General features: G+C 39.4%; 14 protein-coding genes and 5 long non-coding RNA genes across 60 annotated transcripts in view; 10 read left to right on the plus strand and 9 right to left on the minus strand.

Annotated features, from left to right (window-relative positions):
* The window catches only part of Vta1 (vesicle trafficking 1), a 5,943-nt gene extending 2,706 nt beyond the window's left edge, over nt 1–3,237 (plus strand). For all 5 annotated transcript variants that reach the window (XM_022796177.2, XM_022796175.2, XM_086985068.1 and 2 more), the window contains exons 3-7: nt 18–187; nt 600–743; nt 1,180–1,285; nt 1,839–2,037; nt 2,248–3,237. In XM_022796177.2, the coding sequence (XP_022651912.1) occupies nt 18–187; nt 600–743; nt 1,180–1,285; nt 1,839–2,037; nt 2,248–2,453 (825 nt within the window). In that variant the 3' untranslated portion in view covers nt 2,454–3,237. The remainder of the gene's footprint in view (nt 1–17; nt 188–599; nt 744–1,179; nt 1,286–1,838; nt 2,038–2,247) is intronic.
* A 1,200-nt stretch (nt 3,238–4,437) lies between these two features.
* LOC147756759 (ubiquitin carboxyl-terminal hydrolase 47-like) lies at nt 4,438–8,049 on the minus strand. The gene has a single exon (XM_086985045.1). The coding sequence runs from the start codon at nt 7,693–7,695 to the stop codon at nt 4,936–4,938; it is 2,760 nt and encodes a 919-aa protein (XP_086841171.1). The 5' UTR covers nt 7,696–8,049; the 3' UTR covers nt 4,438–4,935.
* A 6,374-nt stretch (nt 8,050–14,423) lies between these two features.
* LOC111246436 (dolichyl-diphosphooligosaccharide--protein glycosyltransferase subunit TMEM258-like) lies at nt 14,424–16,181 on the minus strand. The gene is made up of 3 exons (XM_022796015.2): nt 15,926–16,181; nt 15,002–15,136; nt 14,424–14,732 (listed from the first exon to the last, which is right to left on the minus strand). The coding sequence occupies exons 1-3, from the start codon at nt 15,941–15,943 to the stop codon at nt 14,625–14,627; spliced, it is 261 nt and encodes an 86-aa protein (XP_022651750.1). The 5' UTR covers nt 15,944–16,181; the 3' UTR covers nt 14,424–14,624.
* Nucleotides 16,182–19,459: 3,278 nt separating this feature from the next.
* LanA (laminin subunit alpha) lies at nt 19,460–50,244 on the plus strand. 2 transcript variants are annotated; one of them, XM_022796009.2, is made up of 35 exons: nt 19,460–19,786; nt 19,976–20,137; nt 24,357–24,585; nt 25,138–25,315; nt 25,616–25,821; nt 26,389–26,536; nt 27,415–27,546; nt 27,908–28,003; nt 28,512–28,633; nt 28,907–29,047; nt 29,424–29,702; nt 30,014–30,226; nt 30,543–30,726; nt 31,035–31,233; nt 31,899–32,417; nt 32,578–32,692; nt 33,139–33,329; nt 33,651–33,931; nt 34,112–34,412; nt 34,566–35,030; nt 35,304–35,628; nt 35,854–37,156; nt 38,057–38,407; nt 38,581–38,796; nt 39,211–39,517; nt 39,702–39,809; nt 40,104–40,205; nt 41,201–41,392; nt 41,711–41,886; nt 43,240–43,591; nt 43,795–44,003; nt 44,754–47,343; nt 47,923–48,051; nt 48,676–48,857; nt 49,424–50,244. In XM_022796009.2, the coding sequence occupies exons 1-35, from the start codon at nt 19,565–19,567 to the stop codon at nt 49,611–49,613; spliced, it is 11,115 nt and encodes a 3,704-aa protein (XP_022651744.1). In that variant the 5' UTR covers nt 19,460–19,564; the 3' UTR covers nt 49,614–50,244. The 2 variants fall into 2 exon arrangements, with proteins under 2 accessions (XP_022651744.1, XP_086841169.1); XM_086985043.1 differs by lacking the exon at nt 40,104–40,205.
* Nucleotides 34,069–55,989, minus strand: LOC147756760 (uncharacterized). Of its 2 annotated transcripts, XR_015324874.1 has the most exons (4): nt 55,860–55,942; nt 41,171–41,212; nt 34,576–34,864; nt 34,069–34,388 (listed from the first exon to the last, which is right to left on the minus strand). It is a non-coding gene; the product is annotated as an uncharacterized LOC147756760 (long non-coding RNA). The 2 variants fall into 2 exon arrangements; XR_015324875.1 differs by lacking the exon at nt 41,171–41,212 and having other exon boundaries at nt 55,860–55,989.
* On the minus strand, nt 50,994–55,727 carry LOC147756761 (uncharacterized). The gene is made up of 2 exons (XR_015324873.1): nt 52,124–55,727; nt 50,994–51,777 (listed from the first exon to the last, which is right to left on the minus strand). It is a non-coding gene; the product is annotated as an uncharacterized LOC147756761 (long non-coding RNA).
* Nucleotides 55,990–55,999: 10 nt separating the features above from the next.
* On the plus strand, nt 56,000–61,985 carry LOC111246435 (uncharacterized). Of its 3 annotated transcripts, none has more exons than XM_022796014.2 (5): nt 56,000–56,138; nt 59,232–59,417; nt 59,768–59,907; nt 60,367–60,496; nt 60,786–61,985. In XM_022796014.2, the coding sequence occupies exons 2-5, from the start codon at nt 59,259–59,261 to the stop codon at nt 60,891–60,893; spliced, it is 537 nt and encodes a 178-aa protein (XP_022651749.1). In that variant the 5' UTR covers nt 56,000–56,138; nt 59,232–59,258; the 3' UTR covers nt 60,894–61,985. The 3 variants fall into 3 exon arrangements, with proteins under 3 accessions (XP_022651749.1, XP_086841218.1, XP_022651747.1); XM_086985092.1 differs by lacking the exon at nt 56,000–56,138 and adding an exon at nt 57,874–58,014; XM_022796012.2 differs by lacking the exon at nt 56,000–56,138 and adding an exon at nt 58,107–58,311.
* A 1,657-nt stretch (nt 61,986–63,642) lies between these two features.
* On the plus strand, nt 63,643–75,623 carry LOC111246234 (uncharacterized). 5 transcript variants are annotated; one of them, XM_086985047.1, is made up of 6 exons: nt 64,419–65,458; nt 69,351–69,457; nt 69,910–70,365; nt 71,668–72,054; nt 73,173–73,613; nt 73,756–75,623. In XM_086985047.1, exons 4-6 carry the CDS (start codon nt 71,668–71,670, stop codon nt 74,998–75,000), a joined length of 2,073 nt encoding a protein of 690 aa, XP_086841173.1. In that variant the 5' UTR covers nt 64,419–65,458; nt 69,351–69,457; nt 69,910–70,365; the 3' UTR covers nt 75,001–75,623. The 5 variants fall into 5 exon arrangements, with proteins under 5 accessions (XP_022651238.1, XP_086841173.1, XP_022651236.1 ...); XM_022795503.2 differs by lacking the exons at nt 64,419–65,458; nt 69,910–70,365 and adding an exon at nt 63,643–64,402; XM_022795501.2 differs by lacking the exon at nt 69,910–70,365.
* A 5,772-nt stretch (nt 75,624–81,395) lies between these two features.
* On the minus strand, nt 81,396–89,510 carry Nulp1 (Nuclear localized protein 1). Its single transcript, XM_086985048.1, has 11 exons — nt 89,363–89,510; nt 88,921–89,076; nt 87,605–87,886; nt 87,073–87,298; nt 86,388–86,565; nt 85,183–85,403; nt 84,802–84,962; nt 84,410–84,642; nt 83,963–84,165; nt 83,255–83,391; nt 81,396–82,927 (listed from the first exon to the last, which is right to left on the minus strand). The coding sequence occupies exons 2-11, from the start codon at nt 89,053–89,055 to the stop codon at nt 82,628–82,630; spliced, it is 2,076 nt and encodes a 691-aa protein (XP_086841174.1). The 5' UTR covers nt 89,056–89,076; nt 89,363–89,510; the 3' UTR covers nt 81,396–82,627.
* Nucleotides 89,511–89,761: 251 nt separating this feature from the next.
* Tango6 (transport and golgi organization 6) lies at nt 89,762–95,363 on the plus strand. 3 transcript variants are annotated; one of them, XM_022795496.2, is made up of 8 exons: nt 89,762–90,306; nt 90,563–90,782; nt 91,114–92,185; nt 92,463–93,174; nt 93,376–93,540; nt 93,693–93,918; nt 94,193–94,394; nt 94,693–95,363. In XM_022795496.2, exons 1-8 carry the CDS (start codon nt 90,224–90,226, stop codon nt 94,905–94,907), a joined length of 2,895 nt encoding a protein of 964 aa, XP_022651231.1. In that variant the 5' UTR covers nt 89,762–90,223; the 3' UTR covers nt 94,908–95,363. The 3 variants fall into 3 exon arrangements, with proteins under 3 accessions (XP_022651231.1, XP_022651234.1, XP_022651235.1); XM_022795499.2 differs by having other exon boundaries at nt 90,566–90,782; XM_022795500.2 differs by having other exon boundaries at nt 90,740–90,782.
* A 3,441-nt stretch (nt 95,364–98,804) lies between these two features.
* On the minus strand, nt 98,805–119,753 carry sra (RRM_RCAN_like domain containing protein Sra). 12 transcript variants are annotated; one of them, XR_015324860.1, is made up of 7 exons: nt 119,362–119,753; nt 118,737–119,083; nt 112,147–112,341; nt 108,369–108,522; nt 106,598–106,698; nt 105,754–106,432; nt 100,339–100,531 (listed from the first exon to the last, which is right to left on the minus strand). XR_015324860.1 is itself a non-coding variant. In XM_086985065.1 (6 exons), the coding sequence occupies exons 2-6, from the start codon at nt 118,884–118,886 to the stop codon at nt 100,370–100,372; spliced, it is 768 nt and encodes a 255-aa protein (XP_086841191.1). In that variant the 5' UTR covers nt 118,887–119,083; nt 119,494–119,753; the 3' UTR covers nt 98,805–100,369. The 12 variants fall into 12 exon arrangements, 10 of the variants coding, with proteins under 10 accessions (XP_086841191.1, XP_086841186.1, XP_086841185.1 ...); XM_086985065.1 differs by lacking the exons at nt 105,754–106,432; nt 106,598–106,698 and adding an exon at nt 103,962–104,068 and having other exon boundaries at nt 98,805–100,531; nt 119,494–119,753; XM_086985060.1 differs by lacking the exons at nt 105,754–106,432; nt 106,598–106,698 and adding an exon at nt 103,962–104,068 and having other exon boundaries at nt 98,805–100,531; nt 108,369–108,519.
* Nucleotides 119,754–120,121: 368 nt separating this feature from the next.
* Nucleotides 120,122–122,080, plus strand: mRpL16 (mitochondrial ribosomal protein L16). The gene is made up of 3 exons (XM_022796879.2): nt 120,122–120,539; nt 120,901–121,211; nt 121,743–122,080. The coding sequence occupies exons 1-3, from the start codon at nt 120,290–120,292 to the stop codon at nt 121,938–121,940; spliced, it is 759 nt and encodes a 252-aa protein (XP_022652614.1). The 5' UTR covers nt 120,122–120,289; the 3' UTR covers nt 121,941–122,080.
* Nucleotides 122,081–125,896: 3,816 nt separating this feature from the next.
* SmD2 (small ribonucleoprotein particle protein SmD2) lies at nt 125,897–127,599 on the minus strand. Its single transcript, XM_022797601.2, has 3 exons — nt 127,422–127,599; nt 126,425–126,649; nt 125,897–126,231 (listed from the first exon to the last, which is right to left on the minus strand). Exons 2-3 carry the CDS (start codon nt 126,601–126,603, stop codon nt 126,060–126,062), a joined length of 351 nt encoding a protein of 116 aa, XP_022653336.1. The 5' UTR covers nt 126,604–126,649; nt 127,422–127,599; the 3' UTR covers nt 125,897–126,059.
* A 166-nt stretch (nt 127,600–127,765) lies between these two features.
* Nucleotides 127,766–142,265, plus strand: Hcf (Host cell factor). 2 transcript variants are annotated; one of them, XM_086985044.1, is made up of 9 exons: nt 128,011–128,150; nt 128,347–129,231; nt 130,515–131,368; nt 132,211–132,656; nt 132,889–133,121; nt 133,387–133,959; nt 134,211–134,425; nt 134,606–135,863; nt 136,104–142,265. In XM_086985044.1, exons 2-9 carry the CDS (start codon nt 129,222–129,224, stop codon nt 137,153–137,155), a joined length of 4,641 nt encoding a protein of 1,546 aa, XP_086841170.1. In that variant the 5' UTR covers nt 128,011–128,150; nt 128,347–129,221; the 3' UTR covers nt 137,156–142,265. The 2 variants fall into 2 exon arrangements, with proteins under 2 accessions (XP_022653783.1, XP_086841170.1); XM_022798048.2 differs by lacking the exon at nt 128,347–129,231 and having other exon boundaries at nt 127,766–128,150.
* A 6,767-nt stretch (nt 142,266–149,032) lies between these two features.
* On the plus strand, nt 149,033–153,828 carry LOC147756762 (uncharacterized). The gene is made up of 2 exons (XR_015324872.1): nt 149,033–149,339; nt 152,855–153,828. It is a non-coding gene; the product is annotated as an uncharacterized LOC147756762 (long non-coding RNA).
* LOC147756763 (uncharacterized) lies at nt 153,617–183,990 on the minus strand. Of its 9 annotated transcripts, none has more exons than XR_015324862.1 (6): nt 183,212–183,990; nt 180,481–180,588; nt 161,518–161,642; nt 157,303–157,395; nt 157,099–157,175; nt 153,617–153,780 (listed from the first exon to the last, which is right to left on the minus strand). XR_015324862.1 is itself a non-coding variant. In XM_086985097.1 (5 exons), exons 1-4 carry the CDS (start codon nt 183,212–183,214, stop codon nt 157,311–157,313), a joined length of 321 nt encoding a protein of 106 aa, XP_086841223.1. In that variant the 5' UTR covers nt 183,215–183,990; the 3' UTR covers nt 153,617–153,780; nt 157,303–157,310. The 9 variants fall into 9 exon arrangements, 4 of the variants coding, with proteins under 4 accessions (XP_086841223.1, XP_086841221.1, XP_086841222.1 ...); XR_015324863.1 differs by having other exon boundaries at nt 157,297–157,395; XR_015324864.1 differs by lacking the exon at nt 153,617–153,780 and adding an exon at nt 157,586–157,845 and having other exon boundaries at nt 153,962–157,175.
* LOC147756764 (uncharacterized) lies at nt 169,057–172,541 on the plus strand. The gene is made up of 2 exons (XR_015324876.1): nt 169,057–169,446; nt 171,465–172,541. It is a non-coding gene; the product is annotated as an uncharacterized LOC147756764 (long non-coding RNA).
* A 2,815-nt stretch (nt 183,991–186,805) lies between the features above and the next one.
* Nucleotides 186,806–209,551, minus strand: Naprt (nicotinate phosphoribosyltransferase). 7 transcript variants are annotated; one of them, XR_015324858.1, is made up of 4 exons: nt 207,640–207,695; nt 203,088–204,443; nt 201,498–201,853; nt 186,806–189,936 (listed from the first exon to the last, which is right to left on the minus strand). XR_015324858.1 is itself a non-coding variant. In XM_086985051.1 (4 exons), exons 2-4 carry the CDS (start codon nt 207,655–207,657, stop codon nt 201,572–201,574), a joined length of 1,656 nt encoding a protein of 551 aa, XP_086841177.1. In that variant the 5' UTR covers nt 207,658–207,727; nt 208,671–209,550; the 3' UTR covers nt 200,111–201,571. The 7 variants fall into 7 exon arrangements, 5 of the variants coding, with proteins under 5 accessions (XP_086841177.1, XP_086841176.1, XP_022651736.1 ...); XR_015324857.1 differs by lacking the exon at nt 186,806–189,936 and adding an exon at nt 200,111–201,093; XM_086985051.1 differs by lacking the exon at nt 186,806–189,936 and adding an exon at nt 208,671–209,550 and having other exon boundaries at nt 200,111–201,853; nt 207,640–207,727.
* LOC147756765 (uncharacterized) lies at nt 189,747–193,763 on the plus strand. Of its 2 annotated transcripts, XR_015324869.1 has the most exons (4): nt 189,747–189,875; nt 190,244–190,304; nt 190,507–190,689; nt 190,820–193,763. It is a non-coding gene; the product is annotated as an uncharacterized LOC147756765 (long non-coding RNA). The 2 variants fall into 2 exon arrangements; XR_015324868.1 differs by having other exon boundaries at nt 190,507–193,763.
* Nucleotides 209,552–237,023: the final 27,472 nt, after the last annotated feature.

Genomic DNA, 237,023 nt, shown 5'->3' on the forward strand with positions numbered 1-237,023 from the left:
TACGATTATTATTTAAGATGAACAAATCTTTGGAAGCACGGGCCTACTTGGCTGACCTTATGAGTTTTCTCGAAGAAATGAAGGCGGCAAACCGACAGAATGAAGCATTCACCAACGATATTATTGCACAGAGTCATATCGAAGCGCATGCGTTAAAACTGTTCGCATGGGCTGATCAACAAGACAGGTAAAAGCTACCTTCGTTAATTCCACGTTTATTTTTTCTTACCATCCCGTAATACTCGTAGTAGTAATAAATGTGCTATTGTGTAAGTGTTTTCAGTAATAGATGGGTTTAATCTGTAGTTCAATCTATAAATGTTCGGTAGTCTATGTTTCTTTAATTCGATTAATTTTATCACTAAATTGGTAAAACGTATCTGTCTAGAAAAACCTTATTAAGTTTTTGTCTTGAAACGTGTGCTTGGATAATCTTAAACCGTTTTTCGTAAACATCTAATTTAGATTTTTAAAACGGATTTTAGAACATACTGAATTCTAGTATTTTATCGAGGAAAAAGTATCACCTTGATTTTTTTTATATTGCTTGGTCATTTTGTTGTCGTTATTGTTGTTGCAATCGAAATCTCGTTTTTCAGGAATTCAAATTTTGACAAGAGCGTAGTCCGGGCATTTCATGCGGCCGGCTATATATTCGAAGTGCTGAACAATTTTGGCGAGCTTGGAGAAGAAACCCTTCGTATGAGCAAGTATGCCAAGTGGAAGGCCGCCTACATACACAAGTGGGTGAATTGGGTCATTGTAAATCTATTAAATAATTTCACGGTGTCAAATGTTAATGATCAGCCTGTAGCGAATAGTACGAAAATCTGTAAACGTCTGATTAATATATTAATAGGAAAATATGATCCAATTGGAGGATAGATAAAAAGATTTATTAAATAAACTTTCAAATAAAAACAGGTCATTCTTCGTTAAATATGTCATAATTGATTTACAGTTACAAGCGGTGAGATCACGGAAATTAATAAAAATGTAGCATTTTACAATTCAGTCTATGTTTATACTAGCAGAAAGAAAGGCGTGTTCATGAACAGCAGCGTTTCTTGGTTTATCGCCAAATGGTTTTTATTATGCATATAAAAGTTTATTCAACTCTAAAGTAGGCTGTAAGTCGTTTTTTAAACTGCTGGTTGTGAAATGCAACAATAATTACAGGTGCCTCAAGGAAGGTACGCAGCCAATACCAGGTCCATTGAGAGGCGATGATGAAGGATTTGAAGAAGATGGTACTGGACTTTCAAACTCGTTATTTCAGCAGCCGGTACGCACTTAGGGAACACTAGGGGTGACTGAGCCAATAATACTTTTTTATATAGTTTTAAAAGACTACATAATTTACGTTAACTTGGCACGTACAGCATTAAGCTTCAGCTTCTTGCCTTCACATATAAATCTGATACTTTATAAGATATATAGGTATAATTGACATAAAATAATTCACCTATATTCGGTATCTATAGATCCTATGTTTTTATCTCTAAGAAATAGGGCAATGGCATCGTCCTTTACTAATAAATCACCAACTGTATTTTGTAAAATTATGAAAACACTCATTAGATTCACGAAGGTCCTAATGTTTTCGTCTTAAAATGCGTTCGCATCCATATTGGCGTGCGAGACATATGGCAATGAAAACCGTAAGCCAACAAAAAGTACACTTCATTATACTAAATTGGAGAAACATATAACAATGGATAACGGAAGTCCTCTTAGCAATAGAAGGCTACAGACACCCCTTTTTTGACTTTAACGAGATATGAAAGATATGCGCAGATTAGAGATTGTTCTGAAGCAATTTTCATTACGGTTCACAGGACTCGAATGCAGAGACTCTTAATGCAGGAGTAGCCCCGACGCCGATGCCTCGTGGACAGGCTGGAAATATAGGATCATCTGGGGCCTATAACGTTGATATGGGTCTTTCTAATACCCCGCAGAGTCCAAGGCCGATGACAGATGAAAGCACGGGTGCCTTTCCAAAGTTTCCACCTGCTCAACAACCGCCAGCTCTAGGTAAAACTATATTTGTGAATTTTGGGCGATTCTAGTTATTACATAAGGATTATTAACGATGAATTCAGAAAAATGCGCGAGGTGATACCGAATCATACCAACGTGAGCTTTAAAGCGTTGGTTGAAAGCAGTAAGTACACTTTCGTAGAAAAGTGACGAACAAAATCCTGCTACCACGTTGTTTTTGTATTTCAATATATCACATTGCAGCTCCTCCTGAAGCTACACCTACATTCTCATGTCCGGTGGTTTTGCCGTCTGGCCAACTTCCCACCCTTGATTTGAGTCAGAGGATAAAGGCGCAAAAATACTGCAAGTTCGCCACAAGTGCCCTCACCTACGAAGATATACCTACGGCGGTGTTGAATCTGCACAAAGCTCTCGCACTCCTCACAACCGGGGTCGATCCAGAGTAAACATAGCATCGTGCATATTTTTTTTGTCTTTTCTGTAATTATAATATAATGTAAGAAAAAATGGACGTTTATCTGAATCCACTATGCGAGTCTAAAAGGAAAAAATGGACAGTGTGACGTTTCTGTGAGTCGCTCGAAGTGTCACCTTACGCATACATATAGACAGTCACAAGCTTGAATCTGTGAGCACTCTAAGGAGCGTAGATAAGACACGTTAAAAAAGAACTATACGAAGCGACGGATATGAGTAATAAACCCGTTATATAAAATAACGTATATTATTAGCTCATGATATAGTACTTTTCAGGTCACCCCGGAATAACCTATTTTACTGTGCTCATAAATGGGTAAAGTAGCTATATAAAATATATATGTGGCTATAACAACTGCGAGGTACACTGTATTGCGGTCAGCTGATTGCTAAAAAAAATAGTGATGTCTTTAATCAATTAAATAACAGTTTAGTCAATTGGCTAAAAAAATGTGCATTATTGCAATTTTAAATTGCAATAATAAATTGACTATTACGAAATTGAACAAAAATTTGAAATTTTTTAATACACTGTAAAACGCGTATGCAAAACGCTGTAAAGGATTGTTTTTTCGACTATGCTTACCTGATGCCATCATAGTTAACCCTTTTTTTATCGACCGTATAAATAATTTGTTTCTCGATATGTTAAACCGCTACGACAATCGGTAGGATTGAACTTACTCTTCGGTATGCTATATATAAGTGCTCTGTTTGTTTTGTCTATTGTGTAATATAAAAATTTCAAATATTCGCTATTTGTTTTTTATACCTCTATTTTCAAAATTTAATATGGCCATATTTACGTTAAAAATAGCGAGTTTTTCATTAAAAAAAAAAAGGTAAATCCGTAGTAGAAACAATAGTGAACTGAAAACATTCTTTCCCTCATGACACATCTGTCTTACAATTAATTTGTGCCGAAAACGTGTATGTCCGCGTAAGTGTACATAATTCGACAAGGTCATATTTATTTTATAGGTGAGTAGATTCTATTCTTCTATCATCCAAAATCAGAAGTTGGATGCGTGTGTTTATCGCTGCTTTTACTCGCGGGTGGATACGACAAGGTTTTTTTTATCAGGTGTAACCTGTTTGAGGTGACTGTACTATTTTTATATAAATCAGCTTTAATAAAAAATGAAGCTAGACGAGCAATAAAAAAACCCCACTAAGTGCCTTAAAGAAAAATTCCTTAGGTACATTCAGTTAAATTACCTAGTAGTTATGGGGTCAAGACTGGGTGGTTCTGAACGACGACGCACGATAACGTATCGGTTTATAAGTCATCCGTTTTAGCTCTGAATTACACAGATAACTTTTCTCAATGAAGCAACAGATATGACTTCGCATTCACAGGCTTTGGAATGCAACGGATGGAACGATTTTAATGTCGTTGATACAGGCGACTGTGGAAACCTGCGCTACACGTTCGACGAGCGTGTGAAATCAACTCAAATCTTATATGGAATGAATCATAGCTCCGCTGCTCCATCACACGTCGTCACCACGATTGGTCATAACTGGTTTAACTTTTGCAGGATTCAAGAAATAATTGAGTTCTCTTAAGACGTTTAGGCTTATCGCAATGCTTAGATGATCTAGGCTTTTAAGAAAGACATTATTAGATCGTGCCATTTATGAATTTTGAAAATAAATACGTAGTCAGAGTTTCGATGGGTGCGCAATTACTATTACATAGTTCAAGGTAGGTTTCTTAGCTCTGTGGATAATAATCTATGTGGTATTATTAATGGGTGTACAATTGCAGACGAATCGCATAAAGCAATTGCTGTTCAAGTGAATACCCTAGTTATAATAGGGTTCATATTTCAACCCAGTTTTGATATTACTAAATATCGTATATCCGTCTAGACAAATATAGTATGCGACTAGCAAATCGATTTATTCGAAGGTAATATTACTATCTGGAACTAATAAACAAATGTTCGATAAGGGTTTTTAACATAAGCAAAACATTTATTTTGTCCGATAAATTTTATCATGATAAAAGCATATATAAACGACGAAACCTGGCATTAGCCTTTCATATTTTAATTAATGCCTTGTATATCTAAACACCCGTACGCTGGCTGCACGGGGCCTGATGCAATTTTAATACATTACTCTATCTTATAAAGATATTCGCTGAGTAAGTGCTAAGAAGCGGTACCATAATATGTGAATAACTTTAGGCTTACGTAATATATCAACAAAAGGTGTTTGACCTCCTCAGTTTTTTCCCAAATTGGCTTCAAAACGCTTAACGTGGGAATATTTTGTTAAAGGGAAGAGTTATGGGACTACTTATTCTGGCTAGTTTTACCTTTGACAAGAAAGTCTTCCAGGTCAAGTTACATACGTAAACTTGCCTTTAGCTAATACGTTGGTATCATACGCTACAATTTAGAGCATTATACTTTTAAGTAACTCTGCCTTGTTCCCCTCAGTCTAGCTGAGGACGTCAATCTTGAGCGCGCGTTCTTTCCTAGATGATATCCAGCGACGACTTCGGATAGAGTTTTCTTCTTCTTCGGTCATCTTTATGCCGGGACGCGGGGGTAAAAACATCTGCTTCGATTCCCATTTCGCCTTGTCTACATAATAAAGAAGTATCTCTTTCTCATTTAATTCCTGTATGCCTTCAGCCCACTTGAGTTCTTCATCGCCGTTTTCTACGCAGCTAAGGACTTCAATGGTGCCGGAAATCCTCTTAATCGCCTCTTTCACGTCAGCTGAGGTGCATGTGAGGCTAACAAGAATCTCAGCAGCTGTGTTCCATGTTCGAGTGAGTGTGCGGAACTCTTGGAGGTAAACAATTCGATTATGACCTCGACTGAAACGTTCTTTTTCCGAAAGGACCTCAACGTACACTTCTTTGGCATCAAATGGATCTCCGTCAAGAATGATCTCAGCCGATGGCATTTTATCGTTTACTTTTCGCATACGTATTTTCTCCGCTTCCGGTGCATCATTCGGATAGAGGAGAGCTAACTTCTTTGCAATTATTTCGCGGATATCGGCACCTTTAGCTATCTTCGGGTACATTAATTCGGCTACATAACCGACGAGCGAGCCAGCTTCAGCCTCTAGACTTAGTCGGTAGACCTTAAGACGGCGCTGATTTTTAGAGATATTTTGGGATGGGTCGGTGACAATTTCAAGACGTTGGTCATCGAGCAACATTGAGGGAGCTTCTAGTTCGACCATTGATGGGCTTTTAAGGAAAGTCTGAATCTCTATGCCGAGGAATGGTTGCAGATGAGTTTTGAACTGTTCCATGGATATGCGTTTATCAACGTAAATACGCAGACTTTGCTCACCCGTCTCGTAGTCTTTATATGGCCATACGCGAAGGAATCTTCGGCACCATCCTGTAATCTCCTCATTTTGATTGAATGTACAATCTTTTGGGATGTTGGAATTTACGCATACCGTATTCCTAAGAGTATCAATGATTCCGTACATATTACTCTGGCTAAAGTTTTCCAGCTTGGCATCATTGTTGTCTTCAATGTCGAAATATACGACAATGCTTCGGCCTATTTTTAGTTCAGCGAATTTCGTATGTTTGGTATGATCGATTAACCGGATTTCTCCACTACTTACTTCCTCGTAGGCGATTCGCAGTTTTTCTATATCTTCCCTAAAATCTTCGGGCTCTCTTCGAAGTCGTTTCTCAATGCGGTCAGCGAGGTCTCTGAATGTGTGCTGAGAGTGTAGATAAATCCGGAACGGTCTCTTAACCTCTTCGTAGTTCAGATTAACTTGACGACAATTAAACGTATGCCCACCAGGAGTGTACTCCTCAAATGTTTCATCTGGATTACGAATCTCCAACAAAATGTCGCTCCTGTAGTATGGTTGCGCGTTGCCGAAGATTTCCTTTATTGTTTTATCCATTGAGCCTTCAAGTGATTTTTCTATGGCTTCTGAAGCCTCGTCGTAGAGCACTAGGCGGCAACAGTCATTCTCTACGGTAACTCCAAGTAGCGCTTTGATTGTGTCCATACTGTCACCAAGATTGGCATCTTTATCTACAACAAACTGTCTTTCGACCCATCGCCGTTTTTCAAGATGGTCGTGAAAAAGCTTGATGGTAATCATTTTCGAATCCTTCGCAGCTTTTTCCCTCATGATCTCATCCTCTTCATTAAGGCTTTTCCGAAGCAGCTTGAGATGTTCTGCAAACTCAGCATCAGTAACTGCCTGTACTCCAGTCTCACTCTTTTGCCTATAAATAAGCATGTAGGCATTAGTGGAACTCGAAAATGGACTACGGGTTTCCGTGTACCCACCCCCGCCGTAAGTTCTCCATACATCTTCGGAGCCCACTTTATGCACCTGGTTGTCGTTGAAACAAAACCAGTCGCTTTTGTGTCGAATATAGGCATAATAATGACCGCCGTTGGCACTACCCGAGTGCACTAGAACGGCGAAAAGATTATACACGTACTCTGATTTAGGTGGCTTCGACTCAATAAACGCGTTCAAATCGAGCTCCTCTGGGAATTCGACGCGGTCGTTTAGCTTAATTCTTCGCATTGTTAAATAGTCAAAGTCAAATCTCTTTAGCTGAAGGGTAAGAATTTTCGGAAAAGTGAGGAATTTCAATCCTTTTAGGGCATCACACTTTTTGTTGCATTTTTCGCAAAAATACTGGTTATTGCCGTTCAAAGTTTCAGGCTCAACGAATGCGTTGAGAGCTTCGTTGAGACTCGTGTAAACTTTATCTGAACCAAATGGTCGAACGACCAAGGCAATATCCTGGTAGAAATCCTGACGAGCACTCTCGTTACTACATTCTTGACACTTCACGTAGTCTTTCAGCGTACCTTGATAAAGACGTTCGATAAGGTCAGCCTGTTGACCACTTTTTTTTAAAGCACCTTCGAGTGCATCGAACATAACACGGCAAAGCTCCTGCACATCATGCTGTTGCCAGGCCTCGTGACTGTCCCAACCAAAACTACGAGTAAGGCTAATCGTCTGAGCAGCCGTACCTGGATAGCATTGCAGACGGAGAAACAATCTTTGTAGTTGACAGGGAATACTTTTAGTTGGATTTTCCTCTGCACTAAAATCACATGCGTACAGCGCATTTCGGAACTCTGGCGTGTAGAACAGCGTCTGCAAAACCGAATTCAGATAACACGTCATGGCCTGATTAACTAGGCCCGCCGGTAAAGCCTCCTCGTCGGAAACCGTCATCGTGACGTGCGAAACCCACTCTGTACACGTCTCTATAGGTTGGGTGATACTCCGTAAGCAGCGACAGATAGCTCCTTATTGGTGTAAGTCGTTTCTTCTGAGTTTCCTTTGGGATGTTTAGGTGCAGGCCGTAACGTCTGTGGCTATGGTGGCGATAGTGGGGACAGTGTCCGGCTTAGAAGGCGCACTGTTTGCGATCCTATCAGCCAAATCGACTTGTAGCTCATGCAAGAACGGCAAGCAGGGTCTGCAGGCTAGATGGCCTGCTGCTAGTCGGTCGGCCAGGCAAGGCGTCCTTCGCCGCTAATAATGTCGTCCGTTCTCCCATTTCCTTTATAGCCCAACCTTATAAGCCATATAAACGCAGTCAACTAAACCACCGGTTGGGGAGTTGCGCTTTCCAGAAGGCAGTAGCTGGCCCTCCCTTTGATGAATCTATAATGCTACTATGCGCCGTGCTTTACCAAGCTATTATCCAGCTATTACCCGAAAGCAAAAAGGAAAAGATGAAGCATCCGAAGCTAGCCCAGAGCTATACCATTGTGACCAAAACCGCTACCTAGTTTTCTCCACCCGCACTTGGCTTCCCGAGAAGACTCAAAATGACTAGATAGGCCTAAAGAAGAGAGACCGGGTAGCCCTCCGCTCGTTTCTGGATAAGAGCTACGAGTCTGATAGCTCGTAGGCCTGACACTATCTATACTCACACATTGAGAGCAATGGCGGGCAACTCTACATGCGATTGACAGTGACTGGGCACTACCAATGGGCTGGCCCAGTCGTCACACGACTCAAGGCGTAGGCCTTTTAACCACAGCACGTTACAACTATTTCGTGCTTACATCTATATATACTTTTTTTTTAGGTAAACACTAATCATAGTAACTATCTTAGGATAATTTTCATATAGAATAAATACCATGAAGTAGGGTAACTTAAATCATGCGGAGTTACTTTATACAGGACATGAATTTTTCGGAAAGCAATACTTGAAGTAGCTGTAACGCAGCCGGGAACAAGAACTACAATAATAGCTTTGCTATGTTTACGGATAACTCCTCTCAATGGCTCCCGGAAGCTAAAAAGTCTGGTATCTCGTGTTTGGCTTACGCATGCGTTAATATCATACGCACCAATCTTGTTGTCAATGTTTACTTTTCAGTGGGGTTATTATCTCCGAAATTATAGAGCTTATGAGTCGGTACTGCGCTACAACTAAGATTATGTATTATTATACATCGTACACTTACGCAGTGCAAAACACTTACAGAGCACGTCTTTTTGTGGTCGCAGCAGGGCACCTGTTCGGAATAGATAATCTATTTCAAGATAATCTAATTCCTATATAATCTATATACCATGCCGATATGTTACCTCCGATAATCGCAAATTCAGTTGTTTATATTGTAAACAGCTGCTGACTATTGTCCATTGATATAACGGTCTTATGTGCCAAGCGGAATATATCGCTTTGTGCGACTAATCGTGAAAAGTACACATTATAATATTTGTGGCACAATATAAACAGGCGCCATCTAAGGCGAAGGGTCAATGTCTTGCACTTCAACTGAACTCGGCTTCGCTTAGAAATGTCTTCGGCAAAAGATGGACAATTTTCTATTTGCATTTAGCGCTCAACTACGTATCCATGTCATGATCTATCAATGACGGTCGATTACTTAAATGTTTTTTCTCAAAGGCATTTATGGTTTTCGTCGAGCCTATTGCCGCATTGCGCCTGTGAAGAGTATGTTTCCTATAATTCCTATATGTACTATATGAAGTATAACATTACTTTTTATAATATTAGTGGCATAGGGGCCTATTAAACATGTGACGGCTCTATTAGAAATTTAAAGCCCCATAAATGGCTTCTTGTCAATTGTCTTCTACCTAATTCTAGCCAATCTTGCGGGACGAGCTGGAACACCTTATCCGAGAAAAGAAAAAATATCCGTTAGAGTCGCCTTGGCAAGCTAACGCTAAGATTTAAACAATTTCGCACCTTTATATCTAAAGGTGTCCAGCGGGCGTTTTGAACTCGATGACGACCGTGGAGTAATCACACGAAGTCGTCACGAAGGAAGTTCGTCCATATCTATTTGGCAGCATTCTAATCTGTACCTAGCAAGATAAAACAATGCCCCTTTTATAGAGCGAGAAAGAGGTGAATTGAACAAAAATCATCGATGAAAATGTGTGTACTTCCTATGTTGAAACGAAATGCTCATGTTTTTTTGAACGGGTTAATGCCGATCAGATCCAGAAAGTAGCAAAGTATATTTACTAGGCACAATTTATTGATAACCGTGGAGTGATAAAGCCAGTGATAAAGAACCTTAAAACTAAAAGGAAATCCATATAATAAGAAACAGTGAACTAATGATGACGGCACTTGGTGCGTTGCATAGACAAGAGGAAATCCAACATGAGGAGCAGAAATTTTTCAAGTTAGACAGAAATTTTCAAAGACTATTGAGCATATGTTAGGTGTATCGATATCATAGAACTTTTTTGAGAAAAATTGGGGCCCAAAATCATAGAAAATGTTTCTAATAACGTTGAGACAGATGCGATTAAGTTAACTCCAAGCGTATCAATATTTCTCTTAAGAAAGCTTCACAAATTAATAGTGGTGATTTCATTGATTCCGGGTGACGAAGAAATGCACGACAACTTTCAATTAATTTAATCATTTCCTGGCTACTTAATAATTTTCTGGCTGGTCTGTACAATTGCTGAAATCATATTTACTTGTCCATATTCAAGTTGCGTTATATTTTCCTAGCCAAACCGTTTGGTTTGGCTGTATGGCATATATATATATATATTTGGCCAAATTCGGTAAAAAACATGAATAATCAAACAAGTGTCCCTTGGCAATGAAGAGACAAGTCCGTGTTATAAATTACTCAATACATATTTCAATAATGATCTTTGTCTTATTACTATAATGCTATACAAATACGTAGTTTTCAGCATTTTTGTTTGGTACTAAATTTGCTTTAAGAATGTACCAAATGTTACCTGGTAGTTTTCATTAGACTTATTGTGTTTTAACCTTTAAGAATTTCTCGTTGACAATGATATACAGTTGACTACATGGCTCGCGGCCACACAAACTAAAGCCAGTGCCATTAGGCTTTGACATCAGTCAGTAACGGAGTAGGCACTTCATTTTACGCGGTCAGGTACGTCGACGCACACACGAAAATACTATTTGCTAGAATTGAGGAAAGAAACATTTCATAACATTGAATTGTTTGAATAAGCTAATTTTTATAAATGGAGTTTAATAGCAGTTGTCGTACATAGAGCTCTAAAGTAAGAAGCCGTAAAGTATGAACTGTTTAACTGAATTAATGTGGCCATCTTGTTCTATTGGACTTATTATCGTAATCCATCCATGATGAAAGACATTCCTTCGCAATGTAATGAATGACGCTTTCTTCAGCTAATTGCTACACTGATGCTCTTACTACGTTAACTTCAACGGTACTCCGTCGGGAGAAGTACGCCTTAATGTTCTGCTGTGATATCTGACGACCGTTATAACTGATGGCCTTGTAGTACAACTAACACTGGTTGGTGACTTGCGAACCAAGTTGGTGATCACTTAGATTTTATGTACAGGTTTATTTTCATACACAAATACTGTCTTACTACATAGAATAACATAATACAAATGATTATATTTCTCTCCAAATGTTCTTGGTTCACAAAAGGGCTTGGCTCTTCCAGGGACCACCTTTCAAAAGTGTCGATACTCGCTCTTCAAACGAAGAAAAATTCCTGCACTGGACCGCTTTTGCAAATTCCGTAATGCTCAGTTAAAGATCGTCGCACTTTGAAAGCCCTCGTTCATAAGTAGCTCTAGGAACGACACTCTACTGCAATGCTAAGTAAACCAAGATGAAACTTCAAACTACAATGGTACCATGTCATTCATCCGTATGCAACGTTAATATCATTGTGCGTTTTAACTTGTGCGCAAGCTCGCTGGTCTGTGTTAAGGAATAATACTAAAGTTACAGATTTGTTAGACACTATTTGTAAAGAAGAACGTGTTATGCAAAAGTGAGTCAATATAATTTTCCTTTGGGTACTACTAAGATAAAAGGTCCTCGAGAAGAGCTTTTGAGCACGGAATTAAACTAACATTTGGAAATTATATCTTTTGCCAGGGAACTTGGGAGTTAGTACATATGAGATTCCGCGCTCTTTTAGCTCAACGTCAAAAACCTTCGGTAATTCCACTCGCTGCACTTTACGTAGGCAGTCGTTTCAACGAGTAGAACTTACGTTAGCACTGTTAATTGTGGCCATATGTTATGAGATTGCGTTTCTGTATGGCTACAAGTATGGAGGTTGTTGCTACTGATTGCTGAATGCAAACAATCAGGATACAGGTAGTAGTACATCGACATATCTCTCCTAGATGCCGTACGCTGGCAATGTAATCTTAAAGGTATCCTAAAACAGCTTCGCCGCCATTTTAACAATTGCGTCGAAAATTATACTGGCGGGTAGGTCAATCGATGATAGGGTTCAGTCAGAGAAAAATCATAATAAGCGATAAATTCAAGCAACGTTACTGGGAAAGAAAAGCTTAGCGAGATGCAGGAAATCGAACAAGACACAATAACCAAAGCCAGATATAATCTATGTCCAGTTCTGAAGGTAATTCCGATCTCAATTCCGAAGACCATCAAGGTTCAATTTGCTCAGTTGGAGATCGTAAAAAGGCAGCTTCGCATCTTTGAAAATCATCTCTATCTGTAAAGGTCAGTAAACTCAAGGAGACCTGAAACGTATCAAGTGATGCACTTCCACAGCGACTTACTAATTTTGAAATAAATATAGCAAGGATTACTCGCGTCGTGATGCCAAAGCTTGTTATATCAAGGATAGAGTCAGGAGCATTGGGGGCCCTTGATTCTAGCTCGAAAAATGATGGCTAGCAATAGGCGTACATGCATATATACCTTCTGGTTCATGCACTCTGCCTTCCCACCGTGTACCATGTGCCACCGTCCAGGCAAGTGCAGGAGACAATAGGGCTATTGGTAACTGATCAATGTTAAAAACGAGCTTATGTGGCGCAGCCCTTACGATCGATAGGGGTTAACATATTTACGCTCTTGTTACCTCCTGCAAGTACCTACCTATACTTGGCTCATGTTGTAGACTGGATGAAATCGCTTTTAGAAGCATACAAACATATACACTCGTTTAGAATGAGAGGAATAGTTCTCGGCACTTCAACGTAAAGTGCAGGTCACAGTCGCTAATCCAACTTCATTCCGCCGAGAATTTTTTTTCTTTTTCCGTGGTTTGCGTTTTTAAGTTTGTTCCTTTTTTCTACGAACATGTGCACCGTTCAAGGTTTGCTAAAGCTGCAGCTTTACAGGCAAAATTGGCAACGGCACCTCTACATGTGGCATGTATGTAAACAAATAATTTTCCTTTAGAAACTCCCTAGGTCTTAATAATAGTAAGTGAAGCTTATCCTCGTATGCATATTGCTTCTGGCAAGACAAATTTTTCAAGTTACGTATTTTATACACATGGCGTTCTAAAATTCAGTTTCAGTTTAAATCTCATCGGACCCGTTTTTACATTAATCGAATATCGTGACGATACTGTACACTTCAGTGAGTTCCGAAAGTGGATCTAAATCAACAGAAACTTAAAACGTACCCAAAACATTACTTTACAATTCCTCTCAACGCAGAACATCTGACGCCTTTGGCACAGTCTGTACATACTGGGCAGCGTAAGTAACACGAAGCGTGGAAAACTGCAATAGCAATTTTTTAGGCTTGTAAACGATGGAATGCATACTGATGAGAACTTCCCATAGCTGACTATCAGTTACCTTTATTTTGGTGCCGATACAGCTGTGTAGCAACCATAAGGGTAGAGTATTAACATGACTAAAGAGGTCAAGCAAGAGGAGGTCCTGCTATATTATCGCACTCTTTGATTTTCACTACAGCATCGTAATATTACTATACGAGGATTCATACCTAATCCGTCTCACGCGGTCCTATTTTAGTTGCATTTAGTTGCATGGGACATAATTCCGTGCTGACAGATAAGATACGAAAACGTAAAACCCGTTGATATAATTAGTTTTCACGAATACCGCGCTTCAGTTGAAATGTCTGCTTCAACCATTAAAAATACGAGCTACGTTGATGTCGCTAAAGCTTTTATGGAGAAGACTAAATAGGACAATGGCATTGATTTTTTCACCCAATCCCTAAAACATCGAATCATAGCTCTTGCGTTGGTAATCTCTGTTATAACTTTTACTGCTAGAAGCTTACTTATCGCCTAAGACAGATCACTTTCAGTAGTTCATTTGAGAAATTCTGCTAACGCTTCGTACACTTTTGTCACTAGCCTTAGCATAATTACACCATTACATCCGTCCAAATTAGTTGAAATCAGTTACTGCCAAATTGCCACGTTTTTCTGCGGCACTGGAATCTAAGGATACTTGCCTGCTGATAAAAAAAAACACGCCTTATACAGGTCAGGTGTGATTTGTTACTGTTTGTTAACTGAGCACAGCTGTAGCACTTATTGGCATATTAAGAGTTTGTTACGCAATGACCTATTTCTGGTCGAAGTGTATTTGACATCGGAGCATTTGTTGCGACTATATTTTCGCTGTCGATCCAGCCGAATTACTACCATGAAGACCAAGATAACAGTGGATATGAACTTCAGTGCTTTATTACTACGCAACATTAACCGAAACCGCAACGTATGAGTTGTTATAAGCACGCTATACAGTGAAAAACACAAGCGACTCTCAAGGAAGACGCTAACAAGTCACAGGTATAGGGCTATTGCAAATTTAAAATATATTTATTTTACGTGGATTCAACGCGACTACCCAGATGGTGACCCGTCGTTTACTAAACATAGATGCCAAGTGCGAGAAGACCAAAGATGCTTCCGGCACCGAGAAACAGTGAAGCTGATATCGACATCAGGATCTCCTTCACGAACTGTCGCAGCCCTGTCTTTAATCGAAAATTTATTTAGAAGAAAGAGAAACCATGTGTTACATAGGTAATCAACGAGATAAGTCACTTAAAGTCTGGCTCGAAACTTATAGGCTGAAAGAAGACGATTTTGTTATGTATGAAACAGCAATGTGTTCTTTACGGAGCTTTTCGCGCCTGCTAATTCCAATCGAGTACACATACTTAAAACAATATAAAGCATGCATTATGTGTATGTGCTTTGGATGTTTCTTTATACCGTGTTCTTTGTATCGTGTTCAACTTACTTTTGTGGATCCTGCCTGTACCGCGAAAAACCACAAAACAAAAAACAACCCCATCGGCGTTAGAGTAAGCGACAGCAATCCGTATGATTCTTGCGTAATTGGTGGAGTGTAAGGGACGAGAGGTTTGGCATAAAACTACAAGAAACGTTAGAATATTAAATATACTTGATAGTCACGTTATCGCGTTTCTCATCAAGCCGATGGCTTGGCCTTTGCTTTGAGGGAGGCTGCATAAATTCCAGGCAACAACACTTACTACACAGCCTATTTAAAGGAAGTTAGTTAATTATAACTAACTTCCTTTAAATAATAATTGTGTTTCTAAACTCGTGCAAAGTAGACTTTTAAAGCAGTAATTTAAAGATATCTGCGCCTGCAGCTATATTCTAATAAAAATAGGTAAGCACGTCTGATACGCATGTAGGTATACAACCTGTACATGATGGTCTCATCTTATGAGGCTACCCCTTCAACCTCAGTAATGAATCATTGCGATGGAAATAATTGTTCTTCATTGTTAAAAAATCGATTCGAGTGAAGCCATGTTTTAAGCTGGATCCCAATAACTCCTATATTGCTTTACGTGTACTCGAATTTCCCATTCGTCGTTTTTTTTTTGTATATCTGTCTTTTATCATAGAAGAACCAGGGTTATCAAATAAATATTATATAGTACGTACACGCTTTAATTTAGAACAAAAAAAGTCTCACTTTACTGTCGACGATGTAGTCTCGATTTCAGCCAAAGAAAAAAGCGAAAACTCATTTTAATTCAATGTGAGAGTCCCACCCATGCGTATCTGGTACGTTTCTTTCCATTTCGCTTCTCATATAACTATCTCAGTGGCGAAAATATTGTGTTTAATGGCCTCGTTGGTCGGGGCACTGTGATAGATTCAACAGATAGAGATGAGTACAACTTACGAACTTGTCGGCACCCATTTTTGTTAGGTCAGTTCTGGTCGTTCAATGATACACTGAAAGAATACTAGGAGAGAGGCACAAACTGTCTCCGAGTAAAGGCTTTTAGACGCTTTCTGAGATTAATTCACAAACTGAGGTAAAGTGATGATCCTCAGACACAGATAAACACCACCCAATAGCAGACGTTTCTATAATAACTTGTTAACACGGATCTCGTCCTAATTAAGGGCTACAAAATGTGCGTGAAATCCGATCGATCGAAATACATAAAATGCGAAATGGAAAATATTTTAAAATTATATGGTAAATTATAGCATTGGAATGTACTTGCTTAATAATTGTACATGATATATCAGCTAATTCAGATGGCTAAATAAAAGAATGGACGCATTAAAGGAACGGATTTTGGCAACTGTTCATTCAACCAGTGAAAATATTTTGAAGACGATGTTCATTGAAGCATAGCCCCTTTGAGGTGTTAAACTATTAAAGGCTTTTTTTCTCATACGCCCTTCCGCTCTTTCCCAAGCAAATAATCGCATATAGTTAAGTCAATCTAAATCAAACTTACAGGATTACGTAAACCTATGGAGGAGTTTTCACGTATTCATGCTAGCAAACGGTGTCTTTTTCAATTTGCAATAAAATCAGAATACTGAGAACACTTTGTGGGCATACTTGGAGGCAGAAGCGTGGCCTCTAAAGATGATTCTCTAGGACGTGTCTATAAATTAGCGCTGAATAGGTTGTTCTGAAAGCCTGTGGTATAAAAAAGATAAACGAAAGATCTGTATAAATTATTTGTTTCATAACTTACCTTTAACAGAGATTTTTTTCTAATGTCGGTTATAAACTCACTCATGGCCTGACAGATCATGGAGTGATTGATGTCAACATTTAATTTTACCGTAAATGCATGTTCAAATAACTCAAGTATATGAATATTCAAAAAAAAAATCAAAATAAACCTCTATTGTAAAAATAGTACGAAATTCAAAACGTTTAGATAACTGAGCGATAATGTAATAAGCGTCATTATTTTTTTTTATATAATAACCCGATGTTCTAGGACATCTTAGACGCTTATGTGTAGGTGTCAACCTGAAACTTCTTCTTTTTACGTACGTTACACTTAGTAAAGTTCATATAATTTCCGAACTAATTAACCAAGAGTCCTTTTACGCCTCCCCAAGTCATTTGTAACGTAACGTTACTGGGCATTCATTTGTTGCTGTTGCCGGTAGCTGAATACTGATTCTCTTAAGTTAAGCTAGTTGGTTAGAATTATGCGCGACTGTTTTTTTGGCATCTTAAAACGGACCTCAGTCTTTGGCCGGGATCAACAATCACGTAAGCGCCCATAGAGCGACAACGATTCCACAGAGTTCTCTTTGCAATAAGCTCCACTCGATGAATGCGGCTCATTGTATTGCCATAATGGTGCTGCACACACCATTAGAAGCAAATGGACGTTTGATGTACTCTGCTCCAAACTTCCTACAATAGTTTAGGTGCCTCCAGTGCCTTTCGTCTATAAGGGGAAACACACGCACGTTCTATGTTCAGCAAAACTTCAGAAAAGTCTTGTGGATCCGGCATTCAATGGCGCCACCTAACGAGCGATTGCGCATGATCTAGTTAGATCGTTACACAACAGTTAGAATTTGTCCAAATCGATGAGATGACAATATTTTTTTACACAGCTCTGTCGTCAAGCTTATAATGTCCAAGGCGCCAATGTGAACGACTGGAGTGTACAGCGCCCAAGGTAAACGCTGCAAAACCTTACTAAGAGAAAAAATCGTCTCTGTTGGAGCTATAAGGAGATGCCACGTCCTTTTATGTCTCGTCTCAGGCTCTGTTTGATTACTATTGAAATGGAGAGTCTGTAGCAACAATTTGAGCATACTAAATATTAACAGCTAGGTGTACGTTGGACAGGCAAATATATATATATATATATATATATATATATATATATATATATATATATATATATATATTAAACACACTGTGAATTTGTTTTCATGATTACCCACAAAATTAGAAGTGCTTCCATTCTTTTTGCTGTGCAGGTGTGATGTGTAACGAAACAGACATGGGGGACAGAACAAGAAGACCAAAAAAATGAGGAAAGCAATAAACTAGACTAGCCGCGCACCGCCCTTTTTATTGAAATTAATCAGACAGATAATACCGAGCCGCACATTCTACGTGAGACATACTTAAACAAAGAATAAAAAATATTGCATACTTCTACGTTATAAAAACTGTCTCTTAAAGCGTGCTTGATGTAATAAAAGCTTTTGCGATGTAGCTTTGAAATTTGGCGGTGCCGTGTGATCAGTTTTTGTAGATAACATGATTTCGCTTTTGTATTGAAAACTGTGTAGGCGGATGGCGTAGACCTTCATTTAAAAGAGAAGCTATAGTGGCCTAGAAGTTAAGTTATGCTCCTCAGAAAGCTCTCGAAATGGCACATGACCGTGGAGGGACACAATTCCCGAACGGTATATCAGCATGACAGTAATAATCGTTTCTGTCTGAAGATTACAGTGAATGAAGCTTGCACTCATGAAATGTTTTGCTTCTGCATGCTGGAAGCAAATATATGTGTATCGACTCATAACTGCCCCTGAGGACCATTCGAATGCGCTTCCATTTTAGATAGAATGCTGCCTAGAAGTTCCGCGTACGTGACGCCTTGTATTGACAGTGGTAGCTCAACTACTTTGTTCTGCTTTGTGTACCGTGGATCCAACGTGTGCGTATTATTAAGTACCCAGTATTAAGTACTAAGTTAGTAAGGTACTAAGTGTTAAAACCCAGCTGACAGCGATTTGCGCGTTTCCTCTAACCTGCTCAAATCATTATCCAAATAATTCAACTAGAAGATGCATTCTAGTTTCTTTTGTTTAAAAATATTGTTGATTATTTCAGCGTAAATAAGTTCTTTGAATCACCTCCTAAATATAGTATCAAAAACCTCCCCTACCAGAAGGTCGAGTTGGAAGGGATCTTGGTGAATTTATCTATGTTTTTTCTCATTACGTTAGCCAAAGCCGACATCTGAACCGGCGGTGGCTGCATGTTCATAATTACCACGGCAACGTACTTAGAAAGATGTGCATTTAGCCATCCGGACTACGTCTTTATCCAACTTCGAATTAGGAACCTGCGAGTTGTATATATGTGAGTACTATGACTGCTTACGAATCTATAGTAGAGTTGGATGCTTCGTTGTATTAAAAAAAATCTTACCATTTTCCCAGTTGTAAATGAGCGAATAATCAGATAATACAGTACCGCATGTTTAATAGGTCTACGAGATTTCTCAAGGAATGTAGTGCTCGACTCTTACCAGCAAAAGCTCGTTTGCGAGCCCCGTTGCTGGTGCCCGTATCTCTGACAGTTTCATTTCCCTTTCCCGTTATGCAGGCACCGGTTGCTTCCAGCTCCGCAGCCCATCGCTCTCTCAAAAAAGATCTCGAGAGGCAGCGGCTGGACGAACGAAAGCGAACTACCCGATTTCTAGAGTAGCGACGACGATTATTTCGAGTCATTCTTCAGCGAACCGGCATAAGCTCCACTTCGCGGGGTCACCCGGCCCGACAATCGATGGTTGCTCCCCGCTAGAAAATGGAGCTGAACGCGCCACTGGTATTGTTTTGTGTACTATGTTCAGTGAACGTAGGTGGCGCTGAAGCACAATTAAATGGTAGTGCTTTATCACCGAACCTACTGAATTTAGCTGAAGGACGTAATATCTGGGCATCGGCCACCTGTGGTGATGGCAATGAGAAAGAGGAATACTGTATACTTGGAGAGACGAACGTCGGACAGGATTATATCGCTGGGCAGGTTCGTATAGCAACTGTAGGCTATGCTCGTGTGGGTGGAACTAAAGTAATCTGTTCGATAGAAAATGCCACAACACAGATTTCGGTCAACTTACTTGTAGATATCTTTCTGTTAAGAACACACATAAATGGTTCTCGACATAGTCGCCGTAATGGCTAGAAACATTCTAATTGACGTTTGCCGCTGCAGGTAGTACAGGGTCAGCTGTGTGATTACTGTGATATGCGTGATTCCCGCAAATCGCACATAGCTCGCTACGTGATCGAGAATAATAACAAATACTGGCAGAGTCCGCCGTTGTCTCGGAGTGGGAGGTACAATGAGGTCAACCTCACCATTGACCTCGGACAGGTATGAGCCGTATATCACCTTAGAAAAATTAGTAAGTTAACTGGCTTATTTTATTACTAAGGCGATTAGTTACGGAAGGCAAAACATGAGTACTAGTAACTTGTGGTGTTAGATTTTCTGGAAAAGTACAGCATCTTTTCGTTTTTTTTTGACACATAATTAAAAACAGCTGGGAACCAAATTTTCGACTTTGCATTCGCGATTTCGAATCGCATTTGCAGCTAATACCGCTTATTAACACACTGGTCAAAATTTGTCGATCGATTCAACTTGTAAAGTGGTCAACTTGAATTTAAATATAGTAGTATAGTACCAAAAAAAAAAACAATATCGGCTGAAGCTTTCATTGTCTTTCTTCTGCCGGTAAGATTAAATCTTCCAAACTTTTCCAAACATCTGTGCCGTACTTAGATTGTTGTTAGCTCTGAAGGGATTTTCAACGCTAACCTGAACATACCTAAACATATTAGACAGCAAGAAACGAACTATTCGAGTCTCGTTCTCGTAACCGGCCAAACAGGCTCCGTCTAAACGCAGCAACGGTCCTGGGCCGCTGCGCGGCGTACCACAGTTAATTCTCTATCGGTCGTTCGTTACTGAACGACTAAAACCGGCTTCGCACTCCCCCGGCCACGACCGATACCCTTCCGAAGCTCCCACATTCTACCAATAGTGGAATCTAATCTTTGGAGATGGAGGAACCAAGCGCGAGAAAGGGAAGCCCGTAATGCCTCATACATTATAGAAACAGAAAGGCTTCTTTTTGGTTATGACCGAGCGTCCACGAGCCATCGGGAGAACCACTAGCCGTATAATGCTTTATAAAACTACGTTCTGTATACTCCACTAATTCATATTAAACAAGGCCAACAGAGATACAACGTATTTAATCAATTCTGTTTGATTTGCTTATCGTGTAGTGCATGTGTGAGAGAAATCGACACGACATCGTTAGGCATTTACCTGTATAGTGATAGAGGTAGATCGTCATAAGAGAAATCTATAAGTGGAGTTTGCGTATAGCTAATTTCTTATATCAAGTTGAATTGAGGCGCAATATACGGACATTATCGTGTACAATGTATGCTTAGTAATTTACTGTGTTTTCCTTCTGTTGGACGCTTGGAGAAGTACTAAGATAAAGTTCAAGCTTGCTAAAATTAGCTGAACAATGTCCAAAAAAATGCACGAACCATTTTTAGAGTTCTTAGAGACCAAGAAGGCCAGGCGCTGTTCCACTTAAACTCTACGGATTTGTTAGAACAGGCGCTTTTCAACTGCAATCAACCACGACAATATCTGTGGACGCTTTTATAAATGCTTAATATCTATGTAGCTGTATCCGTCACTTGCTATAGTTACCGACGGCAAAACGTAATTTTCCTGCATTGATCTTCAATACGTTGTAGACATCATGCTTAGCCAACAATTTTAAAGTGTTCAAAGTAGAAACCTTCAATAGTAGGATTTTTTCCCTATCGTGTGAAAAAGAAGCGACATGACGCGACAACTTCAGCCCATACTGCTGCCTTCCAAAAAGGGGCCCCTCGTCTGGAGGATCACCTACATAATAAGGTAGCGCAAGATCGTTGTAAGAGGATAGAGGTCTACATGGGTACGCTTTCAGCATTATAATCAGAAGAAAACGTCGCTGGTGTTGTGCATTCCGAAAAAACTTGCTGTACCGGCGTAGTCGAAGTTTTGGACTGAATTAATTTTTTTTATTTCGATTAAACGATTACCATTATATATGTGTACTGAATTCCAAAACGTGCCTTGAATATGGCTCTTTTGTACTAAGTGAAGGAGCAGATATAGCCTCGCTTGTTTTGATATCAAACGAAGAAAGAAATGGTGATCAAACGCAAACCAACATTATTTGATTTTGAGGGACTGTTTGATTTAAAGAACTTGATAACTTAATGTTCAACCTATCTTCTTTTTTTTTTACATTTTTAGTTTAGTGGAGACACCTGTGTTCGCTCGTTTACTTCCTTAAGATCTGTTTATATTTTGCAAAGTGAGTTCATGTTAGGATATCGCCTGAAATCAACATGTAACTAGCGGTAAATTCGCAGTTTAAACATAATTACGTCTATACTATGTTCTGTTCAGACACAGAACGGTTTTATGATAGAAAACTGTGGTAGCTCGTTCGACAGTTTAATAACTCCATCATTTATTTAATGTGGGGAACCAAATGATTTAATCACTACTTAGTTCATTTACTCTGCGAAAGTTCCATCAGGGATGTAAGAAAAGAAAGGCAGTTCTGCTGTAAGGTTGGCCTTTGCAACGGAAGTAAAGGCATTAGTCACAAAAAGCATGGACTTACATAGTATACGTAAAACGCTTGGTCCGAGCGTGTATTGTCGATAGCGATCAAGATCGTTGTTACTTTTTTTTTCGTTCAATCCTTTTCTAGCTTAATGAGCTTAATCGTTCATGTTTGCCGCTGTTAGCCTTTGTACAGATTAGTCTCAGATAGAAGCCGTAGATTTGCAGGCAAAAGGAGCCCAAGTAAATTATCACTTGTTACTTATACTGCATGAGAGGCATGCAATTCGTTTCCATCCATCGGGCATCCATGAGTCCATATTTTTCTACAAATAAAGTGATTTATTTAAAGGTTTAGACATTTTGTAATTATACAGATGGTAACGCGACATCTGCTGTGTTTATAAAGAATTATCCATATCGCTGCACAGTCAGAAGGGATGAGACTTTTTAAATATGTCAACTACTGATAGTTCATGCGTTTAACTTTGCTATAATGCCCTGCTTTCGAAACGGGTTCTTGTCTGGTGTAGGCACATAGAGCGAACGATTCTTCCTTACTATCAGCTTTAAGCTTATACGCATCATTTCAGTAGTTAGAAATTGCAGCTGTTCATTCTTATTTGACCTCTACAACTATTATGTGTATTAACATAAATAACAGGAAGGAATAAACAAACATTGGTGTACATTTGAACGTTTCTTATTTGAAATTTGAAAAGTTTTCCTGTTCAGGCGTAGAAGTCGTCAGGCCAGCACACATATTCACTAATACTGCAAATAACTTGAACATTAGGGCACTATACTCGCATTTGAGGGCTAGAATTCGGGAAACCGAAATGTAATAAACGACTATAAAGATTTCTTAAATCTGTTGAGCCAAGGCAATCTCCAACAATATTTATCTTTTTTTTTTTGTGAAAATGAAGACGTAGTGACCTAACGCTGTGGAAAGACTGACAAGTACCCGAAAACAAAATGGATAAATTGAAGCTAAAAAATAATACTAGCATCTGGTGGATGCTATGAATTAATGGCGTAGTCTTTTTAATTGTGCATTAACAAACATGGACTAAACTCAACCTTAACGGCAATGAATGATGCTATATGACTAAGAAACATAGTAATTATTATCTATAGTAAAAAAAAAGAGAGCTTGGTTACAGCTGACGCGTATACGAGGGGACAGGACCCCTCGTTTGTGCTTTGCTCTACATGTAATAGTTATACACTTATACTTTATATTTATTCTATTGTTCATATATAGACATAAATTAAGCTATCGGGTACATAAAGTCTTCGATAAAGCACGCATAGTAAATAGGATTAAAGATACACTTATGGGATGCAAAGCGTGCAATATTCGAAATGTAGTGGATTCCGCAACTCGACGGGATTTTGGCCCTCTTTGTTATATAACTTCACCACCTTTTTCTATAGTACTATGTTGGTTTCTAAATGTGTTCAATATGCCGCGTAACTCTATTGAGGTACCGAATTATAGTGACATATTGTTAAACAATTGATGCCAACGATTTTTATGCACGCATTAGTTTGCACAAGAGATAGTATAAATTTTAATAGTGTGATTTGGAGTTGAATAGCTAGATTTCATTAATATCAAATTAAAAATAAACTTGCGTATAATAAGGATTCAACCAATTTTTTAATATTTTAGGCCACGTATTACATCACACACTTTGAGTTGAAGGATCCACACTTGGCTAGCCAGACACGCAGCCATGGTTGTTATTCTGCCCAGCGTTACGTCTAAAGCTTAAACACTGTGGTCCCTAGAGTGACCTTTTGTTATATTACGCCCTCTATAGGACGTAGTTTTCCGCATGAAAAATACGTAACATTTTTTTGTTCATTTGCTCATGACTCAAGTTTAAAGCAGTATGTGTACTTCGTTTCTGCGCTTACTTGTCATTTATATTAGGATTTCCACGTCGCGTACGTCTTCATCGTCATGGGCATCTCACCCCGCCCTGGAGTTTGGGCCCTTGAACGATCCGTGGATCATGGAAAGACCTTCACGCCATGGCAATATTTCGCATCCGACGAGAATGAATGCAAGCATTTCTTCGGCCAGAACGTCTCATTTACAATAACCAGTGATGACTCGGTAATCTGTGAGACCAAATATTCATCAATTCTGCCTTTTCAACGTAAGTACGTCTTGAATTCGACAATATGACCGTTTGTGTCATGCGAGTTGACTCTCGAATTTCTATGATGTTTACGTTTAAATTAATCAGCATATGAAACAGCCTCACCGGTAGTTTCCTCGTGCTAGCAGCCAGTAGTCGGACGGAACTTCTGGTGGCAACTCAGGACGTGAAACTCGAAACCTAAAAGGTCGAGTCTGCCTTAATGACAGCCTGAAATGGCAATTTGCCTAAGAAACCAGCCTACCTAACGCTGACCTAACCTGTCGCATCATAATATGAAAGGAGCCCTACGTAATGCCTTTCACTTCTCGTTCTTGAATATGGGAGAACTGAATATCTTAAGAAGCAGGTTTTTACTCGTTCGAGGTCAAGTTAAGGCTGAGTTTGATTCCCCGATGTAATGCCGTTGTGGCAGTGACGTTCCCGCAGAAGTTTGACCTAGGTAAGGTAAAAATGCATTTAAAAAAATGTTCGATTTTCAGAAATATTCTAATCGAAAACTTATTATGCTAACTTATACGTTACTCACATTCGGTTCATGGTTATTAGATGGCGAGATCCCCATTGAGATACTTACGGGTAGGCCCTCTTATAACAACTTCTCGTCGTCTGAGTCTCTTCAAGAGTGGTCACGCGCTACCAACATTAGACTTCGTTTGATGCGTACGAAAACACTGCTTGCCGACGTTTTGTCCGTCAACCAAAAGGACCCGACAGTCACACGAAGGTACACAGCTTGACACTGACTAGCACATCGTGCATACAGGTGGAGCATTCATTAATAATACTAATAGCGTTTCGTCAAAAAATGAATAAACACGCAACTGAAAAAACTTGTTTATCATATAAACCGTCACGCCTGTGCAACGAGTAGCACCAGATGACTTTCTCAAGATAGCGTTTCGAGTTGCACCTTAATACCCCCCACATTTATCGATCCAGATTCATACGACGGAGTATACGACACGGAGTATTATTTTTATAATTACTAATTATATTGTTATGATCAATGTGTGGTGATTTCTAGATATTTCTACTCGATTCGTCATATCGAGGTGGGCGGTCGCTGTGTTTGTAATGGCCACGCTTCGCATTGCAGTCCTACCTATGAGGGCAAACTTCGATGTCGCTGTCAGCATAATACGGATGGGGACCAGTGTGAAAAATGCGAAGGTCTTTATAATCAGAAGTTGTGGCAGCCAGCTTCCATCGATAATCGAAATGAATGCGAAAGTATGTCCATTTCGTTTGTAGATAGTGTAATCTGTTTAGGCTTTGGCCCATGTTGTCTGCGCACGCTGAATCTACATTTGACAGTTATCTTTCGTACGTTTTTGCCAGCGGTTACGGATGCTGAAGGGCATTGGCTTGTGGCTTTAATGACTTAGATTTACCTGTTCAGGTAAAGGTAGATCAATTACTTGAAAGAGACTCGGTAGATAGCTTTCGCATAGCATATGTTAAATGAATTATTAAAAAAACACCACAATTCGAAAAGGTCAGTTCTTAGGACAGCTGACAATTACTCATTATTCGAGTTAGTTATTCCATTTACTCCGCTAATTCCAATTACTCGAACCGGATTATATAGAACGTCCTGTCAAATACGGAAAATCGCCGAGGACGAATTGGTCAAATTGGATAACTTTAAACAAGTTCGGTGTCTGTTTGTGATTTGCATATATGGCTAAAAAGCATCTAGTAGATAGTCTCTCGGTCAATCAAAACCCCGGATGATTCTGTCAATATGTAAAACAATAATTCAGTTTAATAGAAACGGTTAAACACGTCACCTAACAGAGTGCAACTGTCATGAGCATGCCCATTCATGCGAATACAACGCGACGGTTGAAAAGTTGGGATTGTCGTTGGACATAGACGGACAGAAACGTGGAGGAGGCGTCTGCATAGATTGCCTGCACCATACGGCTGGAATTAATTGCGAAAAGTAAGTTAACCACACTTTAATTTTAATCGATCGACCTGCAAACAAAGCGCCAATACACAGTATGCGAACATTGTACACGTAAATATTGCTAAGAAAAAAAAGAGACGTTGATAGTCATGATCTAATAGAATTTCGAAGGCGTACAGAGCTACAAATGGTTGGATATTTTATTTCGAACAATGAAGACGCTAAAATTTGGTCCAAGCTAAAGATACCCTAGCATAGGATAACCAACGAATTATATATATGGTATATATATATATATATTAAATATATTAATATAACATAGAACACCCAAAAATTACTCAACTGATTACAATGCGCATTACAAATAATAGGCATTTTGTTTTATTTGAAGATAGTCAAAAATAAGACTGAAGAAACATATGTCATTCAAATGAGGCCATATAGACAAACACCATTAGACTGTGTCTCGAAAGTCGACGATACCTGTGACCTTCATCAAACATTAGTCAAGTGACTAGACAGTCGCCTCGTCTTGTTTGCTTCCTGGGCCATTCCAACTGCAACAAGAATTCTAGAAACGCAGATCCTTCTAGTTAGTCGTTTTAGCTATATTTTAATGATCACTTATTTCATTGTAAGATTAGCATTTAAAATGTAGATAGTTCATAGGATGACTCTATATAACTTAACGAATATATAAATATATTCTCGAAGCGTTCTAAATAATACTACAACAAAGAAGTACCCAGTAGAAAATTCCGTATTTGGTTTGCCACAGCTTAACTAAGTTCTATGAGAATTTAAAGTATTCATCTATATTTTAAATACTCCACGTAACGAAGATTATCTTACTATTTACACATTGGGCTTAAAGAGGTGCGACGGCAACCTAATTTCCTTTTGACTTTCAGGTGCGAGCCTAAATACTATAGACAGATCCACAAAGAGCTAACCGATACAGACGTTTGCACGAGATGCCCATGTGACTTCACCGGAGACGACGCTAAACGCTACTCTGGAGAATGCGAAGATGAGACGGCTAGGTAAGAACCATACTGTGTAGACGAAATCAGTCTACTGAAACAAGGAACCTTCTCCAGAAGCGGAAATGTGCTACCGATGTCAAGCCGGATGGACGCATTTGAAGGACGCGTGGCTACGTGGTCAAGCGCGCGTGCGCACCCCATGGCTTGTGGAGAGGTGCCATTATAAAAATCCCAAGAGCTGTGAGGAAGCTGTGACACTGTCCATAATCGAAAAGCTTTTATTCAATACAGAAACTTTAACTGACCTGTACATTTATCTACATACCATGATTTACTACCATGACACTCAATTCGGTATTGTCTACTGAACTATACTATGCTTGAATATTGTGTTTTGTACACGTTTCATGTGTGAAAGGTGTACATGCGATGAAAAGTACAGAGAACCAGACTGCGACGATTGCGCTGACGGCTATTACGGATTCCCTAACTGCATACCCTGCGACTGCTTCAGGTAACAGATATCAGAGTTATTCGGAAGGAATCTAATTCCTAGTGGCTGCTAGTCACGGGAACATACACACATAAATATAAAACGAATTCATGAGATAAATGTTTATTTAAACACACAGTCATTACTATTGAGTTATCGTCACAGCAATTGCTCCATTGAAATGGTCTATTAACTAAGATGACAGATTTCGTAATCTATGACCTTATCCCTGGTTATAATGCACAAAGACCTATTGTTAGAATATGGGTTGGATTTCAACAGAATTAATTGAACACCGCTAATTAAATCATATGTATACACATGAAAAGTCGTAGACTTACCTAAAAAACACTTCAATCACTTACAGTTCGAGTGCACTCTTACTGACTCGTCGATGCGACTTTTTGTTAAATCACTCTTCTTCAATGCTTCTAGTTGCCACTAGCATTTAAAACAGCTTACGGCAGCATTCAGAATATTCAGAAAAATAGTACAATTTAGAATAATAGCAATAATGACAACATTTTAGGAACGGTACTAAGGGCGGGCTGTGCCACAACAACGGCCGAGAATGCCCTTGTGAAGTGAATTTTGGGGGGGAGCACTGCAAAGAATGCTCCCGAGGATTTTTCAATCACCCCGAATGTCAAGGTAAATATTTCGTTAAATTTTTTTATTAATTTTTACAACAAATAAAATACAATGATGCAAGTGTACAAACGTGATTACTACTTTGTTGACAACAGAAGAGGTATGCGTTTTACAGTAGTATTCCTAAATCAACTTAGGAAATTTTCTTAATAGGATCGAAACAAGAAATTTGGTCATCATCGTCACTTATATTTTGTTATTTCCGGACTGCTAACTTACTTTTTTGACTATTGTGAATGGCTAATTATTTAATCTCGCCCAATTAATCGACAGCTTGTGAGTGTAACCCTCGACATTCGCTGACACCGGAAGTCTGTGATGCCGTTTCTGGCAAATGTCAGTGTAGCAACGGTTTTGGAGGGAGACAGTGCGACCGCTGTGAAGTAGGCCACTTCGCTTATCCCGAGTGTCAATGTGAGTTCGGTAAACATTTTGTAGCTCTTGCAAGATTCGATGATCTATACACAAACACAGCTAATAGAAATCTCCTTGATGTGTTTATTGGTTATTGGTTTACTTCTTATTGTTCACGGTCATTTGTGTAAGAGCAATTGGTTCTAAGGTCAGGTGTTTGTGCACAGATGGATGTATGTTTGTTCGTAAGAAAGTTTAGCCGAGCGAGACGAGTAATAAATAATTATTATAATAGGTTTTCGAGTACATAAAGCGCAATATACCTAATGTTAATTAATCAGCTTTTGCCAACCGGACGTATTGAATCTCGAGTACTTTCTGTAGTATTCCATATATGCTTCTGTTTCCAAATCGTATCTCTACTCCCGTATTGTAGCCTGCGACTGTCATCCAAGTGGAGTTACTGAGGGTGTCTGCGACCCAGTTAGTGGAAAGTGTTTCTGCAAACCTGGGTTCACTGGAGATCATTGCGATCGATGCGCGGACGGCTTCTTCGGACCCGACTGCCATCCGTGCAAATGTGACCCTGACGGAAGCGTGAGGGAAGTCTGTAGCGATAAAGGACGTTGCAAGTGTCGTTTGGGTCGGACTGGTGACAAATGCGATAAATGCGCCGCCGGCTATTTTACCAAATACGATAACAAAACATGTTTAGGTATGTGTTCTTCACATAATATTTAATAACGAAGAGAAACGAAAATAGCTTCCATTCTTTAATTACTTCTGTCTTTTATGCTATGCACGAGATGTTTCTTCTTGTTATGCACGTATATATCAAGCACCTATGCTTGACCAGATAAGACGTAGGCACATCAAAAGCGTAGCTTTTTCTTACTAGTTTGCACAAGACAAATAAATCTTTCTTTATGTATATATATATATATATTGCTTCTCAAAATAGTCATCTCAAAAGTAGTTAAGTAAAATGAGAGTTGAGGCCATTTCTTGAGATTCGATCTTTCACAGCCTGTGGTTGCGATCGTTACGGTGCGGACGGCGAGAGCTGTGATGCTGAAGGACGCTGTTTTTGCAAACCAAATTTTCGGAGTGGAGATAACTTCAAATGCAACGTATGCGCGCCAGGCCATTACAAATACCCATTCTGTGAAGCTTGCAATTGTAATCCCTTGGGAACGTCGTCTGATCATCAGGGATGTCAGACCGGTGGAGACACCTTATGTAAGGCCTATATTCTTATATATCTTCTTCCTTTATATATCATACGTCCTTGTTCTGGGGTGCCCTGTAATTCTAAAAAGTGTTTCGGGACATCTATGCTATTAAAAGTTTTATTGCCGGTATCTTTTATGTCCACTAAATACTTTAGAATTACAAATACCCATTATGTGCCTTTACTAACAAATATCAGAATCTCTTGTCGAGTTCGAGAAGAGAGCTCGAGGATTAAAAAAAAACGTTCGGTACCTGTGTGCTCCTGAACTGTAAAAAAACACTTGATTCTCGACGAAAAACACCCACCATACTTTTGCTACAGGTGTGTGTAAAGAACGTGTGGAAGGCCGTCGGTGCGATACGTGCAAACCGCTCTTCTATAACTTACGAGCCACTTCGGAAGCATGCGAGAATTGCTTCTGTGAAGAGTCCGGTACTCATAGCGCTATTCAAGCCTGTGAACCCCACAAAGGACAGTGCCCTTGCAAATCTAACAGAGACGGCAGGTGATTCTTAAACGATGATTCTTAAGACGATTCTTAAATGATTTTGTTCTTAGGCGTTAGACTTTGTGTCTAATCTAGATCCTTTCGTTGACTCCGGATGTTAGGTCTTTAGAGCAGAGCCGACAAAAGTATCAAATTGGATGGCCACCAAAGGGCATATTCAGAAAAAATAAAGTCCAAAAAAACAGCTACTCTCAATCGGTTCCTCTTTAAGAATTGGCAAAGTTCGGCTTACTCAGGATAATTGGTTGGATGGAGTATCAGGCCGACAATTCGACGGTCCAGACATATACGCTTGCGTGTTACAGGGCATGCGCGCATTGTGTGGCGGGCACTTTTAAACGCAGCGCGGATAATATCTTCGGTTGCGAAGACTGCGAATGCAATCCGTCGGGTTCCATAAAAGATCAATGCGATGAAAGGACCGGTTGCCGCTGTAGAAACCTGATCGGCGGCGCTAAATGTGACAAGCCAACAAAGCTTAGTTATGTCCCGACCTTTCACCAGGTATCAATACAACAGCATATTGGAATTTCTATTATTCGCAATGATGTGATATGAAACAATGTATTATAAGAAAAAAATATAATAGAGTTTCCATTCACTTTAGTTATCTTACTACGATTATTATATATGCGCATTCTGTCTCTAAGGTAGTCTAGAAGCCGTCAAGGATAAAGATTTGAAGTCTGATGATACGGTGTTATTCTGGTTTAGAAAATAAGATTCTTTCGTTGACCCCGGATGTTAGGCCTTCAGAGAAGAGCCGGCAAAAATATCGACTCGGATAGCTATTATTAAAGGATACATGATTGAAGTTGCTAGGTACTAATCAAATATTCGACACAAGTATATGTCTATAAGTATATTTCTTATGAATTCATAACACATATAGAATGATTTAGCGCATAGAGTATAATATGTATCAGAGCAAACCGTTTATACGTGTCGACCCGTGTACTGACGAAGGCATCGTCTTAAATTTCGTCATCACTGTTATGATCAAAGCTGTTAGCTAACTTTCGAATTGAATCACCTTCAACGCACTGCCTACAATACGTGTTATTGTATTGATCCATACTGTCAGTATCACCTCGAACGTCGAAAAAGTGCGTATTACACAATGCTAATAGTGATCAAAATAAATCGATTTGTTTATCACACGCTCGCAGTTCATATATGAGGTGGAAGCATTCCGTACACCGAAACGTCCCGAAGTGCGTCAAGGCTCAAACGAAACCGAGTTTCCTGGTTTCTCAGGAATGGGTTATGCAATCTTTAACGAGCTTCAGACAGCTATAATAATCGATGTGGAGATAAAAAAGAACTCAATGCATCAGGTTGTACTTCGGTATACGAATCCAGCCGATGTCCCTCAGGAGATGCTGTTTACCCTGACGCCAGGTAGTGACGAGGTGCCTTCGAAACAGTATAAAGCCAAACTACCTCCTGCTAAGACTCCCACCTTTATCAAGCTTCCTGCCTTTAAGGACTTCGAGGGAGATATCCTTCCAGGTCCCTGGACTATCCAGATGGAGTCGATGAATGTCGCTGTGGACTATCTAGTCACTCTACCACAGGAGTACATTTCAGCAGCCGCTCTCAAAGAAGAAATCAAACGACCATGTAAGCTTGGCGAAGATCGGCCATGCAGGAAAATGGCGTATCCGCCCCTGCCACGTGCTGTAGAGGTACGTATTTTCAGTATGTATTGGTCTGGTTATTAGATGTGCATTGAGCTAATGTTACTTCCGTCAGCTAAGAAAACGTGTAAAATTTTTCACGCTTCTACTTTATCGGCGTATGTTTTTCATCATTAGGTATCCATCAAGCAGCGTCCTTTACTTTCAGACTTTCGTCGGAATTCAAGATTCGGCCGGTGTCACTCTACCAAAGGAGATTGATAATGTCGTTGAAAAAGCAGCTGTGCTCAGTCCAGTAAAACCACTTGACCTTCAACTGAACGGTACGCACTCAAGAGAAAATCCCATGCTGGTCGCATAAATAAGACCCCATCAAACGAGTGATCCAATAACGTATTGTTATGCTGTTCGATGTTAACCAGACCCCTTTCTGTTTGCTTGAGTAACAGTGTTATGCTAGTATTGAAGTACTAAAATGATACCCAAAGTTTTTACGACACTGAACTTACTAGTTTAACGCCTCCGCGTTTATGTGATGTGCTTCCTCAATTCGCATCAAGCTATAGCACTATAAAATCCCAAAGGAGACGTAGTGGAATATAAAATTAGAAACAAGCATAGGTTGAATCAAGCCATACTTTCAGCGTCCAATGTAGCGGTTCCAATTGTATAATCGAATGTTTGAGCACTATTGCCAAGAAGAATCTACGAAAATGATATGACGTTAGGATAAGTAAAAGGTCGAATTATCTCTATCTTCACCCGATAGGATTCGAACCGTCTTCGATGTTCTTCATTGAGTATTCTAGCAAAAAACGTCAAGTTGACGAATTCCGTCAAACGGAACCCAATGGAGTTCTGCCTGTCGCTCGAGCCGAGGTTATCTTCGAGTTAGCAAAAAACAGCTATAAAGCACAACTGGTGTTACCTTATTGCCGATATAGCTTCCTTTGCCGGCAGGTGAGTGCGTACCGTGAGCTTTAAAAACCAGTAAAATTGTTTCGCTGAACAGTGATATTCACTTATCAAACGACGTGATCAAACTGTGATCGGTAATATTGTATTTATTTCTAGCCCTAAATGCGTAACAGTTAGTTCCATCCTATAAAAGCTATAAGCAGACACAGGGATACGAAATGTTAACGCACAGCATTCACAACGTACTACGGAATAAGTTGAGTAATTAAAGGTTAATTATTTTCTAGGTAACTATTATTAGATTAGATGTTTTTTATCGAAAGTACAAAAAGATACACATTAGAACTTGTTATATGTCCGCAGGTGGTCATAGATCCCGAAGGCCGAGTATTTGAGTCTCCCGATTTGTGGGGTGAACGTTCCCAGTCCCGAGTAAGGCTGTCGCTCGAAAATGCTCCATTAGATGAGGAGGTTTACATCTATAAGATCGCCGCAGTCCCACGAAGCGTGTACGGACATCACCTACTTAACATTAGCACTGTTTGTATCCGAGACGAGGACTTTTGCCATGGGCTCAAGTATAACAACCTTGGGAAAAAGGTTTACTTTGCACAAACCGGCGACTATATGGCTATAGACCCACGGTAAGACCCAAATATGTTATTATTTGTAGCTAGGTGTACCGGAAAAGAAAATAGCTTTAGGTACACGTTTGTTAACAAATCATTTAGGATCATTCACGAGTCTCAAATTTGTGTTAAATACATGAAACGTAGCACGCTTACGCGAAGAGATGTTTAATTTTATTTTTCTTTTCATTTCAGCATTGAGGACAAAAGTCTACGTCTTGTGGAACTATCTCCAAGCCGGCAGTCTGTAATAATCGATGGCGAGGTTACCCCTGATGATGGCCGGGAGTCTAACAGCAATATCCTCATACATTATTATCAGCCGGATTTTGGAGACTTCGAAGCGGATGTAAACATTGAGAACGAAGGCGTATCCCGTAACGGGAAAGTACGCTTTGCGCACTGCCCATCAACGACCGGTTGCCGAACCCGAGTGTACGTGGACAAGCCTAACGAACCGTTAAGCATGCACCTGTCAGGAGTATACAGCATTGAGGTAGGAACATGACGCAAAAGCTGTCGTTGTTTTTCATCATAATAATGATTATAATCATAGTAATGATATTAGTAACACTAACGGTGATTATTAACGTATCGTAGTTGCTACCAGCTATGTATATAGTCACACAGTCTTCTATCTTCGGTATAGATAAAACTACCTGTTCGTCGCGAAGACGATGATATGCTATTGGCCAAGCATCTCAACAAGGACTACGACGAAGCATCGCTCGGACCATACGGTAAAACATGGCTTGACTACGTGGTGACATCAACGTCCTTATCCAGCAAAGATCTTCGTCCACTTCCTTACGATCAGTCCCGGAAGTTCCTCGACCGCTGCATTACCGATCCCTCGTACCATGTTGATCCTGAGAACATGTCTGATTATTGCAAGGATGGCCTTTTCCGTTTGACAACGTCATTTAACAACGGCGCACTTCGATGCCGCTGTAACACAGAGGGTTCGAATGGTTTTAGTTGCAAAGCGTACGGTGGGCAATGTTCGTGTAAGCCTAACGTAATTGGCCGCCAATGCACTGAATGTAAAGCCGGATATTATGGATTTCCTAACTGCAAAAAGTGCCAATGTCCACCAAACGCCGTTTGCAACAAGGTACGTAAACGGATCGCTATTTGCGAGTTATTTCACTTCTGGTGGCCTGCTAGCCTGACCATAGATGCACATTATTACGTTTACCATTTACATATTACCACACACGTTAACCGTGTCATATGTTTTAAGTGCCGAATGAAGCGTTTTATTGTATAATTCCGCTTCCTATATCGTCATCAATAAGAAGGATCGTGTTGTTACGCGTCCTTATCTAATGAAATAGGTTATAGGTCACCGTCTTTTCTATTAACGCTCATCAACTACTCTGACTAGGTGACAGGCGAATGCAGTTGCCCACCCCACGTCGTGGGTGATAACTGTGACCGATGCAAGCCGCTTTATTTCGATTATAGCCCACAGGGTTGTGCCTTTTGTGGATGTTCGGTCTCGGGAGTCAAGCGTGGCAACCTACAGTGTGATCTAGTCACGGGAGATTGTGATTGCCGTGCGAATATTAATGGACGTAAATGTGACCACTGCCAGGATGGCTACTATGGCTATCCCCATTGCAAATTCTGTAACTGTTACCAAGGCGGAGTTCGGAAAGGTGCTTGCGACAAGGATACCGCGGAATGTAAGTGCAAGGAGAAAGTCGGAGGTAAGTGAGCAGGTGAAAATCTGCGTGTAGATTCTTGATCGTATGCACTTATTCGTTCATGAATTTTACGAGCCTACACCCTATAGATATTTCTTGCCTTATTGTACTCGAAAAGCTTTGTCAATGCAAAATCAGCTAAGCACGATGCTCGTCGATGTCATGTGATATATACGGATGTGGTAAATTAAACAAACGCATAAAATATGGTCCTAATTTATTTTCAAGGACGTTTTTGCGACACTTGTTTGTCGGGTTACTACTTTTTGGACGAAGCGAATCCCGTCGGTTGTACGAAATGCTTCTGCTCAAGTAAGACTAGCACATGTGACTCCGCACCGTTACGAAGAATAAATATTACGGATCACGACGGCTGGTACCGGGTAACCGTTCACATGGAAAGCTTGGAAGTGATTCCAGGAAGCGAAGAGGAACTGGAGGCCAGTACGGACCAAAGCGCCGTTGTAATTACTCAACTTTCTGACGACCCACCCCAAGAGGGAGAGGTTGTTTACATCCAAGCACCCGAATCATTCCTTTTCAACCGGTTGACATCGTATGGTGGCAAACTTACCGTCACGATCTCCACACAGCTTCAAGGTGACGAGGAAATCGCAGAACAACAACCCGATGTTCTTCTAGTGGGAGCTGATGAGACATTTATTCATGTGATTGATTCAGAGAACACACTGCTATCCAATCAAATACATTATAGTGTTGTTCTGAAGGAAAGTTCGTTTGTTACGGAAATGGGTAAGTTCCGTACGATTGACCGCGCTCAGTTTATGCAGCAGCTCACCTATGTAAAGGCGATACTTGTACGAGTAGCCTACTTCAAGGACATCGATAATGTCGCCATCTCGGTGACGATGGACGATGCCGAGAGTGCTGATGACATCGACGAAGTTGAAGACCGCGTTTACGCCGTCGAGGAATGCCAGTGTCCTTCGGGCTACGCTGGCCTATCGTGTGAGCAATGCGCAAGTGGCTATTTCCGCTCAGGTACCCAGTGTAAGCCGTGTAACTGCCATGATCACACCCAAGAGTGTGATCCTGACACGGGTAGGTGTCTCAATTGTGAGCACAATACGGAGGGCGACCACTGCGAAAACTGTAAGGCCGGCTTTTATAGGGACCCAAGGCATCCTAAACCATACGACTGCCGTACCTGTCCCTGTCCTGTGGCAACTCCTGAAAACAATTTCGCGATATCCTGCGAGCTTTCTGGGGATCCAGGAACTATCCACTGTGTATGTCCCGATGGTTATTCAGGAAATCGTTGCGATCTTTGCGACACGGGATATTGGGGCGACCCCACCAAGCCGAACGAAAAATGTCGACGGTGTGAGTGCAATGGTAACGCAGATCTGTCGGTTGAGGAAAACTGCGACAAAGTCAATGGCACCTGTCTGAATTGTAAAAATAACGCGGCTGGAAAAAACTGCGAGATCTGCGAGGCATGGTATTGGGGCGATGCAGTTGATAGGAAAGACTGTGCAGACTGTGGATGTGACCGGCGCGGCGCCGAAAAGTTAGTGATCATTTAAATTTTCTATAGTATCTATCTCACAAGGGAAATAGATGCCAATCTATGCGCTTCAGCGTGGCTACCTGATAAGTAATTTAGTTTAATACGAAAATCGCATAATTTAATTAATGATATCTGTCTACGAATAAGAAATAAGTGATTTTTGGCGGTCCAGGTGATGGCTGACCGTCGAAAATTAGCACCGTCTATTTTTCCATGATGCTCTTTCTTAATATTTTTTTTTTGTACTTTTCATGTACTAAGTAGTAATTTTCAGACTTCAAATGGATAGTCAGTCATTAGTGCCGCCATTAACACACACATCAAAAACAGGATCCAGAATACAACTTCGTTTTTCTTTTTTTTTTTTTACAAAAATTTGCACGAGTTCGACGCATATGCACGAGTTTCAAATGAAAATATGACGTTCATTAAGAAAGAATTATATATATAGTTTTGAAAAACAGTTGAGAAAATGAGTTTTTGTCCGCATCTGAACAATTCATAGCTGAAAAACTTATGCCGCTGATTGCATTCTGTAGTTGATTCGTACCACCGACCAGAACAAAATCATAAACCGAGTAGGGGTGCTTAGGCCGACAATACTTTGTTTTCGATAAATCTAAACAATTGATGTTTATCTATATTCAAGTTTTTTCAAATACCCATTAACCTGTTTTGATTTTTGGGTCTATCTATGAGAGAAATATTACTTTTTTGTATGCGCAAAGCTAAATTGAAGAACTGGCCAGGAAGTACACTCCGAGAGATATATTTTTTCTCGTAATCGTACACAAACTTACGTAGTTAAAGGGTCATTCTTTTTCGGGAAAACTATCTGTACAATAGATTGTCTTTCGACCCATTTCAGTTTTGTGATGCTTCGCTCTTTCTTTCAAATAGATGTGACGCAAGTACGGGCAAATGCATTTGCAAGCAGAACGTTGTCGGTCCATATTGTGACCAATGCGCTCGCGACCATTGGGGCATTGCTGATGGCCAGGGCTGTTTGCCCTGTAATTGTGGACGTGGCGCCAATTCAACCAATTGCAACTTGGAAGACGGCAAGTGCAATTGTAAACCCGGTGTCAGTGGAAATCAATGCGATCAGTGCGCTAAGGGTTACTGGAATCTAACGGAGAATGGATGCCAGCCATGTAACTGCGATATCTCTCACGCTAAAGGAATGAGCTGTGACACCCACACCGGCGATTGTGTTTGTCTACCTGGGGTCACCGGCAAACGATGCGATAAGTATGTAACTTAAGTAAGTTGCATACTTACCTGACTGAATTTACTGCTCATCTATCAGTGTGACTACTACTGATGTGAACTTTTTTTGCATTATATATATATATATATATATATATATATATATATATACACACTGTCGATTTAAAGTAAATCTTCTAAATGTCTACAATCAGGTGCCCGGACCGGCAAAAATTCGTCGAAAACGAAGGGTGTTTAGTATGCGACGTGTGCCATCATCAGCTTCTGGATAGCACGGAAGAATTGTTTTCACTGATGTATGTCCTTGAAGCTGAGACCGACGACATCAACTCGGCACTACTGAATAACCGAGCGTTCGTTCATTTCACTAACGAGCTATTAATGTCCCGAAACGAGATGAATCACATTAGGTTAGTATAGTACAAAGAGTTTGGCACACAGACTATCCGTCTATATCTAACATAATATATAACCGACTGCGAATCAGATTAGTTCAGTGCATCTCTATAGAACATTTTCAGAAACGCTCAAGTGATAGTTGGCTATCACTACTTGTTGGCTAGTCTATTTCTCCTTAATCAACATGTGGACTCTGATTAATTGTGTAAGTAAGCACACCATACCCAATGTCAACCAGAGAAGTCTAAACAAACCCTAAATGCAACATTTGTTCAGTTTTTCTTACGAAAATCATGCTTAAAGAGCATATAATCACGGCCTGACCACATGATCATGAACACTAAAGTCTGGCAGTGATTTAAGTCATTGATGAATAAAAAATACATTGAACCGACTCTATGCAACGTCCTTTATTTGAACTACAGAAACGTGACGGCTGGCTCACAGCTTTCAAAAACAGAGCAAGAGCTGGCTGAGCGCGAGGATAGCCTACGAGACATGTCCAACCGTCTTGATAGACTCTACAAGGACTGGCAAGATATATACAACGATCTACAGCCTGAAACTAGGACAGCAGATGAACTTCAAGCACTGCATGATCGCATAAAGGAAATGACTAGACGCATGAACGAGTACAAGCAACTTCTAGAAAATCGGATCGCCAATGACATTCCAATTAGGGAGAGCCAAGCTGCTATATACAAAAATGAAGCCGAGGATATTGCTAGACGGGTATGGTTGTCGAAACAATGAAGTCGTTTTTTCATTGTGTTCTATCGCACAAAGGCCATTGATGCATTTAAAGGTAAAAAGGCGCTAACAAACAGTCAAATAACACGCAAAATTTGGTCTTATTGATTGTATGCAGCAGATCGCATTAATGTATCCGTCTGCTAATTCTTCGCTTTGACTTCAGATGCAGACATTAAGACTAGACTCTAACACAGAGGCCACAGTTGCCAATACGCTTCCCCAGGAGCTGGAAGATTATGATCTACGGCCGTATATTGAACAAATCGATAAGGTATTCAATTCATTTAAAACGGACCATCAACTAGTTTCAATAAACATCCTATAACACCATTCATTCTTCATTATCCAATAGTCTATAGCTACAATAGAGATACAGGAACGATTTGCTCTAATGCATAGTGTGTTCGAGTAATATTCTATTACAATATATTTTACACGCTTGCCCTGTTCTTAATGATGTCTTCCTAAAACGCTAGATCGCATCCATAAAACAGAGACAAGGATTTTCAACAACCGCAAAAGTATAGCTTGTGCAATTTATCAGTGACCTGCCAATCTCCTACAGGTTAAATCAATAAGTGCGTCAATGGCCGAAATGCGGGAAGTCCATTCGAAAATTCTCGATATTTCCAAACGCGCTGATCACGATGTTAGTGAAGTTAAAAAGGTAATTATGCTCTACATGCAACGTAGACATGCTGTAATACCTGCCGAAACTTTGTCGAGGTCTTCATAAGCGTTCTAGTGGGTTAATTAGTCATGTGTTTTGGGTAAGGGCGGGCTATCAGTATTAAAGGCGATGACAGACCGTGTACTGCTACTTCTTTCTCGAGGGAAAAGGTCAGACGGAAAATTCGATTCTTACCACAAAGGACTCCAGGAATGCTTGAATACGTTACCATTGGTGCTAGTATTACAGTGGCCATACACTATTGTCCCACCGGTTCAACTAACCAAACCCATAAAAGCCATGAAAACGGTATCGTCAACTTTAATTGACTACAATGTAATCTCTCGTCTGCGTGCCACAAACGTGAGAATTGCTACATCTTTATAACTCATCAAAATAAGAAGGCAAGCACCAGAAAAAAGTCAGGCCACGACGGCCAGTGCATCCTATTTTGCTGCAAAACAAATTCGAGTGTTCTTTGCGTGCTTTGTGGTTGGTGAAGATGTCTGATGAGGTTGATTGTGCATGAGATTTGGATTGGGTCAAGTCAGTGAGTTACAGAAGTAAATTAGACGTTAGACGTCTTGCATCAACACTGGTGCAAGTAGCGGTTTACGTTCGATAATAGGAATAACGCTTACACGCACTTACATAATAATGATATAGTATACACGCGATCGATCACCATAAGAGCTTTCGATTAAGCATACTATTAATTGACATCAAGTTCCTTAGCCTGAGCTAAGCGGGGAACAACCAGAGTCTGATCGGCTGTTTCTATTAACAGGTGGAAACTTCTTCCAATCGGATTGTCTTTTCGTGACAAAGATTTAATAGTGTGGATTCGACGACACAAGGAGAAAAGAGTACATTTGAAATACATTTGTGTAGCGTATAACGTATCAGTGAGAAGCATATCTACATGGCTGCAGCTATAATAACGGTTATGTTTTTGCACGTACCTTTGTATATGTGCGTCCGATCGCGTTTAGATCATCAGTACTCTAAAGGAGGAGAACAAGATCAAAAGCTTAATTGAAGACACGCAAGTTAGGCGTAACACTACAGCAGACACGCTAAAAAAATTCGAGGACGCTACAAAGGAGGCCAATAAAGCCATCGAAGGAATTACCCAAACAATTCAACCAGATCTAATTGACCTGGCTAAACAACTTCCCGGTAAGGTAAGAAGTATATCACACGTATCCACGGATAGTCTTATACTCATAGATCATGTAGTGTACAATGGTGTTAATCTAAGACGGCACTGGTTAGGTATTATATGATACACAGACATATCTGAATGTAGCAGGTAGACTATGCGGGGTAACTGTTTTCAACCCAGAAAAAGGTCTACGTATCATTGGTATAGTTTGTCTCAATCGCGAAACAACTCGACATCATAATCGATCGTGGCAAAACCACTTGGATAAGAATGTAGGCATTGATTACAAGGATGTAATATGCACTTTTGTCTCCTTTCATGACTTTTTCTTATGTAGCAAAACGAGCTTCGGATTGCTCAGGAGAAACTGATGGTACTTAAGCCACCGCTCGCAATGCAGGTGGACGAAGCGATACGGCATGAACAAGAACTTCGGAAGGCGGTTGAGCAAGCACGTCACACGTTCCATACTGGGATGGATAACTCTGCTCGATATCTTGAAGCAGCTAACAGGTATAAGGCGTCATATCGTTGCTTCATTTTGGAGGAGAGGATGATGAGTAGAGGTACTGGTTTATTCTTTATTCTGGATTAGCGAACAATTTTATGCTTCACGAATTGCTTAATACGCTAAAAGGTAGCTAGTTCCTGTGAGCCTAAACCTGCATGTTCGATAGAGTCGACTTCTTGACAGTTTACCCGCCGTTTCCATCATGAATATTCTAAATTGAAGGTTAAGATGTATTTGACAGTTTTCGTCAGAACTGGGTTTAGCTGTTTGGCTGTGAATATTTTTTATTTGAATCGTAAATTACGCTTAAACGGCCGCAAGGAGCAGGTCGAAATGCGTTCCAAACGTTTCACGAAAAGTTAGCCCCATCACCCCGGAAAATCTGTGCACTGATCAGCGTTAGTCGTGTAACTATCTCGAACTGCCTTTACGCATTAACAAAGATCTCAAAGGCAATGAAAAAAAAAGTCTCAAATACGCTTAGCGTTAGTGCCAATAGCTTGACATTTTGTGTATCATTTTTGCGCAGTAAAAAGTGTTTTCCGCAAAAGAGCAATACTGGGAACAATAAAATGATTTTTGTAGGGTAGCATTCAGCATAAGAAAGTATAGTTAAATCCTGAATAAATCTTGTCATGTAGAACTTATTTGTCATTTGGTGACTCTGAAGCGAACGCTTCAATGAAATAACGACCGCAAATATTTCACTCGACTCAGCCTGATTAACTTGACAAAAACGTGGTAACGTCAAGGTTCATGCTTGGAGATCTCGCTGTATAACAATATTTAGTCCCATGAAATTTTCGAGCTGCAGAAATATTTTGAACGCACTTTTTACGCCCGGTTTATTGTTTAGACCGTGTTCTATATCTGTGCAGCGCGGCCTGAACAATAAGCGATTTAGTACAGGAACCAGACGCTCACAAAAAAGGTTTATCGCTTTCAAAAATGCAGTTAGTAGGTCCATATCGACTACGACGGAGGAAGGCTCCACAGAGTGCCAAATTAATAATTTATTAGACGAGTTTAGCGTCACGTAAAACAGTCAGAGAACACGTAATTGCGTCCCGATTGAGGTAACACAGTGAGAATATTATGAGTGGTATACACTTATTTTAGAGCAACTCGTAGCTTTCTATACTGTACGTATGACGTGAAAAAGGGCTTGTTGGAACTCTTTCGACACAAACCGTTTACATATAGTCTGAACTAGGTAAACTGAAAAACTTAGTACGGATTATTCACTGATGTTGACATTGAAATTATTCTATCTTACGTATGAATCCTGCAATAAACCGACGTACGAAAGAATCTACGTAGATATATTATACCCGTTAGTTATATGTGGCTTACAGGTTCAAGGATATGTCTGAAACTGTTGTTAATAGCGAGAAAGCACTGCAAATGGGTGGTGAAGGTCTCGATAAGCTGCAAACTCAGGACATAGAGAAGAGCGCCACTGGAGCATTGAATGTTAGTAAGAACGTAAAAATGGATGCGGACAAAGGGATAAGCGACATCGAAGATCTAAGAAAAAGTTTGCGAAACGCCTTTGCTAAACTGACTGATGCCGAACTCATCCACCGAGAGCGGCAGGATATGCTCCGAACCTTTAACGGTACTCTCGATACTCCAGCTACGCCGGACTTCAAAGAACTTCCTGAAATCACTCGTAAGGCAACGCAAGCTTTCAACACAACACAAAAGGTGTGTTTCTTTTGTATGTTTCACGGCCACCTGTAGCTAATTACCGAGTGTACTATATGTACGCGCAAAATATTGACGTTTCCATGATCAGGCGACTGCCTTTGGATTTGTATATAAACACGTTCACTAATTTGAATGTCGAGCTACATCTTGGATTAGATACGGACTAAGTAATGCGTGCTTATTATCACATGTTTTGTTAGTTCAATGATCTTCTCAAGAATGGAACTGGCGAAGCAGGTTCACTCGTTAGCGCTCTGAAGGCGATCAAGGATGCTGACCGATACCTCGCCGAGACTGAGGGACTGCTAAAGAACGACGATCTCGCTAGAAAGCTTAACAACATTGAGGCTCAAATCAATAGCTTCAATCGCACCCATTCGAAGATCTCGGCAAATCTTGTTAAACTCAGGTGAGTGCCAATGAAGATCACAGAGTTCCTATGTATCATCACACTTCATTCGTTTAGGCATTTCATACGATTTTTTCGAAAACATAACCCGCGTTTTAAGGTAAACACGAATTCATCAGGTTTTTTTTTTACCTATATAAAAACCCAAAAACATGTAATCTATTTTCTGTTTTTTTTCTGTCTTTTTTTCAGTGCATTGTTGCCCACTTTTTACACTAAGAAACATCATCCATATCCTAAAAATGACATCTGTTCATATCTTGCACCATGTTTAAAAATATTTCCTAGAATAAGATGTACACATTTTTTCTAGGAAATATTTTTTGCATACAAAAAAATTTGCAAATTTATGTTTACTAGCAGATATCAAGAGCTAATACATATACAAACAAGAAAATTGTGCTTCTACGCTGACAGTTAGAATAATGTTTAAGAAACCCTTATCGACTCCCCTTCACGTAGATTAGAGCTACATTGAGACCGCAAGCGAAATGCAACCGAAATGGGGACTAGTGTCGTTCTCCCGTCCCCTAAAAGTGCCATTTCGAAATTCTCGAGAAAATAGGAAAAAGTCATTACAAAAGTTCCAAGTTATTCGTTGTCAAACTACATGTAAAATCGGATATACCTAGACCAAAACACAAACCTCTCTACAGGTCTTTTCTCACGCAAGGTCAGATTACGTTAGTTTCATACACAAGAGGAATAATGCTAAATCATTACAATTTTACAAAAACTTATTGGTTTCAGGGAAAAGATCTTAGTGACCCGCGGAATAGCCGATAGCATTCCCATTGGTGTAGAATTAAGCGGGAGACCTGACACTAGGATCAAGTATATTAAGCCGAGCGCACTTCATGATATCAAGGCATGGATGGATATTAGCATGTTCGTGAATACGTCGGCACCTGACGGCGCACTTCTATACATTGGTCCTGACGTCGGGAACGGAGTTCGACGTAAACGTCAAGCCGACGCGGCGACCAATCGAGTCAGCGAAAATAAAATTGGAGAGTACATTCTCGTCAAACTGGAGAACTACCAAGTTTGCGTTGACATAGCTCTAGATAATAGCAAAGTGCAAAAATTCAAAAATCAGCGACCCCTTATCCCCTACAAAGTTCACATGATAAAAATTGAACGAACCGGGACCAAGATTGAAATCAGCGTTCACGACGGCGCCGACGATGAGCAGTTCACAGAAACCAGTAAGATCACAGGGAGCAGTTTTGTTCTGGCTATCGAGCCTAGCGACCCTATTTACATAGGTCAAGCACCTGGAGAAGTCGGCACAGTAGGCTTTCGTGGCCAAATTAGCAACGTCGTCATAAATAATGTCCGCATAGGACAATGGGAGTATCGCAAGCGAACAGGCTATAAGCCGAACGGCTCCATACCTCAACCAACAAAAAATAGTTTCCGCTCTCTGCAGACCCCTGTGGATCAGGCGTTCAGACATTTTCATAACGGCTACCTGATGCTGAACAAGACCTATTTACACAGATTCACCAACGAAATGGACATTAAGATTGTGATTAAGACTCATACTCCTGAAGGTCTTCTATTTATGCATCACAACCAGGCGCTACAGCGGTATGTCGTCCTTCAAATTAGGAACGGCCGACCCGAGCTGGTATTTGAGCTTGGTGACTATACAAAAGGTAACTTCTCAGTCAACCAGATAGTCAACACTGGTAACGAAACGAAGATAAGCCTTATTGTGAATAGAGAAATTATCAGAATGCAAGTGGACGCTGCTGGAACTTCAGCTACTAACCACTACACCATCTCCCAGAAGGCCAACGAACGGAGGGAAATGAAGATTCTCGACAATATTAGTCGTATCTTCTATATTGGTGGAATGCCCCTTAGTGAACAGCCGATTTACGAGGGCGTAGTAACGACTTCGTACGAGGGTTGCATTACAGGACTTGAGATCTCCCATCAATCAGTCAGTCTCTCCGAATACATTAGCTCACTCGGCACAACGGAAGGATGCCGTCAAAAAGTTGTAAGGAAACTTTCTCTTGGCGCCGATACCGGAGACCAGCACAAATATCTGAGGTTGAATCGATTCGACGACGTGTTTAGTACGGCGACCATTTCGTTCCGTTTCAAAACCAAAGAAAAGAATGGTCTCATATTCTTTGGTAGACAAGGTGACCCAATTGACACATCTCTTACAATTGCTTTGTCCGACGGAAGTCTCGTCATTTTCACGAAGCCTGGAGGCGCATTCGTTTCTGGTTTAATGCTCAATCTGGCCGATGGACGTTGGCATTATGCCGTCATACAATTGAAGCCTAACAGAGTGAATGCGGTGATTGACGACCAGGCACCAAGTACGCAGGTTTGGTCTAGAGCCGAATGGAAGGTCAATGCTCCTTTCTTTTTTGGTGGACTCAGCGATGAGGTAGCGGCAAAAGTTCATCTAGGAAGTAAGTACGTGCAAGCGCAGTTTAGTGGCTGCATTGCTGATTTCACTATTGATGATCACGTCGTGAACTTCGACGATGGCCAACGTTTCGGGGTTACGCTATCGTCCTGTAATGCGGTGACTTTCGATGAACTTCGTGAGACTGGAGATGACGACAAGAAAGATCAGGATTTCCAATGTAAACTCAAATATGGACCAAGTCTACCCTACGATCATCTTTTTAATAACAGTGAGGCAGCGTATCGGTACGGAGCTCTGCCGCACACACGAGGCGAAAGTCCAGTCGATAGCAGGGGTAAGATTCGTAATGAAACGGTTGTCGATCTGGAGTTCCGCGTGGGCCAATACTTCTCAGATGGGACGCTGTTCCTTGCCTCGACCGCCACACCTCGTGGACACTTCGACTACGTTCTCATTTATCTGACCAACGGAACGATTAAGGCTGCTTTCGATTTGCGCACGGGAGCTGTGGTAGCGGAAATTCCCAATCGCTTGTATAACGATGGCAAATACCACAAGCTGAAACTGGAACGACGACGATGGAATGCCGCGCTAATTATCGACGACCAACGAAGCGCCGATGTGCAGGACAAGGAGAAATCGGAACATCTAGATGAGGTTAATACTCTGTTTGTGGGAGGTATGCGTGAAGAGCACGTGACACTATTTTCGAGGAAATTCCCTCTCGATCGCAATGCGTTTACATCATTTCCCGGATGTATCAAAAACGTGATCGTCAACGGTGAACGAGTCGTGTTCGCTGAATCCTTAAACCGAGTACTGCCGTGCTTACCAAGCCAGTACGTCGAAGATGGAGCTTACTTCGGCTATCGGAAGGGCAAGCGGTCCTGGCTATCGCTGAATGAACAAATCATATCAGGTTCATCACGAATTTCAATGACTGTAAGTAGTGTGTAGAAAAACACCGTTAGCATACTAGTCGATTGATCGAGTCTATGTTTGTTTGATCATATTAGTCATATTAACTATAACGGTCGTTGTGAATTAACATAGTAATCACTCTATGGAGGCATGTGGCACTATTTGTGGCAACATAAAGAGTTGAAAATTCTAAAGTAGCTATCGACTTCAATTTAGTGACCCTAAAATTTTGTTAATGTTTCTAAATTTAACAATTTGGATCTTTAGAAGAACCGAACGTTCCTGTAACGCATATTTTTGCTCACACATTTTCAACCTAAACCCACTTATATATTTTCAACGTACAAGTCTGTACGCACTGCACGCTCACAAAAATGTACAAAACGGTGCATGCACATGCTTGCACGCCCGCAAAGAAAAACGATAAACTGATATCGGCCAGTCTAATTTCGCCACTTATTTTTTGGTACCAAGTATATGAGGGTTTGCTTGGCTCCAACAGTGGGGAAATACTTGATTAGTGCTTTTATTGCCTACAGTCGCATATATTTTCGTTATCATTTTGGCTTCATGTCATAATCTCGTCTCATTCGTTTTCAGATTAAGTCGCGACGTCATTCCAGCATTTTATTTTTCTCGGCACATACGAAAGAAGACAATCATCTCGCGTTGTTTTTGGTGAATGGCACGGTTCTTCTTCAGACGAAGCACGAGGGAAAAATAAATAAGGTGATGCTAACTTTAGCTTAATATTAATTTCAGTGTACTAACTTTATTATTAATTGCTTCTGGTTTTGTTGTCCTTTTTTTATTGAAATTTAACATCGCTGTACAAAGGCACGTGCCCTTATAAAGAGTTGGGTTGTGCTAAGCTATTAATGGCCACCCTTGAAGATTTTCGACTACTCGAAATGGAGTGGCTTTAGAGCAAACTATAATTGCTGCAAACAATAACTGCAGCATATTTCTATGTAGACTTTTACCTCTATATGTGTTCTAAAATTCTAGTAACAGCAACGGGAATATCGCAAAATATCTAACGGCTAAATCGTAACTTATAAGTTCGAATCTAAGGAGGTGGAACGTTCAAGATAAAGGCTGTAACTTTGCTGCCTAGGAATGAACACAACCATTCATGGATGGCCATAACAAAATATGATATTTATTAACATATCTATTGAATAATAAGCTGAACCTATAAAATTAACTAGATAACTAAATCCAACGCGCAAAGACTGTGAAAACAAAATATCAATCTCTAAAAATTAGTCAGATCATTTAGGTCGTTTTTCCGGCGCATTAATTTGACATATGATAACCCCCAAAATAAACTCCTTGTATAAATCATTTCAGGTCAATTTTGTCGGGCAGAGCATTTGTGACGGTGACTGGCACCGGATCACCATATCGCTACAGGGTCTGGTCATCGGGGTAAGCGTCGACGACCAAGCCTATAATGCTCTTCCTATAAGTGATTGGTCAACTCTTCCGAACGTACTGACCAATGGACCAATTTACATAGGAGGTCTACCGAAGTACGTATGCGAAATTTCTGAGTCACTTTAATGACATTGCGGCAGTTCTCAATAATAACTAAAATAATTGTTTGTGATATAAAAAGCTTCATCATGCATGAACTATTTTTGATACTTTAGAACAAAGTATGGATGATCTTTATGTATAAGTAAACTATATTATACCATAGTAAACTATAAGTCAATTTAACAGATAACACTATAACCTGATTGCATAAAGCATATAATAGAAAATGACAGTGATACTTAGAACGACTTTGACTGAGGCAATCGTTTGGCCGTTTCGAACCCAGAATACGCGGCCGAAGCAAAGTTTAACGGGAGTACTGCAAATATAAAAACCAAAGTAATTTAAAATCAAACCATTCATTATGCACCAATAAGCAATTAAGCTTCGTCGGCATTTGAATTGTATAGCATCGAAGCTACACTATTTTGTGATGGCAAGTCTAAGTCATTGAAACAAAACAGGCTACATATACTGCATTTGCTGAAGACTGATTTCAATCATCTGAGAACGTCTCAACACCACGTAACAATTTCTAGCTTGCTTTGACTTTATTTAGGGGGGTGCGCGATATGTCCCTTGTTACAACATCTTCATACGGAGGCTGCATTAAGGATCTTCGCATCGATATGCCAGAAAATGACGACTCGGTAAATACAATCAGCGGCCTTCCGCCTAGAATGAATCTTGCACAGGCTGCTAAGGACATTAAAGGAGAAGTGTCACTCTCCACGTGTTACAGGACTTGAGCGCAATACTGACTTCCTTAAGATATGAAGCAAAAAATGGGCAGGATATATTCTAAATGCTCACAAAAAAATACAAAATTTTGATTGAGTTAATATGACTCACTGTATCACAAAGTGGTTTTGCTGTAAGAACCATTCGAAATTACCTCATGCCTGCAGTACTTAGATTTGTATATCTCGTACAAATTACTTAACTTTATATAAGCATCAAATAAAGATATAAATGTCAATTCAAATCGGATGTGTCTAAGCATGCGATCCGTTTCTGCTAGATCCTCTAAGTTAACGAAACCTCTCGATGCTAACAGCGATGAACTAGCGATCTCAAAGTTCAATCATAACTTCAAACTGGAGTTCATTTTCAAATGCGGTGCGTATATAGCTTCAAACAGAAAATGGTTGCTTAATTAAAAAAAAAAAGAAGCGAATTCGGTTATCGATGACCAAGATGAGAATAATGAGCAATATTTGCATGACTCGGCCTGTCCTAGATTAAAGCAAACTTATGTTCGATTACATGAGTCAATTTATTAAATTTTCAGAACCGAAAATAATATTTTTTTAACTCTATTTCGAACAATATCTTCATTTTTCATCACGTAAGCTGAAATAAAAATGTTCCAAATACACATTTTTAAGGGTATTTTCATTTTTGCAAAACACGAATAAGAACAGGCTAACCTTAGAGGACTGATCTTCCTTCTATTATAAAATAACCAATGTTTCTCTTAAATTAAAAAAAAAAAACCAAAAATCCCTACACATTAACATATGTCCTGCTAGTGCAACCCTTTTAAGATATAAAGGATATTAAAGCCTTTCGACAACTGCAGAAAATGCTTCGACTCTGAACAGGAAAACTGTAGCCGGTCGAAAGTCTTCATTAGCTCATCATGACACATTGAGAAATGCCAAAGGTCCCATTCCGTGCTTCTACTAGCTTTAGTCCCGGGTTTTCGAATCCTTTTCGACCGCTCGTCGTATGAAAGCACCTGAGGCACCAACGTTAAGGAGTACTAAACCGTACTGTAAAGGCCGTATTTTTGTTGTATAGCCTTCAATTAGGGAACACCTGGAGCTTGGGCAATAAAAGTATCTATTGAATATGCTGATGTTAGCAACCCCCTGCTGGTGGGGCTATTGTTGCAAATAGAATTAGTTGTCAGACCAGCAACACTCTGTTTGTAAACAAGATTCTTACCTAAATAGGGGAAGTTTGACTTGTACATAGGCTAGTTAATTAACCACCCTTGCATTAAAGAGCGTGATGGTTTTAGTTTAACTCAAAATATTGAGCCGGATTTTGTTTTTACGATAATGCTGTTAGAATACATTCGAAAAACGATGATTTGGTACATAAATTGTTATAACCATGAACGATGAGAGACTTTTAGATTTTTATTTTTTATATAAGTTTGCATATTTATCATAAGAAAACCTGGTCACAATCGACTATGTAGAATTCCATAATACGTCCCTAAAACAGATGATATGGATGACGCATTTGTGGTGATAAGCCGTCCCGCCCTCATTACCTGTCTATCACTTCAGACAGTTATTTTTAACAGCGCTTGAAACGACGATAAACTAGCATAATACTCGACGGAATGGCAAGCCAGCAACCGCATATTAGCTCGGAGGACTTACATAAAAAATGCGTCATAGCTACAAAAAAAAAGTTAAGGTAAAGTATGAAATACGATCTATCACAACAAATATATATACAATTACGCCTGTTACTGAACTCAGAAGAAGTTTTTCGTATTCAACAAAGTATTAGGTCACTGTAAGCAAGTTCCAATTTTTTCTCTATTTTCTATATTTAAAGTTTTCTATATTTAAAGATTTTTAAAACGTTCTACACTCTGCCTTTCCACTATTCACTAACGCTACGACCGTGACTGTCAATGAGCTCCAGATCTGTATGTTTCTTTTGCCTTTAGAACAAACTCCTTTAATGAAATCAGACGGGCTCTGATGGGAAACTTGTTTAGCGGCATCCGGTCCTTGCAGCGAATCGTTTCATTCGTCAAAACGAGCACATTTGCGTTCCGAATCCTCATCGATCATGTCAATAACGTAGTCGATAAGCAGCCCGTTAAACCAGTGCTCCAGGATGGATAGGACCTTTCATCATCACATGTTCTGTTCACCGGAAACTCTTCTGAAAATAGGTTAAGGCTGTTATATTTATTGACACGGCCGTAGCGATGTGGACTAGGGCCACAAACGCATCCAACGCTGTTGTTGAACGTTAGCTGTGCACTAGCATAGAGGGAAAGACCTCCCAATGGTGGTGAATACGAACTCAGCTAATGGAAAGATCTGCTCATGCGCGCTTTGTGGGCTTATGGAAAATTTGCTTACGATGGAACCGTGATCAGATACGAAAAATATCACGATTTGCTTAAATATGCTACTAGCTTTAGCTTGTTAGAGAACTGAATTAAATCATCGTCCAAAAAGAGTTCGTCCGATCAATCGTTCTGAGCAAGCCGATTCACGTTTACCTTTCACGAGAAAAGTGAACGATTCCGAGTTAGAAGCTTCATTGTCTTGTGCACGTAATCGAGAAGTATTCTCGTTGTTCACCTATTACGAACATACAGCTGTTTCAATAGGCATGCTCCATCATGTAAAGAACACACGTTAGAAAATAATCGATAGGATGACTCACAAAGCTTAGATAATCTAGGTATGCTTTGACTTGGCAGATTACGCAAGGAGCACGGTTCAATAGCCGTGGCCTCTGAAATCTTCATATATAAAATAAGTTCGATTGTCAAAGGGCATATCTGTGACATCATCAGGAGATAGTGGATTTCGAGTGAAAAGCGGGACCTGCATAATTCTTAAACTATACCCAGTCTTGCTATATCTAAGGAACTGAATCAGTCAATCGCCGAATAGAATTTCCAACTTGAGTGTTTAAATCATCGGCTCAAACGCTATGCGCTATAACGAGTCCGCCTCAAGCAGCGTCACACGAAAAACGACTGCTTTTTTTTTCGAGTCTGGGTAACATCAATGACTACCGATATTCCAACAGATTATTGCTATCTCTCTTACAGACGATCCATATTTCTTCCACATAAGGACAGTTCAAACTTTAGACTTCCGAGAACCTGTCGCCAGAAACAGTAATATTATTTTGCGAGATACCACAATACTTGCATCGCACTTGTTTCAACGTAAGCTTACGGTCTATGCAAAAAGTAAGTTTAGACAACTTCGATAGCAAATTGTGTTGGTTTCGAATAGTGGCCTCCTTTTTTGTACGGGTCTTCACATTGGAGCTACTATTTTCCAAAAAGTTTTGTGTATCATTCAAGCAGTAGAGGGCCTTTGAAGATAATATGACATTAATTCAAGTCAGCAATGTCTAACTGTTGTCAATCGAAGTAAATACAAGTTTGTTCAAGTCAATTTCATCTTCTCTACTGGATCTTTAACATCAAAACATCTCGAGTGGCGTTTAGGGCACCCCAAATAGGTACAATAATATTAAAGGCAAAAGTTTTTCCGGGTATTTTTCCATTTCATGCTAACTGAAAAATGTTTTATCTACGGAATCTTACAAGCATCGAATATTGGACACCATAAGTCTTCATGTTGTGCAAAAACACATTTGCCTCTGTGCATCTGCACTGACGCATCCTAAACATATTTGTGATGATGGGTAATTAATCTACTTTTTCAGGTCGATCGTCCTACCCGATCGAACTGTTCCCAGTACCTCAGAGTGGAACACAATCGTTAGACAAAACCCGCACAGACAGTTCAGTTATTCTCATCGGAAATACGTCAATCGAACTAAGCACTTGGTTCACCAACGAAAATAAATTCGGCCTGATGGACTCGACTTCATTTAGGATGGGTTCTATACAACGTTAAGTAGCATGTTACTCCATTATTTTTGCCTTTACTCAAACAAAGGCATAACGATAAGCAACAGCTACCGGCTAAATATCTCAAGCAGGCCTTCATCTGTAGCCTCTTGTCTTTTGTGACACAAAACGACTCGGAAAAAAGACTTGGCATAGCATGGTGTAAGTGTGTAGCGTATTATCACAATGGCTGGCCAATATGATGATAGAACGCATCACGTACGAGATTGTTAATTAAAATATTACCAATTGGCAAAAAATGGGCCAATAACGATTATCTACGCTAACATTTTGCTGTGCGTAGGGTGATAAACAGTTCGGTAAGAATCGAACTTCTCGACGCTCGAGGTAAAAGAGAATTTTAGAATAGATCCTATACAAAGCATTGGTTATGTCTCATTTCATGTTTGTTACAAGTATAGAAGAGAGCTGCCGACAAATGCCGCGTTTGCTCATTTCGAACACAAGAAAAAAGTGATACTCGACGCACCATTGAGGTATCTAACGCAGTCCTCTCCAAAAAGTAATTTTTCGTGGAAATTACGTGAATTTGGAAGGTTTTCGAACATTAAACGAAGAGTCTATAAATTATGAGAATTGTAAATTACACTAAGCATAAATGTTGCGTTCTGTCAATAAAGTTTTCTTAGACATAGATCCATTGGTGGTCCAGGTTCAAAACAGACTTCGTTTCGTGCTAGGAGCCGGCCGCCTAGAGGAACTATGCTTAATGGCGATACCGGACGTAAAACTTTAAATATAGAGACATAAATCCAGAAGGCTGGATTTATTCGTATTATAGCCCCCATAATATTTTCTCCTGACGGTGCTGTTCGATTTTAAGACAAATATTAGCATCATTCAAGATATCGTTTCAAATGATGTGGTAAAAGCGACGTCGCGTACTCTAAAAATTGGTACATCCTAGAGTTAAGCTGGAGACGATCTTCTGAGAAAAATAAGATACGGAGACAAATCACAGCGTATTTAACTCGGGAGAATAAACGGTCAGCAATACGTTTACATATTAATATTAGCAATATTGTTACCCAAGAGTAAAAAATATAGTAGGACTCTGCTTGAGAGCGAATCGGATAACGATTTTTTCAGAATTTTCCACTCGACGAAGCAACGTCAGTACCCGTAATAAACGGTAACACAACTGTGTCGTTCACAGATCATTGCGGTTAAGCTATTTCAAATTAGTACTACGTTGAGCAGCAGATGCAGCTATAGTTGGTTACAGGAAGCGTTTATATTCTAGCTGCTAATGTATAACTCTGCCGATTAAGTATTCACACGAGACCGCGCACTTTTGTCAAATCCACAGCTTTTGCTTATATTTAAATGGCGTCTGGTCGATGGATTTTGAACGACGAGTTTTATATGATCACATCATCAACTAAAACGTTATGATTTAACTCACAGTCCTTAAGCATACGTCGTATGTATATTAATGGTAAGCTCATTTCAAGCAATTATTTTTTTTCAAGCAATCAACGAATGCTTGAAAAAAATAATTACAAGCTACGTTGTCCAAAATTCTGCCATCGATTTAGACAGCTTAACACAACTGAATATGATCTACACGATGAAAAGGCAGGAGTTTTTAAATCTGATTTGGTCAGGTAAACAGATTCTGAGTGGAAAATACAGCTTTCAAGACATTCTATTTTTGAAAAGTTATTTTTGTCTTTCAATGCACCGGCCGCTTGCACAAAGGAGGTATGCCATGAAATACCTCAGCTACAATAAGCAAGCCAGAAACAATGGAATTTGTGGCACTTCATATTAACATCGTGTTCAATTCTACACCTTAGGAGGTACTAGTAAAAAGACTTGAAGCAAAACACGTCAACCCCATTCTGCGTAGGGTCATTTCGAGTTACTTATATAAGAGGTTCACAGCACACAGCGACAGCGCGTAGCGTAGGTCTAGAAGAATGACCCGGGATTCAGTGTTAGGTTATCTTCTTTGAAATGTAGAGTATGACAACAGCCTACGGCAGGGCAATCTGGACTTGACCAAACTAGTCGCGTTTGCAAATAACGGCAGTAGCAGTAGGCCAAGAGAGTAGCGGACCTCAATTCGGCATTAATAGTACCTATAATATTGTCGACAATTGCGTCATTGACCATAAGCTCGACCTAGCGCCGGAAGCAATAGAGTTAGTAATGTTAAGCAGGCAAAACAAAATAGGTTATAGAAGCATTAAATTATATAGCCATGCAGTCTTACCAAGTACAATCATCAAACACCTGAGAACGATTCTGGATGATTTACCAAACGGCGAGGCATATATTGCCTGTGGTATTAACAAAGCCATTAATGCGACTAACAGATCAGCTAGGATCTTACCCAACGCGAAGAGTCCCAGGGATGGAGCCCGAAGATCCTTAGTATCAGTGGTACTTTACTGCCCTGTACCCATTTGAAGGAAGCTTCTATGCAAAAGGAAAAAAACTTCACTCATGGAGGTGATAGCAATACGGATAAGATATGTATTTACAACTGTTTCGCCAAATGCAGTAACGGTTATTGCTAGGCAAGTCTTGAGAAAGCGCGGACAATTCATGTTCGGCCTGACGTAAATGTTTAACAAGCACGGATTTTTTAAAGACTATCAGCTTCGTATGGGTAAGTCACCTGATACTGTTTGTAGATGTTGCAATGAGGGTGTTCATGATTCGATAGGACACACTTTATGGGACTGTGTAGCCCTGGAGAATCTCAGAGCGGAGCTGGAATAGAGAATGGGGACCTTCTCTATTATTGACCAATGAGTCCCACAATGCTAGATACAGGAAGAGATATGTCAGTTGGCAGACGACGTTTTTGAGAGAAAGGAAAACACAGATGCCTATTGCATTTATCGAACGTAGCGACAGAAATAAGTCTATTTTCTTTTCCGTCCACTTGGCTTCCTGCTTTTTTGCTTTTCATCTTTTTCGCCTCCTCCTCCTCCTCGTGCTCCCTCTCTCTCTCTCCCAAAACGGGAGTGGATGCTAATACATGGTCAGCTTTGGATTTTCCGGTCGTTTGCGTCTCCTGTCAGCAAACACTTCATAAATACGTATACTCCTTTGAAGGGGAGCGTTTTTTAATAGATAACTAACTCAGACCATCAAAGAAGCTATGCTTCAAACTGCGAACCTGGGATTCTACACTGCTTGGCTAGATAACGCAAGTTATGCGCAAAGCATTTCCGCCGCTAACGATTTTCGAAAAAAAAACGGGATTTTTAATGAGAGCGTACACCTGTAGGATCGGTATCGATTAAGAATAATATAAGACCCATTAACTCTATTAAATTAAATACGTGTTCGCCAGCAACGCATACAGAACTGTATAAGTGATAGAATAGAGAATTAAATTAAGTGAATAAAAACTGCTTCAATTTTAGGGCAAATTTGGTTAAAAAATAATACTATTACTACATAAGGAAATAAAAAATGACAATTCTGTTTAGAATTTAGAATGTTAGAACAACCAACTTTAGTAATAGAACCCCGACAGCTTATTGCCAGAATTTTCTTGATAATGTTACGGTTACAATATTAATAAGGTAAATTTATTACTACATGGGTGATAACATCATCTAACTTTCAATTAATCCACACAACAACGGCCAAAAGGAATTTGTAAAGAAGCCCAAACCGTTAACTTGATTTCACTGTGTACGAATGCGCTTGCAACAATCGCATTACGTGTACTAACAATAACTATCACACCTCTCGGTCCCAAAAGACGAGGTTTTACGTAGCCGCATGTGCGAATCGTTGTCGTTCCTCGACTAATCCGTGCATCCAGAAGCTCACTATCAAATAACAATGCCGCGTATGGCAACATCTTCAGTTTGTATCGTATCGGAACGTTGACACACAACTCCACCAATTGGGTGACGACTATAAACGGGTCCGTGCCATGTATTCCATAGGGCGCGGTCTTCGCCAGCGTGGTAGCACTTCGACAAACCAATTTCTTCTTCCAAGAGCAATGGGCTTCGAAGAAAACATAGACATATTCGGTAGAGCTAAAGAGTTGTCATTGCATTGTGATAATCGCATTGATTATGATGACGACGGAGACATCGTCAGCCACACGGCGCGGGCTATACGAAGATGACAACAATCACAATAGCAACTTCCCGAAGAATCCTATAAGTGTATCTATCGTTGTAGTAGAGCATTGTTTTGCTAACGTTAACGCAGCACCAATGAATTCTGTCACAATGCGTTTTTTTCTCTAGCTATGGGGCATTGACGCGCGTAGATCTCAGCGCATAGTCGCCTGCTCTTCTTATTGAGACCTCACGTGTCTCACTGATGTTCATCGACACCCCAGGGCTCACGTGGTACCGCCCTCATCAACGATGGCCATCGACAACGAAAAAAGCCAACAGCAGTAGCAGCAATAACAACAGCAACAACAACAAAACTAACAGCAAACGACGACCACAGCCAGGACCATGAAAACAATGCGACCTATGCGTACGAATGGTGAAGTGCGATAGGTGAGTCATAAAGGACGCCTCCTCGCCGTCATCTATTTGAGCAGTAGTACAAAAGGCCAGGTGTATTTACCATTGTTTGTCATAGTCATTGGCTGGTGGTGGTAAATCAAACGGTGTTTAGTTTTCGTTGCTTCGTTGTGTCTCTTCATCGTTTCTCGTCGTCGCAGTCGTGTTTCTAGTCCGGCTGTTTGATAGTGTCTATGTCCATAGTGGTGTACACGTGTGCTCGCTTATGTCCATTGTTTGTGTGTGAGTGTTTCTCATTGGCAATTTGCATACCTACAAAAAGATATGAAGGTAAGATATGAGTGTCGATCTCAACAAAATACACCGATTCGATTGCGCTATTTGTGACGCCCCTAGAGGCGTCAATGATGAAGCGATAGTTAATGAGTATCGTATTTGCCTGCTGAGGTTCGAACCCGGACATAGACAGGCTTCGTTTCGTGCTGACAGCCAGCCGTCTAATGGAATGTTTAACGGTGATACTGGACGTAAAACTCAGAGCATAGAGGCGTCGATGATGTACCCCAACATTGGCAGGAAGCTTTGTTATAGTTGGCGGGACTAAAATCTTCACAAGTAGCGATGCGAGGAGAAACTGTAGAAAATTTTTCTGAGCTTCAGTTATTTCAGTTTGTTTTTGACAACGTGTACAAGGAGTCGCTTTAGCGCCTGACACCTAATATTCGAGTAGTTCAGTTACCTGGACTCTAAATGGCTTATTCTCAAGGATCTTTCGTGACCTCGAATTACCATCAGAGAATAATATTCATTATCTCAAATCTTGCAGGTTTTAACCAAAGACTTCATCTTTGTGGTTGCACAGGTAGCTCTGTGAACTCACCGTCAGACTTAGCCCGTCTGCCATCGTAGTTTAGCATCTTCAATCAATGATTTGGTTATGCTATTAAGGCATTATTAATCCGAGCAGAAATTACCGAGTACAGAGTTCATGTGTGCAGCGAGGCGACATTGTAAAGAAACACGCAAACTCGCGTAGAGAATAGGACAATGGTCAAGATAGATCTGTTTCTGTGGCTCCGATGAAAAGCCCAAACATATAAACATTAGACGTTCGTGGAAAGTATTTGGATACTCTAAAGGAGAGTTGCAAAGTCAATCTGGAATCGAACAAAAAGGTGCAAATTAAAAGAAGAAAGCCTATCACGCAGTTAGAAGTCACCTCAATAAATCTGTGTACTTAACTCACTCAGGCTATCCTGCGATTTTCTGCTGCCTCGATGGCTACTACGTGCGTCTTAATCATGGGGTCCGTATCAGCGCAGGAAAATAATGTCGAAGATGTGTTTCCACTCGGAGTTAAGGCGGAAAGACAGGACGAGAACCGTCTGTCCAGGCAATTTTATAATCCTTCCAGCACCCGAGCAAACCCGTCTAACGTAAGTGGAACCTAAGTCAAGCAATGCCTAGGTCGAATTCGAAATCCAAATCAAACAATATCTAAATATTCCATGCAGAAAAATGTTTATCTGGTATACCGAGGGGAATGTTCCTGCGCAGAGAACAATGTGCGTGCTTATCAACCCCACGGATCACACAGCCTTATCATTAACAATGTAAATTAGAATGAGTTTCGTTGGTAAAACGAAAGAACAATTCGACGCGTGCCTTATTCATTTTTGGGCATGCCACAAATTAGTTATACTTAAGAAACGTATCGACCAAAGTAAAATGTTTGTAGGTAAAAACAAATTATTTAACGCTATTGATATATATATCATATCCGCAGGAACGACCCCAGCCTTATGATTTCGGCTACAATATCCAAGACGAATATGGCAACAATCAATTTAGGCAGGAGAGCGGAGATGCGAATGGGGCAGTCCAAGGAACCTACGGCTACACAGATGCCTTCGGCATCTTTCGCAGGTAAATACACTTTGCTTAAACGCATATGACTTTTCATGTGAACGTGAATGATTGCCTTTTTTCTAATATTTATTTCTGGGCAGATAAGTCACGTACACTACTATCAACAGCTTCCTTTTGTAAACTGCTAAACTTACTGATACTCATGATGAAGCTCATATGAAATATTTACAACAAGTTTGCACTTACATTATGCTGTTGTCTTAAATATTTTTGTCCCCGTTCCCACCATGTTGTTATTTAAACCAGGTGTGGTTGACAACGCACGTGACCAAAAGTTTGTGTACCGAATCAGGTTTATGTACTAGATATGCGTCACTTCTACCCGGATGCTTTTAGTTACGTATGGCATATAGCAAGTGGCGCAATTGATAGCTAAATGAAACTTCTCATAAGTATCAAAGTATCACGTGATAATCTGGGGTACATAACATTTCACATGTTTACATTTGTATGAAGGGTGAAGTACGTTGCAGACCACGACGGCTATCGCTTGGAAATGAAATCAAACGAACCTGGTACCAAACAGGAAAGCCCAGCTTCTGCAGTCTTTCAAATCGAAGATCCCCCACAGGGAGCCTACCGCCAGGTAATTCCCAGGTTTGATCAATTATCAATAATATGTTATATATATAACATGTTACTGATAATTCTCGTATCCAAGTTCGCATTGGCAACCGCCGTTTTTCATAAATAACTACTTCATGTTTTCTATGCGTACAGAAAGAACAACGATATAAACTGGGAGGCTCCAAAGAAATCATTTTAAATATATGCTCAAACTCTCAGCTTCAAATCAGTGCATATTTTAGTTCTTCACTCCATTTTTGTTTTTTTTTTTGTTTCGATTAAATAACAACGATGTCTGTTTCGCGCAGGTATCAACTGGTGGTCTATCAACTAGTGTATTACAGAGTGGTCGACGGCCCTCAGTTGGATCCTCACGAAGGTTTCCCGCAGGAAGCGCAGCGGCTTCCAGCTCCTAAGCACCATATTTACTTAGTATCAACCCTTGTTGTACTGAGCTATTATCCATAATGGACATAACCTGGGCACCTTTACCACACAAACGCTGCCTCAACGCTAAAAATTATTGTGAAGCACCGAAGGCGATCCAAAGCGAACAGCTAAAACATACCTGAAAACTATAGAAAGTAATCGAGGTGAATAATAATACTGTAGACATCATTTTGTTTTTAAGCAAATATTCGCCCACTAGCGCACAGTAAAAGCGTTTTCGATTGTCTTCGTGTCCTCCTCAAAGAGTACAGAGCAAATATTGATAGTAAACACTGCCAGAGCACAAGAATATGAATTGCTACTGATCTAATTACCGGTCTAAGCCAATTATGCACTTAGGGTACTCAAATATCCGTGCGTTACAACAAGAAGAAAAGTGAACTCGCTCGTACAAAATATAAAGAAGATCTGCCACATGAACTGCTTCGACTTAAATACACATTAAATTCGACTTCCTACATTGAGTAGGAGGTTGTCACCTTTTCCTTTGTTTCATCGCTGTATCTATTACATTTTTCAAGTACCCCAAGTAAACGCAATCCAGTGAATCAAAAATGACTGCAAGATTCCATGCCATACCTATTCTGGTTTTTTGGGTTGGCATCAAAAATGCACATCTGTGCTCATCAGTTGATGGAGCAAACGGGCAGCCCAGAGCCTGTAACGTTTTAATGAGTTGGAGAAGGACGTTCGATTCATGCTGGTGCAATGCTAATCGCAACAAACAAATTAGCCAAGTTAATTCTGATTTGGAACAACTAACACTACTTGCGTGTATACCGTATGTAAATGTTTTCGATAAGCACGTGCGCTGAGCAGCCTTCTTTCTGAATAATGTCCGTTACTTTTCATAATATGGATAATAAATTTTGAGGTAAAACAAATTATTCGTTTGAGTTGGATTTGTTTGCAATATTGATCCTGAAAAATTAATTAGTGATTTCATACAAAAAGCAAAAATAGTGCTTCTGAAAACGGTTCTGACAGTGTTTCGAAATTTAATATATATAATATAATAATTAACAATAAAAAATAAAGTTTAATTCTTATACATATTATATTCTTCGTTATATTTAATTGGAAAGCAACAAATTGTGGCAATTAATTTCATAAATCCTACAGGTTATAGAAGATACTTGTTTCATGATAACGTTTCCTGTGCCAACTTCTGTATCCGATTGACCAAAGGGGCATTTAACCTAAAAGGAAGTTTAGAAAATAGTTTATACGAATCTCCGAACAATTTATTTCAGGTGGAGACGGCAATTATCGATGTTGAAGGCAGACGCAAACGCAGGTCGGGTGGTATATTTTCCAATTTTGAAGCAAAAACAGAATAAGCCATAGAATACTTCTCCGGACCACCTATAGGAGCTGAAGCAATGCTATCAATCAAATATAATATACGCCTTCCACTGGTGGCAAATCAGATTCTATAAGGTCTTAGTGGAACGGCATCAAACACGCATATAAAAAATTCATTAGTAGAACAAAAGCTAACAGTGGTTACTTCTCTGGGTACGCGTGCGTTTCATTGGCTTCATGGTAATATATATATATATATATATATATATATATATATATATATATATATATATACATATATATATATATATAATACTTCTTAACATACTTTCGGTCCAAAGTGCGTCACAACTTCCAGCTCTGGGATGCTATAAGGTTTCACTACTACGAGTGTCCAGACTCGAATACGAGACTTGAACAAGGCTGGCTTATGGTGCTATTTTCTTACCCGTTACATTTGGACAATATAACTCCTCAACAGTCGTGACCCGAATCATAGCAATTAACAGAAATTCTATTTCTGAAGAGCCTATAAAACATATTACCATGGTGGTGATTATATAAGGTCAAGTCCTTAGATCTTCCGTGGATAACAAAATCGAATATATTCGCGTCCCGGCTTCACACGAACTACGTATCTATTTTTTTTTACACACGTGTGGTACTGTAAGACCAAATTTAGACTTTCACAGAGAGTGCAAAAGACTGAACTATTTATCAGACATAACCGTTTCTGATTTCGAGTCATGTTATAGACTAGAGGTACATTGCGTGTATAATAACAACAGCATCCTGAAATGTCTCGATCTCATTGGAAATATGTAGAAGGCGTGAAAAGACAAATTCGTGCAATTTTTGTATCATTCATAGTATATTTAGCAACTGAGATATAGAATCAGAAGACCATATGTTCGTACGCATACTAGTTCGTCTTAACATAACTTTCTCTTGTCAGTAATCGAGGATATTTATTAGTTTTAAGTATGAAATCAATTTTTTTAGCATATGAATCTCTCAGTGGAGAGTATTCCTGCTGAACCAAACTTACTTACCAACAAGTTCTTAATATCTGGTCCTTTTCGAGGTAATTCGAGGATATATACACGCCTAGGTAATGGTAACAAAAAATCAAGTTTGATTTTGCTCATTTCTTCATATAGATGCAATAACATAAGTACATAAGTATGTAAACGCTTTAGCTCTAAACTCTAAACTTATACTACAAACCACGTCATGTGTCTTTGACTTTAGTGCACAATGACACAAGAACCTTCCCTAAGTATTTACCGCTAATACTAGTGTACGATCTTTCGTAAGTAATATTATTATTACTTAAAAAATATTGTTTATATTACTCATTTACTATTTAAATCGTAACACAAATTACCTACTACACTAGAGGTTTTAATTCAACCCACGATATACCCCACTTGTTTTCTTTCCTAATCTCACTTGCTTCTGTTTTTCTATTGCTATCTATCTACCTTTTATCTTCTATTGCTATTTTCTATTTTGTGTGTTATCCCCACAACAATAACAATCCGGCATTACCTAATGTGGTCTGTTCTAATGCAGTATACCATTGTAGCAAACATTCCAACCGCCTAAATCGCTTGAAGGCCATCAAGCAAAAATCACTATGGTCATCGTTATCATCAGCAACAGCTCAGGCCTGTCACACTCATCAGTTTCTCCGATTGTTTTCAAGCAGTAGTCATCGTTTGTTTGCTTCTCCATTTACTCTTTCCTCTCCCTCAGACTTCTATGCCTTTGATCTATGATGTTGCCTCCATTGAACCATTACCATAAGCCCCATAATTGCCACTGGGATTTTTATTGTGTTGAGCGCTCAACATGCTGCGGCTGCCGCCGCCACTGTTTCCGCTATTTCCATTACTAATAATTGTATAAGTATTGTGAGTAGCTTGGCGTTTTCTCTCTCTCTCCCACTGATCATTTTCTCCTCCCCCTCTCCTTACTCTAAGCCTTCGCGTCTATATAGCGGACGTGTTTGATTCTGTTTTTTTTCAAGTTCCCTTTCTTCGCTGTTGCTGCTGCTACCGCTGGCGGCTCTGGCAGGGGTCGTCGTGTGTCTCTTGAATTGCTGGGTGGATGACTGTGAATCGGGTTGAGTACACCAGATTAGTGTGCGCCCATCTGTTGTACATAGGTAAACATTTTTTCAAGTTTTATGTACACTGGTGTTGGCGTAGTTAGCATTACTTCAAACGGCTTATAACCACCTCTAACATGAAATGAAATGTGTCTACGCCAAGTTTCGAACTTCTTTTAGGGGAATGAGAGCGAGTACATTATACAGACGGGACGTCACGGCTTAGCTATTCGTCTAGTACGGTGGGGCTTTCATCCACTAAATACTGGACCGCACGTTCTTAAGCCTTGGTTCGGAGCTTAGTTTAGTATTACTTTGAAGCAAGGTTTGCAGGGGCGTGTAGTGGTAGTAAATTAGTAACCCGGTTTCAAACCTGGACCACGTCACGTGTCCTCAAATTCAATAAGCAAACATGTTACCACTGCACTATCAAGAAGAGGATTTGGTCTTGTGTAACTCTTTCTGTTAGTAGGCAAAAGCCGCCGTCGCTACTCCGACTGCTGCTGCTGGCCCCTCCGCCGCCAACTTCGTGCGCACGACGACGAGCTCAGCTTTTCGGGTTGGCTGAAATCTATCCGACCTGCTTCGGGGCTGTTATTTCTGCGCTCTGGTTAAGCGTCGTGTGTCGCGTCACGCCGCGTATGATGCTGTTGCTGTCCGTCTTTGTGCGCCCACTGAGTGGCCCGTTACGCGCTGTGCTCGCTAACTACTCATCGGACCAAATCGTTGGGTGGTTATTTGGTCTGATCGTCTTGTCCGCGACAGTAGCAACGGTGGCAGAGGGAGCGGGTGCTGCCGCGCCAAACGCCAGCGCGGCGGACTTCCCGCCGTTACTTACAGGCAGAGACCATGTCATCATCGGCTGCACGCAAAACAAATACAGGGACGACGACCAAAACATAATGGCGACAGTGGTGTTCCGATGTTAAATGGCTCCAAATCGTTCGTGCTGGTGGACTAATTGCTGTGCACCGTGGTGGTTTGGTTATTGGTGAGATTGAATTGGTGGCTGTTAGAGTGCGTTTCACGACTTTCGTCCTGTGTATCGCCGTCCGGCATCATGTGCTGAGCGGCGCCGATATCGGATAACGCTAGAAGCGGCCATCGGCCAAGGTGAGCACTTCTTCCCTTCGGATAATAGGCGGTTAGCCAGGCTGATATGGCTGTGGCACACACTGCACCACTGCTGTCGTTCCTACTGGGTAGGCTATGCAGGGTTGGGTGTATCCCGAGGCGTAACACATACTTACACACAACGATTGCACACAGCCGTCAGCCAGGCCACCGACAAGTCTGCTGGCGGCAGCAATACGAAGACGAATCCGGCGGTGACGACGACGACTCAGACGAGCGATACCGCCACATACAAAGGGAGGCCTGGCGGCCACAGGCGGCCAGCCATCGAGAGACTAATGCGGCGGCAGCGGCGGCAATAGCAGTAGCAGTAGCAGCACTAGGCGTTACGACGATCGTAGAGTGATTCTCTCTGTCGTCAAACGCCGTCGACGGAGGGGCAGACTCTCTCGCTGTGGCGGAGATCGAGAGGCATAGCAGTACAGCAGCCCCCATCAATCTACTATCGATGATGGGTAAGAGAAGCTTGTGCTTGCTGCTTTGTTTCTCGAACGAAACCATTGTTGCTTAATTGGGATACTGCAGATGACCTGCCGCCAAACCGATTCTATTAATTGTAACATAGCGTGGCGTAACCTAACTAGCACAGTCCTGATGCGATAGGTGCTGAGTCCCGTAAGACCTGTCGGTTCTCGCAGGCTTTCGAATTTGTATCGTAAGCCACCGTTTGTTGAGTGTACTGTGATCTGGTGGTTGGCCTAGCCCGTCTAATCCTTCGAATCTTTATGTAAATCGCAGATAGGTGCGATTTAATGGATAATCTTCGCTTCCCCATATGTGTGTATATATATATAAAGATGAGCGCGTATACCTTCATGATGCAAACGGATAGTTCCTCATCGGCGAACAGCAGTGTAAAGTAAGGGGTGGGGGATAGCGCAAGTCAAATGGGCTACTGATGCTAAAGCGGTAAGAATACGGCTAAGTGTCATTATTGATGTCTGTAGATAGAAATGGGCTTATCCTTTCGTGTTTGTAATAGGCGACCATATGTATGTTCAAGGTAATTGCACATCCGTGGTTGTTCTCCACCATGTTCACACTTAGAAGCTCACAGTTTTGCAAGGCCTTTATCTATAAATAAAACTGGCCTAATACCATTATATGGCATTAACCGGTCCCTGTTGAAGCGCGTATGTCATCTTAGTGTGTTACAAGGAACAGCACAAGGCCGTAGATATTAGAAAAAAACGTGTCTAATTATATTATTCTTTGATGAAAAACCTGTAACATCATTTTAGAGAATTCGAATTATGTTGCATACAAATGTGTTGTATTATAGATTACACTAGTGACGAAGAATTACAGGTATTGTCGAATTTACAACGTTGTTAGGCTGTAGAAAAAGAATCGTTTCTTAAACGATAAAAATTGAATCGTTGATGTGAAAAGGTTTGTCTCTCAAAAAAGGCGTTTTTTGCATCCACTCGTAGAGGTGGTGAAAGTCACGCAATTCAGTACCTGCTGTTATAAGAAAAATAATAAGTAGTCCTGTGTCAATTGATGGCACATTATTAGATAGGACTTATAAGAATCAAAAGAGGAGATGTGGAGATATTGTGAAATCGGTAGGCTTTTAGTAATGTTTAGTTGACTCCAAAGGCAAGTTTTGTAATTACGTGGACTTCCTACTTGTTGTTAATTTATCTGCAGGTGCAGTAGTTAGTTAATTATTAAACATTGCATACTGGTGTTGGTAGTTGTGATGCCTTCTTTTTTGGTTCCCAATACTGGTGCCATTTTACATTGATATTATGTGCATACTGCACTCCAGTCTCCGTATTTAACTAGTATGCATTATAATCGGGGTTGTGGCGGATTCGTCCTTCGTGCAGCAATGGTCTTGACGGAATGCCTAACGTTTCCTTGATCGGCTCCGGTATCATGATCTTGATAATTTCCCAAGTGCTGGCCAACTGACAGATCTGTGGCCCGATCATAAAGTCGAACTCTATTGATTACACAGTGGGTTTCTTGTGTGAACTCGTTTGGGTGTTGTGCTCCCCTTCGGTAGACCAAACGATTTTTGCTCCAGCATCTTTTCACAAAACAAAAAAATTTAATTGATATGATAACATTTTCCTACTTTTATGGTGTCAATCCAAACCAACTGATATATTCTTATCGTTATCATATGCACCTTTCTTTGTAATTAATAGGCTGCTATAAAGTGTGTCACCTACTGCATCAGCAAACGGCAGGAACCGTATTAATAATTCAAGGCAACTAGAGGAGCTACTGTTTATGGACACTGCCCCGACTAGATTGTATTATACAGATAAACTGTGTGAGTTCCTGTATTTTTTCCTTTGGCCAAACGCACCGACAGTTGGCAAGAACGAGAAATATTCGGCAATAATACCAAGCTAAAAGTAGTCTGGGATACTGTATAATAATAATAATAGTACTGAAAGTTACTACGAATATATAGAGAACGTTCCCTTAAAAAGTTTTTATCTGTTGTTTTTGCTCTTTGACAGGCATTTCTGATATGTTTTTCATCGTCTCTATTTCATTGTTCATCCCATAAGCGATCACCTTAGTTGAGTGTGATTTACGTTGTACGAAAATAACTATTGTAGTTGATTAATTTTGTTCATTGAATTAATTTTTTCAATCCTGGTTTTAATGTAGGATTTCCTTCTCGACAATAAATATTTATCAAAAAAAGCAACAAGTAGAATTCCAATAGCTCGAGCAAAATCTGTTTCCTATTGAAAAGTCGGCTTGGCCTTATTCTCTTAGCTCTAAATGAGACCTGGAGACAGAATGCGAACCAAGCTGAATATAGCACACGGTGCATTTTCTTATTCCACTTTGCATTTTGGCCGAAGCTCCGATTATAATTTTTTTCGGCTCTTGTGGTAGTTTGATCGAGCAATATTTAGCCCAACTACAAGACAAATGGTACATCTAGTTCGATCAGTAAAAAAAAATTATGTTTGATTCTTGGAGAACGCGAAGACACCATGAAATCTCCGAATACTCGAAAATACAGTACAGTATAGATATCTATGCTCTAAATTTCGGTTGTTACTTAAATCTTATTTTGATTCTTGTCGAAAGAAGCAGTCATTGTTCTACCTGTAAGCTAATTATTGCATAACTGTTTCTTTCTATTTGTCGACTATTTACAAATCCAGCAATATCCGTTAATTACCATAGTGAGAGCTAAAGTTTCCTTCACGCTCATAATTGCGCAGCAGAATACTCCAAGGTATGTCCATCTGGGTCCCCAACGTATCCGTAATTATTTAGTTGTGTCGCAATCTCTCTGTGTTTCCTTGAATTGAGGGTTTTTATAGTTGAATAATACCTAAATAGTAACATGCGAATATTAGGTATCCCAAACCTTCTCTATGTAACTACACATGTTGTGCAGTTGTTTCGTTTATATCTATACTAGATGCTCCTAATGGTAAACAAAAGATTACTACATATTAGCTTCAAATCAGAATCTATCTAGTCGTTGACGAGTATCCGATGTCATCATACATCATAGTAAGACACTTCTATTTAACCTACATCACTAAATTTTATTATTTCGAACACATTTTTGTACATCATGGCTGACTTATCAGTCCAATGAAACAAGTTGAATTAGATAATCTTCGAGTCTATAACTATTATTTTGAAGAGTGCCTGTACTGCATGTGATATCAAACTTTGAACGAGAACAGAGCAATTTTACGATGAGTGTCATAGAAAATGGGAACTTTGTATGAAGTATTCTTAAAAAAAATACATACAAATATATAACTTTCGATATCCTTAGTTTGTTTAGTTTTGTAACCGATATCGTTGGCGTTCTCTTTTTTAAAAAGCTTCGACTTATATATTCTTTATTTGATATTGTTTTATTGTTTATTAGGCTACAAAGCACAGGTAGCAGGACCGGTTGCCCGATGGTGCCAGTGCGTTGATGAGCCCGTATCCTAACCAAAAATGGTTCACCGAGGCAGTTCGTCACACATGCAGGTAATAAAATTTTATAGAACATATATTGGCTTTTAAATATGACGATGCTTTTCTTGTTGAGCTAAGTAATTTGTTAATAATAAGATTAAGGTGAAAAGAGCAATGCTGACGCTTAAGTAGACTAATTAATGCCTGTCCGGTAGGCACGCTCTATTAAGTTGCTATCTTTACACATTTCGAAGACCAACTAGGCATAGTACCTATCTATTGCTTTAGCTCTTTAACATTGTTTTGCACACATGCTTGGCCAGCAAACAGCGTCCGGATCAAGCAAGTTACTGAAGTATTACAGACTCATTACTAAGAACAATAGCGTTGGTTCACAGTTTGTTGACGGATTGAGCGCTTTCCCCAATCGGTACTAATCATTTGTGTGTGTTTGAACCTTAATCACTGGCTAATGATCATGATTGAGATTAACAACGGCGAACTAATTATACGACAATATGTAGGCTCAACGATGCGGTATGCTCGCGACGAATGGCGTTATTAGCGAAATGCGTTAAGGGACGACACAAAGCGAGCTAGGTTGATCCAGAAGAGCTTGCTACAGACGTTGGACTCAAGAACATAAAAACCGCAACCGACCTACATTACGGCAGGCTGGCGTTGATGTAGCCTTAGAAGATGCCACCCTGTGAAGATGTATCCTTGCCATCTTGCCAACACCCGAGTGATTGGTCCTGTGCAGCCGTTGTCTTCGATGAAATCTCCACTACTTCTGCTTCTCCATGAAGAGAACGCTTCGACGCAATTGGCATCGGCTGTCTGCTAACTTGACCCTCCGTCGCCGGAAACATCTGCGGTTCGAAACGCATTGACCATCTTTGTCGAAGGACACACGACTTGAAGGACATACCAATGCTTATTGGCACCTCGATAATTCTTGCTACCTGAAAGAGATCCAGGTAAAGTTTGCTCTGCCCGATGTTGTTGTACCATTCTCCAATTTTGAGATACATTTCTCTTCTATCTGTTGTAGCTCGGTTATCGTAGCTGCACACATGGTATGATCTCGCATCAAATCATCATCGGTAGTAGATCCTATCTTGCTTATTTTTCCTGTCCATACTGTTGACAGTGTTGTCGGATCAAGTGTTGGCACAACCTGATCGTCGTGAATGCATTGGCTTGTGAACTATTTCGTAGTCGTGAGGCCACTGTATCGTTAAACGTTGTCTTTATATATGTCAACCCAATTCAACTTCTAGATACGACTCCCACCATTCCCTTAGCAGAGCAGCAACAACAAAGGCAAGGTGGGAATAAACTGAATCCCCGGGGAAAAAGCTCAAAAAATACTTTTGTAGTGATTAACACGGTTTAGGTTGTTCGTCTCGATTGCTCATACGAACAAACATAATACGTCCATTGTTGAGCAAAGTCATTTTGTCATTGGTCATCATAGTTGCATTCATTTAGTGGAATTGATTAAACAACGTATTGCCTTTGTCTGCTGGGCCTTCTATTCCGGAAGAGCCAAAAACTTCGTAGTAATAATAATAACGACTCGAGCAAACCCTGTGTGATAGTATAGCAACATCAGTAATGGAATATTTTAACATATCTAAGCTTCATGTAAATGAAACTCTCTCTAATCGTGGTTCTGTATGTTGTACTTCCTATTCGGTTCCTTTCATAAAGTAAACAAACTGCGTCACAAGATAGTATTTGATCGTTTTTCTTCACCCACTTAATTTTGTAAAGACTATAAAAGGCGAGAAAACTAGTAACACTGCCTTGCACAAACATTTGAAAATTAAATGCACGCTGTCTTATAGTCTGCACCGTATTGCAGTTGCAACTAACCAATAGCATTGTAACAACTGTACTTGTCTCCACATAGTCAACCATAACTTTTCACGCAAGGTGCATCCAAAGCTATCAGCCATAACTACCAATACCATCACGAGCAACTGCATCTGATCATGCTTGCCTAGCAATGCTAATAAGTATAAAGCACATGTAACTTGGACTTACTAAATTATTATGTTGAATATCTATGATCTGTCACTGAATGTTGCGTTTTCTGAAGACGATGAAAGTGACTTGTACTTGTAACCTCTCAACTTACCTTGTATGCCACATTTTGGGGTAATTTTTCAATTCAGTTCAATATGTTTTTTAAATTCCTTTTTGACTAGACGATTTTTACCGTTATTGTTGAATTTCGCTTTCATTCGCTGATTTCGGGTTAATATCATTTTCAGATGGCTTTCGAGGCGAAGCCGCCATCGATCGTAACGATCAATCCTGGAGGTTTGGGAAGCACGGGCGTTGGCGTCGGTATGGGGGGCACCATCCAACTGGGAACGTGGACGAACGGCGAGACGGTGTTTCACATGGTGCCCGTGCTTATCAACAACCTCAATTCACAGGCAACTGGCCACGGCGGTCATGGACCCCATGGGCCGGCACCGTCTGCCCATCAAGCACATGTTGGAGGCCATCCGCACATCAACAACAGCCTCAACAACATCTCGAATATATCGTCAATGAGTAACATCTCATCTATGAACAGTCTCAGCAATCTACAAGGCATCAACGGACTTGGCAGTGTGACATCATCGGCAAACTCAATAGTCCCAGCAAACGATGTAAGCTAAAAATTATTTTTTTTACACCTATTATAAGGCAGACTGTAATATACAGTACTCGGGAAATATAAACATTCGGCATAAAGCATAGTCGTACCCAGAAACGTGGTACTCACCTAGGCATAGGCCATCGTGAATCTCATATAAGCCTAGTAATTAAGAGAAAGTGTTGAATAGAGAGGGCAGATGGGGTAATCAAATTCAGACTAAATTTCGCACGTAAAGGAAACAGTTATTTATAAAACAAAACAGCGCGTCGTTTCCAGAATTCCTAGATCAGCTATTATACAATGCTGTTACTCTACCGACAGATAAACGTCTTTCTTTGCTTGAAATCGATCATCTACGTTATTGCCAGATTTCATATGGCTTCAAACAGATTCAAGAAAAATTTATACGAAGCAGACAGTAAGATTCTTAATAGAGTTGAGATTAAAGAGCTCGAAAATTTGCCTGGATCTCTCTGCAAGAGATTAATCGCAATGTTTTTATAGGCAGAATGTCAGAATCGTTCAGATAAGCTGCATCCGTTAGTTTTTTTTACACTTTTTGCGGTTTTCTGCGCCTTTTGTGCTTATTGGCCGTTATAAGGCTCTGCATTTAAGAACTTTGACCTGCTATTAGCCCAAAACTAAATCAGTTGGAATTTTCTACACGCAACGAATTTGGGTGACGACCTTATTCCTACTAACATCGTTTGACGCACGCACGGTTATGTTTAAGTTATTTGTGAACTAAAGCAGGAATATTCTGGAAATACCTAATGAGCGATTAGTTCCTGAATCTTAGATGTAATTGCGGTGAACAACGTTTATACTGAATAAACAGGACCCTCAGGATTGTCACTTCTGACACATGCAAAAGAATTTATTGAAGTACCTGAAGATACGGTAATAAAATTAAGTTCAAATTTAAATATTTAATTCTGTATATAATATCATCATTTGTATGATAATTAGAATTATTCGTTGCAGGCAACGAAACTGTTTCTATGATATGGATGAAACAATTTTATCACACTTGTCCTTACCTCCGATGCATACGAAGCAATAAAGATGAGAATCACTCCTGAAACTTTTCAGGTCGTATGCTAATTTCGACTTGCATTTTTCTTGCAGGTTACCGTCGGATCTAACGCAGGCCAAGTTGTTGTTAGCAGCAGTAGCAGCCATAGTGGAGGTGGCATCCACCATCACACAGCAAGTGGTCATCACGGAAATCATGCTGGCCACCATCCACATCCACTGGTTACTGCGGCGTCGTACGGCGGGTCTCATGTGACTACGCATGGACATACAACGACTTCGCACGCAGCAGCTGCCGCGCACGCAGCTCATGCTGCCCAGGCAACCTTGGCCGCGCTCGGCACAGTGGCCAGTGCAGGGGCCACCGCAGGGGCAGTGGTTGTGGTCAAAGAAAAAAAACATAAATGTGAGTTCTGCGGGAAGCGGTTCACTCATCGACACCACCTGAAGACTCATGAGAAGACGCATACCAATGAGTTAGAGCATGGATGCTCATTTTGCGATCGACGCTTTAATCGCAAGGATGTGTTACAGGTTAGTTTAGGAACTTCATCTGTGTGAATTTTGATGTATAAGCTATATAGGGATATGTTGTAAATTTCATACATACACTAATAATAACCAATCATATTTTTTGGCTAATTGGTTTATTAATTGGTTGGCTCATTGCATCTAGGTGCACGAACGGTCACACACTGGTGAAAAGCCCTATAAGTGTCGCTTCTGCGACGAAGTGTTCTCGGACTGTCGGATGCGCACCCGACATGAGAGTCGGGCTCATCCCAACAAGCAATATGTATGCGAACAGTGTGGCGAGGTATTCGGGGTTGATCGGCGGCAGTTTTCATCACATATGAAAAAGACGCATCGTTCGGCTGTATACAAATGTGAATTCTGCTCGCTGACGTTTGTCAGTCTACGGTTGATGCACGAGCATATCCGTGCGCACCACCACCCGCATCCGCCCGCCCTTCCGTTGCCTGCTCCACCGCAGCCAACACGAAAGCAACAGCAGCAGCAACAGCAGCAGCAGCGCGTGCAGATCGTTCTTGAGCCCGAGGTCGAAGCGCCGGACGTACAAGCCGTTGTCAGCATCGAAAACGGGGGTAACAGCGTGCATGTACGGAACGTGGCCTCAAGTCACGGAACCACGACTGGCGGAGGCTCTTCAAAGGGTCGCCGAGGGAATCAGCAACATTCTGCGGGCGGCTCAACTGCTGGAAGCGGCGGGGGCTCCGGAGGTGGCGCGACGGCATCATTCAAGTGCACGTACTGCACGCGGACATTTAACCGCAAGGACTGTTGGAAAAAGCACGAGCGCTCGCATACCGGCGAGAAGCCATATAAGTGCCGATTCTGCGTCGAGCCGTTCGCATGCACGACAGCCCGTGCTCGACACGAACTTAAGTACCACCAGGGCGAGAAGTACCAGTGCGAAGAATGTCGACAAGAATTTCCCACCAAGCAGCTATACAACTCACATATGAAGGGTTCACATCCGGACGAGCCTGGCTCACTTCGATGCGGCCTCTGCGCGAAAACGTTCAAGGAGGCCAGCGAGCTGGAACGCCACATCACAGCAATACACTCGACACACGACGAACGCCTGATGAGGGCGTGCAGCTCACTGTTACCGTCGCATATTTCTGCGGCAATCATCAAAGATGAGGGATCCATGCTGAGTACCGGAAAAGACCATCCAAATCAGGGCCAACAACAACAACAACAGCAACAACAGACACCGCAACAACAGGCCGCACAGCAACAAGTAGCTCAACAGGCCGCACAGCAACAAGCAGCCCAACAACAAGCTGCTCAACAACAGGCCGCACAAGCTGCACAACAGCAGGCCCAGGCGCACTTTTTGGCTCCCGAAATACTCGAGGAGGACAACCCAGCTAATGAGCTATTCGAAACGTAACTGTTTTCCAATCAGCCTGCAGCTGCTGATTCGGGACATCAACTATTACTAGAGCTATAAAAAAGAAGCACGGGGTGTAAAAACAGAGAGCAGAAGAAATTAACAGGGAGAAGATTAAGAAAATCATAATAATGACCAAGTAAACGTGACCATGATAGGATGATGATACCCCCGATGAAAATAGGAATTATAATAGTGACAACGTTCATTCAGAGACAGTACTATCACCGTCGACAGCCAGTCACTCCTGAATGAATGACCTTACCAAGATGATAGACGATGATGACACATCGTAAATAACGTTTATGGGATGCTAAACGATATACCGTCGATGAATAATGTTTATTAAAGTTGGATTAACGACAACGTCGACAACAAGCTGGTTGGACCGAAATGAATATGTACGAAACGATGACCTGGTCGTAGTATAAACCAGTAGTGTATATTATCGTTCCAGTATATTCTTTTGATTCGTATCATTCAGAGCTCCTCTGCTCATTCGCTCGCTCTCATAACCAGAAACGCGGTGTTCCCATACAACGTTCTCGCCCGTGTTTGCTGCGGACTCGCTACTCTGATGATCATTCCTCCACAACATCCATCGATTCACACTCATTGATTCATTTATCTCAGCGGTCCTGACGTCAGATAAGTGGCAGCCAACCTCCTTCCGGGTAAAGTGCGCCAATAATCGCTTCTATCTTTTAAGCGATGGTAAATATGTTCAAACCGTGAACAGGAGGTGGATTAATGCCTGACTATATATATACATATACCGTGTATGTTGATGATGGTGATGCCGCTGATAATGGAATTTAATATTTTGTCTGGATCTTAAAAACAGTGACAAGATTCTATATTAATGGCAGAAGAAGCCGCAAAAGGTCAGGGAGAGACAGATCGCGCAACAGAGAAAGACAGTGCGCATGAATGACCAACACTAACGATGAGATACATGTAAGAATAACAATAATTATATAATAGTATATATCTATATCTGTGTGTGCGTGTGTGTACGACCATGTAAGATAACAACAGTTGATAAAACGGGCTCATTAATGGCAATGCGCCTTGTACATCAAGCGCAGCTCGGGGATCGCAGGTGAAAATGGCAGAAAGAATCTATTAAATGAAAGACAATACGGCACCAGCATTGATGCATGCGTGTGGCAGTTGTGATGGTTGCCGTTGTCAAAAGCCGCATACTGCGATGCCATGACACACCCTGCCATGTGTTTGGGGGAATTGCGACGCGTGGGTGCTCGGTCCTTGATACCATAATAGTAGTAACAGTAATAGTTTATTCCCTCGCCCCCTAAGTCTGTCCTAAAGTAGTCTAGTCAGCGTAACAAAGCGGTAAGAGGCCACAAAGACATCATGAGGGGTATTTGACGGAATCGATATAGTACGGTTAACAAGAGTGCCTCCGCCTGCGCCTGCTGCACAGTCCGGCAACACACACAGAACGCTATTTCAGTGGCTACGCTACACGCACGTCGGTTCCCCTAGCGCTTATTTTCATATGGGTGTGGTCAGTGAAAATGTGCGGCTTCGAGTAGTCCCCATGCATATGGCACTATATATCCATTACAAGTCCAGCTATTTGGAGCCGATCGATCAGTGTGGAAAACATCTTATTATTGTCGTTTCATTAATAGGACGGAGAAGAAATAAATATTGAGTGAAAAAACTGGTCGAGTAAGATCAGACAAACAGGGCGGATCGAAACAAAGGAAAAACTTGTTTTTTGCTGGAGAAAAACGTAATTTTGTTAGTTGTGCACTATAAGCGGAAAACAAAGTGTGCGCACATAAAGCGGATCACATTATAAACTGATTACAATTATGATGATGATTACTATTATTGTGGGTAATAATTATATAGTGCAACACAAAGGAGCAGAATTTATGAGCAAGCAATGCAAAAGAAACGAATGGATCGTTGAAGAACCTATAAAAAGAGAGAGAAAAATTGAACAGTGTAAAACATGAAAACTCTCCAGTTAGATCCTGCCCACGAAGGATAAGATATGATAAAATGTAAACGACATAACCGGCTGTAAACTGTAAACGGAATCGAGAATAAGAGAAATCTAGCCTCAATTATTAGCCTAATTCAGCATAGGCCTCTCCGAGTACTTGTAGCTTTATTATTCGTTTATTACAATATTCTCGATTATAGCTCTTATTACTGTTATCACGGCAATTACTATTATTCTGATTATTATATCATCATAACTGTACTTTATGTTGACTGTAGACAAAAAAAGATTAGGTGTCGCATATGTCCTCCTCATTTGATATGATTACATATATATACATACATACTGGTAAATGATAGCTACGGTAATGTCGATGTCTATATACATATTGTTATTATATATACAAGCATATATATATATATATATATATATATATATATATATATATATATATATGAGAAGCAGCTTGCTTTTGTCAGGTTCGGTTTTTCTTAACATAGAAACAAGAAGAAGACATCTTAGAAAGCAGTATATATATATATATATATATATATATATATATATATATATATAATGTAGTAGATAATTTTGTATATATTGTGCATACATATAATACTGTACTGTTGGTGGCTCGACCAGAATATGACAGGTCAGCTCCATCGGGCCTAGACAGAATGATGACATAAGAAAAATTTCTTTGTACTATATTATTATAATTATTAATACAAAAATTAGTATTGTTTCCACAATATGCGTAACTATTCTGTTGTTAAAAACGAGAAGTTTATAAACATACGACGCAGAGAATGAAAACAAATAAACGGTTCACGTTGCGCAGTTTGTGCGTGTAGCCGATCGCTTTTAAGTTATCAACTTAGCGAAATGATCTTGGTTATAACAACATACACATAAGAATATATCTACATATATTCTTATGTGTATATATGAACGAGTACGTATACAGCAAGCATGACGGGATGATTATTATTACGAAGTACCATAATAACAATATATCAACATGGAATTGAGTTTCTGGAGAAATTTTCCTCCATGTTTTGTTCATGGCTGGTTCATTCATTCAAGTTAATATCTTCATTGCTATTATTATAGTTCATACACGAATTATTTTACTCTTTCTCCACTAACAGAAAGCGTGAAGCCTACCCATGTATTGGTTACCATCACAGTGTGTACTTGTATGATAGTGCTACAATAACTGCTTCTACTACTATTGTTATAATTATTATTACTTATTTACGAAATGGTAACAGAAGCTAAAAGGGACGAGTACGATTCTTATAATGAGGGTCGTCGATTTGAGCAATTGGTCCTCAGTCGGAAACATGATGGATTAGCAATAACAAGTTGATCTTCTTCAGAATACCAGAAAATTCACCGGTCTCTTGGCCAGGACTGCGACTTCGAATTGGAACAGCGCAATAAATAAGATAATGGGCAAAACATATTCAGATTCACTAACATGGTATGAAACTGGTCGTGTAAGTTGTTACCATAATGGAAAACAAACCCTAGATTACGCCACCCAGATAGTAAAAATCTCGTGGAGAAATTTGTCCTGAAATTATTGCTTTTTGTAGAATCGAGAATTCATTTCTAAATGGAACAGGGCTATTTTATACGTAGAAATTGTTGTTAACCGAATGGTTTCTTTCTCCGGGGTATGTAATTACAAACTACATACGCTATTCCACGTGGTGGCCTCCCCACCAGAAAACATTAAATTGAAAGGTTGATACAACTAGCGTCAATGCACAAGATTCTGTCCTATATTGTCGATCGATAACGTGAGAGCGGGTTAGTTTGTCACAGGGTGTGCTATTCAGTCTCTATAACCGATCCTTACGGAGGTACGGCAAAGAAAGTCTGACAATTACATAGTTAATAATAATAATATATCGCAATATGAAGATATGAACTAGATTCCAACAACAACAGTAGTATTATTCGAGCCATTTTGATAGTAATCTATCGCTTAACTTCCCTCTCACTCGCTCATACAGATAAGAAGGTACATTTCAAAAAGATGGTTCATTTAACCGCATTCCTACGGAGAATACAACAACAACAGCTTATCTGTACATTAATCAAATCGTCCAACGGTGGAATCAAAGGGTAAAATTAACTATCATTAAGTGTAACGAAAATTTAGTAAATTGTGCTTTTTGCCACCTACTTGCTTAGCTTTTATCTAAAGACTTTAAGGGAGCATGAGCATTCCACAGTAATGTTGAATACTTTCGTAAAAGTTTAGTTGCACCTGTTTCTAAACGGAATTTTAAAATTACGTTAATTGGATTACACTTTCCTGCTTATAGGTATAAACCGTGATATATCAAAGCTATATATAGAGAACAATAAAAATGTCGACACATACAGAATTTTCATAACTTAGCAACTGATAATAACGGTTATTAATTTTGTTAAACCTACGATCGGCATCGTTATACGAAATTCATCGAAAGTGAAAAGAGGCACCTACAAAATCTCTTCAATAACTAGATTCATCTCGTTAGAGAGAAAGTAGACGCGGAGCAAGACCTCGCCTTTTTATTGCGCTGGACCTGAGTATTGGCGGTGACGATACTTTTGTTTGCAACCAAATGACACGAATGTGTCGAAAACTGTCGATTCCAACGTGGGCTCTTTGCTTGGAAGTTGTTTTTTATCTGGATTGAGCGTGCAACATGTTCTTCGAAACGGTAGGGTTGTTGTGCTGTTTTCATCGAGGACAAATCTTTGTGACCAAGAAATATATTTGAAGGTGGGTGTAATAATGGTAATCATAGAGACAACGCGGATACTATACATTTCGCAAAAGTTCAACCAGTGACATGAGCAAAATAACGGTGACTATGACGATGACGACGAGAATATGATAGCCATTTATAAAAAGCACCACAAAAACAATTAGGTAGTTTCGACCGCTCTAACATAACCATTAATGGTCGAGGCGCATTATTGTCTCTTGATTGTAAATAAACCTATGCAACAGTTGCTCTGTCAGAAGACAAAAAAGGCCAGCGTTGTTTTTATTGAGTTTTTCAGGTACTCCATTTTATCGCCGCATCAACGGAATTATGCATCCTCCAGTCCTTCCATCATGAAGTCAACGAGGTCGTATTGGTTTACCGGATTACTTTGCGCACTTAATGTATACGATAAGAACGAAAACAAGCAAGGATCTGGTGAAACCATATTCAGATGGCTGGCACTTGCCCGCATAAAACGAAGTGCCTATATTTCAACCTAGCAAAACTAGAGAGAGCTGGGATACGATTTATGGCGTGAAATATTTTTGACTTAAGCGATACTTTTACAGGTGTATTGTCCTAAGCAATATACAGCCAAAGGTAGGTAGAAATATACCCTGAGAGCTTCATCGGGCAGAACATTATCTTTGAAAGGATTACTAGTGGGTGAGTGGATACTACAGTATCATATACATGAAGAGAGATAGGGGAGGAATAAAGACATAAAGAATAGGAGGTAATATCTAGGTGTGCACAGTTATAAACATTAACATACATGGTTCGGGAGGAACAGAAGTTACAATCTATGAATTAAATGTAAAAATGTATTTACAATTAGTACGGTATTTTAAAAAGAAACTAGGAAAAAAATATGTAATAGAATGTATTTGATGTCATCATATACTGGAGATACGTAAAAAGCTCGAAAAGTAAAGAAATGGTGTGAATAAAAATCAAGAAGTGAATCTGAACTGAAAGGCAGGCTTCGACTGAAATATAAGAAATTACTAGTCTGCCTCGTTGTGCAAAGTGACATCATGTTGTAGAGGAATGTTGATTAATTTATTGTATATATCTACTTGTAGATGGGTATGAATGAAAGTGCGTGCAGGGACGCATCCTATGCAACATCTTCAAACACAATGGATGTATGGCTTTTGACGTGGAAACTCGTGAATGAAGTAAATATTTAACTGAACAACAAATCTCTGAAATATAAGACGCTAATAATTAGAGGTATATAATTTACCCGTTTAAATAAGTTTATATATATTAGAAAATGTATTTCTCAACAAAGTTACGAGTTGTCGAAAAATGCGTCATTTTATCTAATAATCTGATCTAGTTGGGATTAAACTGCGTTTTATACTTCAAAACACTTGAAGCCCCCTTCTGAACATTTGGATAGATAGGGCCCTAAGATGAATCTGAATGACATAATTGAACATCCATACGAGGCTGACAGCATATTTTGTATAAGGAATCCATAAACAACGCTATGAAACGCTGGTAAAAATTTATCCACAACTGTCATCATCGAGTAGCTTCTATGATCAATATTGAATAATCTGTCTCGAGCTGATGTTTTTAACCAATAATCATTAACCAATCAAACATCAGAAAAAAACTTGATGAAAAAATGGTCTTGTTCAACGAATTTATATGGTTTATTCTTGTTCATGCTACACGCGGTCTTCGTCTGAAATTTTATATGGGAAAATTGACGAACTGTCATTTTTGGACGGCAGTCTATCGTTCGATTTGCTGAACCTGAGTTGGGAGTTTTCTTTGTCTATGTGCATCTTCTGCGATACTCTAATATTTTGGAACCGTAGTCAAGTATCACTTAAGCCAATAGTCTGCCACGTTGTTCCCCCGCTATATTTCAAAATATACATGAATTCGAATTAAATAAACCGGATATTTAAAGACAACAAATCTTAAAAAGTATTTCCTGTTAACTAAACACAATTATATAATAATTGTAGCTCAGATCATCAAACTACTGAATGACGGATTTTTCAGTGAGGTCTTTAATAATTGCCGAAGTAAACAAGCCATTTTTATAATCTGTACTCCCCTAAACGTAATGAGGCCATACCCGTCATAGACACCGTCAAAAATCGTTATTTTGATAAACTTATTTTGATGTCTGCAACACACTAGAGTGAAGTACAATAATCAGGAAGCTACGGTATATTTCTTTGGCCAAACTTCCTGTGGATCAAGCTGCCTAGCCTTTTAATACCAGGCAAGCCTTTGAATTCGTACTATTACCCACAATAAATTTTTTGGCTCCGACGAAAATGGTTACATGTTTGTTTTGAGTGCAACGTATTCCTGCTTCTCTGGTGTATGCCGTTGTGATTGCGTTTCGCCACTGGCATCGATGTAATTGTCTACATTTAGCAATGCACAGGTGGTAATTTTTCACATGGTAATCTAACAGCAAATCGTCAACCAAAAAAATCTCATTCGCAAATCATATATTAGACTTACGTTAGAATGTGGAATAGCTAATCTCAGTATTACACACAGTTACAACTGAGTCATCGTTCCTTTTCTCGGGCCAGTCAATTCCTTCTATTGTATAAAAATAATTGCTCGGTCAATATTTTGCTGTATTTTACTACATTGACCATTACATCATAACATATGAACAGCAGGAATATCGTTGTATTATTAATAACACATAGTACTATAGCTGGTAACATTCCTCGTTATCATAACAAAATTCTGTCGGCAAATGGTCGAAAATTTAGTCTCCCTGTTACCTTTAACATAGCCAACGAACATTAAAAACTAACTTTATCCTTCATATCATTATACTAGGACCAATGACCGTCCTTTTATGCTATTTTGTTAGAAGATAATGCTATCGCTGAGGCGGGTCATCTCTTGATTGCTGCTGGTCATCAGATTCTCCTCCAGCACCGTTAATATTGTCCTGATCAGGTCGTTCGTTTAGCTCCAGATCAGGTGGTCCGCCCTGAGCTCCTCGTTCTACCGCTGCTCTGCGATTAGCGTTATTATCTTCATTATTGTTGTCATTCTGTTGTGGTCCATTACCCCCTGTGATATTGGACATGAGGTTTAGGACCGCGTCAACGAGGTTGGAAACGCCCTCCATTACGTTATTTGCTCCGTTATTATCGCCATTTTCGTCTTGACCGGTCTGAAATTTGAATGCGTATTGAAATCAAAATTAAAAGAAGTAGAGTGAGAGGGAGTAACAAGTTAACGAGAAAAGAAATTTATTTGGTAGATTCGTTATGAATTAATTCTGTGTGTCTTTCACTATTAGTGATTTAGAGACAAAGACACAGTGAATTAGATAAAATTCACAGCTTAAGGAGAAACGTTAGCTGTGTTTCTTGTTTTACTCAACGGTAATGTACTTGAGGGCTACGGTTTTATAGTGCATTTTCAAGAAAGAGTATGCCAGATGCTCTCATTTCCTCTGAGCTCCGTTTCCAACTGTTCTACGAAATAGTTTACGCACCCAAGAGGGATGGAGTGAGTTCAGAAAGTTTGCGAGAGTTGATTCCGACAACATGTTATCCGGAGCGATAGACAACAACTCAGGTGATAAATCTCCATAAGCGTCCTTCGGAGGAAATGGATCGAAGTCGTATATTGCTAAAATTAAAATAAAGCGTCAAATATGAAACTTCCCGAGTATTAATATATCATAATATAACCTTGTGACATAGCTAGAAATTTACTTCTCTATGAGCCCTTGTTACAAATTATTCATTAGTGTAAGTTTATTGTCACTTATTTACAAGGCAACAACGCTGTTGTTGGCTTCTGTAATGAAAGCTGCCGTTGATCTGAGTAACCTGTTTAGAACTGTATATTAACGGATACTCTTATCTTTAGACTATTCCCGCATGACTGTAGTTGCAAAAAGAAAGTAGCTATATCTTACAGACACAATCGCATACACGCTTTAGAAATCATACACGTTATCGGATTAGCATGCTCAACCCAATATTAACCACATCCGAAGTCAGTACGTTCCACCCTAAGCTAGTAACCTAGTTTTATGGTTTTACATCACTTTTATGTTCTAATCGTCGTCTTTAGTGATGGTTCAATATTCAAGCTACAATGCCAATAAATTATCTTAGTTGTGATATACAAAGAAAACGTTCAGACCCTGTGATCTAACAGGCAGTTTCGGTATTGAGACTGCTGACATACTCACGCTGTCGGTCTTCTATATTGCTCAGATATTGTCCAATTATCGTTACGCCCGGCACGTGGGATTGCGTGATGTGACGCAGAATATTGCGTCGTGGGCGATGTGGCGTATCAACCGATGCAATGCGTATTCCAGAGTCCACCATTTTAGTGGTTATTCGCTCCATCCAACGCAGAATTTCCGGTTCTCGATACATCCAAGCGCATCTGTGTGAAAAAAAAACAAGAAAATTGTAATACATAAGTTGATATTAAATTACCGACTTCCTTTGTAGATCATAAAAATAGTCTATAATGCAGACATTCTGCCAGTCGGATATTTGTGAAAGACTGTAGATACACTCGAAAATATTAATATGCACACCCTGAAATTCAATCCTTGGACTGCTGTTAGCTGCTTGTTTTCAACAGCTTTATGGAAACAGCTAACAGAAAATGATTTGTCGTTTACCTCTCGGCATAGAGATGAACTGTTACATCGTACGGATAATGTTTATCGAAGATACTCGCTATCTTTTTATCCATTATAATCGAGTTCTTATCCGTGATAGCCTTCAGGACTTGAGGAAAATTCGTCAAAGCTTTGATGAGTAGGCGATCGGCCTCATCGTACCGTTTTAGACGGAACTGTGATAAAGCGATCGAATAGGCAAAATTCACGAACTGGTCTAAATTTCGGCCCGCCTGAAAGATACGTAAAAACAATGGCACATTCATAGAAATTACTTTGCCTAAAGCACTCGGAAATCTTCCGATAGGTTTGGCCCCGTAGTTACGGTAAATCACTGCATGATTTTATGGATGTCAATCTGTCACTGAATTTGGAATTTGATCAAAATTCACCCTTTGGAACGTCTCAAAGAAGTGCACTAGCCATTCGTCCTCCTGGGCACGCAAAGCATAGTGGTCGATGATTAGAAGAACCGCCAAAGGGTCGTGTTCAGGGTCGAGTGATAGCAATACTTTGCAAAACTCCAGCGCCGTTTGAGGGCAACCTCGTTCAGCTAAATTTACAACATATTTAATGGGCGATTAGATATAGCATAGCAAATACAATAATAAATATATTTCTTTATATACCTTAATACAAATATGTGGGTTTTTATTAGCTTACCAACCCTTTATAAAAACGCACGCGTATCTGACATGTTCTATTAAATTGTTGCTATGAGTTTTTGGCTTGAACAGAAAATTGAATTGAAAATTAGATGCAAGGGAACTCACACAGATAGTATGCATGCTGGAAGAGGGCAATAAATAAAGGTCGGTTTGGCTTCGCACGATAGTCTAGTCGGCAGTTCCCACTCTTCAGATCGAATGCCGAATGAAAGGCTTTCTCCATGACGAAGATTGCCTGCTCAACGAATTTCGAAGCTGGAGTTTTCTCTTCATTTGTTCTACAAATCGTGGCTACTTGAAGTAACGTATCTACGTGATCGCTAATTCTAGAATAGACAGCGATTCGTATTAAAAGAGCACGAACAAGGTTAATGCCAAACCCGTTATATCCTCTGCCGGCAGTATTGAGGTTAGCACACCTAATTAATGTTTTTATGCATTACTTCTACGACTGTTTCTACAATGAACGTTTGCATATACTAGACGTGTCATTCCTGACGATCATGTTTATTTAATATAACCACTATCCACCGGAAAAATCTAGGACAAACTAGTCTATTTCGAAATATTCCTCCTTTAATCTGCAAATATGTTGTTACTAGTAACCGTATGCCGAGCGATACTAGCAAGTTCGTCAAAATATCACTGAAATACGCTACAAAAAATTCCAACGAAATTAAACAGTGCGCTAATAAGAGACTGAGAGTTCTAAAATCGCGAAGGCTCAAAATAGTTAAAAGGATTAAAAGATGGAAAACGGCGAAAAAAGTTCGAAGCTTATTTGAATGACCCAAACGACAATATCGATATTCTTTCTTTAAATATGCCATTAATTTGTGCATTGAAAACCTATGTGTAGTAAAGACAAATTGTTGTGCGGTAGAAATATAAACTTAAAAATAAAATACTAAGAAGGATTTTTATTAAAAATGAACTAAAATAATAGGAAGATGTCTATTAATTAACCGGAAAATCTATAAAAGATTTTATAGATTTTTCCAGTTAATTTAATAATCTTCTAGTATCATCCTAGTATTCTCTGGAAACTACCTGGAAATTATTAATAACGTAGCACATAGCCTTCATCCAACACGGGAGGATTGGATAATAGTTGATCTTAGCTCAAAAACGACAGAATGTTGTTCTTCACGACGAGTTTGTTATTTTGTTCTAAAAATAACTGGCTTTCGTCCGGTACTATGAATAGTACGTAAACACATGTCCGTTATGGCAACCAGTCCACCAAGGATTCCCATAGTTTGAACGTATGAATCTTATTATGACGTTTATATTGTTCATAAAAAACGCACCTTTGTAGCATCCCTAAAATGTCATCCTGATTGAAGCTATTCACGAGAAGCATGAATTCTGCCTGCGTACGCCAATAGTGTGGGGAGAATTTGTATTCGAAATAGCCCACCCGATCTGGAACAGGCTCCATCACGATGCCTCCAATTTTTCTACCCTGCATAACAAGGAAGTGATACGCTGCAGCAACAAAAATAAGGATAAAAACAATAACAGCAGAAACAGATAACAATGTTATATGAATACCCTCTCTTAAGTATTCTGAAAAAGAAACAAAAGAAGACATGTTTCTATTTTAACACGAATAACTATTTTGCTGTTCTCACTCTTCTGCTCAAACAGAGCAAATGCAACAGAAACCTCTTTATTAAAAAAAAGTTGTATGTTAAGCGTTTCAAATCTTTATGATATCTTCCAGCCTATCGAGGTACCCGCCACGCAAAGAAACTACAAGCAATGCTGGCTGTCAAAGTGTGTGGTTTAAGCATTTCATTTACGAGATGTGTATTTACATCTGCAATGTCACATTACTAATTTTCTTCTTTCTCCTCTTTCTAGGTATATAAAAGCAATTAGAAGCTAATAAGCCATGGAATATTAATGGTAAGGGCATCAACTATTGAAGAGGTAACCGAAGATAAAGTATGTGATTAACTGTTTTTAGGCAAATTCATAGGAAAGACCTACCTGCATCTGGAATTAGAAGACTTCGCATTGCCCCAGACACGAGCCGCTTTCCAGCTCCTCGAGGCAACTGTGGCTGTTGCTGATGACGTTCTTCGCGAAGCACGGCAGCTCCAAACTTAAGACGAAGTTCCCTCTCTGGATTAAGACGCTTGACGTGAAAGGAGAGCGCCGACTTCAACACATGATCGACCCTCACTGCGGTGTCACTTTTAGCAGGCCGACTTTGCTGTTTAAGCGTAAAAGAAGACCGAACAAAAAATGTCCAGTTACATTGATTCTGGTATTATACTCTCACCGTGTACACTTTGTACGCAGTATTCGGAAATATCGGGAAGCTTCGGAGCCGAAAATCGTGAGACTCTTCAGGCTTAAGATCAAGCAAAAAAGTATAAATTGTTACATCGGATCACAAATTATTATCCGAAGTAAAGAATTGTCGGACATGAAAAAAATTACAAGCACACAAAAAGTATTCGGTGTAATAAAAATATAATTTGTACACAAGATAACTTAGGCGTTGGCTTCGACTTACATGTTCGGCGCACTTTAATTCCTTCTCAAGTTCATGTTTGTCGTCAACTCTCGCCACTTCTTCTGTTTTGCACCCGCTTTTATTCTTCCTGTTCCTGCGCTTCTTGCGGTTCTTCCCTTTGCCACCGCCTGTACTGTAAAGTTCTGTTCTGTCGGGGCTCTTGCCCTGTTCTCCGCCCTTGTCACTACGATCAGTGTCACTATCATCTTTACTACTGGATGGGGGAACAAGCAAGGCAGTTGCCTCGACCTCGTCATCCTCACCGTTTGATTCATTGGCCAACTTCCAGAATGAAGACAGAATAGACGAGAATCATGAACGGCGGTTTAAACGGCGAAGATTTTTGCTTTGCATATTAAGCTCATAACACCTATGGCCCTACAAATATTAGTAGCTTACCCATGTTATTGTAGTCACGGGTATACTTTTACTCTTCGCTATTAATACGGTTTTTTCAGTGGACACAATACTTTTATACTTTGTTGTGCCTCTGCAAAAAGAAGCTTTAGTACTGGTAGATCGATGGTACTTGCTGTATAACATCGACAAATATGCGGAAGAAGAAACGGTAATCTAGTATCCTACCCAGGACTGCCGTCGATAAACATTCGTAATTAACTTTTTTATATCAGATAGTGATCAAAACAAAGTTCGGTATTCATTTACAGCTCGTAAGTTACATATAATGAATACTTGAACGTTCTATGTATGACCTGTATTGTCGCTTTTTTATGCCAAGATCAATCTTACATCCTCACAGGGTAAACATTAATTTCGTCCCTGGTCCATGGATTTATATATCTTAAATAGCAACTTTGCAATTAATTGTAATTTTTGACACCAAATGACAATCTTACTGAGCATGAACCAAACGAAATCGATTATCTGCAGTTTGGGACGTTTCTGAAGTAAAACGTTACGTGATACAAATAACATATAAATGCTTTGTCTTCTACAGTTGAAAAACGCCTGATTCGCAAAGTAAGCATTCACCTTCGTTTCCGTTACACAAAAGTAGGCTATTGTTGTAGGCTTGATGTTTCCTACCATACGAAACACGTTATTAACATGCCAGATGACAACCTGAGTTAGTTTGTTTTTGGACAATAAGCTTTACGAGGCTGGGACTGAAATAATTGCCAACTTTTTACCGCCTAAGCACTTTTTTTTAAGCACCGAGTTGCACTCGCATATGGAATCGGATAAGCAGGCAAAAAAATCAACAGTGCAAGTTTAGGTGCATAGGATTATTTCCGTCGATTTCGATTCCATCATAAGCGCTATTATACTTCTTATAGTATAGCACAAATACTTACCAGTTGAAATATGCTTGTTTTTTGTGGCTTCGCAGCGAGATCGTCTTCATTCGATAATTTTTTGTCAATGGGAGGTATGACGATTCCTTTGATATCATTTTGCTGCTCGAGCCGTTTGAGGTGTCGATTCGACATGGCTGCCAACTGACGTCGGATCTGCAATATTTACAGACACTATCTTACAGATGATGGCTTCTGGTAGCACTTAGATGCCTTCCAAAATTAAGATACCACGGATGGTTTTCGCTCATTCGACCTAGACGAATACGAAACGGCAAGTACTTTCTTCTTTCCGCAAACACCAAACTCATGCAGTACTTTCTCTGCTATCAAAACATCTAATGACACTTGTATTTTTGAAACAGTCGACTCAGTATGTGACAGTGATGTAACGCCAACTGACAACCTATTTTATAAAACATTCATAAACCACAGCACCTACTTATTTAGAGGTTCACAGACAGTTTGTACAAAAACAACTACTCAATGGGTGCAAGGGTATCATGTCCATATAAACAGTTTCGTCTAAATGTCGCAGTGCCACCGGTATTTGCAATATGGTGGAATAAAGAAGATCTACACGGGATACAGAAATAACATTCTGGTCTTGTGTGGTTCTCCAGTGCTCGTAAAGAGCGCCGCTGTTCGATTTCATTCGCTGCAACGCATATAGCTAGTGCTCCTTCAGAGTGGAGCCTTTTTGATAACAACTTTGATGTAATTTACAATATAGTGCATACTGGCTGAGAAGGCTCTGGCTGAGAAAACCCAAGGTTACTGCTTCGAGTTAGGCCGTTGTTAACATATACTACACGGTAGATGTAGGTGACTAGAAAATGATTTAATACACAGTATTATTTATTCCACCAATTAACATAAATGTAGTTTACTATGAAGTAATCGTGCGATGTAATCAAGAGGTTGCAATTTTTTAAACTCACACATTAGACTTCAAGTTGAAGAAAACTTTAGCAGTCGTATAAATTTAACAACGGCCGCCTTTAAATGTATTTAACGCAGAAGTGGTCTGATAGGCCTGAGTTGGTTGTTTTGAACGTTTCTAGAAGCAATGATAAATTTGTTTCTGTAAACTAGTCGATTTATAATACGAACATCCGTCTATCAAAGGTTATATACGATAGTGCGCATATAAGTGTAGCAAAATATTTCTTCTCGGCAAGTGCGTGTGTGTGTGTTAAAACAGCCGACAGCTTTTCGTAGGGTTCGCAGCACTTTAATAAATTTCACATGCCAAATCTAATTTGCACAAAAAGTACTCGGTTTGTGTGTGTTGAGGTGCATAATGTTGGCGAATGGTTTATTTGGCGTGTTGGAAAAGCTGAAGGATGACGACTGGGAAAATTGTCAATCCATCCAGAAGCACATGTGAGAACAATACACTTCGCACACATAGTAACTAGAGTGCCAAACAATATGAGTATGTTTGAATATGTATCTATCTTATGTGTGGTTAATAAGAAGAGAATGTTGATGGTGTTGACTGGAAATAAAAAAGTAGGCAGGTGAAATGTTTACATTGCGTAAACAGAATCCCAAGCAGGCGCATCTATGGTTATTCTCAGTATAAATTTGCAGTAAGATATCTTCGGGCTTTATTTTTCAATTTGTGACTCTGAAACAGCAGCGACGGGCCGATACCAATTAGCACAGATCCATCATGGCGTAAGGTGCAACATATTAGTCTGCTACTTGACGAACTATCCAGGACAGCTTTCACTGATTCAAAAGAGTCAGTGATACTGAGCGTCTCTCAGAGGAAAACTTTATCACAGACGTTTGACTTTCTTGTCGGTTACAGTATTCGACCAAATCTTCTCCCAGCAGTATGGAGAAGTACTCAGGTAAACTCAATGTCACGGATAGAGGGCGTCAAGTACATGTACCTGGCCCAATGCAGAATTGATTTTTAGTAGAACGTTCTGTGAATACTGTATACCCATGCATTTATATTGTAATACCCAATTACTTAGTCAATCAGTGTGTAGCCGAAACTAATCAATTGTGTCTTTGTACCTTAACAAAAATCTGCCCTTTCATATTAATGGCTATTATTATATTATGCTACACTCTAACAATGAGCCTCTATATTACATTGATATTTAATGTTACCTGATCGCAAACCTCTAGCCAAGTCAACTTAAGTGAATTCAAATTCTGCCAAATGAATTTCAGAAAACCCCAGCAAGCGAACCCGTAAGAGCTTTACAGGAACATCGACGGCTTGTCGGCTCTATCAATCTATTATTGTACTTTGCTTCTATACACCAATTTGGATCTCTTCTCTACGAAAAACACTTAGCTGACATTCTGATTACAATGTTTCAACTGTGTCACGCTCCTATTCGAAAAGTAAGCATCGAAAATTGTAAAAAGACGAGTCTAGAGGGGCGCGAGCTATCTATATACGTGTGGCTTACACATGGACTTGAAATCAAGGACGAAAATGAAACTATTACTGTGGAGAGCGTTGTAGCAGAAATGAAGTCTGATCGAATGGGCCTCCTTCCAAAGCTCGATAATCTGCTAGCAACGGTATTTCAACCGGCTATGATCAAATGCCTCCTGGAGATCTTGTCACATGCAAATCCGGCGTGGTTACGTAAGGCGTGCTCAAGCAGACTTTCAAATGCTCTACTACGCAAGAACGGACTAGCGCACCTGTTGACAGCAGTCAGTGATTCCTTAGGCGCAGACATCGCTGAGTGGAAGCGGATGGAGAATTTCGCCTTGCTCGTGGCTCGCTGCCCATCGTTTATAGATCAGGAAAGCTATTTCATGAATATCGGCGACCAGCTGCGTAGTATTATGTATATTTGCAAGGATCTAGCCCAATTTCGTTTAATTGTGGCTGTGCTGAACTCGCTTTTGGCTTGCAATTCGATTTTGGCTATTGAACACGTTTTCTGCAAGTGCTTCAAGAACTTCGTTGACGTTCTACGTGGACTAGGTGCAGTTTCCTCTGAGGAACTTCGTCAGCATTTCGAATTCGTTTCGAACGCACTCGATCTGCTGCCCCACGATGCTGTGTTGTTGGAAGCTTTTGCGACACTAATGCCAGTGTACCTAAAAGTGGCAGCTTTTAGCCACAAGTCGGCTAGCAGTATGACTCAGCAGGCGACGGAGATGGTCGCAAAACTTACTGACAAGATAGAGGAAGGACCACTAATAGCGATTGGGATTTTCGATCCAAGCGAAATACGATTCCAGATGCACCCACATGTGAACGCATCATTTGCCAATAACGGTGAGCACTACTGTAAAAATACCATAAGAATGACATGAATGGCTCAAAGCACACTATAGCGTTGATTCTCAATTTCCGTTTGGTCAGGTCTCTAGCATGTTTTCGCGCCGAGTCATGGCAGATTTAACAACCTGAGTTTTCGGCCTTTTTGTATAAATTACCCATGGGCTAGCATGGCTAACAATAGCGATCAATAGTCTAGATCACTGCCAGAATTAGTAAGAAAAACATGCGATTCTGTAAGTAGTAATCATTTTTCGATTTTGCTGAATTTTAGGGGGTGTGCAGTTGACGACCACCGATGACGACAATGTGACAGATAATGCGTTTCAACTAAATGCCAATACTTATGTAGAGTTGTTTATTTCTCTTGGCAAAACCCAGTTTAGACTTATACCAAGGCTTTTTTTCGTGTTACTTAGTAAGTTTGATCAGCTCAAGGAGGATGCTTCCCCAAAGAAGGGCATATTTTTCGGAGTTTTCGTAGCGTCCCTCATCACAGCGTTCGAGCCTCTGGTACAAAAATCTTTAAAAGCGGATGTCGAGCTGATGACCGAATTCACACTAGTGAACCTTCAGAGGTACTGTTTGACACCCAGCGCGACCAATGACGACGACAGCCTAACCCTTATACTTGGTATGCTCGAAACGTTAACGTCAAATAGTGATCAGTTAAGTTTGACTGGTCTTAGTAGACTTAAGCTTGCCTCAAAGTTGCTAAAGGATATCTCCGGGCCCCTGACTGACCGGTGTAATGATCTTGTTAAAATTATCGATGAACTTGAAGTGGCAGGAAATGTAAAAAGCTTTAAGGATCCAGTGCCATTCCTTTCCTGGAAATTTGCTCCCATCGCTACTAAGGCACTATTAAATATAGAGTGGAATCAAGCGGACAGTTCGGCTCCTGACGAAGACCTTGTTGACTGGAGGGAGCCCACGCTTGAAGAACTGATAGCAAAAAGGATACAGAAGAACCAAAAGTCAAACAGGTAAGTTTCGTTTATATTTTGCACTCGTGAGCTTAATCTAGAAGAAATAAGAACTGAGTACGTTTTCAACAATTGCGTACACGGCAAATTCTTCCATGTAACTGACTCAAAATTTATAAAAAAAAATAGCCGCTTGGAATCTATTTGATAAGGTAGCGTTTATTAAACAAATTCAATGTTTTTTTCAATATATGTTATTAGGGCTTCCATCTACGGGACGACTAGCATCTACCGAAGCGTCAAACATGAACTACACAGTCCCGATATTGCTATACGGGGTCACGGATTCATTCAGCTTCGGAAACTGCTATCTGCCAGAAACAGCGAAGCAGTCAAAGATATTGATACAATTGTCAACTTGTGCCGGTAAGCAATTTCTTGTTATAAGCCCACTATTTCAAGGTCAAATTAATTATGAACATATCACACTGTCTCGAATACAGAATCGGTTAGAAGTGTATATGATGTTCATGCTTGTCTATAATAATCGTTTTGTTTTTTACATGATAACTCTATAGGCAGGGTATGGAAGAGTCGGATTCATACATCTACTTAGGAGCGGTTCAATGCTTCGCGCAGTTAGTTGAATTGGACACAGCTCGGCAGCTTCCTGTACTTATTGATGTACTCAGCGGTGTGTCAACTAAGGATAACCGAATTCGGGTACTTCTGGCCGAGTGTCTTGCTCGATGTGTACCGTCATTTGGCGACATGATGTCTGTCTATTCAAAACGACTCATTGAGGTACAGGAGATAGCACAAACATAAAACATAATTTGACTATTTGCCTAAAAAGTGTACAAATTTATTGTTTCACAAATAGACAAATTTTGCGGTCATATAACATGCGGCGTGGATTATTTGCTACGAACCTTAAACAGAGATATTTTGTCAGTACATACAAAATACAAAAGTACTACAAAATATAGTTTTTCCTGAGCTAAAAATAATGTATAAAATGGCAATATTACCATATATTATTTTTGCAAAATAATTAGCATGTAGAATATTTTTGCAGGTTCTTTTCGGGTGTTGCAGTGATGAAGAGGAGCTGATACGTGTTTTTGGCTGTTCGCTTTTGGGCGAGGTCATCGCAAGGCTCTTGAACGTTGAACGAATATTTCATCAATCGCTTAACATTATCGTGGCTCTAATGACATCGGACGAAAGTGATATGGTTCGATTGGCGGCGGCCGAAGGACTGGCAACTCTTCTTAAAAGTAAGACAGACGTGTATAGAGTAAGAAGTTTTTATACTATGGAATTTTTTTTCAAGTTTCCATCTGTTTTCTGATTTGTAACTAGTATATAAGGCTTTTATGCTTTTTTAACTTGTACTTTCTCGAATTAATTCGCACTGAGAAAAAGATTGTTACCTAAAATCCATATAATTTCAGCCAAAGTACGATGTCAGTAGTATCCCGCACGTTTTCCGATGAGCTTATAATAGCACAGGGAAGGTAGATATTAAAGTGCTTAATTGAATTGAGCTTTACAATGATTGTTTGACATCTTCAGATATTGATAAGTCGATTCTGGCTAGAGACTACGGTGGTGAAGTGCGAGACTTGCATCGTGTTGTAAAACATTTATATGCGAGGACAGAGAATCAACGGCTTCAATATCACCTTCAAGAAGTTTTGTTTGCTCTAGGAGATCTCGCTAAGAAGCTTCTTCGTGGAAGAGGGATCGATAAGCATTGTAGTTCCCGAATGCGAGAAATGAGATTGTGATCGTAGATTATTCAAGGTTTGAACTTACAAGAATCTCTTTCGTACAAAAGAATTTCATTGTATATTTGCTTCTTTGTCGGAGTCATTATTTTTACTGCAAGAAATAGAGTTAACTAGAACTTCCAGGAAAATGAACGATTTTCAATATATATCTCTGACAGTCTTAGATAACCATATTTTATTTTATGTATCATTCGATCTCGGTCGCCAGGCATTTCACAATGCCAAAATAAGGACAACATAGGTCGACAATAGAGCGACAAAATGTACAAAAATCGCCACTTGTGTTCAGTTACTATACAGGTAATCTAAAGTTAAAGCAACTAAAACTTTTTTAAGGCCATGTCTTAAGCCAAAGGACATATCTGCGATGATTTATGAAGACATAGAACATGTAAATTCAATGCCGATACAAAGTATTGAAAAGTAAAAGAAAAAGATAAAGTGTCAGTTATAGCTACCGTCTATTATTTTATCATCAATAATACGAACCAATCCAGCATCCAGATAGCAAGCAACGTTTGTCGAGGAGTCCACGCACGTATCATCGATTACTTCGCGCCTTCTCTTCCCTATTTCAGCATTGTACATTGTTCCGTCTTTTATATACATGTAGGTAAATTACTATTTCATAACACTATGCTTATATATATGCTTTCCATTACGCAGGCGTTCAGGTTCGCTAGAAACTCTGGAGTATGCCAGAGAACAAGTGTAGTTGTGTATTCATGTGCAGGTGTTGTTTTTTATAATTTTATACCACTGCGAATGATCACTACGTGTATCATTAGCGTCAAGAATGATATTCTGTTTTGTAGATTAGTGATAGAGATAAAAACAATAACACTAGATAGCACGAGACGCAAATGGAAGTATGCCAATCTTTAAGGGTTAAAATAAAATTCGTCTTTGTTCGGTACGTTTCGTACGATTTCAGTTTGTCACATTGTCAGTTGACGAACTTATTTACCTACATGAAATAAGAGTCTGTATGCAGTAACTGAGAATAATGGATGCACATGTTTCTGGAATTTTCCTTTAATTTCTCTTCATTATCTGTTCTATTCGGGTGCTGATTTCTCGATGTCCATAGCGTGCAATACTTACCCATTCAGCTAATTCGGAACCTGCGCTCACATCGCGGCTCGCTAATCATTTCCCACGCTGTTGTATCGCTTCACTGATCAATATAATCTATCTAACCTGAATGAAATAGAGTAGCTCTTTCTGATAAAATTGTGCGCGTTTGAAAGATTGTGTCGCACTTTGACTTCCTGCTTATATGACCGGCTTGGTTTACAACTACAGCTATTGGAATGTGCTCTCTCTCTCTCTCTCTCTCTCTCTCTCTCTCTATATATATATATATATATATATATATATATATTGTATATTACATGCAAACCCAGCACACTGGGAAGTGAAATAACTTTTAAACCAGTTGGGCTATAACGGTGATCTTTTAGTACGCGTTAGAGATACTCTCCTTTATATTTTACACACCACTCTGCCAGTTTTTGGATAGCTCCGCTCGCTTTCCCGTATACAGTGTCTCTATTTATGGTTTCTCGAAGCAAAGTTAATATTCTAGTACGCTTGTCTACCAGTTTCCCTCTTTAAGGCAGATAGGATCCCGTAATTACACAAACATAGATCAGGAAAATAAACGGGTTAATGTGAACGTTGCAAATTTCATTGATCAATCCAGAAAGTGATTGAGGCATATCGATGGAATCTAGTAATTAGAATGCATGTTTTCAATTTCCATCGTAACAGCCCATAGCAGATGCATTCATTTTTGGCGAGTATATTATAATAGCAAATACCCCTGATGTTCATTCCAAGTACTACCATCACCTTATGTCCAAACCTATTGGCAATGTCATTGAACTCGATTTTTTTTGTCCAGGACGAGGCCGTTTTTTATGGCTGATCGCTCTTCAACTGCTAGTGAAGATGGGATGCTTCGTTTAGAGCGACTGTTTGCTGCAGGTGGTTTTTTTTAAGTCCCGCAAAATGCACGTGGAATACACCACATATATTTCCAACTGACCTGGATTTAATCCACGAGGGGTGTATTTTATGATCAGTTAATGCACTTGCAGGATTTGAATTAGAATTCTATAAAAAGTTCTATGTGGAATGCTAGCTTTGGCCGACAGATTGCCTTTGACTCTAAATTCTTCCTTGCCCTTCGGCTCTCGATAATTCGATTTTCGATACTGCGATCTGCGTCTTTGAGAGCTTACACAATTTACATCCTGTGCTGAAAACTAGGACACTTTCAGGTCTTTCGTAGTTCCAAAATTATTTAATTTTAAGGTTTGCCAGCTTTACTTATAACAGCATTATATATATATATATACATATATATATATATATATATATATATATATATATATATATATATATATGTATCGGTGCTTAACCATATACCTTCAGTTCTGAAAACTAATTGCGAAACACTAAAGCTAATATTAATAATACGAATGCTGTATTATTCTACTTTATACTGATATCCTGCATAACGATAAAAAGATTGTCAAATATTTTGTAAACAATATGATATATAATACGTCTTTCAGTGACAGTAGGTATGGGAACTTGCTATAATCTTCCTTTGATGATCACTAGCATTCATCTTCCTCGCTGATATTTCGTAGGATGAATAACTGACGTGTTCTACCTCATCATTCAACAGGACTGCTATCGACGATGAACAATTAAATAATGGTGTTTAAGTAAGCTTGACTGGTTTAAGTGTTTCCTAGTGATTTTACCTCTTTCCGTACGTAAGGTGTCGGAATGGCAAGAGAAACAAAATGCCGAAACTATGAAATGTTAGGAAGCTTTCTGCTGCCATCGCTTAAAATTACTAACAAGAATCAAAAAGAAGTACTATGCAGCGGAAGAACTTGTGAGTACTTATGAACAAAAAAATATCAATTCGTCCTAAATAATATCTCCTAATGTAGATTAAAAGACCATGAGTTCTTCTAAGTAAAGAGTAAAGAACGTTCTTTACTTTGAAATTACGCTTTGCCGCTTACTTAGACGGGATTGTCTCAAGGGCAGTAGACCTGCCCTCGATTAAATGCTCGAGCAAAACGAGCCTCTCTTCATGGACCAAACCATGTTGAAATTTGAATGGCTAGGACCGGGAAGAAGCTTGTTTCTCAGTCAAATCTCATTTTAAAATTCTTGAAAAACGCCCGTAGCACCTTTAGACGGGCTGACAAATGATCTTTGGAAAACTGCATCGTGGCCCTAAATCAAACATTCATCACAACGTAGAACGTCGTCTACAATTTCTGATAAAGAGAATTTCGATCATACACTTCACACAAAAAACACTAGAACAGTAGTAATAGGCAGAATTTATCTTTACCGTTGACTACGTCTTCCTACACGATGTGGCGCCTTGTCACTATGTTGGCTATGCCACTTACTGTCAATGACTGTTGTCGTGGTTTGCTAACTATGCAGACCTCAGTTCTATAGAAACCGTTGGGAAAATTGTAGAATCATGGGTTTGGGAAGAACAGGAAATATAAAATGTTTTAAATCGTTCTGAAATATCAGTAATGTGTAGCAACAGGGCTCATTGAGAGCTGAGATAATGAAAAACTACACCAGCATACCCCAAAGGGGCAGTTGTTATCGCTAAAAGAGAGCAGCATTTTTCCGCAGTTTAAAAATTGCCGATTTTTTTTATCGATTATTATAAGCAATAATATGGTCGATTGTAAGCAAAGCAGAATAATGCTGCTCCCATGAGCTAAAAACCGTTTAAAATAATAGCTTGCATTAGTGCTGCGCAATTGACTTTGAAGGTTGACACTACTGATTAAGCACCGACTAATATATATATATATAGGAATGAGAGAACGACAAAAATAATTTTACAGCTCAAAAGTCTTTATTAAATATATGCTCTGTTTATTGTGATCATTTGTGTACTTCCTGTTATTTTAATGGTTGTAAAATAAAGGCTTTTCAAGTGACTTTTGCCTCACTCTGCATATATATATATAAGACCAAGCCACTTTATCAAATATATGTTGTGCTATAGTATTCCTAACTTAAGGCTATCTTCTGTATTTCGCTCATTATCGTGGAAGAATTTCCCTAATACTTGTCAGATATCACCGCAAACAGTAATACTACGATTTTTGCGTAGAAACTAGCCTTTACTTTATGTAGGTGCTCAACTACTACAAAACACGACAACTGGCGATTCAACGGATTCAGTTAGGAAAAATTTTTTGTTTGATCCAAAAAAAAGATTTAACGTTAGTAACAATTAACATCCTACACTCTTCCTGCTGTGTTCATAAATATTGTATATATACACATGTAGTAATAGAAATAATTAGTTTTAGCAATCGTATGTGCCCTCAAATCCTTGTGTCCCCGGGCTGATCTATAGGGTTACACCTAGCTAATGATAACGGCCTACTACTGCTTGTTTCTTTTCCACAAACGTACATCGAATTCGCATTCGTCTACATTTGTGTGACGGTCAGTGCACGGCTACTGTGTAGATGAGAACTCGTAATCGTGCAGCTCATGGGAAATTTGCGTACTACTAAATCTAAGCACGGCAATAATGGATAAAGTTCGATATACTTCTGTCAAAAGATTTTCTCTTTCATTGCAACAATTCCAACGTATTTACTTGTGTGCTTTTCAATATATATATGTTCTTACTCTTATTAACTTAGATGTATATGCCTAGACTCCGATGGGCGCTGCTTTTACTTTTGATTATTATTAGGTCACATTCTCATATCTCATATAATCAGAAAAAGAAGCGATTCGTGTGATTCGCATGGTTAGATACGTTTTCTAAAATAAGTGGTGCAATTACCAACAAGGCCCAAACCTTGAAGTCCTGTTCGTAAAGTCCTGGCATATCATTGACGCAAAAATATTGTATTTATCGTATGCAGTTACCTTATATATTAATAGATATTGTATGTCTATATACAAAAATCCTTTCTATTTTATATCTGACATTCTTTTTCAGTTTAATTATACGTTACGCTAGAGCTATAGATTATCTACTGCATGTAGCTATTACTAAGGCGTGAATTATCGGAGGGCTATTATAAAGTGAATAATAAAGCGTAATTGTAGTTCTATTGTTTGGAGAGTAGTTCTACCGTTACACCATTAGAGCGCTGCATGACCTGGATACACATCCCTCCATAGATTCTCTAAGATATTTGAATATCAAATATAGTAATGTATTGTAGACAAGACTTCCTAGTCAGTTCATCCTTTGGTCAAGAATATTAACAATCGTACGGATAGTAAAGATAGTAATTATCAAATATTTCAATAAGCAGATGACTTAATAATTAAAGTGATCATATGCCGCTACATATTAATGAACCATTCATGCACTCTGCAAGGACATTCTGCTCTCTTAATTGTTTGTTGTTTCTTTTGAACATCCTTTATTCACAGCGATCATTGCTGACAAGGTAGAGGCGGCCGCGATGTCTGAACGATCTTCGGTGCCGGTTCAGTACTGAGGGCGTTCTCCTCATCTTGTTCACATACATGAACGATGATGCCAGGGTGCTTCTCCGATTGCGGGTGCAATTCATGAGTTTCACCTAAAACGAGGTTGTGTCAAACAAATAAATAACCGGTTTCTGTCAGCGATAATTAGACTGAACATCGGGCGTAATACGAATAGGAATATGTTGATGTTACTTAGGAAATAGAAGCTATGCAGGGCTTAGAAGCTCTCATTGTTGTTATCCCTGTTGAAGGCGCTATCCGTGGCGTAATTATGGATGGAGGAAGTCTGCAATTATGAATAGGTGTAACTCGTGGATTGTCTAATAATGGTTTCCGTCCTACCTGCAGAAATTCTAGTGCTTAAAAAGAGCCTCAACAACCATTTTGATTTGATTCACTCAACACATTCTTACGCCGCCTTTTTATTTTCTATGAGATAGGATAACGGCGAACGTTAGGGCTGTCAGAGATAGGCATAATACTAATTTAGAAGGAACATGCTTAGATATTAGTTTGCTAATTGTCCGGAAGTAAGATCTGTCTGCCGTTGGCCTATGACTGGGACCAACTTGTTGCTCATAGGTGAGCTCTATGATTCGATGAAGTCAAAGTGTTAGTGGGGAACAATTCGATGGAGAGTTGTCAATTTTCGCTTATTGTCTAGTTAGACCATGCTTCCGGAAAACATCGAAATGCGGGCCGATCATTCTTGGACTGAGTTAAACTGTTTTGCAACTGATTCGTTACGCTGCTAAACTTGTTCTGCCCGCGGCCTGCTCGCTCTACCCTTTATACATGAGGTCTCCTAAAAATACGAGGTTGAATAGCGAAATATGTAAACGTAAGTATTCACAAGATGAGCCTGACTACGACCGCTATCTGATACTGTTTTGAGCGGCTTTCACAGCCACCATATGCGACAATATGTCGAATGAATTAATTTCGTAAAAAAAAGGCGAAGAAATCTCTATCTGATGTACTATATAGCCATCTTTATTGAACTATGTTTAGATCGTGCCTGGATCTGATATCTATTCGACCCTAGAACAGACTTTCTTAGATACAGCATTTATCTGAGAAAAGGTCGTGAGTACCATCTAACATAACCCATGAAAATTATTCAACGGGGACCTAAATATAAAAAAGAACCAATGTCTCAGCAAGTGACTACCACTACTACACTATACGTTTCTCCATGATTGACGCATTCCTTTCCTTAATCACGAAGCACGAGTTGGCAGTAGTTATAACATTTATAATTGTAATAATGTTTGAATAGGCTCAACCCGCCTTCTTAATAACCCTCAAATCTTATAGCTACATTACTTAGCGATGAGCGCAGCAAGTATTAGGTAACAATACTTAGTATTTTAGCGAGTCACTTGTCGTAATAACTACTTTAAGTTGTGGTATAAACGTAATTAATATTCAACTTCGGGACACTCAGAGAAGCGAACAAACGATAATTTTATATAGCTGTTTAATAGCACACACTTTGGGGAATAATTTGGTTAAAAACCATTGCAAGATGCATTTGAGAATCCTATATAGCCTTTTAGCTAGTAACTTACGATGGCTTTACATCTTTATTAGAAATTTCTTGTATGATTCGTAACATTTGATTTTCCTCACTTGTCAGTTGCAATTGATCGGGTTGCTTACGGGCTCAGAACTCGAGAATGACCCATACCATTTTTGCTAAGAATTGTGGTGTGGATAGTACAGGTTATTGTAGTGATCGGTTTCGTGTCCTTGAGGCGATTCAGAAGTAGTACTGAACGACAGGATTTTCTATAATATGGCCCCTGGTACACGTGGCAGCATCGCAAAGGTAGATTAATTTGAACTTTATGCATTACATTACCAATCTGCTCCTTAATCACCAAAGATCCAAAATCTGCATGCCATTGTCCCCAGATCATTGCATAAACAAGCTGATTTAGGTCAAAGTAATTGGGTTTAACTTCATGATGCTCATCGAAATATTGCTGCAGTTTGCTATCTAACAATTTTACTCTCTGATTAACGCCGGGCGGAACTTTCCTTTAACAAATTGACTACCGCTTTCAGTTTCAAAAAAGGTTCAACTAGACTACATCCGTTTTCACTGGTATGGTCGGAATTGATAAATGTTTCTTAATTTTAATGCTGAATTTTTTATACTTTGCTTTGCTTAAATTCTGAGACATTTACTAAATTATACTAAATTAAATTCACCCATTCAAATCAGACGCTGTTCATCAAATCAGGTCTGGTTGCGCCGCACACATTTTTGCCATTTCATTAACGCGGTTTACCATCCAAATGTACTAATCAAATACCTCGAGGCTGTCCGCGCTCCACTGTATTGCCTAGAAAGGACGATACGTTCTGATCAAAGACACGTTTTCGGCTGTTTGTTGTTCCTTGGAGGCTTTTTTGGCAGTGATTTGTATCACAAGCGTCTTAAATCTCGGCGCACCTAACCTGTTGATATTTTTAGATCTAGTGGCATCGTCTGAAGTGAGACTATCCTAGGCCAGTTTTCGAAGATCCGTGTTCCAGATCGGAGTTTGGCAGTTTTGGAAGTTTGGCAGACGGGACGACAAACAGCTCATAATGAGACAATGCTTGACTAAGCTAGCATTGAATATATAAGCTAGAATTGATGGTAAAGTATCGAATGTAACGTATTGAGGGTACTTCGCCAAAGACGAAAAGCGAACTTCATGTTCGAAACGCATTCCATTCGAGCACTTCACTTCAGGTATGTCGATTAGGTCTTTTCGACAGAAACTGTTATTACAACTTCACTGAGACAAATATCTGTTACCAATTTCTCTTTAACGGTAAATTTTTGGCTCTTTCTGTATTACCCTGTTGATGTACAACATATCACCACACATGTGTATTTGTTATGAACGGAAGCATACTTGAGTATGTAATAAATACGGTTATAAATCGTGCCATTGCACCGGGAATAACAACAATCCTGAAGTGCTTAGTTTTTTTGGTGCAAATCAGATATTTTCAGCACACAAATGGTGTTCTTCATAGTGTTTCCTCGTCAGACATATAAAGATGTCAGGGCCGTTTTCAGTATGTTTATATATATATATATACAGCTTTGCTAAATCGGCTCTATTGCTTTAGCGAATGCACCGGTCCCCATTCAAAGCCGACAAACAAATTCTTGCATAGTGTATCATGCTTCGATGGGGTGCTACTTAGCTTCCTGCAATAAACAAAAAGCAAATCGACTCAGCACAGAGGAGGCAAGATGACATCAGCATATTCAATTCAGTACGCCTCATTGACCCCAGGCGATGGTTGAGGTACACTTTATCGCTATACATTGGATGCTTCGAAATGTCTGAGCGCGATAAAAAACGGAAGACAAAACGCAATCGGTGCTAGCGCGTCCAGTTTGAGCTGAACGAATTGCTAAGTACGTATTTGGGTTAGCCGATAATTACGGCGATCTGGTCTGATTTGAATATCTAGCGGCTACTCCCTCTGTATTAGGTAAAAATACGCACAGACCTTTTGTAGAAATACAGGGCTCTGAAGCGCTTGTGATATCCTCGATATGTGACGTCTCCGAAGCGTCTGTACGCTGCGGCAGACAACATCTCCCGTAGTTTCAGACCCTAAACGAAAATCGATGTACTAATAGAACAGTAAGCGGCACATTAGCTATCCGGCAATAGGATACATAGCGAAGTCAAGTCGTATCCGCGGCCGAAAATCTAGAATAGAGAGAGCATAGGCTCAATGATAACAATCCCAATCACGAAAATATAATAACGACAATAGGGCCCGACAACAAACAAAAGCAAGCTGCCAAAAACAAGGGTTCTGAGAAAATGTCTTTTAGTCTCTGCAGATGTCGTGGTGTACCGATTCTACCTGATATTTCTATTGACGTGATTTTATTTAGTATAATATTTATCACATAATGAATACGCCATTCAAGTTGTCGCGTATTACTTCATGCGAGTATACGTGACGAATGTTCCCTGCATGCTGATATCGTCAGTGGCCCGGAAGAGACAAAAAATACCCATAAAAACATCTGCCTTACAACATTAACCCGTTAAAATGCCACTAAGAGAAAAGCAAATTTCTGTGGTTTCAGAAAAACGACATTCTGCTTTGTTTCTTAACTTCGATGTAGAGGATCGCGTTTTACGCCCGCTGGACGAGCTAAAGGAACTAGCAGAATGAAACGGGCGAAACCACTATGTTGTTGCTGTAAGTCTTTACATTATGCCGCAACTTGTTAGCGTTGTATAATAGCGCGCAACAACACATATTCGTGTAACATGCTCTGGATAACGAAATATTCACTATTAAAATTTTCACCAATCACCATTGTTGTTTCGTACCTTTATCTGTGAAGGCGCTGTAGTTAAACTTACATTGGAAAAATAAATATTGCGAGCTCTCTAGCCTTAGCACAAGGCAATAAATATACAATGGTGTTTGGGACTGCTTTCAGCTGAAAGTGGTACTTCTTTTAACACTTGTTAATCCAAGGTATATACATTCCTTCAGAGGTCCCATACAATCCCAGTGATGACCTTACTATTTTTTTTTTATTTTACTACTAGTTTTGTTCATTGAATACCTTGTGCATGAATCTTGTTCCATATGACTTATCCCCTGGTAATTCGTTTGGCTGATATTGCACATTAGGTTTTCCTCAATATAGGCACTATTGCTTAATGAAACGAACCCATGCATGTAATCATTTCATGAGCTGATGACTTTGTTCTAGATCGTGGACACACAATTACTGCTGTTGCATGAACGAACAAACATACTTGGTGTATAAGGCGCTATTTCACGTAATTGCTGCTTATTACGAAAACGTACCCGCTGCAGGATATAACGTACGTATGTATAGATACCGTGAAGCCTAGTCATGTCCAAAACGGCGTAATCACGCTAGAAATGCTAAATTCTATGCAGATATGACTCGGAGGATTTGTCATGCATCCAATGAAATCTAGGAGCAAATGACTTTAAAGCCCAACTGCGATTGGAGAAATTTAGCAATATACAAATTGCCCTTTAAGGTTTATGAACCTGCAAACGATCGAGCATTATTGGCCGATATATATACCAAAGAGATTTAAACAAGGCTTCGTCTATCGCATATCATCAAAATTTCAATATGAACTATTGTCATTCCTATTTACAACAAACCTTTGTGAACAAATGAGAAATTAATGATAGTAAGCTTTTAGTATGTACAGTCTATACTTAACAAGGCGAGGATTTTAAGTAAGTACGTATGTAATAAGCTGCTTTGTCATTAGTCGTCACTTGCCATGTTACGATGTATTGATAAGCCCCGTGAGCCGGTAACATCCGTACTTTCCAGATGTTTTCCAATGACAAAGTCGATTAACAGTTCTGTGCGCGGAATGTGGTCGTAGCTCGTATTGAGAGAAGAAAGAGGGACCCCTTAAAAATGTCGGCATTTATGCAACCGCAAACTAGAATCCTTAGCAAAGCGTAAGGACAATAATCATATCCTGTATTCATATGGCCGCGATGGTCGATATGATAAATGGAGTGATCTTGTAAAAAGTGAATAGCGTTTCTTTCTTTTTGTATCCATCAAGCAAGCATGCGACTTTTATCTTATGCGAAAAAAAAAGCCGTCACCATAACGCGTAGCTGATCACATGAATAAAGTAATAAATAAGCAGATTCTATTAGTGGGCTGGTTCATTATGTTACTACGAGATAGCGCGTAAATTGGCTCATGAACTTTCCTGCATATACGCGTTCAGTGTCCAGCCAGCTCGCGGAGATATTCAGGACATAACAACTTGCGACAACCGCCGTAATGCAGATTATACTATTAGCAGGTCAGCGATTAGACGGCCGGGTGTCATGCTTTAAATCCTGGGTGTGCTATGTACACTTCTAACAGAATATTACGCCCTATTGGATCTCTTAGAAACCACCGTTCGATCTAGAAATTGCTTTTAGTTACTTCCCTGTAACAGAGTAAACGTTTCAGGTAAACTACGTTAAAAAGATTACTATCAACAAAACATACTGTCAGACGTTCCGAAATGTCCCTTACGATTTTTTTACGACAAATTTAGCGCAGTCTGACGTTCAATCATAAGATAATACAAAGATAACGCAGGATTAAAAACCTGATAGAAGGCATTTCTCAGGAAGGGTTCCTCATATTTAGCTAACTGAGTATATTGGGTAGATGAGTCGAGTAGACCTTACAGATCCTTTTTTGTGTAGCCTGAATTGAAAATGTTTTAAAAACACAAAAAACAAAAGGATAAGAAGAAATCGCTGCTCTATGCGCAGGTTAATTAATTGTTGCAATTGTATCGATCATATGAGAACATATCAGGTTGGTTAAATTAGGTCTTTTATCCATAAATTAGCTGGAGGTCAGCCCAGGTAACTCAATGTTAAGGGGGCTATGATAGCGGAATAAATGACAACTTCAGCGGCGAATGTAGTAGATTAAAAACATACGAAGTTTGACCTAAATAACTCTTAGACAGATCGAAGTATGTATTTAGTACCGCTGCGCGCTATTTTAGTTTATTTCACTAAACAGCTATAATCCACATTTCATTTAGGAAAGAAAATATGTCTTTCAATAAATTTAGTTTCTTCTGTTTATATGAGTTTCCAAATGTATACAGCCCCAGATCTTCATGCTGTTCAGCTGATGATTGTCAGACAGGTTATGGCAGGTAGCAGTCATTCGAGTGGAGCCTCTATCACCAAGCTCGAACCGGTAAACCATTGTTACTGACAGAATTGGATAGCAGTTCAAGAGTAAAGTCGTTACACTTTGATACGGATCACAGATAGCTGCAGAGTATTGATATAAGAAACACGCCCTGCACCACATGAATTTTTACATTATAGCTATTTCCTCCACAGATCAATGTTTCGTAACCGATACTTTGTTGCGTAATATTGTTGATCAGAAAAAATTAGACACCGCTAGCCTTTAATTCCTTTAAACCCTTAATTCCAGCGCTACTGTAAATCTAACGAAAAATCACGTTAACACAAATACACACAGAGATTCCCTATGGGCCCTGATTTTGTTCGATCGGTCCAATATCTAAGCGAGAAATTTACTCAGCTGCGCGGATAATTGACCTTGAATATATTCCTGTGATTTTAGGGTGTTTTTCACTTTTTCGTCTCTTGTATGCCCAACTATTTTATAAGCTCGTTATCCCACTAGTCTAATAATATTGAGTAGCCGTTTGGGAACGTTTTAGCATCCAGTTCTGTGTCATAGAAAAAGGCCGACATAGGTAGGGCTCACGGGTTTGTAAGCACGATTCTAAATATTCATAGACCGGATGAATCACAAATAACTGTATTTTTAGACTTAACAATTCACAATGAGAAATTAATATTGCGCAAAGTCGCATTACCAGAAACAAATCATAATATTAATTAGGAATACATTCGATAGGGAAAAAAAAGGGATGAGACGATAGGGGCAAATAGGCTTATGATGCCCCCGTATATTGCATAATGCCACCGAATGTCAAGCCTTCACTAATAAGAAAGCCTGTACATAGAGCAATCCTACAGTGTCTAGAGGACGTGCCATTTACACTAATACTGTGTACAGATATACAGCAAAGAATCACTAGCGTAAGGACGATACGAAGAAGGCTTTTTGGTAGGGGATTGAGACTCCATGGGCGTGTGGCATGGTCTTATCACCAAGGCACCGCCTGCAAAAACTAGGCATGCGCCAGTGTTGGTACAAAAATAGCCGTAATCAGTTTGCTTAGAAATGTCGCGCAGGCGTCAAAGGGAAGTCGCATGGATACTGTCAACTGCTTGGCGCCACGAGCAGGCCTGTATTCTGCATTTTCACAAACTCTTCGATCATCTCCATATTTTGTTCTTCTAATGTGTACGTACCTGGTGCGAGGTTAGCAAGAGCAGAAAGGATATCGTAGTTGATGGTGGGTTCAGATTCTTCGACGGGTTCCCAACCAACTGGCGGTGATGCTGGAGGTGAGATTAAGAACTGCTTATATGGAAGCGGAGGCTGCAAGTACGGATCCGCATTCTGCTGTTCAAGTCACGTCACAAACAAACAAATGACAAGACATGAAGTGTGCGTTACAGCAAGATTAACTAGCAGACGGGTATATCCATGCCCCTGCGTTTACAAAGGTCCCTTGAAAATACCATGTTACAAAAGTACACTGTCAGGCAAACACAACCGCTAATAGGTTGGCTGATCATATTTCATACTCATTCTACAGAACAGGTATTTCCAAGGATTTGTTCACGCAGTACAAAACTAGCCAAAAATGTAAAAAAAAAAAATTTTAATCAACATTGTCCGCCTCTAACAAAAACAAATTGATTAATATATTAATTAGCAGAGAAAAAAAACAATAGACGTCTACGAAAATCTCCAGCAATCAACGTGCTTAGAAGGTTTCGCAAGCTTATTGCTCCGAACAAGTTACGCGTCACTCCTTGAACGCACTCAAAAAGAAGTACAAACTGTAAACATTTTCTGTGGGCTGCGTAACGTTCCTAAATGTAAAAGAGTCGAACGCCCTACCCCTGAAATCTTCGATATTCATTAGAAAGCGGCTTCTGTAAAGTATCTTGTAGTGTAAAATTATTGATATGGGATCTTTACTACCCAGCTGCCAGACACACACACGTGCACATTAGCTGAAATACACTTAGTCAATGCATTCATAGTTGAAATTTATTCTCACAACGGAGCGTATTTCCTTGAAATATAGCGATTGCTACATAAGAAACAACACAGTCGGTTATACCAAATAGGAGTTGTTCGTAGAAGGTTATAAGAAGCAAGCAGCATTCAATGAATCAACTACATCCGCGTCGTTTAAGAGTTCCAGCTTTATACAATGCGAAGATGGACAGCGCCAAAGTAAAGCACTTCTTTTACAAACTCGCTTTTCTTGTATGTAGTTAAACCTGCATATTAAAAACGTAATAGGACTCCAGCGCTTAAACGCCATTCAATTTAAGAGTCTGCAAGGGCTTCGGACTGATACTTAAACACGAAAGAAACGGAATACCCCGATGTCGACGGTGAAGCTGAACTGTTGACATGCGTATGTTTACAGGTCCTTTGAAACGCCACCGTTTCATGGAATCGGCAGTTTTCTTAAAGTTTATACCGAATGCCAGGTTCAACGTAAACAAAATTTAGATAACGGACATCATGAAACGTCGTCAATGACTGAAACGAATTTTAAGTTTCAGCTTGCAAAACCAAATTATGACTTTAATAGATTCATCTTATAAGTAACACTTATAAGATGAATCTATTAAAGTACATTGCGAAATAGCTTCAAACACTCATGCTAAACTTTCTAAATTGCCTAATGCTGTTTTGTTTAATAAGATTTCTCTAACTAGAAATTCGTATTCCGATCAAAAAGCCATGGCATACTGAATATTGCGCACATTTACTATGGCAATAATAAAGACCCGACTGATTTCGTCTAACGAATTACCGTATATCGACGGAGTTTAGCGACAGGTAAGGAAATTTCATCAAATTGTTTCACCTTTTCTATCACGTACTCTCTGCCATCTTCCTGTCTTTCTATAAAAAGAGTTGATTTAACGTTACATGCTTGCGTTCATATATACAATTCATTTTTTACTAATATACAAATAAATTCCCTAATGAAAAGGATTATCCAGTTGAATTAGCTCTCGTTTTATACAGCGAACGCCTTAATTGCCTTATTATGTTACATATATATGCCTTCTGTTCTGTTACAATACAGCACCCGTAAACATTATTTTTTGTCATTCTGCTCAGTTACTATATATATATATATGTCATAACATGCCATCGGCGGACTAAGCGGACGCCGTAGAAGCCCTCATAAGTCCTTTAAGCCACATACGTAAGAGTAATGTTTGCAGCTAAACGACGGTGAGACTTCCACGAGTGGGTCAGGCAAGCCTCGAGCGAATCGAAGATTACTGTTCATAAGTACGCCTTCAGAAACAACTACAACAAAAATAATCAGATAATTCGCAACAAATGATAGGCGAATTTGCCGAATGAATATTTTTGTGTATCCGTATTCTTGTCGTTGTGGAAGGCTAATTATTAAGAATTGTTATAAATACAATTATATCCATAGCAATCACAGATGAATATCTATACTTTCGAGAACTTCGTCAACTGGCACTGACAATTTCATCGAGTCCATCGCAATCCCATCTGCTTCTAGAGCTGCTTCGTAAATATCACCGGCACTATGCAAAACGACATGAACGCATCTTTGGGTGGGAACATCGTCATTTATCGACTAGTAAGGTGATGCAACAGTATTAAAACCCTTAGGCAATATGATTAAAAAAAAATTACTTACATTGTATCATCGTCCATAGTAAATGACAACATCCAGAAACTAATATAGTAAGACCACGATACAGAAGCTGGAAAAACGGACTGTAGCTGCCTTTACCATTGTTACTCGTTATGTAACGCTTGCTACTTAAAGCACATAGAAAAATCAATTAGATATCTGCTTAAATATTATTTCCGAAGTTTGCTGTTAATTCATGGTTTACTAAAAAAAAAAAAAAAGATAGATTAAAGAACAAACTAAAAGCTGACCAATCCGCCTGGAGGATCTACATCTAGTTAGAACTCTTGTTTAGTGAATATTCACTTTAGATAATTTGAAATTTCACTCTTCCAAAATTTTAAATGATGTACCAAAAGCTTTTTTGTAGCTTAGAGCAAGCAATCAGACTTATTTAGAATAAAAACGGTAATACAGTTTTTTTTCTTTATCGCAAGACGGAACAGCCAACGACGTATTTTTCAAAATGCCAGGCCTTTTTTTGCCATTAGGATTGTTATTGTTATATACACGATGACATTTGGCGTGGAAGCGTGAGAACTGAAATGTGCGCGAAAATTTAGCTAAGCTTTCCTGTAGAAACAACTCTCTCTTTAGATTTGACTCTGTGGATACTTTTGAAACCTGTAGTTTGTCAGTAAAACACCAAAGAAGACCAATAACATCCAAAGTAATCCAGCCGCTAAAGGCCATATAAAATAATCATTCGGAGTGGAAAATCGAGCATCACCTATGGAATGAGTCCAAATTGCTGGACTTACTTTGAAAATATGGCAATAACTATGATTTCTAAAAAATTATCTGTTATTCCTTCACCTGTTTGCTTTGCCGATTTACGTAGCTCAGGGCTTACTTTTCAATGCGTATTTTTGATTCATGAAAATTCCATTAACTATAGTGTTTAGATTTTATTCAATATCATCTACATAGAGTAATTAATAAAAGCCTAAAAACAGAGAAAAGTTATTCCGAATTACTTAAAATTTAGACCGCAGGCTCATTGATGGATAAGCTATGTGCAGGTAACAAAAAATCCTCATATAGCTCGGCGTCTCTTGTGGAGGAGCTCAATATACTTGTCTCGTTCCTACACAATGCATCTTCGAAGATTTACACATAATAGTATGATATATGTCAACTTATATAATTAATCTTGTTGTATACTTAAGAAACGTTCTAAAAAAGAATTAGTTGAGCTGGGCAATCATTTCATTTAGCTAGTAAAACTCAGCTTTTGTTTTGCTCGGTGTACATCTAAATTTTGATTCATGTTTATATCTACGTATATCTATGTTGTACATGGAAAAACTAACATTATTTTCTCCATCGACGTGTTGTGTAAAGTAGCAGGCGAGACGGTTTTCTCCGAATTTTAGCCCATGACAACGAATCCGGGCTTCGGCAGCTCTCTGGGGTGTTGTAAAGTTGACGCGAACCCGTCGGAAACTCTTGAGATATTGAAACGTCGCGTCTGCATCATATGCTTGGAAAATTGCTTCGAATCTCTCCTGAAACAGAGAGAAGCGCCACAAAAGAACGATAATATTAATTTTCTTAATGATTGGCTTTATCACCGTTTGCACAGTTACTTACACAGTTTTGTTTGGCTGCTTAACCAAAACATTTATTATTCGATATTGATAGGGTGAGAAAGCCGAAAGACATTGAAATTAGATTTGGTGTATCTGTCAAGTATAACCGTTCGGGGATTTTCGCCGTACCTAAATTTGTAGTATATAAAATTGGCGAAGAATGAACCGCGCCGGACTCTACTATAAATGCAGTTTATCAATATCGTGTTCACTTAGCGAGACCAAATAAATCTGCAAATAAATATTTACATATGGATCACTATTTCAAGCCCAAACTTTAACATTTTAAGTGAACCCCATGCAGTATAGGTGAAAAAAAAGGGTTTCGTGGCCACAGCTAACCTCCACAGTTGATTGCGGACGCAATTCAAGATCATCTTTATCTTGAAGAGCCTTCAAACAAGCCTTGCCGAAGAAGGCAGACCCGCTTGAGCGAAATACATCTCTCAAACTTAAATTACTGCTTCTAAACACCACGAAGACTATCCTCGAATTGTTCGAATGTCGTGCCGCCTTCACACAGCCTTATGTACCGAGCATCGTTTGACATCGTTTTAGCCTCGAAAGCCAACCTTGAAAAGCAGGTGCCGAAAATGCGGTTTTTGGCTTGCTAAAGCATCCATTTATCAAGGCCTTTCGTGATGCATGATTTAGCTTTAGACACAGAAAACGGTTCCCGGTTTTTCATGAAAACACAACTGGTTTATGATAGCTTGCACCAACGGTTTAGGGATAATTGGCAAAAAAACCCAATTTTCAAAAAACCTTAATTCTTCATCAACCTGACGTAAATCTTTCCGTTGGTATAGTGAAATTTATCGATATACATTTCCTGTTTGAAAAAGCTAATAAAGTATAGAAATAATTGTCGTTACGAAAAAGCTTTACTAAGACTGAAAATTTTGATTTGCAGGTTACTTGTTCCTGGTTGCTACCTTCATCACTCAAAGTATACTCGGTGGTCCTAATATTACGCTACGCCGAATACCTAAAAACAGCGTACGTGTTTTCGATCATATAATATCGCAAGGCTTAGATTAATCAAGAAAAATTGTCTCAGTATCTTGCTTCCCGTTAGCTCGTTATATATATAAACCACATCCCTTTCAGTATATATATATATATATATATATATATTGAAAGGGATATGGTTTTAAAATAATAGAAATGTCGCAAACTCTAGACGAAAGTCAATTTTGTTCCACAAGCGTCTATATAACCCCTCGGGCGTCGTTCCTCGGGAGTTTGAATTCCAGTCCAATAATACAGATACCAAATACACTATTCATTTACTCTACCAGCATTATCAACAGATTCTTAATATCATACTTGATTAGATGCAGATTGAGCAGTATTTTAAAGGCTTGCTTAATAAAGTATACCATAAAAATACGGCTTTTTGCGCATTTCAGAATGGATAGTTTCTTTAGAACACCTTTAATTATAAACCTACTTCTGAAACGTCGCCTTAGCATACAGAAACATGCTGGCCGTATAATTAGTTTATGTTCCGCGTAGATTTTTTAAAATTTAATTTTTAAATATTATATAATGGTTGTATCCGTCGACGTATGTCTTCTTTTTTAATATTAGTATTATTATTAGTTTGAAAGATATAGTAAAAACTAACAGGTAATAAGATGCAAACCAAAAAACAGCACCTAACCTCGCTTACCGCTTTAGAGCAGACAACCAATCTCCCAAATGACGTTTTCATCCTCATTTGATTAAAAAAAATGTGGTTCCTATGTATTCTACATCACGGTCAATATACAAAGGGAAATTGTAGAATTTCCAAAACATGTACATATTCCTGATGGTTTTACTTAAAATGCATTAATTCTTTATTGTACTTGCATAACTTTGCTTGATTTGTTTATGGAGTAGTATGAAGAAAAAACTGCATCAGTGGTACTCAACGTATTCCTTGTATAGTTTTAAGGCTTTTTACTATACCGCTACAACGAATAACTAATGATAGATTGACCAAAAATTCTAGCATACTATATGCTAGCACTAACCTGTCACAAAATGATTTCGGGAAAAACGCAAACGTTTGAATTTAGCGTTATGATGAGTACATTACGCAGAAGACTAGTCTAGAATATAGTACTTTGGTAGTAATATCATTAAGAGATGGTTTTCTTTATTTTCACACTACAGCAAATTCCATCCGATGTAAACGTGAGGTACAGCTGAAATGGTAAAGCCAGCTTGCCTGAAACTGGATCTAATTATTTGATTGAATGTAAAACCAACAACGTATCAAACAAACTGTGATTGTTGCCACAATAGCAACCAGCTGAAAATACGACCTATTACTATTATTATTTAATACACTGAAAGATAAGAATGCTGTTTAACTAACACCTAGCTTAGCATGTGTGGGTGACTGCATATTGGACTCTTCTCAAAAATTCACTAGGCCAGCTGTCATAAGCAGCCTGAGGCAAAAAAAAAATTAACCTTTGATAGATAGTTTATAACGATGAATCTTTGCTTGTCGCGGTAGGTGTGAACAAGGGCTTACGTTGTTCGATGGCTATTCAAATACCGAAGAATTTACATTTTTAGGATCAAATGCGACTAATTAATGAATGGTCAAAGGTTCATTTTAGTTTATTCTGACGTGTATCATGTATACAAGATAGCCCATACATTACAGTATACTTGATCTGTTTTTCATCAGTATGTATAGCGATGTTTTATAGGATGAAGTTCAAACACAGCATTTACTATCCCCTTATCCCCAAACAACAAAAAAGGAGTGATATATCAGTTTGTCGAATTGTTTTACCGGATTCGTCCAGTGTCAATGTTGATCGATTAAGGCTATCCGAAGAACCGGTATTAAATCAGCCACGATCATATTTGTTTAATATTGTGAATAGATCATGAACATCGCTAATTCAAGTTAGAAAACATGGTTCAATATACTTATAAAGTATAATAAAAACGTTGAAGATATGTATAACTTGATCTCTGTATCTATCTCCACATTTCAACACCGTCGATTTTTAGATCATTATGCCCTTACCACTATCAACGCGACAGACGCTGAGGACTGAATACGCCAAAAAAAACGTTTCACTAATCCAGCAGATAGGAGTTGCAACGAGACGTCCCGATGTTACAGATTAACAGACTAAAATAGACTCAGACTTCGAACAGCGCCGCACGCGAGCAAGGATTCATATCTTAATACAAAGTACGTGTAGAGATCGTTCTGAAGTTATCTTAATTTCACCAAACAAAAGTACCATAAACCTAATGAGTAAAAAAGTCTCCACTTCAAATATTGATATTCTTATGTTAAACACGTATACACACTATTCTAAGAGAATAGAGCCAATAGAAATGACAGTTCGATTATACATACACACGTATATAACTTAGTTTTAATCAGAAACAAACTTTTCTGTGTGCTGCTATATTTGTTAAAGTTCGTACTTAGATGAACCTGCTAACTTGTATATCGCTTCACTCCATCAGTTCACAAACTCTACGTCACCTCAACCAGTGGATACATTGTGAGATATTTCTATATCACAGATAACCAAGGACACAAGGCCTTTATATGACAGTTAAGCAAATGTTTGCTAAATACAGTATAACACGAAGCGCGCTCTGTGTGTGGCTAACTCCACCCGCTTGTAGGTTGTCGCTATCGTGCCCTATGGGTCGTTTCATTTACCTTCTTAACTAAATACGGTCTTTGATTTTACCTATAACTAGATATGCGAAGAGCCGAACTGCCTTTTTTCATCTTACACGCAGCTGAAAACCGGCCCTGTATACGGTCGGAGCTACCGCGGATTTATTCTAATGAAGTAATAATGCATACAAGGGTACTCATAGTGCGGCGAAATCCGTGTTCAGCGAGAACCATACAAACCACGACGGTTAAAAGTAAAATACTAGGTTTATTGTTATTATCATTGTTATTATATCTATTTCTATATATACTGACAAGGAACGTAAAGCCAATTCTATCACTTTCTAATTTTGAAGACAAATAATAGAAAAAAATTCAATGGCGGCTAAAACTAAACGTGAAGAATTGTCCTGTGATTAGGTACACGTCGTTGAATATAATAATATTTGAATTTGATGATGATACTCTCCTAAATTTAATGAAGAGTAACTCGCGCGAAATTAAACTCCGTTATAAACTTCCTATTTTTGATTGATTTCCTATAACTAGCTATTACTAGTTATTGATTTCTTCTATTGATTTCCTAGCTATTTCTTCACCAACAACATTTAAGTATTGATATTTAACCTACATGTCTTAAATTTTGACTAATGATATTTGGAGCCGTCTTCTTTCAATAAGTATAAGCACAACATTTTATTTATGAACAGCGGTAGTTGTTCACCAACGTGCTTTCCTGTGCTTTCTTAGTACAAAAGATGTATTAATTCATAGGCCCAGGGCCCTAAAGGATTCTCCTTTTTTTCTCGCTCAATACACACTGCAGTTTTTAGGCGAAAACACGACAGTGTCACTGAACTATTAGCGATGGCAACAATATAAAATCGATGCTTTGAACTATTATAATCAGTTTTGAGGCTGACAGAATTCTATCGATGGATGAAGGTTATTAAACAAATTCATTTAGTTTTTAGACAGGCTTTAGAATGGAAGAGTTGTGAACAAGTAAATGCAGCAAACTAACCGATAATTTCGTCTGGACAACAATTCAATGATTAACTTCAGCAGGTAGACCTAATGCTGACTACTGTAACTAAATACTTTACAAATGAAGCGAGTATAGAAACTATCATTTATATTAACCCCATACGTAAAATGCCCGAAACTGATCTAATATAAACACAACGTCGCATTCACGTTTAGCTGAACTGACCTAATCCGTGTCGAATTTGCTTTCAAGTTTTACTTCCGGCACTGACGTTTATCGCTGCAATAAACAACTGGCTTTCAGTACAAAACTAGGTATGTCTACGTACAGATTCGAACTCAGACCACTACGTGTCCATATCGTTAGCAAAAGAACACGTTATCCATTAAACTATCACGGGAACATATTGGACTTGTATGAACATAATGTTCGGATCGTCGCTGGCATAGGGATGTTGATCCTGAGCACCGCACGAAATAGTGCTTGCATTTAGTTTTCGTCGGAACTGACAAGCATACGTATTTATTCGTACGTGCACCTTCAAATGCTTACCACGATTAGACACAAATGATTTGCTGAACCCATTGTTTAACCGGAATTTGTAGCAAAACAGCTTAATTATGTATTGGGCAGTATTACCCTATATATCTGTGTTGGCCCATTCGTTTTGCAAAGAATGCACAATTTATAGGGAGGATTTATAGGGATACAATTCGGAAACGGAACATAAGACATGTTTCGGCACAGAAATGTTGGATACGTATAAAGGAAACGTATCTTTTGTTTTCTTCTTGGCGGTGAATAATAGGCCGACACTGCAGCTTGTTAAATAGCATTGACACCTTATATCCTATGCTGTTTAAAACTAGAATACTCAAAAATATTGCATCTCCCGTCACATAAAAGAATATACTATATGTTAGCAAGCTTTGAATTGAAAGTTTGAAGACCGATGAAAGTTCAGGCAAATGTGTCAGACACCTTGGTTTGCCCTTCTATCATTTAAAAATACTACTAAATTCTCTTCCCAAAGACACTAACTGCAAAAAAAGGATCGTTATGTTTAATATTTTTAATTTAAAACTTCACACACACTGCTGAAACAGCCGATTTTTAGGCATTTATCTGGAATAAAAGCTGCACTCCTGCACGACAGATATTAGTGTATTTTATCTTTATTTATTAGCATACCTCAGAAATAATCTAGCAGATACTACCTATAAGGACAAATTATTGCGAACATTCACAGTGAATAACGTAGTTCAATAAAGGTGTATCTGAGTGAAAAACTGCGCCTAAAAACGTATTTTCTCGCACATAATTCCGTTTAGGCGTTTTCTTAAAACCAAGCTTATTGTTCAGCCACTTTTACTTGGGTTTAGATAATTTGGAATATGGATCTGAATATTGTCTGCAGTAGTGACGGTAATCAATAGCGGCCGTTCGATACGCTGTTCTCATTCGAAATGCTGTAAACTAATAATTAAAATTTCCAGTTGTTGCTGTACGAAACATCGGAGCACTAATATTCGTATAGAATTAAGCCCCGATTAATGAATGATTTCTCTCATTGTATTCAGTTTCTGCGCTTCTTACGTCCACAGAAAATGAATCTTGCCGTGAAATCGTATATGGATCGATTATCGATATATCTTGGCACAAACTTACTCTTAGTGTCATATTGGTGAAAACGCCAGGTTCCATATTCGTAACGATCAATGACGTTGGCAGATCCGCAAGATCAGTGAGGTCTTCCTCCATTGGGCCCATTTCCATTAGACGCTCAGCATTGCTGTCACACTGTTCGGAGACTTCCATATTTGCAAATTTCTGCAGGCCAGTATCAATCAATCTCGATAGCACGATCACTAAAAACACTTCTGAGGGACCTGATCCGTTAGTCCGCTTATAATGTCTCACCAGTGAGCTGCTTTTCTCAGTCAGTCCAAGTAATCCACCCACCCGTCTGCGAACATCTGTGTACTTCCCTCCGAAATATAGTCGGGGACGTAAATCTACAGCAAAACAAACAGTAACCTTAAACCACTTCCCCGCTGATTCGCGCCGCAGAGATGTTCCGAAACCTCAAAGTTTGGGTCTAAAGTCAAAATGTAGATATTTCTCAGACCTTTTGTAGTAAATAAGATTCGCAGGACACAGCAATTGATATAGCTGATTTGATTATTCACTTGCGCTTCCCTACGTGTCCTATTGCTAGCTTTACTTATAACCAGATTATTACACTCTGTGATATGCAACAGCTTGTGTAATCACCACCCAGGTCTCCACTTACACAGTACTATAGTTATGCTCTGCTTAACTCCTTTAGGTGGCGACATGTTTGTTAGGAAAGGGCCCTATTAGCGGAAGGGTAATGTCGGCCTATCTTCAAAACTTATCTCGATGTTCCTGGCGAACAGCTCACCCAGAAGATGTGTGGGCTGACATTCGCGCAGCTCAGATTTTATTGACCCTCGTTGCTATGCGTGTTGTTTGCGAGACATAGCACTGTAGCTCAGCTCTGGCTAAATTAAAGATTGCTGCGCGAAAGAAAACGAGAAAGGACTGTTTGACAAAAAAGACAGCGAGCGACAGCCCACATCTGTTAGCTAGAGAAAGTCCAACGAAAAGGTACGGGTAATACATGCCAGTGAATTGACCTCAGCATCTGCCTAAAGAATTGCCTCTTACTAGATATCACCCTGCACCGCTTTTCTGGCAGCGGAAGAGCAGACGGATATTAGATTATAGAGAACGCTAGACACAACCAACAACGCCGCCGTATTGTTTAAGTCTTGTCCGCATTTGCTAGTTCTCATACGGGTATTGCTCATGTGATGATCAACACAGAGTTTAGAAAAGAGAAACACAAAGTATAGAAAACACACAAATAAATGTGTAACAGCAGGCTAAACATTAAGAATGAAAGAACAGAGATATTGTAGCATATGACTTTGGGTAGAGTTTTTCTGCGTGTTCGGCCAATATGAAATGGATATCTACACGCTCACAATAGTTGTGTTCCTTTCTGGGATCTCCTGGGTTTTCTCGACAAACTATATACTAGGCGTGTCTACGATTTACTCATGCTGGCAACATCAATTTGATGACTAAATGTGAAATACAAGCATAGCACCTGCTTTATTGGTTTGTATTTAGTCAGTCATAGTGATGTGAGTGTTGTCCGGTGTCGCATTTATGGGCATTGCACATTTTGGAAGATGACGAGCAGAATCCGACTTTCAGGTTTATCAGTAAGAGGACTTTTAAGCCATTTCGGTACGACGCCTTTTCTAAATACAGTGAGCCTGACCAGTGTACGAGGATTAAAACGTTGGGATGAACCCCCCACCTATGACCCGATTGATCTTCCACTTTCGGAACGGCGTCTCGCTACGCTGGAAAAACAGCCAGTCTATCCTTTCGGGGTCAGGGCGATGAAAGAAGCAAAAGAGCTTGAAGTTATTCGCGGTAAGAGCAGAAAGACTGTATGTGTGTGTCTCTAACAAATGATCGCGTACAAATTAACGTACAAGAGAATACTTATTTTGCTATTTAGCGTTTCAAACGCGCTGAGTAACTGAGAGCTGTGAGCCTTGTTCAAAATATCTTTTACATTTGACAAACTAGATAAAGATAATTGAAAATGGTTTACAAGTACAAACAAACGCACATCTCGCATGCGAGTCTTCGCGAGGCGTTTCCAGTGCTTGAAGACTGTGGGTATAAAATCAACAGATTAAGGTTCTCTGAGATTTAACAAAACCTTAATTAATAATGTAATTCTTATTCTAATTCTAATTGAAGGCTCGCTTTCCCATATCTTTTGCAGGGCCGGAACGAGTAAACAATCGCCTACTGTATGATCAATATGGAGTAATAACCTTGTGTGGCGGGTTTCTGCGACCCGGACATATTGATATGATTCGAAACACGATCAACAGACAAATGAATTTCACCAAAGCATTCGCTGTATGGCGTATCGATCCACCTTACAAACCCATCACGAAAAAAGGCCAAGGAAAGCGTATGGGTAAAGGAAAAGGCGCCATCGACCATTATGTCACACCCGTCAAGGCTGGGAGGATTCTCTTCGAAGTTGGCGGCACCATCGATTTCAAAGAAGTTGAACCCTTATTACAGGTAAGTATAGCGTTTTTTGCAATGAAAAGCTGCTAAAATTCTAGCACTAAATCCAAACGATTATTGGCACTTCCGTGAACACCTAATTGTTGGAAAGCCTTTGTATAAACTAAACACTTAAATAGATAAACCAGATATAGAAATAAATCAACAGAATTAGTGTATCGCTAGATCTAGAAACTCAAAATGTCTAATTTTTTAGTACAAATAAGATCCTAGGACCCCACGGAAACTCAACAACATAATTGAATTATGTATTTTGGAAGTTTTAACGACAGTCATACAGTCTATAATGTGAATGTATTGTATGTTCTAAATTTTGGCAAAATATATTTTCGCTTTAGAAATGTCTTAACTCTAAACGTATTTATTCATCATGCTGATTAATGCATATTATAAAAAATCTAACTGTTCACAGAAAAATGTTACCACTACAACTTGACTATAGAAATTATATAAATATTTGTATTATCATAGCAATAATATGACATTTGCATAAATGCATTAGTTATTTTTTTATGTGTCCCACAGGAGGTCTGCTACAAACTTCCCGTCGATGCCATTCCAGTATCAAAAGCTATATTCACTAAAATCGAAGCTAAAATCGACGCCAAGGCCGCAGCTAACATTAATCCGTTCAACTTGCGACGAGTCATCGACTACAATATGCATGGCAGTGATGTTTACATTGGAAAATATGATAAACAACATTATGGAGATTATATATAGCCGCGAGCGCTCTACGATCTATCTGTGCAACCAATACTGTATATAGATTAGTCCGTGGTCTTCACCGCACGCTACCATTAGTTTCCCTAATATAGGAGACTTTCCACCGTAATAAAAACTTTTTCTCCAGTTTTTTATTACGTGAAAGTTGTTTTCAATTTCATAAACATTGACGTCACGTTACTTCGTCTTAAATTTTTGCAGCAAAATTACTAGAACATTTTTGTGTACATTTTAAATTTAGATGGTACGTATGAGGTTATGCATTATTAGAGATTTACTCTCTGTATGAACAGAAAATTCTAGGTGTATTCAGAGATGATGCTACATACCTATCTACTTGTAAATACGTACCCAGAATTAACCATGAAATGGCTGCAGATTCTGAAAGTGTATTGGTTTTATTAAGTTTTCTAAGCCTTCTTTCTTTAGCTAAAATTCCAACGGGTCCAACAAGCACGTGCGCTCGCTTCGTAATTGTAACGGGAGAATGGTTTAACCTACACACTAGTATCTACTGTGTCTATAAGAAGATATGAAATTAAGAGAAAATCTGTATATGCTAAAAAACGGCGCGCTACACACATGCACACACTTCATTAGAATTACATCACCACTTAAAATTTTGTTTTACGTATAAAGCCTAAGGATTGAAGAATTTTGGAGTTTGAGCTACAGATGCCTTATACAGTAAGTGAAACACCGTCAAATGGGTAAGCTTGGATCACGTCGAATAATAAGAATGAGTTGTTCGTGAATAAGTTAAGGGCTAATAAAAAGCAAGAATTACCATTCGTTACGAATTGTGCAGATTTTTAATGCAAGTTCCGCTATGATTTATCAACGAAACGTCGTCCTTCGACAAAGCTATTTCACAGCACTTCAATACAGATGTTCTTCATTGATCTCATAGCAGTATTTTATTCTATTTTAACTGCATCTATGTTTCGAGTTCGAAGTATGGCATCGCCGTTAGGAATCCCATAAGAGGCTTTCAGCTCGAAACAAAGTGTACGTATTTTTGGATACGAATCTAGAAGTCAACGTGTTCCTAAGAAACACGTTAACCAATAAGTTATGGCGGGCAGAACTGTACCGTATTAATGCCTCTAGAACTGCCTAACAGTAAGGAGCCTTATTCTGTTACGCTTAAGGATTCTAATGATAAAGGACGAATGTACCTTACATTTTTTAGGTATTTTTCAAACTAATTTCTATGCGGCACTGACCCACATCTATTGTTCACTTTGTTGACTATGCAGCCATTGGGTTCCTTGTAATGCTAACTTAGGTACAAGTTGTATTTGCGTCCAGAAGTACGCCTGAAGCAATGCTGATGATTTGTATCGAACGCCAATTTAAAGCTAAAACAGCAGCATTAATTAAGACATAATCCTACACCGCGCGAAGTATCGATGGGCGAAAACAGTGTGAATATAAGTAGATATTCTATCCATCTTGAAGTTGTACACATGATATTATAATCATATGTGTCATGCACCAGTGAAGTTAGACACTTAAGTTAGAGTTACAATAGTTTACCTCAGACTGATTCGATAATTTAATTAACTTAATCTTCTGTGCTGAATCTTTCTGGTATTAATTTCCCACTTATCCTACGGCAGTTATAGATTCTAAAATCCTTTTAAACATACTGGTATAGTTTTCTAGTGATTAATTCCGGTCCCTTTTGGCACGTTACCCCCTAGTATTTTAACTATTATACTTAATAAATCCTCTCTTTTATAATCGTAATTATTTTTTCGAAACGATAAAGATAAATAAATACGTTAAAGAAACACACTATACCGTTAATTTTAACCGTGAATATCGCTCACAGTCAAAGCCAACAATATGCATCTTTGTTATCTGTACAACTTAGTTTTCACGCACTAAAAAGACAATAATTTTCTTACTGAAGTAAAGTAGTTCAGTTCTAACAAGAAATCTCCAGCTGTAGGTCCTTTGCCGGCCGCGAGTCGGTTAATCGCGGAAGAGCGCAATAGTGTATCGCCCAGTCATAGAATATACTGCTAATTTGCACTGGCATAGCAGTTTTATTTATACAAGTGGAGAATAGCTAGCAACAGTTGCAATCCGGCAGACGATGTACCTTTTATCAGTTGCTGAATTCTACTATGTCCATAATAATGTCTGTTCATTATACTGACGTAGTCAATAACGAATAGAGATACTTGGACTGTATCAAGTGAATCGCGTATGCCGGTGCACAAGGTCTTTTACCGACAAAAGGTGAAAATATTTATATCCATAATTACTGGTGCAATCAAGCCTAAAATACTGAATGTGCGATTGGCTGGCTCCTATCAGGACGTAGACTCACACAATATGGATGATATTATAAAAAAAATTTCAATAAGCGTATGGATTAAGACTGGAAAGTCTAATAACAATAAAGTATGTTTTATTACATGTCTGATAATTAAAAAAACGAAGGTAACATGTGAATCTATCATGTTATTATAGTCGAAGCGCTTTCAACGGAAAATACGTGCTCGTTGCTTATGACAAGCATTCCGGCACATTATCCATACAAAGATAAAGGCATCAAAATGCTAATAAAGTAAGATCGTCTTTAAACTATTGTGTTATACAAGTTCCGTCATCTCACTTCCGGCTTTTTCACAATAATTATTTCAGGCTTTAAACAAAAAAATCCTTCGAACTAACACGCATTCTCCTTCGAAATTGACTCGCTTCTTTTAGAAGAAAACAATATTTTCGGTGTTTATAGATGTTACAGAAAGATCGTTTACAGATGGGACTGTAGACGACACATGTGTGTTCTGCACAAACTTTTCTTGATAGGTGCACTATTTAGAGTTCCTTTTTTAAAACTGACTTTCCGAGCAGGCGGAAAATAAATGTTTAATTTTGTTGTAATTGTCCAGGTTTTTCAGGTCATACTTGCTTTGCCTGTATACGCCGGTCATAGTTTCTACTACGTTCTAGCTACTACGCTGCAGGATTGCAAGATCTGATGCGTTTAAGTAGTTGTTTTGCAGTGTACCAATAGAAAGGAAGCTTCTGAACATAGCCTTCGACTCGCGTTCTTCAACCATAGCATGTCGTACTGTTAAGAACCCTTGAACATTAAAATAAACGAAGTTGTTCTAACTCATAAGCAATAGTGGTTGATATTTAAGAGTTTAAAAATTCACAATGGCCGTTATTATCACTCGAATAGAGAATTATCGCAGTTGTCTCTTTAGTTAAACGGTTAAATAGTAATATCTATTTTTTTGCTAGAATCGCAGTCAAAATGAAGCTCTTAAGTACTAATTTTTCTATGAATTCTATTCAAGCACAAAAAACAGATACTCTGCTTTTAAATTTACTTGAACTGACTATGCGCATTTTTCTAAAGCTAGTCAAATTTAGAGCAAAATTCAATACACACCACTGCGTTGAGATGCCAGTGGTAACATAGATAAATGTTTCAAGCCTCAAGTTCGATACTTCCATTAGGAATCACTTTTGACGACAGCATAACATCTGTAATATATAGTACCCGTGTGGATTGCTATCGTTGTATTGAAAAGTGCGTGTAAACACGCCAGGCAAAGCCGGTCAATCAAAGAATATTTTTATGAACAATTCTAATTGAAGAAACAGACATAACAAAACAGTACAGTACGACACACAGCGTATTTCTTATTTTAGTCTGATTTCGGTTTCTCCTACACTCTTACACGGAAGCAACTACTTTTACCAGACAGCAATACGGATCTTATCCGCGTATAACGTGAGCTAAATTTACTAGAGTGAAAAGTAGATAACCGTTAACTTTCGCAGTGTTCCTCTAATACGAAGCAGGACAATTTTATAACTTAATATAAAAACCAAAAAGCTTTTTTTACTAATTTTCGTTTTCAGATGAATGCACATAGCTTCACTATAGCCCTCATAGCATTCAAAAGAATAACGAGTGTGAGTTTTGTAAACAGCATATCCAATTTATTTAGTATTTGATATAAATATACAGGGGACGCCTTTATTTAGAAGGCAACACAAGTTGTTCCTGACAACAGCAGTTCCCACTGAGCAAGTTCTTTATGAGAAGCCCAGAAGTACCTTAAATTGTTCTCACTTATTATCCTACTTAGCTGCCTGCAACGGATTTCTCAAGACGATTATAACTGAATCACCACGTAGGAACATCTTCGGAATGAAACGGTCCTTATTCACAGGCTGACCCCTGCGTCCTTTTGCACTCCGTGGCGTCTCGGTCCACATTTCCTTAACGTTTTCCAAAACCATATTACAGTGCCTGTAAGCAGAAATAGACGCATCATTGTTTACAGGAAGCTTACGCTTTCAGGGAGAACCCTTTTAATTAGGTGTAATGATTAATTACGTCCTAATGTCATTTATGTCTTTATATTTATATTTATATATGTCTATATATCTATATATAATCATTTATGTCGTAATCTAGCAAAACAGTCATTTAGTTGGCACACCTGTCAAACGCCTTGACTCTTCCGAGAAGTTTCTTGTTGTTTCGACAGTTTATAAGAACCTGAGTGTTATTTTTGACTGACTGGGTAAGCACAGACAGTGGCCCTGTTTGAAACTCTTCCTCTTCTCTTTTGGCCAACTCTTCAGGGCTCATTTCCGACTTCGGTTTTGTCGTCGTCATCTTAATGCTTTGGTCTAAATCCGCGCCACTCGCAAAAACAATATATCTACAAAAGAGTCATTGCAAACACAAAAATACGTAATATAATTGTAGGTTCTGTTTCTCCATTTGTGTTCTTTGATACGAAAATTGCTTAAGATGTAACGCGGTCAAATGCTTGCTTATTTTAGTCTTATAATAGGTTTTTTTTTGTATGGAAAATAGTTAAAAAATAGAACTGAAAAAGTTAGTCACTAAATGAAAACAATGACCAGATCTAATTTTGAACGATGCATTCACATGCATCACGCAATCACATATCAAAATCGTAGAAAGGACAAAAAGCGCGCACCGTACTGTTGCTTGGTCATCACTTTCGAGCTGTATATTAACGTAGTAAAACAGTACACATAAGATGCACCGCAGCATTTTTCGGTGAATCACAAACTTCCTAAATGTATATCGCTCAGAGGATCCACAAATTCTAGTTACTTGAAATCGTAATCTATAGTTTAAGATACCATTTCAAGTTTAAGAACGATTTTTAATGGAACCCGGCTAAGTGAACAATGGTGAATATAAATAATAAGAAATCGTTAATCGCCTGTATAGTAAGTGGATACCATTATCTGAATTCAGGCTATTCCATGAGCAAGCATTGGCTATGAGTTTTACCTTAACACGAACAACTGACAGTGATATGCAACATTAACAAGAATAATAATATCGTAATCAAACCAGTTCTCTCAGATATAATAATCCACAAACAAATTGTGTAGAAGAGTCTTTCTCCTAGCACTAAACTAATTTCAAAATATGCAAAAATAAATTTTGCTTACTTTACATAAACGAACAATCAGAGTGATTTCACAACTTTCTCAGGTCTGCCGGCACGACGTATGTTTTGTAATGCTACACTCAAATCTGCGCGGGCTACGCAGAGACTAAAGTTTAGTGGAAGGCAGTATTCAAACAATATTATTATGTTTGGGCTTCGACAATATAGCAGCGTTTTTAACAACTGGCGCGACTACGAATCGATTTGTTTTTCCACTATAGATCTGAATGCATTCAATTGTCATGCGTGAATTGTGCGTTTCCCCTGTGAAGGATGCACTATTATAATCGAAATTAAGCATTCAAATGATCGCGGGCGATTGAAGCGCCCCCACGCCGCCATGTTTGGTCTCCGCACTTATGAGGGCTGTGTTTAAAACTCACAAATTGTATGTTTTATTCGTTGTGTTGAACTCTTCACAAGAAAAATGGTGGCGTAATTTTTGTTTTAAGCTGACTATTAACGTTATTGGAAAACCAGCCAACGTTCTGTGTGACGCAAAATTGGCGTCTCGAAATGCCGGCGCGCGATCCCACAATGCTCAGCTCCTCAGAAGGCTGTGTTGCCAAGATGGCGACCCCCTGCCTGAAGTGGAAAAAAGTTACAAATACGTCGGGTCCAGCGCCTCGGCCCCGTCATGGACATCGCGCAGTGGCGATTAAGGACCTTATGATCGTCTTTGGCGGTGGTAATGAAGGAATCGTCGACGAACTTCACGTCTATAACACAAGTAAGTACTGTAGTCAGTTAGGGAAGATGGCCGGGAACCCACCGGGTCGCCTTTTGTCTGCGGCACAGCTGGCTCTATCGTATACTTCCAGCTGAGAAAGCAACGCGGCCCGTTAATAAAATGTCACGTCGACCTGTTTGTTGACTTGGCAAAATGCTACAAAATCTATTTTTGGCCAACTTTTTCTTTTTGTTAGGTTAGCCGCCAGTGGTAGAAACATGGCGGCCACCACTGCGCCAATAGAACTCTATAGCGCTGTCCCCTGGCGGACGGAACCCTGATATTTCGAGGCGCTTCTATCAAGCGCTCAGAACACCCGTTGTGTATCGCTGCCATGGCAGGGATTGTAATGCTGATCGACACCCGGTGGAAACGTCAATATCCGACTGAATTCGATTAATCAGCCATAGCCCAGTTGCCCGTGCGAGTTTAACCGCCTGCTAACCGACCTGTCGCCGCCTGACCACCGTTCCTCCTTCCGACTGAACAGTGACTAACAACAACAACAACAACAACAACAACAAGTATGGCGCCCGCCTTGGAAAGGCGCCTATTGGCGGTCCACTATAAGAGCGTTTAGGCCTAAACGCCACCTACAGTTTGTATAACCGCTGTAGTTTCGTAGCCATCTATCGCGTATATATGCTGTTTACGGGACTTTCGCGTGCAACGACAGGTCGGCACAGCGCTCGAGCCTATTGGCCTGACTATGCTGTTAACATAGGCCTGGTAATATTAAGCAGACAGTGGTCGCTGTAGATCTGGTCTCATGCTACGATTACTACGAGTGCTGTTGCTGTCGGCCGAACGACGGATATCCACCTACCGCTGTTGGTAGTTCTATTTTTTTAGGCTGCTGCCGCTACATCGAGAGTGGGCGCCAACGTTAACGACTAGTATTCTACCGTAGAAATCGGGCTCGATAATGTCTTCGATTATTGCAGTGAGTTAAGATGGACTGAGCGACCGCAGATGCGATAGCAGCGCGTTGCAGCCACCATTGTTGTCAATGCGCTTTGGAACTTCATTGGCGCCGGTGTGGAGAATGGCGCGAGCCGACAGTACGATCACATGGCGTATGGTTGGGAATGTTAATAAAAATATTGATGATTATGATTGTTGTATATTGTGTATAATATATAGTAGGTTTAAGTTACTGGTCACTAGGGAAGTAATTGCAGGCTGTACTTATAATCGTATCTTGCTTTTTATGTGAACCGAACCTTACCGGATGAGAAAACCGCTACTTGAAAAACCTAAGCATAAAAATGTTCTATATATTTATTTTCTCTGTTAATTTATTTTCTCTGTTGTTAATTCACGTAAGCAGCGGGGTCTGAATTCATGCACGTCGTTTTTATTAGATGTCACCAGTCATTTGATGTAAGGTCAAAACTTTTAACAGAAAACGCTCTTTAATCGTACTAAACTCCCGATTTGTACACAACTGTAAGTGCCATATTAGTTCTTACACCAATAAGTATCGTGTGCTCGTCTGTCATGAACGAACGTAATCCGTAGTTAAGCCATAGGTAGCTTGACAATAATTTAGATGTTGTTTAGGTATTATAAATTACCCATAGAGGGTTCCACTCAGCACGAACAAGTACTTTTTGCAAGCGGAAATTTCGAATGATATGTTTCCACATGAGTCGTGGTAGTCAATTCGTCGGCAGTCCAGATCTGAAGCTGATGATTTCTGCCATTTATGTCAAAAACCCGCATCCAAAACAGAGCCTCTTCCGAGCTGTGCGTGCCACTCATACAAGAAGTAGCTGGCTAATTTCCAGAACTCAATTTTGTTCTGGCCATATTTTATCTAGTCGTATTGTAGCATAAACAATGTAGTAGTTTTTAACAAAACAAAAACAGCCTGGGGACTATCATTCTAACCAATGGCCAAATCAACGAAAAAGCCGAATTCTAAATAAGTACACCATAGTGGCACCATTCAACTAAATTGTCATAGCACTAGCGTAAAAATTAGGTTACGACTGTCTGTAAAGAATATGTATTCTTTACAGACATGTCGTAGCCTAATATAAACTAGAGCATATGTAGACGTACCTGTAGAGAGTACTGAAATATGAAACGCCGTTGGTAAATGATGAACCCTGTGTTTCGCTTCTACTGACCAAACCCGCAGTTTTTGCACCAAAAGAAAAAGAACAGCTATTAATTGGTGTTTAGGGTCCTGTTTGATTACAAATTGGCAACGATGAGATTTTACGAGCATAGGCGTTTACACCTTTCGCTAATAAAATGAACATAAAACGTCTATTAACCTTTTTCTTTTTATTATAGATTTATCTCGTATAGGCCTGTATAGTACCGTAAATTAAGTTTATTTCTTTTTGTTCGCAGCAACGAACCAATGGTTTGTTCCACCTGTGAAGGGGGATGTACCGCCCGGTTGCGCCGCCTATGGCTTCGTTTGTGACAATACACGCCTCCTCGTCTTCGGCGGTATGGTTGAGTATGGCAAGTATTCGAATGAACTGTACGAGCTGCAGGCGTCGCGCTGGGAATGGAAACGTCTTAAGCCTCGGCCGCCGAAAAATGCACCGCCACCGTGCCCACGACTAGGTCACTCGTTTACATTAATAGGCAACAAGGTTTATCTGTTCGGTGGACTTGCTAACGAGAGCGATGATCCGAAGAACAACGTTCCTCGTTACCTCAACGATTTGTACACGCTCGAGTTACGTCCGTTTTCCTCCGTGATGAACTGGGATGTTCCGCCAGTAGCTGGAACTCCGCCGCCACCTCGTGAAAGCCATACTGCGGTTGCCTATCAAATGAAGGATAAGCGCGCTCGTTTGATTGTCTATGGTGGGATGAGTGGTTGCCGACTGGGTGATCTGTGGTTACTCGACGTCGACTCAATGGCCTGGTTCAAACCGACTGTAAGCGGTGTCCCACCCCTACCACGATCGCTTCATTCGGCCACACTAATTGGACAACGTATGTTTGTTTTTGGCGGTTGGGTCCCACTGGTAATGGAGGACTCGAAGAATGCGACGCACGAGAAGGAGTGGAAATGTACCAACACGTTGGCGTCACTCAACCTTGAATCGATGGCTTGGGAAGGCCTACATATGGAGTGCTACGAGGATACGGCCCCAAGGGCTCGAGCTGGCCATTGCGCTGTTGCTATTAACTCGCGTCTATTCATATGGTCGGGTCGTGATGGGTACCGTAAGGCGTGGAATAATCAGGTATATTTAGAAAAGAATCACTAGGTTTTCAACTGACCTATTTACCGCTAAAAATATGATAACGAATTGGATAACCGTTATAGTTCTGTAATAATAATATACATAGTTCAAAGAAACCCTACCTTTAAATAAACTTTGCGGCATCTTGGTTTATATTCATGCAATACGAGAAAATGTTGCAACACGAAGGTTTTAGGTGGTAATTTAAAATCGGTGTAGTTATCATGACATCAAAAATCATCATATTGTGAGTCAACGAATTTGAATGAGGAAAGAGGCGTGAGATATGACAAGGTACTGGCCATCAGGAGTATTCAATTCCTTGTAGTTGAGATCAAGAAATAATCGTGTTGTTCGTCATGTTTTGTGCTAGATAAGGGACCTAGACTCTTGGAATTTTTTTGTAAAGAAAAATTGTTGTAGACAAGGCTTCTTTTCTAAAATTGACGCCATTTTCTAAATAGAGAAACCTTCAGCGATTTCCATTTTCGTGAAGTAGTTAACGCAGCTAGTGTTGCTCAGGTAAAAGGTCTGACTACGAAACAATGAAGGAAACTAGTCAAAACAAAACCTTCAGACGTAATGGCCAATTAAGTAAACGAATATTTTTTTGTCTTTAAAGTACACAAAAGTTTTCGAACTAATACATTAAATGTTTTGAATTTTACATGATTTACTTAAGCTCCGGAGCAGCTGTTCCAGAGCAGATGAATGTGTAGGAAATTAAATAATTCAATATTATCCATTGAAACTGGAAGATGTTGAAGAGCAATGCAAGGCTGCCTTGAATGCCATTAAAAAAAAAGAAGTGTATCCGTTTCTGTTGTTATTCCGTGTCCTAGGTTTGCTGCAAGGATCTTTGGTTCCTAGAAAGCGAAAAGCCAGCGGCACCTACACGTGTCCAGCTTGTTCGTGCGTCGACGACGACACTTGAAGTATGCTGGGGTGCCGTACCGACAGCCGAGCAGTACTTGCTTCAAGTTCAGAAATACGATATACCTCCACCGCCACCTCCAGCAACGACTGTTCCTCCCGCGCCTGTGGTGCAGACGCCGCCAGCGGTCGCAGTTCCACCCCCGCAACCTCAGCCGCCTCCACAGCCTCAACCTCAAGTGCATCCGCCACCGCAGCCTTTACAAGCTCAACCTCAGCCTATGGCACAGATTCAACACATAGCTACCCCAACAACGATGCAGATCACCCCAACGGCACAAAAGATTCACGCGCAGACTAATGTAACACCTATTACAACCACTACGCCACTTTCTGCCGCAAAAGTTCATACAAGGTAAATTTGATCTCCGCAAAAAGGACACATGTGAGCTAGTCTCTATGGAGCTGAAGGATAAAGATCATAGAAGGGAAGTCAGCGCCCTTTGTGCCTTCTTGTCTTACTGTAGCTAGGTAAGCTGAAAACTTAGGAAACTTATACAAACTGAAATGTTCAGTTTGAGTGTGTGGTACTGTTGGTGTCATTTAGCATACCATTGTGATTGTTACACTTGGCCGTTTTCATACAGGTTGGTATCGCCTGGCCAGCTTGTCAGGGGTCCATCCCCTCGTACCCCTATGTCAACAGTTCGCGTGGCCACACCAGGCGCCCGCACTGCCACCCCTGGGGTTACAGTGGTTCGTTCACGAGCACCTGCTTCGCAGCAGATTCGTGTCATCGGCACGGGCCAGCAGGTAGTAAAGACCGGAACTGGTCAAGTTATGACACCAGTAAAGATAGTCAGCCAACAATCCCTGCAAGGTACGTAAGCTATTTAAGTTCGTTGGCCTAATTATATTTAAATAAATTGCTCACATTAGTAAATCAATGAGTTTGCATACCAATGAGTTTAATCGTGCGTGTCGAATGAGGTGTGTTTGCATTGAAAGACGTAAGTGTAGCGTCAGTATTGATAAATGTTTTTATAAGCGGCCTTCGGAATTTGTGAGTTAGCTAAGTGTAAACTGTATGTGTTTAAAATTTTTACGATGTTTATTTATACGTATTTGAAATATTTATTTTGCAGGTGGCACGCAAACTGTCCGTTTAGCTAGCCCTACCACCCTTCTGAAATCACCTGGCGCTGCGGGAGGCAAGCAGGTTATTACCGTACATAAACCAAGCGGGACCATGATGGCCGGACATACAGTGACTACTATGGCGCATCACCATCCCATGGGGGTCAATGTTGGAACCGCTCAGGGGGTTACCGGAGGCGTCAGTGTTGCAAAAACAGGACAACAGCAACCACAGATTGTGACTCTCGTAAAGACCCAACAGGGCGTTACGCTTGCGACAGTTCCTAAGGTGTCATTAATCCAGCCAGGTGGCACTAAAACACCACAGACTGCCCACGTGCAGGCGACAAGCAAGGCTGGTGGTGGGACGACGATTGTCAAGCTTGTGACAACACAAGCTGGCGGGACTACCCCAGCTGGGACCAAGATTATTCAGGGCCAGCAAAGTCCAACGATATTGTCGTTGCCCGGCGGCCAGCAGAAAATGTCTACGATTATTCGAACGCTGCCATCCAGCATGGTCACTGTGGCCAAGCCAGCTGTCGGTGTAGGTACTGGAACAATTACAACGTCTGGCAAAGGTTCGTGTGTAAAGGTAACCTGGGCCGATGCTCCTTGATAGTTATGTACATTTTTACATTTTTCGACATCATGTGTCGAGTATCAAAGCGCTCATCAACATGTGTCAACCTGTCCATAACTATTGACGCGTTCTAGAAATACCAAAGGAATTTTATTGCCACCTTTTGTAAGATTCACCAGTTAATAGTTAGTATTGCGATTAATCTATCTCTGACGTGTTTCTTATGGAATGCTCTGTGTTGCTGAACAGGCAAGCAGACGATTGTAATTTCCGCCCCGAAAGGCTCGCCAATGGCGCAGAAAGTATTAACTACCGGTGGCGTCAAACAGCCTCAGCAGATTATTGTTGTGACGAATCCTGGCGCTGTTAAATCTGCCCAAACAGTCACCACCGTACAGGCCGGGGCTGCTCAGAAACAAGGGGTCAAAATGATCGTCGTTAGCCAGGGTGGACAAGCCGTCAGGGTGAGTGTGTGAATAATTTTGGACTAGCTAATTTGAAATCTCTTTATTGCACCATTTACTTTTCAATTTTCTAATATATGCGTTATTGCAGTTGGTTCTTAAGTATTGATCAATCCTTTTTCCAGTAATTCCTGTATCATATGATGCTGATATATTTTTTTTATAAATTATTATTACCAGGCTCCACAAACGTTTACTCTGTCAGGCAACACGGCCACGACCATGAGTCAGGCCGGTCAGCCTATCACAATCACGATGCCTAAGCCGGCCGGCCAAAAGGTCGTAACAGTTGTGCAGGGCCAACCTCAGGTTCAGTTACAAGCGGGTCAGCAGGTGGTTACCACAAGCCATCATCAGCCCCAGACCACAGTACAGGTTCAAACCAGTCATTTGCTTCATCAGCAGCATCCTGATCCCGAACACACTCGTGCGTGCAATGATGAAGCCGTTATGACTGATGACGAAGGACGTCTATCGCGGTGGGGAAGTAACAGCAGTATGAACTCGCTTTCTGAATCCGAACCTGAAATCGCTCTTCCTGGAGCGACCGACGAGATGGGTGTTATGACCGAGGACGAACAACCGACGGAAGGTGGCGTCGAAGGCGCGGTTGAAGCGCCCTCGGAAATCCCACCGGGGGCAATACCAGAAGAGGCCGTACCTCAACAACCCGGCGAAGCAGATGACCCACAGGAAGGCATCGAAGGTGTTGAGTCTATGGTAGTCGAAGGGGACGAAGATGCGGAGGTGGCGGCTTCGGATGCTGCAGCTGCAGCCGCCGAAGCCGTCCTTTCAGGCGCCGCAGATGATGAAGCCCAACAAGAACTTGCTGGAGCTACTGCAACCGGTTCTGATGAGACTGCAAGCGATCTCGTTGCAAATTCAGTTGCCGAGGGCACGGAGCTCACTTCGACAGCCACTGCTGAAGGCTCTAGTACTCCAGCAGATTTAGCTGGAGTTACTGCTGCCGAAAGCGCTGAATTGTCCGAGGCTGTTGCAGCGGCTGCTGCTGCTGGTGACGCTGAAGTTGCTGCCGCAGCCGAAGCTGAAGCAGCTGCAGCTGCTGAAGCCGAAGCGGCTGCCGCTGCTGAAGCTGCTGCTGCCGCTGCTACTCATGTCGAAGGGGTGACACAGGAAGAGGCTGATGCTCTTGGTCAAGCGATGGCCGATGCGGCTGTTGCCTTAAGCGAAGGACATTCGGAAGAGGACCCTGCGTTGGTTGCGGTCGTGGCTCAGGCGCAGATGCAGGCGGCGGCGGCTGTTGCTGCGGTTGAGGCCGCAGATGGTGCTGAAGCTGGCGCTGGTGTTGTTGAAGGGGCAAGTAGTGAGCCGCCACAAGTAGAGATGACGCCAGAAGAAGCTCAGATGCTTGCGATGGAGAATCCTGGGGCGTTGCCGCCTGAACAGATGTGTGCTGATGACCCGCCGATTGAAGACGGTAAGTAAGCTAGCCATAGGGTTGTATGTTTGTAAGTGGGCATGGTGTACTTCAGTCGTCGGGTTTGTGTCGGTTATAGATTTCTGGTTATATTGAAATGCATTGGGCTGACAGAGCTACAATGGTTGATCTTTTCTGTACATACATAGGCTTTGTTGCACCACGAACAAGCTGTCATTTTTTATTTCGATAAAGTTTATTGTCTCTTTTTTATGGTTGTTTGGTGCTTTATTTTTATAGACCAACTTCAGAATCAAATGGCTGCCGATGCTCTGGTTGCCGCTGAGGCTGCCGCAGTTGTCGGTGCAAACGGTCAGGTCAGCGCACAACCGCCTGCAACAACCGCACAGACTGCAGATCCCCTTGCAACACTAGCATCTGCTGCGATCTCATCAATACAGCCAGCTGCCGAGGAGCCTCCACAAGCTCCACAGAGTCAGCAGCAACTGGTCTCGCAGGTAGCTATTCCTGGCCAACAGCAACAGGATGCTGCGGTCGCCTCGATCACGCAGGTAATTAAGGACGAAAATGGCACAGCTGGCTCTGAGCCAGTTGTTTCTGCCGCGTTGTCAGCGCCAGTCGTTAAGAGCGAACCTAGAGAACCACCTGCTATTGAAGTGCCCTCAACGCCACAATCAGGTGTATGGTATGATGTGGGCGTAGTTACAGAGACAAATATGCTTGTGTCCAAGTTTAACTTTCCACAGAGCGGTCAAGCCATCTCAGACGACACGACAACAGTGACAGATTTCAGCAGCTACCTCAAGGTTGAACTTCAGCCTGGCACCGCGTATAAGTTCCGAGTGGCTGCGATCAATGCCTGCGGTCGTGGATCATTTAGTGAAGTGTCAGCATTCAAGACGTGTCTACCTGGTTTCCCAGGTGCTCCATCCAACATTAAGATCAGTAAAGGCCCGAACGGAGCTCAGCTATCGTGGGAACCTCCGCAGAACACCGCCGGCGAAATTCAAGAATATTCGGTGTATCTGGCTGTAAGGCCGCAAGATAAATCATCCAACCCGAGTCAACTGGCTTTTGTTCGCGTTTACTTTGGTCAGGCTCCGGCATGCACCGTCAGTCAAAACCATTTGGTGAGTGCGCACGTTGACACGTCCAACAAGCCTGCAATCATTTTCCGTATTGCCGCACGCAACGAAAAGGGCTACGGACCCGCTACACAGGTGAGGTGGCTCCAGGACAACAACATGAATAGCTCGAACCACCGCGGGGGTGGCATTAAGAGGACAGCACCAGCCTCAGGTCAGGCTGTCAAAAAAATGAAGTCCGAATAATAGGTAAAGCTAAGTATGAAATCAGGCAAAAAAGGAAAACATCAATATCATCACCATAAACTATTACTAATTAAAAAAAAAACATTTTCATCCATTTTGAGCTCTTCTCCAAGGCTACAAAAATCGCTTTGGAGTAGGCCTGGGAGCTGCGATACGGGTTACGCAGCTTTTGTGGCACATACGAATCGCGCAATGTACATATGCTATTAAACAATAAAGGCTCAATATCTAAATACTACGAAAACACACTAGTTCCGGAAAGTGTGATTTTAGTTTTGGTAGTCCACTCGGTTACCGCGTGAACTGGATTAATAATATCAACGTAAATTAATAGAAGTAATTATAATGATTGCAGCATAGATCACAAACAGCAGTATGATATCACCGAAAAAAAAACCAGTCTAGAGTATTCTGAAAAGGCGGCTTGGTTGAATTTGACATTACTTGTAGTAATTTTTTGCATATATCCAAAACCATTTATGAGGATTCTTGAACTAGAAAACGGCGATTCATAAACACAATATTGCAAAAATGTACGCCCTAATTTGTGTTCGCATTGGGCTAGTTGTTGGATTTCAGACGACGATATTTTGTTAAAGCAAATTCGCAATCGAATAAGGCTTATTAACTATAAGGTTAGTAATATAAGGCTTAGCGAACTACAGGTATCCACAGTAAGACTGGATTTCTTCATAGAGTAGGCTTTGCAGTTCGATACGCCTTCAATGGCAAATAGTGACCAATGAATGTAAATGATAGATATTAATTTTGTACTGCCACCTCTTTGGTTAGACGTTTTATTTTGACACTGGCAGATAATTGGCTTCAAATGTTACTCGAGTAATTAAATTTCTGCATTGAGTTGAGTGGCGTATAAAAATGATGTTTGAAAATAGGAATTCCTGTAAATGAGCTTGATGTGAAAAAAGGTTCAAGGATACCTTTGTCTATGCGAATATTGTAGTACGTGAATAAATTTATATACATATATGAGATACGTACATACTATAAAATGGACCGAACTTCCACCACGCTTCATTGTTCTAAAAACGAAATGTGTACTAAAAGTACTCGATTCATGTAACTGTGTATGCGTGTTCACGTGGACCAAGAATACGCACGAATAAAACGAATCATTTGTCTACGGATGCCATCAGTGTCTGAAAGGTGTAGGGTTAAACATTGGGTTCAGCGATCACATCCGTATATTATTGACATACTTTATTGATGACTAGTGTTTAGCATACGGATACATGATCAGGCCAAAAGACACTCCCATGATGTAACACAGTTTGCTGTACTGTTAGCTTTCCTGTATCCTGTATGCAATGATAATGTATCTATATGAGACTTTTCTCTGATAAATGAGCGAGAAATACTGTTACTTAAAGCTACCAGGCAGAGTTAGTATCGTCAAGGGAATGGGGCCTAACGCTGAATTTATAAAGCGGCACTTCATGAACACCTTAATAAATCTTTCTGAGTTTGTTATGGATAATCCCCAATAGAATTTACCAAAGTTTAGCTCACTTCATAGCGCATCTAAAGGGATCGAATCAAATTAAACCTTGTTAAATACAGATGTCACGCTACAACAGCGAAGCTGTTGGGGTATGCAGTTTAAGCCTGCCGTACGCTGACTGCTGGACTCTACGAGACCCTATGATGACGTGCCACAGTGTACAGCGGCCCAATGACATTCGGGGAGGCATCATTACACGATATATATATATACAAAGCAAGCTATATAAACATATATAAATACACAAGATTATAATATGAGAAGTAATAAAAGAGATATACATATGCGAAATCCTAGAGTACGAGAACCGATGCAAGCGTTGCACCGTTGCTTGCGAAGTGTAAACATTTCTTTTTCATCGCTGTTCATCTTCTGATGTCTTCTAAACGGGGAGCAAATAATCGCAGTCTGAAAACATGTTTTCCCACCAGGACAGCCCGTTCGTCTTGAGGTGTAGAAACGATACAAGAGAGGGATTGTGTCCACATACAGCACACAACAATTTGCTGACATACGCTAACATCTTAGAAACGCTAAAAAAAATTGGAGTAGATGACGAAGGGTCAGATTATCGGCCTTTTCATATCGGGCCCAGTGACACGTTCGAATTGCAGCAAAATATTGTTGTTTCTTCCTAATTCACTCATTTTAGTGACACTGGGAGAAAGTTTAGGAGAGAATAAATCAGTAGGGGACAGTGGATGCATGAATAATAAAGATAATGAAGCGCTTAACTGTGCAAGAAATGCCTATACGAAATGCTAGTGGTACTACTACTGCAGAATGAAGTGGTAACGCATGTAAACGTTTAAGTATAAACTCTGTGTATGACCTAGACCGTTACTATGTATCATAGTGCGCGAGAGCGTCAAAGGGTTCATCATTTTATCAGCATCTTGTATGTAGCGTGTCGCATAGTAGATTAGGCAAACTGGCTCCTCAATCAAACAACCATACCATAGCACACATTGGAACTTGAATTAACAACAAATTTTACTGGCAAAATCAATGAGCTAGCTTGACTTGCCATAGAGGTAAAAGAATTGCTGTGGTAGCCCAAATAGATTAAGGTTGTTTAACGCTGATTAGACGTTAAGCGGCGACGAATTATTACAGCGTACTGAGGAGATGGTTATCACCGATTTGCTCATGAAGAACTAAACGATGAATGCTTAAGTTCCAGAGATCGATATATATATATATATATATATATGAAACGATATAGTATACATATATTGCCATAGTGATTTGTCGTCTCCCTCTTTATCTTATACCTATTACTACGTCTGTAAGATGTGTATGTGAAAAGAACAACGAGAAAGATGAGTTGCCGATGTGAAGACACGGTAAAAGCAATTCTAAGAATACACACGTTATATTATACATTACTATATTATTACTATTATTATTATCATTACCACAGATACTATTGCTATGGCATAATGATCATTACTATCATTATTGTGTATTGAACAGAATAAACTGAGTGTTGGCCAGACTCGGAGGTTTTTTGTTCTGCGAATTCCTAGGCCACCGTATTTAGAAAACTTCCTATTTGAATATATATGAAGTAGACCAAACTCACTCAAAGCTGACCTGATTTTATAAAAAAAGGTTGCAACATCAAATTACCTATATATATATATGCAAATTATATATATATATATATATATATATATATTCATTATAAAAATACTCGCGCATAGTTTGTTAATGTTTTTAGTTGAATGTTGTTGATAAAAAACAATAAATTTGCTCCTTGAAGTGACTATCGTAACGTTGTGGTCTGGCTTTGAACCAAAGTATAGGCAGACTTTGTTTCGTGCCGGGAGCCGGAAAACATAACGGTGATATCGCGGTGATATCGGGCTTAACTCTAGACATAAAGGCCTACAGCGTCGTTTTTTATTACTCCTAATTTTTGTTAGAACAAAAAGTTCCCGTTGGAGCCGACAGATGGCGTTAGTCTCGGATCGTCGTATTTAGGTGAAACTTTCCACTGAAAATTGTTTTGACTTACGCGCGTGTTGTTTTCATCGAACTGTTGTCAGTAGAAGTGCTGATCATGGGAGTTCGAAAAAATTCATATTCGATATTGTTTTCTCCACTATTTTCGCGCTGGAAAAAGTGCGGCCGAGACAAAAAGAATTGTTTGCACGGTCGAAGGTCAGCGTGCAGTAAGCATTACAACTTGTCAGTTCTGGTTTAACCGCTTCAGAAACCAAGACTAACTTGAACGACAATCTGCGATCCGGATGGCCTCAAGAAGGGAACGACGCCGAACTGCAGGCACTCCTTGAGCCGAATGTGGCGCAGTCTACCCGAGAAGTCTCTGTACAGCTAGAAGTGATCCAGACGACTGTCGTTAATCGTTTGCATGCATTAAGAAAAATCCAAAAGGAAGGACAGTGGGTGGATCTGCACCAGCGATGAAAAATAGGTTCTTTACAATACTTAAAAACGTAGACCAGGATGGCTGCAGAAGGACATCCGTCTGAGTCACGAAATTGACAGACAACGGCCTTGGCCTGCCAAATGGCGACGGAATGCAATAGTGATGACAACGCTACACTGCGAAATGCTTAGGTGACCCAGCAAGCTCTAACTTGCCTCCAATAGCAAGCTCTGCCTTACCCATCGTACAGCATGGGCATCGTTCCATCCCACTAACACGTGTTTCGGTCAATGCAGCGTAGTCAGGAAGGCAAACATTTCAGCGCAGATGCGAATGTTTGCAGATGGGTTGACAAGTGGATCGCTTCCAAGGACAGTTTCTTTCGCGGAACACATCAGCTACTAGAATGACAGGGGAGAATTGTAGAAAGCAAAAGACACTATTTTGACTAAGACGTGTTTACTTTTATAAAATTATAGTAAATGAAAGTGGCTAAAACTAAACATTTTTCCAACCTATTTTTTTTTGTAGTACATTTGCAAAGTAATTGACTTTATCCGATTTGTAGGCACCATCACTGGAGTAACTGATTAACGCTTTTCGACTGATGATGACAAATAAGTTGGGCTGTGCTAGACTTTTTGAGGAAGGTTTTCGCTATCTCTTAGCATTAGTTACTTTCTCCAGGCAGCACGTTTGCACTATAGTGCCTTAAAGCTAAGAGTATACACAAATATTTTAAGTGCGGTTTTTGTTATTAATCATAGGGTTTCGGTAATAAGAACGGAACTGAGGTTTTTTTTCATCACAATATATATACAGAAACGGAGCTGTACTGTGGGAAGTGCTCTGGTAAAAGCGTTTCAATGGAAATCCCATTCCTAAAGGCAGAATGCGGACTTATATTGATGCAATTGGATTATAAGAGACCGTGTGTTCTTTAGCAGAAGCTATTGGTCTACAATTATGTAGAGATCATAGGCAGCAGAAACGAAGCCGTATAACTGTAGAAAGCTATGCACGAGTATAAAGCCATAGGTGCGTTTCTAGAATGCCAACTATGAAGGAGGTTGTCGGAGAGAAGAAACATATAGCGTATTATGAAGAGAGTGCAGCGAGAGAAGGAGTTTACTGCGTGTGGTCCTTGATTATATACATAATATGAATACAACACTATAATGCTCGGTATTAAATGAGTTTTGTTTTCTGCCTAGACCATTTAAATGCTTTCACAAACGTAGTATGTATTACGAGTACCAGTCGATTTTTTGCAAAAACGCATTCTTGTGTTTAGTAAGTAGAGCTTGAAGGCTAGGTAACTTTTCTATGTGTAATTCACAAACACTCAGTTACTTCCAAAATAATACAAATATATAACAACACCAAACGCATGAATCATCCCGCAGAACCTTCTTTTTGAAAATAGTGCCTAAATAGCTGTACGGAATTTAATTTAACGGAATTCCGATGGCAAAAAAAAATTTAGAATTTTACAATGTATAAAGAGTTAAGTAGTTATAGTCCCCTGTATATGAATACTGGCTCATTGAACGGTACGACTGTCGTGCTATGTTTGCAGTTTATCTTTAAGGTGTACGGTATTTACGTAGTTAGTTTAACTTAAGTCGCGTCTAGGGAAATTGGTATGTTTCCTTGTTGCATGTGAGACTAGTTTCCTCAGAGCAGAACAATATATGTCATTTATGTGTTTGCCGTTAACAGTTAAGAATGCCGCGACTCGATCGGCTTTGAATTACGCTAGTGTGTGATTTTCAAGTGACTGATCCGTGCGAGCTTCTGAATCAGTATGAAGGATGGGAGTGACAGTTAACATGGTTTGCGACTGTTGTTGACATTATCAGGCCACATCTGTTGTTTTTAATAACGCTATTAGATTTGTCTGGTCAATTTTGGGTGATATGATTTTGTTTGTTTAGTACGCCTGTATACACCTGCACAGGACTTGATATAAAGAATTAGAAAATTTGTTAACATGGCCTTTGCGATAATGCTGCTGGCTCTTGTCGTCATGTAGTTAAACGATTCTTTCTGTGTGTACTTAAGTATAGAAATATTTAGTTACGAGAGCAAATTGTTGAGTTGTTGAGAAAGAACAAAGAGAAAACGGTCCTTACAAAAAGCTAGTTTGGGCAAAACCCTACTATGTGAAGCTTATGAATAGCGCCCTCTACTGTGAATCACAAGAGGCACAATAACCATAGCCGATCAGGCGGACATCAAATTTTTATCTTAAAAAAATATTACTATAGAATTATTTAATTGTTACTATAAAAATGCGTAATTGTACATTGAATGATGAAAGGAAGTTCACCATTAAATTATAATGTACACTGTGACGTGCACGATTATATTCGTAGCTGCTGCCATAATTCTTCTCAACTATTCAACAACAGCGTAGCCGTAGCGGTAGCGCGGTATCTTTAAATGGCGTATGCATTTATTAGAATAAAATGCTGCTACCGTCGCTTGGGCCTCATTTTTCAGCGGTTTAGCTACAAGATCAAGAGTATTATTTGGGTTCGCTTCACCGCAAGATTTGGATTGGTGTTCAAATGGACTCCCCTTATATATACCTCCTTGCGAAAAAAATACCACTCAATCAAAGGAACATATCATGGACAAGAACTTGCATGTAGCCTACCTCTGTGCTTATCCCTAATAAATAACTAATAAATGAAAACCCGTCCACAACGACGATTTGAAAAACAAACCCCGTATCAAACATACACCGGCGCCAATAAATTTATTTTTGTAATATTTTTGTATAATATTTAGAAATTTCAATAAGTTACTCTGTTTATTTGGAAGGATCACTTAGATTTCTATTTTATAAATACGAGGTCGCCAAATACTTAGTAGTTATTTAAGCAAGTTGAACTTCTTCAGTCTAAGCATAAACAACCTTTTTGCCATCAACTTGTTTTAACGAATTAAAAACGGAATCCCATAACAGTGATATAGATGCAATATTGTCATAAAAAAGGTTAAAATGTAAATCGAGGTAATAGCAATAATAATGTCGATAATCATAGCACTACTATTGTCACGTGCTATTAACAGCTAGTCAGCGCATTTTATATTTTTTTTAAAAATAGGTAAATATATTTTATTTGAGTAAGCATTTCGCTAAACGATTCGCTAAATGTCAGCCAGATTATGTGAAGGTGATGGTTGTGCGTGGGAACAATCCCGATCCTCTAAGTCACAGGTGTAGGACTGGCAGTTCACCTTTTTCAACGCAGGTATGTGAGTTGGAACTACTGACGTATAAGTTCAACCTAAGTAGATGCTTTCGGTCCCCTTCTAAGGCATATTCGGTTAGACTCGGGTCTTCTTTCCATCCTTTCTTCTGCTCTGTTTCTATTTCCTTCCTAGTGAGCGACCCTACTCATGCCAGTATGATTCGGCTTGTATATTGTCTTCAGTTAGCGAATTATAACAATGATGTTTGTGGAGCGACTAATAAACGCTTAAATATTCCACTGGTAAAGCTAAACTTGTAGCGGTTGTGCGGCTGCTGGGAATTCCGATAGAGATTCTTATTATTACTATATTTTGAATGTACATTTAGCCAAGTGAAGCTACTTAAAACACATGTATATTTAAAAAAAATAAGAGGCAGCTAAGCTACTCCCGGAATCGTAGATGAGGTCAAACTCACAATAAATAATTGTTGCCTACGCGTATATATATATAGTGTATGTGGAAGCATCATATAGCAAAGTATGAATTACCTGTTCAACTGCTGGAGATGTGGCAACAGCAACAATATCGTAATTCTTTAAGTGTGACTCTGGTTCCTCCTGTATAATTGCCTGTTGCAGGCCAGGCTCCATCGGTTCACGCTTGATAAATATTGTTGTGTTGGGGCCTATCGTACGTAAATGACAGTTCCCAAACTCTCCTCGTTAGGTAAGTAGGCAAGCTATTAAACAAAAGCACCATCGTATACCAAATAGCGCGCACAGTTACCTACAAAGGCTAGTGCCTGTATTAATTTTCGTTTTAGATGGTTAGTATGCAGTTAATATCGGATTAGCTAGTTACTAAGCTGTAGTAAGCGACTATTCGCTGTTCTAATCTGTTCTGTAAAAGCAACATGAAAATTTGGGCCAGCTCCTTAATGAACCCTGCATGTTCGTAGGACTGCAACACCCACAATGAACGCCTTTTTTCCGATTTGCAACTGTTGTCATCTAGCTTCGTATGTTACTGGATCTGGTTATGTGTTATGTAATGATTGGGACTCCATAGATTATCATGAAAATGGTGAATTCGACGCTGACTTCACGGTGCGCGATGAGATATGTGTTGTGTGTTTGCAGGCAAGCAAGGTTGCCGAGATCAAAACAGAGGAATCTAATTTTTACATTGTCCGTCTACAATGCTAATGCGGCTTTGAAAGCATCTTTAAAGTACTACTCCGCCATCATATAGGTAAGTGATTCTTGAGAGTTCCACAACCAGGTAAAATTCATTCATTTTTAGAAGGTTTCACTATTGGATAAACACGGGCCAAACACGTAATCTAGGAATCATTCGAGTTTAGAAATAACCTGTTGAAGGGGGAGCCCCTTGGGTTGCAAAGGGTCAAGAAGGGCACATTTAACCTAAATATGATTAAACAGGCTCCTATCAGCAATAAAATGGGAAGTCCAGAAATTGGACTTCATAGAAACGAAATGCACTAAGCTGGACCAGCTTAGGTGACAGTTTCATAAAGTCGAAGCTTAGATACCACGAGCCTGTTATTAAATAGATGGCGATAGTAAAAATTAACGAAAGCGTTTCAACTGATGAATGTGTGAATTTCCTATTTCAAAATGAGATTAACCAGATGAAATCAGAGATTTATCGGAAACTTTAACCTACAACCCTCTAGCTCTGCCCTAGGTCTGCCTGTAAAGAAGCAATGATATAATAATAACTGCGGTTTTTGTTGACGTCGTTACTCATACTTTAGCCAATAATACTTCGCTAACGTCAAAGCAACAACCAAAAGTAGCTGGTGGCCTTCCTTTCTGCTTTGCTTGCAAAACTTTGTCTTCTGATGGAATCAGCCATCTCTATATATTAATTCTCATACCCGGAAAGATTCAACGAGAATATGAAAATACACCCAGGATAAAGCTCGGAATAAAAAATGATAAAACTAACAACATGAAGAATTAAGTTACTGTTTGAAGTATGGTCGAAATATAAGAATATCTCAAATGTAAGATATACGACTTAGACGTATTGAAAAAGCATGTCCCACATTGGATACGACACAGCAAAATATAATTATTAAAATCGACTTAATTAGATATCTATAACTATTTATGTTGGTTCACGTAATGATTTAGGTGCCAAATGGAAGTTAGAATGTAATGTTGTCAGGCTAAATCAAACGGTCTTTCATATATCAAAAGCTAGACAAATTATTTAAATTCGTTCGACTGACCTCCGCAGACCACTTTTTTGAGCTAAAATATTTACACAAACTACGCTGGCTTTCATTTGGGGCCGGATTCAAGCGAGTTGACGTGTATCATTGGAAGCTGATTATATTTCGTTAAGCCAGCCTTTTTTCAATAGTCCAATCAGAGTGTGATATGTATTCTTTCTCGGTTTGTTCAAACAAACACGAGTTTCGAATGAGTGCTACGTATACAAGCAATTTATGGACATTTGTGTGATGCCCGAAAATGCGACAGCTAGGATGAGATATTACAGAAAAATTAAAAGGAAACAATCGGATGCCAAAAGCAGATAAGCTGTTATTTAGGATATAGTCTCGCTGGTGATTTATTCATCCAGCCAATTCCTGATTACCTGTATCATAATAACTAATATTATCAGATCCAATCGCAATTTGTTCAAAACGCTCGAAGTAATGCTCTTGGCAACAAGCTCTGTTGTTTTCGCGTTTCATCTTAGATAAATGAGTTAGTACAATACAGATAAATAGACCAAACGTAAGGCTGAAATATTTTAGTTCGCTGTAGTACTAGTAGGACAAAGCAAAAGCACATATCTGCTTAGAGTATGCACCAAATTCTAGCAAATTTGGTGTTAGTCATTTAGACGTAAGCTATTCTTTACTAAAAAGGTCGGGCTCACAACGGGTACTTAGCACTAATTATTGTAGCGTTTTTATCCCCCCAAACGACTGCATGGTTCATTCGAAATTACAAACACTTGTAACGGTGTGTGTTCTGTCCATCAAATGCACTGTGGACAACAAGTCTCAAAAAGTTCAACCGTAGTGGACTAAGTACGTTTGAGAGGTCAACTGCGTTCACTGAAGTGCAGCTTTCATACGTAGAATGTTGCCATGCCAACCATGCCAACCATGTAACACCGAAAAATGCTACGGAAAGTTTTTCTTGATTATTTACTTTTTTATACTATTAGAAATTTCGAATTCAACCTGAGGATTTTGTAGTAGTACGTTATCCGCTCAAACCTACCATTTTTAGTTGTCCTGCGATTAGCACTATCTACTTCAAAAATCTAGAAAACATAATTCTATGAGTCTTCCTTGCACGAATAAAATTTACTCCTCGTAAGAGTCGGAAAAATGTTTACTGCTATCTCTGTCTATCTGGAATTCGTTTGCTTTTTGCACTTTTGTGGGTATTCCAAATCTGAAGGGCATCTAGATTGTGCTATTTCATGGTTATAAATGGAAAAAACAATAATTATATCAAACGATTCGAGATTCTACTATAGCCTTTACGCTGTGATTATGCATCCACTAAAGCACTACTTAACGGATTTTATCCGATAACCTAGGAAAAAGAAAAAGAGCACCCGAATAAAACTATTCAAGTTAGCTATAATTAGTTATATTATTAGACGCCTATCTGACAAAACAAGCGTATTCCGCTTATAATTATGGCGTAACGTGAAACGAAGCTCAATATATAGTTTAATCCTGCTATTAGTTTTTGAGGGTAGGCAGACACGACGTTTTGAGAACAAAATCTGTAAAAATTATGTATCCTTAACTAGATACTTTAGTTGTTATCAATTTATTCTATTCATGTAGGCATGACTATCGATAGCATGAAACACAGACATACACACTTCGAATGAATAAGTGGTTAACTTCAACTTCTACTATAATTGATTGCCCAGTAAATACGCGTGAGCTTTTGTGCCCTTAAAATAAAAATACGTCCGGGAAATTGTCAGGGTCTTACTTCATCGTCTGTTTTTTTCCCGACCTGTAACAAATAACAAATACGCCTACTTCGTGTATCCCTGGATGCGGGCGTTCGCACTTCATTAAAGATCGGGATGCGAAACTCGATACTCATGTAAGAATAATAATACAATGACAGATAAATCAGTTCTGCGTTGATAAACCTTTGTTGAATATTTTGCGCCTACTCTGTCATGCCACTTTCGAAAGTACTCTTAAAAATTTGCGTTTTTATACCACGAGTTGAGATGCAACGTTATCAGAGCCAATAGGTACGGTAACAAAGCCTGACAAGGCAGAGACTTGGAAGGTCAGACAAGGCGTTGTCTTTTATTTCAGTAATAGTAGATTAAAAGAACAGCTTGTAGAAAATCAAAAAAGAAAGATTTAACTTAACGCAAATCACCACAGAGGCTTGTGACTCAATATATCGGATCATTCAGCAGACGGCTTGAACTAATAGAGAGTAAACTTACCGACTTCGAAAAATTCGAGGCAAATGCGTATAAGATTGAAGCTGTTGCACTAAAATTTTCTAACAATTTAGTAAAAACCTTCGAAATTGTCAAAATAATTTTAAATTATGTTTAAGAAGTTACTAGTGCAAAGGTACAATGTATTAACCAAAAGCTAGATCCTATCGAGAAATTCGTTTATCCGGAATTGTTCTATGGCGTAGGTCGTGGGTTTGAGAGTGATACATTAGCATCTGTTCAGGACAATTCGAATACACTTGAAACCGCAGGGACAATTCACTTGACGAACAATCTGCTAATCTTAGTGAAGATCAGCTGTTGTATCAAAGAGCATTTCTAATACGATCAATACACACTGTTCTATTATCGTGTCTTTTTGTACCTGTGTCAGTTCAAATCTCATCTTTCACTCTACAGGCTCCCACCCCTTTGAAGGTTGAAGAGGTGATTCTAAGGATTTGTCGCCTTGTTAACCACAGATAGCAAATAAAAAGTTATCTTACACTTCAGAGAGGGACAAGATCGTGTACATATTTTTTAAAGGACGCTGCACTTTGCGGTCGATATTCGATATTCGACAGGTACCGTAAAGCCTCCGTTTTTAATTAGAATCTTTAAGAATTCTTGTTCTGCTAATTAGGATTGGAGTTTCAAAAGTGGTCTTGGTTATCTGACGGGCCTTTTTTTTGGTTTTGAGCCGTAAGTTCAAACAGAGCACATAGTTGCAAATAAAACCTACACTATAAAGGAATAAATACGGCGTGCAGGTAGTTTTTGAACATGACTCATGTGTAATTAACTAAATATCAAAGCTACTTGTTTGTAATATGCTGTAGAACCTGAAACTGTTTACCAAAACAAGTAGATCGAGTGATAGGGTTTGGAAAGCTCAAAAGACCGCTTTTCCAATGGTGCTCTAATAACCTTGATTTCGCATTGATATTCGAGATTCGCGTCAGAGATGCAGATTTATTTATTTATTTTATCCATTTTTTGGAATGGAGTAACAAAAATCAGATAATTTATATAATTAATAATTTGTAATAATACGTTTGTATGTAGCAATGGCATATCTAGTCTTGTGGCAATAGTTGTATACCTATTTCATATGATATTTTTCGCTCGAACCGAAGTACATGGATATACACTAATGGTCACTTGTTTATATTGACCGGAATACACTGCGTTTTTCATCTAAAGGTAAACTAACTTCTGAGCGAGTAACTGTTAAAACTGCTATTAAAAGTGAATTTTCTGACAAAAAATAGAGATGAAACAACCGCCGAATCACATAAAAATGATGACATACGTATATATTTCTCACAATGTGATGCGTTCACTTGCATTCTCTCATTTCCCAACACAATGTTAATTTATTTCAAATGTTTAGTAAAAATCGGACTTGTAAAAACAATATCCTAGTTCGGCCTAAAAATAAGGCGCTCCTTGTGGTGCAGTTATTTACAATTGGAACTATTGAGGCTGAAGATGAATGCGAAAAATGGAAGCCTTATAGCACTTACCGTACATCGTTGTCTTTTATTAAAAGTGTTTGTATTTTATACAGGCACCTTGTGTTATTCATTTTTTAATTACTTATTAGTACATCTTGGCATTAGAACCCTGATGTAAAAACAAGTATGTTATGACAAATAATACATGTTGTGCATGTTTTGCGCGATGACAGACTTGAGCCATCAATTTTTCAGATCCCGCATATCAGAAATGTCTCTTAGCTAAACAATCCGCCGTTAGTTAACTCTAACACACAATCATTTAGTTGCCGTGAAAGTTATGACAATAACACTGAAATAATCAGATATTTTTATAGAAATGTGAAACGTTTTATTGCGATGTATGTCTGGCTGCTCCTAGCAGAAACACCAATGGACACTGCCTATGTTGGCCTACAACAGCATCCACTGCATGCCTTCATTCTCTAGACATCTTCTTCTGCAAATATAATGGTTTCGATCCCATAACCCTATGTGGTGAGGGGACAGTGCCTGTTCCAGTATCGATCGGCTAATAGGTATCAGTTCGTTATAGATAACGACCTGCGCTAACATTGCCCTCTTAGGATATTGAGTACCCAACAAACTGATAAAGAAAGACACGGTAAAATCCTGTTAAGCATACAGCAGAGTGAAATATCCTCAGTGAGCGTGACATCCAATAAACCTGTAACCAAGATATCGGCGCACTATTATCTACGTATAAAACCTATTCTAGGTAAATCCCGTAATTTCTTCGCAGTTTGTTTGTTACGTAACAGATGTGTTGAGTAATAATAAAGTATGGAATAAGTAATACCCGATGTACAGGATAAACCTAACGCAATCGCCGTCACTGACACTTAGATACCATTACCTGCGGTTGCGCTCAGCCTAATTTACCGTCAAAAGGTAGAATCAAAAGGGACGCATACGAAATACTTTAGGAAATATACAGCATCCTACAACACTATGACATAGTTGAGAATATATATAAATTGAAATAGATCGCATCCCGACTGGTGTGTAGCTCCAGCTATCAAACATTGCCTCTAATATACTGACGGAACAGAATACGCTACGCTGGTTGCAGACAAAACGCTTATTGTATGGGATGTGTAAATACAGGCAGACGAACAATTTTACAGAAATTGAAAAAAACGCATAATGATTTAAAACGGAATTCTATTTGTCTTCAATATATGTGCGTGTGAAGACATATGTGCGATAGGAAAGGAATCCATGCATACAATTCTGAAGATTTTCACCTGCTCATATTATAAATGACAGTTGAATAGTTATAACCTTCCCACTTCAACTGTTTTTTGTGCCTTTAGGTGTCCATTTGTCTGGATATCGCAAGTATAACAAAGTACACTATTTAAAACAAGTAAGAGTTTGTGTTATCAGAGCCTATTGAAATAAGGCTGAACAAAAAAGAATCAATTAGTTAAACGTTGGTGATACAAGCGTCGTGTTACATAAGTGGCCATACAGCAAAGAAAAAATAAGAATCCCTGAATGTAATTTTCGGATCTCGAAATATATGCTGTGCTTGAAGTAAAGGTTGATACTCGGAACTGGCTTGTTCATAAAGTAAAGCGACTTTAACACGATATGTTAATAACGGAAAACTTATTACTAAATCTCATGAAGAGTTCTATAATTTTTGAATACCTAGCTGAGAATGAATGCGGAAGAGATTGTCCTTAAATTAACAAAACAGAATAGAGCGATTATTGAGTTGCTCGAAAAACACAATAACACAGTACAGAATGCGCCATATTTTTGGTATACATTTCCACCCTTTGCCGTTTAAAAAAACATCCACAATTGACTAGTTCGTTGAATATTGGAAGGAAAACGTCAAGAATAGTATCTATATAATTCTGTTTTTTTAACACTATTTATTTTCATTTTACGTAAAATTGGAGGTGAAAGCACTTATCATCATCTAGCCATCTCTGTGGTCGATTCTACCACAAGGCTGGGTGCACGTATGCAAAGGCGAGGCAAATAGCCGAAATCAGGCAATACCAATTAACAGATGTCAAAATCATGTTCATAGTCAACACATATATTATAGACGTAAATACTGTGACAAATCGACGCTATGAGCGCTTACGTTTGACTATGTTACTGCGCATTTTGCATCGATTGGGGCACAATAGACAGTTAGCCGTATTTAGAAAGCGCGATACGCACCACCTAGTACATAGACATAGTTGAGAAAGACTTGAACCTGCGAAGTTCGTTTCAAGATTTTACATGGATCACTTTAGGTCGAAATAACACCTTTTATATAATAATTTCGTGTACTCACTTTATAGGGTAAATTTAACAGCATCGTAGGTCGCACTCTTTCATAAATATTTGCTGGTCGTAGAAGACAACACTGGAAAAAATTTCAACGGTGTGTGTACGTCGTTTTCTAACTGGGGTTGAACAATGAAAGCCTTCCCCTGTAATAAGTCGATCATCGATGAGAACATTGTAGAACTATTCGAAAAACATACAGTTAATACACGGTGCTTTCTGTAAAAACTATTGGTATTTCCTAATCATTGCATTATCATCGTTTTCCTTTCACCCCCCACTTTCAGGGCTCAGATGTACTTTCAACAATGACGACGACGAAGGTCTTACAAGAAGGAAGCGTACAAGAATGAACGCAGCAGTAAGACACTTACGGGGAACCTGAAAGCAAGACCTGTCCCAAAAAAATGTGTGTGTTTTACATTACTTCTATTGTCAAATCTGTCAGCTCTAATCGGATACGATCTGTTAGCTATTGAACGATAGTGTACATAATCAAGGGCAGAAAATGATACGCTTCTAACCTTGGGTGTCGCATACAAGCGGTGAGTCACGTGCAAGGCAGGTGCAACATAGGCCGAACGAGCAGCGACTTAGGTGATGGGGGCAGCGTAGGCCAAAGGGGCGGCAAGCTTCGTAGTGTACACAATGTAAGTAGCATGCACCCGATGCTCGTATCGGTACGATCAGGCAATTGGGGCATACTGCTGAGACGTGAAAAATGCGTTAAATTCGCTGTACATTTATGTGTGTTTTCCTTGTTATTGTATCTATTATATAAACTATTTAATAATATAAATATTTATATATTTAATTATCTAATAATATAAATTAATCAAATATAAATGTTTTTGGAAGAGATAAAGTATGATATGTCCACTAGCTGTGTGCCTCCGAAACATACGAAATATATACGTGAAAAATAATCGCACGGATGGGAATGGGCTAATACAGAACTTATGCTGGTTCCTGTTTTCCGTGGTGATCCTGTCACTATTAAAAAATTATTTGGTTTTAATCGTTACATAAGCTGATAGACATAACGGGTCTGATGTAGCGAAGGTTCCCTTTTATTTTATATTATGGAATAATTGCTTTCATAAAAACTAATAGATGTAGGATGTACAATATGGTCTCCAATTATGGCTCGTCTATCTGATCAAGCTTGCGCAGCGTTCGACTGATTGTCCATGTCACATTGATATCTGAAGAGCTTAATAAAAGTTAACCTTGTTAGTATCAGGCTGTTGACTGTGCCGTACCTAATGTTGTTTTACAGAAAAATGCCACGCTACAAACGGTAAACGGATGTAGGCGTATGTAAAAGGTTTTAATCTAGGTAAAGGGACAAAAACGTGGCTACTAAATTTCCTAAATCGGAATAACAATACTCATTATACGTAAAAGAAAACCGCACTTCCTCTTTGTTTTTTATTATTCTTGTTTGTGTTCCTTCAGACACATTGTTCTTTATATATTTTACAGTTGTTTTTTCAAATCAATATTTTTATATATTCTATTATATGTTGAACTTTATTGGCCACTTATCTCTGCATTACGTTGTTTACATTCCGACCTTCAAACAAGTTCTTTGCTCCTTCTCTCTCTGCGTTGTAGATTTCAATGAGGAGGGCATGAGTTTAAGAGCAAAAAGAGAGATCCAAGAAACGACAATTGTCTAATTATATAGAGGCAAACTTGCTCCGCTTGAATCCGCTCGAGTGCAGAGTAGTTATTACAATGTCGTCATTCTCTGGGCGATGCCTAATAATAGTACTATGTAACTAGAACGTACATTAAACTTTAGCTTGAATTGTACACTTCGGGTAATGTGACCGAGGGCTTCTTTCACGCTTAGGCCCTCTGGACCTACTCCTTTTAGCGGTCAATTAGACACCTGCGCACATGGTCAGCACAGTTGTAGTGACATAGTTAAGGGCACTGTAATTAAATGAGGTTTGCCTAAGCTCTGAAGAACAGGTTTGCCTGGTGATATATGCAAGTAGCCTACCTCCCACTGACCTGAGGTTGTGCCTGTATATCGAACAATGGTATTTTTTGAGATTCAATACTTGAAAGTAAGCAGTGGATAGCATACATTCAAATGTTTTTTTCAATGTTTTTTTAGTCTCAATTATGCGTACTCATCAGGTCATTAGAGTATTATTCCACGTTAGGAAAAACATTAAAAGTAATTAATAAAACCAAAACGATGTTCAAAGGTAGAACAAATGGTTTTGATGAGTTTTTTTGTAGTTGCTCGAACCGAGTTAAACCGTATAAGGAGTCTCACATACAAACTTGGTCCATAGCGAGATCTAGGAGCGTAGCCGACAATTCTAAAACATCGTTGTATGTACATTTGAAGCAGTCGCTTTATTAGAAGTTATGCACGTTCCTCCGTTAGGTCATTTTTGTCTGTTGCATAGCTTGCGTTTCCACAGAGTTCATTTGTAGCATATCTTTGTACGATCACGTCGTGCGATGGAAAAATTTTTAACTTGTCACTCGCTTCTTAAATATTGTACTTAATCATCTGAAACAGACAACGGTTAGACAGCGTACGGCACTGCAAGCAAATGCGGAGCAGTATCTGACAGCGTCTCCGGAAGTTGATTCCAGCGCTTTAAAGCTCTAGTAAACGACGAATCACGCTTGGGGCGGTGATCAGAAGTGAATAATCGAGGACTACAGGCTTTCGTGTTCTACAAAAATCTAGCCGTATTATGAGTTTGGAAAACACAGTAAGGTGATGAATGTATGCTGTGACCAGGAAAGTTGAAAATATAAAACCCTTGGCATGCTAAAAACTACGCTGGGTAGAACAAATGGTTTTGATGAGTTTTTTTGTAGTTGCTCGAACCGAGTTAAACCGTATAAGGAGTCTCACATACAAACTTGGTCCATAGCGAGATCTAGGAGCGTAGCCGATGAAGCATTTGGTTCCATGGGGCTTTAATGATCAGGAACGTGCTGTTAAACTTTCTTGCTAAAATGACCTTTCGCCAGGCTTGTACGGCAGACCTTCCTGTATAGGATTATAATCGTTTAGATTCGTATAGTTCGGCCTAAAGGAAAAGCACTTTAACATAAGAGACAAAAGGACACAAATGCGTTTACCAAGAATAGACTTCATAAATGCTTTTTTCATTATCGGAAAGGCACGTTTCTCGAACGCTGTAGGAAGGCCACGAAAAGCCGAAACATTTTTTAGATAGAAAGAGTTTCTTTCAAGAGCTCGCATCACGTAGAAATAAGTTTAAGGAAGATGTTGTTGCACCTTTGAATTTCATTTTAGCGATGGCTCGCATAAACTCCAGGCGGGTACTAAATTAAATAGACCTTGGGATTAGAACCCGCACGATAAGTAATGTTTTTTGATACTAGCTTCGTACCATGCCCACAAACGTGTTGTATGGAGATGTAGTCGCGCAACGGAAAAAAATTAGACGCCCGCTCGAAACAACTATGTCCGGCTGAAATTGACCTGCAACGTTTGCACTGAGAACTAACAATGGCAGGGATGCTGTAGAGAAAGGCCAGAGAGCTAAACGGCAACATACTGCATTTTAAAAGCATCGGTATCCGCGAAAAACAAACGTGAGAGAAACAGAGTCCACTAGCGTCATCGCTATAGGATACTTAGAAGTAGATAGTTGGCAAAAGTCAATCAGTCCCTGAGTTGTCGATGCATACATTTTCAAAGGTCACCAAAGAACTATAGGCGTACCGGTTATGTGATATCAGAAATCATCGATTTTTGCAATAGAGTTATGTTAGCCTGTCTCGTATAGCAACAGCCTAACCTCAATTATGAATGACTCCCATCACCTATAGGCCGATATCAACATCTACCATCGCAACATTGGTCGAACAAAAAAACACATATATATTTTCATTTCAAAGGTCACCATGACTGGCCTAAGACGACAATAATGCATATATGGTATGTCGCGTACGGATCACTGGACCTACAAGTATTGTCATGTATTCGGCGTATGTATCTTCTGTTCACAGATTAAGATCGAAGAGCCCCAAAAGCACAGCAACTTGTACAGCCCAGCCGTTAGATGCCAGTGCTTATAGGCCATTCTGTGTCAGTCCGCCAAAACACCCATACTACCCTTAGATGCCGGAGACAGATATTGTCGAAGACTATATACATGCTTGATTCACCAGCTACTACAAATAAGAAAAAAATCAATATAAAAGCGAAATAATCTACTCGACGAATACGTTCACCATTTGTATATAGTCGAACGTTGTTTTATGAAAAGCTGCATTGTTTGTATACCATTTACTTCAACTTATAAAGTACGTTTTCTTTCTCTATTAGTTCATGTTTCTTGTTTTTACACCAATTCCTTCAATATACCCATGCATCAACGACAACTTATGGACTAGCAATTAATCTGTACTACCATTACCTTGTTACAGAGATAACCTTTTCATCCCCCGTTGGATCAAATCTACCGTCCTACCCTGTACGTTTGTTACATAATTCCTGCCAAACTCGCAGTATGTGTCTCACTTTGATTGATCCTGTCGTGTTGTCGAAGCCATTTTAGTCCTTTAAGTTATTTAGTTTCCGTTATGTAGGTGTCGTGCCTGTTGCAGGTAACCGAAAACAGGGGAACAAATAAGACTGTATATACGTACGCCTATAAAAGTCAACCACAATAGGTAAAAAAATCAATATAGTAATGATGGAAACGAAAAAAGAACCCACTCTTACTCATTCATCTAGATCTTTCTATCATCCGAGTAGCAGTAGCAGTGCGTTGGGTCGCCAGCGGTTCTGGGTAGCGGAATGGACGGTGGTAACGATCTGAAATTCAATAGCTTCGTTAAAAGCGGCTTACAGGCAAACAGAAGACGTCAATGGAAACATCTGGACAAACAATCATTGCAGCTTACAAACAAGTTAATTTTGAGACGTGCATGGTGTTAGAGCTACTGTACCAAATATTTCCTATAGGACTCTATTGGATACGGCGATTTGTGTGTTCAATATTTACCTTAGCTCAATATTAAATAGTATGCGTACGTGCTATAAGGATGGTGGTCAATCATGTGTCAGTATAATAGGTTGGATGGATGCAGAGAACGGCGACAAGGATTACCGTCCCTATAGTACGTTACGACGATCGAGACGATACGCGGAGCAGTCGGCGTCTTTCCGCAAGTATATTCACACTTAAATGCTGCCATTTGTTCATTGACGCCTCGTTCACACTTTGCTATGCCCTTCTGTTATTGTTACTGCAGTTGCCATCATCTATAATGCCGCAGACGATGTCCCGTAATGTCAACTCATCTTCTGAGTGAGTGATAAGTGAGCGGTGAGTTCTAGCTATGAACTAACGAGCAATTGCAGTTGCTGGCGGAATGAAGCGTATATGTACCCATACCTACCCATAGGGTAGGTATGGGTACATATACACCCCACCTATGGGTAAAAGTGTACAAATCTACACACAGTTCAGATATATTGTTGTTCGGAGTAATACAAGCAAGCAGGATCGGTACGCTGAAATGCAGAGGAAAAAGACTCATTTATCGCGGAAGAAAGGATAGTCATGCGAATATCTGTAGGGAGCTAACGTAACAGTGACAGAAGGCTTTTCTTTTTAGGTAGAAATGAGCCACGTTACATCTTCGTACTGTCAACTTAAACTGATTACTCTGATGCTTATATCCGTTCCAGTGGTCAGTATTTTATTACGCAGGCAACAGCAGTAATCGCGATCGCATCGGATCTTTATTACCAGGTCTGTTATGATTTGCGATTCTGTTTAAAGATATAGATGAGGCCTAAGTGCGATCGCAAGCTTCGCTATCGATCGCGACATTATCATCACTCTTTGCACCGTGCGTATTTCTCATGACGTCAAGGAAAAAGTGCAGCTATACTTGTGTTGTTTCTTCAGCATATACAACGACAAGGGCATCATCTATGACTAGCTCTTGGACGCGGAGCGGAGTCGGGTGTTTTTTTATCATTGATCGTACAATGGACAATACCCGGTATCAGCATCGTTACCGATATACTGTTATAAAACGCTAAACGAAAAAAATCACTCTGGTCAAAAACGTTTTGCTTTGACTTGTAGGATTTTCTTGGGAGATACTGACGTTACTGGTCGTGAACTACGCAGTTTGGCGTAGCCGCATCTTCGTGCAGCAGTATCGGGGCAGTTAATCAGGGAGAGCTTTGTGACCCTCTAAATCGACAGTTGATGGCCGATCAGCCGATATACAAGCACATCTAATGCCGTAATCCGTGTTCGCTGAGCTGGATAGATTCTTATATTGCCTGTGTATTGTATGTGATACGAAATTGGCATTTTCTACGTAACTTTGATATGTTAAGTAATGAACGCTGGTTTGGCAGTTACTCCTTGCATTAATATTCAGGCACGGCCTATAGGTGTCAAAAATTCTTGTGAGAATATTGTCTTCTATTGCAGGGGCTAACTTGCGTATGCGTCTAGAGCTTTTTTTGGAAAGCGTCATTTGCCAGTTCTTTTTGCCCCATAGGTAGCTTTTCGCCTACGTCCATTTGAGCAATTATCAAATACGTCATAAACGTACATGCAAAAATAGCGGGCAAAGTTAAGCCATTTCGTTTCGCTCGGAGCGAACTTTCCGTCAGATAATTTCGTGATATCATTTGAAAAACTATCCACGTCAAAATATTATACTCTAATTGCTTATAAGAACAGTATTAACTAAAACTTCCATTTGACAATTTCAAGTCACGCATTTCACTATGGCTGACGTTCCTATCTGCCCCACCTTCGGACAATTTAATTAACGTCTATAGGCCAGATAATTGAGTGACTTCAATACGGGGCAAATGCCAACGATCCCTCGTGCAGGTTAGAAGGTGTGTTGTGAAAAGAACCATAGCAACTTGATAATTAGATCCATGATTCACTAACAAGACTCAACTTGCAGACAGAAGCTCCGTTACCCGTGTAGCTAGGCGTTCCTAATATATCTTCGTATTATTATGTTATATTAATCCTAATTTATTCGAATTGATTGAAATATTAGTCCATCTCTTTAGGAGACACATAATTGTTAAGTTGCAATAAACGTTTTTGTCATTGATAAAATGATAAGTTATCGAAAATTCGGTAGAGGGCCTTTCGTGCTACTTAAAAATGATTGCATTGTTTTTATCCAATCGACGTCCATGGACGCTGAGCTTAACTGAGTAACGCGCAGACAAGCTATCGAATTTAGAGCGGGACAAATAACCAGGACGTTGGAATACTGCTGAGGAGCAACGTGGTTCCTGATCGAATCCTTTTCGCTTATCTTCAGATTGAACCGATCGTATCGCAACGAGGGAGCGAGGCACATAGGGACGAGTTTGTTTACTTCCATATCGATAATATATGTATGGTACGTTTCACTGATGCAGAGACACCCCCACAGAAACCAAGGCAAATCGGAAAACTTTTTAACATATTTTTCAATAGTCTTTAAATTATAACACTACGCGTCCCAGTTCTCATGGGTTGGAAGCGAAATTGGCGAGAAGCAGCTAAAGGTTTTCAATTGGTGTAGATAGCGCAATTATAGCTACGTTGCATACAGCTACAATGTCGCCGTCCAAGTATTAAACAATTTGCTAAACGAAGCTAACTTGAGCTACCATTCGTAACTGATCTGCCGCACAAAAAAAAAAAACGCTTTTTTATCCAAAATACGGTACCGATACTTTACAAAGTCAAAATGCATTTACAGCAAGCGATCCGACTGAGCCGCTGTGCATAGACAAATGAGTAGGGCAGTGTGCCGTTAAAAAATTTCTCAAGAAAAGGGCAATTCATGACTCAGATGATGCATCAGATCTAAGCAGTGCTTTTCAATCAATCACCAGAGTTACATACTTGGCATTGAATCCCACTTGGGGAGCTGTACGTATAGGGACAGAATAGAACGCATTTGTTTTGGCGTATTTATTCTATGACGACGAGACCGTAGCTTCGGCCATATCTGCCACACCTTCACAGGGAATTCACATGATGTACATAAACGGTCCGATAATAACAACTCCGCAAATCAGTACTCCTAACATAGCCGTGTTTAGCGCTTTTCTATAAACGTCTTCGATCAAAGGTATAACGCTATCGGCAGCTACATAATGGAAGTCTCTCTTTAGCGATGTGTTGGAAACTTATCAGGAGCAAAGCCAATAGCAATTCGTCGGTGCCCAGGGTGTCTCGGCGGTAATTGTTACACCTTTTATGAGTACTCTTTAACTTAGACTGTGCATTGTATATATTGCGTTTTAATAAAGGGCAGATACAGCTACAGTGGCCCGAAGCTTCAATGAATTTTACCTGAACTGAATTTCGGTCCGGCTTTATAGCTACTCAGTTTAGCGAATATGGCTCTACTCTTAAATTTCCCGATCGTTTACCGACATCCGATCATTAAGCATATTGTGATGAAAAATCGATAATGCTTGACACCTTAATGAATTTACTGTTTGTTTAGGCATCGCGTGTGTCAGCATCCCAAGTTTGAAAACTTTTTTTTCCCGTTAACTCGTCAGCCGACTTTGTGAACAGAGCAATTCAAGTTCAGCGTTAGTGGGATTGGTTTCGTTTGTAACTTTGGTGGCCAAGGCCCGACACAAAGCCATGTAAAATATATTCCTCTCCGGGTGAGATGGCCGTGTACGTATTTTTTCTTTATGTATTCCGGGTCTTTTACGTATTTTACGTTAGCGGAATACAACTGTACATACGATCCATCGTCTGCGGAGTGAGGCATAAACATCTCGTTGAAAACACCTCATGGCCTTCGCCATCACCATCATTATCGTCGCAGCAAGAAGTTTTAGCAACGTTGACCCATTCAGTGATACACAGGTGATTTTCTGCAATCGACGACCGCCTTAGGTATCAAGTTTTGAAAAATCTTACCTCACATGATAGCTGTATTCAAGTTGCAGTTCTGCGTTGGCGGCGGCTGCGGTTGAATGGGAATTATCCGAGTAGTATTACCTCGTACTACCAGACTTGATTGCATATGATACCTTGAAGCACGGAACACCTAACGGGAATAGGATTGGCGTTGCTGTTATGCTATCGATGCTGGCACTGTTATTCCCCTTGAATGATTTTGAGTTGACTGGTTATATATATATATATATACACATTGTTGATAATTCTGAACTCATGACAAAGATTATGCTAAACAGAAGGAAAATGAATTAAGCCAATCAGTCAGCTAACGTATGCGCATTAGTGAAACGGTGCTAAAACGATGTTGGCCAGTATGTAAGGACGATTTCACAGATGCTTCAAAAACGATGTGATTCGGATATTTTTGTAATTATGTTCTTTCAAAATTGGTAAATACATATGAAAGATAATGTAGATTTTTTTGAGTTGGTCGTTTGTTATTTATCAATTAATTACTATGTTCTATCTTTGAATGCGTTACGTTCATGTGTACAGGAAAGGCGGAATAGGTAGGCACCAATTTCGGTGTTCTGTTTAGCGTAATGATAAGGCCTTTATCCGCTACCATTGGTGCAAGGAAAAAGCGAGTATTCTTTTCAAAAGTCAAGCCTAAAACTTATTACGCCGGAAACAGAGAGCTCATTTTAGGAATATAAGGATATGTCAACTCTGTTGTTCAATGCCTTTACATCGAAAGCATTATATACGCGACTTTGAGTGTATTTATTTTTCGAAATCAATCATTCACCTTTTGTCAGCCTCTGCGCCGCCTTCGGAGGAAAAGACATACGCTAAATAGTAGGGGATCCACGGTGAAAAATGCTCCAACGCGAAAGTATGGCTACCTGAGAATGCTGTTCTATGGATTCGGAATTGAACAGCCATCTTTCGTAGACATGTTTGCAATATAGTGTGTGAGAGAGACCTGAATCTATCTTTTACGTCATAGAGGAAAAACAGATACTTTTTGAAAACGCAGTGGCTAAGAGACTTATTCACTTCTCTAACCTCGAAAACAATTTTAAACATGAACGGTGTTATTGTCTTCAAGTTTGATCGATAAAAAGCATTGCTAATTCGATCACTTCCATAAGACTGGCTTAGTTTACTTAGAAGTCGTTCTTTCATGTACGGTTTTTCCTTAAAAAAAAATACGAACAGTTGTCATATCTTTTTGATAAAGGCCAAATCACTGCAGAAGAAGTATACTTAAATACTGTCTACAAATCGTGACGGAACTGCCAACTAACATTGTTTTTTTTTCGGCGGGACGAAAGCCGACGCAAAAAAACTACTCGAAATTGTATCGTTTGGGCGTCTATTGAAAGAGGAACTTGAATAGCTCAACGGCCTGGAATTCAGTCTATCTGGCGCGTACGAGTCAAACATTTTACTCAAAAGTATATACGTAACGATTGGATAGATTTCTTTGTTTCGGAGCGTCTAGTTGTTTACGTCTAGTACAAAAATAGGTTCTCTTCCAACAGCTGTTCACTGTAGTCTGATAACGGCCATAGAAGCCGATTTTCAGGCAAATCTTGATCTTCACGCAGAGACCTGGGTCGTTTGTCACATATGAAAATTGCGATCCGCCAGTAAATTAACAAAAAGTCTGTAGTCGTTCATTTCATCCTAGATAGTTTTCTACTTGATTTCAAAGCTGCACTTTTTGCGAAAGCAACCGTACCTTCGTCAACATTAGAAGCAACTCTATAGGCAACAGAAAAATACGCACGTTTACGTGCGAGTGTCCTTTGCTATAAATAGACGCCCAATTATATCTACAGATAGATCGTCAATAATTCCATGACATCATACATTGCCCTCCTTTAACCAAAAGAAACTGTGTGAATACTTGCTTGCCGTCTTCACAGACGCCACCATCAGCCTATCAGCATTTGTATACGAGGCATACAAAGGCTAAGATCAACACTGCTACTGACTAAACAATGCTTGCATCTCGTCCGATATCCGTGCTGTGTACACGTACCACGTCCATAAGATCCACGCCCGAATAAGAATTTGTTTGATAAAATTGAAGGGCGATGTTTTTTCACGATTTTTTTAGGGATTATAATAATACGTTTCGTGATGGTCAACAGCAGCCAACTTCCAGCCAATGTTCCTACTAGATCTCTAATGGCTCGGCTAATTCTACTTAGTGACGCCGACAAACAAAGCGGGCGAGTAAAAACGTCAGACACGACGAAGACCGTAACGGTCGGCTGGCGCAACGGCTGTTGTCTATTTTTCCCGTCCTTTTCGTTGTTGTTCTTGTCTTTCGTTTGCCGAAATTTTTACTATATTGGCTAGATACAGGCCACATGGCAAAGGTGACTACCGTCCGTGTCTGTAGGGGCCGGAAGTCGTCAGAAAGATATTACACCACAGAACAGAATGGAATAATACCTAACTATAACTAAAACATAAGTGAGCATCAAGAGCGATGTGTGCGTCTAAATTCTCAGTACGTGCACAGGAAAAAAGCGTACAAGAATTGAGTAATCACATCAGTGTGCGCCCTTATAGGAACAAAAATATCTACTTATGTTCAACAAACGGCGCATACATACAGGCTAGACAGATCCTATGAATGAAAAAAAAAAAGTATTTCTTTCATAAACGTGCATATGTGTACGGTTTTTCCAGCTTACATCTTTAGAAGTGTTGTGGTATTCGCTTTGCTTCATATACGTATTTTGTGTGTTTGTTTATGTGCCTAGGCCTGGCACAATAGGTACAAGAATTTCTGTTCATAAGCTGTAAAGAACAATTTCTCACTGGTCCTTCTGTCTGACTGTCTTGATAGCGGCGTACATTTTCGACAAACAGAGATATGTTCACACCCATACAATACAGAAGAGCAAACAACGGCCGTAAGTGATTGTTGTAGCCCACTACGGATTAGGCAAGCGTCTCTAGACCCTGAACCGAACACTGCAATGTGTTTTTTTCATCGGTAACAATGCCCAGTCACGATTTTGATTAGCTTTGGGTGATGATGGCGGCCACACCACTGGCCTGTACGTACAACGACTTAGAATAACAAATACTGAAAACGCGCAAGACTCTATTGGGAATTAGCACGTTCGTTGTTCGGTACAACATACGGGTCTGAGGCGTATCTGTGTACATTAAACGACTGGAAAAATGAAAGCGTTAACGTATATCAAAAGCAACTTACATAACAACGTATTGTAGTTCATTGAACATTAGTTGTTGTGTCGGCAATTTCAGGTTTCATACTGTTGAAGAGGCGGCCGTCAGTGGACTGGTACGAAGTCAACGCCGACTAATTCCAAGCTTAACAAACTTAGTTTTGTGCCTGGTCGGATTGCCAGCCTCAACGAGCCATCTCTAAAGGAGAGGAAGGATCCTGCCGCTCGGTGCCTCGCATGCTGCCATATAACTGAATTACGGCGAAAAGCATCAATCCGATCTCATTTGACTGATCTACTTGACGCAGCATCGTTGTCCATATACTGAATTGAAATTCGTTAGGCCGTTCATTCCGTTCTGGGCATATTGGACCTTTGTTCTCGCCTACAATGTTTAACCTGTTGTTCCGAGTAGGATGAACACGAATGTACTAGGAACAGCGTACCATGTGACGTGTTGTTTAAGGTAAACCATAGATACGTATGTTCTAATTGCAGCGAAGAAGACTATCTGATTATACGAAACGCTCACGTTGTTGGAATGGCGGCAAAAATCATATGGGTTCATACGCTTGCGAATGGTTCATCGTATATTGGTACGCGAAAGTGGCCTACGCATAGGTCATGTTTATTATCATCGGGTATTTTCACTCAATCTAACGCTGATCGATGTGGTACTCTACGAAATATTGCAGCAGCGAAGGCTGTCGCGGTTCTTCCTTCGATTCCTTGTGTTCACGTTAGTCACTTCTGTTTCACTGGTTGGAGCGAATACCTTTTTATCATATTGAGCTAACAGCACGTAAAAACATAGCTTACCTAAGTTGTGCTCGCTTGCGAAAAGGGTTCATTATCGCTATAAAGGTCCAAGGACAACTCTATAGATAACTACAGCTAGCGGCATTATGCAAATGAAATGAAAGCATTGTGATAAGCACCTAGCAACTTAGATATGGAGCTCGTTCTTCCCATTCTGCAATTAAGCCCTGTACCTGCTACTCATTAATACAATGATTACTATCTCAGCGCCGTGGCAATTGCGGCCTCTAATGTGACCGCCATAATGGAAAAACCTACCAAGCGTCTCATATCTGTTAAAGTAACGAAACCTTTATGGCTGTGTCCTTGTGATTATACGTTCGTTTATTCGTCAGGACTGACAAAGGAGTATTACATTGTTCGAATGGACTTAGTGGCATTGTCTACTTTGCCAGATATGAAACTTCACCAATGCATGGGTGAGGTAGGTAAGGTAGTGACTGTAATATTTGAAGGGTTAGCCATCGCTACTGCTGCTGCGCCCGCCACCACCCACGACAGCTATTGAACAGAAATCTCGGATGTCGAATCGATGTTTTCAATTACTGACCTAAGCACGAGCGAATATAAAGAATCATTACATTCGCCGCAGGAATTCCATCGTCCGATCGTGGAGTATTATGTTTATAGTCCGTTTGCTTGATCCTAATCCAGATTCACCTCTTTAGCCTAACTGAAAGAAAAGCTGCTTGGCTTGTAGAGTAACACTCCTTTTCGTCGCTATAAACGCCATTACTTCTAACTAAATCTGTTATACAACGTTGCCCAGAATGCTCTCAATGTCCCAAAGTCACTACACCGGCACTATGGCATTGACAAGCTGTTACGCTTTCCCTATTGGCCGTATTTGTATAAGACGGGTATATGATAACTACTTAGACTGTCAGCTTCCATGCTATCTTCCTCGAATACTTCTCAACGCTTTTTATACACACGAATTTTGGCCGGTAATGGTACAGTGATGCCATAATGACCCATCCAGCTACACTGCACGGTTACGGGTGTCATACGATCGTCACAACATTCTCTCTTATTATGGCATTGCGCGATAAAGCTATGCAGAGGCACAGTGATGGATTTCTAAAAAATTAGAAACTGCAAAATCATCGCAATATTTACATTGTAAATAGAAACAGCAGGATGTCTTTCATAGTATAATGTGCCGACCGCCTAGGGGTAGCACGGAGTGCGTCAGTCAAACATTTCCGGGCATTTACAATGCCATCACTTGATATCACTATCACTAAAATGTCAATTGGGCGTCACCCCCAAAATTGCTAGCAAAAAGGTCTACCATTTCATTTTGCTTTCCATCACTTTATTATAAACGCGAAAAAATAACAACCTAACCAGACAGCAGTTGTATCGGTTGTTTCCTTTTGTTCACAGTGATTTTGGTCGCGTTGATCTGATACCATTTTTATTGGAGTTGATAGGCTGGAATTGCTGGGCTGTCGGCCAAAAAAATTATAGGCGGAGTGCGCTTTTAATACTAAAAAAATGTAATTCTGCAGCAGAGTTATAGATAATAAAGGGATTATGACGCGTCAGTCAACTAATGAACAAGGCGCCAGTGAGCGAAAGCCTGCCCAATATGATACAGGTGTGAATAATGCATCAGCCATAATAATAGGGAAAAGGGTCGATGTTTAATTTTTTGATGATACGCCCGTAGAAGCCATTGAAAGCATTCTTGCCTTAGAAAAAAAGAAGTCTTTGCTGATATTGATGTCTAGTAGTAGCGTTCAACGCGTACTTCAGGAAAAAATACTCCAATTTACTCTATTACTATCGAAGCATTATTTTTTACCCATTCTGTAGATATCTGAACTGTATCTACGGCTTTCGAAGTGTATTCCGTGCATATATGTAACGGTATCAGTTTGTGTTAATACACCAGAGATAATCGGCATTTCGAAATTATTATACATATTTTCTCGTGGCAGCATTAGCTAACAAGGCGGTTTATTCGCAATTGATCGAAAAAATTATCTCCTTTGCCTTATTCCGCTGACTAGTATTATACGAAAAAATGTCAGCTTTTCAGGGGGTAAACAAGCATCGACGAGGAAACGCTTTGTTTGCAATGAAAAGGGGGCAGTAGTCACAGCGCTCCCGCACGAATAATGCCCATTGCGGCCTCGAGAGTCCCCTTTGTTGCGGGTTCACTCATTGAGTGTTTCGAATAATCAAGTTAGACTCTAGTTTTGCGCCTATCAAAAATCTGCAGAAAATATTAACATCGGCTGAATATGATATATAGATTTTTCGACAAGTTTCACCGGAAGCCACACTATGTTATCGACCCCATTTGATAGGGGTTGCATCTAGATAAAATTTATTCCCTCTTGAAGAAAAAATTGCGAATACAGTTCTTTTTTTATCGTGAGTAATACCAAATGACTAACACGTCTAAACTATTTCACGGTCTCATCGAAAAGGAGATGAACATCCGCGTATTGCGACATTTAGGCCAAGGGATCATCTAGGATTTGTTAACCGTAATAGACTGCAATAAATTCAACCTAACAACGTTACGGTACACGTGTCCTTATGTAACAGTAGCACTGGTTCAAGGATCGATGTATGGGTTGGCGTAAGCGAACTTAATCCTGCTAATTAGCATCGAACATTGAAATAGTTTTTGTCTTCTTTTTTTCTAAAAGAACGGCTTCCCGTTATCTAAAACAAGGCTTATTAAATTTCTCGGGAGATTCGATAATTGCTACACTTACTTTTTTTTAAGGCAATTCTGTTAGGATTTATTTGCATAAGAAATAGAATAAGTTATCATAAGCAATCGAAAAAGAGGCCGGACTAGATTGGAGAACTCAGGCCAAGCACGTTAACGAAAATTGTTAGCGTTTACGTAATGTTTAAATAGACAGTACTTAGAAACGTTTCCTACAAGCCTTTTTGTAGAGGCCTTGTCTATAAAAATCTTAGTGGTCGCCAAGCAGCTCTAGTTTTGATATGACAAAGCTCAGCTTTCGTGAAATCGCAGACGAATATTCGTTAAAAATAGGACCCTATTACGACGACTGTCGACTTTAAGCCGCGACTCTTGGCAATTTCATACTCGCACTCGTGTTCTGTCGAGTCATAGAACTGAATAGCTATCTTCAGATGAGCGTTCTATACCTAAGCACACGTTATTTAAGTATAAGCAATCATCTCTAGTGCGTACGAGCACAAGCTGTTATTCATTGAAATCCTAAGTAATGCTATGGATATATTTTACACAATATTTATAAATAATTAAATACAATAGAAACATCTAGCGAGAGACCGTATGGTCTGATATGATTTGTGTTTTTTGTTCCAACTTTCAACGCCATCATTTTTATTCTCTAGGCAGGACGCCTTCTATTAGACTGTAATATAGATTTGGAAAAGTGATACTTATTCGCTTTTTCAAATGAAAAGAAAATTTAAACGATTTCCTCGGTTGCATCGCTCGATTACTGTGCGGCGTTCGAGAGATGTAAGGAGAACACAACCAGTAGATCGTCAGATTATTTTATCTTAGAATGGCAGACTTCATAAGCTTTTGAAGCTTTACTAGATATCAGGACCACGAGCCTGAATGGGCGTACCCCTAGACCCTTGCGTGGCTAAACGGCTTCCATCGTCCCGTGCGTCCATTAGCCGCCAATGACCTTGTTCCCCCTCGCGCGCGCTGAGGCTACTGCTTAAATGTCGACATCTGTTATGTCTCACTACATAGCCGCCTCTGTGGTTGTCGTGCTATCAGCCTTCCTGCTAGTAAACGGGCAATTAACGCTGACTAGGTCCTTCTACAACGGTGAAAAAAATCTATGAGTTACAACAGCTAAATACTGCAATGCAACCCATGAAACGACGGCCTCGCTGAATATTACTGGAATTGTTTGCAACGCATAGTCGTTCTTTGTTGTGAGTTCTATCGAGGAGATCATTTTGATTGTGTAAAAATTCATGTTTGTGGCAGAAATAGTGCGAAATAATCTAGTTAGCCGGGTCTTATTCGAGTCAGGCTTTAGCCTTCTGGCCCTGTTCATTGCGTGCAGGTACAGACATGAAAAAACCGAGAAATCGGCACAATTTAGGCGCGGTAGATAGTCACATGTTCTGCTATTCAGTGTTACATTAAACGTTTCGCATTTCTTAAGTTTAGAAGGCGAACTATACTCCTATAAGAAGATTAGAGTTTTTTTGCTGAATAGCTTCGAAATGAAATCATTATTATGTAGACAATAACATTAAGGAATGTAATAATTATATAACTACTGATTGTTATCTAGAAAATATCATTGTTTGTTTACCTGAACTGCTTTCCGACTCGTGAGAGTTACTTCGAGCCTCACTACAACTTAAGGTGCACGAATACTTGAAAAAGTTTTAGTTCATTTTTGCAGTTAGGTCTTTATGCTTGAACATATGCATTTACCGATATCTGTCCTGAAGCGGTTGTCACCAGCCAATAAGCTTCGTCCGTGTCCATTTTTCAAGGGCAAGTTACGAGAAATTGTTGTAGCGGGATCGCTAACTGAAGCTTAACTTGTATGCTCATATTTAAAACATATGACCAATTAGTATTTTCCTATCGGCGTCTAAATATCCTTCAGCACGCAGCCAATAATGATACGAAGTAGATAAAGAAAAGTTATATTTTTTTTAATTTCTTCTTTTTTTTCTGTTTCGGCGAACGAACATAACTTGAGATCTTCTGAGAGCCTTTCAATAGTGTCCCCATGGTGCTAGGCCAATTCAAATCGTGTGGTTATAAACTGTGGCTGTTCGTATATACTGTAATATATATATATATATATGTATACTGTATGCGGTTTTGCTTGTTTCAAAGCTTTTCAAGTAACCATCATCGTTTGTTCACATTCTTCTGAGATGCGCACGTAAGTCAGTGCGTGGCTTTTTGTAATGAACTAGCAAAAAAAAATTATGTAGCTACTCATTCAGAACATATACTACCCTTACTTTTTATATTTATTCGATAGCTGTTTTCTATTATCGTACAAACAGTTGAATCTAGAAAAGCTGTACACCAACTTTTCAATAATTTCAAAATAATCCTTTAAATAGTAAAAGTACGCGACCTACTCGTATGAGGGCAGATACTTGCGGAAGACTATTACTTATAAAAAAAAAAAAGTGGAAGACTCAAGAGACACCGTTTGACTGTTATTACATATACGATCGTTTTATATGTGCCATTTGACGAAAATGTGGGGCCTGCAAAATAAATATTATTACATCCTAAAATTCTGTTGTATAACCTATTCTATCATTTGATTTTGTATAATTTGCATTGAAGGTATTATATTTTTGCATAAATTTACGTTGAACATTATTCCGAGAATATGCCAGTGTGTGCATAACTGCATGTGTCGAAAATATGAGATATTGGGATACGGAATATGGGGAAAAAACGGAATTTGAAGAAATAGAGGAGAAGTTTATCAAATATCCTGATCTATCAGTTAATGGGTGTAGCTTATGTACTAAAAATTATGCGAAAAATTAATGCAGGACGAGCGATACCATAACACTCTGAAAGGTGAACATTTACTACTTTACCGAAGTCCGGATGTTTATTGCGAGTAATGTTTTCCCGCTTTGCACAAGCGCTCCACACTTATGAAGACAGGAACGTGATCCTAAATAAAATTAATTCCGGCAAAAGATACTAAACTCACGTCCAACAGATTATCCAAAGTGAGGGCGAGACGGTACGTTTTAACCACAGTTTACAGCTTTATTAAACGCCTGCATTATCAAAGCCTACTTCGACAGCGGGCAGGCTCGCTGGCTGGTTTCGCAAGCGTACGCTTTAGGAAGCCCTATGCACTTGTGTCGTTCTTATCGATCACTCAAACCGATCAAAGCGAAGTTAATGAGCTTGTCGTAAATCCAATGACTTTTCTTTCGGTTCGCAGAGCTCACACAACGTACACTCGATTGATCCTATAGACTCCTCTTTCGTTTGGGGGTTTAGGAGACCCAGCGGTTGGCCAAGATAAGCCAAGTTAGCAGACGACACTAGCGCCACACAAAGTGGCTGTGACAGGACAAGGCGAGCGAGCGGGCATCGATGTGCATCAGAATGCAAGACTCCGAGATGATGCAACAATCTGTCTAGATAGTGCTGATGAAACCCGTATAGGAGCAAGCAAATGAAAACCATAAGAATAAGTGAAGGTGCCGTACTTTACCTACAGTCTCTTTTCCAGCTTCTCGACTCCATCAAAGCGCCAGTTCGGCCTTCGACCAAATCACGGGCTTAGTCAGATTTTCTGTTACGAGCCAGTCTCTCCAATTTCATTTGTCTCTATCCTCTTATGTAGCGACACACCAACCAACTATCAATTTCTGGCTAGAAAAGTTGATACTTTACGTGGGGCTATTGGCATCTGATCAGCCTTTAAGTGTATTAAGCGATGCAGTGTTGAACGCAGTAAGTGCTACAGCTATATATAAAAAAAAAAAAAGAAAAAAATGGGTAGCCACTATCAGCAAAATTTTTACTTCGAGGATATGAACTGCCTGTTTTAATAGATTAATAGGCGTGATTGTTTAGCACATATTATTGTTTTAACTTGTTGTTTAACTTGTTTGATTTGTTCCGTATGCTGACTATAATCCTGGCTTTTGTTTTTCTTATTAGTTTTGGCAACGCATCTGCTATAAAATGTGGGTGCATTCCCGCTGGTACAAAAAATTAGTGCTTAAGCATCTATTTTGTCTATCCATCGAGCTAAGCAACTTCGATTAAATCAAGGCCACATAAACTATAATGTATATGACACACGGCTAGATGAACAGCCGACTAAGATGCACCAAGTATTGTTTCTCGTTGCCAATCTCCTCCAACCATGGTAGGGTCTTGGAGTTCAGGAGGAGTGCGCCGTATACCATCGAATGCAAAAATGCAAATTTTATGTATATCCGGCATCGTTGCGAGGAGTGGGTGACATGTAAGCTATCTTATTGCAATAAACATACAGACTGGAGAACTCAGGAATACTCTGTACACTCGGTCAGCCAGTCGCCTTACCAACTGTCGTACATAGGTACGGTCCACTCACATTCAACAACTCCTTCTTCTGTATCGCCCTTGCCCACAAGTGAAAATTGGGTGTACGAGATGGTTGCCTTCATTAGGGAGAACCAGCCAGGTGAGTGGCTCATGCATTTTCCTTTGAGGAAAAGGAGAATGAGCTAGAATAAGGAGTTGTTTGGTGGGGGGTGATGGAGTACAAGGCAGAGACCAAGCCCCATCGCAGGCTACGCTACTTGCGGAGAATACGTACCTCTTTCCCGTCTTCTTCCGGGTGTCGCTCGAAGCGACGTTATCCATCTTCACAGCACTCACAGATCTCTATCTCTGGACCCTGTTCGTGCCTTCACATATATACATACACACACAGACACAGAAAATCAGGTACTGTCCTATACGTGGCTCCAGTATCCTCATCTTTAGCCCTAGACCCGGCTACCTCTTAGTTAGCTGGAACTACCTTCTTTCATTGGCTGCCCATGTCCTACACAGAGCTTCCACAAGAAAAGCAGGATCGAGACTAGTACTGACTGGCGTTATGCGAAATGACGAGCAAAGAAATATTCATAAGCGATCGATTTTCGCACAGGTCACTACTCCTTTGTGATGCACTCTGTCACCACACAAATCACTGCTACGTTCCTAGCAGAGCGTGACTACGGATTTGGCCTTGACTCTTCTCTTCTTCTAGATAGTATGCCTACCTTTGTCAAAACATCGTTCACATGTCATCCTGTTCAACATAGTCGATATATGTCGAATCGGTGCTGAAGTGTTGTAAATAAGTAGATGAAAACGCTAAGGCATTATCAGAAGCTAAGCAGAAAAGGAGGTCCAATGAAGCAGCTATTCAGATGGAACACTGCGTACTTTGATACTCTTCTTGGCACCTATTATTACGTGCATGCTAGCTCTCAAAACCAGTACATTGATTTTCAACATAAAGTTGTTCCACTTTATACACGCTCATACAGAGACAAATGAAAAACTGCGGCCCTTGCGCCTTAGTCATAGCATTGACTGATTCTGAACTAATGTATACAGGTGCAAATCCTGATTGAAAAGCAATAGATTTTCTACAACTGCGAGTAGTCCATGGTACGCTCTTCTATGTAGTCTGGCTAGAGCTAGACAGAACTAATAGGATCTCCGTATACCTCTTCATAGAAATACACATGCCTTAAAGTTGACAGCTTTCAAATTAAAAATACAGAGACAGAAATAGCATATGACTAATTAAAAGCCTCAAACGCGTGGACAGAAGGTAGCGACTGAAGGGTGACCGTCGAAGCCTCGTTTCTAGAGCCATTTTTATAGGCGGTGGTACTTTAAACTGTACTTAATTCATTATAATATTTAGCGATACAACCATCAAGCGATACCATCGAGGAGCCGCGAAAAAACACAGACTATCATGAAATATTGTAGTAAATTAGTTAAGTCAATACTAGAGACTTTTGACACTAACTTAGGGGGTACCTTTATAATTCTCCTGGGAAAACTCAATATAGTATAGATATATACATGTATATATATATATATAGAGTATATCATTTATATGAATACTTCCATATAAACAAGCTAAAAATTATGAAAAGTATTAATTCTTCAATAGAAATGTTTGGGTACAATACAGTTTTATTGCATCGAATTTCCGAGACGATAACTGGGCAGATCGTCGTACTTGACCCGAATATGTAAAGCATTTGACAGAAAATAATAGCTGGATAAATCCATTAAAAATTATAGATGGACAAAAAAACGTTATAAGCAGGCTCAATTAAACAAGTCGAAACATTTTCGTTTAGAGTGCCTCACTTAGAGTTTAAGGTGATCCACCTTGCATCGCTGCGGTTGGCAAACTTCACAACTTTAATCACACCACGCCAGCTGTGGCGAAGATCCGCGGATATGCGGTCTCTCTAGTTTAGAAGCTTACTGTCCCCATTTTTTCGAAAATATCTTGCAGAACAAAAGCTCTAACTACGCGTGAGATAACTGTCAAAATTAAGCTTACAATTTGAGTTATCGTCGACCGTTCGAGACATCGACTGTCTAAAGCATAGTCCGCAAAAATACGAAACTAAAGTGTTTTTCTTATGATGCTCCGAAAAAATTACCTTCAACGTTGAACGAGCGATCTCTATAAAAGTAACTTCAAAAAGGATTTTGTCGTATTTACCCTAGTTGCTGAAAATATCGTTCCTCAGCAGCGTATGTTCTCCACTTCAAATGAGGGGAACTTATTGAATCAACTTCTTGACCTTTAAACGCATGTAGTATATGACGTAAACACAGAGCTTTAAGAAACACAGTTATATTTTGATTATTTCTTACTTGGGCATTTTTTTGCATCTTTACCGGCCTGCTGTGTCAGTATAAAGTGTCACCGCTAATGAGGTTTACATTAGTTTTAGTCAGATGCCCTGTGCGTAAGGCCAGGGCACTAACCATTAAACGGACCTCTACTCGGATTTGAAGCAGCACAGTCAAGTAAATGAGCCTACAGACGAATCCGGTAAGAGATGTCACGATTTTAAATTTGCAATACCACTTTGAAATGATAAAACTTTTAATAACGTAGGGCTTCTCAGACACTTTTTATCATACTGTTAATTTAGTGTAGGGTCATTCTTGAAATGCTAGTAAAATGAGTATTTATTAGATTCCTAGCCAAAAATTACGACATACGTATATAAATCGCCTTCGTCAAATGCAGACGTGAGGCGCCGCGTATAAAATTTGTCTTGGGACCAATAACACTGTAAATTAGATGAATTATTATTTTGTCGTATTGAGTTCCTACATATTTTAAACACCTGAAATTACTTGATGCCGAAAGCGACATCTGTTATTTGTTTTTATCAATACACCCTTTTTTATTTTTTTAAATTAACGTATAATTGGGCCGAGCAGAGCAGTGTCTGCCTAGCGTGGGCCGATGAGCGTGGAGCTTGCCCTTGACAGATTCATCCCACCTCGACATAAATACATTAATTTTCACTCCAATATCTCGGCTCTTTGATCAGTAATACCACAAAAGTGTCCATTTGCTTGTTATGCTGATGATATTTGTCATGACCTAAGTGTGAATGACCTTGCTAATCGTTCGCTCAAAGTCAGGGCAGTTAGGGTCAAATGTTCCACAGTAGAAATCTTTCACAGCGAAACATTTAGAGGGGTGCCTTTTGTGCATGAACAACTACTAGACATAACCAAGCACGCTTGGCTGTTTGTTACTGTTTCATTCTAATTTCACTAACGATCTGTAAATTTCACTGGATTTTCAATTCGAAAGAAGACCCTAAAGCAGGTGTACCTTCTTTCTATAAGAAAACAACAGTACCAACCTGTAGCGAAGAGCAGTCATTGTACAGTGTCCACCGAAATGATAACTTTTTTGGTTACCCCAAATTAACAGTGTAAATAATAAACGTGTATACGGCTTAAGAACAAGCAGAAACAAGTTACAGTACAAGATCTCGACAAAGAATCTCTGTCTTAATGATGCATTTCTAGTAAACGTTTCGTTACGATCAGGGCTTCGTTGAAAAAATTATTTATGGTGCAAAGCATCTGGTGAAATTCAGAGAAATGCTCTCTGAAAACAATAGAACCGAGTGCAAAAAAGCCGTATGTCTTCTGACAGTCGACTCATAGAAGGCATTTAGTATTGGGTTAGCCGCTTGAGAATACAGGCACGTTCTGAGATGAGCACATATGGTGCCGGATTCGTTGTATTACCCTCTACGAAGCGTCTTGAGCGAGAATCCAACAAGCTTTTACATGGCAACGTCGACCCGCCCAGTTGTGCCTTTTTATTCGAAGGCAAACAAAATATTAAGCGAGCCTGAGAGCGATTTAGGACTTGAATTCAAGTTATAATTGTAATGAATGGTGGTTATATTGGATATGCACAACTGTCAGGAAACGTTTCATTGAAACATTTGTTTGTATTTCGATAAAGTTTTAGAAACGAAGCATGAGGGCAAGTTCCAAGCTATGCATCTCACCGAAATGATAGTGATATGACGACTTCTACTTGATTGTCCAATGCTTCTGGATGCGGAAAGGGGATCTCTGTGCCAAAAATTGATCAATATCGCAAAGTGAACCCCCGCTAGGTAGTATAGCACTTTAATTCCGTTGTTAAGGATAGGTATGGGGTAATGTACGATTTGAGGCTAGTCGACGCTTTCGAACGTAACAACATAAGGGCTTGAGCGAGAAAATCAATTAATCTGGTATAACAGGCTTATTGGACCGAAGTTTAGCGTCTGTTGTGTTTCATTCTGTATACCAACAAAAAACATGAAAACTGAAATATAATCACGCCAAAATGATTACGAGAAAATCAAAGTTGAGCTAAAACCTAAGTAAGAAAACCGGGGTGACATGTAAAACGGAATAAACTAGAGAAGGAATTAAAAAGGGACCCACACAGGATTTCGGTAATAACAATATCGAATAGAAGTGAAATGATTAAAATAACGGTAGTAAAAACTGACTGAACCCAAATGAGAGCTGCTAATGTAAAAGAAGATTTTTAATGAACGTACGAGCTGAGGACTAAAATGCTTTTTACAGAGTCGTTGCAGACATCGACAGCAGATTACTTTTTGCAAACTTAACGCATTAGCCCGCAGGCTACCACGTGACAATATTTCTCTTCAGTAACAGATCCTTCTTCATCTCCTATGTTCTAATGGAATAAGATAAAAGGCGGATGCTATCTCGTCACTTCTCATTAGGTACCGACTTACTTAATATAGTAAGAACAGAGCTGAGAAGGAAAGTCGACGGTAGAATAGCAAGGCCACGCACAATGAAGCATACTTGCAACGCTGATAATAGAAGGCAGCGGAGTCGTGCCAGATATCCTGGCCACTTAACACTGGGTTGCAGTACCCGGTGTAGCCGAAAGGGGTGGCTAAAGCCAACGTCTCTAGGAAAGTGCCCTTGTTTCGTTCTGTTGGACTAGTGTTCCTCTTGTGTCCGTTACGTATATGCAATCCTACCTAGAGGTCATGACTGGTCTTTGCTCTCCTTCGGATCACTTGACAATACAAAGGCCTCACAATCCCAATGTCTAGGGTTTAGGGGCCTTAGCAATTGCCGTCTCGTACCACGGAGCGGCATTAGTCAATCAAAAAGTACAATTGCCTTATAATGTCAAATACAATTTGTTTCACGCTGTTGTCATTTTTCATCATCGTTATCTTTTAAGAAGTAGCTAATCTCAAAGCGTTTTCGGATTGACTAAGGGACACTCAATGAGGAACTACACTTTATTCACAAATGGTTGAGTTGTATCCATGTTTACGTGCACTGATCAATCGTTGAATGAAGTGCAGAATTGGCTGAGATTATACGAGATTGACATGCTTATTTCTACACGCAGCGGTAGCCGGACCTGACACAAACTCGATGTGACATGTAGCAGTTGACCGGATATACTGTTAGTCGTTTCGTAACTCTGTGAAAAGAGACCGCAGAATATGCCGACGTGCTCATATTGGAAGGCTGTAGATTGACTCCAATTGCTTGTGTTGTAATGATTGCTGCTCCATCCATTCTGATTCGACCATTCGTTTGCAACTATTGCAACACCGTTTGTTGACCTCCTCTAGCTAACTGAGCTCTAATTCAGTAACGGTGGTACACAGCGGTACACAGTGGCAATAATCGAAATGCCTTGAGTAACAGAGAACACTTTTGTTACCATTATTATCGTTATTACTATTATTATTATTAAAATTACTACTACCGTTGTCACTTCTACGTAAAGGACGTCTACATAAATATTGTACATGTTACGTACTACTAGATTATAGTAGACAGTTTTTGTTTATTATTATAGTACAGATTATAGTAGACATATTCTTTCATATCATGTTGACGCTTTCCTATGCTTCAATGTCATGCCTAGCAATCTTCTTACATCAGAGGGAAAAATCGACTCAGGATATTTCGGCGATTTCGGGCTAATTATTACTAGAACCCATTATTAGAGCTATAATTACTAGAAACCCAACGTAATCGTCATTAATTAATGCAGTTAAGCATATTATACCGTATAAAATACAAAGATGCAACTTAGTCTTTTCTTTCGACGCTCACAGGACGGGGAAAATTAATTCAGCTTTGCCTGGCCCAGTTCCTTTTCCTCACAAGCAGCCTACCGTAACACTCTGATTCTCTAGCGTTTGCTCGGATATGTGGTACGACCATGTGACAGTTACGCGCTTTTGACCGGAACCCGTTAAAGTACGAATGCTCATTTCCATAATGTATTGCACTTAATCAATTTGCGCATTAATAACTGAAAGGCAGATTCCGTCACTAAGGAAGGCCAGACAGGACTTCGAAAACAGAAGCCGCCCACATGCCTAGCCACAGCGGCTATCTTCGCAGTAAGTTTCCCGGCTATGTATCCTATAACCCCCTACCACATCTTCATCAGTTCAGTCTAGAACGCATCGTCTCTTAGCAAATTTCAAATACGTAATATAATTAATAATCCGTAGGCGAATATAATTAGCCAAAAATGTATACCATGCCAGCATAATCAGCTGATAACAATGTGTGTAAAAGATATTCGTATCTGCAATTTTGTTCCCGGCGGAAAAAACGTTATGTTTTGACTATGGTACTCATCGAATGCTCGACACAAATTAGTAATATTATTAGACAGCGTACGACTGTAGAATGTGCTTGAGTGACAGGAAGGATTCAACGGTGTGTTCGTGATTAGTTTGTCGCTGAAGTGTTTTCTACTTGAAACATAGCCGCTGGAACTCTACGTGTGTTATCTGGTGAAGTCACCTTAAAAAACCAGTTACGCATATATAAGTTTTTACTCTTCCTAGCAATAACAGCACCCAACAAAAATAACTATTAAGCTTAAAAACTTTTGATGGTAAGCCAGGTGTCTGTGTACAATAAAAATGGCACGGAACTGTATTATCATATAATTCCGCTTAATAATGGGGTAAAGAAATGTTACAGTGGAGGAAGTCAGGAAACCTGCCTGGCAACGGCCACTATCTAAATATATAATTCTCGCTCTGCCGATCAGAACACTTTATCGTCGGGAGAATTTTAAGTATAATAACAATGATAACAGTAAAGCTAGATTAACTCAGCACCCTCCCGTTCAGCGAAGTAAAGCCGAGACTGTGCCGTGTTTTTTTAATACTCTCTCAAAATATACTAATACATAAATGCGTGCTCTTTTAATTATTTACGCGTAAGATGTCAGGAAATAAGTATTCGATTATTTTGACTGTATTTCAAGGTAGTGCATCAATTGCTTAATACACGTCAAAGGATTAAAGATCACAAGGGTACTTACTGTGACTATTGATACCTCAACGCTGCTTCAGAAAGTAACCTTCAGATTAGTTCAAAGGATATTCTATTTTGCATAGCCATTGCTGTTAAAATGTTTGTAGTCGAAGTCGATACATAATGAACGGAGCTGGTATCTATCACTATTCATATTCAACATCGCTGCGAACCCCCTTGTGGGACGCCAGATAGACGACGAAGAGTGTATGACGGACAGGCATACTATGACCATTTGTGGGAGAACCTTAGATCTACAACCTTCAAAATGATTTCCTTTTCTAGTGGGACATATGGAGAAACAGACCCTGTATTGAAAGTTAACCCGGGAACGCCACGTCCTATTTTGTGTACCTATAAAAAATAAGGGATGTGACCTAAAGAAAGATGTGCTTTCTGGATGGTAAAGCGTATAATATTTTTCGCAGCCAGTCTAAAAACTCAAATTCGAATCCACCGATAGCCATAAATACCTACCAGTCGGCCACTCATAATGTAAGTAATGGAATTATCTGAATAAAAAACGGGTTCCGTAATCCGCCGCTTACCATTACGATGTTGTTTGCTAGTAGGAATTTTCGCGTGATAGGTCTTGAGCCCTTAATGATGGTAGACACGGTTATGTCAACGTTGGGCAACGACGAGGGTACGTCCCCCTATAAAAATAGATTTTTGTTCGAACAACAACTAATGTTATCTATATGCATCATAAGTTGCACAGCTTAAACACCACAATCAACAACTGATATGTATGGAGATCAACATAATAATTTCATATGAGATGGCTCAACGTACAATTGGTGCAATTTTCTATTCTTGGGTTAAGATGATCTAGTTGGGTATATTCCCGAGCTGACATTAATTTGCGGCTACTCCCGTACGTGACAACATTTAGCTATTCTGTCTACATACGTGGCAAAAAAAAAAAATACCGCCACGCACCGATGCAGGTAAAGCAACATGGCAGCTTCTAGCAAGTTGCACTTTTGATGAACAATCGTTTTTCGAAATTCTCCGTCTAAGTGAAATTTCCTATAAGCTTATCATGTGTTTCGTACCGTAGAATATGTTATATCGTAGAATCTTCTGTCTTGCGTAACTCGTAGAACTACCGTTTGCTGTCAAAATAATGCTAGAACAAAGCTCACTTGTTGCTAATTTTACCCCGCCAGTGTTATTTAGATGCGCTGCCTTTTGCGAGTGTTGGGACACTTTTAGATGATAATAGTTTCTAAACAGATGTCGAACCTAGCCTCATAACCGGCCTCGAAAAATTACACCGGTACTTTCTTGCAGGACACAGGTTGAAACCAAGAAGTGGTATGGAAAGCTTCACGAAATCAACAGTTTCCGCCAGCCATGGAAGCCAAGTTCAACTTGGCGACGCTTGCAGATAGATGCTAAAGGCTGAACCCCATTTTCTTATTTCCTTTTTCACGCGAAGAAGCCTTTGTATGGACTAACGCTTTGGCATCACTCTCACAATATCATGAATATCCAGCTGCATTTGCAGTTAGTAGACCACAAAATCTTAAAACATAAACTTTATATGATAATGAAAATAATAGTTTCGCTAAATAAGCGAATCAAAATCACAGGGCTAGAGAAAAATGGGAGTTTCTTTCAGTTATTTCGCTTGTAGGCAGGGTGATTTAAGTTTCATCTGTTCTCGCAGGATCACAGACCTATTTAATGTCCTCTGACATATTACTTACGATATACTGGCATCCCATGCTCCATTGGACTACGCCCACATATTTACCGCACAGAACAAGTTACCTTTTCTTTTACTAGGGCCTGAACCCATGGCAACTCTTGATACAATACTTCGTACAGCATACGGCTATCTTATTAAATTAAACAGTCAAATCACGCAATTCATTGTTTTTTTTTTGTAAATTTAATCATGAAACTTTCTCGGTCCGAAGTCGCGTTATACTTTTCACTTAGTTCAAGCCGGCGCGTTGACGGAGCTTCCGCTCATATCCCCGTAGCTTGACAATTAGTGAAACAATTTTTCAAGCAACAATACGAGACGGCCCACTACTGTGTAGGTAAAACCGTTCCACGGATTGCTTTTTGCTCTGAAGCTGTAAAAGTTTGTCCAGTTGTAACATTCACAGTTTCTTTATTTATAAGCTAAGAACGTTGTAAACGTTATTTGAATTTATATTTATTTGTACTTGATAGTATTTCCCGATTGTGAAAGATATGGAGCTGGCTGCAATGAAGCTTAAATTCAGTGGAAAATTCCCACCTATCTACAGAGGCATTTCCTTATAGAGACCGCAAGCACACGTCACCCGCCGTTATTCGTAGTATAGGTCTGTAAAAAGTGATTTTAATTAGCCGGTCCTCTCTCTAAGTCCGTTCTGTCATTTTGAGGACAAAGGCATTCATTATTTGGCGTGTGTCTTCTATCACAAACTCTGCACACCCTATGCTTTTTCATAAATATACGCACATAAGAACTTACCTTAAGGATTCCGGTCTACTGGAATATATATATATATATATATGTATAAAGAGTTGCTGCAAATCAGGTAGTCGGAACCTTGAGTCCACGAAATACGTATACCAGTTAAATAAAATTCACTCTGCAGGTAAAGTATTGTACTACGGTATATTCATACGTCTACAAGCTGTTGGTTGGTCTTTACCAGCGTAAGATTCAATATTTGTGCTGGCCTCGCATTTTGACATGCCATATATTCACCGCTACAAATATCACCTATCCTATGGATGAAATAAAAAATTGTTACCACTAATTATAGGCAAGGACATACAATTCATTTGCAGTATCGATCAACTCATTGTCAATGAACATGGATATGTAGATGTGTTTTTCTAACATATATATATATCCTCTTCATAGGGATCTTTTCTCGCGTGTGTCATAGGTCATACGATACCTTACATTGAAATTTTAATATAAAACTTGTGCACTCGATAGAAGTTGATGCAGAGGTTCACTTACCGAAACTTGACTAAATCGCCATCGAACTAATTATAATAAAATAAAAATTACGACCTACGAGTATAGGTCGTTTCGATCGGACACTGCAGAAAGTTACAGTAATGTTAAGATAGGGCTTTAACAACGTTATCAATCTGGCCGAATATATTTCTGGTTGTAGTGAACGTCCGTCATGCACAGTTGAACTAGCATCCAAATACTAGTTAATTAAAACTTGTAGTAATAGTTAATCACAATAGTGAATAAAAATTACCCAAGTCAGATACTAGATTTCAACCCACTCTGATGAGAAAATGACGTACCATGTTTGATGGGCGATGACCCGTTTGTAGAGCTTCTCCAAATCGCTTTTATCCTCGCCTAGAACACTGAGGGATTGGTCTGCGGCTTATTGTTGAAAAAATTCGTAGTAAGCTCTAAGAGGCTCTCTACTCATCTTCAAGGGTGTTAATTTAATCGACTAAAGCTGACAATCTTTACAGGATTGGCAATGGTTTTAGGTGGCGTTGTCTTCTGGTTGTTTCAGATCGGACTTGTTTATATTCAAATGTTCTCTACTTGAACATCCTCTTCAACGTTTTGCTCGATGTTTGCATTTCTATATTATAACGGTTTGCTATATACAGCATGGCATTCTTCCAGGAATATCGGTCTATGATTATCGGTGGAGCCGACAGCCGGGAATTGTTAGCATTTTTAAAAATTAAATAGACCTAGCTGAATCTCTTAGCGACCTACTTGGGAAAATGCGGTTCGTCTTCAATTTTATTGTTCAATACTATATTTTTCCTCGGATTGCCAGCAGTCAACTGAAAGAAGATTGTTTATGCTATCTTTTCGATGCCCGTTAACCCAAAGATATGCTGATATCCTAAACTGTGCATCTGTAAGTAGATTGAATGTCCACAAGACTTTAAGGTTGCAGACTTAAGAAGGTTTCCTGGTATTGCATAGGTCAGCAACTTTACCTAACTGTTGCTTGGCTGCCCTTTCACACGAATACAAGACCAAAACTTCATTTCTTCACGTTAGCATTTAGCTCATCGTAACATTTCGCCCTTAATCCAGGTGTTGACTTTTACCTGGTAAGGAAAAATGATGAAAGGACCCATTTTTAGCTAGCCTTCTGCTGTTATGTGAAAACAATACAATGGCAAAGTACTTAGATTACTAAAAAACGTTTGTCTAGACATAAGTCAGTCCGGAAAGTCAAAGCTCACTTAAACCGTAGATAATCCTGAAGAGATTTTTCAATCTTGAATTCACAGGCCACCACATTTGACGAGTCTCCACATAGGGAGGATGAGCAGATGTTTGAAGTTTATCTTATCTATATGTGCGTCACAGGCTGGTCCTCTACTACGTTAAATGGGGACGCTAGAAGCACTATAGAGAAACTGTACAACTACACCATTATCGGATGTCGAAGCTAGCATGTTGCAGACTCAACTAGAAGAACAACCATACTGTTATGGTACGCCATAACGTACATTGCAAAATAACAGATTATTACTAGTCTTTTATTCAATGTATTTACTTTATGCGACAATTCCTGTTACTTTATGATGTTTGCTTGTTAAACTTAACAATAGCTCACCTTTAAGCCCAACAGTTGGGAAATACATGCTAGGCACTATTAGAAACGTGCTCGTTCGCCGTATCGGTAATCTGAAGCTAACTTTACAATTGTAAAGGAACTATCCGTATAGCTAAATAATATAATTGCTTTTGGTGATGAGTGCAACGTTTTTACTTTTCACAAAAAACAGTATACCTCATGATAACCAGGTGGCGATATATTTTTTGAAGCTAATAGCTAATTCTTTTGACAAAAAACCCGCACCTAAATCAGCTCGATTAGTTACATACTGGTACGCCAAAGGCGAACTGGGGTACCCGGTGGGCACCCCGATGAAATAGGGGCCGAAATTAAAACAAGTTACAAGGCAATATATGAGTAAATAACTCGAATTTTCTGCAAACTTTTAAAACAAGCTATAGTTTAAGAGTACTTCGCAAATTCTACAGAGAAATGCCTAAGCTGGCAAAAGTTCAAACCATCTTGCAGAAGCTCATATAAATAGGTACGTACATGTATGCCGGTTACAATTACACGACACGCCTGCAAGTGGCGTTCAAAACAAAAATGTTCATACGAAACTCCACAGAAGTAGGTATTCGCTGCGTTACAGCTTAATGCACAAAATTTGTTATGAATATTTACGGGCTGCGTCATTCTTTCAGACGAAAATAAGCCTACTAGGCCTCTTTCCGTTGCATCCATACTTCGAATCGAAGCTCAGTGTAAGACTAATAACATCTAACTACGGTAATAGTTCAAATAGCCAAGAAGCCATGTGATCGTGGGTTCTGTGATCAAGAACTGTGTGTGTCTCCCATTTCTCACCCCGAACTTTGGTGCGGATATGCCTCATCTGAAGTGGGTTTTCATCTTTGATCCACTTATACATAGAAACTACACTATTTTGATTCTCATATGAACGCCGCATTATTTTGATCCGACACGCGTACACTCCACATGCCGAGGCAAACAAAAATTAAGGAAACGCGCATTTGAGTGCCGGCAAAAATGTCAAGGTCAATTTATTATCAATACGTCAACAATAGCTAGACTTGTCTCCATTCCCTCCTATTGACGCTTGTAAGTACGTAAGAAGCACGTAAGCAATTTACGTCCTGACCGGGAGATTGGGAAATTGCTTTTTATGTATGGGTTTAGTTGCGTATTTTCCTTCCCTATGAACCCTAAAATGTACGTCTAAATAATAGTACTATTCGGACATTTCTCTTATTGCATTATACTAGCACAACCATACGTAACTATATACTACCGCAAATGAATTCGCTGTACACAATATCCTGCTGAGAACATTTGTTTCCCGCTGGGGTGTTCTGAACAGGGTCGAAAATTTCAGCATTTATTTCCGATTTTTATTCAGTAGGACGCCCAAAACTTAATATATAACAAAAAATGCCAGCTACTTACGTATATGCTTAATGCTAACTATAAGCGTATACATTTTCTCGGCTTTATAAAAAAATATTTGAAACGAGGTTAGGTCGACTATACTTACATAAAATTTGTCATCTTTAATAGACCTAAAAGCAAGACCGCTACCAGTATACTCGTACTTCTGCAAGCTCGTTTATTGCATAAAGCCTAATGTGTAAACTCTAATAATGTTCTTTTCTAAATACCTGTATGGACGAAACAGGTGAGAGGTTCTTGTCCTACACCTATATCTAATTGCCTAGATATTATTCGCCGGAGGTCCTCTATGAAGGCCAGGACACAACACGTATGTTATATCTCGCGATACTTCGAGGAATACTGCCACTCTTACAAATTGTTGAGTCTGCTACGATACAATTTTCCTCACAGATCTTTTACATACGGTCGTATTATTTCTATTACATACCGTATTCAAAAATAAGGCTGAGCTGCGTAACAAGTATAGTCTGGGAAGTTGACCTCCTCCATGGTATTAAGGGTCCTCGATCGAACTGGACCTATCTATAATGATTTGGAATCCTAAAAAGCCAACTTTCAATTCGAAGGTCTTTCAATTCGAGACGTTTCTGAAATAACTTAATGGAAGCTATATTGAAATGATGTTGATGTACGTTTCGCTTATAATAATCTGTCGATTGATTTTCAGGTTATGTAGTACCGAAGTACAAACAAAACTCGGTAAAATATTCCATTTCGAGGAACGGGGTTTGAAATTTATAGATCTGTCTTCAGATCTTCAGTCTGAGTAAGGTAATCGGGCCATTAAGATTGTGGGATGAAATTCCGAATAGAGATAAGATGCTCCTATTTTCCCTTCAATAAAGAATACACGACCTAAGATAGCAATGAATGATAGCTGTGATGATGTGATAAACGATAGCAATACCATTTTTTTATTTTTATAGTACACAGGTATTTAATACAAGCGTATCAATAAAATCAAGCGAATCATTGGAGTAGTTGTTGTTGTAGCTATCGCAGTTTAAATTATATAGTTACACTATGACATTACGACACTGTTACAGAAAAAGAAAAATGATATTAAAACGCTTCCGTAATGTGTTACACAGTTGAATCAGCTTTTCAGTGCGCTACTTTGCGGAAACAGTCCTATTATCCAAGGCTTTTTTCGCCTTACCCTGTATACTGAGCCATTGCCTTGTCGATATTAGGCGTAGACGTCGCGCTAAGCTGGAAAAGGACATGGCCTTTGTGGGAAATAGCAAATACGATTTTATGCAGTATATATGTCCACGTAGAGGGCGAACGAACGGGTTAATAAGGGGTCAGCATGCTTTGTTCAATGTAATCTTCTTATAGACTGCAACCCAAGGTGGTTGGTGTTGATTCGTCCACTATTACAACATTCATCAAAGGGCAGTAGAATCAAGACTTTGACCTTATGTTTGTTATAGTCGTTTGAGTGACAAGCAATAACCATTCCAATAATGATAACGCTTGTATATATAAGAAGAACACGTTTATAACCCTTGAGTAGACAGGACTACACAGATATAGAGAAATATCTCACTGGGGAAAAAGAGGACCTGCTATCTAAAGCAGGTGTGCTGCTAAAATGTTTAGCCAGATGGAGACGTTACCCGTGCGTGTACGTTAATACATGCCGAGAAATAAAAAAAATTAGAAAAAGTACAGATATAATAACAAGTTGTTTCTAGTGAATATGGTTGTATAAGCAATACCGTTAACAATATATATTTGGATCTAAATAATCAGTGAAAATCTCAACCAAGTAAAGTTTATATACGTATGTATCGTGGTTTTGATAGCAGTTACTGTTTTTGATAGGCCGCAAATCAAAATGTAAGTTGAACCGAGCTAATGTTATTCGTTATTAAGTAAACCGCTCATCAAATCAACCAGGCAATTATGTTTATCTGGACTGTTTTAGACTCGTCCAGAAATCGAGATTCTAAAAGAAGACATGTTAAGATCGACAGGAATGATAGAATGAAACCATGTCTAGCAAATCATTTGGAAATACTCTTAATAGAGAAATCGTTATTAAGATTGAACCGAACGTAGATGTAACTGACAGAGTGTGGAAAGCGGCGACCATCGATGTCAAACAAATCGATCAATCTCTACTCGGCTAGGCAACATGGATATCCTGATTTTTTATCTACGATTCCCGACAAAAGCTGCTGCCTTTTGTTTTTGAAAGACTTATTTACTTAATATTAATTTGTCATTACAGACATTTTAACATAGTTTTGACATTGAAATAATAGTTGCAACTGTAATGGGAAAGCTAAACGATTGCTCTGGTTACATAACGGATTATTTAGATAGGCAGAGAAATATGTCACCCCGCAAACGGCTAGATCCTACCAAAACGATCTAATCATACAATCCTTTCGGTATATGACCGAATCTTACCGAAGTCCGAACTGAAATGGCTACACCGTACTATTCCGTCTGGTAATTGTGTCACCAAAATTTGTCTCCAGCGAAATAGGTGCTAAGTAATGTAGGCCGTACATAGTCTAGTAGTATGCTATAATTGAATAAGAACTATCGCTTACTTGGTTTAGAACAAGGTAAGTTGTAAGATGTCCCAAGACTAACCAATGTATTCTACGAAACTAAAACCGAGAAGTAAGTAAGACATAATATAATTCATAAATAGAAAATCACTGAAGCTCTCATTTTTACATCTTGTTAAATAAACTTATGAGGACGGCTGCATCTCACAACTGGCTTCAAATCCTTGATTTTGTTAATTGCAGGTATAAAATATAGACGGTGCCGTGGCCAGCGCATCTTTTGTTTGTACTGTCAACGTGGCACCCTGGAAACATTTTGCCAAATCAAGGCTTTTCACGGCTTAAGTAGTGCGGCGGCGTTGGAATAATCTCAATTATGATAGTAACAATAATGATAAACTCTAATATGATTTCTTTGAAATCATTGGCGTTTAGGCGGAACCCGATTCTTCCACAATCAGCTGACTAATATAATTACTCTTGTCTGATCTTTTCCAGCTTTCCGAAATTGACTATTTGTGTAGCAGAACAGAAACTGTGAAGAGCAATTTCGTTTCACCCTCCCGGCTTCACTGACTCTTTCTTATATGGACAGACGGTCGGAAAAACAACGGCACGTCGATCAGGCACAGCGCACTTATTATAAAAAAAGTAACAACGGAAAGGATGGGAATAGCTTCGTTGTACGAGCATGTGTTCTTATTTCCGCTCAATTCATGCCTTTAGCTTCTTGTTTAACTCTTCGTTTTACATTCAAGTGGAATAGCGGAATGTTAGCGACTGAAGGTGCGTTCTGCACTTTTTTTTTGCGTTTCAAACAAATGGCTAACAAATATACAGTCTAGCAGAAATACTTTTATTATTATCAGCATTGTTATTGTGACTATTATTGTTATTATTACCGTTTGTTTACATTTCATTGTCATTGCACAGTTCGGTGTAACGAAATCGAGTTACGTTTAGCACTCAGACCCGGCAATAGATAAAACGCTTGGGCTTTTTCACTTTTGGGCTTATTCATTCCCAGAAGCAACGCAAGTTCTATTGACCATATCGCTCATTGCATGTTTCTTTAATAGACTTTTCCAGATGGCTACTAACGAATGCTCTCTGTGGTAGCGATAGCAGGGACGGTAGTGTTGATCCACACACTCGAAGCAGCAGCTGTCTTCGTCCTTGCTTCTAACTTGCTCATTCATTTTACAGTATTTATCTCCCATGGTCGACCCCAATAGCCCTGTTAGCTTCGTGGACAGGTAGTGCTGCGATTGGCTGCGACTTTCGAAGCAACGAGGAGTGCCTGTTGCTTATGCATGTATCCGTCCTCCTTCCTTTCAGTCGTCCTAGATAGGCCGACAAACGAATGGAGTTACAATCCGGAGCTCAGTCTACGATATCCCGAGGTCCCGAAATTCAAGAACCGAGGTGCTCATCTCATGTGTGCGCCGCTTTTTAATTCTAGGCTCATTAAAGGCCGGCACGTTTCCTGCATAGTAGTTGAATGTTTTGAGTGCTAGCTTTTGTATATGTAGCAAGCAAGTGGGCATGCCTGTTGCTAAAGTGGGTATACTGCCCGGAGCAAACAGTATAGACAATAACGAAAATAGGATCATGAATTAGACTTCCATAAAATATTTTATGCATATGGGCTAGTATTAGAACGGAGACCATGCTGTTATTCAATTCTAAATTTAAAGAATCAGATCACCGTGAATTTGAAGGAACCAAAAGCTGAGCTGAAGAATACATACAAAGCTAATTAACGATTTAGTTGTGCGTGTTCTCTTTCACAGAACACTTTCTCATCCTTAACCATGAGGAGCAACCACTGAATGTAGATAACATGTTCGCAAGGTGAACTTCACATTTTGACCGTGCTTGACACGGAATATTCCTTTTTTCTAGTAGATTTTTTTATCTTCTCAATAATAACTATCATGTTGGCGGTCTCGAAATTCAATATGTCTCTATGTTGAATATATGTCTACGATTATATATGATTTTGAAGCAGTACACCACAAAATTCCCTTGATTAAATGATTATTTTCCGCTATAGTCGATATACTAGGCAACCGAGGGACTTCAGCCAGCACTCGCTTCGTTCGTTAGACTAATCGGCGGAAGGAAAAACACTGCTTTTAGAAAATACTCAAGCCGGAAAGCTACAAGCAGCGGATTACGCCCCCATAACGGACACCTACTACCCCAGAAAGAAATCAGATCAAATCCAACGCTTTAGGTACATCATGTGCATAGACAGGTACAAACTTGCAGTAATGAATAGATAGACGCAGTTATCGTTACAAGCACTAAAATAACGTAAGCTAAGTAGATACCATTGCCGTGATACAGCCTTTATTCTTTTCTAGGAGCACAGGTGTCGCCAAAGTTAGAAGCTTGGCACATGAGGAAAAATCCGGGCAATAAGAAATGCAATGACTTCTCCTCGAACTCGATTCTTCTAGGTGGGTCACATCGAGTTTTCTTGTTCACACAGCTATTTGGGAAAGAAGCAGCTACGTCAAGGAGCATAAAATAATGTTTCCTTTCAAAAGGAATAACAAACAGGATATCGGTTTAATGTTAGTATTATACTGCTCTATACCATCAATGAATGGTATTACATGGCGGACAGGTGTGTAAACCCAGTACCCGAGCTCTATCGAATGGACTGAAAGGAAATAGTCTGGGGTGTACGTAAACGTATTAGCCCATATCTCCGTAATGAAAAAAAGAAAAGTTAAAAGAATCAATTGTGGAGAGGATTAAATTAGCCAACGTGGTCGCTATCGTAAGACACCGATGAAATTTTCTGCCACAGAAAGTTAGATATCGTTGGCTCAGATCTCGTGATACAAAATATTTTTTTTAAAATAAAATGTGTTTCTTGACTGGATTCAATTTGAACGGGTGAATAGAAACAAGTAATTAAAGAAGTAACACTCATGTTATTATACTTATTTGAGCTTAATGTCAATCGTCTTTATGCGTAAACGTAATTTTATTCTTTGAGCTGGTACATAGCTTAACACGGTGAACTGTCTCTAGCTCTTTTCGTATAGTATGAAAAACAGTTGTATTCATTGTTCAATGCAGGATAGCACGCACTGTTGTCTCCAGAGCACAACGAGTTTTGATGCAAAGATTAAAGAAACGTCAAACGCTCAACTTCAAGTATAACGGATCGTGAAGCCATTGGATGCCGTGACGGATACGAAAGTTCATCAAGGCTTCCTGTTCGAGTTGTTTCCTCTTCTAACACCCTTTCGATGTTAACACTTTAATTGGTCTCAATGGTCCTGACATGGACACGGGTAACAAATGAACCTCGAGTCGATCCTGTCGTTGTTTTGTTCGGTCGTGTTTTCAAGTGCGCGCACTCTTCCGCAATAATATGCGTAACCTAAAAATACCAGCACCCTATCTCTGCTCTGAATATGCGCACATGATTGCAACATAGCTAGAAAATGGGCACGAATGCATTCATCGAAGGTGGAACCTGGCACGAAAGTTGAAACGATTGGATATAGCTTTTCTCTAGTGAAGGTATTTTTTTAATTTTAAAATCCACCAGTGCACTGTGAGCTAAAGCTGTATGTTTATACTGTGAGTTCGAACATGGAAAAACAATTATACGAAAAAAACACTCACATATCTTTAAAAAAATAATTGAAAATTACAGCGAGTCTGTAATGCGTATTACATAGCAGATATCGACGCAATGCTTTCCTGTAGACTTACCTATGGTTCAGGACCAAAGCGGCAATAACATATTTTAATCGCATTTCAAATATCCTAAATGCAATGTTCGTACCGAATATCAAAACCAATTTTTTAGTGATACTCATCCTCACTGTTTTCGATAGAAATTCCCTTTAATGCTACTTAAAGCCATTCCAATATTACGATCTACTTGCAGTACCCTGAACTATTAAATCAAGAGCAAAAATAAATCGGATCGACGTGTATCATCACGAATCTGGATTGTATTTAAGCCCTAAAAAGCGGATTATCACGAGCCATCTAGGGAAACAGAGTCGTACGTATTGCCTACGAAAGAATTAGAACATGAAGACGAGATATGCTGATAGCGGGCGAAGTTTGGCTTCATCGTGAAGCTGCCATAAGCAAGCTTATACGGGCTCAGTCGGAAAAGTCTGTCTTCGAAGACCATGGTATACTCTGCGCTCTCGGGTGGGTAATCGAGGTTATCACACTACCAGCACGACCAATGAACGTGAGCCTGCTTCACATGGAAGAGAGCATTAGCAGCCTTCATGAGCACTACGCAACAGTAGTGGCGTCCTCCTTTATCGCCTGACACTGACGAAGTTACCTTTATCAAAAAGTTGTACACGAAACCAAAACGTACGATTCCTGTGATACCTGTTTCCCCATACTGCGCATATCAGTCAAATCGTGTCCTATTCTATAACTAAAGAAAACTTGACGTCTATGGCGACCTTTCTTTCTTTGGAATTCTCTGAAATCTTGGTATTTTTCTGTGGGTTGCCGCGCAGCGATCGCGGTAACGAATGCGACGCAGTAGCGACAGTTCTTTACTCCGTCACTTAGTAGTATTCATAAAAATATAGAAAAAGACGAATGTTCTGGCTCGTCCTGATTTGATGTATTGTTTGCGTATTAAAAAAAAATTGCGGTTAACACACTCACGTGCGAAGCCATGCAATACATAGACAAACGCAACATCTTTGTGCGGTAATATTGCGAACTGCAATGATTATAGGAGAGAAAAGCGTCATCTTTATAATCTATCTTAGGCAGCTACGTAAGGAAAGGACGCAAAACTTCTTGAAGATTACAATGTGCCCTTGCGTTTATCTCTAGCCATTGATGAACTCACTGGTTTGCCCATGGTTAGATCTAGAGTAGGCATGTTCCTCTAAATAGGTCATACAAAACAATAAAGTGATATGGCCTTCATATTCTCATCTAATAGATGTCGTTCTCCTTGCTAGTCATTATAGAAGAGTATCACGGATCCCAGTCCGGTGACGTATTAAAGAATATTCGTTGAATGTGAATATACTTCTTGATGTGATGTTACTCCTGGCCATTTGTTCTTGTTGTGGTTGCTACATCCTTACGCCGAATACACTTATCCATCTCTATGACATCAGTGCAAGACTTTGCTAAAAAGCTCATCGATAGTGACTTTCTAAAGCCTAGGAAATCATCCGTGTGTCCAACTGAAGCTTTCAAGAAAAATTAGGTCGTGGTTACGATCGTTACAGCTTGCACATCCTGCTTACTTGGAACTGTGCTTGTGTTTAATGTCGCTCACAGGTATAGGCACCTAGTTTCGAAAAAAAAGCATTCCGTTGTTTGTCCTGAATGTCATTTCTATTCTTATGAGTGTATGGCTTTCGAAAGCGGACCCATGAAACACACGACTCAGGCATACGCATATTTTGTCGATACACGAGTTCAGCAAAGTGAATTTGCTATAAAAAAAAAAAGCATAAAAATCTTTCAACCTTACTGAATATGTCTGACTAATAGGCCTAAAGAGCGTTCATATTCTAAAATACTCAAAACATAAAATATTCTGGAGGAAACACTTCGACTGAATTAACGTGGATTAATTGAAATATATCATTAGTAGATAAGATATTATATTGTAGCTATATGACGTCTATTTTTCGTATACGCGGTCCAAAAAATTGATTTTTTCTATATTGTGCCTTTTGAAACGGCCCTGGCAAACCTGAATTAATGTACGCTTCCACTTGCAGGGCATAGTTAAATAGGCTTGGGCAAATTTTTGAAATAACTTTCGAACTCTAGCTGTTACTCATGGCCAACAAATTGATTAATGTGGTGTTTAAACTGTGGAAGTGGATCCGGAATACGTTAAAAATAATTGAAAACTGTTTAAGATGTCGTTCATTTGAGCAAACGTCACCTCGTATCAATAACCTTAAATTCAGTGCATTCGGTACGACATGTTGTGCAATATATCTTCAGAACTTTTAGGTACATCTCAGTGATCACCTTCTACCTTTGACATTCGCAGATGGGCATAAATCGCAGCATCAAATGTTTCTCCCTTTGACCCTATTGTGTTTCCGCAGGTCCGTTTCCGGTGGCACAAACAATGCGAAAAAGGTCTTTTGTACCTTCAAGGTCTCCTACCATTGTGAAAACTTGACGAAGCAACAAAAGGCGCATAAAAAATGTGAAAACATTTTAAAATTTATTGACTATGCAACATATAATGCTAGCCTAATGTAAACCATTTTCCCATAGTTTTTTTTTTCTACAGTTGATATTTCGACTAATTTAAGCCTCTTTTTACTGTTATACTCAGATTGTAAGTAAGGCATAAATAACTGAGACCCTTTTTTCATACAGCAAAAAAAAAAACGCAGATATCGAAAATGGTAGCGACCCAACTGGTCTCGCTATTATTATTATCGGTATATAATTATTATCTTGTAATTCTCGTAAACCTCATCATCCGCCAGATATAATGAATAACCAAATAAGCAATTAGCCTGTATATAACGCATATGGAACTTTTTTTCTATTGCTAGAGTACTGTTAAGCTAGTTAGCAGCAGCAAGCTGCACACGCCGCGGGAAATTATCATGTGCAGAACTTTTTTGTATACGACCATACACAGTGGATCTTTGCCGTTTTAGGATTCTTCTTTGTGCTCTATGGCATCCAGAGCTTCAAAAAAAAGCATGTGAGGCATATTACTCGACTGGATGATCCATTAATCTTAGGAGATTAAACTAATGTAGCGGATAGGTTTTTAAATAAAAGGTGAAAGGTCCCTTGTTCTCGTTTCAGCTTCCACGCTTTGACATGTTTTTTCTGTCGGAGTATTTATATCCCATATTATGTCTGCGTGCAGCGGCCCGACGAACAAGTATGAGAATCAATTAGTAGAATAACGATGATTCTACATAATACCACAATAAGAAGCTACTAAATAACGTATTCAATTTCTTAAGTTAGCGTATAATTCATCAACAATTCGTACTTCCGGTTAATGAACTGGAATTTGTGGAGCAGATTTTTGTAAATTTATCACGAAATGAAACCATCTAACTTTCATTGTGTCTTAAGCCCTTATTCGCGAAGTCCTGAAGTTACGAGCAGACAACAGATAGTATGCGTAGCAAGCCCTGATTTGTTTTTACATAAATATAGGAAGGCTTCAAAATACACAATTGCGTTAATTAACGTTGTAAGGCTTCAGGTAACGTAAGGCAAATATGAATAAGGTACCGGGCCGCTCTGTTCTAGTGCAGCCCGTGTTTGCTTACTGAAAAGAGATATGTAACTTGAAGTTTTTACATTTTCAGATATTGAGAGTATTAACATGTTAGGCCTTATTGCCTACGAATACTGGAAAACCGTGGTGTCATTAGTACGTCTTAAAGTGTTAAGGTTATGAGTATTTGCTTGACCGCATTCAGCTCATCAGTTAATGAACTTTCTAGAATATCTTAACAGGACGCTGTACCGTTTACGTGGATCTAGTGTGATTTACAGAACTATGTTGGTTATTATTGGCCATGTATACACGCGTGATATAAGGCAAACATTCAACAAATGTAATCTTACTCATTTTCACATTGTTGAAGTTACGGTCCCATATGGTCTATATCAGATATAGCACACATGCCTCCTAAAAACCTAGGAAATGCGGTACGATCGTGTTTCGCTAAAATGTCAACTGCTAGACGTATCCTTGAACAAGTAATCGAAAATCAGCTCATCTTTAGTTGTACCCTTTAATTACTATTATTAAAAACTAGCACTATTTAATATGCATTTTCAAAAGCCACGACGATGTATGGCATAGATATTTAATAAGGTTTGAGAGTAACAAGTTTCTAAATTAATTCACTTGTTTTATTTTACTTCCGATGTACAGATTGCTCGACAATCTAATTAAAAGTTATAGAATGTTAGATGTTAGTGGAACACTCAGAAAGTTTCTTCGACACGTCTTTCAGTGTAGTATTGCGCATCCTATATTAATAAAATTCAGCAGCATCCTCGAAGTGTTCAGTTATACTAAGTGTTGGCGCATAACGCTAAAATTAAATTCACGTATAGCGTCAAAAACTGTCACATTTATAAGCCTTCATTGAAGACTCATTTGAGGTTGTTTCTGAAGTGCTGCCATAGGAAATAAATTTGATCTTTTGGTGAACAGACCTATTTAAAAGCCATATTCGAGACGTCATGGCGTATAGTAACAGCTAATTAATAAATGAATGTTTCTAATTACACGGCGTAATATCCTCACTCAGACATTTCGTAATGGTACCTTGATGATTGCCGCGCCCGTTGGATGCGTGCTGTAAGTATTGTCCCAGTTAGTCCCAGCGTACTGAGCCTAAATTTTGCTACCAACGACTATTCATAGAGAAACTTGTGAAGACTGCATACTGACTTCACGTTAGTCATTTACTAGCAACATCGTATGAAGTTTAATCCTGATAGAAACATTGCAGTCGAACAAATGTCCTTGGTTTACTATTCTATAAGACTGAATGGCGCAATCCTCAAAATGTAGTACGCACTTACCTGTTCAACCTGTACGCACTTACATAAATGGTGGGCCTTTGGACAAGTCAAACAAAAATCAAGTCTCGTAGATTATGTAGTTGCTAGTTGTATTCTCAAGTGGGTTCAATTATAAAAGTTTCCCTTGAGGTGGATTGGCATTAATTATCAGTAAGGCGAGTCACCTACAATATCATTAGGAGAGTGCTGATCTAGCAAAACATCAGGCTCTTATTTTAGCTTTGCAATTTACTTTTTCGTAAGAATCACAGTTAAAACGCCAAGTGAAGTGAGAAATCAAACAATTAAATTGTTAATTTCGCACTCTGTATGATAGCATTATCATTTTTAGGAATTTATGCATGTTTACGCCGTGTACCTTACGTAATTGGAATATAGTAACTTGTAAATATATGAGGATTTCCATGAAACTTAAAAAAGCTTGAATCTGGGTCAACCTATGGCCAAATACTAGTCCTATGACACTTTTATGAAGGTTTTCAGTATGTCTGTCGCTCTCTTTTCTACAATAGATAGATATGCATCGTGTTATAACTAAATCACGCTTGTACAAATCGACACACTAAACTGTGCATTATTGTCAGACAGAACTTGTTTTGCTGGAACGAGAAAGTTGCCCTCAAATTACACTGTCAAATTATTAACGATATTTGAAACTATTCATCAGTTACCAGCAATGAAAGGAGGACGAGGAATATGGAGCCGACCGCCTGCGCTAAGTCTTTTGTTTCTACCGCTTAGCGAATGCAATTAGGTATTAACGAATAAGTTATGAAGCTGCCGCCTTATAAAATGGTCTTCTACTCTGGTATTTCAATATTTCGGATTCAGTGCTTTTTTCAAAAACACGTTCAGTGTTTCCGATCCTATACTTGGTAAAGTCTGAGCACACAGCCCGTCTCAACCTTACGTGTCGTAATATAATTCCCAAGTCGTTTAAAAATTTAACGGTCGTTGGATACATGAAAGTCAGCAGAACATTATAAAATAGGTTCTCGAGGATGGCTCTTCTTGGGTGTCATGTCTTTAATATTTATAACGAGCAAAAATTTTAGATTTAGTTTTCCATAGAAAATTTGCTGTGTAGAATAATAGACTAAACTTGATTTGTATGCGATTAGCAATGGTTCCTGTAGAAGATTTTGAGCAAGAGGCCAGGAACAGCCTTACCCGTTAAAACAGCCTCGATGAGCCCTTTACAACAAAAGCACTTTGTGGAACATCGCTTAAGTTAACTAGTTATGCAGTCAGCTATTGAAATGTGATTTTCAGTTAAGTTTTAGTGAAGTAAGATTAGTAAGTTGTTTATACTAGTTACAGTATAAATAAGTATTTGTATTTCTCTAGTAATTGTCAATAGTGTACAACACGGGACATTACATCGCCGTCAGGTTCATGCGTTATCGATAAACGAAAAAACCTAGAAAAACATCTGATTTTGGATTTGTCACAGAGCTGTGTAAGCCCTGCGTACAATTCATGTCGCATTAGACCGTAGGAAAAATAACTAGAAAGTTCTAGTCTTTCAAAAGATGGAAAACTAAGACCTTTAAGATACTCGAGAGGTAGAAAGAACCTCATCAAATACCACGACCAGAGCATAATAAAGCCCACAGAGCCGTCCCCTGGAACGTTAAAAAATGCCTACCTTTTTCGTGACAAACCTAAGGTAAAGTAACAATTGCATAGGGATTTGCGTTCTCAGAAGGATGCAAAACCAGGCTTGCAATGGGAGAAAACGGCGGTATACAACTGAGAAAATGCTTGTAGTTGTGAAAATGGCAAGGGAACAACAGGTGAAGTAGTATCCGTCCGAACTGATAATCTAGCGCCTTTCCTACTAATAGATTTACTTCGTCCAATTTCCAGACTTATATCTTTCCCTACAGTCAGCCTAGTTCTGTTCCGCCCTTTACATATACTAGTATTAATTGGAAACGGGTGAAAGCGTTTATCATGAAATATCCAGCTTTGCCTGAACTAGGGTGAGAAAAATTATCTAATTTGGACATTTCTTATACAGAACTAACAATGTCCTTTTTAGATTACTGTACCATAGCAGTAAAAAAGTAATCGGACGCGAATACTAAATGGACATCCCGAAGCAAACATATTTCTACAGGGTTGAGCATGGATTTCCTTTTAGAAATTTCCTCTTAAATTCACCTTCGTCGAAATTTCTTTATAGTTTTATTTGGACCTGTATTTAGCATCGATATATATGAATCTTGGATGGTGAAATTTTAGTCACCTTCGGCTTGTCGAGATTACAGAGAGCGAACTACGCAAATAAAATACCCCGTAATACAAATATTGCCAAGCAACTAAAAACAACTAGTCTATGTCTGGGTATTTTTTTCGAAATATATATATGCTGTTACATTATAGCAGAATTTGAAGGCGTATTACTAGAACACACGATGGTACTCTGAAATTGGTTCAGTCTGTTTGCTATCAAAATATTCATGGACAGAATACGCTTGCAGAAGTGCGAAGGCAAATCAAGCGAAAAAAAAGTTACTTTAAAGAAAAATATTTGCTAACACGATCTCGGTGTCGTATGATGAATTAGTCACAACGCTGTGATGCACACTTCATTCATATATTGAAGCAATTATTTTTAGATTAACACATCAAACTTCCTTTGTACTCTAAAAATTTTTGCAGTATTTGTGATGTATATGACCGATTTACGCTAAGGCGCATTTGGGCTCCGACCAATGTCCGAAAACAGCACGAACCAGGCCTTATGGCCAGTGCCATAATTGGGTAATTTTTAAGAAATCTGCCGGCCATGGCGAACGGTAGGGAGCAGAGGTTTCAAAAACTCAAAATAACGAGTTTTTTTTTATAATAAGTTTTATAATAAGTAAGGAAACGTTAGATATTATAACAGATTTCTATGGCTGAAAATCTTAACAATTTATAACGCACAACCAGTATGCTAGCTATCAATCAAAATATAGAATCAGAATATTGTGTTTGCAATGCTTACGTGTTATGGCACTTTAACGTTCAGCACGATAATATGACTAGCTGCTAAACTTCCGCATTATTTAAAAATTATGTGACATGGAAGAGACACAACCTTGATGTGGGTCATAACAGATGCATTTTTTTTTATTTGTCTCTATACCATTCACTTTTTACTAAACAGTATGTACTCAAACCTAAACACTTTCGATAAAAATAAATGTAAATACCAGCATAGATACATTATTTCATCTTCACAATAAATAAATTACACTTTGATTAAGAATGATCCCATCAACGATGTCTCTTCTTATCCAACAAGATATTTTTGATAAATTAGATATAATCTATGTAGTCTCGTCCGTCCAAGCGCATAAACGCTTGACAGACGAAACGGGGTATTTACTATACTACGCAAACGGCTTGTTTTGTTCATATTCCTTATTAAAATACGTCGCACCTTACTGATGCGGGCTACCCCAAAACGAAGACAAATGCAATAATTCTGTGAATGTAACACATTCGTTTAAAGCTATAATACCATACAATATAGTTCGACGTAGGCTTTCGAAATATTTTGTTTTTTCGTTCATTTATATGCACAGAGGTCAACGTTAAGAAATAATTCGCTAACGTCGTTCTACCCACAAAAATATTGGAAAAAAAAACGATAACAAGCGCGATGCTAGGCATTTATACGGTGTTTTCTTTCTACAATCCACTTAAATTTGTTGTGTCGTTCCTATGTCATCTCAAATACTTGCGTGCTCGTATGTACTCTCTTATGGACATGCTCTCAAGCTCAGGGATGCTCCTTATTTTCTATGGATTAGTTATTGCTTACAATCGATCAAGCCGCCTGCCCTAAATTTCCTTTTAATGTTTCGTTTAAAACGAATGTGGCAGTGATTTCGAGGGAATGATGGATGTGGAAAGTAAGGCTAGGTCCATATTGAGGGTAGACTTCCAAACATGTTAGCACTGCAGTCGTTTCCTCTTCAAAGCCCGCAGTGAATGTACAGGATGGTTAATGCCGGCTAGTTAATAATATAAGATCACGAAAGAGACGGTTTTTTCTGTAGTCATCATTTTGTTCAATCTAAAAACGAGGATGTAGTAATGGTTATACAGAGAGTTTAAGGCGATCTTCAGCGATTGCGTACCCAATGCAGTCTATGTCCTAAGCAGTGCAAAACAAAGCATAGCTAATATCCTACGTCCTAGATAACGTTTAGTTTGGCCACACGCCATCCTTTCTTCGATCTTACACGCCATCACAATACTTCATTCGGCAGTCGACCCTAACTAAGAGCTGAATGCCTATTTAGTCTATTTAGCTATCATCGTAGTTACTAGAAGCCATTAGAATATTCCCAAAAATATTAATGCTCAACAAGCAGCTCTAGTTGAAATGTAAATGTACCTTGGCAAAAGGAAAACATCTACCTAATATATGAGAGACTATAATTCTGTATTGATGCGTCAGTGAGTCGCTTCAAATACCTGACAATTTTTTGTGTGTCAACTAATTTTGGTTACGGTGTCCGCCGTCATCCACGACCTTGCCCTTCGTCAAATTACGATAGCTCGCCAATAGGCGCGTTCTTCAACCAGAGTTCATGCATAAACGTATAGAGCTTCTCCGTAACAGACACTTTATAAGGTGTGGGATTAAGTGTGCGCTTGATGTCAGCGCGTAGCGAATGCATCTGCGACATCACCCGTTGGCGAACGATTTCCAGCTCCGGTAGGGGACTCTGTTCTGCACCGTCGGACCAATACAATTGATAGAGTGATTCTACCTTGTGAGGGCATACGAATGCCCGTTTTGTCGAGATGAATGGGTGACGGCACAATACCTGCGTGGCAATAATAGTTCAAGTGAGTTTCTTACAAATTCATGCTGACTAAAAGAAAAAATCACAAAAATATAAGTGAAAATCGATTGTTCGCTTTCCATATGGAGCTTTAGCCGTTTATCACGTACATCCTGATTCATTGCTGTCTCAATTACGTGCTTCTGATCGCATCATTTGGTAAACTGGATGATCCTAGATGGCCTGAAAGAGCTGCACGAAAACGCTACATATATGCGCTATGAAACACGAGTGATTCCGAGATGCTTGGTAGTGAAATCTGAACAGAATATTCATAGAGTTATCTTTGTTTAAAATAACAGAAACTACAATTTACGCAGTACTCTGAGAACAGTATAAACAACTGCGACGATATTAAGATTATGCTGGAACGAGCTGCTACAGTTATTTGCATTTTGTTACCCATTTAAATCGACGTAGCTTCGGCTTCCTCAAATGAGCAGACTAATGTATGCAGCCTTCAATCATTAGTATTTTAAACCTCCCGGGCTCTCGGAATTAAACGAGGAACTACCCGTAACAAATATTGATCCGCTTGACAACCCTTGTAAATATAGTGGACCACTCAACGATTTGACTGGCGGACATGGAAAGGAGTTCTATAGTAGTTTGTATTAACTTTCTATCACAAACTGTTCCGATGTACTGTTAATTAAACCACAATGTCGAAATCTTTTTAAAGAGTCTATTATAAGAAAGAAAATGTCTTTGGCCAAAATTACAATTTACAAGATCTGTAAAAGTTCTGAAAAGTTAAAAAAAAAACGCTTTGTACCGTTTTAAGGCTAAGTTGACTATACTATAAATAGAGGGTATCAAAATGCTGACCAAGCAAAAAACGTAACAATTAGCATTGATAACATCAAAATAACAGAATAAATCACGCTATCTCTTCCCATGGCAACAGATGCCGTGTGATATGCATGCATTGGCACTCAGGACACTGATTCGAATATGCAAAATTGTAAACAAGCAACTTCTTTTGTACCGAATTTAAACAAAGGCTAGATCGTAAAAGGGTTCATTCATTCGGCTAACGTGCATGCCTCAGTTACATAAGAGGCGACTCGCATAATTCTGTAACTGAGAGAAAATTCATTTACGATGTCGTTATTTACTTTTTTTAATGTAACCTGGACGTTGGGTCAACCTCGGTCAGTTAACCGAACTTTTAATTAAAACATGCATACATAGTGCTAGCAGGATCTAAACTTACCTTCTCTCCGGGCATTGGTGCATCTTCATCGATCAGTTGCAGTAGATCTAAAAGAGGGTGTCCGTCCCGACCATAGAGTCTGAAAGCTTTTTTTCGACCTGGTATGGTAACCTTTTGCAGGTCGTTGCTCAACTTGATGCACGGCTGCGCATCTATTTCAACCAACTTATACACACAGCCAAGCGCCGGCTGCTTCTGACACGTCACTAGATGCGTTCCGATCCCGAAACAGTTGATGTTATGACCTTGTTCGTTAAGTGAGATAATCGTTTCTTCGTTTATATCATTACTTGCAACAATTGTCAGATCGACGAAGTACGGCCGATCATACCGCTCTGAGATCTTCTGAAATATCATGTGTGCTTCACGGGATAAATAGGCCAAATCACCGGAGTCGAGCCGAATGCCGACTGCTCGATAACCCATTTCATCTAATGCCAAGGCAACTGAACAGAAGTTGATCAACCCAGATCGAACGACATCATAGGTGTCGACAAGACCCAAAAAGCTTTTAGGAAATGCTAGTGCGTACGAAATGAACGCATAAAGTTCGGCATCGTTCGACTGCGATAACTGAAAAATTTGTGATTCGCACAGTTCTTTTCGCCAATTCAAACTCAACTCAAGTAGGTTTTTCTGTTCGCCAGTAATGGCATGCGGCAGTGTAGGATTTTCAATTTCATCTTCGAGATTGAAGCTCATAACAAATGCGTGGGCATGAGTACCTCGAACGGGTATTTTGAAAAGCTTCCCTGCCATCACATTTGAAGTACCATCAAAGCCGCCAACATAGGCGTACTTTGAAGCAGACAAACCACCGTTCGGGCCTTGGGCTCGCCGTAGACCGAACTCGAGTAGTCGCGTCTTTGAACCAGCTGCAAGACGAAACCTTGCAGCGTTTGTAGCTACAAGTGATGCATAGTTGACCAGATTTAGGAGGGTAGTCTCAAGAAGCTGTACCAGCGCTAACGGTCCCTCAATTCTTAGAAGAGGTATCCGAGGAAAAACGACGCTGCCTTCCTGCACGGAATACAACTTCACGTCCTTTGCTGTCAACTGAGCAAGATAATCGAAGAACTCATTTTTCACTGTGGGCATCTCTTTTCGAAGATAGTCCAGATCGGAAACGGAGTAGCGGAACTTTTTAAGAAACTCCACACAATCTGCTAATCCTGCAAAGACAGTGAATTCGCCCTGAAATGGATTACTGCGGAAAAACAGTTCAAATACAGCCGGTTTGCTGTGTTTTCCTGAGCACCAGTAAGCATACGCCATTGATAGCTGGTACATATCTGTGAGGAGCGGTTGAGCCACTCCATCTAATCCCGACATCGTATAGTCGTAGTCACACAAACTCTGAAAAACCGTACAATTCACGCATGAGGTTACTATCAAGCGTTTATATTCGATAATACAAACTGTTTCCTATATATATATATATATATATTTATATATATATATATATAACATAAAAGCGATTTCTACTAATAAATAAAGAACAGCTTGTCGGTATCGTATACACTAACTACGCATAACATGCCAACGAGCGGTACAATCTAGAGACTGCGGATGTGACCTACGGTGCTAAAATCTTTACGCAGAATACGTGGACAGAGCACGTACTAGCCAGTGGCGTTGCTTGTACTATTGTTGCTTGTTATTTTTTTCAGGTGATGATCTAATAATAGTACGGTTAGTGAAACTGACCATACGAGCCTTTACCATTCTGAATAAGCATCTGAACCGCAATTTGCTTGATTACTCTCAATCTGAAGAGTCAGCCTAATTAAGATGTTTGCATTCACTTACATTTGACAACACTTTGATTCGCGCCAATCCGCGGTACTTTAATGTACCAACAAAATACCAATTCTTAACAAATGGTTCATTTCTTCACTGTTTAAAGCAGAGTCCATACAGAAACAGCAAAATAATGGCCAAATCAAGACACATATCACTTTGCATTGCATTTGCGCCGGTTTTGTACGAATCGGTCTTTACTTGCTCGCTAAGGCTTTCATGGGAACATACCAGCCTTGACCCATAGAAATGTGTTCATGTGCAGAACTTGAATAAATGATTACATCTGTTAAGCCTTTGTTAAGCATTTGCTTCACCGGATTCTTGGCCTAACTTACGTACAACAAAAGAAATTATTTCCAACGCAAATAATTTCTCACTAAAAACTTAGTTACTTTTGCGGTCAACAATACTAAATGCCACGTCGAAAAACTTACTGATTCACAGGCACGGCAACAGTAAGGCAGAGGTCCTGTTTTATAAAAGTAAAAATGATAACAAAGCAAATATTAGCAGACTCGAAACAGGATCGACACAATAACAGCCGTTTCCAAATACGAACTAACTGCTCGTCCTTGGCGCATTATCAGCCCCTTATCGTTGGGTCGTTTCCACTCGTCACGGGGCCATCACTATACAAGAGGCCTCGGGGTAAGCGTTACTCCTAGCTGGTGGCCGTTAGGCCCGCCGGGCGCGTTAGGCACCTTTGTAAACCTTTTATACCTATTCGAAGTGTTGTTGTAAATGCTTAGTTATCAGTACCCCGTATTTTTGAGAGGAACGTATCGGTACGAGATTTATGACTTTCTGAGATCTTCTACTCTTATGAAGAAAATACCAGGATATTAGATGCAATTGATCAGTTACAATAACATTTTTTTTACATTTTTTTACATAGTTTTTAACATCACTGCTGAAAGATACCTGCTTATGAAAATTCTACCACCAAATTACCAAGGAGAATAAGTTTCATCTAGACGCAGAAAATGTACACTGATTATTGGCTTAAGGCTGTATTTTGCCGTACGTCATCTTCTGTGTGGGAAAAGTCTGCAAGCATGACTTGTCAAAATGGGAATTTATACAAATAATACAAGTTAAAATAAGATCTCGCAAATGTGGAAGTCACATGCAACACATTTATACTAAGTAATATGGACATGGTAAGAAGTGTAGGTATAAGCGTGCTGCCGCGTTATGCATTATCAGCATTGTTCTACCATCCATTCCAGTGGGTTTACGCTAAAAAAGGATAGAAAAACAAACCACACGTCACGACATTCCATTAAAGATAGGAACAAACTGCAGACTTTTATTACAGAATTTCAGGGCCATTTATAAATGATCTTTTGATGAGTACTTTTGTCCGCGTCTGACAACGTTCATAATTCGGTAACTCAAATCCAACGCAGTCAATTGATAGACAATTCTTGCTTTCTTGTACGTTATTTTGGGTTAACATAAATACGAACAGGTACATTTATAAAGTTATAACGAAGATCATTAAAAATAAATAATTAACTCACCATGACTTACCTTAACCCCAAATTTTTCTATTTCTTACTGCCATCATTTTCAGAGAGAAATAGTATTTAACCGTATCTAATCGACGGCTAGTGCAGTACCTGAGAAAGCCAACCGCTGTTGTTTCAAGCCATGCCAATAATACGTGGCAGGTGAATTTATATATTCTTAGTAATATAATATAATAACCTATTAATAATTAGCTTGAAGAGGTCTCCCTTTCAGGATCGAGTTCAGGCCATTGCCCAATGTATCGTTGTGAGTATGCTCGAAATCGCTGATCCATTTTTGATAAAATGTGACTTGTCACTCAGAGTTTGTTAATGAATAACGTTACCGACTAAAACGCCTATTATTTAACTAGAAAATGGTAATTATATTGGATGCTATTTGGATGTTCATATGTACCATAAGTTTATTCTATAACATAAAGATTGACAGTTGGTGAGGAACAATTAATTCTCGTGGAAAAGTGAGATTGACAAATTGTACCAGCGTCAGCCATGTAGGAAAGCTTAATGTTAGCTGTAACTAATTATAAAGAATCGCCGTACAATAAAGATATAATGTATGATAATTTAATTAATAATAAAAATGTATGACAGTTTATTCTAAAAAATTCCTAATTCCATGTCCTTGACTCCGCCGCCTACTCCACCCGGTATGACTTGATATAACAGAAGCACAATATCGATAGCTGTCACTATGATATTTACATATATCTATTACATAACTTTTCATATAATTTCATTTCGAATACATATTATGCAATATATGAAAAAAATATGAGGTTGTTTGCCACCATACATCACACACAGGCTCATATTGTATTAGTCTCAGCACATCGAGCCACCCGGGTCAGGCTGTTTAAAGTCCAGAAATTTAATTGCTGATAGATCCCAATCAAACCAATGCGGTTATCTAACTAGCTAGCCCTTCAAGGTCCACTTATTTCATTAAACTATGCACAATGCCAATGTAAAGTACAGTGCGAATGTAACTCTAACTTAATGATTACACGTGATGGAGTTCCCTATTCGCAGTGTACAAGCAACTTCAGCCGATAAGTTCTACTCTTACTATTAATACTGTTACAATTGTGATCACGTGGTTAGCGAATGAACAGTTAACAAGCGAACTGGAACGCAAGCCAGCTATGGTCTAAGTTCTTAACTATGGAATAATTTACAAGTTAGATAGTGTCGCTTAAATTGGGAACAATAAAAACCTTTTGCCGCTCTGCCATCGTTATCGAGACTGACGTACGCCACGTTTCTACGCCGACTGGAGAAATGAGCACAGTTGAAGTAACGATTCTATACAAGATGATGGGACACGCAAATGAGAGCACTTCATGATACTAACAGCAGAAAATCACTCTATGCTAACAAATTAGAGCTTTAACATTTATCGGCAGCAATGATATCTAACATAGGAGGCGCTTCACTGGTGACATCGGCAACGATAACTATAAATTATTGGTACAACGAACAAACGAACGCTGATACTACTCCGCTGAACCAGAGACGTAACGAAGAATGAAGTGATCGAACGCAATCGTACAATCGTGTGACATGATGACACAGCAGACACATTACGATCAGATTTTTATGGTACAGTTCATCACTACGTGAAACAGGCAGCCAATCGGTAAGTCACTCAGCCAGCCATTACACGTCTACGGATAAGTGCTAAGACAACAATCACAGTCACTACAAAGGCGCAACAAGCGAAATAGAATATTAACAAAAGATAGTTGTCGTATTGTGCAGCCGAGGCCCAGAATACAGTGAATCTTTAATGTTCGCCTTATGTACTGGAAGCATCATATGCTGTAAGACTGAAGCTCATTAGGTTACGCTATGGTGTCAAGGAAGTTCCACTGTCGTTTCTAAAAGTCCCAAGTTCGACCCTTTAACGTGAGGAGAACTCACGCATTCACAACAACTGGAAGGAAATAACTGCCGTTTTGCGCGGCGATTGACGGCGTCTCTGGAGACAAAACGGGTTGTTAGCTCGGTGCTCAATTCTATGCAGCACTTACATAAGCGTTTGAGCACCGCGCACACAGTCGGCTCGCGAGGATAGTCATTGTTAGTCACAAAACGTCATTTGGCGAAACTCAAGGAAACAACGAAGTTACGAAACACAACATTGAACACTTCACACCTCGATACCGTCTAATACTGACATGAAGACAGGACACCAAGAGTAAGAAACATCGAGTCCTAATTGCTGAACATTTATACAAACATGTACATTTATACAGCGATCTATGAACACAATCGACAGTTAAGTCATAGAGCATTTGCTATGATTGGCGTCCCTGTTCCGCTTGACTTTCGCAGTTCACAATAGCCATTCTAACATGGCAATTAGTAACCATTAAGTGATCGTCGGCGCCGACCACCGTAAAGTTGAGCCCGAGCTAAGCTGAATGCCAGTTCAACAACAATTATGGCAGTCTCAAATGTCACGCAGAGTCGTATCTCGAAGACGAAGCAACAACGGGTGGCGCCAGATCTAGGCAAAGCTAATACAGCGCGAATACAGTATCAATCGGAGAAAGCTACACAGCAGCTACGAGCGTGTTTCGGAATGGTAAACACAGTGGCAGGGTTCGGTACAGCTACTCGATCGCGATGTGTTGCTAGTGCGGAGCAGACGACGCTCAGAGCGCCAGTGAGACACAAACAACTGGTTCTTGGCCAAAAGCATGTATGGCGATATTTTCGATTATTTTTAACGGATAGCATGGATAATGCGACTAAGCTAGCACTGAAAAAGCGCTTGAATTTACGTAGCTCGTAGGTAGTATATGCACAACATAATAATCTACTCTGTAATGTTGGGCACGTTTGTTTAAACATCAGAACTTTGTTGAAATCAAAGCAACATGTTGAGGTACGATGAGTTGCGTTTGTTGTTCGCGCATGGTGTCCATTCAGAGCAGGCCACTGCCTTAGGCCTACTAGTTATTTTTACGTGGGTTTACTATGTATATAGAGCTGACAACGATAGAAAATAATGATGTAGAGGATACAATGGGATGATTCAGTGTATTCATACGGGACCTTCACGGTTTTGAGCTGGGTACCAGCAAACGGCGTGAGCATGCGCAAAACAGCATGCACGTAGGCAGGAGGTACGCCAATATTTGTCACAGAAAGCAGAGACCCAGACAGATTTATCCACAGACAATAGGGGAGAATATGTTTAAAAAAAATGAGATTCTTTGTGTTGTTGAAGTGTCGAGCTGTGAGTTCGATATTGCCGTTAAGCATATGCACTGAAGTTGGGCGCGAGTAGTTTGCCTCGATGTATAGGTAAAAATAAAAGCAAAGGTCACCTTAATTAAAGCAAGTAGACACTTCACTTAAAAATGAGAATTACTTAATTGCCATTTGCTGATACTGGACACTAAGGTTAAAAATATATCTATAATGGAATAGTCTCAAAAATGTCTCCAAAGAATGTGGCTATTTTTAGCGGCTGAGCCACATCTGACGAGAAAACTGTACATAGAAACACTCATCTTGTACAGTTAGAACATGAAAACCATACTGAACATTCAGACTTTACTTACTGCTGCCGAGTTTGATACATTTGTTAATAAAATGAACGAATTGATAAAAGCTCAGTTCTGAGATTATGATTGTGAACAGAAGCATGCAGAGATGAATCGTGAAGTATGAATTGTTTATGAACGTATTGTATACGAATCGTTGCTACCGTTACTATATTTGTAAGAATAAAGATTTTTCCATAACCGATAGTCAGTTCTTTCTTCTATGACAGAGATCGGTATCGATGTTGGGTATTGCTTCAAAAATCCAGATTGGGATCTTAGTACACAATTCCGAGCTACCTATTAAAAAAGGACTGCGATATCCATTATATTTCAGTTGCTTATATAGGTTAGTTCTAGAGGTACCAGAAAACTGCTTGCTGCAAAGGTTTGGATTAAACATTCTCCAGAAAAATAACACAATGAACATCTCCATGCATTTAATTTAAACTGGTCCCGGTGATAGCTTATTAAGTAACATATCTGGTGGGAAGTTGAGGGACAGGTTATGGTCTAGATTCTAATTCAGGCATAGACACACTTCGTGTCGTGCTGGGAGCCAGCCACAGCATCAAATGCCTAACGGCGATACCGGACGAAAAACTCGAAACATAGAAAGACTGCCCAGTCAGTAAACAGGTGTTGAACGCACGCCAAACTTTATGCCTTTTCTGGGATATCTGTGTAGAGACAAATTAATGAAGGTAGAGGCCAGCCGCCTGTAGCACTGTTTTATCGGACGTAAAACTGAGGAAGTCAATTTCTTATTTTTAAATTAAAAAAAAGTGAATATCGAATGAATAGAGGTAAAACTATGAGAAAAACGACAGATCTTGAGCCCTCTGGTCCTATATAATATCTCGCAGTTATGATAAGATAATTACTTCACTTACCAACATTTCGGTCCTGATAATCAACTTGTACGAAATTATCACTTAGTCATGTTTTTGCAAGTTAGACAAACTGTATATTCCGACGCGGACTCATCGAATATGAGACGTGCAACCCGAGTCTTGCAACATTTTTTGCATTAATGATTGCTACATATTTGCCTACCGCGACTTTTCAGGTTAACGAGAATGCTAAATCTTAGGATCACAGTGAACTTCTTGATCATTATATTGTCATATCGAACATTTAAATATGAAATTTAGAAGAAAAACAAGTTAATTATTACTGTTACTATGCATAATAAACGTATCACTCGCAAAGGTGTCACTTGAAGTTAGAACATCAAGAAACGCAGCGAGTAACTTATTCAAATGCGTCGTGAATGACTAATTTGATCTTAAACGAACTTACCAGCGATTCCTGGCCAATCTTCCTTCCGATTCCTGGCGATAACTGGCCAATCTTATGTGACAAAGATAACGCAGCTCATTATAAACATTTGCTAGCACGGAGGCTGCGCTAAAGGCTAACAGTAACTTTAACTTCAATGAACGGGTTGCAATGCCAAACGATTTAGAACGATGTTAAGGTACGTGTAACCTGTGTCAGCGTCAGTTATTTCAAACTTTTGCTACAGTGTTTAGAATATAACAGGTTGATGCATATAGTAATACAATAGATTTGAAATAGCCAGATGGATATAAGCATTAACAAAACTGTATACTTAAGTTAAATGATTGGTTATCGTTGTGATCTGCAACGTCCCCATCTGAGAAAGCAAATATAACATGCATACATTGAGATTATATCAAGTCCTTCATAAATGTGTTTTTTTTCTTTTTGATCATTAATAAAAAAACGGCTTGCAGTTAAAATCAGGGAGCGGCCTTTTTGTGCAGACTTGAAATTCAATTGGCTGCAAAAATTAAATTGAAGATAAATTGATTTATAAATCAATTTATATTTGATCGTCAGCATTAATTCTATTTAGCGTGACCCACATTTTTCAGCAGTTTTCTTTAAAGCTGTTGTCATAATTTTATTGGCGGATTTATCAGCACACCCCAAAACTGCCGTTCAATGCAGACGTGGCCGCAAGCGCCATAATTTTTTTTGTCGGAAATGTCCTCTTTGTTATCTCCAATTGATCGCACCGCAGCGAAAAATAAATCAATCAAATATACTAGACGATACAGCAATTTATATTTTACTATAGCGAACGAATATACTGAAAACTTTTAATGTGGAGATGCATATCTCTTGGTCTAGATAATCGACTTCGTATTAATGATGTCCATAGGTGGCCATTGTGACTTAATAAATGGTCGTGTGATATACAGTGATGTCCGTTCTAGGCTCTAGGCCTGATGAAAAAATTTTTAACGCAGATCTTCTAAAAGAACCGCCGAAGCTTCAGATAACGGGGGCCTTTTTGGATACGTTAAGCTCGTTTGGTTTTCTTTCGACGTTTCGTCAGCGATCATATAACGGCATTAAGCTTAGTTCTGCAGCTTGCAGTGTGACTGGACAGAAATCCTGATCTGCTGCGAGCAAACCTTCTGCAAACAGTTTGTTCGTCTTCAATTGTTTTGAAATGTCATAGGTGTGTGCTATTTCACAAATTTAATCTAATAGCGAGACATCATTAAATTGTGTCAACAGTTTAATGGAGTTCTATTATCACGTTATCCCTATAAAAACGCCCGAAAATGGCTAACTACGGCGGCTGCCCCTTCTACCGTATTGACGTACAACAACGTACAGTTTACATGTACGGAGACAAGACACGTAGTGTTGGATAACCCAAGCGCTTCAAAAGAGGCATTTAATTATAACGTAAACGTTTTCTCTATGATAAGGAGTATGCCCGCCTTGTCTTTTTTTGTCTTTATTATCATGAAAACAATCTCCATGAAGAAAATGTAAGCGCAAGCAATTTTAGCAATGGATAGATGCAGTGGTGTTGTAGGCCATCGTGATGTAGGAACAACCCACTGATTGTTCCGTCAATGCTGACCGAGTGTTATAAATTGACGCTGATAACTTCGACATTTCTAGTAAATCAAGTACTTTTTTTTTATCACAAACGAACATATTATGCTGCAGAGGTCTAACCGACGACTCAATGCATTTGCGGTCGCTCAAATAACCGCGCCAACTTCTATGTGAAAATAATGGAAAGCCTCTACCCATACCTATTATACTTGCATACACGTACATACGTATGTACAAATACAATAAAGGCCAGGGAGCTGCGTCGTTTACTTTACAACTATTCTATAGAAATCAACACGATACTTACCTTTCGTTTCTTCTCTTTCGGAATTTCTTCGATGTCTATTGGGCCAAATTACCGCACTAGGCCAATTTGGTCCGCATTTTATTGGTGTATGATTCTTACGAGGGCAAACGTATCGTATAACACTATTTTTTTTTTGAAAAACGTCTTTCTTTCTCCCTTCTAATAATTTGAACTTTTCTCGCTACAGATGGCCAACAGTTAAGCATTGACGAACTATTAAACACAATACGTTAATTATCGTTTTATGCTGGAATGGTCTGTCTAAGATCCCACGCCATGTTCCGATGGCGACTGATTTTTGCAAGCTTTTGTAATATACGGCTATATCGCTATATACTGTTGACATATCTGTATGCATATGCATACATTTTCAAACATTTGCCTGCACTCGTTTATATACTTGTCGGTTTATATGTCGACAGAGATCAACACATAGGCACATTCTATATGTATATAGAGCTAAGGAGCGTTATACGTTCAGTTAAAAGAATCTAGAACGCCAATAACTATGTTATTAAGAAAAACCTTTGAAAACAAATGCGTTTTAGCGATTATCGTCGAAAATCTCATGGAGCGACGTTCAACTACTCGACCGCAATGATAAGAACAGGGCTTGCGAATCTTTTTGATCTGCTTTTCAATGGTGTAGTTCTGCTCATACTCCATCTTGGGTGATTTTTTCCAGGCGCTTTGAGCGAACAGAAGCGGCAAGAATTTTTTTTAACAATTTTTCCCTTTCGAAATGAACTGGTAGTACCCGGAACTCGAAAACCAAATATTTTTGGTGGCTTTATCGACTCCAAGCACCAGTTCCTGGGTCAGTACACTCTTTAGTCTCTACACAAATCATCGTCGTTTTTAAATTCGATATAACACACTATAGACACCTAGTCTTACTTACCTCACTGTAATCTTCTTGATTAGGAGCAAATGCAGTCAATAATTAGTTGGGATTTTCTCTTTTAGATTAGCAGAAATGAGAGAAATATTAAGATATTGTGAGGTTGTTTGTGAAGCATTTTCAATACAACGTTATAAATCCTACACGACCTGGTACCACCGAAAGTATGTACATGAATATAATTATAGCTGTTATATGTATGCTCGTGGGCGTGCGGGACGACAAGTCCCGCAAAAGCGAAAACGCTTGTGCGAAATGTTTTGTTAAAAACTAAGGTGAAATTGAAGGGGGAAAGGCCCAATAAGTTGCAAAAACAGTTATCGCTTTTATATTCACAATCTGCGTTAAACAGGTTGTCTTAGCGTTTATACAACGCAGCTACAGGAAGAATTTTATTGTTTGTGCTTATCGTTAAAGCTGTAGGCCATACTCGTGCTATCCCTTGTGTCAGTAAAAATACTGAAAACTTACGCTGGCCGCAATGTACAGTAGAGTACATTTTCCGGCACATATACCGGAAAATAGTATAATATTTTCCTACACCCATAGAAAGGGAGGATGAAGCTTTTCTTTCATCGAAAACAGCTGGTTAGCATGAAAATTTGCAAATACAAACTGTTGCTCACTTTATCGTACTTTATACAGTACAGGGATGCGTCGTAAAGGCTTGCTTACACCGTATCGATAATAAATCACGTTTTGTTTCCGTAAAAGGCCTTTTTTGTTGCCTTAATTCTATATCCTAAGCTAAAGTGACATCACATATGCTGTAGCCATTCCCTGCATTGAAGCACTGCCTCCGCTTGGCATGACTCAATCGAACCCCTAGCTACTAGGTCAAGATTGCGTTGTCGGATCGTGGTGAATCGCATGTGTATATTAAATAAAAGTATCGTTCGATAGACAGCCTGAAAGTTTCCCATTTTACCAACATTGTTGGATGCAACACCTACTTTGGAATTGCGGCTACAAGTCTGGCTTAGCTGGTGTAAGCTACGATACAACCGATAGAAGGTCATTGGTTACTCAGACCCTTCGTTTAAATTGAATCAGCACAATCGACAAAATTTTTACTGTTAGACTACATGTACAAGGTTCCCCTAGCGGTCGGAGATCTCTAAAATGAGTCGACTTTTTTTGAGGCCACTGTCACGGGGTGTGGGTCCTACAAGTACAACCAAGGTAGCAACCTATTTTATTCTTTGGCACTGGGTAACAGTAGATGACGATGACATCAATATTAAGAAAAGGCATTATAAATAAAGTGGAAACGTTCAGTGCACTATTATCATCTTACTGATTATCTACCTCTCCATGACAATAGAAAAGTCAGGTGAAGAGTATTGAACAACAAGGAATACGAAAGAGGTAAAACCTTTTCATGTTACAGCTGCTGTCGTGTCAAAACAGAAGGGTACGCTGAGAATATCAATAGCAATCGAGATCACAGGGCATAACAAATGAATTGCGCCTTTCTTAGGTTCCAGCTCGTCAGTGTCGCGAGGTGATCTCTTATAACTAGGTATTGTTAGAATGAATATGTTAGTCAGTTAGAGGAGGCGGCACTGTGATTTTACCTCAACCGCCTCAGCCAGCGGTGATTGGGGACGTTCGCGCCTGGATACATCAACTGTGACTTGAACTAAATAACATCCATGTTATGTCAGCGTAGAACAAATTAACGCTAATGTTTGCCAGCAAAATCAACGATTTTTGCCAAAACAAAAAGAAGCGACACTCCGTAAATTTAAACTGAATAACACTCAAAGCTCATGTACTTCCCGGTAGCTGTAAGTGGGAGATGTGGTTGAATATTGCTGATTAACTAGAAAAGTAGTTAGTATAATATTACTAATACAAATAATTACTAATACATTTATTCATTAGGAAAAGCATGTTTGATGGATGAATTAGTTAGTTAGAGTGTCACTTCTACAATGAGAGAGATTTTCTATAAATGACAATTAGGTACACCTTTGGGGCAGGAGAAACATTCCATAATTCCCTATCGAGCCTTTCCACCTCAACGCTACCTGCGCTGAAGATCAACTGAGTTTAGCCGATCTTAAGCCTCATGAAACTCTTAATGTTACTGGAAACGAAAATCCGGGCTGGAAGAACGCGAACCTTTCTGTGGAAACATGATGTAAATTCAGCGGACATAGTTTGGTAGGACTAAGCTCAACCCCACGAGGATAACCTTTTACAATTTCAGGTTGCGTGCAGTAAACCGTTTGAAATCTTTGCTCATAAGAGTCGGGTTTTTATAGGTTTATACAACGCGTATAGGTACACAAATTTCACTACATCTAAATACACTGTTACCGTCTCTCCAGCATTTCGTTTGCGATAGTTGGCGACCAAGGGAATGATAGAACAGCTTCGGGTGAACCGGCAAGAATACGTTTGAATCCATAGTGGCTCGGATAAATGCACACTCGGCGCCGTTATTAGTGCAAAGGATGCACAAACGGTAAATAATTCAAGTGGGACGCATAAAATAGTTTTGTTTCAGTTAATTTGGCAGCGTTGGGGGAGTTCCGAGAAGCAAATGGCTTTTGATGGGCTGCGCTGAGACCGATTTCAATATACGCGGGTCGGCATTGTTAGCTTGGTAAAAAAGCCACCGCAGAAGTAAACAGTAGTTAGACGACTATGAACATAATGCCAGCATTGAAACACCTTTGTTTTTATACTCGGCTCTGATCGAGAGGGTTGGCTTATTACCTGAAAGCGCCGTGTGCTTTCGGTGAAAGTAATATAATCCACATTATGACAATTAACAATTGCAACTACGCTTTAGTTTATTTATATATATTATATATAGTTAGTCATTTAGTAAGTCCGCATAAAAGTATGCACGTATCCTGGGAAAAAAACAATTAGTACAACAACGAGCAGGCCATGTGTAGGCCATCCAATGGAAGGTCCTCTAAGGGAAGAGGAATTTAATTGTAGTGAGCACGCATATCTGGCTGAAATTGGGTAACGAAGATCTTTTGCCTGATATTTGATTTTAACGAATGGAGTAATAACTGAAGCATGTCTAATGAGCTGGAAACGGTACTTACTTAGTTAACACGAAATGCAGACCTGATAAGAAGGCTACTGTAGGCATTACATAAGAACGCATTTTTAGTTTGATAAAATGGGTGATTACGACAAAACGATTTAAAAGAGACCTATTTAAACTTAACGATTTTGTATTACAATGAAGTCGCTACGGAGAATGCTGGTGAATGACTTATGACTGATTCATGATACATAGATTGGTTTGAAAAGATAGTTTTCTATTTCTTACAAGATACCTTCGTACTGCCATTGAATTGTTATGCTTGTTCATGACAATAATCGGATGCTATCTTAGAAAGATCGTACTGAAATCTTCACAGTCCCAAGCGAGCTGGCCCTTGCTAAGGGTTTCTACTACATACGGCGGTTTAATGTTTGCCTCATGTTTCCCAAATGAGTTCGTTAACCGGGCTGGTGGCTTTTGTGTTCATTTGACATTTTGCGTTCAGATCTGCTTCCCAATCGTAGTATAGTTAGTATATATGTATAACAAAGAAAAAATGTATAAGCGAAAAGAACACAGGGTGCGCCAATGCAAGATTCCGCTATAAAGATTGCCACCACCAAGGTTCGGTCTCCTGTTTTACAGTTCGCTTGGAACTTTCTAAAGGGATGCTGCGGCTTTAGACGACCGCGCATTAGAACGCGAAATTATGGAATGTATACTAGAAGTCGAAACACATGTGCTACATACATTGGAACATGGTGCAACGAGCATAGTAAATCGACCCGTAAATGTATTTGTATTTTACTTGCTAGAAATAACAACGGTGGCATTATAAGACGATATTGCATCTCTGTGTACTGTAGATATTCCTGAAAAGAAAGAAGAGCTTTATGGTTTAAGTTAACTTGGCATATACTTCTACGCTACAGAATGCAACGGCGGAAAAGAGCGTAGTATAAACGTTACAGTTCAACTAAAAGAACTTTTCTCAAATAAGATGAGAAGAATGAGTCCTAGTGCCTAGCGTGATACATCAGCGGGGTAATAAAGTGCTATGATATTTAAGTTCATCTTACGGAACTGTCTGCTGAGCTGACATTAAGGACGCAAAGAACTTGACGGCGCCGCTGAGTACTAGTTGGGATATTGGTTTCGGAACTTCAAAGGAGTAAGCCTGACGCGCCACTCACTTTGCTATCGTGCCAGTCCACATACCTATTGTACATCTGTGCTGTACCTGAGCAGTCAATTCCTTGCTGAAGGATTCGTAGCCCGTATAATTTGACTTATTTATGAATAATTTTCTTGCTGCTTTTTATAACCCTTTATTTCTGCCTGGCATAGCGAATACTCCGGTTTTTCCTTCATGCAGGAACCCTAATCCATTCAAATCAGAAAGATAGGCTGGCTGGCATGCGTGCGATAGAACTGTGCTGACCGATACCAGAAGACAGATTGGATTGTGCATTCACTGCACCTTTTCCACTTGCACTATAATAATCGACCTTTGAAAAGACGTAACGATGTTGGGTTCCCTTAGCGATTGCAACATCTCTAACCTGGAAGTGGCACATCCATTTACATCTTTTCAGGAACTCGGAGGCTGCCAGTAGTGAGCTGCCAGTAGTGAATGTTCCCCCATAAAACTGTCATCAGCGTCATTGTTCCCACCGCCAGCGATGTCGCGGCCTCGCCAGCCATCCGTATACTTCGCTTCCTATCCCGCTATAGCCGCGTTCCGCACTTCATTATTCAGATGCCTCGCAAGTGAGTGACCGTGCAGCAGGGTGTGGTTGATATTTTACGATGGATAGAGTTTGGATGGAGTCTAAGGGTACGGTAACGAGGCCATGTCACGTACACGTATACGCGCATAGACGAACGCTCGTCCTGCTGCACATCCTTCGCTCAGGCCGAGATAAAATACCCCACCATCTTTTGCTTCCAATTCAATCTATCAGCTTATTGCGACTTCCTTTGGCATCACGACTAAATGAAGTGATTGCTGTTGGCCGCTGGTCCGCCAGAGGTCCTTCCGCCACCAAAAACGCTGTTACAACGTTTCCCCAGTCCATAAGCAAAGGACTTCGAATCAGACAATGGTCATTCGCCCGGAAGAATAGCCTGGCGTCAGGGACTTTTGCCATCCTTTAAAGCCCTCTATGATCTTTTGTGCTCACGCTGCGCCGACAGGGGTAAAAGGAAATGGGATAAGCCTCGATATACGCCGCACTAACAGCATTCACTAGTTTAAGCAATTCGTGAAGGAAAAATTCGTTCGGTCATTTCTCCCAATCTACGGAAGAGAGCGGTTAACAATGGCGCGCTGTCACCGCAATGGACCCATAGTAGCCGCAGCAGTAGCTAGTGTTTAGAGTAGAGCCACGCAACGTCAGCCGTCGGGCCACGGATCTGGGCCCACTTCTTCCCAGCGGCCCTTCTCAACGTACTCTCTTTCTACTCACATTGAGTTGGCCTTATGGCACGCAGAAAGAAGTCTCAGGCGTTCTGTAGCGGGACGCGATCAGGACCGGGGCCGGTAAAGACCGATGAACACCATAACGGTGCGGGCTGCGATTTCACAGATGGACGTGCTGCTTTTTACATGCGGCAGGCAGTCGGCATCGCCCAAACATCTACCGAGAAGAGATTCCACTCCGTTTATGTTGTTCCGGCCGATTTAAAGAACCATAACCACAGGCTGTTCTGTTGAGTTAGCGAACAAACGCTAGTAAGAGACACACAGCGCAGATTTTTGTTCACCAATGGAAACGGGTTCGAATTGCTGTCGGGAAGCGAGATTCAGTTTGTGTAACGAGAGCTCATCTAGGAGATGCATCGTTCTAGTAAGGTAAAAAAAAATACGAAATAGATTAGGAAAATTACTATTCTGAAGTAAAGTAAGTCCGATTCTATACAACGATGGGATTTGCCAATTGCATGGCGTCCTTTAGTTGAATGGCAACTGTGGGGTATAAAATATACGCAGGATCATTACAACTCGCTGGACGAGTCATGGTCCTGGTTTCGTTTGTAGTAGACAATGAGAAACCAGCAACAAGAATTAGACTATGAACATTTTACTAAAATTTGCCCTAAATAGCAGCTAAGGATAATCTCATAACATCTAAAAAAAAAAATAAATAAATAAATAAAAAATCATAAAACAGAACCGAAGATATAGCTGGTGCAAATTTACGATTTGCCAAACACACTGTTCGCCTCATCAGGACAAGTAAAAATCTCTAAATGTCTAAACTTGAAACTTTCATAACGAACCATAACAGCTCTCTTGTTGGGTGTTGCTTACCCATCGAGACCGTCAATACACCATCATATCAGTGTATTTTTCCTTGAACAGCGAGTTAGGCTGAATGTCAACTTAGCTACAAGATTCTAATCCACACGAAATACAATGCAATGCAATTGATATGTTTTGTCCGAAGTGACTGCTGCTTAGGAACGGCCAGTGGCCTACAGCTTAACAGATAACCGTTTCTTTCGGGATCTATCAGCTTCGAAATCCAAATTAATAACAAAGTACAAATCTTCTTGTACTTAGTTCTTAGCTCATTCAATGCGCGAACTACATACGCTTACGTGGCAGATCGCGAGACTTTGACGTAACTGCTCAAGGCATCGATACACCTTCTGAACGGCGTAAGCATGACATGAAACGTAACATGTACAAGCGGTAGAGCTAGTAGGGTTACCTAGACAAGACAGTTCACCTGGCCGTGTTAATAAAACAAAGTGTGTACATACAGTAGACCATTATAAAGTTACCAGTGTAATTTCATAAGAAGTGACATTCTATGTTGTTGCGAACAGATTTGTTGTGAGTCCTACTGTCCGGGTTGGTTCTCTCTTTGTTGATCAGGACTAAGGCGCGCCTGATTCGAGTCTAGCCGCATCATATATTTGTGTGAATAGCGGTAGCCTTATACGACTGTAAATTGATTCGATATATTTACCATTACTTCTTTTGCCTTCGGCACGCCGCCTGCTGCAGACATATGCCTCCCTTATCAGGGAAGTATCGTGGGCAAGTACTTCGTGGCCCTCGATACGTTATTATTTTTGTGCGAAGTCGTCGAAATTCAATAGAAGTGGGCTGTTTAGATGTTTGGTGAGTGAAGGTAAACGGTTTGTGAGCACCTGGAACTAATGCCTACAAAGCAAGGTACGGCAGCTTAGCAGATGATCAGATATTCAAAGCATTAGAAAAAAAACTCCAATTTTAGATGAAATCCAGTAGTAGAGAACTCCATAAAAATTAATTAATGAGAGACTCGTCACTGATATCTAACTCACGATTTGAGTTCCAGAGATGGACAATCGGAGTACCAAACGAAACATTCAAAGTATATTTTAGTAACATTAGTTTTATCCGTAATACCAACTCGGCCATAGGATTAACTTAAAAGCAATAAGCCGCGACTTTTATCCATCAGAATCATTAGCAAACTAGATGAGAACCGAAATAGCGTAGCCGAGCACGTATCTTTTATGATAATAATCTGCAAAAACATTGGAAGGAGTAACTCGGCAAGTTAATTAGCGAATTTCACAGCGACTTTTGATCACCCTGTAATCTATATAATTTTTCCATCGAAACTTCTCTTAGTGTCGGTTTAGAAACTTGTGTTTTTCTCAAACTTCCTGTGGAGATTTGATACAGCTAGTAGTACTAGCATTTCTGTATATATATATATATATATATATATATATATATATATTTGTGGTAAGGTAAATGAAGCGCATCTTTGCGCGGCCCAAATCAGCTTTTTTTTGTATTTCTTCGTATATCTATTTGTCTTCGATTGTAATATATATACGACTGTTTATCAATTCATGACCGAAGCAACCAATAGTGGATTTGTATCTATGCAGACAATATATCTGCTTTTCTAGTTGTTGGCCTATAGAAGAGCGAAGCCGTAACCGACGATATGGAAATGGGAACGTGGGATTGCCTTGACTCATCTTCGCTTCAAGAGTCATCCGTGGGCTGCATGCGCGCCACTCTCGGTTGAAGGGTATCTGCGGATTGAGGCTCTGGGAACTCTTATCGATGTTGTTGCTCGGATCGACTTGCGGCCACCCTTTTCCCTCTGGTACCGCCAACTATCGATCATCAGCAACTTGTACGTAGCGGCGGCATCAGTAGTATTACTGCGGTTCTCTCGCTCGCTAAGAAACTGGTATTCGTCCAGCGAAAGCACAAAGTCGTGTTCCTTGACTGTTCCACTATTCCCGCCATCGGCTTTTGCTGACTTGGTATTGTTGCTTCTATTGGTGATGTACTTCGAGCTGAATTTCTGCCTCGGGTGGTGTGTAGTCAGCCTCGAGATATCCGACCGTATCATAAGTTCTGCACAATGAATTGCAATGGAGCATTTTCGAAACGAAGCTGGAAGCTCAAAGCAAAATTAGATTCTTTGACAGAATGGCACACCAAAAAGCCGTGACGCCAATGCTGAAGGACGTTTGGAAGCACGTAGCGCAAGCGAACTACGTAGCTTTTGAACGGTAGGTGTCGAAATTGGCCGCAGACCGCCCATGTAACAATATCATGAAGACAGAGACCTTGCAAAGACCTTCCAATGGAATCGACAATCAACAACGTATCTTTTACAGCTATGAAAATGGACATTTACTAGAGGCACTAGCACGCACAGAAATCCTTGACGTGAGACTATTGTCCTGATACTGCGAACTGCTTGTACATGTATATTGCGTTAGTGTGTTCTGGAGCCATGAATAATGGAATACCGCGGTACCTGTATGAGCCTGTATGAGCACCTGCTATAGCTGGGGTTTTAAACAAGAAATGGTAGTTCCCGACATGGAAGTCTGAGTTATCCACTGAGCTAGTCGCCCGTTCAATCAGTCCACGGCAGTATTGTCGTACACTGCAATCATGGTATGTTTATGTCACCGCAGCACGTAGTATCGTGAACCTGATGATATAGTCGATGGACGCGCGAAGGGATATGAATAGGAAAAAGTAATTTTTCAGCACGTACTGATACTGATTACTTAATCACCGAAGCACCTGACTCGTGCATTACGAAATTCGCAATGGTGCAATATCTACAGATATTTGTTAGAGTGAAAGATTATTCTGATGCAATTTCCTCAACTTAGGCATCGATTACCGTACAATGTCATACAATCAGAAAGAGGTCGATAAAGTGTCAGTGGAACATAGAGTATTATGCATAGGAGAGTGCTAAAGCAAAGTCTGCTGTCCCAAATATTATGCCCCAAACACATATGCGTTGCCCCGTTACAGATACGCTATTTTTCTATTTTTTTGGCAGGAAATATATCGTAACAATGTTATTATAGGTTTTGTGCATTTTCGTGAAGCGTACAAAGAGGCTACTCTCCGAAATGACTCGACTATTATTGGCAATGGGTTTTCCAAGCTATATATCGCTTGTCTATTCTGTTTTTCGGTGCTGATACTGCCGAGTACTACTCTATTGCGCACCTAAAGAAATCTAACTTAAAATAGGATTTCTACAGGTTTAAATAATATAAAAGTCATTTATGTATAATGTAAGCTTATAATAATTTAGTTATTATTAAAATAGATAAAAATATTCGAAATGAGCCTTTTTTTATTATCACTTGCCACACAGTGGAGCGCATCTACGAAGTGAAAGAAAAACAATTGTCTGTAGTCGCTAAACAATATATTACGGTACAAGAGGTAAGATTTTTATTGACATACCTCATGGTTATGATTGTACTAATATTTCAGACTTGGTTTTTCATGAATATTTGAAGGTTAGGTTAGGTTAGGTCCCCAATACCAATAGATACAGGGAAATATGGAGAAAAATAAAAATAAAGACATCCTGATAAGGTGACTAATGGTTAGAAACGGATAAAGAATAATTCGCTTTTGGCGTCGTTCGGTATGTCGAAGCTACCGATTATATTTTACTATAATTAACTCGATAGTATTATCTATTGTAGTTAATCGTCACAGGTCTTAAATGTTTGCTTACAATTTCCTAATAATAATTTGGTAAAATTAAGGCTACGTAACTTAAGCATTTATAATTATCTACATCGTAATCCTTGTAGTATTGTCGGTTGTTGTCAAGAAGAAGTCCACACATTCGGTAATTTTTTCATATATAAGGGAACACAATTTTTCTTGCTTATAGCTATCTGAATCTTCGTTTTAGGATACGTTTAGAAGAAACAATGATACTTAAAAAAGCATAAAATTTACCCAATAGGAAGTATATCAACTTTCTTTCGTTTAGACAGGCCTTAGAATCTGATTTTTGTCTAATACATAAATTATGGTGTTCTACCGCATCGACTTTGTAAATAGTGTTCCTTATATAAAATCGTTTTATAAGTTCAATCGTTTAAAATTGCGTTTCATAAACCAGCACGCGACAGTTTTCTCAGCTATACTAGACAGCAGGTTCGACAGTTGATCTTACTCTATGCCGCTGAAATTTTTCCGTTGCTTTTATTTTTCCGCTAAAGTGGCACTCACATTCTTTTTCTATATAAATAATCATCTATCTCACAGTTTTTCCAAATAGGGGCCGAACTCAAAAATAGCCTATTTTTCGTTCGGCGGTCTTTGATGGAACGTTAACGGACATGTATCATTACGCTAGCGTCGTACTGGTCAGTAGTGGCTGCGCGTATAACATAACCAGCTTTTTTTTCTCATATATCTGTCTTATTATGCTCCTCAGTGTACTGCATCGATAGCCCCGCGAATTTTGCAAGCAACTTAAACTCAATATATATATATATATATATATATATATATATATATATATATCTTTGTTGTTTATAAAGAAAGGTGCATTATTGGTTTCATAGATCTGTTACCTAATATAAGATCGTTTTTTTGATAAATCCTAAACCCACCACGTACCTTTTGTGCGAAAGGGTCCTATCGCCTAAACGCAATCGCAGAAACGTTTAATACCATTCTTTTACCTCGCCGTTCTTAATGTTTTTCAAAAGCACCGCTGCTACCATTTAGATTTCAACCTTCCACTATGTTACATAGAAAAGCACCAGTTAAAAAAGAAGTAACAGATCAAACATTGATAAAATCGCATTTGACCGTGCATCGGAAATGACAGACAAAAAAATCTAATAGAATAGAAAATCTACCAGGTAATAGTAGTTGATTTTACCTATACATTCCTGCACAACGTTATCATTAATCAAAAAGTAGTACTACTTCACATAGAGATAATGATGAAATTACATGAGGCTCCCTCTTTTCGGAAGCCAGAAATCGTCTATATTGATCTTTCACTAGTCGTCACCGATATCTAGTAAACTGAGATTTATTTCTCCCGATCATCCCTCCTTTTGGTTATCATCGGATCTTTCCGAACTTCTCGATTTGTTGTTAGTCGTAAACTGCTCAACGTTGTTTCTGATAGAGAACTATCTTTAAGAGACAAGTCTTAGAGACGCTCGAATCTTAGCCATCTACCGTTGCAGAAGCACGTAGTCCCGGGAGATTTTTACCGTTTCCTTGTTCCTTCTTCTGCTACCTTCCATTACCCACACATGGACCCACTAGACGGCCTGTGTGGGGATAGTGAGCGAATATGGGTCAGAAAGCTATCGCAATAAGCGTAAGAGGAAGGGAGTGAGAGAAAGGCAGTGAACTTTTATATTCTGTTCTTTCTCTTTAGGCCTATGCTGGTTGTGTGGTTCTATGTGACAACTTTACCTTTTCAGAAATCGAGGAACAGCAGTGAGCTTGCGGAAAATTTCGCCTTCATTCGACTGAATTACGACGATATACAGTGAAGGCACGAAGTGCGAATGACTTGTGAGGGACATGGTAACCTGTGAATCGAGCACAGCTAGAGATAGCACCAAGTCTTTGTTTTCTTCGGGTGATGCTAGTACAGGCCTGCTTTTGCTTAAACTTGAACTTAAAAACTGCAGCTGGTCCTGAAGTGAAGCAGACGCACAAAAGCAGGGGAGATATTCTGACTGTCCACGAATACGGACTCTCCGTGCGAAACAGAGAGTAGGTCTGATAAAGTTCAGCTGACCCCAACATTATAATCATTATAGTTAGGTCCCGGTAGGAGTCGAAAAGCATTTTCTGCTTAGCTATTACGACATTGATTTCGTAACGGACAAAAGAACACAACATCGGATATGTCTTTGGCAAATTAAGTAGTTGGCTGGGCTAACGGTAAACGTTGTTTCAATTTGTATAGGCGACGTTTAGCGGTTCGATTTGTTTGTCTCGATACACACTTTGCAAGGAATAAACTTGTTCAACGGGGACCAGACCATGAAAAACAGGACATGAAAGCATAACCGTATCGACGTAAAAGGCATATTTGAGTGGTTGAGCGAAAATAGGCTCTTCATTGCACCATCTCGTTAGAGAGGGTGCAATGAAGTGCCAACTGTACATGCAGCCCGATGCAAAGCCAAAGTTATCTTTTAAGGTAGAAAAGGTCCAATGTGCTGTTTAATTATGATGAGAGAGAAGTCTACCATGGATCTACAATGCTGGCATGTCACGTCAATGCAAAATCTTAAAATACTTTCATTCAAACGGCTCTAGATAATTAAAAGTGATATTTATTTAGCATTTACAGAAGTTTATATATATATAAGCATTTCTATAAAGAAGGGTCCCTGTAACGTTCTCGAACGCAAACTGGATTTATTCTGTAGGAGTAAAATGTATTCGAATAGGAATTGTCGCAAGGGCGGCTCTCTTGCATGGTCTAGTGTAAGTAATATAGCTATTTTCGTAACCTAGGTTCAGGCACCGATATACAAAACGAGACCTTACTATGATAAGAACGTATACACCAGTAAACGAGCTGCGGCTATCTAATTGTTCTTTAGGATGTAACTAATTGTGAAGATTACCTATCAGGATGAACTTTTGCATAACTACGTCATCAGCAAAATACTGTTGGAAGTAAACACAACAGTTTTTCGACGATGATTCATCTACGCGTCCTGCAATCGTTAGGATAAAACGCAGGTTTGAAACAGATGGCCTTGTCGAGGAGGTGAGTAGACAACGGTCTGCAACATCAGAAAATCAGCGAGCTTCAGTAGTAAAGAAAGAAAACTTTAGTGAAACATTCTGAAGATTTCTAGAACAATTAGGTCGTGAGCTTGGCATCTTAAATATCGTAAATGAAGAAGCTAGATTTCAATAATGGCATATACTATTAATAAAAACCATCCAGAACGAAAAAAAACATTTTTTGAACGATATTTGAGAAGCCGAACGCATAGACTTCAGGAAAGACTGTTTAGCGCGATAGAGCCACATTTAAATTAAGCGGCACAAGTTATTGACATAATTGCGCATATCGGTATATATATAACGTAATATATATATATATATATATATATATGCCGTTATATAAATCCCACGACAAAGAATCGACGAAAACCACCGAAAGATTCAAATGGCGCAATTGAGCAAATAGTGTCCTACAGCATCAACATGCAATTTTTGTTGAAGTTATTTAAGTTGTCAGCATAGTTAGCATAGACCAAAACGGCGGTAACTTTGAGCATTTGCATTCTTACAAGAATTATACATTTTATAGTACATTAACTATGTATAAACAAGAACTAAAGTTACAGTCATTCAAACTATGTACTCATTTTTGGGACACCCTGTACAAATCTATAATGAACGATAAGTGCATATATCATTAGCTTTGCATTTTTTGGGCGTACTAACCGAAGAGAACAAGGGACCATCCACTTTCACTCAAATCTTAATATTAACAGGAGTGATTACCACAGAAGATTATAAAACGACAGGAACTACGAAACAACAAGTTGCTTATGTAATTACCGTGTGTTCTTTAAAGTTCTGTTAGAGAAAAGAAAAAAGCCAGATATAGCCGGGTTACCTTTTTTAGTGCAGCATATCCCTGATGTTATACCGAACAGGTGATTCCAAGGATTTGTTAACACAGAAAGGACAGCTGGAGAAAATATTGAACAACATATTATTACAGTCATTATCGCCTTCTATCTATTCGTTGTCATCTATGTATTTTTTTTACAAATTTTTGTAGTCGAGCTATAATCTCTACAAAATGGCCAGTGAACGTAAGCGCAAACAAGTGAGCGCTTCATGTCAGTCTCATTGTATATATATATAGCTGCATTTCAAGCAGGGGATGTCATTTGAGACACAGATGAAGTCATTTTCAGACAGCGAGAAAGGTCAGGGTGTCGTAGTGCCATCACGTTTACTACCGAGATTATACTTCCTATAACCTTCTGTATCACAAGATAGGGAAATTATGAACGTATACATCTACAAGTCAAAGAACAACGCAAAAGCCCACAAGTGAGTGTGCATAGCGAAGCATTTGGAAGGGACACTTAAGTAGGTGGTACGCCATCCAAATATAAGAATCCAGCACTGAAAAGCGTCCAAAATGTGTTGGATTTATGGGTTACATGTAATATGATTTAAATGCTTTTAATTCTTCAAACTTGTATGGTTTACTCTTTAATTTTGGAAGAAGGAGATCCACGCAGTTAATGGATCAACTTGAAGCGTACGTAAGATGTATAATTGCAATCATTGCGTCGATCTATTAGTCTCAGAACGCTGTTTTTAGATTTGGAAATCTGCAATTGTTTTTGAAGGACCACGAATATCGCTGAATTTTTGAGAGAACAATACGTATTTGAGCTTTTTCAAGCACAGTGATAGAAGAGAAAACCTAAACTTTTAATGATACCTAAACCTTTTTCTATCAAATGAGTCAGGGAAGCTGTGTTTAAATTTAGACCGTTAAAAAAACGGAAATCCGAGCAGTGACGAGTCACATCGACTCAGTCTACATTTAATCAGCGGCTTTCAGTACTCGCCGGTATTGCTAGACGAAAGCCCGAATTCTTCTTGCAGCCACTACCATCTTGCTTTACTAATAATACTTTGTTATTTATTTATGCTCAAAATAAAATGCTTAATCGTTCGAATAGAGAGCGCTCTAACAACCCCTGTCTATAGATCGGCCCCTAACATGACCCTGAATGGACAGTTAGTATTTCCGCCATTTGTCTAGCTCTATTTTGATTTGAGATATTCCTATAGCAGATTTCTTTTTATCAAATCGAATTGATAATTTAGTTTTTATGCAGACCTCTTCGACTGTAAGACTATAGAGAGAAGCTTAAGTACCATTGATTATCAACATTGCGGGCACAGATGAACGGTGTTGCTGCACCTGTGACTACATCTGTGACGACGCCGAACATTTAAATCGCTTGAAAGCGACCACTGACAAATTTCGTTGAAGTGGTTTGCGTACAATCAGGATGACTGATTTCTGCACAAACACTGATGTCAAAAATTTGGTTAACGTTTTATCACATTGTAGAAACCCTATTGATCCGAGTACTGGAGTGACCGTCCACAGTCAATGTACGTTCGCAAGCATATCTATCTAATATTGTAAACTTTATAAACTCTAACGCTGATGCAAATAGTTTCCATGGGCAGCGTCAGACAGCCAACTGTTGGCCGCGGCAGAGCCTATATTGGCGATATATGGTACTTTCACGTGGACTGCGTCGGAGCTGGAATTTTTGTTGTAAAAAAAAGTAACGAGAAGATCACGCTGCGATCAGCGAGCTAAACATAAGTTAACTTTTCGGTCTGTGTGATGTGTGGAACGCATTACCGCATGGTAGCTGTTTTAAGCAATTTTTGGCAACTTGCTAATAAAAAAGTCATATTGCAGAAGCTGTACGTGTTCCGGTAAATTTATGCATGATCTAAATATGAGCAGCCTTGATCTTGTGAGTTATAAACTACTCACTGTGCGTCCTCTACTGAACTTCTGAGACTTTGAAGTTGAGCCTTGCTTTACCATGTTGAGGTGCGAAAGGATTTCATTAATTGGTTATTTTTTGAGCTTTAGCAAACGTTTACTGATTTCTGTCGACTTTGTGGTTTTGTTCGAAGGAACGTACCGAAGTTCATCGTCATCCAAAATAAGGTCCAGCTAATTTCCTTTGCTAGGCGATCTATCTGACATAAGCAAACATGGACGAAATGTGCAGACGTAGAAACTCTCACATAATGGTATTGCTCTGCGATTTGGGAGGCTTGAAATTTATAACTTTTTGTGCGTCCCATTTCAGGAAGACGTTGTTAACGCATAACATTGTACTTCGCTAAGGACGTATATAATTTTCACGGGTTGTCGAGCATGAAAGTAATTTTATTTACTATTTTGTATAATTATCCTACTGTAGCGCGTATATAATCGACGTCTCATTATTAGGCTTATCAAATATACTTTTTGGCCTTTGCCGCCCTGGTTAGGTTATCCGACACATTCCTTCCGACACGAGAGGCGGCCAATTGAGCTAGATGCTTATTGATTACGAAGCTTGGCGAGAGATGCATTCGACAGCAAAGAAACCTTGAGATTTCCAAAGAACGGAATTCTGTAAAAACTGTGCACGGAATGATGAACCATGGACTGCGCTTTACTCGCAGTGCGAGATCTAAACGCATGAATTCGAATTTCGCAACAAACATTATACTTGTTAGTATAAAGCTTTTCGAAATTAGATTAAGTTCATGCCAACATGATCGAATCAAAGACTGCGTAAGCATAATAGGTATAGCAAACACTCAAGCCCAACGTGGTATAGCTGCGTACCAATTCCGTTTCCATACAAATAGTCAATGATGTATCGATCATGCGACATCAGTTCAATTCGTATCCTGCTACCTAAACACATTTAAACAGCAAACAAATTATTTTTCTTATCAAACTATTAAGTAACTATAGGCATACCCTGTATATTTGTATGCCAACACCATGCTTACCTCGCCTGTACGTTTTATAGCATACTAGATAAAGCAGAACATATATTCAAATAAACGTAAGATCGATTGTTTATATCTTTCTAAAAATTTATCCTCTTCTCTATTGTTATTGCGAACAACTATATAGTTTGTTTGTGTTATTATCAAGCTAACCAAAACTTGCACAAACATATCCTTATTGTAATGCTTGTTTGTGGTTTCCGTGAGTCGCGCTGAAGAACTGTCGCCGTTCAGCACATGTTGTCTTAATGCAGCGTTATTACTATACCACTGCGCGATGCTAAGCTTACCACATGTGTGCCATGACAAGCTTTGGGATGCTTCATGTTTTTAAAAAGAAAAATAAATGTTTCTGAGTAAATTTTAATGCACAGTTTTTAACGTGTCAAGCGTACTCACCAGAAATGCTCAAAATGTATCGTGCTTTCTTCAAAGCTGTTTGGACCCCATATATACTTGTATACATACAAACTTAATTCGTTTTATCAGTCTACGTAATGTAAACGTTCTAGCCAGAACAAATCCCTCTATTTAAAGGAGGCATTATGACATGTATTCTGTAGAGCAAGATCCATTTCATGAACTTCATATCTGAATGAAAATTTCCAGAAACGAAAACATTACTCCTTATGAATGCCGTCAATGCCTCTCCGCGAGTTAAGCGGCCCTTGTTTAAATTCTCGTCTGCGTCTGGTTATAGGGCAAAACAGGCCTTGTGCCACCATATCGCGTTCAGATGATATCTAGCTGTAGTGATCGGCGCCTTAGATGTGAGATCGACTCGCAAAGGCAAATACGAACTTTTTAGTAGCCGGTGTTAAACCTTTCAGGCTTCCTATTCAATAATAACAATTCGAATAATATCAGTCGCGTGTTTTGTATAACCCTCTTTTAAGTTACGCTGTGCTAGTTCTATAGACTGTTACCACTATCGGAGAAACAAGTCAATATTAAAACCTGCCCGTTAAACGCGTTGTATTTTACCGATAATAAAGCATCTTGGATCATCATGAAGAACTATGACTGTTTCAAAATAGACGCATGCTGGCCAGGCATTTCAACGACACGTTTTGTTGTTGTTCCTAACAATTTATTATGTTATTTAATATAACTATTATTAATCCCGATAGAGCTGAGATCTTCAATGAAGAATCTAAGTCACTCACTAATCATGTTCAACATGTCGCTTCTTCAATTCGCACATAATTTCTTAGTTATAGCAGTGCTTCAAGTGAGAGCAGATCTGAATTCGCTAAAGTATTGCTCAAATACGATTTACACAAAGAATTCTATAGGATTAAATCTGACCCCAGAGTCCAGAAGCCTCTAAAATGCAACAGTCTTTAAAGAACTAGCTGTTGGTGCCTAACTGGACGACCCAATAGCCAATCAATATTCTGCTTGTCAGAATATCTGTCAATTTATAGATAGAAGATTTATCTGTATCATATTCAAGAGGGCTTAGATTTTTCAAACTGGTAATAATGTAGGCGCGCTATTTCGAATAGAAAAAAAATGACGAACATATCGAGTGATAGATGATCTTAGTTCACATCCCGAAAATGAAAAATTCTATTTTTCCGCGATGAGCTTCTTCTAGAGAAAACTGGTTTCTCTTTTTTATGCCGCGAACAGTAAGTGACCGCATGCCCCAAATTTGAATGAGAGAGAGAAAGAGAGAGAGAGACAGGGGGCGCAGAGAGATGCAAATATGTGGGTGTGTGTCCCTACCTGCGAAGTCCCTTTTCGGAAGCCTGCAACAAGTGATTCCCCGTGGAATCTGCGTGTAATCCCGAATGTTGCACATTTGTACGCGGTTGCGTGCTTTACACTAATGGATAAAAACTATAATATATAATATTATGCCAAGTGGTCATGGAACAGATAGACGACTGCGCTTCTCCTTGCCTGTGCAAGCTATTAAATCATTCTCAGAACGCAATGGCTATTACCCATGCTATCTTCATCAGATATGCTGCCAAGAGAATTATTTTATAGCTTACGGAACCTTATTATTTCGCATTTTTCAACAGATCCGATAAAAATGCAATGGCTTGCGAATCTTGTATACGATTGTAGTTTGTACATATTATATACTTTTTACGTTTAAGGCTATCACCATTTAAGTGAACTTAGTTTGCTAACTACACGAACTTGTGCAGTTAGTTGTTCACGTAACAGTTTTCTACTCGTTGTACCATATGGCAACAACTTAAGTGTCGCATGTCATTAATTGTAAAAATTCAATGGCTCGTACGCGGTGTGTGACACATCATTAGGGCAAAATGGTGTTGACAATATTCGTACCGTTAATCATGATAGGAGACCAGAATTTACCATGATTAATTATACCAAAACCATGCACAATAACAACAGTTATAGAGGTTTCAGTTTAACCGAATCAGTTCTGGACAAGATTGTCACTATCCCTTCTCTCGTGAATGTACCTTCATCTAGGTCGCTTAGAAGCCCTGCTTCGCACTATATAACAGAACTTAATGCTTTAGCTTGTTGGACCACGGACCACTTCGTGTAAAATTACTATTAGTAAATTGTATAAACCCACGTTTACCGAATTATATAGGCCAACAACATAGATGTTTTCCGTTAATATAATATTTAAGAAGATAATGAATCATAGTGAGAACTTTTAATAGACGATTAAGATGCTATATATTTCTTACTTGTCGTAGCGCCGGTTAGTTTTAACGATAGCGCTAGGCAAATTTCAGCCCATATGGTCCCACTCTTCCTATATATATATATATATATATATATATATATATATATGTAAATATATATATAAAGTTATGCAGTCTTTCACGGAACAGAGTTTGGCGATCGTTTTTGAAGGTAGCACACGAATGAGCGTCAGATGCGGACTGCAACGGCACGGAACACGTTCGGTCTGCGTCCTCAAGTTTTACAAGTTATATGTCAATATATTTTTTAACTGCAGGAAAGCCTTAGCTTGAAACTATTCTTTATATTGGCCTTATTCTTATTTCATATGTAGCCGGATGTAACGGACCTCGTTTTGAATAGATATACGTTAATTTAAGGTGCCCGTTCCCAATGTTACACATTTCCAAAACTGGCCTCACATTTTCTTAAGGACCAAAAGGTTTGATTCTATTACACGTAGTATATGCTATTTAGAAAATTCTTTAAGAAAACATTTTTAAATTAGCGATGTAATTGTATTTTTCCCTGTATACATAGGTTATGCGATCGTTTGATCTAGAACAAATTATTTGAGAGGTCACCGGGCAGAAATAAAAACAGTTTGAACTTATTTGTATGCCACACGCAGACTTAACACAAAGACCCGTGAAAATATTGTCTTGACATGAACAGGATGGCTTCCGAGTTAACATGCACATTCAGTTTTCCATAGGGGAAACGAAATGGATAGGTTCCGCAGCGCTATTCTTAGTTCAATCGTCTAGAAGATCTTAACCTCCTTAAGACACACCTTATGTTGTCGTTGAAACACAGAGCCTTCCAGTAGATTTTTAATACGCATTCGCTGGTCTCACCGTAATTTCAACCCAGGAAGAAAATTTGCATGCCAAGAGCAAAGGGCTTTCGATTTTAAATAAAAGTAAACGGTGTTAAATCTACATATATGAAAGCAGATGAGGTAAGTGTAGATTTCGAAACCCTCGTAAATTTGGAATAAGCGAAACCAAGGATTATTTTTGGGTGCTAAGAAATGGTGTTGTCTTATCAGAGTTGACTGTATAACGACGTCATTGGATCAATGCGGACTTCTGCATACATTCACAAGGACCACAGCGCGACTGATTCTCCGCTGCTGACGATAGAATCAATTGAATTTCGGACGAAATGAGTAGAATACCATTTAGCTTAAGATTTATCTTATCACTGTAGAACCAAAGCAGGAATTTCTCGAGTTATAACTAAGAATTTTCAATTATGCGAATCGGACACTTGTTACTATTACTTTAGTCGAAGCTTCTCTGCCTTCATGTGAGATGTAACTATTTACCACAATCAATGGTGTACCGTATAGTGCCGTTACTCGAATACTCACTGGGCGTGACAAAAAGAATGTCAAAATAGCCATAAGAAATGTTTAGAATGGACTTAAATAAGAGCTCGTTATCGGTATACATTACGTTCCATCATAGCTTAATATAGTTACGCTTATTTGTAAAATTATCAACTAAATACATCCTGACAGGATATAATAGTTCGTCTTACTGGCCGTAGAAAGTATGCTTTGGTTCCAACAAGATCTGTGCCGGTTCACATTTCACACGGTCCGTACCATATTGACACAATGCTTATCAAGTTATCAATATCAAAGTAATGTAATGTTCCTCTGCCACAACTAAAAAGTCAACATGCTTTCCAAAATCGAACGTATCTGTCACCGTTAGCAAGCTTACGTCACCGTAATAGGTATACAAACGTGGCTTTACGCCCATAGAGACATATGATAGATGTGAGTCTTATAACATGGGGGTAAAATTTAAATAAACAAACTCAGATTACATAGCTACGCAGATTTTTTCGGATCTCCGTCACCAAGCGATTCCTAAATTGTATTTCTCTGCCCTTCTCCTGCGAAACTTCAACATGAAATTGCTGTGCGATAGGGATAAATTTGACTGAATTAGTCACATGCGGACAGGCTATCAGACTGTTAAGACTGAAGCTGAGTATCAGGCCTCAGGTCTTGTCTGTACACGATCCTTTAGGGTCTCCGCTCCCTTTCTACATGGAGGCTGTGCCTACATGCGTTTTCTGCAAGACCCAATTACCCTTCGACCATCACAAGATCTTTTACTTCACCTCCCACACGGTCGCGTATGTTAGCTGTCTGCACTCCTTGGCATGTCTTCGGTCCGGACCAGCTTCGTCGTGGTTTGGCAAAATCCAGTGCGTCGTTACCACGTTGGAATTGAAGGAAGAAATGTCAAAGCTTCTGCACATTTACGGCTATAAGACGAACATTCAGCGGACTATTCTGCTTTCAGACTTTTTCGTTACCATCGTCGCAGAACATTGTGGTCGTTGTCGATATTAACTATACTATCATTTGTCATTTGTGATTCCTCTTCGTGTTCTATTCTCGCGAACTTGCGTAACATGGTCGACTAGATATTGGGGTACGCGATACTTATTTTTATTAAAAACTGTGACTATTGCATGGATAAGAAGGCTAAGAATTGGTGGAGTGATAAGATGCAACGTGACTAAGTGTCACTGGAAAAAATTGCCTCCGACGTTTTAGCCAAGTCTTTGTACGACCAACCGATAAACAGCTGATGAAAGATTCAGCTCTAACGAAGGTAAGGTAACAGTTTGAGTTATTCATTGTGTTGTCTTAATGTCCCAACTGGCAATCGTGATTGGTGCTTCAGTCCCTTTATGTATTTGCTGCTATGTAACATGTCGGCTCCAACAGCTAACTTCGCGGAACAAGCCAAGAATCTGAAATGTTAAGCAATATTTTACCTGACCAACAGCTTCCGCGCCATTCGGGACCTGAGGTTTAGCTCTGTGAATTAGTGCAGATGAAAAGAAATAGCCTCAGAAAAATTGCATAGTAATTAGCCTTACCATTTTCTGCTTTGAGTGCAACGGAGGACTAGATTTACCTTTTTCTAGACAAGTATAGCGATAATTTGAGGAGCGAGTAAAGTTTCAAACATTTTTATAAACGCATTGGGTTAAAAAGTCAATCTATTCTGTTAGCTAATAGATTAAGTCACATTTAATACTCGAAGGTTTTTCGCAGGTGTATCGATATGTGCTAAGGAGTATTTAGGTTCACATGAATGTGCCTTTTTCCTTCGAAAATCGTTACCAATATAACTTTCACGTACCGTGTGATATTATCAGATTTCTTATGGCCTTTACTGTAACCTTAGGTAGGTAGGATTTTACAAATATGAGGCTGACATATGATACCGAAGTCACAAAGTTGTTTTTTTTGTTTGTTTTTGATTTATTTAGCGTCTTTAATTTGTATCATTATGTGAAAAAAATCCTTGGAATAACCTATTTTTGGGTATAGTATCAAGGA

Source organism: Varroa destructor, unplaced genomic scaffold, assembly GCF_002443255.2.
Source record: "Varroa destructor unplaced genomic scaffold, Vdes_3.0 BEIS01000003.1, whole genome shotgun sequence".
NCBI lineage: Eukaryota > Metazoa > Arthropoda > Arachnida > Mesostigmata > Varroidae > Varroa > Varroa destructor.

Bases quoted from the DNA above. Each gene is read 5' to 3' on its own strand.
- LOC111246435 (XM_022796012.2), top strand. The intron at 59,908-60,366 runs GTAAATACACTT...ATTTGTATGAAG, and splicing joins GCCTTCGGCATCTTTCGCAG to GGTGAAGTACGTTGCAGACC. The intron at 60,497-60,785 runs GTAATTCCCAGG...TGTTTCGCGCAG, and splicing joins CACAGGGAGCCTACCGCCAG to GTATCAACTGGTGGTCTATC.
- LOC147756763 (XM_086985097.1), bottom strand. The intron at 161,643-180,480 runs GTAAGCGGCGGA...TATTCCCGTTAG, and splicing joins TAGCAAACAACATCGTAATG to GTGTTCCGTGCTTCAAGGTA. The intron at 157,396-161,517 runs GTGAGGTAAGAT...ATTGAATTTCAG, and splicing joins AACTTGAATACAGCTATCAT to ATCGTTACCACCGTCCATTC.
- Tango6 (XM_022795496.2), top strand. From the start codon at position 90,224: ATGTTGGCGAATGGTTTATTTGGCGTGTTGGAAAAGCTGAAGGATGAC. The intron at 90,307-90,562 runs GTGAGAACAATA...ACTCTGAAACAG, and splicing joins CAATCCATCCAGAAGCACAT to CAGCGACGGGCCGATACCAA. The intron at 90,783-91,113 runs GTAAACTCAATG...AATGAATTTCAG, and splicing joins CAGTATGGAGAAGTACTCAG to AAAACCCCAGCAAGCGAACC.
- LOC111246436 (XM_022796015.2), bottom strand. The intron at 14,733-15,001 runs GTAAGTTGAACA...TTTCGATTAAAG, and splicing joins TACAGGCAGGATCCACAAAA to ACAGGGCTGCGACAGTTCGT.
- Hcf (XM_022798048.2), top strand. From the start codon at position 127,937: ATGCCGGCGCGCGATCCCACAATGCTCAGCTCCTCAGAAGGCTGTGTT. The intron at 133,960-134,210 runs GTTCGTGTGTAA...GTTGCTGAACAG, and splicing joins AATTACAACGTCTGGCAAAG to GCAAGCAGACGATTGTAATT. The intron at 134,426-134,605 runs GTGAGTGTGTGA...TATTATTACCAG, and splicing joins AGGGTGGACAAGCCGTCAGG to GCTCCACAAACGTTTACTCT.
- sra (XM_086985059.1), bottom strand. From the start codon at position 119,407: ATGTCGCCACCTAAAGGAGTTAAGCAGAGCATAACTATAGTACTGT. The intron at 119,084-119,361 runs GTAAGTGGAGAC...GTTTTGCTGTAG, and splicing joins GAGCATAACTATAGTACTGT to ATTTACGTCCCCGACTATAT. The intron at 108,523-112,146 runs GTTAGTTTTTCC...TGACTTGAACAG, and splicing joins ACGTCGATGGAGAAAATAAT to CAGAATGCGGATCCGTACTT.
- SmD2 (XM_022797601.2), bottom strand. From the start codon at position 126,603: ATGACGACGACAAAACCGAAGTCGGAAATGAGCCCTGAAGAGTTGGCC. The intron at 126,232-126,424 runs GTGTGCCAACTA...TTCTGCTTACAG, and splicing joins AGAGTCAAGGCGTTTGACAG to GCACTGTAATATGGTTTTGG.
- LOC111246234 (XM_022795503.2), top strand. From the start codon at position 69,425: ATGGTTCACCGAGGCAGTTCGTCACACATGCAG. The intron at 72,055-73,172 runs GTAAGCTAAAAA...TTTTTCTTGCAG, and splicing joins CAATAGTCCCAGCAAACGAT to GTTACCGTCGGATCTAACGC. The intron at 73,614-73,755 runs GTTAGTTTAGGA...CATTGCATCTAG, and splicing joins ATCGCAAGGATGTGTTACAG to GTGCACGAACGGTCACACAC.
- mRpL16 (XM_022796879.2), top strand. From the start codon at position 120,290: ATGACGAGCAGAATCCGACTTTCAGGTTTATCAGTAAGAGGACTTTTA. The intron at 120,540-120,900 runs GTAAGAGCAGAA...TATCTTTTGCAG, and splicing joins AGAGCTTGAAGTTATTCGCG to GGCCGGAACGAGTAAACAAT. The intron at 121,212-121,742 runs GTAAGTATAGCG...TGTGTCCCACAG, and splicing joins AAGTTGAACCCTTATTACAG to GAGGTCTGCTACAAACTTCC.
- LOC147756759 (XM_086985045.1), bottom strand. From the start codon at position 7,695: ATGACGGTTTCCGACGAGGAGGCTTTACCGGCGGGCCTAGTTAATCAG.
- LanA (XM_022796009.2), top strand. From the start codon at position 19,565: ATGGAGCTGAACGCGCCACTGGTATTGTTTTGTGTACTATGTTCAGTG. The intron at 39,518-39,701 runs GTATGGTTGTCG...CTTTGACTTCAG, and splicing joins CCGAGGATATTGCTAGACGG to ATGCAGACATTAAGACTAGA. The intron at 40,206-41,200 runs GTAATTATGCTC...GATCGCGTTTAG, and splicing joins ATGTTAGTGAAGTTAAAAAG to ATCATCAGTACTCTAAAGGA.
- Nulp1 (XM_086985048.1), bottom strand. From the start codon at position 89,055: ATGTCGAATCGACACCTCAAACGGCTCGAGCAGCAAAATGATATCAAA. The intron at 84,166-84,409 runs GTAAACGACAAA...TTTTTCACACAG, and splicing joins GTTCATCTCTATGCCGAGAG to ATGCGCTTGGATGTATCGAG. The intron at 82,928-83,254 runs GTGCGTAAACTA...TTCAAATTTCAG, and splicing joins ACTCACTCCATCCCTCTTGG to ACCGGTCAAGACGAAAATGG.
- Naprt (XM_086985050.1), bottom strand. The intron at 204,444-207,639 runs GTTTTTATTGTT...ACGGTTTTTCAG, and splicing joins CGATGGCAGAGCGGCAAAAG to AGTTTGTGTGACTACGACTA. The intron at 201,854-203,087 runs GTAAGTTTAGAT...ATTGCCACGCAG, and splicing joins CACCAATGCCCGGAGAGAAG to GTATTGTGCCGTCACCCATT.